The 245,969-nt window shown below is 50.4% G+C and overlaps 1 long non-coding RNA gene across 2 annotated transcripts; it reads left to right on the top strand.

Annotated features, from left to right (window-relative positions):
* The first annotated feature begins 2,722 nt into the window (after positions 1-2,722).
* Positions 2,723-163,240, top strand: LOC307195922. Of its 2 annotated transcripts, XR_013830990.1 has the most exons (5): positions 2,723-3,179; positions 5,513-5,574; positions 82,628-82,808; positions 161,976-162,088; positions 162,482-163,240. It is a non-coding gene; the product is annotated as an uncharacterized lncRNA (long non-coding RNA). The 2 variants fall into 2 exon arrangements; XR_013830991.1 differs by lacking the exons at positions 161,976-162,088; positions 162,482-163,240 and adding an exon at positions 154,331-154,953.
* The last annotated feature ends 82,729 nt before the right edge of the window (positions 163,241-245,969 follow it).

Raw genomic sequence — 245,969 nt, 5'->3', positions numbered from 1 at the left:
GGTTCAAGATGATATTCATTTACTAAACGTGCAAATTGCATTCTGCTAATCAAAATATCTTGTATGTCAGAAACAAAAGCCCAAAAGAGAAAATATAGTGATCATTATATCCAATTTGGTCTTTCGTTATTAGGGATGAAGACCAACCATACCCTCTTCATGTTATTTGCAGAATGGTGCTTACATATAGCAGCCAGAACCCTTCTGTTTTAGCTCATCATTTAGACACAAAACCATGAAAGGAATAAAAATAAACCAGTTTTTTAAAGTGCAAAAAGCACAAATTCTAAACATTCGTTTAGGAAAGCAGTTTGTGTCTATTTTTGATGCTACAATGAGTCATTAAATTTCATACATTTTAATATACATTTGTCCTAAGACCAATATGATATATGTTCTTTTAAAAGTTATTGTTAACAAAGCATGCTTTTCCCTTACATAATTAAAGTAAATTAAACATTTTGCATTACATGGTAAATGGAAGAAGGTTGAGACTAGTCTTATTACAGTATGGGTATTACTCAAGATTATTTTAACATTATACATATATCTAAAATAGGTTTTATTTTAAAAATCACTTCTTTATTACACATCACACAAATTATTAAATGCTTAAATAATTGCAAGTTGTTATCAAGAGTATACATGGTAAAAGGCATTCTCCAGTTAAGCTAGAAAGCTCTTATCTGGTCTAGATCCCTCAGTTTATAAATGAGGAAACTGAGGCCCAGAAAGGGTAAGAGATTTACTTAAGGTCACAGAGCCAGGGAGGGCCTCAGACTCACTCTTAGTTCTTTGCTCTTCAGGGTGAGTGTGTATGAGGTTAAGTGATTTGAAGTTCTCAGTATACTTGTTCTTGCTGAAAAATCTCTCTGGTGGCAGAGATTCTGACACTGCCCCCTCTAGGTTCAACATTGCCCTCACTCCTCCCTTAGAGCCCCAATTTCCTTGGGGACTAAGCTATTTTAGTTCCCAAAGGCTGTATCAGATGCTGCCTTCCCTTCCCATGCAACCAGGGTCAGTCAGTATCTGCTGAACCAATACTGTTAAGGAGTAAGTCCATGAAAGCGGAGAGTGGGAAGGGAAGCTGGACCACCAGGGGCCATTTTTTTTTTTTTTTTCAGGGGCCATTTTTGCTGCTTATAGTTCACCAGGCAGATTCTACCTGAGGGATTCAGGAGGGAGAAAGAGCAGACTCGGCAGATGCTACTGGATTTGAGAAGACGCTGTGTATGAGTCTACAACTTACTTTCTTGTCTTTCAGGAAATTAACCCCTTTCAATTTAGGGGGAAAAATTATTCCCACCTGGGGGCAAATCATGCATTTACTTTTGGAACTTGTTCCATCTTTTGGGAGGGACTTATTTCAAAGGCTCACTCTCTGCTGCCCTTGATTTACCAAGGACTTGCCAAAGCACGCTCCAAGGAGCCCTAATCCTGGTGTGTTGTAAACAGCTCTGCATCCCACCATCTGCCTAGTACCTGATGGGATCTTGCAAGGGTGTTGACCATCCCCCTTCTGAGCTCTTGCTCTGGATGTGTGTCTCTTACAGTTTACAAACCACCAGGAGAGGCTCGCCTATCTCCTTTCTCTGGGTGCACAACCCAGTCTGTACAAAGCAATGAACTTCCTGAAAACACCTTCAGGAGGCCTCTGCCTTAAACAGAACCTGTGCTTGTCTCATCATCTGCCTGATCTCTCTAATCTCTTCTGCTCCAATTTCAAGGCTCTTCTACAATCGTACTCTCGACCTCATCACCTGAACACAACCTGTTAATGTGGGTTAGTCACCATCAAGGTGATTATGCATGATCTTTATTCTGCCCCCATCACTTGCTCATACTGGTTCTGAAATCTATTGACACGGTGCTCTGTTGTTTACTCTTCTGGCTCTCCCAGGAAAGCAGAGGTCACCGGAACAGGGTGACCAACATGCCAACAGAGGCCCAGGAGACAATCGACTGATGCAACGCCAGAGGAAGAGAGGGAGGGGGGAGGGGGGCATTTTGTGGAGGAGGCTACAGCTACCCTCCCAGAGGGATGCAGGTTCCTAGCAGAGTTATCAGTCAAGGGCAGTAGGCACAGTGCCTAGAGCCCCCCAAATGTTTACATTTTAATTTTTTTTTGAAATAATAAATATAATAATGAATGTAACAATAAATCCAGCCTGGATTATATTTGTGGTTTGTAGTAGCAAAATATAATTTTAAAAAATTTTTGTTGTTTTGATGGACAAAGTGGCCCACGAAGACAAAAGTGTGTAAGGCACAGGACAGTCATAATTCGGCCCTGGGTACGGTTTACACTTTCTGGTTTTAAAAAAAGAAATGGATATCCAGATATTTGTAGGGGACCTCTTGTTTTTAAATATTAGGAACTCGCTTTAAAATTAAACAAAACATACACGTCGTGGCCCAACAAAACACGTGGAGCTTAGCTTGCACCGTCTTGAAGGCCTGGGCTATCACCGTGTCCCCAGAATGCCCGTGGTTGGACACGATCCGAGCACCCCGCTCAGGATGTAAGAAGGGGCAGGAGAAAGCCTTCGGGTCAGGACAAGGGTCTGACGGTTAAATCTCTGCCCGGTCCGGTCTTGGAAGCTCGGTCGCCACTCCGGCCCAGGCGCTCCCTGGCTGCCCCACCGGCAGGCGCGGGCTTTGCTCATTCACGGGTTTTCCCGCTCCTGCCGACTTCCAGGGCGGCGCGGGGGGTAGGGGGGTGGGCTCCTCCAGCTCACCGGTCACGCGGGGGCGCGGGTCAGAGGCGACAGTCCAGGGCATCTCCCCGCTCGGCCCCACCCCTCGGAACAAGGCCCGCCCGCCGGCCGCAGCCCGGTTCCCGGACTAGGCCTGCTTCTCGCGGGGCCTGCTCCTGGGAGGCGAAACTCCACACTGAGGGCGCGGAGGTGGTTTCAGACCGCAGCGCCCGGGCTCCTCCTCCCGCGCTACCCAGGGAGGCGGGCTGTGCTCTTTTCAAGGTCCCGCCAAAGGGCCCCGCCCTCCCGGAGGGAGACCTAGCAGCCTTCCCTCCTACACTAGGCCGGGGACCGCCGGACCGGAAGCTGCGGGGTCTCGGGGCCCCGGTTCGTTCTCGCCTAGCCGCAAGCCGCGGGTGCGCATGCTCTGCGAAGGCCCGCACAGGGCCCGGGTGAACCCTGATAGAGCCATCGCGAGGCGGGGTAAGCGGAGCTCCAGTGGCGCAATCGGTTAGCGCGCGGTACTTATACAGCAGTACATGCAGAGCAATGCCGAGGTTGTGAGTTCGAGCCTCACCTGGAGCATGACCCTTTTGGATACCCGCACCCCCCTTTTACCCCCTTGCTCAAGGGAACGAGTCAGTCTCTCTTTAGTCTCCTCAGTTCCTGTCTCTCACTGCTCTACTTGCACGTCCTGCTTCGCTGCAGGCAGGAAGCCGCTCTCCTTGGCGCCTCACTCGCTTTCGAAGCTACTTGTTGCCCCCGCGCAGTGCACCGTCCAGCCGCCCGAACCCGTACGTTTACCTGCTGCTCCCTCTTCCTAGGCATTTCCTTTAACGGCAGTCCCGGGTCCCGGTACCGGGGATGAGGACGGGAAGTCCCGGGGCGCTGCACCGGTGATGGGACCCTACCTGGGCCTCGTCATCGAAAATTCCAGGCGCCCTCTCTACGGGGCGTGCCCGAGTTCCCGGCGCCGGTTCCCTGCTGCTGCCCCTCACCCAGGGCCGGGAGCGGCGTGGTGAGCGCTGGCTGTCGGGTCCCGAGCGGGGCGACCGCTCCCGCGAGCTGGGGCCCGAGGCCCAGCGCAGGGCCTCAAGTGAAGCAGTCGCTCTCCTCCTTTTTAACTATGGGTTGGCCAAAAAGTTCGTTCGGGTTCTCCGTAACATCGTTACCAAAACCGCGAACGAAAACCCGAACGAACTTTTTGGTCAACTCAATGCTGATAACTGGTCGTTGCCGCCTTCCCCCGATCTGCAGAACCCCTAGACCGCGGGCCCCTCTCCCTTACCCAGGCCTCCAGGCCTCCCTGGGCGGATTTGCAGTTTGGGAAAAGTGCCTGGGCGTTTCCCTCCCCCTATCTGTGCCCCTGCTCCCCGGTGTCAGTCAGGAGTGGTGGAATTCGCTGGCAGACGGGAGAACAGACGTTTTCTAGGGATATCCTTTCCGGCCTGCTGCACACCCCAGGTTCAGAAGTACCCCCGGGGAGCAGGAAATATGCCAGCTGGGTTTTGAAATCTTCCAGCACGCGAACATTCTGAGGCAGGGGGGCCGCTTTGTCAGGGGGTGGACGGATGCCCCACATCCTCAGGAGGTGGGGTGAAGTAGGGAGCAAGCTTAGTTGGGATGAGAGGCCTCCCGGACGTGTACTCCCGAAAGAGTGGTTTCAGCTGTTTTTATGGGCGTGCTAGGAGTTAACTCCTGGGATGGAAATACTACCAGGAGCGGTGAGAAGCAAGACCTAGAAAGCTCGGAGGTAGTGGGTGGAAGGTGGAGCTCTTGTCTGTCTCCTCGGCTGCTAATCCCAGTCCCAGATTCCGAAAGGGGAGCCCCATGCCTCCTGAAATGTGAGAAAATCCTTCCACCTCACCCAACCTGGCTGCCAGTTCCTCGCTGAACCGGATCTTTTCGCTCACAGGCTCATCCTCAGCAGATGGTTGAGTGCTCCCCTTTAGAATTCTAGCCAGCCTGGAAGCAAACATCTATCCCCAACCCCCACCAAAAAAAGTTTGCTTAATTTTTTTTAAAAAACAGGTTTATCGAGATATAATTTATATACCCTACAATTCACCCATTTAAAATGTACAATTCAACGAATTTTAGTACATTTACAGATATGTGCAACCATCACCACAGTCAATTTTAGAACATTTTCATCAACTCAATAGAAAATCCTGTATCCTTTAGCTATCACCTCACCCTACCCCTAAATAACCACTAATCTACTTTCTGTATCTACATTTACCTATTCTGGACTTTCATATGAATGGAATCATGTAATATGCGGTCTTTTGTGACTGGCTTCTTTCAGTTATCCTAATGTTTTCAAGATTCATCCACATCCTACCTTGTATTGGTGCTTCATTTCTTTTTTACGGCTGAATAATATTCCGTTATATGGATTCTTCCCAATTTTGAACAATGGAGAAAAGGTTGGCATTTTAAACACATTTGCTGAAAACTGCTTTTTATAAGGGAATTAATTTTAAAATGTACAAAGCATAAAAACAGTCACCCTTGCCAAGTGTATGTTTTTAACCTTACGAGGTTATCACTGCAAGAACTGGTAAGATATTTCCAAGAGCTCAGCCAAGAGCTGAGCACGGAGCAGTTTCCTCACGTGGACAGAAATGCATGAATGAAAGGTCATTCTGCCCAACTCCCTATCCATGTTGGAGTCCCTTCTGCAAAACCCTAGCTCCTATTTGAAAAGTTCTAGCATCAAAATGTCATTTCTTCACAAGATGATGCATTCCACTTTCTGTCAACTCTCATGGTTAGAACATTCTTCCTCTTAAATATTGTTTCTGTCCCTATAGGTTATTGCTGGAATGGTGGTGGTTTGGGGAACTCTTTTTTGGTGAGACGGTCAAGTGGGAAGGTAAGAAGCTAAATTATCAATAGTTGCCCTTGCTCTATTTAATCTGGAAATCACCAGATAGATTATTAGTGGATTATAAACAAACAAATAGACCACTGGCAGATTTGTAGATCAATGTCTTAATGTGAGGTTGATAGGATTTTTAAAGGGTGTGATGGGTGATAAAGATCAAATCAGAAAATTATGGGAACATGCTATAAAAACCATAAAGTACTCCATATACAGGTGTAAGGAGGTGACATTCCTATCACCACAAAACTAGTGGATTAGGCCTATATGCAATGTATGGTGGCTTTAAGGAGGAAGACGGGTAAATATGAGGTGGATGAACCCAGAAGGTAGGTTGAAGTTATAGCTGAACAGCTGTAGACGTCTAGCTGGAGACAAGCCTGACCTACCTACCCGTTGAAATCCGTTGAACTCTATTGAACTATGCACACAGGTTGACATTAGCTTTGTAGATGGCTTTGGATGGGCTTATTAAAACTGTGTGTGATACAAAGCTGGAAGGGAGTGCAAATTCAGTAGAATTTCGAGGAAGAGTGGAGCCAATCCAGGGACAAATATTTCTGACAAATGACAAGATGCAATTTGATGGAGATAACTGTAAGCCTGTGTTCAGTTCTGAGTTCAGTGTGGGGCGTGCCTGGCTTGACAGCTGTTTGCATATAAAGGATCTGGGCATTTCGGATATGCACAACCTCAGTTGTCCTGGCCGTGTGATTCAACTGTTAAGAATGTCAGCCAATTATTAATGCATTACTATATAATGCATTACATGGTGTGGCGTCAGAGATCACAAAACAACAGTCTGTGGAACAAATCCAGCCTCCAGACAGGTTTTGTTTGGCTTTCTAGCACTGACTTGCAAGTGTTTAAATTTTTAAAAATCGTTTGCCTGCATATTGGGAGGTTTTACTGAAATGCCTAGATTTCAAATTTCTAATGAAAAATTAGAAGACTTGGCCATCTCGGGCCCTTATTCCCACATGGCAACATTAGCTGCCCCCTTTGGATGGGCAGGTGATCTTTCGTTTGCCATGGTCCTACCACTCTCCATTAATCCTCGCAGAGGTGGGTACCAGCTGCTTGCTTTGCTGTTTTCTTAACCCCTGACTCATTTCTCTCATTTGTGACCTACATTGACTGTGTGGATCAAGGTAGGGAATACTCATGTTGAAGTCAGCCTGAGGGCTGTGATCTGGGTGAACACAGCCCATTTAAAATTCAACAAAACAAAACTCCAGTTCTTTGTTATGGAAAATTTCAAACATACCCAAAATAGAGAAAATAGTATATTTAACCACCCTGTATCCATCCATCACTACTTTCAAGAATTGTCAACGTTATTTCATCTATCTCGTTCCCACAACATTCTCCCCTACCCTAGCACTGTCACCAGAATATTTTAAAGGAAACCCCAGCTATGGTTTAATTTAACTTGTAAATACCTCAGTATGTATACCCAACAGGTAACCGCTTTTAAAAAGAGCATAACCATAGTACCATTAGTACACCTAACAAGAGTAATAATAGAAACTCTGCATCATCTAACACCTCGTCTGTGTTCAAATGTCCACACTTATCTCTGAAAGATATTTTTATGGTTGGTTGGTTTGAATCGAGATCCAAACAAGGTCCATACATTACATTCGATCAATGTATCTTTTAAATTTCTTACCAATTACCCACTCCCTTTTTTGATATTTATTGATCTATAGAATCTCCCACAGGATTTGGCTAATTCCATCCTCAAGGAATCCTTTCACAAGTTCTTCAGTCCCCCCTGACAATTAGATCTAGAAGCTTGGTAATATTAAGATGCAATTTTTTCTTTTTGCAAAAATAGATTGTAGGTGGTACTATATACTATTGTATCACAAGAGAGAAAGTACATAATGTCTGGTTGTTTCACTTTTACTGATGTTAATTTTACTGGTGATTTCAGATGTGGTCAGCCTGGTCCATCCATTACAAAATGCCACATCAGCCTCTAACCTAATGGTTTTAGCATCTGTTGATGCTCCTTGTCTAGATTTATTATTGTATTAAGGATTACTCAACAAGGGTTTTCTAATCCAATTATTCCTTCTGTATTTATAACTGTCATTCTTAAAAACCCCCTTTTTCCATCGACTTTTTGGTTTTCCTAAAGCACAATTCACATAGAAAAGACCAGGTAATATTCCTGGACTCTTTTCCTTTTTCTGCTAGTCTTTAGAATAATGAATTGATGCTCTAACAACTCCCAAAGGTGACCAATTAGTTTTTTTAAATTTTACAGCTTTTTTTTTTAAAGTATTTGACATACAATGAACTGCCTGAATGATGCCGAGTAGCTTTTCTAGTGCTTATTAGATATTCAGATATCTTCTTCGGTGAATTGTCCATTCAAATCTTTTGTCTGTCTTTTATTGGGTTGTTTGTCTTTTCATTATTGAGTTATAAGAGTTTTTGTCTATTCTAGATATAATTCCTATGTTGGAGATATGTTTTGTAAATAATTTCTCCCGGTTTGTGGTTTGAATTTTCATTTTCTTAACGGTGTCTGTTGAAAAGCAAACTTTTAAATTTTGATAAAGTTCAATTTATACAATTTTTTTCCATTATGGATGATACTTTTGGTGTTATATCTAAGAAATTTTTGCCTAACCCAATGTCACCAAGATTTTATTCTATGTTTTAGCTCTTACATTTAGGAGTTAACTTTTGTATATGATGTGAGTTAGAGGTCTAAATTTTTCTTTTTTTGTATGTGGATATCCAATTCTGGCACCATTTGTTGAAAAGCCTATCCTTTCCTGATTGAATTGCCTTGACACATTGTCAAAAATGAATTGACCTTAGCTGTGTTGGTCTTTTGTTGGACTCTCATTCTATTCTGTTGAGCTATATGTCAGTGTGGTGTTATGTGTGGATTACTATAATCATATAATTTGTATGAATCATGATTCAATTATATGATTATAGTAATCCACACATAATGCTATATATATATGTATATATATATAAATAAACTTTAGGGTCAGTTTGCCAATTTCTATGAAAATATCCTGGGATTTTTACAAGAATTCTGTTGAAGGTATTGATCCACTTGAGGAGAATTGCCTCTTTAACAATATTGACTCTTCTGATGCTATAAGCAAGTTATACATGTCTCCACTTATTTAGGGCTTTAATTTCTTTAAGCAATGTTTTGTTGTTTTCAGTATTGAAATGTTGTATTATTTCTTCCTTAAATATTTGGCAGGATTCACTGGTGAAGCACTGTGGGCCTGCAGTTTTCTTTGTAGGAAGTTTTCTCTTTAAAACCCTCCAAACTGAATTTCTTTAATAGATTTGGGGGCTATGCAAGTTACCTATTTATTCTTGAGTGAGCTTTGGTACTTTGTGTCTTTCAAGAAATTTGTGTATTTCGTTAAAGTTATTGAATTTATTAGCATAAAGTTATTCATAATATTCCCTTCTTGTCTGTAGGATCTGTAGTGCTTTCCCCTCTAATTTCTGATATTGGTAATTTATGGTTCCCTCCCCACCCCGATCAGTCTCAGAAAATGTTTTCCACTTTTATTTATCTTTTCAAATATCTAGTTTTGGGTTTCATTGGTTTTTCTTTATTGTCTTCCTGCTTTTCATCTGATTCTGATGCACTGGAGAATGTATACTGTGCTGCTGCTGGACAGTGTGCTCTGTCAATGTCAATTATATCAAGTTGGTTTATAGGGCTCTTCAAGCCTTCTATACCGTTGATTTTTCTGCCTGCTTGTTCTGTCTGTCACTAAGAGAAGGGCATGAAAATAACCGACTGCAATGACAGGTTTTTCTATCTTTTAGTTCTATCTTTTCCTCCCTCATGTTGCTGGAAGCTCTGTTATTGGCTGTATACATGTTTAGGACTGTTATGTTCTCTTTTTTTTAAAAAAATTATTTTTATTGGGCTTCCCTGGTGGCGAAGTGGTTGAGAGTCCGCCTGCCGATGCAGGGGGCACAGGTTCGTGCCCCGGTCCGGGAAGATCCCACATGCCACAGAGCGGCTGGGCCTGTGAGCCATGGCCACTGAGCCTGCGCGTCCGTAGCCTGTGCTCCACAACGGGAGAGGCCACAACAGTGAGAGGCCCGCATACTGAAAAAATAAAATTTTTATTTATTTATTTTTGGCTGTGTTGGGTCTTCGTTGCTGCGGGTGGGCTTTCTCTAGTTGCAGCGAGCAGGGGCCACTCTTTGTCGCGGTGCATGGCCTTCTCACTGCAGTAGCTTCTCTTGTTGCAGAGCACGGGCTCTAGGCATGCGGGCTTCAGTAGTTGTGGCACGTGGGCTCATTAGTTGTGGCTGGTGGCTTCTAGAGAGCAGGCTCAGTAGTTGTGGCACATGGGCTTAGTTGCTCCACGGCATGTGGGATCTTTCCAGACCAGGGCTTGAACCCGTGTCCCCTGCATTGGCAGGCAGATTCTTAACCACTGCGCCGCCAGGGAAGCCCCTTAACTGTTACATTCCTTTAAATACTCTGGTTAATGAGTTGATTCCTTCTATTTAAAACTTTCATTGCACCCTTCCCTCCATACCTAGTCTTTTCATTCATTTGCTCTTAGCCTTCTTTCCCTTTTTTCTTCTAAATTTATTTTTATCTTCTCCTGTCTATTTTTTTCTTCTTTTTAACATAAACTGTAAAACTGAATTCTCTTTAAGTGTTTCTATGCTCCTTGCTGTCTGGTGGGCCCCTTGGGAGCAGAGGCAGGCAGCTGGGGTGGAGTTCATGCTGGGGGCGAGCCTGGTGGGGTGAGGATCGTTCCCCTCTTCTGTTGGTTTCCTGCCTTTCCCCACAGAGTCCTTGACAACCCCTGACCTTAATGATCCAGATGCCCCTCTTACTTCCCATAACACTAAGCCATCCATGATGACTACAGTTGAAACTCCAAGGAATATGGATCCCAGAGAAGAGCGGGCTGAAGACGGTTATATGACTTGCTTTCAGATATTCATGAAAGGAGTCGATATATTCAGTCTTGACCTAGAGGGAAGAACATGAACTTAGAACTACAGCCCACGGCGACTTCCCTGGTGGTCCAGTGGTTAAGACTCCATGCTCCCTATGCAGGGGGCCTGGGTTCCATTCCTGGTCAGGGAACTAGATCCTGCATGCCGCAACGAAGACCTGGGGCAGCCAAATTAATAAATAAGTAAATATTAAAAAACAAACCAAAAAACCCCCAAAAAAACTATAGCCCATGGGCGATGATGACAAGGAAGCAAATTTACTTTTAAAATGATTAGCAGTGTTGAGAAATGGGATGGGTTGACTGGTGAAGGGGCGTGTTTCCCAACTTTAAAAGTGATTAAACTGAAGCTGTAATGTAGTAGAAGAGAATCTTGCATTGGTTGAGGGGTTGGTGAGGCTTCTTAGATCTCTTTTAATGCTACGATTCTTAGTTCTGTTTTCAGAAAAGAGACATTGTACCTTAGATTTTGTTATTATCTTCCCAGCTCCTATTTCCCCTTTCAGAGACGGGCATGTGACTCAAAACCTACCAGAGTCCTTCCATGGGATGTTTCTATCTTGAGCTATCTGGGAGGAGACTTTTTTTCTTTCTGTTTAGAAACATAAAGAATATAAATCCAGAGCTTCCTGCAGCTTCCAGATATCTTTCTAGTTGAGCTATTTGGCCTGGGAGAACAAAGGCTACATTTAATGCGAAGCAGGGAGATAAAGAGATCGGCAAGTGTTTGAGTCTCTGATTCTAAACGACTAGCTTCATCAGTTCTCTTTCTGTGGTTTGAATGTTCAAGCTAAAAAAATGCCCCTTTGGGGCTTCCCTGGTGGCGCAGTGGTTAAAAATCCGCCTGCCAATGCAGGGGACACGGGTTCAAGCCGGGTTCAAGCCCTGGTACAGGAAGATCCCACACACTGTGCAGCAACTAAGCTCGTTCGCCACAACTACTGAGCCTGCGCTCTAGAGCCCACGAGCCACAACTACTGAGCCCATGAGCCACAACTACTGAGCCCGCAAGCCACAACTACTGAAGCCTGTGCGCCTAGAGACTGTGCTCTGCAACAAGAGAAACCACCGCAATGAGAAGTTGCAGGTGCACTGCAACAAAGAGTAGCCCCTGCTTGCTGCAATCCCGCGCACAACAACGAAGACCCAATGCAGCCAAAAATAAATAAATAAAATAAATAAATTTATATATTAAAAAAAGTGCCCCTTTGCATTTGGCCAGTTAAGGGTTTCTCACTTGTGACCAAAAGGGGTCTCGACTTGTGCAACTGTTATTGTACAAAATATCATTTTACATCGATGACTGATTTTTCAAATTTCTTAATGAGTATTCCTTTAAGAAGGAAAAGGCAGTATCCAATCACTTAAACAGGCCTGGGGATAAAGTTAATAGATACTTCTCCATGCCTTTGTACAAAGCCCAGCCCTCCCCATCAGCACACTTGCCATCTCCACTTGAGTGACTCATCCAAAGCACAACACTTGATTTTTTTCCCCCTCCCAAACCTGCTTCTCCCCTCGTCTTTCCCATCCCACAAATGGTCCTTTCGTCCATTCACCTGGATTCTAAGTGAAAAGCTTAGGTGGCAGCTTTTATGGTCCCCTTTTGCTCCCCCCTAGATCTAATCCATCAAGTCCCGAGTCTCCCTCCAGTATGTATCCTGGACCCTGCCCTTCTCTCCATCCACAGTTTCTGTCATCTCCTGCTTGGACTCTGCAGGAGCCTCTGAACTGACTCCCTGTCTCCACTTCTCATCGCTCTCTTGTCTCTTCTTCACACAGAAGCCCAAATGGGCCTTTAATAACACAAATCAGATCCTGTCATTTCCTTGCTTAAAACCACTGACAGCTTTCCATTGCATACAGAATAAAATGCACAGGCCTGCAGTGGTGTCTGCACCAGCCCCTGCCCGCCTCTCCAACCTCAGCTCCTGTCACTCCACCCCTGCTTACTATGCTCCAGCCACCCTAGTCTTTCTATTCCTTGTTTCTGCCTCAGGCCCTTTGTAACAGCCATTCCTTCTCCTGGAACATCTTTGCCCAAATCTTAGGGGGCTGGCTCCTTAATTTTCAGGGCTCAGTCCGATATCACCTCCTCAGGGGTGCCTTTGGATATACTATAGTAGTATTTAGTACTATCAAAAATTACTGGTTAGATAGCCTCATCCACCAGAGGGCAGACAGCAGAAGCAAGAAGAACTACAATCCTGCAGCCTGTGGAACAAAAACCACATTCACAGAAAGATAGACAAGATGAAAAGGCGGAAGGCTATGTACCAGATGAAGGAAAAAGATAAAACCCCAGAAGAACAACTAAATGAAGTGGAGATAGGCAACCTTCCAGAAAAAGAATTCAGAATAATGATAGTCAAGATGATCCAGGACCTCGGAAAAAGAATGGAGGCAAAGATTGAGAAGATGCAAGAAATGTTTAACAAAGACCTAGAAGAATTAAAGAACAAACAAACAGAGATGAACAATATAATAACTGAAATGAAAACTACACTAGAAGGAATCAATAGCACAATAACTGAGGCAGAAGAATGGATAAGTGACCTGGAAGACAGAATGGTAGAATTCACTGCTGCAGAGCAGAATAAAGAAGAAAATATGAAAAGAAATGAAGACAGCCTAAGAGACCTCTGGGACAACATTAAACGCAACAACATTCGCATTATAGGGGTCCCAGAAGGAGAAGAGAGAGAGAAAGGACCCGAGAAAATATTTCAAGAGATTATAGTCGAAAACTTCCCTAACATGGGAAAGAAAATAGCCACTCAAGTCCAGGAAGCACAGAGAGTCCCATACAGGATAAACCCAAGGAGAAACGTGACGAGACACATAGTAATCAAACTTGCAAAAATAAAGACAAGAAAAATTATTGAAAGCAGCAAGAGAAAAATGACAAAGAACATACAAGGGAACTCCCATAAGGTTAACAGCTGATTTCTCAGCAGAAACTCTACAAGCCAGAAGGGAGTGGCATGATATACTTAAAGTGATGAAAGGGAAGAACCTACAACCAAGGTTTACTCTACCCAGCAAGGATCTCGTTTAGGTTCGATGGAGAAATCAAAAGCTTTACAGACAAGCAAAAGCTAAGAGAATTCAGCACCACCAAACCGGCTCTACAACAAATGCAAAAGGAACTTCTCTAAGTGGGAAACACAAGAGAAAAAAAGGACTAACAAAAACAAACCCAAAACAATTAAAAAATGGTCATAGGAATATACATATTGATAATTACCTTAAAGGTGAATGGATTAAATGCTCCAACCAAAAGACACAGGCTTGCTGAATGGATACAAAAACAAGACCCGTCTATGTGCTGTCTACAAGAGACCCACTTCAGACCTAGGGACACATACAGATTGAAAGTGAGGGGATGGAAAAAGATATTCCATGCAAATGGAAATCAAAAGAAAGTGGGAGTAGCAATACTCATATCAGTTAAAATAGACTTTAAAATAAAGAATGTTAGGGCTTCCCTGGTGGTGCAGGGGTTGAGAGTCCACCTGCCGATGCAGGGGACACGGGTTCGTGCCCCGGTCTGGGAAGATCCCACATGCCGCGGAGTGGCTGGGCTCGTGAGCCATGGCCGCTGAGCCTGCGCATCCAGAGCCTGTGCTCCGCAATGGGAGAGGCCACAACAGTGAGAGGCCCACGTACTGCAAAAAAAAATAAAAATAAAGAATGTTACAAGAGACAAGGAAGGACACTACATAATGATCAAGGGATCAATCCAAGAAGAATATACAACAATTATAAATATATATGCACCCAACATAGGAGCACCTCAATACATAAGGCAACTGCTAACAGCTATAAAAGAGGAAATTGACAGTAACACAATAATGCTGGGGGACTTTAACACCTCACTTACACCAATGGACAGATAATCCAAAATGAAAATAAATAAGGAAACAGAAGCTTTAAATGACACAATAGACCAGATAGATTTAATTGATATTTATAGGACATTACATCCAAAAACAGCAGATTACACTTTCTTCTCAAGTGCACACGGAACATCCTCCAGGATAGATCACATCTTGGGTCACAAATCAAGCCACAGTAAATTTAAGAAAATTGAAATCATATCAAACATCTTTTCTGACCACAACACTATGAGATTAGAAATCAATTACAGGGAAAAAAACGTAAAAAACACAAACACATGGAGGCTAAACAATACGTTACTAAATAACCAGAGATCACTGAAGAAATCAAAGAGGAAATCAAAAAATACCTAGAGAAAAATGACAGTGAAAACACAACGATCCAAAACCTATGGGATACAGCAAAAGCAGTTCTAAGAGGGAAGTTTATAGCTATACAAGCCTACCTGAAGAAACAAGGAAAATCTCAAATAAACAATCTAACCTTACACCTAAGGGACTAAAGAAAGAAGGAAAAACAAAACCCGAAGTTCACAGAAGGAAAGAAATCATAAAGATCAGAGCAGAAATAAATGAAATAGAAACAAAGAACACAATAGCAAAGATCAATAAAACTAAAAGCTGGTTCTTTGAGAAGATAAACAAAATTGATAAACCATTAGCCAGACTCATCAAGCAAAAGAGGGAGAGGACTCAAATCAATAAAATTAGAAATGATAAAGGAGAAGTTACAACAGACACCGCAGAAATACAAAGCATCCTAAGAGACTACTGCAAGCAACTCTATGCCAATAAAATGGACAACCTGGAAGAAATGGACTAATTCCTAGAAAGGTATAACCTTCTAAGACTGAACCAGGAAGAAATAGAAAATATGAACAGACCAATCACAAGTAATGAAATTGAAATTGTGATTAAAAATCTTCCAACAAACAAAAGTCCAGGACCAGATGGCTTCACAGGTGAATTCTATCAAAGATTTAGAGAAGAGATAACACTCATCCTTCTCAAACTCTTCCAAAAAATTGTGGAGGAAGGAACACTCCCAAACTCATTCTATGAGGCCACCATCACCCTGATACCAAAACCACACAAAGATACTACAAAAAAAGAAAATTACAGACCAATATCACTGATGAATATAGATGCAAAAATCCTCAACAAAATACTAGCAAACAGAATCCAACAGCACATTAAAAGGGTCATACACCATGATCAAGTGGGATTTATTGCAGGGATGCAAGAATTCTTCAATATATGTAAATCAATCAATGTGATAAACCATATTAACAAATTGAAGAATAAAAACCATATGATCATCTCAATAGATGCAGAAAAAGCTTATGACAAAATTTAACACCCATTTATGATAAAAACTCTCCAGAAGGTGGGCATAGAGAGAACCCACCTCAACATAATAAAGGCCATATACGACAAGCCCACAGCAAGCATCATTCTCAATGGTGAAAAACTGAAACCATTTCCTCTAAGGTCAGGAACAAGACAAAGATGTCCACTCTCACCACTATCATTCAACATAGTTTTGGGAGTCCTAGCCACGGCAATCAGAGAAGAAAAAGAAATAAAAGGAATACAAATTGGAAAAGAAGAAGTAAAACTGTCACTGTTTGCAGATGACGTGATACTATACATAGAGAATCCTAAAGATGCCACCAGAAAACTACTAGAGCTAATCAATGAGTTTGGTAAAGTTGCAGGATACAACATTAATGCACAGAAATCTCTTGCATTCCTATACACTAATGATGAAAAATCTGAAAGAGAAATTAAGGAAACACTCTCATTTACCATTGCAACAAGAAGAATAAAATACCTAGGAATAAACCTACCTAGGGAGACAAAAGACCTGTATGCAGAAAACTATAAGACACTGATGAAAGAAATTAAAGATGATACCAAAAGATGGAGAGATATACCATGTTCTTGGATTGGAAGAATCAATATTGTGAAAATGACTCTACTACCCAAAGCAATCTACTGGTTCAATGCAATCTCTATCAGATTACCAGTGGCATTTTTTATGGAACTAGAGCAAAAAATCTTAAAATTTGTATGGAGACACAAAAGACCCCGAATAGCCAAAGCAGTCTTGAGGGAAAAAAACGGAGCTGGAGGAATCAGACTCCCTGACTTCAGACACTTACTACAAAGCTACAATAATCAAGACAATATGGTAGTGTCACAAAAACAGAAACATAGATCAATGGAACAAGATAGAAAGCCCAGAGATAAACCCACGCACCTATGGTCAACTAATCTATGACAAAGGAGGCAAGGATATACAATGGAGAAAAGACAGTCTCTTCAATAAGTGGTGCTGGGAAAACTGAACAGCTACATGTAGAAGATTGAAATTAGAACACTCCCTAAAACCATACACAAAAATAAACTCAAAATGGATTAGAGACCTAAATGTAAGACCAGACACTATAAAACTCTTAGAGGAAAACATAGGAACAACACTCTTTGACATGAATCACAGCAAGATGGTTTTTTTTTTTTTAGCAAGATCTTTTTTGATCCACCTCCTAGAGTAATGGAAATAAAAACAAAAATAAAACAAATGGGACCTAATGAAACTTCAGAGCTTTTGCACAGCAAAGGAAACCATCAACAAGATGAAAAGACAACCCTCAGAATGGGAGAAAATATTTGCAAACGAATCAACGGACAAAGGATTAATCTCCAAAATATATAAACAGCTCATGCAGCTCAATATTAAAAAACAAATAACCCAATCCAAAGATGGGCAGAAGACCTAAATAGACATTTCTCCAAAGAAGACATACAGATGGACAAGAAGCACATGAAAAGCTGCTGAACATCACTAATCATTAGAGAAATGCAAATCAAAACTACAATGAGGTATCACCTCACACCAGTTAGAATGGGCATCATCAGAAAATCTACAAATAACAAACGCTGGAGAGGGTGTGGAGAAAGGGGAACCCTCTTGCACTGTTGGTGGGCATGGAAATTGATACAGCCACTATGGAGAGCAGTATGGAGATTCCTTAAAAAACTAAAAATAGAATTACCATATGATCCAGCAATCCCACTACTGGGCATATACGCAGAGAAAACTATAATTCAAAAAGACACATGCACCCCAATGTTCATTGCACTATTTACAATAGCCAGGACGTGGAAACAACCTAAATGTCCATCGGACAGATGAGCGGATAAAGAAGATGTGGTACATATATACAATGGAATATTACTCAGCCATAAAAAGGAACGAAACTGGGTCATTTGTAGAGACCTGGATGGATCTAGAGACTGTCATACAGAGTGAAGTAAGTCAGAAAGAGAAAAACAAATATCGTATATTAACGCATATACGTGGAACATAGAAAAATGGTACAGATGAACTGGTTTGCAGGGCAGAAATTGAGACACAGATGTAGAGAACAAACATATGGACACCAAGCGGGGAAAGCGGCGGGGGGTGGGGATGGTGGTGTGATGAACTGGGCGATTGGGATTGACATGTATACACTGATGTGTATAAAACTGATGACTAACAAGGACCTGCTGTATAAAAAATAATTAAATTAAATTAAAAAATTAAAAAAAATTACTGTGTTTTGTAAGTGGCAGTTGCTTATCTCCCACCATTAGAATATTAGTTCCTCCTGTGCTGAGCTAATAGGCACTCAACAAATAATGAATGAATGAGTGCAAGATAATAGAGGAGCAACACATGGGTGCAAACGCTGAAGCTGAATGGAGAACGTGGGCCTCGTTGCTGCTGGTTTACTTTGCAGATTCAGGTCTGGAGCCTGGTTTTTACAAAGTTCTCTGGAGTCTTTCCAAGGTGGGTGCCGTGCCTCAGGTGGCTTCCCATCTAGTTGAAGAGTAGTGTTCCCCCCAGAAGCTGAAGAGAAAGCACAGAGAGTAGGGACAGTGACTTGGTGTTTATAATAACCTGGGGAATGTTACAACGCAGATTCCTGGGCTACAGCCTGCAATTCTGTGAAGCCCTAGAACCAGACTGTGTGGAAAGATAAGGACTAGGTGACCAATGCATCCAAGCTGGCCTGGGACACCCCAGTTTTAGCACCAAAGATCTCTTACTTCCTGAAAATCCCTCATTCCCTGGCAAATGAGGTGGGTTGGTCACCCTCAACTGAAGGTGTTCAGAGAGGCAAATAGCAGTTGGTGGAGTAGCTTGGAATGGCTTTTTGGAGGAGCTGAGATAGAAACATTTCCCATCCTAGACTTTGGGTGTTGGCTATCTCTTCGGCCCTGCCTTTGGGTAAGTCTAGGTTTCCCAAGCACCGAGCCCAGACAGAAGGGAAAGGAAACCCTTATTTCTTGAACACTTGCAATGAGCCAGTGGCTGCTGTAGGACCTTTATTACCTGATCTATTCCTCAGCAGCCTTTTTATTGCTCCCATTTTAGAGGCAGGGCACTGAGGCTCATGAGGTTATGTAATTGCCTGAGCTCAGACATACACCAACCAGAGGAGATGGGAGTGATCCACTCCACCTGACACAGAAGCCCAGGCCCTTTCTGTGTGTTTTGCTATGTGTATGGGGCTGTGTGTGTGTCAGAGATGTGGCTGGGACCTCAGCTTGACGGTCATCCATCAGCCCTCAGGATGGGGCTCTCCTGGGATCTAGGGAAGACCCCCAGTGACTAGACAGTGAAATAGTTAAGGAAGAGGCATCCAGGAGGTGTCTCTGTCTTTGGGCAGGCTCCGGCCTAGCTGCACAGATGGCTCTGTACACCAGGTGGCGCTGTGGCTCTGCCGTAGGGGACTCCCCTAGGAGTGGAGCCCAAGCAGGGCAGCCACAAGACCAGCCACAGGACCAGCCGCAGGTCCAGCCACTGAGCCATGTTTTATCTGCAGCCTGCAGGGCAACCTAGGGCCTGTCCAGAGCTTTCTGCCCTTCCCAGACTCTAGCAGGCCAAGAAGAGAGAGGGGAGAGAGGGACAGGAGGTCTGGAGAGGAGGAGGCTTGGGCCAATGCAGAGTCTTGGCAGTGAGGGTGACGGTTGAGTGCCGCTGTCAGGAGGAGGGGCAGGGACTTCTGTCCCGGGACTAATGGGACTCTGGCACAAATCATCTCCCAGTGTGCAGGAAACACATAGGGAAAAGTGGACTTGCTCCCTCATGGTGGGTGCAGGTTTGGGGCTTGGACAGAGAAGAGGTGCTTTTCCTATCCTATAGGCTGTTTTGTCCAGTGAAGGTCTGGGCTTGTGGGGAGGGATGGCCCCCAGTCATCTGCCTGTCAACCCCGTGCTGTAGCCAGGGCACAGAAAAGGTCCCCATCCGCTCTCTGGCTGTGCCTGCCATTTGGGAAAATGACTCCTAGGATGCTGGCCCTTGGGAGCCGGATCTCTTATCACCTGTTTCCTATATAAGGACTCATCCAGGGCTCTACCCCAGGGCTCAGGCCTTTTCGAGATTGTCATCAAAAAACAACATCACCGCGACAAACTTTTAACTCTTTTATATATATATATATATATATATATATATATATATATATATATATATATATATAAATTTATTTATTTATTTATTGGCCGAGTTGGGTCTTTGTTGCTGCACGTGGGGTTTCTCCAGTTGTGGCGAGCGGGGGTTACTCTTTGTTGCGGTGTGTGGGCTTCTCATTGTAGTAGCTTCTCTTGTTGCGGAGCACGGCCTCTAGGCTTGTAGGCTTCAGTAGTTGTGGCTCGTGGGCTCTAGAGCGCAGGCTCAGTAGTCGTGGCGCATGGGCTTAGTTGCTCCGCGGCATGTGGGATCTTTCCGGACCAGGGCTTGAACCCGTGTCCCCTGCATTGGCAGGCGGATTCTCAACCACTGCACCACCAGGGAAGCACCCGATTTTTAAAAATAAATTTATTTATTTTAGGCTGCGTTGGGTCTTCATTGCTGCGTGCAGGCTCTCTAGTTGTGGCGAGTGGGAGCTACTCTTCGTTGCAGTGTGTGGGCTTCTCATTGGAGTGGCTTCTCTTGCTGCGGAGCTCAGGTTCTAGGCTTGTAGGCTTCAGTAGTTGTGGCACACAAGCTGAGTAGTCGTGGCTTGCAGGCTCAGTAGTTGTGGCGCACGGGCTTAGTTGCTCCGCGGCATGTGGGATCTTCCCGGACCAGGGATCGAACCCATGTTCCCTGCACTGGCAGGCGGATTCTTAACCACTGCGCCACCAGGGAAGCCCCTTAACTCTTCCTTAACGCCCACACCAGTGCCAGAAAGCCATGATTTGCTATGTATCAGCTGCTTAGCAGTGGGCTTGGCCTGCAGGGTTGATTTCAGAACCTAAAATAATGTCCGACCTCGATGGCTGCAGCTTTCCTCCTGCTCCTTAATGCTTCCCCGAGTGGGCGGTGGCCTGTCAGGCCCTCCTCAGCCACTCAGCACGCGTGAGTCAAGCAAAGCCCATCTGAGAGCAGGTTGTGAGGGTGGGGAAAGAGAGGGAGGGAGGGTGCAGGGGGGCTTTGGGAAAGAGGGGTGCCTGGAAGCGGGACAGGGGAGCAGAAAGCAGAGGGTGGGGCTGCTAGAGACAAACTTGGTCACTTTCACAGTTCTGCCTTGCCCTGCTGTCTGGGCTGAGGGCTGGGGCAGAAGTGCCCTTAGGAATTTTTTTTTTTGGCCATGCTGCACAGCTTGTGGGATTTTAGTTCCCTGACCAGGGATTGAACCCAGGCCCTGGCAGTGAAAGCAAAAAGTCCTAACCACTGGACCGCCAGGGAATTCCCAGGAATTTTTTTTAATATTAAATTTTCATTCATCAACTGTTCACATAGACTCAATTAAAGTATTTTGTCTGATTTATCTTTAAAATGCCATCTGTTTCTTTTTTAGTCAGTAGGTAATACACTCAAAGTTTCAAAATTCAAAGAGTTCAAAGTAAGTAAACTTTTCCTTTAATATATAAAAGCACAACCTAATGTTCCCAACAAAAACCAGCAAGGACACCAAAAGATGTAGGTGGAAGAAACATGTTAAGGGTATAGAAAACTTCCTCTGAGGCCTTTTATTTTGAGTTGTTTTTGATGTACAGAAGTTCCAACGTTTTAAGCCATGTCTTTCCCTGTACGAGCTCTTCTTTGCCTGGAAAGTCATTGCCTATCCTGAGATCAGTTCAATAGTCTTTTTCTTCAATTGTGTTTTCATGGCTTCACAATTTGCCCCCTAAGCCACCTCAGAGAAGTTTCTATTCGTGCTGTGGTTTTGAGATGGAAGGCTGGTGTGGCTACCTGAGGGTGGTGCCTTTGAAGGCCATTGGGGCTCAGACTCCAGCCCTGGCTCTGAACCGTACACCCTCTCCCCACTTGGCAGTTACTCACAGCAGGACAAGGCTGAGAGGGGCTAGCGTCCTTCTTGCTGGAAAAGAGGGCCTGGGGAAACCGACTCTGCCGTGGGGACCTGGGACGTGGTAGGGCCAACTCTGTTCAACGTCTGGGTGCCTTTGTCAGCTGGTCTGAGGTGCAAGTCAGCTGGTGCCTTTGTCAGCTGGTGCCTTTGTCAGCTGGTCTGAGGTGCCTAGGGAGGCCAAGTGTGGGCGATTCTGGTGGACAGCCTGTGACTTGGGGAGTCCTGCCCACCAGCCACAGGGCAGAGCTGGGATCCAGATCCTAGAGAATGGGGAACCAGGGAGGCCATAAGACTGAGAACTCTGAACAGGACCATGCAGGTGGGATGGGCCCTCTGAGATATGGAGGAACCCAATTAATCAGGACAGGCGTTGGTCCCGGCAGCCAGCCTGCTCTGTGGCATTTCAGAAGATGGTACCAGAGCAGCTGAAATGATCTGTGTGCTAATGTGTGTGTGCATCCTTAGAAAACGTATCAATGTGGACATATATCAGGCCCTGAGCTACTACAGGGTCGTTATTACTGCCTGGTGCCTTAGTCCCAGCAGGAGGATGTAGATGCCCCCCTTCCCTCACACTATCTCCCTGGATGTTGGGGGTGACCCTAAGGGGGCCCCTCTCGTTTCCCAGGACACCCTAGTCTGACCACTGAGTTGGGGACTCAGTTCTTGGCCAGGAGGCTTGAGATTAAATGTTGCCTTCAAGCCATCCTCAGTCATGTGATGTCAGAGAACATTCTGCTCTTTCTTGAGTATCAGTTTACTCATCCATAAAATGGGACGAATGATATTGCTCCAACCAGCAAACCCGATGACCAAATGGAGGAATAGATGAGACACTGTTCTGGAAAAAGGAAAACGAATCATTCGAGGTCAGGATTCTGAGGTGGTCCACCCTGGGCCAGTGGAACATGGTTCCCCAGCTGGGCTGTCTCTCCCCGGGACTCCAGTAGGTGGCAGCATCGCCATCTGCGTGGGCTGCTCTCCACCCCCGCCCCTCCTCCCAGACACCTTGGACCTCACTCAATTCACACCCCGCATTCCCACCTCCCAGGGGAAGGAGGAGGGATCGGAAAGGCCTCTGAGACAGCGGCCAGGGCTAGGAGCCCAAATGCCTGGACGGGAAGGGCCTGGAAAGAGAATTAAAACCTTGTTCTTTCCCTCAAAAAAGCACAGATAGGGCAGGGGGAAGGGACCCGTTGTGTGTGAGCCCAAGAAGGTTGATGTGAGCGCTTGGGCGGGAGGGATGCCTCTGCCAGGACCTGTCCCACACCACCTGGAGGAGGCCAGGACTTGTCCTCTGCCAGGATCGTTGTCTTTAGTTGGACAGGCCAGCTGGAACTTCAGTGGGGGCAGGGCAGAGTTGTCTATTTTGTGTGTGCAGTAGGGTTGAAAATTTCACTCACACTTCATCTGTGCAAAATAAAAAGTAATTTCTTTATTATGTAACTAATCTGGCCTTTTCCCCAAGCCCTATCTGATGAGTAGTGAGAAAAACAATGAAATGTTCAACTTGATTTAAACGTCAGGGCACCCAACAGTTTAGCCTGTCCTGTTAAGTGATGTTTGTTTCTCTTAGAGAAGAGTGTTCAGTTTTCAGATTGCCTTCCTAAGCTCCTCCCACGAAGATGAGGTCGAGGTGTGTGGATGGACAAGGGCAGCTTATGTGACATCTGGTAGGAGCGAGGTGTTGGGATCCTGTGGTGTGGCGTCCTCTGGTTTCCCGGCAAGGTCCCTTCTGCCTGCTGGCCAGGGATTGTACTTGAAGCTGAGTTTGTAACTCGTGGTCTGGTCCCTCCTGGTCTGGCCAGAGCCCCTGTGGTGCCCCCAGCTGCCCAGCCCACTGGATTCTCCTGGCTAAACTCCCACAGGGCCTCCCACTGACCCAGCAGTGCCCCCTCCCTTCCTGTGGCATCTCCTTGTTGTGCAGCCATGACCCTGGCCACACTGCGGGCTCACAGCTTGGTAGCCAGGCGTGTGGGAACTGCAGTTGGCCTGTGAAGCTGAACTCCGGAGGCTCCTCTGCCTTACCCAGAGCCCTGGCGTCAGAGGCAGAGAGGCCAGGTGGGTTCAGAGCAGCCTGGGAGACTGGGACAGGGCCCTCACCAGGGTTCCCTTTCTGGAGCAAAGCAGATGGGACTTCCTCTTCTTGTCTGGACATCCATTACATAAAATGTCATGATCACACCCAAAGAGAGACATGAAGGCATCCAGAAAATATGCTCTGAAGAGAATAGCCTGGTTTAGAAGACTTTTGACCTACCGCATAATCATATTTTGCGTGTCAGATGCCAAACATTACAGCATTTTTCTTTTGTGCTTTCTATGTCAAACCTCCATCCTAGTCTCTCCCCAGGCAGAGATGGATGCCTCGGGCCAAGGAAGATGAAGGTCATGTATTCATAAAGGCAAGAAAGGAAAGCACATTCATAAATTTTCAAATATCCTTTTATGCTTGAAATGTTACCAGCATTGGATAATGGAACCAAAGGAAACATAACAGCTAAAATGTGAAGGCTTTCTCCACAAGGATAATTCACTATCTTGGTCGTGTTAGACCCTGCCCTTTCAGGCAGGATACACAGTGAGTCAGAAGTAGATGCCACTCAGCATAAAAACGGTACACACTGTGAAAAGATGGCCCGGCCAAGCGGGAATCCTTCCTGAGCTCCCTGGGGCCAAGGCAAGACCAAGGCAGGCGTAGGATGAAAGGAAGGCTGTGATTGGTGGGCTTCTCTCCAGGCTCCTGTTTGCCCTTTCCTATTGGAAGAAAGAAGATGCAGGTGATTCAAGCTAACTCAGAGCCTGGGAAAGGGGGTGGGTGGTGGGTGTAATTTACTGCTCCCAACTCAGTGCTGTGGGCAGGCAGGCCACGGTGCAAGTCTTCATCTCTCACTCAGGAAGGGGGTCTCGTCGGGCAGGGCTGACAGGCCACACTCACAGGTACTCACTGGCATGTGTCTGGAAACGTGCTCAGCCGTTCACATTCACATGTGTTTCCACGTGACTACCTGTAGAACTCTTGGGGGTAGTGCCTGACATAGTGAGCACGAAATAAATGCCAGCCGTTATTATCACTGATGCACAGAAAGGTCTCAGACACCTAAGCAAATAGAGAGAGACACAGATGTGTACATATTCATACTGACATACAGACACCCTTAAACCTTTATGTAGAAACAGTTGAATCTGTATTTGTCGATGTGGATATACCATCACGCATGGTAATTATAACCTACTGGAGATTTCCTACACAGTAGGCATTGTTCTAACACTATACAAGAGGATTACAACAACTTCATGAAGTAGGTATTGTTATTTATCCCAATTAACAGATGGGTGAATTGAGTTACATAGAGGTGACAGCTCAAGGTCACAAAGCTAATAATGGGTAAACTTGGGATTCAAGCCCAGTCAGTCTGGCCTCAGAGGCTACATAGGGAACCACCAGCTATTCTGTTGTTTTTCTCACAGACACCCCAGGCCCATCACAGACTTTCCTACAGATGTGAAGAAACCTCCTACATACAGGTAGATGCACTTCCACAAGACACGTCACGAGGCATGGAATCCCCACCACACGCGTGCTGAACCTTGCAGAACTGTCTAGCTTTCTGACTAACTGGCCTAACGTGATAGTGTTTATTCTCCTGAGTGGACTTTCATATGGCTCCAATCTTGCCACCTGCTGTAGTGAATGTTGGGTTCACAACTCCCACTCTTTTGGGGGCTCAGCATGGTTTTGGGGAGGAGGCCAGACTTGCCTTCATCTCCAGGAACTAAACCAAGCTTTGGCCTTGCCTGAGATTTTAGGACCCCTGGCCTCTTCCCACCCCCTTGTCCTTTGTGAGTGCAGGATACTGCCCCTGGGTGATGGTCTCAATTTCTCTGTGTTTGCCCAAGACTGGCTTTTGTTCCTCATCTCCATCCCCAGGGCCAGGTGTCCCCCAGTTGGACCAGGCTTTGAGGAGGGCCCAACCGGGAAGTCCCTTGGGCATCCTGGGACCTGGGGGAGAGGTCTCTGCACGAAGGGGAGGGCAAGGTGGCTCAACCAAGCCCAAGGGGCCACCTCAATGGCCTTCCAGAGGCCCTGGCTGAGTGGACACTGCTCCCAACGTGGGCTTTGACCCAGGGCTAGGCTTGGGCGGGTAGTGAGGCTCCATGTCCCAGAATGTTAGAATGAACTGGGGGCTTTGAAGTTATCTAGTCCAGCCACTTCATTTTATAGGCTAGAAAGCTCGAGTCTCTGAGACGGGAAGGGATGTGCCTGAGGTCACCCCGTGAATCTCCAACCTCAAGTCTTAACTCCGACTCTAATTTCAGCGTATCACAGGCTGAGCCTCCGTGGGGGGAAGACTAAAGCTCCCTAAGTGCACAAGTTATGGAAACTCAGGACGAACCAGAGATGCAGGCATCCTTGCTCTGGGTGACCGACTACAATTTTAATCCAGACCCAAGGACCCCTTTTTGAAAAAACTCGGGCAGTTGCGTGGCTGTGACTTGGAAGACACCTCTGCTCCCGGTCAGGGCCCCAGCGCTGAGCCACATGATGACTTCTGGCCTGAAAGATCTGAACACCCCTCCTTAATGAATTTGCATTTAACTGAGAAACAACCCTAATGCAAATCTGCGTTTACCCCATTTTTCTCCTGGACTGTTCTCTCTATGGGCAAATGTTAACATAGGCACTTCCTGTGAGCCAGGCTCTGTTCTTAGCACTTTACCTGTTACTCATTTAATCCTCCCAGCAGCTATCATCATCTTCATCATCATCATCATCCCCATTTTATCCATTAGGAGACTGTGGTACAAAGGGATTTAGTAATTTGCCTGAGGCCCCCAGGTTAGAAAGGGGCAGAGTGAGGGCCCAATCCCAGGCAGTGCCCCTTCCACACCAGAGCCGTGAGCCTGGACCTCCAGTAGAATGGTCAGCCATCACCGCCAGCTGCTCCCCTAGACAGTTCTGAGAGTCTCACTCCCAGTGACCCCCTGGTGCAGTAAGAAGAAAGCTCAGGCAGCCAGAGAGCTGCACACGAGCCCCAGACACTGTGCCACCTTAAGATCCAGATCATCGACCTGCATAGCCTTGCAGAGCTGAGACCGACACGTGAGCCTGGCTACGCACACGTCCCAGCTTCCCTGGCCTTCGAGAAGCTGTGGCTGATGAGACTTCAAAGCTTTTGCACAGCAAAGGAAACAATAAACAAGATGAAAAGACAACCCTCAGAATGGGAGAAGATATTTGCAAATGAAGCAACTGACAAAGGATTAATCTCCAAAATATGCAAGCAGCTTGTGCAGCTCAATATCAAAAAAACAAACGACCCAATCCAAAAATGGGCAGAAGACCTATATAGACATTTCTCCAAAGAAGATATACAGGTTGCCAACAAACACATGAAAGGATGCTCAACATCACTAATCATTAGAGAAATGCAAATCAAAACCACCATGAGGTATCAGCTCACAGCAGTCAGAATGGCCATCATCAAAAAATCTAGAAACAATAAATGCTGGAGAGGGTGTGGAGAAAAGGGAACCCTCTTGCACTGTTGGTGGGAATGTAAATTAATACAGCCACTATGGAGAACAGTATGGAGGTTCCTTAAAAAACTAAAAATAGAACCACCATATGACCCAGCAATCCCACTACTGGGCATATACCCTGAGAAAACCATAATTCAAAAAGAGTCATGGGGCTTCCCTGGTGGCGCAGTGGTTGAGAGTCCACCTGCTGATGCAGGGGACGCAGGTTCGTGCCCCGGTCCGGGAGGATCCCACGTGCCGCGGAGTGGCTTGGCCTGTGAGCCATAGCTGCTGAGCCTGCACGTCCGGAGCCTGTACTCCGCAACGGGAGAGGCCACAACAGTGAGAGGCCCGCGGTACAGAGTCATGTACCACAGTGTTCATTGCAGCACTATTTACAATAGCCAGGACACAGAAACAACCTAAGTGTCCATCGACAGATAAATGGTTAAAGAAGATGTGGCACATATATACAATGGAATATTACTCAGCCATAAAAAGAAACGAAATTGAGCTATTTGTAATGAGGTGGATGGACCTAGAGTCTGTCATACAGAGTAAAGTAAGTCAGAAAGAGATAAATACCGTATGCTAACACATATATATGGAATCTAAAAAAAAAAAGAAAAAGTTCTGAAGAACCTAGGGGCAGGACAGGAATAAAGATGCAGACATAGAGAATGGACTTGAGGACATGGGAAGGGGGAAAGGTAAGTTGGGACGAAGTGAGAGAGTGGCATGGACATATATACACTACCAGATGTAAAATAGATAGCTAGTGGGAAGCAGCTGCATAGCACAGGGAGATCAGCTCGGTGCTTTGTGTCCACCTAGAGGGGTGGGATAGGGAGGGTGGGAGGGAGATGCAAGAAGGAGGAGATATGGGGATATATGTATATGTGTAGCTGATTCACTTTGTTATACAGCAGAAACTAACACACCATTGTAAAGCAATTATACTCCAATAAAGATGTTAAATTAAAAAAAAAAAGCCCTCATAAAGATTAAAAAAAAAAAAGGAAAAAAAGCTGCGGCTGTTACCATCTCAATCCAAGCTCCCCATCCCCCTTTCTCTTCTCCCCAACTCTACACTTTTGACTAAATAGGGACAAATCCTTTTCACCTAAATTTTGCAAAGAAAAGATTAGGGTTTTTCAGAACTTATACTTGGAAGAAAACTATTAGGGAAAAGAAGCACATTTGAAACTGTAGAAATAGGTCAATGTGGAAGACATAGATCTCAGTTACTCATCAGTAGGAGACTCTGACTCTGTTTGACTACAGACTCCTCTGAGTGGAACACTAGACCCTGGGCCCAGACCTGGGGGCCTCAGAAGGATGTGATGCTCTTCAGTGCAAGTCAGGTTTTAGGATGACTCTGGGGATGTTCCCATACCTGGTCCCAGGCCAGGCCATGCCATTTGGGTATGGCCAGTGGAGCAGTGGTGGGGCAAGCGGGCTTCTCAACATCCCAGCCCACCTCAGTGCTCCTCTCTGGTCTTTGCTGGTGTGTTGGCTCAGGTGTCCCTTCCAGCCCTGAAAATGCCCAGCATCTCTTCTGGCCCCCACCTTGGTTAGGCACCTATTTCGTTGGTTCTAGTGATATCCACTCCTGGGGAAAGGTAAAATGGAGGTCCACAGATCATATGTCTAAATATTTCAAAGTTCTAAGTTCAACTAACAAACTGTTAATTAAAATCTGTTCTATCCTTCAACCTTGGGAAGTTTATCTTCAAAATGATAAAACTGAAAAGACACGTAAAGTTATGATTTTTATACGACTGGAAGTTTGCAAAATATTGAAGACCACTGAATTGAATTATTTCTGAGCACATCAGGGGTTCTGTTGATGGACCAGTGATGTTTGAATGAATAATAAAGACATTTATAACAACATTTATGATTCGTAAATTAGTATATATTTATTCTTTAAAATTTATTTTCTGGCCTTAATTTCAGCAAAATTAGTAATCATGCTTCTTTTTTTTTTTTTTGCGGTACGTGGGCCTCTCACTGTTGTGGCCTGTCCCGTTGCGGAGCACAGGCTCCGGATGCGCAGGCTCAGCGGCCATGGCTCACGGACCCAGCCGCTCCACGGCATGTGGGATCTTCCGGACCGGGGCACGAACCCATGTCCCCTGCATCGGCAGGCGGACTCTCAACCACTGCGCCACCAGGGAAGCCCAGTAATCATGCTTTTATAATAGAGAACTCATAATTTGTGTTCTAGTGACAGTAATGACCTAAAGGATTAAATATAAAATGTGCTTGTATTCAGAGTGGTTTCAGTTACCTATTGCTGTGTAACAAAACATTCCAAAGCTTGGTGGTTTAAAACAATCACTATTTTATTATCTTTCATGGTTCTCTGGGTTGCTTGGGCTTAGCTGAACATCTCTTCTGCTGCTTTGCTTGGGAATTCTCATGTGCTTGTGCCTGGGTGGTGGGTGGGGCTAGCCTAGAGTCATCAAGAGGCTCAACTGGGATGCTGGGACAGCTGGTCCTTTCCTTCTTTCCGTATAATCTCTGTGCCTCTCTCTCTCCATGTGGTTTCTCCAGTAGGGTAGCTGGACTTCCCAGATGGCAACTCAGGACTCCCAGAAGGGAGTATTTCAAAAAAGAGGCAGAGGAAACTGTCAGTCCCCTTAAAGTCCACATCCAAAACTTGTGCCACGTATATCCAGTGCATTTCATGTGTTAGCATGAGTCACAGGTCAGGCCAGATTCAGTGCGGGGGGACCACACAGGGCATACATTTCAGGAGGTCTTGTTCATTGGGGCCTTCTTTGGAGACTTAGGTACCTGAGTGCTGTTAAGTGAGTGATGTAACAAAAAGCCTTAAGCCTGTGGTTTACTTTGGGACAGTTGGAGAGCAGAAGCTGAAGAGTGTTTCTAACGGCTCAAAACAGTGGGGAAACTTATTGGAGGCTGGAGAAGAGGGGACCTGAGATAGTCACTCAGGATTATGTGAGAATGGGCAAAATAGAAAGGGTGCCTAATGACCTTGTGATCTGGCTGAGGGGATTTCCAAGCAGAATGTTGAACGTGCTCATTGGCTTCTTCCAGCTGACTCTGATAAAACAGGAAAAGGTAGAGATGAACTAAAGAAGCTTTGGAGCAGAATATAGGAAATCTAAGGAGCCAGGTCTATTGTCCCAGCCAGCAAAAGGCTGGAAAAGTAAGAAATGGTCTCAGGGCAAAGAGAACATCCAGGGTGCTGCCAGAAAAGTGTGATTTCATGCAGAGTCATGCATGTGGCTGTTAAGACCCTTTAGAAATATTTAAGGGTGTGTCTTTAGATCCCTTGGATAGACAAAAGGGCTTCTAAGAAGGCCAAAGGTGTACCTCTCGGGTCTTCTCCGCTGGAGAGCAGGACTAAGAATCCCACAGTAACCTCACAGGTGGCTTAAGGTAGGAAGGGCCTTTTTGGAGATAATTGAGGGTGTGCCTTTTGTCTAAAGGAGTAGGTTATAATTTGATATGTAAGAAACCCACAGATCTTTAAAAGAATTTTTCCAGCTTGGATTGAAAGGGACAGAGACAGTCCCAAATGAAGAGACCTTTTTTATGGGCAGGAAGCAGGCCGAGAAGTGCATTTGGTAGCAGACACTGACCATTTCTTCTGGAAAAGGAAGGATAATTCAGAGTGTGGAGCCGAGAGCCACAGACAACCACCCCCAGAGAGCAGGACCAGACCCTAATAAAGGAACTGGCTTGATCGCAGAATTGCTCTGTGCAATGTTCTCATCCTTTCTGAATGAGTGTCCATTGCAGTTGACCTGTGCTGACCTCCTTGTTGTGGGTTGAGTTTGGGGAGGAAGACAACGTGTCTCTTCTGCTCACAGATCCTCAAATCAAGAGGAAGCATCCCTAAGCACCCACAACCGAGGGCCCTCCTCTGCAGCGGACCTGAAGTAGATGTTGAGGCCCTGGTCTGGAGTCTAAGCCTGATGAGTCTCGTTCATGGATGAGACTTTGGGGGTCTCGGACAGTGAGCGTCTTCTGTAAGTGTGAGGGGTGTGATTCATTAGAGCCCAGAGGGCAGACTGTGGTGGTCTCGAGAGCTAACTCCCAGCGAGCCATATCTCCGGTACGCATGACCTTGTGTAGTCCTCTGTCTTGAATCTGGGCTGTCCCTGTGACTCACTGTTAGCCAGTAGAAAGCACCGACGGTGGTGGTGCTGCGTGATTTCTGAGGACAGGTCACGGGAAGCCTTTTGGCTTCTCTGCCTGGGTCTCTTAGGATGCTCATTCTGGGATAAGCCAGTCATCTTGTAAGAAGGCTGATTCCTCTGAGACTACCACACTCTGAGGAGGCCAAGCTCGCCATGTGGACAGGTCACAGTAGAAAGCAGTAGAGTCAGCCAGACTCCACTGGTTCCAGCCACCCCAGCTGAGCACTGGATGTGAGAGTAAAGATACTGCCATCTTAGACGTACAGTCCAGCTGAACCTGCATTTGACTTTAGACCTTGTCACCAGCTACAACCACACAAGAGATGCCCACCCCACTCCAAGTGACCACTGAGCCAGCGAATCCACAGAACTGTGAGAGAGAAAAGTAATTTATTTTAAGCTACTAAGTTTTAGGACTTGCTATATAGCAATAGATAACTGAAACTGTAAAAAAAAATTCCTGATATTTTAATTAAAAAATGTAAATTAAATTGTGAGATCAACGGTTCAAATTCCTTTCTGCATAAGTTTTAAACTTTTTTTAATATTCAAATTTATCTATTAAAATTAAAAGGCAAATATAACTAATAGTATAGCTACTACATTTTATCTAATACATGCAAAAATTTTAATGAAATATTTAAAGCTGAATTTTAATTTAAGTTTTGAAAATTTAGTTAAATCTTAGTAAATAGTTTTATAAAAATAAAATCATTCACAGTTCTAGGGTTGTTCCCTGTCTGTCTAGTTGCCAACGTGAAGAGTATCGCACTGCATGTTACATCTTGACCTGCATATGTACAACTGTAGGAGAAATATGAATTATTTATACTGGAAAATGTTCCTCAGCTGCCCGTGCAATTGTAACAACTGCTGTGCTAATTTATGAGTACCTCTGGAACCACAAAGAGAAGCAAGAAAATGCACGTTTACCGCTATTGAGACACGCTACTTCTACTGCATTCTAGCTATCTGAGAGGAAGGATTCGATAAATCAGGCTGTCTTTTCTCTTACCTAAGTGCTTCTACCATTCAGTCCTCCCTACACTCCGGAGCAGGGTCCATCTCTGATGTCAGTAGCAGCACGACCCACACATTGTTATAGCAATTAGACACAGTCTCCTTTTGATTCAAGGACTTAACACGAATGATGTGGAGAAGCATCTCCCTGGGTCCCGAACGGTGTTACCCAGGAGAGCGGATGTCCAGGGTTAGAGATCACCTGTGCTAGTGCTGAGTGCTGGGTCCCAAGGGCAGAGGCGTCCGTGTGTTCTTTAATTGTGTGTGTGCGTACGTGTGTGATTGCTGCTTCCGACCATCCGGTACAGGTCTGGCAGAGGTGTGCATCTCTCCTGAACTTCTGCGGAACCCTGACCCTTGGAAGACTCATTCTCACTCTTAGTTCCTCCATTTGAAACATATTTCATAGTCATTAGCCCGGTGTATCCATTGAGACATTGTTAGCTGTAGGTGACAACAGACCAATTCAAACAGGCTTAAGCAGAAAGAGAACACATTAGCTCTCACAACTGGGGAGTCCGAGGGCAGAGATACAGTGCTCACACTTTGTTTTTAGGGGTGGGGTTTGGGAAGCCACGTGACAGACGGCTCACCTCCCAGAGTTAGGGGGCGGGCAAGTGCGCTTAGTTGCCCCCAGGAAGGGAGGCAGCCAGAACCCAGCATGCCCTCCACGCCTGCTTGTAACTGTTTGCCAGATTCAGTTTCTTGGTCTGTTGTGCTGGGCACCTGGGCCAGGTTTCTCAAGCAGCCCAGGTAGTAGGCACTGTCTTCCTAAAGCTGGTGCCTGCCTGAAGCAGATTCTTCACCCACTCCTGTTTCAAAGCTCTCAATCCCTGGCCAAGCCCCTGGGGCAGGTGTGACAGTCACCAGCAGGGCAGAAATGACTGAGCCCAGTGAAGGCAGAAGGCTTTCTAGGTGTGGGTTACCATTTCCTCTGGCCTGTGTCAACACTCGGGGATCCTCCAAGGATGGCTCCCCCAGAATCATACCCCTGTACTTGTGCGCAGTAGAATTGTCTGTACGGTAAACAGCGAAGACACCATTTCTGCCAGGCAACTAGGGGGTCGTTCCCCTCCCCCAGAGCTCCAACGACAGGCCATTTGTGGACGGAGACCCTTGTGGACGGCCTCTCGTAACATTTCCCTTCACACGGCTGCTCCTCCACATGGACTCCCCCAGAAGCCTGGCAGGTAGGACAGATTACCCTTCCCAAGGCCCCGCAGGTCCCTCCCCAGTTCTCCCCTCCCTCGATTCACTTTCCACTGACCCTCCCAGCTGAATGTAGCCATTGCTCCTTCCTCCCCTCTCCCCCATCAGCCCCAAGTCCCCAGTGTTTCCTGACACACACTCCCAAGGTTCCTCAGAGCCAGCTGAAAACCCTGGGAGGAAAGAAAGGAGGGGCAGGAATGACACGTCTTCCAGGCTGCCTGCCCAAGCTCCGTTAGGCCCACTGCCCACGGGCAGTGCATCTGTGGATGTGTGGAGGTCACACCTTGGGCCAAGACGTGCCTGACCGCCTGCTCGGGTCTGCGCAATGCTTCCTCCCACCCTTCTTCTCTGACTCCCTCTCCCTTTCTCCTTTTTCCTCCTTAGATCTCGCCATAGCCCCCCCCCCCCCACCTCCTCTCCTGCTCTCTCTCCCTCTACCCCACCCAAATGAGGTTGGGTAAACAAAACTTAGTACGTCCAGACTATGAACATCGTAAGTCAAATCGTGTTTTTAAGAATGTTCGTTGAGATGAACCTACCCGTGAATATCCTGCAGAGGGAAGAGGGGCTCACAAGGCATTACGGGCAGTATGAGCTCAGTTTTCTAAATGCCCCTCCCCACACCCAAAGACAATGCAAATCACACAACACAGTCATATATATAGCACCATAGTGTTCGCTTCCTTTCTACTCTACCCATTGGGGTCTAGGCCCTGTCCCTGGGTCAAGGCCCTTTGAAGACCGCAGGAATGGCAGATCCAGCCAGAGACAGGCATGCATTTCAAAGGCTGGTCCATACCTCCTCCCCCTTGCCCCACTGTGGTGTTTGTCACTTCCTCCCCTTGGGAGCATCTGGAGGCCCTGGCCAAGGGGAGAGATGAAGGCAGAATTGTTGGCTCAAAGTCCAAGCACATAATAAAGGCATCTTCCTGCCCCACCTAAGGACATGATAATGTGCATTTACCCACACAAAAACACAGAGCAGTGGGCTGGTGCGCCATAAACCTTCTCTTATTACAAAGCCGGAATCTTTTCCATCTGTGTTTAAGCTGCAGCCTAAGAAATAATGTTTATAAAAATAAGATTGGAAGCAAAAATATTGAATGCAATAAATTATGACTACACTGTGTTCTCTCCTGAGGGATGTCCTGGCCAAAGAGCCTTCAATATTTCTATCTGGGTCTGTGCTTTGTCTCTTCTTATAAAGCATTCCATTTGTTGATGGCAAGAAAAGGCCTAGAAGGCCGAGGTTGACTCAATAGAGCTATGGTGCTTGGCTGTCTGTACCTGCCTGGTATCTTAATTTCTCTTCCGAAGGAACAACAGCTCTGCTTGTTCTGGAACTGCAAAATGAAAGCCCAAAGGGAGGCTGCCCAGGGGAAGATTTGTTGGCTAGTTTCCGTCACCCCTACCATCTCCCTCCTTCCAACCCCACCATCACATCCCCACCACCGTCATGACCATGAATCCAGACACCATCATGATCACCCTTCATGGATGCAACACACCTACCATTTCCCAGGCATTGGCTAGGGTTTGGGAGGGAGGGAAACCTGGGAAATTAATATGACACAGATCTGAGATTTAAAAATCTCCAGGGAGATGGGCCAGATGTACAAATAACTCAGAACAAGAAGGAAAGTCAACAGCAAGGTACCGAAAAGTTCTCCCAGAGTTCAGAGGAGGGAGAAGCAGCTTTTGAGTTGAGTCTGGAAGGATGGGTTGGATCTAGACCCCCAGAACTGGAAGGAAAAGGCCTTCTTGGAAGAGGGATTGATGTGAGGGAAAGTACAAAATTGTAATGCGTGGATGAAGAGGAGAGGAATGGATTCAGTTGGGCTGGACCCCAAGGTGTCTGAGGGGCAGTGAGGGAAATCAGGTTGAAGGGTGGAGTGGGAGTAGATCAAGAAATGTGATGGATAAAGGAAAAGGCCACTCAGTCCAAGGATTTGGGCCTTTTATATGGTGGGAAGTGGACGATCAATGGAAAGTTATTGAGCTGTGGGAGGGTGGAGCTGATTTTGAAGCTAATCATTGTGATGTGATCTTGGGGCCAGTGAGCATTCTCTGCTTTCTCTTTCCTGAAAAGATCCCAACTCTTCTCCCCTCTTGGCCGATTCAAAAATTTAACAGAAATGTTAAGTGTTAGCCATTTGCTTTAAATCCTACCACTTCATACTTTGTCCCTTAAGCATTTGTGACAGAGAGGAGGGAGAGGGGTAAGAATGAAACACACAGCCATTGACTATTACTTATACCTCTGGGCAAATAAGTATATCAGATGCTTTCTAGAGAGTGGATTTTGCTTGCGGCAGGTATGGCATATGAGGGTACCACAGGAGAAGCAGAGGGGACAGCCTCCTGTCAGCTCACACGGCCTGCTTTGCCTTCCTTATGGGATCAGCTCCATGTGGCTCTGAGGTGTTCGACTCAAGAGTAGAGAACCCCAGGGCCCAAGGCAAGGGCATCCCCAAGAGCCAATGGGAGGAAGCCCTGATGGTTGGACAAGGCTGGTGCCAACTTGTGCGGACTTTGCCCTTGGAGCAAGGGTGGTGCTGCCCTCATTCCACTTTCTCCATGATTCCAACGGGAACCACTGGAGTTGCATCCGGGAGTCATTTCCAAGGCATTTTCTTTTTCAATTCCTTACTTGGCTTTATTTAATAACGCAGTCCCCAGTGCAATAACATCCTCTATTCTGTCCTGTTCTGTGTGGATAGAAGAAAGCAGACTTCTTGTCTTATTGTGGCTGGGCCTCGACGCTCATTTTCTGGCAGACGTTTAGGACGGAGCTGGGATCCCTCCCTCTGATTTGGGACTATTTGAGAAAAGGCGCCTGTGACCCTTCCCCCACCTTCCGGCCTGGTTTTCCTCTGAGGACAGGGGGAGAGGGCTCTTCCAGGCCGAGCTGGCAGCCAGGCCAGCGTTTGTGGTAGGCGGTGTTTATGTGAATGCACAAATGTTTATGCAAGATTGCCAACCGGTTATTTATGAGTCTCTCAGCTCTTCCCCAATAAAAGCTGTTCTCTCAATGCTCTGACAGGCCCCACATCTGTAACTAATGTGTCACTCACTCAGCTAATGCAGTTCACTTGTGTTTATTTTTGCACAAAAGCAATTTATCCAGCCGCTCTGGGGGAAAAAAAAAAAAAAAAAAGGCCGTGTCAGGAGCCTTCTTTGGAACAGAGTGTTTTTCCTCAAAAGATATTCCAAATGGCTCACAGGGCAGGGCAGGCTTCTGGTGTGTGTGCCTGCCCGTGTCTGTGGGTCTGTCCTGAGTGTGAGGGAGTGTGTGGGCCCGTGCTTTGTCTCCGAGTATATGGATGTGTGTCTTTGCGCCTCTGTCTGTCTGGGACTGAGTGGCTTTGAGTGTTTACCCCTGAATCTAAGAGTTCTGCCGGGGTGTGTTTGGGTTTAAAAGGTATTGGGTGGGGGCGGGGTTGGATGTAACTTCGCATTCCCTCCGGTAGAGATAAATCAAAGTTGGGAAAGTAAGTTGTTGGCAGTTAAAATGCCTGGAGGAGGAGTTTGGAGGAAGGAGGGGAGGGGGAACCAAGGTTAAAAGGGAGGATGATTGGCTTCAGGGCAAAAGGAACATTAACACTGTCCAGCCAAGGACTGTAACTATAAAACTGCAGAGGAAGGCCTAGGCATCCCTTCCCTGTGGTTGTTAACTTTATCATTCCCACTCTGTTTTTCTTCAGTATTGACAGTAAACCTTCAGAGTGAAAAGGATGCTCTGTGGGCTTGTTTGGGGGGCGCTGTAAGAAAGGAGGGAGCCTGCTGCACAAGCAGACTCCTGGGAAAAGGAACCAAACCGTGGCGGGAGGCTGTGAGGGGCATGTCCCCGCCAGGGTGGGGGTCAGGAGTCAGGCTGAGTGCGTGGGGTCTGCCAGAAGGGAAAAGAGGTGCTGACTTGGGCTGGGGAAGGGCCTGGTGGACTCTGTGGTCCTCAATCTCATCCCGTAGTTGGTCACTCTGACCCTGGCCAGTCAATGCACCAGTCTGCGTTGGGCAGGAGAGTCCAGAAGTCTCCATGTAGACCCCTCCCACTGCTGGGAAACCATCCATGGATGTCCATGGCCAACTGGCATGGAGGAGGTGGCCCTGATGGCAGATGTCTTTTATGTCACCCCTAAATGACCCAGCAGGAGTAATGGCGTATTAATTAGGACAGTGGTTCCCAAACCACGTGCTCGAGGAACCCTCATACTCATTACTCAAAACAGATGTCTTCTTACAGCTCAGACCAAATCTTGGCTGCTTTGTCCCAATCTGCAGGAAAATATTGGAGTTCTTCCCTCTTGAGTTTTCCGCCAGTAAGATTTCATTAAATCTCTGGTGCCTGTCGAATGATACGTCAGTTGATATTTATATAAACATAGAGAAATGTACAATTGTGCTTTGCCTGAAAGCTTGTTTTTATGGACTTGGGCTTTCCAATGGTGATTTTTTCTGGCATCCATAACCTGACTGTGAATTGGGGTGGTCAGGGGAAGCCGTCCATTTGTCTCATGGTTTCTCTGGCCAGGTGACATTCATGGGCATCCCTTTGTCTCCCTGTGACCTGAGCAAATTCGACTTCGGGGCCTGCTCTTCCCCTCGGCCGGGGTGTATTCAAGGCGAGGAGCAGAAGGATGTCCATCAACTCAGTACTCTGGTTTCCAGTAACAATTCAACTTGGACAGACTTGAGGGTAGGACAGTGGGGAGGCATTTGAAACGTTGGGATTTGCCCTTTTGATCTGAAGGTCTCCGTGGAATGCCCTGTCCTCAGAGTAGGCCTCCCTGCCCCTTCCTCGTGCCCTGGGAGCCCCTCCCTTCTTCCTCCTTCTGCTTTCGTCCCTCTTTCCAGTCACCCTGGGATTTTTTTTTTTTTTGCGGTGCACGGGCCTCAGTGTTGTGGCCTCTCCTGTTGCAGAGCACAGGCTCCGGACGTGCAGGCTCAGCGGCCATGGCTCGCGGGCCCAGCCGCTCCGCAGCATGTGGGATCTTCCCGGACCGGGGCACGAACCCGCGTCCCCTGCATCGGCAGGTGGACTCTCAACCACTGCGCCACCAGGGAAGCCCCACCCTGGGATTTTAAACTCCTTCTTGCAGTTGAATTTGTTCCTAGGCCGGTGGCCGTACCTCGGTGGTAAGTGAGCCTCCCAGCCACCGCTGTCTTGGAAATCTCTGGAGCAGGCTCAGGCCTTGCATGGGTCTTAAGTCCCAGCCCTTCCTTCCCTCTCCTGTGGGCCTGTGACTAGGGAGAAGTGGGGAGCTTTGAGTCTCGGGGTGGGGGGCAGAAGGAGCGAGGGGTGTACTCTGGAAAGAGGCTTACTTTAGAATCTAAGAAGAAAGGCACCAGCTCACAGCCCTCACCAGGTTCAACCATCCATCGCCTTTCTGGCTCTAACCAGCACAGCTGTCTGACGGTCGGGCTCACCAGCCTCTCCTCCCTGCTTGACTGTAGGCTGTGTGGCAAAGCTGTCCTTTCTCGCTGTGGCCTTTGGGGTTGCCCCCGACCCAGGCTCTCTTCCCTAACTGGGGTGCTCACCTCCCACCTTGGCCGCTGCAGGCCAGGGAAAGGGCCATCCCGCTGGACATATGCATCACAAAGCCATATTTTCCCATCAGCAAAATTGTTCTCAGGTCCTAAACTGAGGATCCACAAGCCCCACTGCCCGCAGGGACCCAGGAGGTAATATAAGGAGAGGAGGGGAGGGCCCCAGGGTTGGGGGCAGTGGGGAGGGGTGGCCCTGAGGCTCCCTGGAGCACATGCTCTGTCCACAGGGGTGACCCCTTCACAGCAGGAAAGAGTTACGATTTTTGGAATGCCAGCCCAGTGAAGCCAGTTCTTCTATTTTCACATCTGGACTTTTATGTGGATTCTCCTAATGTTACATGTTGGCAACCAAGTCCAGCTTAAAACATGGTGTGGGCCAAGCAAAACACGCCTGCTGGCCAGTCATGGCTCGGTTGCCCCTCTGCTGGTGTGAGATGCCGGGGAGCTTGTGTTGTGGTTGTTTGGGGATGTACATGGCGACGTGCAGGCCTTCGGCCCTCAGCTAACTGGGGAATCCCTCCATCAGGTGCCGTGAGGGCTCACGCTCTTTGCTAAAAGCTGGACACAGCCGGTTACCTGAGAGCTGGATGTTTAGCCTAAACTGTCCTGGGGTAGCATAGGTTTGCTTGGTCTCCAGGGAGGGATGCAGACCCCTGCTTTTTTTGCTGAGTGTTGTCCTGTGGAAGGCCCCTCTGGGGAGCCTGGGCAGGGAGGGCGGGCAGTGGCCATCCTGGGTCAGGTTGCCTTATCCATGCAGGCGACAGATGGATGTCAAGGACGGCTTCCAGGGTTCTGGTTTGTGCAATGGGGGGATGTGGTACCTCCTCCGGAAAGGGGGAATACTGGAGAATCAATGGGTTTGGGGGCAACAGCTGGACATCTGTAGGTTTTGCCTCATTTTCCTAGGTTGTAAGGAAGGCGGAGGGCAGCTTTTGGCCTGAGATGGGGCGTTGCGATTGTGGCCTCTGCTTCACCCCCTGTGTAGCCTCCGGGAGGCTGAAAGCAGGACCCAGAGCCCCAGTCTTGTCCCAAGAAGCTGTTCTTGAGCTCAGCCTGAGTCCCCAGGGACAGCCCGGCAGTCACACCAAACTTGGGAGGGATACTCATGTTGGTTTCACGGTCACTGAGGCTTCTGGGATCACCTAGTGGCAGGGAAAGAGCTTGGGTCCCAGCTCTGCACTTTATTAGCTTGTGACCTTGGCCAGGGATGTCACCTCCTGGGAGTTAGTCCCTTGTCTGTCGATGGGTCTGTCTCGTTGGTCTGTAGCCTCCATCCAGCCTCCAAGTCCTCTGACAATGACTGCTGTCAGCTGCTGCCGTAGCGCCATTTGACGCGTCTTTCAAAGATCGGATGGGACTGTTGCTTCACCCCTGACTCCCGGGTGTCCAGCAAGGCACAAGGCACATCGTAGGTGCTTAGCATGTCTTTGTTGAATAAATTAGCAAAACCAGCTCCCTGGCAGCAGGGAGCAGGCCACAAGCAGAGAACGAGGCAGGCAGGAGAGCCCTGGGGCAAGGGAACACTTTTGCTGCGGCTTCATCCTGGGAGCGAGGGCGCCTGCAGGCTGAGGGCTGCTGGGGCCTGGAGGCTGGAGCCCGTCTCCCAGCCCGGCATCTTCTACAGCCCGGCCCTGCCCCGCCCCACCCTCCCCCAGAACTGCCCCACAGTGACCACTTTTCCAAGTCCTTTCACTGTCTCTGAATGTTTAAGGTTTTAAGATGCAGCCCTTTGGCGACATCACAGGGAGCAGCTGGGCCCCGGGCTGGGCCAGGCTGGCACGTTGGAGGGAGAGCCTTTAGCTAGGACACACTCAGTCACCAGTTCTCTGCTGCAGGCAGGAAGGAGCAGGCCCACGCCTGGTCTCCGAGCTCTTGGAGGAGCACGAGGGGGAGACGGCAGTACCCCGGGCCCTCTGGGTAGCTTTGGGCTTTGCGGCTGCAGCTGTGGCCCCGGCCTGGGTTCTGGGCCTGAACAGCTACAGGGGCCCCCGCTTTTCCTACGAGGCCTGTGTGGACAGACGGGAAGGCCTAGGGCTGTGAGGGTTGGGCCGTCTGGGAGAATCAGCTTACAGGGCGACAGTGGGGCTCTGGGACCTCAGGCAGGGGTCCTGGGGTGCACTTCCTCACGCCGGCCTCGAACACACTGGGGGCCTCAAGGAGCTCGCTGTCACCCCCACTGAGTGCCCGCACCCCGCTTCGGGGCAGCCAGGGGTCTCTTCTGAGTACCTCACCAGCCCCTCCCGCCCTCATCCCTGGGCAGCAGAGGAGTGACGCGAGGGACCCAGGTTGAGCTGTGAGGGTGAGTCATCGGGAAAGCTCCTTGGGTCTTTGGATCTGGGGGATAGTGGATGCGAAACTGGACATTTTTCTTTCATCCTCCACCCTCTTCAGGCCTCATTCTCCTGAAAATACCAGAACGAATAGGGATATCATGCACACTCATGTAGCCACAAACCGGTTTCCGAAATACAATTACAAATCCAGTCGAAGGCCTCCATGAGCACCACCCGAACATGGCTCCCTTCCACTGCATCCCCTCCTCCCCAAGAAGTAATTACCATCCAGTATTTGGCATCACAAATTTCTTTAACTTTTTACTACATATGCATGTTTTCTTGACGTATTTACAGAATTGTTTTGCATGCTTTGAAACTCTGTATAAATAATATCATTCTAATATGTATTCTTGTGCAGTCAGTTTTTGCCTCTCAATATGTTTAGGGATTCCAGCACGTGGACATGTGTGACTCTGGCTCGCTTATTTTCTGCGCTATGTAGAATTCCACTGCGTGACTACATCATTTCTCCAAGGAAACCTCCTCCCAGCCCGCTGAGGGGTGGCTCTGCTCCCTGGGGATGCTGCCTTGTGCAGGGAGCTCCAGCTGTGTGGATGCCCCCCACCTCCATCTCCCCCACCCCATGTTAGGGTGCCAGAGCCCTTCTTCCCCTCCCAGAACTGTTGCTTCACGGAGGAGGAATTTGAGTGGATTTCAGGCAACCTTGTGTTTGCCATAAATCAATGTTTAAAGTGAAACCCTAGCCCAATGGGGCTGCAGTTGCAACCAGCTGAGCGCAGCCAGGCAGGCTGTTTCGAACCTGGATGGAAGGAGCTGTGTGCTCCACATGGACAGGGTCTTTGACCGGGACGTGCTGGCAAGCCCTTCTCCAGTGCATGGGGAGACCCCGGAGCAGCCACAGCCCCCGGCAGAGCCCCTGTGGTGACCCTGGCTCGAGGCCCACACTCCTCTCTGCGCTGACCACTCTTGCTTTGTCCAGTGGCATCCAGGATGGGTTTGGCCATGTGGATGTGAGGATGGAGGTTGTTGTAGCAGCTTTGAGGGAGGGGGAGTGAGGTTCTGGGACCTGCTCGGGGGCAGCCTGTCCTGATGGGCTTACATTTTAGACCCTTGAGAAGGACAGAGGCAGCAAGTTCCCACACTAGTTCAGACCCCGACCCCCAAAACCCGCTGCACCCAGAGCTCCCAAAGCCACATGAATACTTCCGTGTGTCTACATAATTCTGCCTTCGTGGACCCTTTCCTCCATAAAAGAGTATTATAATTTATATTTTATGATTGTCTTGCTGTAAAGACTATGGTAGGCACAATCATGGCTCTCAAAGATGTCTGTGTCCTACTCCCTGGAACCTGTGAATATGTCACCTTACATTGCAGAGGTGCTTAAGTTAAGGATCTTGAGATGGGGGATCATTCCGGACTATCTGGGGGGGCCTAATGTGATTATAGGGTCTTCATGAGTGGAAGAGGGTGCAGGAAATTCAGAGTCAGAGTGGGTACATGTGAGGACTCAGCCCACCTTTGCTGGCTTGGAAGATGGAGGAAGAAGCCTTGGAATCAAGCGATGGTGGCAGCCTCTAGAAGCTGGAGGAGGCAATGAAACAGGCTCTCCCGAGACTCTCCAGAAGGAGCACATTCTTGCCAACACCTTGATTTTAGCGCCGTGAAATGCATTTTGGACTTCTGACCTCCAGACCTGTAAAATAATAAATCTGTGTGGCTTTAAGTCACTAAGTGTATAGTGACTTGTTACAGGAGAAATAGAAAAAGAGGAGGAGAGAGGCAGCAAGGCTCCACGCTTGTCCAGACCCCAGCACTCAACACCCGCCGCACAGAGAGCTCCTTTGCTTTTGTGGGGTTCTTCCTCCATAAAAAAATATTTAAAATTATACTTTATTCTAAATAAATAATATTCAGACTGTGCTGGTATAAAGGTGAATACAATCGAGGCTGGATTCATTATTATATATTCATTATTATTATATATTTTTTAAATTCCTGATTTTAAAAGAAATGAAAACATTTTGGGGGGCCCCTAAAAGAATCATGGGCCCTGGGCCTGCCAAGGGAGAAGTCTACCCTGATGGCCGCTGTGGAGCCTCCAACACCCTCCCTCTATGGAGACTGCCACCCTTCTCTTCTCCAGGACACTTTCCCTGCATGGCTGGAGGGGAGGTGGGCGTGGCTTCCCTAAGCCCCAGCCTCCCCAGGCCTCTTCTCCCATCATGGGGGCTTGGGTGCCACGTGAACAGGGGGCTTTGTGCGTGGCCCGCCTCATGGGGGCAGGGGGCAGCCTGAGTTCTCTACACAGGGCCACGGGGCAGATCCTCCTCAGTGCCTTTGTTTGGTGTTGGGTGGGTGGCATTTCCAGATCACCCTGTACTGGAATTGTTAAAGGACTGTAGCCTATGGTGGGGAATCCACCCTAGGGCTTGTCCAAGGTGAAGGTGGGATCTTCTGTGTACAGGTCAAGGGTGTGTTAGTCTGCATTATCAGGGCCATTGGATGGTTCCCCAGCCCAAGGGGTTTATTTTGAGGGAAGACCTGATTCTGTCTTGGGGATGAGGCAATGGGATGGTTACAGTAACTAAGGAAGGGGATGTATTAGCTCAGGCTGCCGTAACAAAATACCACTGACCGGGTGGCTTAAGCAACAGAAATGTATTTTTTCATGGCTCTGGAGGCTAGAAGTCCAAGAGCAAGGTGTCAACAGGTTATGTTTCCTTTGAGGCCTCTCTGCTTGTCTCGCAGGTGGCCACCCCTCTTGTGGCCTCTTCCCACGGCCTTTACTCTGTGCAGGCACCCCTGGTGTCCCTCTGTGTGTCCAGATGTCCTCTTATATGACACCAGTCAGATTGGATTAGGGCTCACCCTAAGAACCTCATTTTCACTTAATCACCTCTTTGTTTTTTAATTTAAAAAGTTTTGGCTGGGTTGGGTCTTCGTTGCTGCGCGCGGGCTTTCTCTAGTTGCGGCGAGCGGGGGCTACTCTTCGTTGGGGTGCGCGGGCTTCTCATTGCGGTGGCTTCTCTTGTTGCAGAGCACAGGCTCTAGGCGTGTGGGCTTCAGTAGTTGTGGCACTTGGGCTCAGTAGTTGTGGCTCGCAGGCCCTAGAGCGTAGGCTCAGTAGTTGTGGCACATGGGCTTGGTTGCTCTGCGGCATGTGGGATCTTCCCAGACCAGGGCTCGAACCTGTGTCCCCTGCATTGGCAGGCGGATTCTTAACCACTGTGCCACCGGGGAAGCCCAGTTAGCCATATTGACTGAGTCTGAGCCAGGTCATGTGATTGTCACACTTTCATGGATTAAGTCGAAGGATGGGGGGAGCAGGTCATATGACGCCAGCGACCTTTTAGACTGGGCTGGTCATGTGGCTATGGCTTCTCTTGGTCTTGTAATGACCATATTCCTTCTAACATTGATAGAATCTACTTTCAAAGCCTCTCCAATCTATAGAGGGAAATATGAGGTGTGGTCTTGAATTATCCCTGTTCTGACCATCCAGGAACTGTCTGGGAGCCTGGTGGCCAAAGCTGGCATGACCACACGATCCTCCTCACTGCCCCAGGGGCTTCTGGAGCCCACCCACCTCTGCTAGAAAGCTCTATCTCGTTGCACATCTCATTGCCTTGAGCACATGGCATCTGGTCCCTGATATCCCCATTGAGGGGCTGGCCTTTGCAGGGGAGGTTGGGAGAAGAGAAGGAAGAGGGAAAGGAGTCAGGGAAGCCTAGAGTCATAGAGGCGCCAGTGGGGGCCAGTGGGGGCCAGGGCGGCTGGCTGGGGGCTGAGGGAAGGGGACCTGCAGCCCTCGGGTGAGCTCTGTGAGCTAGGAGCACGGCGGCGTCCTCACGGCTTGCCTGTCCTCCTCTCTGCCCGGTTCCCCTGTGAGAGACCCTTGGGGACTTCTGAGAACTAGGCTTGTGGTGGGGAGAGTAGAGGGGGTGAAGCTTCTCAGACACCTCAGATTCTACCAGAGAAGTGCACGAATCGTTTAGGGTCCATATCTCAGAGACAGAGAGACCACCACTCCCCTGCATTCTCTCCAGGTTGTTTTCAACTCCTAAGTCTTGGCTCCCCAAATGCCAAAGGTCTGACTCAATCAAACTGCGGTTCAAACCAGTGCTTGCGCTGCACTCTCTCCCCTAGCCCACCACGCTCCATCCTACAGCCACCCTGGAAGGTGGATACTATCATCCTCATTTCACAAATGTGCAAACACAGACTGAGGTCAGGTGGGTGCCCCAAGTCCCACGTCCAGTTATCGGCAGAGCGACATTGGGACCCAGGCCCGTGTGACTCCCCAGCTGCGAGTGCAGCCGTTTGCTTGGCTCTGCACCATCAGAGCCTGTACTACACGTGTCACTGCTGCCCTGCAGCTACTTGCCTGGTGCCCTGGCCCCTGGCTGGCCCTGCTGGGCCGTGGGATTGAGGATGAGCACTTCCCCCAACTTCTCCTGTGCTTCTTCCCCCTCCTGCGTTCTCAGTTCCAAGACTGGCAGGCAGACAGCACCCAAGTGCTGAGCAGACCTTTCCGAGGGGACAGTGAGGCCCTTCCCATGTTGCTGTCCAATGGGCAGACGTGGGCCGCTGCAGCCACCGTGTTCCAGAAGCCCAGAGATGTGTGGCATCTGGCCTGTCCACTCCTTCTCTCTCTCCCCGTAGTGTCCCTACACTGGGCCACAGGTGGGGGCAGGATGATTGGAACGCTTTTATTTTGTCTCTGCTAAAAAGTGTGCTATCTCTTGGGGCTGAGGCCGTTTGAAGATGAGCTGTGAAAAATGATCTGGCCATGCTTCAAATCAGGTCTTGGCCCTTCCTGACCTGCCCTGGGGAGAGGAGGGATGGGCTTTTTGCCAGAGATTCGGCCCCATCAGAGGTAGCTGGACCACCCAGCCCACCAGCAGCAGGGTGTGTGGTGTGCGTGTGCTTGTGTATGCGTGTGTCTGTGCAGGTCTGCATTTACTTGTGTGTTTGTGTGTGCACGTCTCTTGTGCTTACACAGGTACTCCTGTCTGTGCATATGTGTACATACGTGCATGTTTGTTTGTGGGGGTATATGGTGATATGTATGCCTGTGTCTGAGACCATGTGCTTGCTCACCTGTGTGTTTGTATCTGTGTGTGCCTGCACATGTGTGTGCTCTGGCCACGTGTGACCTGGCCGATGGTCAGGTCACGTGGTAGGTGGGGATGGAGGCTGTGAGAGCAGAGCAGAGTGGAGGCAGTGGGTGTTCGGGGTGACGAAGCCTGGGGATGAGTGGGGTCAAAGGTGGCAGAACTAACTCTGCTTCACGTTTTGTGACTCTTGGACGCTCTTCAGGTCTTGGTGCTGTGTGTGGATTCCCCTGACCGGAGAACACTGTCAGCCTGTCCTCCCCAGCTGTCCTTGGGAAGGTCCAGGGGTGATGGGGGCAGGAGTCCACTCTCTTCTGTGGTCTGACTGAGCAGACACAGGCTTCCCTTCTGGAGACGAAGATGAGTTCAGTCTTCAAGAGGCAGAGTCATGAGCTGGTGTGAATTTTTTTCCAAGCTGGGAAAAGTGAACCTCTCTGGCAGGCATGGTGATGGGATCCCTGTGCACGCAGGACCCTGAGACTCCTATACTCCTGGGCCCTGGCCTACCACATGGGCTCCTAGGTCAGGGTCCCCTGGACTCATGGCCTGCCCAGCCTCTGGTGCCCACCCCTTCTGTAAAGGGGTCTCTGGAGCCAGGTGTTCTTTCCTGGAGGCGTCCTGGTGGCCCTGGGGGAGATGGAGGTGGCCTGGTGTTTGACAGGAGCACTTAGTGCCTTATCAGGCCCAGCCCAGCCCGAGTTATGCAGGCAGGCCTGAGCAGGCTCAGGTCCTGCCCTGCTTTCTGCTTCTCTCCCTCCCTGTCCCCTTGCTCAGCTTCATGTCTGTCCCTTTACCCCTCTGCCTCTCCCTTCCCAGGAAGCTGGAGTGTGTAGCCCTCGTCCGGCCAGCTGGCTTTTTCAGGTTCTAGCTGCTTTGGGGGCTCTTTTCCTTCATGGGTGTTGCTGCACAGACTGCTCAAGCCTGTGCAAAACTCATCATCTGGCTGGTTGCAGAGTCTCCTTAAATCTACTCTGAGCTGCGTGTTCTGTCATCCTCTTGGCACCTTTGGGGAGTACCTTTCTGTTTGCGATGGTCTCATCTCGACATACAGTCCACGCAGTGCTGGGCTCCACTGTGTTGGAGCCTGAGGCAAAAGGAAAAATCAGTAATATGGATCCTGTCTTTATTGAAAAATCTGGTATTTCATTCATCCATCGTGGATTTTTGCATTAGTTTTGGTCTTTAAAAGTATTGCATTAAAATATGTTTTGTCTTGCCTACTGACTTTTTTGGTGTCCCTAAGAGTTTGCACCTGAGGGGAGTGCAAAGAGAAAGGATTCCTTGGTCAGGGCCCTGGAACGTCCAGGACTGGAAGTTGACTGGAACTCTTCCTTTCTAGGAGTGGCTTGTAGAGGCTGGAGCATGCGGGTGTGTGTGAGGGGGTGGGGGAAGGAGGGAGAGAAAACGACTGACAGATTTCAGAGCTTCTGCTAATGTTTCCATGGAGCTGAGGGGCAGGGCCTCGGGGAAGGGGCCCAGCCCAGGGTTCCACCAAGTGGGAGGGTGGGTCTTTGCAGTGGAAAGAGAAGCAGGGAGCAGGGTTGGAATGGAGGGGAAAAAAAAAAAGTCTGTGAAATGAAGTGAAAAGAATTCATTTCTATGGAGGTGGGCTTGAGGGGATGAGACTAGAAAATGTGAAGGCTGGGAGGCCTTAAAGAGCTACAGGGGGTCGTGAAGCCCTCCACCACCCCGACCTTCAGTGGGGTTCGCTCCATATGCACTGGCCTTGTGCGAGTGAGTTTTTGCTGGGGCAGTAAAGGGAAGGGGTGGATCCCGGGCTTCAGCCTGTCCGTGTGGAAGTGGGGCTGAGAATGTGGGCAGGGATGCTATCTGCCTGCTGAACTTTCCAGCGGAAGCCAGGGCCGAGAGGCAGACCTGTATTGGGCAGGTGTGAGTGACAGGATTCGGGCCGGTTCTCCTGGAATCTCCAAGGGCAGGCATCTTGGCATGTGTGTCTATGTCTTGTCAGTTTGAGGACTGCCAGGCCCCTGGCTTGCTGCCCACTTTGAGACCTTTGAACGTTTTTTTCCTCATTAGCTTCTCCAGAGGGTCGACGGGGGTGAGCAGGGGAGCCCCAGGCTGTGGTGAGGGGCCAGGGAAGCTGGCCTGAGGCCTCAGATGGGCCTCTGTGCTCTGGAGCAGCCTTTCCTGCCTCCTCGGGATCAGGGTGTACTGGACCCAGCCTGCATCCTCAGCTCATAACCCTACCCGGGCTGCGCGCGCGCACACACACACACACACACACACACACACACACACACAGATTCCTAGGGTGCTAGGGCCAGGGTATGTGTGTGTGTGAAGAGCATCAAGGCCGCCTGACCCCTGTAGTCAACTCACCTTGTCTTGCGCTGTCACGCCCTCCTCCATCTTGGAAGGGGGTGGAGTCTCTCCTCAGAGAGGGTCTGGGGAATTGGGAGCCACATGGCTCCCAGCATACCAGCTAAATCGAGGGCACCTGTACTGATCCTGCAAAGGCTGAAGGTGGGTTAACAATGGAGAATTGTGGGGCCTGACTCCTGTTACCTCCGGCTGGGGTCTGTGGCTACATTTACCTAAGAAAGCAACCCTGCCCCTTACCCTGAAGTCTCTACCCTCTCCCTCCACGTGGGAGCTCCTACCTGGCTCAACAGAGGTGGAGAGAGGACCCCCTTTCTCCCTCCACCCTGTAACCACCCTGCTTGTTGGGATTCAGCCCCAAGGGCTTGCCTCCTACAGGATGCAAGTTTAGGCACGTGCTCCCTCTCTGGTCCACAATCTTCCCATCTTTTGTTTATTCTGGTGTTTCCCTGGTCATAAAACTCATTTATACTAATTGTTGGAAACATGGAAAATTGGGAAAGCATAAAGTAGAACATGGTAGTGGCTTAAACCCGGCTCTTGGAGAGCCACACCGTTGTCCATTCGGAATGCCCGCCACGTTTGAGTTCCCGTCGGCTGTGGGTGCCCTATACTTGTCACAGCACCTTCCTATTCTTGTCACATTCGATCTTGTGGCACAGCCTTATGAAGGGCCATCAGCAGTCCCCGTTTTCTCCTTTTCGTAGCTGCGAAATTGAAGCAGAAAAGTAAGACTTGTCCCGATGTGTACCCTGCCTCGTCCCACCCAGGCCTCCTGAGCATGCTGTCCCACCAGCTTCTCAAACCTGTTCATAAGCCTGAGCTGGGGGCTGTGAGCCCCTCTGCACAGTGGACACCCTTTCCAGCCCCCCGCCTGCACGCAGTCTTCCCTGTGGGGCTGGCTTTGAGCCTCACCCACCTGCCTGGGGGATGATGCGTCACAAGCTTAGTGAGGTTCGGGGGGAGGGGGTGGGGAGGCAGAGGGAGGGGGCAGATTTCAACGGCATGCCTCTTGGAAACCACATCAAATGGTGCAGCTAGGAATTAATAAATAAATTTGGGAGACAAGTCAATTACCCTCCCTCTGTGCCCCTGTCCCTGGGGGCAAACAGCGGTCTGTGGTTCCCAGCCTGAGAACGCCTTTGCAGGGGCAGGCCCAGCCAGCGCTGCAGCTGGCTTCTGTCAGATTAACTGGGCGAGATGTGACAGGCCTCTGTCCTCTGGGGAAATGGCTCCCTTCCTGGGAGGTGGTGAGGACATTCCCAGGTTACTCTGTTCTTGCCCTCTCCCTGCGCCCCTCCCTGTCTCACTGCCTCATGGGTGTCCACCTCCAGCCCCCCAAACAGAGTCTCCTGCTCAGTTAGTTACAGGCTCCAAGGTCCACTGTGGTCACTGATCGCCAGGATGCCTTCAGAAGATGCCTGTGAAATGCATTTACTGAGGGAGGGCCACCTTGTGAGTCTCTTCCAGACACATTAGCATCATGGTTATTATTTTAAAAATCAGACTAACTACTTGTTGCCATAGAAAACATTTATTTACTTGGCAAATATTTTTAAATGCTGCTTTGTGGCAGAGTTTTTGCTAGTTTTTGCTAGTTGTAGAGATACAGAGAAAAGAGACACGCCGTCACCCTCTAGGAGCTGACAGTTCTGTGGGGAAGTCAAACACAACCAATGACTGTGCAGGAAACTTTGGGAGGAAAAGTGTGGGGCACCTAGCCCAAGGCTTGGGGGGATTCTCAGTAGGTGATGCCCACCCAGGCTGCATCCTGAGGGGTGAGTTGTCATTGAGACTGGGGGATGGGGAAATGCCGTTCCAGATAGAGGGAACAGCATTTGCAAAGTCTCAGGCAGGGGAGGGCCTTGAGCTGGATCACAGGATGTGAGTGGAGCAGGGGCAGGAGGAGAGGCAGAGGCTGGCTTGTGTGCAGCCTTGATATATATATATATATATATATATATAATATATATATATATCTCAACAGGGTTGCGTGAGAGGGGGGTGGTATATAAACCTCTTTCCTTAAGTCGTTTTAACGTGATTAAGTTATGGATTCTTATCAACTTTCTGTGTGTGTTGGGTGAGTAGGGTGTTTTTTCTGTTTAGAAACAACAACACAACTCCTTAGAACCCAGCAGACTACAAAGGGAAAGCAGTGGTCTTCAAAATATAAGAGCAGCATCATGGAAAAATGAGCTCCCCCTCTGACATTTGTTGCCACTGAATTTTCTATGGTTGCGTTACGTAGGCATGTTCTTTAGATCAACGACTCTCAAATTTCAGTATGCATATGGTGTTTGGGATCTGTCCTGGAGAGTCTGAGTTAGTGGGGTCCAGAAATGTGCATTTTTAAGAAACTTCCATGGTAAATCATATTTGGTCAGTAGAACATGCTTTGAAAAGCACATTCCTAGGACCTGAATTAACTATTTCGTCGTCTTGGGGAATTTGCTTGCAATTCAGGAGGCTGCCACCAGATGGCAGTGGTGCTTTGTGATGGATCTAAGCAGAGAGGTTCTCCCCCCCCTCCACGTTTGCTGGAGACAGTTCTTTATTGCAAGAATGTATAGAAAATAATTATAAAATTGTTGGTAATGAAATTTCAGAGCTTAATTTTAAATTTACCCTTCAAACATTAAAGCTGAACTTTCCAACACGGTGGCCACTGGACATGTGTGGCTTTTGAGCACCTGAAATGTGCTTAGTCTAAACTGAGATGTGCTGAAAGTATAATAAACACACTGAATTTCAAAGACTAAAAAAACAGAATGTAAAATATCTAGTTAATAATTTTATCATGATTTCATATTGAAATTATAATATTTGGGATTAAAGTTTTATTATTAAAATTAATTTCATCATTTCTTTTTCCTTTTTTTTTGGCCCTGCCTTGCAGCATGCAGGATCTTAGTTCCCCAACCAGGGATTGAACCCGTGCTCCCTGCAGTGGAAGCATAGAGTCTTAACCACTGGACAACCAGGGAAGTCCCTATTGCTTTTTACTTTAAAAAAAATACTAGAAATTGTAAAATTACATATGTGGCACACATTCTATTTCTATTGGACAACAGTGTATGAGAAATCACCTAAATTAATTTCTTCATTTTGAAAGTGAGGGAATTACGGCCAAAAGTTTGATGAAAGAGCGCCAGACTTGAAGTCAAAAGACCTCCACTTAAGTTCTAGACTAGATACTCACTGCATGCTCTTGGGCAAGTTGTGTACCTTCACTTAGCCTCTGTTTCATCATCTGTAAAGAAGGCATAATTACAGCAACCCTCCTCACTTAAAAGAATTATGTAAAAGACCTATGAGATAATGAGGCCGAAGTAGCTTGTGTAAACTCTGAAGCATCACAAGGAGATCAAATTACTATTGTTGTGGTTACTGATAACCACTAAAACCCTGGTCCTATAGTCTCACAGTCCTTGAAAGCACTCCCGGCACGAAGGTCAATGGATTGGGGCACTTCCCGACTCTTAGGAGTTTACAACTGAGTTAAGGAGTTACTACATACACTTAGGAAATGTAAAATGACGAAAGAAGAGTGAGTGATTCAAGTAAGTAATGGGAAATGCCACAAGGTGTGTATAGTTAATAGTGAGTCATTTCTTTTTCTTTTTAAAAATTTGCATTTATTGAGCTGGGACAATAGGATTGAAAGGTTGGAGTGGGGGAAGAGACAGTACCAAAAAAGAATAACTTTTTTTTTTTTTTTGCGGTACGTGGGCCTCTCACCATTGTGGCTTCTCCTGTTGCGAAGCACAGGCTCCGGACGTGCAGGCTCAGCGGCCATGGCTCACGGGCCCAGGCGCTCCGCGGCCTGTGGGATCCTCCTGGACCGGGGCATGAACCCGTGTCCCTTGCATTGGCAGGCGGACTCTCAACCACTGCGCCACCAGGGAAGCCCAAGAATAACATTTAGTCTCTGTTTGCAAAGAGGTTTATCATCTAAGGGGGCAGAAAGGAGACACAAATGATACGCCAGCCTCAGGAGCTCTCAACGGAACATTGGTATTAGGAATGAGTGACAGGGGCTGCCAGTTCCTGACCAACTCTCCCCTTTGCTCTTCTTCCTTACTATACAGCATCTGGACTCTTTGGGGAGTTGGCAATTAGCCCAGCTAAAATACTACATTTTTCAGCGTCATTTGAAGCTAGGGGTAGCCATGTATGCTGTGCTGAACAATGAGATAGAAGCAGAAATTGGATTGGGCTTCCATGAAAACTCCTTTAAAGGTGGGGGACATTCAGCCAGTGTGCACACAAGAGCCCTTGACCCTCCCTCTTGCCTGGAGGGTGGGTGTGATGGTAGTGACTCCAGCAACTACTTTGTAATCATTAATGTAGAAGTCATACCCTACGGTAGCAGAGGAGAAAGCTGGAATGAGCCTGGGACCTGGACAACATCGTGGGGATGCTAGACTGTCCTGAATTTCCAACCTTTGATCTTCTCATTATGTGAGAGAAAAATGAGCCCTATTTTGTTTAAGCCACTGTTATTTGGGTTTTCTGTTCTATGCAGCCAACCCAATTCCTGAATGACACCGAGCATATTTAGTGTATATGTCAAGTCTCTTGAGTTCCTTGTGTCTGTGGCAAGGAGACTCTAGGGGATTTTATTGGGGTCTGGGGCCAGAGAGTCACATGAGATGGATAGGGCCACTCTTAAGTGCTAACCCAGCAGGCTGACTGGTGGTGAAGTGTCTATTCAGTGGACACTTCCTCAGAAGAATGTAGATAGTGATAGCTCTAAGAATCCCAAAGAAGGAGAAAACAGGAATACCACAAGAAGTAACATTTAAGAGAAGTGGATATTTAGGTACTGACCTTACTTCCTATCTCCTCTGCAAATGGGTCTAGGTGATGTAAGGGGGAAACGTAATTGGCAAAATATATTGAGTTTGTACTGATTTCTTTAAAAAAATTTATTTTTTGGTTAAAACACATAGTACAAAAACTGATCTCTTTTAAATATCACCCTTTCAGTCATATTTTCTTGCATCTTTCACTTCAGAAGATGAGCCATCAGACATTGCCACAGGGAATGAGGTGGGAGAAACGGTCATCTTGGGGGCTCAAACTGACTTTCTTGACCTCATTATTGAAACAATGGGGTGGAAATCCGGGCTTTGTGGAAATAGAGGGATGGCTAACAGATCCTTCTTTAGCATATTCAGGTCAGGCTTGGTGGATTAGATAACAGAGTTTACCTCTCCCCAGGTGGGGAAGGCTCAGGTGAGGACAAAGAGGACATGGAGGGCCCCTCCTTCCAAGCCCAGGGATTATGGAGGAATCTTTGTAAGAGTGTGGCAGGGGGTGAGAAGTGTGTGCTCTGCTTTCTTCTACCCTGGCCCTATTCAGGTCTGGTTTAGGGGATGCTGAGGGTAGAAGGGCATTACTCTGCCTCATGGGGTGTTAAAGGAGGTCTTCCCCCTGCACCAAGCTGTGGGTGGCCACATCAGAGTAAATGTGGAGGCACAGTGTGGTCAGGCAGAGGTAGGGCTTTCTCCAGCTGCCTTTGTGTCTGTGCTGTGTGCATAGGCTCTGGAAGTGTCCACGCGAGCCCAAAGGAGCCTGGAAATTAGCTGAGAGTGTGACTGGGAAGCTTACCAGAGGGTTTGTGGCAACAAGAGTAAAGTGCCCTATAGCTGAGGGTCGCAGGGCAGACCACCTGCGCTGGGCATCAGATGAGAGTCACAGTTGGACGTTAGGGGATCATGGGTGAGGTGAGGACCCTACCCGAGACAAAGAAAGCAGAGTGGGATTCTCTGGCCATGGAATTTAGGCAAGTGGACCAGAGATACTACTTTGGAGGATTTGGAGGAAGACAAGGCTTGTATCAGTCAGCTATGGCTAGGTAAGTCCTCAGTAACAAACAGCCTGCATCTCCACGTCTTAAAACATAGCATTTTATTTTGCATTCATATTACTTGTTAATGGCTGCAGTTGGCTGGGCTCTGCCCCACATGTCTTCTTAGTCTGGGACCCCAATGTGGGACATGCCCTTCTCAGGGCAGGGGAAAAGAGTAAGAGGCTGGTGGAAACCAACACTGGTTTCTTAACGCATCTGCTTGGACATGGCACATGTCATCTGCCCTCATGTGCCACTGGCCAAGGCAAGTCACACGGTGGCCATATCAGTGGAGTGGGAAAGGATGGTCCTCCCACAGAAGTCACTGCAAGTCCCATGGCCACGAGCAGGGATGTATCACCCTCTTTCAGGAAGGGAGAGAGAGGAGTTGAAGATAAGAATAGAATCCACCACAGGACCAGGCTGCTTTTCCATCAACACAAATTCACATCAGTAGTCCCCTCCCCTCGCCTTGAATCCCCAGACATCTTGAAGAGAGCGGTGTGAGCTGAAAGACTGAGGGTTTCCTGCAGAGGCTGAAAGGACAGCTTGGGTCACTGACCCAGGCTCCGTTTGCAGGGCTGGATGAGCTGTGGGGTGAAGTGCTTGTGAAGACCAGATCCCCAGGGGGAAAAGCTGTGTGTTGTAGGTTGACCTTGGTGTGAGCCACTCTGTCTTCCTGCTCCAGCACTGAAGCAGACCCGGGGCTCTGGGTCCCCTTGGCCTCACCATCACCGGCCCTCTCCCAGTGAGCGCACACTCATGGATGTCTCTGCAGGAGGTGTTTTCCCCAAGCTGATAGCATCAACCTGTTCTTTACCTCAAACCTGTTTTTAAAAGGACTTTCCTGTTTTTTTTTCTTCCCTTAATTACAGAATATTTTTTATAACATACTTTGAACAGAATAAACAGAACCTAGCAAAACAGTTATTAAAGAGCTGTAAAGTGGTTTCCTTGCCCTTGCCTTCTTTTATTTCTTCCTCTTTCAGATGGGTGGGGCTCGGTGGGGTCTCAGTGGTTGATCCTGGGCGAAGGAGCTGTGAATTAGTGAGGGGCCATCTGACAAGGTGCCCGCATCCACCCTACATGTAAAGGAGCTGGGGCACCCCCTCCCCCAACCCTCCGGGCACATTTCTGCTCGGCCACGTTTTGTTCATTTATAGGCTGCAGAACACTCCGTTCTGGGGTGCTGGGGCCACCAGGCTGGGCTGATTTTACAACAGGTGCAGGTTGTCCCACCCAGTGGACGTGCAGGGAGTGGGAAGGCCTCTTTCCCATCACTTCATCGCACCCCGCTTTCAAGACGCCTGATATCCCACCGTTAGAACCCCACGCCAAAAGGCTGAACATTGATGTCGGGAAGGTCCCACATTAAGCTGAGAAGACCTCGGTATAATGAGTCCCTTGTGATCACTAGAGCCAGGGCTGCAGGAAGGCACTGGGGACTTTGGGAAGCGAGGAGAGGTTCCTGGAGGTGGGACGGGGGCACAGAAAGGGGTGGGGGGAGTGACCCAGGTGGGAGTCCAACCCTGCCCTCTGCTGCTTCTGTCTCTAGCAGGCCTGGGCCACCCCCTACAGTTGCAGCAGAAAAGGGTGCAGCCCAGAATGGGCACAGGGATGAGTCCATCTGGCTTGTGTCCCCGGGCAGGTGGAGGACAGGAATGGGAGCACCTGGGGGGATAAGCTGAGTCTCCTTGCTCCCAGCTGGGCTCCTGTGGAAGGGTGGGTCTGAGGGGTCACACACTGCCCTGCCCCCATACGGTGTCTCTGTTGGAGGCTGGGTGGTCAGGGAGGAGGGCCCTGGTCCCAGGAACACTTCCTGCCCCGGCTGAGGCCTGGGCATCTCTGCGCGGGGTATGTGAGTGGGGTGGGGATTTGAGGAGGAGGTGAGATCTTTCCTATTCTCAGCCCACCCCTTTCTCAGAACCCACAGTGTGCAGAACTGAAAAAAAGCCCCCCAGGCCTGGAGACACCATTGTGACCATCTCCCATGTGGTTTTTACCAAGGTAGGCACTGGACACCATCTGCTGTAGCTTTCCCCCGAGCCCTGGATGGCTGATAAACTCAGTTACTCTGCGAAACTCATGACTGATAATGGTTAGCAGTGTGTGCCTTCCCAGGTGGATCTGCCCTTTAATAAGGGAAGAGACTCACTGGAAGCTGGATTGCCCATTAAGGGAGGAGAGGGAGACAATTTGAGGCTGGGAGACTTTCTGCTCTTTCCTATCACGAAGGTTATACTCATCAGCCCCATATTGGTAGAATATGCTAGAATTTGCAAAGCCATTTCACATAGGTACGTTATTTAATCCTCCCATCACTTGATAGAGGTGGGCAAGGAGAGGACTGTTATCACCACTTGCAGATGAAGAAACTGGGACCCAGAGGGCTCAGGGTTGTGTCCAAGGCTGCACAGCCAGATGGTGGCAGGGCTGGAGCAGGGAATTGATTCTTTTCTCTCTAAGTGAGGAATTTTCTGGGATGCTGGCCTTCAGGGCCTGGGCACAGGGGTGTGGAAGGGGCAAAGACCAGAGGGGCACACTCAGGTGGTGGATGAGGCAGGAGCTTTGCAAGCAGAGGACCTGCCTTTGGATTCGAACTTCATCTATTTCTCAGAAGTTAGTTACCACCCCAGAGCCTTGATTTCCTCACTAGTCAAGTGGGGATAACAACTCCTTTCCACTCTCACCTACCAGGGTTACTGCGAGTGCCCCAAAGGAGATAAAGTGATTGAAGCATAGTTGCAAACTGCAACAGGCTGCCCACATGCTTGATTCCAGGAAGCCAGGGCTGGACTCTTTGCACTGTTCCCACCCTTCCTTTGGGGGAGGTAGAAGGCTCAGAAATAGCCTTCACTTCTGTCCTCCCTGCTTCCCCTGGGATCGGGGCTGAGTGTTTTCTTCTTGGAAAAACAAAAAATCAAAGCAGTTGCAGAAAAACCCACGGTTCGTTTCTGCTTCCCCTCGGCTGCCCTTCTGCTCTTTGGGGCCAGGAGGAGAGGATGTCGCCAGAGGCCAGGGTTTGGCTGGAGGCCTTTCAGAGTCCTCACTGCCCTGCAAGGGCCACCAGGAGAGGTCTGGATGGCATCTGTCATGCGTTTAGAAGCCAACACTGGTAGTACTCTGAGGTGTGGGACCCTGACCTTCCTCGGGACACAGGGCAGGGAGAAGAGTCCAGCTTTTCCAGGCCAGGCTATCATGGCCTGAGAGCACCGGAACTGCCTGGACAAGCCAGAGAAACGTAGCCTCTCGTCTAAACCAGAAATAATTATTCATTTCAAATGACACCTTTCTGGCCATTTGCAAGATGGAGATCAGGATCCTTTGAGTCTCTTTTTTCCCCTTTAATGATCAGCAGAAGAGTTTTCAGGGTGTGTTTATCTTTTTCTGGAAACAAGGAAAGACCAGTTTAAGAGAAGAAACAAAACCTATGGCCCACATGTTGTGTGGCATAGCCCGGGGACCCCAGATGGGAGCGGGCCGGGTCCTGGCCCTCTGCCCTGAGCTGGTGGCTGCTGGCACGGCTTCCCACTCCAGACCTAGGGTCTTCGTCTGAGAGGGTTAGGCAGGCCCACCTGTGTCTCCTAAAGCATGTCTGGGGGAAAGGGGGTCTTTACACACAACTTAGTAATGGTAGCAGAAGGGACTTGTTGAGAAAACCTAACCTATAGTACAGATAAACTATATATGTTTCCCTAAACAGTTAAGCACTGCAGTCTCAGACAATACAAGGGTATGTGTCTGATGTTCATTTCCAATCCCTCCCCAATGAGGGATTGAGGAAGGAATGTTCCAGTCCCTGTTCTAGCCCAGGTTTCAGGCAGTATCTTTCTTCTGGTCCTCCTCTTGTTCCAAACCATCTTCAGTCTCATGTGGTTCCATGCCAGCTGCTCCCTTTCTTCTTAGGGTCTGCAGCCTAGGAGCTCTTAGTTTCTCTGATCTCCCAAGGTTAGACTTAGAATACATTGTTTAGTAGGCATGGCTTCATAGCTCTATTTCTTTGCTGTTTGCTAGAGCACAGACTTGTCTGGAGACTGGAAATAGTGGGTGGGACTCTCAGCCAGTGTACATTCTGCTGAAGAAGCTGGCTGTGCTAAGAGCCTTTTATCTGCCACTGCTGTGGTTGGTGTCGTTCTACTGGCAGCCTTGGGATTTGACACGGCAGGAAAGGCACAGCTTCTGAATATTGTGTCAAAGAGTTTTCCTCTCCTTTACAATAAAAACATTCTCTAAACTAATTACTGTATGGCTAGTCACTATTAGCTATCTATATACATACCCACACGTGTTACTGCAACATACTCACCCAAAGGCCAGGCATGAGGTGAAATTAGAGGCTACAGGCTTCTCTCCTAATGTGTGTTATAAGGGCTGGGTAGGGGGTTACCAGGGAGGATCCACGAAGTCTGATCGTGTAGTTAGGGTTTTTTTTTTTTACGTTATTTTTGATACATCTTTTTATTTTATTTTAGTTAAAAAAATTTTAAGATATTTATTTTTATTTTTGGATGCGTTGGATCTTTGTTGCTGCGCACAGACTTTCTGTAGTTGTGGTGAGCAGGGGCTACTCTTCGTTGTGGTGCGTGGGCTTCTCATTGCGGTGGCTTCTCTTGTTGCAGAGCACGGGCTCTAGGCTCGCGGGCTTAAGTAATTGTGGCGCGCGGGCTCAGTAGTTGTGGCGCACGGGCTTAGTTGCTCCGGGGCATGTGGGATCTTCCCAGACCAGGAATCAAACCCATGTCCCCTGCATTGGCAGATGGATTCTTAGCCACTGCACCACGAGGGAAGTCCTGGGGGTTTTGTTTGAGGGTTAAAAATCACTGCCCTCATGGGACTGAATTTCTAGTGTTGTGATGTGACTTCATTCATTGTCTGTGGGGTTTAGGTGTCAAGGTCCTCACTCAACACTGTGGTTGGTTTAAAATGGCTCAGGTAGCATCTTCCCTCCCCTACTCTCTCCTTTTTTTCCATCCTCTCTACACAACCCTGGAGTTATTATCCTGCTCTTCAGTGATCAGACCCAAGACCCTCCTTGGGGAAGACCCAAGTTCTGGGGGCCACCATCCTAGGGCCTCCAGGTATGTGGTGACTATCTCTTAGGGCTTCCCTTGGCCTGTATGAAGGATCTGAGGTCACAGAAGCACCCCTTCCTACCCACCCCCTAGATTTCTTCTCACCCCTTCCAGGGACATTGACTGTATGCTGAAGAGCAAACAACAAAGATACAATCTTAAAAGCAGGCAGAGAGAAAAGACACAGAAGACTGACAATTGACTTCTCAAGTGAAACAATGGAAGCCTAAAGATAATACTGTAATACCTTCAAAGCCCTGAAAGAGAAAAACTACCAAGTGGAAGTCTATGGAAGCACAGAGATCCTTCCAAAATATAGAGGAAGTAAATATACTTTTAGAAGAACAACACTTGGTAAATCTCATCACCAGCTGACCCACACCAAAGGAAATACTAGAGGGTGTTCTTTAGGCAGATGGAAAATAAACTCAAATGTAATCTGGGAGATGCAGGAAGGAAGGAAGAACAATAGAAAAGGTGAATACATGTGTGAATGTAAATGAATATTGACTATAGTTACAACAACGATGATATCTTGTGGGGTTTTAAATGTATGGTGAATTAAAATATCTGAAATAACATATGATGATAGCATCTGTTGGAGGATGGTGGTAGAGTTAAAACACTCTGAGGTCTTTGCATGGTCCAAGAAGTGGTAGGCATACTTAATTTGTAGCAGACTTTGATTAGTCAAAGACAGATGTTGCAACCATATCACATTAAAAAAAAATAGCAAAAACAGCAAAGTGTATTACTCTCAAAAGAGTGAGTCAAATGGCACTATAAAAACATTGAATCAATTCAAAAGGAGGCAAGAAAGGGTCACAACAGGCAGGATGAGTATAAAGCAGATAAGATGGTAGATTAAAGCCCAATATAACAGTAATTAAAATAAACATAGAAGGATTAAATACTCCACTTAAAATGTGTAATTGTCAGAGCAAATGACAAAACAAAACAAAATATATCCTGCTTACAAGAGATAGGTTTTAAATATAAGTATACGGAAAGACTGGAAGAAAAAAATGATAAAATATACTGTACAAAGAGAGTTGGGGTAGCTATAGTTATATCAAATGAAATCGATTTTAAGACAAAAAAACCACTGCTAGAGTTAGTGATACTTCACAACAATACAAGGTTCAATTAACCAGAAAGCTAAAACAATTGTAAAGTTGTATGAATCTAATAATATTACCTCAAAGTAAGCAAAGCAAAAGTGACAGAACTAAAAGGAGAAATAGAAAATCCACAGTCATATATGTGGGAGACTTTGTATACCTCCTTCAGTGAGAGGTGTATGAATTAAGCAGAAAAAGTACCCAGTAAGGATACACATATGAACAAGATGATTAACAAACTTGAATTAATTGATATATGTAGAACATAGTTTCCAACAACTTCAAATATACATTTCTTGCAAGTGCAGATGGAATATTTACAAAAATTGACCCTATGTGAGGCCATAAAGCACATCTCAACAAGTTTCAAACGACTGAAATGAATATACTCACTGACTACACTGGAATTAAGCTTAAAAACCAGCAACAGAAAAGACAATTAGAAAATCCTCAAATGTTTGGAAATTAAACAATATATTTTTTTATATAACTGATGGTTAAAGAAGAAAACACAATAGAAATTAGAAAGAACTTTGAACTGAATGCTGATAAAAAGACTACATTGCAAAACATGAAGGATGTAGTTAAAGCCAGACTTCGAAGATGTATAGCCTCAAATGCTTATAGTAGAAAAGTAAGGCTGAAAATCAATTATTTATTTATTTATTTATTATAAATTTATTTATTATAAATTTATTTTTGGCTGCGTTGGGTCTTTGTTGCTGTGCGCGGCTTTCTTTAGTTGCCGTGAGCGAGGACTACTCTTCGTTGGGGTGCGTGGGCTTCTCATTGCGGTGGCTTCTCTTGTTGTGGAGCACAGCCTCTAGGTGCGCGGGCTTCAGTGGTTGTGGCGCACGGGCTCTAGAGCGCAGGCTCAGTAGTTGTGGCTCATGGGCTCTAGAGCGCAGGCTCAGCAGTTGTGGCGCACAGACTTAGTTGCTCTACGGCATGTGGGATCTTCCCGGACCAAGGCTTGAACCCGTGTCTCCTGCATTGGCAGGCGGATTCTTAATCACTGCACCACCAGGGAAGCCCCTGAAAATCAATGATTTAAATATCCAGCTCAAGAAGTTAGAAAAATAAACTACACCCAAAGCAAACTAAATCCAAAGAAAGTAGCATGATAGAAATAATGAAGATGTGAGCATAAATTAATGAAATTTAAAACAAGCAAACAATAGAAAGAATCCACAAAGTTGATCTTATGAAAAGACCAGTAAAATTAATAAGGCTCTGCTCAAATTAATCAGGGAGAGAGAGAGAGAAACTAATGTCAACAATGAGAAAGAAGACTTTAATACAGATCCTACAGATTCTACAATAAGAGACTTTGATGGACTTTGAGCATCAGGGGCTCCTGTCCTGATTGGCTGGCTCTGGGTAAATCAGGGGATGGCCACCCAACACTGGCTCCCAGTGCCTCTGCCCTCTGCCCCTTCCCTGACCTGCTTTTAGGGGCAGTGACTGCTCGGCCGTTCACTGCTCTCATAGGACCCCTGGGCTCTCCCCCTGTGAGAGGGAGGGAACCTCAACTTCAGGAAAGGCAGGAAGCAAGCTTAAAAAAGCACATTCCTTGGCAGGTTAAAAAACATTTTTTTTTTAAGTGTAAAGACTTAACCTTTGCTAGGAAATGGTTGCGGTATTTTCTTTAAATGAAAAGAGACCATTGTGAATCGAACTTTGGAAAATACACAACATCCTGGTGCTGTTCTCCAGGGCGGTCTTAGGCAGCCCTTGTCAGGCCGGCTCTGCCTTTCCTCCAGATGGTCTCTCTATGCACAGTTGAAGGGGCTGGACCAGGGGACTGGTCCCTGGAAAGGTCACAAGAATGCTGAGCCCCTCCCCAGCCGGGGACCCCGGGCAGAAGGGACTTCTTGTTTCCTGCAGCGGACTCCATTCAGGATAAGCTCCATAATTTGTGGGCCCAGTGCAAAATGAAAATACCCTGGTTCCAAAACTAATAAGAATTTCGAGATGGCGACAGCAGAGCATTAAACCAAACATGGGGCCCTACTGGGCACGGGCCCTTGTAAGTGAGGGAACCTGTATGAGCACACAAGTCCCAGGCCAGGCCACCACTGATTCTGACAGATAATTTCACACTCATTCTGCAGGCTAACTTGAGTTTTTGAAACTTCTCTCTTGGGTGATACCTCCGGGGTTAGACACAGACCCCAGATGATACAGGGTGGGGGGGAACTCAGGGCTTCCTTTTGGGGTCCCATCCCCATCCCTGGCTCCCACATACCACAGCTGGCAACAATTTCCCAACCTGGCTTTTCGCTCAGATTTCTTTCCCTTCACATTTCATAGACCATACTCCTTGGTCGTGAAAACATTCTGGGTTTAATCTGCACTTGCTTGTAAGGCGGGGATCTGGGGTAGTCAGGGAACGCAGAGCGGCTGTATGGAGTGCTGGACTCCTTGACGCTCCTTGAGTTGTCTACAAGCCTCTTAGGGGGCCTACTGTAAATAGGACAGTACAAACACATGCCGATTTTGCAGCAAATTAAAACCATCTGAGGGCTTTCCTGGTGGCGCAGTGGTTGAGAGTCCACCTGCCGATGCAGGGGACACGGGTTCGTGCCCCGGTCCAGGAAGATCCCACATGCCGCGGAGCGACTGGGCCCGTGAGCCATGGCCGCTGAGCCTGCGCGTCTGGAGCCTGTGCTCCGCAACGGGAGAGGCCACAACAGTGAGAGGCCCGCGTACCGCAAAAAAAAAAAAAAAAAAAAAATCCGCTGTTTTCCCTGAATCCTAACACTTAGAGGTTTGTGTTTTTGCAGGAGTTACTGCCTTGCGTGCTACTTCCAGACTCGTGTAGCTCTCTGCTAAGCTGGGCCAAAGCATGTGTGCCCTTCAGGGCCTGGGAAGCCCACCATGTCCTAGAGCCTTTTTCCTAGGGTCAGTTTGACCTCCAAGCCCAGACCCTCTCCAGAGCTGTGCTGTCCGAGACAGCGGCCACCAGCCGCTTGTGGCTCTTGACCACTTGAGATGCAGCTGCACTGAGCTGAGATGTGTTCTTCATGGTGAATACAAACTGGACTTTGAACAAAGGCTTAGCACAGAAGAGTGCAAGAGATCTCATTCATAATTTTCCACGTTGATTACATATTGAAATGACAATATTCTATAGTGGATAAAATAATTTATTAAAGTTAATTTCATGTTTATAATGTAGCAATTAGAAAGTTTTAAATGATACACATGGCTTGCACCTGTGGCTTGTGTCCTATTTCTATTGGCTAGCACTGCTCTAAAGCCCTTCTTGTTGTATTTCCATGTCCAAGCCTATGTAGATTTTACACACACACACACACACACACACACACACACACACACCCCTACCTTAGCAACTGGCAGAACCTTGGAAGGACAACCAGGCGCAGTGAGCTTGTGTGACTTGACCCCAAACGCCATCTTCTCTAGGAAGACTCCGTAGAATGTCCCAGGGCCACCTCACATTACCAACCCAGGGGGCTTAGTTTGGCCTTTGGTGATGTCAGAGTGTGGGCTCCAGAGTCTAGATGACTTGGATTCTAGGCCTGGCTCTACCATGTATGAGCTACATACCCTAGAATGAGTGACTTACCACTTCATGCCTTGGTTTTCTCATCTGTAAAATGGGAATTGTAACACCCTAGTGCAGAATCAGGATGGTGATCTAGGTGTCTACCTCCCTCACAGGGCTGTTGTGAGTGTTGATTAGGTCAAGGCACAGAAAGCCCTTAGCACAGAGGCATTCGCCGTACCGCGAGCCTGCTGTAGACATCATGGGCCTGATCTGGCCTCTGGACTTTCGTAGCAGCCTCTCAGGAAGGAAGGGGCCAGAGTGAGGGCACCAAGTAAGTGTAGGAACTGTGACCCTGGGGAGGGTCCAAGGTGAGTGGAGAGACCTTGTACTAGCCAGGACACAATGCCAGAGGTTGGAATCCAGAGAGGGTCCAGTCAGGATGCCAAATTGGAGGGCCTGGGATAGGTGGGGCTGGAGAGAAGCCGGATTGATGATGCGGAGTCAGATGAGTGAGAAATGGACAGTACTGCTCTCAGTTTTTGAACTCAAAGCATTCCCCCCAACTGGAGCCGGACCAATGGGTAAGACTGAGGGGGTGGACTCAGATCATGTTGCAAGTTCTAAATGGGGTCTAGGGAGGCAGATCTGGGGTGTCGAGCTCATCTTTTTCTTTGCAATCTTGCTCCTCTAAGGCAACTGAATTAAGATAATGTTTATTGATGAATAAATCCCAAAATGTCAATAGCTGAGCACAACAGACTTTAATTCTCAATCATAACCATTCAAGGTGGATGTTCCTGGCCAGCAGGGGGCCTTCTGTGTGGTAATCCAGGGATCCAGGCTCCTTGCATCAATGCTCCGCCCTCCCTCATGGTCTCGGGGTTCTCTGCATCCTGCAGGCAGACAGGGAAGAAATAGAGAAGGCAACTCTCTTAACCACCTTGGCCAGGATGCGATAGCTCACATTCCCGCCATGAGAACCAGTCTTACGGTCTTCCCAGATGCAAGAGTGGCCGGGAGATGACGACTCTGCACGGCGCAAGGGAGAGCACTGGTTTACGGTGGCCGTCTCTCCCTGCTCCCACTCTCTAGGGAGAGCTGACCCAGCAACCTGGCCTCCTTTCTCCCTACCAGGCCCCACCCTTCCCCAAGCCACCTGCTGGTCACCATGGCCAGGCCAGGTTCTGAGGGGGCTGCTGAAGAGGAACAGAGGAAACACAAGTGGACACTCACTAGGGAACAACACAGGCAGATGCACTCCATGCTCACACCGTGGCCTCACACTTCAGGCAGCCTCCTTCTCAGAGCCCCTCAAACCACACCAGGCTCTGGCCTTCAGAGACACAGAGCGCCGTGAGCCGGGCCTGCAGTGTGGGTCTGAGGAGGGTGTGGGCAGATAGTTTCCTGGGGCTCCTCCTGTCCAGGCCAAAGGCAGCCAGGAGGGATCTCAGAGGGATCCCCTGGGATTTTCTGGGCTGCTCTCCCTGGGTACCCTGGTGACTGTGCTGGTAATATCCCAAGTCCCTGATGGTCAAGACTGGATCAAGGGGGAGCGGTGTGGGTGGGATGGAGGGCAGGGATGACTTATCATCTGACCCAGGCCTTGTGCCTCCAACCAGGGCTTCTTACACACCTGCTGGCTCCCGAGGACGACATGAAGGATAACAGGGCTGGCTGGGCTTCAAGCTGCTCATGATCTATGCGTAGGATGACCAGATGTCACTACTTTTGTCTGATGCAGAGTATGTGTCAGGCCCCTAAAAGAGGGGTAAACAGTGAAGGCCAGAGGGGATCACGTGAGCGAGTCAGTCCTTCCCTTTGGGGCAACCAGGGAAGGCTTCCTGGAGCCTGAGGCCTGGAGGCTGAGACTTGAAGGATAGGTAGGGAGGAAGCCCTCTGGGATTCCCGACAGTATTCCCATGTGTGTGGTGTGATGCTTTGTCATTTCCAAAGCCAGCTAGGCAGGCAAGGCAGACAGGGAGGCAGGGTCAATCGCTTCCATTTGATAGGGGAAGAAGGTGAGGACCAGAGTGGCCGAGCTCCTGGCCCAAGGCTGCACAGAGGTTTGTGAGTGAGAACGCAGATGGCCTAGCCGCTCTGGGCTCTTTGTGTCGATATAAGCTTGATGAGCATGTTTCTTCCTCAAGGCTGGTCAGGGCTGGGTCCCCAGGTGGGGCTGGGAAACTCTCATCTGGGGGCAGGTCCTCCCTGCAGGCTTCTTGGGGCTGGGTGCTCAGCCTCCCCTACAGAACATGTGTTTCCTGTTTTCCTTCCCCCTCTGGCTCAGGACGAAGAACAGGGTTTTCCTGAGCGGAAGAGCCTCAAAGACCTGGCCCACTCCCAGCTAGTTCTGGCCAATCCGCCTGCTCATGGCTCTTGTTACTCGGGATGATGAACCCCCTCACCTAACCATCCAAGGATCTTTGTGGCCATTATTTCCCCTCACTTTCCCCAAACTCCTGAAACCTGGAATTCGAACCCATGGCCTTGACTTCCAACTTGGTGTTCTTTGAAGACCCTTTGCTGACCAGCCAAGCTCCTTGGCAAAACCTGGGGCTTTGTGCTGCCCTGAAGCCTAGGAGCCAGAGCTATGGGGCAGGTCTCTGGGCCCCAGGGCCTGCGTGAGGCAAGTCAGGACTTTGGCCAGCCCTTCAGCCCTGGAAGGTTCTGAGCCTGTCACCCCCATGGTTTCCCACTTGTCCTGGGTGGAGGCTGGGGCCAGTGGGTGACATTACCCCCTTCTCCAGCCTGTATCTTGTGAGATTGGCATGATCTTGGGCTCAGTACATAACTCTTCTCTGAACCACGGAGTCAGCATCTTGTCCACTGTCTGGTCCCTGCTCCTTGGATGGAAGAGATACATGGGCTAAAAGAACAGGAAGGGCAGGAGAGCATACCAGGTCTGCAGAGCCTCGGACCCCAGTGCTGGCATGGGCATTAAAGAAGAAAGGCTGGATTTCACAGGAGCAAGAATAGAATGGTGGTTGCCATTCTGTTGGGGGAGGGGAAAATGGGGTGATGAAGGTCAAAGAGTACAAACTTTCAGTTGTAAGAAGAGTAAGTTCTGAGGCTCTAACGTACAGCCTGGTGACTCTAGTTAATAGTACGGTATTAGAGACTTGAACGTTGCAGAGAGTAGATCTTAAGCACTCTCACCACACACACAAAAAGTTAACTATGTTAACTGTGAAATGATGCATGTGTTAATTATCTTGATCTTAATAATCATTCCACAATGTATACGTATATCAAATCATCACATCGTGTACTTTAAATATATACAATCATGTGTCCATTATTCCTCAGTGAAGTTAAAAGAAAAAAAAGGAAGGTGGCAGCCAGTGCCCCCTACACACTGTGACTCCCACCCTGTGAGTGGAGAGTAGGAAGGAAGGCCCTTCTGCATTTCCCCGCCTGCCCCATCCCACCCCCCACAAGGAGGCCCTGAGGCGACCCCAGTCCTGGGCTTCCTGACAGTCCAGGAAGCCTGTCTGATGAGGTGCTGGGTACGAAAACGTTGTGGGGAGGGGCGGCAAAGGTGTATCTGGGTACAGACGTCTGTGGGGTGCTCCTGTGTGAGCTGGGTGCTGGGCATGTGAGGGCGGGGTTCAGGCCCTGCCTTGGCCTACAGCCCATGGACAGGCCTGGGGCCTGGGGCCTGGGGGGAGACAACTGCCTCTGATGACCCGGCCTTGGGCTTTGAAGTCCTCCTTCCTTCTGGAGGCTCCAGGCAGGAGCAGCCCAGGTTTATTAGGTACAGGTTTATCTGGGGCTAATTTAACTTGTTGAGATAATTGTGCCAGCGGCTGCAGCCCGAGGCCCCCGCCTCAGTAATTACCCTTCTCCTCACCTCTTTCATCTCCAAGGGCTGCTCCCCCTTTGCAGAGCCGTACTGGGCCCCTCATTTGTTGGGTCCTTCCAAGGCCTCGGGAGGGGCCCTGGCGATGCTTTCACACGGTCTCATATTTTTGTAAAAACTTGAAAAAGTGTGTTATTTCGACCACAGTCATTGAAGGCTGCTGTTTCTTTTCCCCCTGACTTTCCCCCTGTCACATTTTCCCTCCTGTTAGGTGGTGTTGGAATAGCTGTGGGCATTTTTGGGATCCAGCTTAGGGAAACTTGAGTTGGGGATGCGTTTAGTGTGGGCGAATGGGCGGGTGTTTATGTGGGATGCGATATATGTATATAGTGTTTCATGAATGTGGCTCTTGGTCACTTCTGTGTCTCGTTACAGTTATTGGGGGAGGCATGGTTTCCAGGAATTCAACTACTTCCTGTGGTGCTGACTCACCTGGTGTGATGCAGTGAGAACGTGTCCTATGGCTCTCAGGACAGGAAGCTGTGGGAAGTGGTAGGGAAATAAGATTTGAAATGTACGGAGCCGGAGGCTAGTCTGTGGAAAGTTCTTTTAATCTTACAGCTCATATATGAAACTTGTTAAGGGTTTACCCGACTGACAACAGTCCTAAAAATTCACATGACATTGGTTGAGAAGCTGAAATAAACGTTCCTAAATTCTGAATAACAAAGTGCATAGTTCGCTCAACTATATTAGGAGGAAAGACCATTCTATACTCTGTATAGAAAGTGCGCCGTATGAAGAGGCAAAGAGAACATACAGCCCAAAATGTAGAGGATGTGTCGCTGAGGGAATTTATTAAAATATCATTTTTCTGTTTTTTGTGTATTTCGCAGCTTTTTACAAAATGAGTGAGTGATGGGACTTCTAGAAAAGAATGAGAAGCATTTTAAAGAAATAAATTTTCACTTTTACCCTACTTTTGTATTTTGTTTTTGGTTTCTTAAAGACGGCTCTCTAAGTTGTATAAGTTTCAGGCCCCACAAAACTTGGATCCATTTCGGTGCTGCTGACATTTGTCTGTGGGTATGGGGTGAGGGAGCGCCCCTCTCTCCCCCTGCCCTGAGGATGCCCTGAGTCAGGAAGCAGGGCTGGGGAGGGGCCTAGTGGACTCGGCCACTGTCCACGTCTTTCCTGTGGCCCAGGAGGACCTGCTGGAACAGCTGGACTCTTTTGCAAGGCTTCTCAGGCTGTCAGAACTTCCTGAAGGTAGGAGGTGAGTGAGTTGGTACCCTAAAGGCCCTTAGATCTCTCTCCATGTGTGTCTGCAGGCAGTGCGGAGGACCACAGGGAGTGGAAGACATTCTTACACCATTGTTATCAAGTATGTCTGTTGAATGATTATTTCTTTAATGTTCATCTCCCTGAGTAGACTGTAAGCTCCGTGAGGACAGGAACCTTGTTTGTCTCTCTCACCACTGTAATCCCAGAACCTAGCACAGCAGCTGGTATAGAGTGGGGCTTAATAAACTTTTATCAGAAGAATGAGTTGAGGGCTTCCCTGGTGGCACAGTGGTTGGGAGTCCGCTGGCCGATGCAGGGGACACGGGTTCGTGCCCCGGTCCGGGAGGATCCCACATGCCGTGGAGCGGCTGGGCCCCTGAGCCATGGCCGCTGAGCCTGCGCGTCCAGAGCCTGTGCTCCGCAACGGGAGAGGCCACAACAGTGAGAGGCCCGCGTACCGCAAAAAAAAAAAAAAAAAAAAGAATGAGTTGAATAAATAAATAAATGCACAAGGGCAGATGGAGGGAGCCAGGCAGGGCTGCCAAGCCCTTCTCTCATCTCTAAGTCAGGAGCTCCAGGAGGTCCTGTGCAGACTTGTGGATGGTGTGTGTACGTGTGTGTGTGTGTGTCCATGGATGCGCCGTCTTAGGGCCATCTGTGCCATCGAGGAGCTGGAAGGCTGCAGGGGGCGGGGCAAGGAGCAAGGAGTGATTGAGGTGATGACAATGATAGAGGAAGGAGGAGAGGATCAGGTGATGAGGATGATGAAGAACTAGCAATTCTCATGAAATCTGAACCCAAACCCTGGAAGTCAGGAAGGGCTGTGAGGCCTGGAAGAAGATGGCATCAGCCATCTGGCTGGAGTGAATGAGACAGGACATGCCTGCTCATCAAGGTTCAGGGATGGAAAGGTTCTAGATAGAGGTCTAAAGACCCCCGAAAATGTTGGGCTACCGTCCACTGGGGCATTTTGGCCATTATCCCCTTCGTCATGCTGATGTGTGTGAGTGTGTGTAGGGGGTGTGAGGGAGGGGGAGTGGCTCTGAGCCCTTGCATCCACTTGGTTCCAGGACACCTGCTTTTGCTGGTTTTCTACATTCAGGTCCCTCAATAAAGGATCCTGACAGTAGAAAAGGTTTGGAAACGATCTATTTGGAACAAGCCATTGCAAAGCCAGGTTTTTGTGTTTTTTAAAAATTTATTTATTTAATTTATTTATTTTTGGCTGCATTGGGTCTTTGTTGCTGTGCACGGGACAAAGCCAGTTTTTATTGGTCTCTCTGTGTGAGTTTTTAATGTATCACACACCAGTTGTTTTTTAGTGTAATACTATTAGTTCATATTTTTTTTAAAAATCTAAAATCAGAGTAATTTGTCTTGAAACCACCCAGAGAGTTCTATGCTACATTAAAATTCCAAATAGAACAAAGGGAGACTCATTTAGAAAGCATTTTTGTTTTTACATTTCCATAATTCTCAAGAGGAGAAAGAAAACGCTAATCAACACAGCAAAGCTTCTTCTGAAGCTCTAGTTCTACTTCAAAGAGCACAAGAGCATTGAAAGGAATACAGCCGATGGTGTGGGAGTCTCCTTCTATACCTGATGAGAGTAAAGGAGGCTTTCGTTTAAAAAAATGAAAGTGAATGCTTACTATCAAAAAAAAGGCCTCAGTCTCTGCCCATTTCTGCCAGAAAGAAACAAAGAGCTATAAACAAATTAAAAATTTATTAAACAAGAGATAGATTTTTTTTTTCCCCTTATGATGATATCAAAAGAAGAATTTGGTGTTAGTTATAACTCTCTCCTCACTGTTGCCCTGAATGGTGTAGAATCAGAAAGAGCACTCACAACAATGGGGAAAATTTGCACACAGACGTGCTTGCCTTAACAATGACACAATTTTTTTTTCAGGATTGTATTAAAAAGATCAAATAATATTTAATTTTCATAGGTAATTACATTTCTTGTTTATCCTTTGAATAATAATAATTATTTGAATAATTATTTATTTTAAAATGTTTGTCTCCTAATGATTTATTCTGAATTAATATTAAGTTTAATGTTTATATGTCTATAAATGAATGTTTTACTTCACGTTTTATCTGTTTATTAATTTTGAAATTAAAATAAATTTAATGTTTAGTTTGACTGATTTAGAAATTTATTAATAATTCTGAACACTTAAAATACATGTATTAAGTAATTCTGTATTTTGGTTTTATTAAAAAACTAAGTATAGCCCATACTGCAACCACCATGTGGAAAAATAACCTTGTCCTGACACAAAGGACAAAGCGCAGAGAAGTTAAGGGGACTTACCCGAAGGTCACGTGGCTGTTTAGTGAATGGCAGAGGATGGCATATAAATCCAGCTCTTCCTATGCTAAGCCTAGAGCATGCACCCCCGCCCTGTGCCGCCAGGCCCTCTGACCCAGGAACACCAGTGTGGTTCCTCCTCATCTGTGTTCCCAGTCACGTCCCTGTTGAAACCTCAATCCTAAGGCAGGACTGAGTCCCGCTACTCTTAGAGACGATGAAACCACAAGACCCAGAACCAACTCTCTTGCCTGTCAGCTCCCATCCACATGCGTGGATGCTGGGGACCCAAGAAGAGAGAGAAGTGGGAGTCAAGAGTCAATAAGTCAGAGAGGCAGGGTCTGACCTCTAGGAGAGGGCCAGATGCAGAACCAGGTGGTTTCTGCTGTCTGCCTGCACGTCCTGGTGCTGTGCTGTGGTGTCACACACGTCTGTTTTGTGCTGAGTCGGTGCTGTATTCTTACTGTCGGGTGATGCACTGCAGGGAGTGGGGGCCGTTGCTCGCTGCCCAGTCCCTGGTGTATCACATGTGTCATGTGAAGGCCCAGCTTAGAGCACTTTCCCAGAGAGACCCCGGGGCTGGTCCTGGTGACCCAGATCTATCCCGTAGCTTCACTCCAGGTCTGACTTGCTCACAAACATCACCCTCAACTCCCAATTCGCAAGCCTAGGGCCCCATTCCCGGGCAGGCCCAGCTGCAGGCCACTCTGCTAATTAATGACTGCTGATTGGCCCAAGAGGTGCACTCATTATGCCCAGTAGAGATCAAAGCCAGGCCCAATAATCTGCTAAACGAGATGTCAGATTAGGGCATTCTTCTGGGCTATTAGAAAGATTTTTCTCCCTGGGTAAAGGCCTGTCAGGGCATATGACCCTGTCACCCACCATGAGCTGAGCCAGAGGGGGGATCTGCAGCCTTTCTGCTCCTCTCACTTTGAATGTGGCCATTTAATGGGACAGCCCCACCCCAGGGGCCTGCATGATCCCCAGGGAGGTCACAAAATGGGAGGAGAGTCATGTTTGGGCAGAGTCACCTCTGCCTCTTCATTCTTGGGGTTGCTGAGGGTCAGGGGGAACTGTGGACCTCCCTGGATCCCTGTGCTTTCAGCTGTACTATGGGCATACTGCCTCAGTTTACCTCCTAGGGCTGGGGGTCAAGTTTAGTGTTGATACCAGTCCCTCTTCTCAGGAACAAGCCCCAGACTGACACTTATTTCAAACTGAAACCCCTAGCCCAACTTTCTCACTCCGGGTTTGAGAATGGAGCCCCAGTTTTTAGTATTAGTGCTAATAGCTATTTTTAAAATATATATATTTATTTATTTGGCTGTGCTGGGTCTTAGTTGAGGCACATGGGATCTTCATTGCCGAGTTGGGATCTTTAGTTGTGGCATGGGGGATCTAGTTCCCTGACCAGGAATCGAACCCGGGCCCCCTGCAATGGGAGCACAGAGTCTTGACCTCTGGACCACCAGGGAAGTTCCAGTGCTAATATCTATTAATGGCTACCATTGATCAAATGCAGAGAGTATCGTGCACTGTGCTGGCTAAATTCTGATTTTATTTATAATGTCTGAAAACACTAGGAGTTAGGTATTATTAACATCCTCTATGAAACATGAGGAGAGCAAGGCTCAGTAAATTGTCCAGGTTACTCAGCTGAGCAGCAGCTCCAGTGGTGGGTCCTGATTGGCTGAAGTCAATCAGCAAGTTGATTGGCTTAGAGAAAGGCACGTGACCTAATTTTGGCCAATGAGAGAGCACTAATCACTAGACTAAGGGAGGTCCTAGGAAAGGAAATCTTTCTCCCTGGATGGTGTGGGGTATGGATGGGAGGTCTGGGACTACTGAAGCTATTTTTCTCTCACCAGAGAAGAATCTGGAGCTGTTGGAGGGTGGGTAGCATGGGACCATGTGGGGCCAGCGTGGTGGGTCTTTGGAATCGTAGTTTGAGCCATTGAATTGAACTAAGCCAAATGAGTGAATGAATACATTGTCTTTATTGTTTAAACCAGTTTGAGTCGGGCTTCCTGAGACTTGCAAGTAAAAGTCTGGTATATGGCCCCTGTCCCAGAGGAACCAGACCTGCCCTGTGGGTCTGGGCCCCAAGAGTCAGCTCAGGGGTGAGCTCACCTGGGAAGCCAGGAGGCTCTTGGAAGCTGGCTTGGCAGTCTGCCACATAGTGTGGTTACCGCTTGTCCTGCCGGCCACTGTCCCAGCTGCCACCTCAACCCAACTTGGCTACCGCCTGACCTGCCACCCCTCCTTTGCCTGATCACTGTCTCCCACCATCCTCCATCCTGCCCAGCCTAGTTGGGATGCCCAGATTCAGCCCAGGCCTGGATGAGCCCTCTGTGTTGGTTAGGATTAGGTTTGATTGCAAGAAACAGACATTCAAAGTGACAATGGCTTAAACAAGATAGAAAGCTATTTTAACAGAAAGTACGTAACATCCTCAAGATGGGTGTTCATGGTTGGTGTGGCAGCTTGGCTCCACCAGTGTTCATTTGTACCTTCACTCTTTTTACATTGATCGACTTTGCCAGAGATTTGTCTCCTTTAGCAGTCTTTTCAGAGAACCAGGTTTTTGGTTTTATTGTTACTTGCTATGTCCATTTTCTATTTCATTAATCTCTGTTCTCATCCTTATTATTTCTTTCCTTCTTCATTATTTGGGTTTACTTTGTTGTTTCCCTCCTCCCTAACTTGAGCTGGACAATTAACTCTTAAGTCGTAGCCTTGACTTTTCTTACATAAGCCGTAAGTGAAAATGCGGATTTTCTCTCTAACATCCCTGTAGATGCATCAAGAAATTTAGAAATGTCGTTACGTTAATTATTGTTAGGTTCTAAAGATTTTCTCATTTCCATTATAATTTCTTCTTTAACACTTGAGTTATTTAGGAATGTGTTTATCAATTTACAAAATAATGTCTTAAAAGTAATTTCTTGCTGTCAATTTCTAATTTCTAGTTTGTGCATAATACACGGTCAGTCTTTATAAGTATTCCAAGAAAAAAAAGAAGAATATAATGACCGAGTGAAGTGTTCTATATTTGTCCATTACGTTAAGATTGTTAATTTAAATCATTACTAGTAGTATCTCTTTGCTCTCTCAGTTATAGAGAGATCTGCTGCGATTGTAGAAACGTTGGTTCCTTTTTTGTAATTCTGTCAAACTTTATATATTTTGCAGTCATGTTGTTAGGTGTCTACACATTAAAAAATCTTCTATCTTTCCTAGTGAATTCCCTTTCATTATTACGTATCGATCCTCTTTATTCCTAATTATGCCTTTTGCCTTAAAATCTCTTTTATCTGATATTGATATTACTATACCAGCTTTCTTCCCGTGATTATTTTTTGTTATATTTTAACTTCATCCCTTTACTTCACACTTTCTGGGTCCATATATTTTAGTGTGTCTCTTGTAAATAGCGTATAGCTAGATTAAAAACATCCAATTTAACAATCTGGCTAGGTTGGCTCATGTACATTTATTGTGACTTCTGTTGTATTTGTTTATCTGGGAATGTCTTAATTTCTCCTTCATTTCTGAAGGATAGTCCTGCTGGATAGAAAATTCTTGATTGACAGTTTCTTGTATATGATGAGTTTTGTTTGTTTGTTTTTTCTCTTGCTGTGTTCAAGATTCTCTTCTTATCTTTCGACAGTTTGGCTATGATGTGTCTAGGCGTAGATGATGTAACATGGCAAGTCTGGAAATCAGATTCTCCTTTCCTTGAAGGGTTTGTTGTTTGCTGTTGCTATCGGCTTGCTTAGTGACTTTGCTGGACTAATTCCATAAAAGCCGTATTTCCTGTATGTGCAGCCATTGAAGTCTCTGCTGGGTCAGCCTAGCGACCGACTCATGATTGATCAGAGATATCCTTAAATGCTTTGAACAAAATTTTCTAATTTTTCCATATGGATACATGAAGCTCTAGAACATTCACTTCAACCTCTGTATAGTTTTCCATTGTATGCATATACCTCCATTTATTCATCCTTGTATCTATTAGTGGACATTTAGGTCATTTCTAGTTTTTTGACATCACATAGAAAGTGGTGTTGAATATCTTTGTGGGTGTCTCCTCTAGCCCACGTGGGAGAGTCTTCTACCGTATATACCTGGATGTGTAATTACTGGGTGATGGAATGCATATCCTCAACTGTGGGAGATATTGCCAAACTGTTCTTCAAATAATTGTGCTCTAATGATACTCATTTATGTGTCCGTTATCAGTTTAGTTTTTTTTTAAATAAAAACTTAGCTTTAAAGCTGACCTCAGAAGTTTTCTCCTTCATAGGGCCTCTTGTGGTTCTTCTGCCCCACTGTGGAATGCTGTTTATTTCTGTCCTGTTGCATCTCCTTCACTTTGCCTTGTGCCGCTGTTATGACGGATGTCCCTTCTCAACTACAAGATTCAATTTTCCTGGAGGACATGGACCATGGCTTGTTCATCAGAGCATCCCCCCAAAAAGAATCAGATACAGAGTAGTCACTGAATTGAAATGATTCACGATTTCAGTACCTTTTTCTGGATCTGGTCCAGGTCTGGTCCCATAGGGGAACCTTCAGCTTTCCCTCTTTCTCCTCTTGATATTTCAACTCAGCTAAGTTCATCTCGTATTACTAAGCACCCAAGTCTGGAGATACTCGTTTTGAGATGGGTTAGGGCTGGGATCAAGGTTGTCTCAATGTGGAAATTTTGGCTAAACTCCTCTTCCTGCTGTGAAACGCAAGCTTCCTCATGAGCTGCCAGCTCAGGCAAACATCTTTGATTTTCGGGAGGTGGTCATCTGAGGTTTGGAATAATTTGGATGTTGCTGGGAAGAGGTTAACCTTTGCTTAGCCAGCCTTTCTTCATGGAAGTACAAAAAGATAGACAACGATGTTAGGAGAGACAGTCACACAAGACATTTAAAGTCACATCATTCACATATAGACAACTGCTTTGCTGGCTACAACTCATTCTTAGCTGGTCCTTGAAGCAGTCACACCTGGTTCCCATTACTGTATCTACATAAAAGCAGTAAAGCTGCCTTTCTTCAAAAGTACTGTGAAGCACGATAATTCACTCTGACCTGCCCCTAGGTTGTCCAGATGAGCTTGTCTGACAGTTTCATGTGATCACAGTTATCCACAGCCCCTCATGAAGGCACATTCAGTCCAGACAGAAACAAATAATTGGCCTGCCAGTTTAAAATGCCAACGGGATTCAGCACATACCTCTTTGGGCAAAGCTATCCGCTCTGCAACTTGGTTGGCAGTCTTGTCTCGCGCACCATTTCCTTGTATGCAGACACATTCACCTTATACAGATGGAACTCCTGCAGTTGCCTGGGCCCCTGGGTGGAAGTCCCAACCCCTCGATTGGTAGAAGAGGGCTGGGAGAAAGCTGGGAATTGGTGGCTTTGGGGGAAGTATGCAGCTCTCATAACGGGAGAGGCCATTCTTCCCCTTCTAATGGAGAGGGAAAGGGAGTCCTTTCTCTTCCTTAAAGCCAAAAAAGGGGGACACCAAGAGGCCCATTACTGTTTTTTTTAATTGAAGTACAGTTGATTTACAATGTTGTGTTAATTTCTGCTGTACAGCAAAGTGATTCAGTTATACATATATATGTACATTCTTTTTCATATTCTTTTCCATTATGGTTTATCACAGGATATCGAATATAGTTCCCTGTGCTACACAGTAGGACCTTGTTGTTTATTCATTCTATATATAATAGTTTGCATCTTCTAATCCCAAACTCCCAGTCCATCCCTCACCCACCCGCCTTGGCAACCACAAGTCTGTTCTCTATGCAAGAGATCCTTTCTTAAAGGACCCATTATTTATGTCTCCTGGATGGTTCAAAATGGTTCAAAAATCATTTGCCCACATTTAAATCTCTTTGCAGAAAGTTAAAAAAAAAATCTTCTGGAGGTGCTTGCAAAAGTCTTTTTATATTTTGAAGGGGCCCACAAAATGGGAGAAGGGAGTTTCTGGTCCGCCCCTGTGTGACGCGAGCGGGAGAGAGGGCTGGCTGGCAGAGTGGAGATGGAGCAGCGGCTCTCCCGCTATTTGGCAAAGCCAGGGTTCCCGAGTTTCCTGTGGGTTTAGTGGATGCCGGATAAGGATAAGGCAGCTGGTCTTGAGTTCTTTACTGTTACCCCCTCCTGTCTTCCCCTTTCTCCCTTCCTCCTATCTCCCCCCCACCAACGCCCCCCCTCACTGCCTGCCCCCTCCTTCCCCCGCAGCAGGCTGCCTGCTGAGTGAGAAGTACCAGCAGCAAATGGCCCTTTGCTTCTTGCATCCCATGGGAGAGCCAGCCCGTGGATGCCTGCTGCACTGGAGGCGCCAGAGGTCATTTGGCTTAACTAAATAATTAGCAGAGGCAACCAACCTGGAGAGGACTTCAGCCTGAACGAGTTAGAAGATGTGTGCCCTTTTCCACCTCCTTCTCTTTGTCCCAAACGCTGGATGACCTGGACCTAGGAGGAGGTGGGGGAAAGTGTGTGAAGATCAGATCAGATCCCTTCTCCATTGCAACTAACTGGGGCTACAGCTCTGGCCTCTCCTGGGAAAGGGAGGAGGAGAAGAAACAAACCAATAAGCAGAAATGCGTCTTGATGAACAGAACCAGATTGTCCTGGAAACTCAAGAAGACTAAAATGTATGGGTTGGACCAAGTTATAGTTGGGTTGGACCGAGTTATAGTTAAGGGAGCCTTTAACCAATGAGAAAAGGAATTTGTCATAGTATAGATAGGGGAGGATAGAAGACATAAAGCCATTTTTGTGTTCATTTCCCACTAAGTTGAGACTCTTCAATAAACCAGTTATGTCTGTGAATTTTTGAAGGATCAACATACAGTTCTATAGATTCACAAGCCCTAGACTTGATAATGGAGCTACAAAACGAGACCACAATGATGCATCAAGAACCACTGAAGGGGGCTTCCCTGGTGGCGTAGTGGTTAAGAATCCTTCTGCCAATGCAGGGGACACGGGTTCGAGCCCTGGTCCGGGAAGGTCCCACATGCCGTGGAGCAACTGAGCCCATGCGCCACAACTACTGAGCCTGCGCTCTAGAGCCCGCAAGCCACAACTACTGAAGCCTGTGCACCTAGAGCCCGTGCTTCGCAACAAGAGAAGCCACCGCAATGAGAAGCCCGCGCACCGCAGCAAGGAGTGGCACCTCGTTCGCCGCAACTGGAGAAAGCCAGCGCACAGCAATGAAGACCCAACACAGCCAAAAATAAATAAATCAAATAAATAAAATTTTAAAAAAAAGAACAGCTGAAGGTTAAGCTTTAAAGATAAATAAAACCGTCAAAAAGAGACCTAATTGTGGGAAAATGATTTTTGAACCAGGAAACATGAGTACAATGAAATAGTTCACAGTGGGAACGCAAACAGAATTGTCATCATTCTAGAAAAGCACTGAAGAGATGCTGCAGGTGGCCATGGTGGGCTGTGTGCTAACCGAAGTCATACCGGAGCAGAAACTAAAAGTGAACAAAGCAAGTGGTGAGTGCCCAGAGGAGAACACCACACAAAAGAAAGCAAAGATGCTGTGAGAGGAGGCTGGTCTCTGCCTTGCCTCAGTCCCAATTCCCTTTCCTTTCCTCCTCTCTTCTTACAAATGAGATCCTTCCACATCTGTGATTCATGGGGGCCAGCCTCAGTAGTGTTGGTTCAAGAGAACAGAGTTCAGAAGCCAAACATGATGTCACTAGAACTTCAGTTCTGTCCTTGGATTTCTCAGTCACGGAAGCGGGTACTTCTGAGCCCACACATCTCTCCACCTCTGTGCCTCCTCAGGACACAGCTTTCTCCTCTCCCCATAATTCCACCTCAAAGCCACCCAGTGCCTCTCGGACCTTTCTCTCCTTTCCCCTTTTCTTCCAATTTCTGCTTTTCAAAGGCCCAGGGAACCACCTTCCCCGGCAGGGATGACTTCAAGGGTGGGAAGGAGAGGCAAGGAGGTGGGTCGGCCGGAGTCCCTTTAGCAGGAGAGGGGAAGAGGGAGGCTGGGAACAGTCACTGGTTAATGATTTTAACCCGTCAAACAGTAAGTATGTAGAGTCTTTGCGGCCAGGTGAACCTGACAAGGACGCTGTGTGACTCAGTGAGTTAGTTAACCTCTCTGAGCTGCAGACTCTTTGGATTTAACTGGGCATGATGATTCCTGCCTCATGGGGTTGGCTGTGAGAGTTGAATGGATGACCCATGAGAAACACAGGGTCCCCTTGAGCCCAGTGGCTGAGCATATCTCTCTGTGGCCCCCGGGGACATGGGAGTGCAGCCACCTAGAGCCTAGGGGACATGTGTTCCTCGGAGGCCCCCAGGATGAGGGGCTTCCCCTCAGCCCCAGAATCCAGCTTCTCGGGGCCAGAGCCTCCCTCTCAGCTGCTCTGGGCTTTCTCTGACTCCCTGCTTCTTCCTCAAGACCTGGCCCAGCTGTCTGGGTGCTTCCCCTGATTTCCTCTGATGCTGGCGGAGGCTGCCTTTTCATCTAACTGCCTGGTTGGTTTGGTTTGATAACTCCTTGACTGTGCGCCTCTGGTGCCCCAGGCCTTGCTGCGGGAGCCTCTGGCATTAGCTTTCGAGGTGTGGATCTGTGGGGCTGGCTGGGAAACGTTCCTTCATGGACATCCAGGCAGAAGGGCTTCCCTACTTGGCCTGGTGCCCCAAATCTCCAAGCAAACGCCTTCTCTGAGCCCCAGATCTCTGCCCCTGCTCTGTTCCCTTTGCTGCTCTGACTGGGTCAGTTCCCCTGGGTCCTCTCAGATGGCTGGGCCCTTCCTGCCTGCCCAGGATGGGGGCCCTGAGGCCAGCAGTCCCTCCTCCCCTGGCACAGCCCTGGGACTGCCTGGAAATGTGGCTTTAGGGATCAAAGGTGGAAATCTGAGGGAAGGAAGGAAGTGGGGGAGGGAGGGAGGGAGGGAGGAAATAAGTCAGTCACTGCTCCATCACAGGGCTGTGATGTGGTGCTCCTAGGATTCTGTCTGTAAAGGGCGAGCCCCGTGCCCCTCGCAAATGTGTCAGGTGGCTACTGACCTGACGCGTCATCTTATTAATTTATGAGAGTCAGATGGAGGAACCACACGTGGCTTCTCTCAGCTCAGTTCGTCTCAGGGTCAGCACAGCCAGCCCTTGAGATAAGCAGTCGACTCTGCTCCACCGGGATGTTCTGACTCGGGCACGGGTTCATCTTCTCACTGTTGGTGCACAAAGAGGACTAGTGTCAACAGGATGGGGATGCCCAAGGAGTGGGGAGTGAGAAGCTGTTTAACCCACTTAGTGAATCTGCTGCTTAGAAACACAAACAAATAATGAGTGTGCTAATTACGAAATACAACAAGGTTTGTCTGTTTTCAACACCTGTCAGTCATCTCATTCCAATCTTCCCACAGCCTGTGAGATGGGGCACGTTTTTCCTGGATTTACAGATGTACTGCTGAGGTGACTGAGAGCCAGAGAGGTTCAGGGTTGTGCAAGTTTGCACAGCTGAGTGCAGATTCAAACCCGGGGCTGAGGGTCACCACCTCCCGGGCAGGCTGTCCTTCCCATCACGTTGTGGGCTACTTCCGGGCAGCCCTCGGCCAGCGAGGAAGCTGGTGGTAACTCAGCACGTCACTGTCTCCCGTTGGCGGAAGGGTGACCACTCTCGGCACCCAGAGGCAGAGGGACCCACCCCAGGTCTCAGGAGGCTCCTGTGCTGGCCCTGGACAGACCCCTCAGGCCTGGGAGTCATTCAGCCAGTGAACTGGGGGTGTGGATGGGGCAGGAGCAATGGCCTCGGAGTGGGACAGCCCTGGGGTTCCAAACCCAGACACTTACAAGCCATGACTTCAGGAGGATCACCTTCTGTGTGCGGGCCCCATCTCCTTCCACAATAAGTGGGAAGCCAGGGAGCGGGGGTGCATCATAATCCCGATTTCTTATACTTGCTGGGAGTTTCTTATATTTGCCCCATAAATGTTCTTTTAACTCTGTGGCCCCAGAGACTCCTCAAGGCCACCCAGGAAGGGGCTGTGCAGGGTAAGGAAGGCCTTACGGCTGATGGCAGGTGAGAGAAATGCTGAGGGTAGCGTGGGCTGGTAAGGGAGGGATTCAGCATCTTCCCCAGCCAGAGGCCCCTTGCACGAATCCATAGGCCTTTGCAGTTTTCCGAGCGCTTTGCACACTTAACCTAGGAGAGTTGGTACCCCATTTTACAGGTGGTGAAGCTGAGGCTTAGGGGAGGAAGGAATGCTAGTGAGTTCCTACTCCACCCCCAGCTTACACTGGGCACTCTGGCACCTTTTGTCACCCTTATAGAGACCCTCCCTATGGGGTCAGTATTATTATGCCCATTTACTGTTGAGGAGACCCAAGGCTCAGAAGGAGTCATCTGCCCATGATCACACAGCTACCAGATGATGGAACTAAGGTTGATGCCTGGGGGGCTCTGATTACAAAGTCTATGCTTCATTCACCACGAGGACAGGACAGGTACTCTACTCAAAGCCAGCTTTCTGGACATTGAGTCCAGTGCTCTTTCCTTGGCCCACGTTCCCCTTGTCCTGCTCGAGACTTCAGAGGACACTAAGTTGGGATCTGATGGCTGTGCTTTTGCCTTCTCAGGTGCACCCCGTTTCCAGTGGACTCCCACTTGGTGCTGGCTTGGCTTCCTGGAAAGAGAGTGAAAAATCAGAGCCTAAGAGCTGCCACTGAACTCCACAGCCTTCACCTCGCCTCTTCCTGTTTGGAAGACCCAGGTCCAGGTAGCGCCGTCCTGCTTCCCAACTGGGAGCCCGTCCACTGAGTAAGTGCTGTTGGGCAGGGCACTGCCCGTTATCACGCCGTTGCTTACGCTGGTGCAGAACAGGCTCCCGAGCGGTCCGGCCTCCTGGGGAGGCCAGGTGTCCCTCTGGGCCTGGGAACCCGTTCCTCTGGGGCTGAGGTGTTGCTTCCCTTGATGGTAATATGGTTCAGGGCTCTTATTTCTGTGGCTCAGGAAGCGAGGGAGTGTGAAAGGGTTAACTTAATCTTGGCCGTTATTCCTTTTTGGCAACTGCAAGTGAGCTTAATAGGATCTCAGCTTTCCTGTTGCCTCACCAATGAAACAGAAACCAGACCACAAGGGGGTCTGGAGATGGTTAAACGGTGATGCCTCGGGTGATGCCTCCTGGTGGGCTGAGGGGCCTCCTCGGAGATATCATTAGGAAGTGACGCTAGAAATGCCATGCAGGGTCCCCTGTCACCCGGGTAGGAGAAGGGGCAGGGAACTGGGGGCTCCCCGGAAGGCCCGGCTCCAGGCAGAGGGGAAAGGGGGCAGGTGTAGTGTCCGCAGATGTGGGCTGGGATCCTGGCTCCACCACCTTCACAAAATCTGGGAGTCACAGCCTGCTGTGGTTCTCACCACTCAGGATTCAGTGCATAAAAAGCACTCAGCTTGCCACAGAGCATGCCCAGCTCAATAACTGTCAGCCCTACCCAACTTCTGGTGTTTCTCTCTCTTCTGCTCCTCCACTCCCGGGCCTTTTCTATTCCTCTTCTCTCTTCCTGAGGCGCTCTTCCTTCTGTTCATTTCTTGGCCAGCTCTTACTTCAGATCTCAGTCTGAATGTCACTTCCTCCAGGAAGCCCTCTGAAACCAGGCTGGCAGACCTGAACTTCCCCTTCCGGTCTTGTCCCTAGCCCTCCCCGTCTCCATCACAGTTTCCCTGTGGGGCAGGTGTTGACTGTGGCTCCCTCACCCTGGGGCCTTGGCAGCAGGGCCTGCAAGGGTCTGCCCCATTCACAGCCTTGAGAGGGAACGAGGAACGGGTGGGCGGGGGGGTGGTGGTGGCGAGGGACAGGTCACCGGTGCTCTGACCCACGAGGCGCCCTCTGGGAGCCAGGAGCAAGGGGATTTAGCCAATCCCGAGGTCGGGACTCTTCTGCCAGGATCGCTTTTCTCTCCGCTGTGGTTTTCATTATTTTTCATTCCCAGACTATTTTGGAAGCTGGCTGCCATGGGAACTGAGTCTTTGGAAAGCCCCGGCCTCTTTTCCCCTCCTGCTTCCACCCCTCCTTCCATCTCCATTCCCTCTTAATTGGTTTTTAGTTCCCTGGCTTTCAGGCTGGTCTGTTTATTTTGATTGCTGCTTGACAGAGCAAATCTTTAATGAGCCGGCTTGTGGGGAGCGCCTTCAGCAGCCGTCTGCCTCCAGGGAGTGGGGGAAGTGCCCAGGAGGAGGTGGCAGGCACAGGGTGGCAGTCTGTGGTTGGGGCCCAGTCTTCCTTCAGGTATAGTCTGAAGTAAGGAAACAGAGCTTGCCCTCCCCAAGCTGTCTGCAGCCTCAGCCTGGAAGATCCCACAGCTCTTTTAAACAACCCTTCACAGGGCTCCGCCCCATCCTCCCAGTGACCCTGAGGGGAGTGGGGCTCAGAGAGACTGAGAGACCCAATCACCCAGCCAGCAAGCCCGTGCCTCCGTGATCTGGGGCCTTGCCGTCATGCCTATGTCTTTTTTCCTTGTATCCTCAATTTCCCAGGAGCGTCACTCACCCTTAGGCCAAATTGGCAGCCTGTGGTTCCAGCTAGGCTCTTCCAGACCCTGGCTTTGCGAGCCAAGGCCCTCCTTGTTTTATGCCTCGGTTTCCCCACCTCTGTGGCTCTCGTTTAGAGCCATCTGCGCCATACGCTACTCATAAGGCAGCTTCTTAGACTGGATGAGATTCTGTGTGCCTGCAAACTGGAAACGGTTGTATGAGTGTGCGTCACTATGATGAGTGTACAACACAGTCTATAGAGTTTTCCTAGCTGCAGCCAGGCTAGAAGCCCCCAGGCCCTTTGACTGGACCCGTCTTCAGGGTGACCTCAGGGGATGTGGGTAGTTTCCCCTTTCTTATTGACCCCGTTCTGCTAGAGACATGAATCATAGAAGCAGAGACCCATGGGGTGTTGGAGTGAGAAGCTGCCTTAGAGATCAAGCCCAGTGGCTTTCAAACCGGTGTTAAGGGCTCCAGGGTTCTGTGACTGGGACTTTGAGGACAGTAGGAGTGGGGCTAGCCTTCTTCCCATTCCTAACTTCATTCCAAGGGCCTCTGCTTTTATCTGCTCTGCCTCATGGGGTCATGTGGTATTTCTTTAGAGAAGAGGGCTCCCTTTCTGCACTGGTCATGGTTGGCTCTCCGGAATACGTTCAGACCAGATGGCAATCCCATCTTTCCTTTTCTGTGATGGGTTGGAAAGGGGCACTTCTGGCCAGTGAGTGGTAAAAGGAAGTCTGATAGGGCCTTGTGGGAAAAACTTCTTGCTCCTAAAAATCAAACACAAGAAAGATGTATCCACTTCATTCTTGGCTAGGGGTGTGCCTTGGTTGTGCTGCCTGGTACTGTGGTAGCCAACCTGTGCCCCTGAAGAAAGCCAGATCAGGGGCAAAGCTAATCCATGGAGAACTGCAGAGCGCCTGACGACATTGGTGGGCAGCTGACCATACCAGCCCTGGAGTGGTCCTGTCTCTGGACTTTATCAGATGATAACTTTCTTCATTGTTTAAGCCTGTTTGAATACACTATCTTTTTGGTTTTGATTTTTTGCTGTTCATTTTTTGCTTGCTTTTATTATTTACAGTTAAATGCAAACTAATTGATGCATACTTTGAAAACTTTGACCTAGCTCAGTCCCCACATTCCCAAGATAGGGTGACTGAGGCCCAAGGGCATTGGGAGTGACTGGGTCAAGGTCATGTCCTGATTAGTAGCAGAGGTGGCCCGGCATCCCAGGACTTCTGACTGCTGGTCTAGGACTCTTGCCTTAGATTCACAGCTGGAGATCTCCTGGGGCTGTCCCAGCTGGCATTGCCTTCTGGTCTCTGGAAGATCCAGGCAAGCTAGGGAGGCCCTGCAAGGCTGAGAGAGTTGGGACCGAGGGGGCAGTATAGACTGAGGGCCTCTTCAGCTGTTCTTGTGGGCAGCTTCTGAAAAGCACGTGGTCGATGGATAATCCATTCCTGTGCCAGGCTGTGAGATCATGAAAAGAGGGAGAAAGTGAGGCATTCAGGGTAGCCATGTATATCAGTTAGGAATTACATTTGGCTGCTTAAGAGAAACCTTAAACAAGTTAAACAGTTATTTTTCTTACATAATAGGAAGGCTAGAGATAGGCAGTCCAGGTTTGTACAGCTGTTCACGAAAGTCATTAAGAATCAAGACTCCTGCTCTCTTCCTGCTCTGCCATCCTTGACTGGTAGCTTTTATCCTCATGGTCACAAGTGGCTGCACCACTTCCAGGCTTCACAACTGAGTTCCAGGCTGGAAGAAGTGGGTAAGGAAAAAATGTGTGCTGGCTGGATCAATGTCTTTTTATCAAGAAAACAGAACCTTTCCAGAAGCCCCACTATAAAATTCTTTGTATGCCTCATTGGCCAGAAATATGGACATCTTCAGCTAGATTTGGAGGAGGTGAATATTTTTAACAGGGAATTTTGCTGCCCCAGACAAACTCAAGATTTTGTTAGAAAGGAGAGAGAGGGAAGTGGATATTGAGAGGCAACCAGCAGTCTTCCACAGCAGGATGTGCTCAGTCTTAGCAGAGCAACTGAGCCAGGAATCAAACCCGGAGGGTGTGAGCCCCTCTCTGAAAGCTCTGAAGCTGCTCAGGCCTCAGTTTGCTGCTTCCAGGGTCTCCTCCTCCTTAATCATCTCCATCACAGATGTCAAAGTAATCTTCCCACAGCACTGGGTCTGTCACATTACTTCCTGGCCTGAAATGCCCCTTTGCCCATAGGATGCAGTCCAAATTCTTTGGCTTAGTATTTAAGGTCTTCCGATCAGGTTGCAAACCACATCTCTAGGCCAGTTTGATTCCTATCCCCATCCTCAGCTTGTTTTTTTTCCCCATTTGGGCATTGCCCCTTAACTTGTTCTTGTGGGTCATCTCCTATCCTTTTCTGCCTGATGGAATCCTACCACCTTTAGGGTCACCTCATCCCCAAAGCAGACGCAGCTGCTCTGGACCTTCCCTATGGTTCCTTCAGGCATGATAACTTGTGTTACTCAGATCAAACATTTGTCCTCTTCCAACCACCCCAGAATGTAAGCTCCCTGAGGGGTGAAAATGGACCTCATGTTTATAGAACCAAGTCTTACAAGTCTTACAAGTCTTACACGTAGAAGATGCTCAATAAATATTCACTTTCCTGCAAAACAATTCATCTTGAGCAACATCAAGCCAGGGACTGTGGGAGTGTCCTTGGATTATTGATGGATTTCAAAACACAGAGGTGGGAATATGGTGACAGTTATGCTCACAGTGATTTAGAAAGTTGGGAAGTCTGTGTTCATTGGAACTGCTGTGGCCATTGGATAGGCAGGGAACCTATCTGTCTTGTCTACCACTGTGTCCCCAGCACACAGTAGGGTACCTGGCACTCGTAGGCATTGTACAAATACTTATTGAAAATGACATAAGAAGGCACTTCTGAACAACTCACAGTTGGATGCAATAGGCCTGGTTCCTCATCCTCCTCTGGGACTTGGCCTGCAGTCTGGAAAAAGCTCTCTCACCTCTCAGTTCTAGTGGAGGGAGCTGAGCCTCTCAAGCCCCTCAGGAGAGCCTGCGCCCTGAGCCTCACAGGCCACCCAGGGCCTCTGTCTCCCTCCAGTTGTCCAGAGCCAGAGTTCCAGGTTGGCACAACAGTGTGCCAACCAAGAACACAAGTGCCCTCCCATGCTGCATTTCGAAGGCTCACACGCTCTTGATCTAGCAACCTGAGAGGCTAGGAAGTCACGCAACGGGGGTGCTCAGCTGTAGTGGGAAGCAGAGAAGTGGGAAGGAATGATTTTGGGGTAGACAACGAACAGCATGTGCTACTGTTCTGTTTGAAGATAAGGGAATAGGGGCTTGGAGAGAGGGAGGGACTTGCCCAATGCCCCATATAGGTGAGTAGCAGAGCTGGGGTCTATCTGGCTCTAAAAGCCCCATTACTTCCAGTCTGTCATCTTCATGGTGCAAGACCAAAGTGTGCACTGCAGAGTGTGCACACTTTGCACACTGGGGTGGGCAGGGTATTCAGAACCTGGGAACCTCCATCCCAGGGACCAATGAACATGGCATTTCAGACACAGGCCCTCTGGATTTGTAACTCCTTCCCCTTGAAAATGGACTTTACTGGGTGAAGATGGATGGAGTGGGATGGAAAGAAGAGGCTATATACCTTTATTTTTTTGTTTGTTTGTCTTTTGTTTGGCTGTGCCGCGCGGCCTGTGGATCTTAGTTCCGCGACCAGGGATTGAACCCGCGCCCCCTGCCGTGGAAGCGCACAGTCTTAACCACTGGGCCGCCGGGGAAGTCGCCTTCATCTGTTTTAAGCTCTCAGTTTTACGTATAATATGCATTCAGAATAGGGTACAAATTATGAGTAGAGCTCAATGAATTTTCATAAAGGGAACACACTTGTGTTCACCCAAATCAAAAAACAGAACATTACTGAAGCCCTTTTCTTTGTCCCCTTCCAGTCTTTATATCCCCCTGCCAAGGGTAACCATTATGCTGATCAAAACGGTTTGGGTATTTCCTATAAATGAAATCATATGGTATATATTCTCGTGTGTACAACTTTGTTCAATATTATGTTTGATATTCATCCATGTTGTTATGTGAGTTGTGGTTCATTCATTCTCACTGCTGTATAGTATTCCATTTTGTGAATATAGTATATTTATCCATTTTACTACTGATGGATATTTTGAGTAATCCCTAGTTTTTAGCTATTAGAAATAGCACTCTTTTGAGCATGTACCCAATTCTGTTGGATCTATATCTGGGAAGGTATATGTTTAGTTTTAGCAGACACTGCTAAACAGTTTCTAAAGAAGTTATACCCGTTTACATTCCCGCCATTATACAAGATCCAGTTGCTCCGTATTCTTGTCAATACTTGCTATTATCAGTGCTTTTCATTTGAACTTTCTGTCTGGTGGGAGTTTGATTGTATCTCATTTTGGTTGGGTTTTCATTTGCATTTCCTGCTTGACTAATGAAGTTGAGCACCCTTTAAGTGATTATTGTTTGACATGGCTTTATCTTTGAACTTTGAGTGAGGAGGGAGAGAAATGGGAAGAGGCCTTCTGAGTGTGAAGGTGTGTGACTGCTGGGTATGGGGACTTTGAGAGGTGCATCTCCACTACTTGAAGACCAAGTAGAAGGGGAATCTGGGAATGAGGGCTTCAGTGTTCACGGGGTCACACCCACGGGAGAGGCAGTGAGACACCGATGCAGAGAAAGAGCTAGCCTTGGCTTGGGCACCTACTAACTGCTACGTTTTGGGCAAGTGCTACAGTTTCCACCTCTGTCAAATGGAAAGAAGAATCATGCCAACCTGACAGTGTTGTTGTGAGCTTTAAATGAGATGGAATGTGGACAGTGTCTGGCACAGGGTACACAGAGGTAAACCATCTACATTGTCTGGCTCAAGAAGTGACAGCCATTATCACTATAGAATGACTGGCAGTAAGAACCAGAAGTTCACATCAGTTGTGTGGTAGCAACATCAGAAGACCTGGTGACTAGTACAAGACTTCCTTTTTTTTGCTTAGAACCTTGCCTTTTATACACGGACCCTCACCTTAAGAAATTAACCAGTCTAAGCGTGTGTCCTGTTCTGATATCCTGCTCTAGGAGCTTCTGAGCCCCACAAGGAGGAGTAAAATAAAATGCATTCATTTCTCCAAACAAGAGGTCATTTAAGAATTGTCAGTGTAGTGTTCTCCTGTGCTGCACTAGATCAGTAGAAGTCAGTTTTCCTTCTATCAGAACAACTTTCTCTAACTGAACAAGGGCTTTCTCCAATTTAGACATTATTCATCTGATCTCACCTTTGTCTTGTTCTGTTTAGTCATAAACTTTCTTGGTCTCTAAGGGGAAAAAATGGCCATAGCATAGTCAGCAGATGAGTACCAATAAGTCGATGGCCAAAACCAGCCCCAAGGACCAAGGTGACCTTCAGAGGATGAACTTCAGCTTGGCTCTCCATCTGAAAATGTTTGCCTCCATCCTGAGTTCGTGTCCCAGAGGGTAGATGTGGGAGACAAAATTTCCAAACACCTCTTTTGCTGAGGGACTGCAGCTGGAGATAGCTACCGTCTGGTTGGGAGCCCGAGACAGGAGGTGCAGAAGCAGCTCATTTGGCCAACTGTCATTAACTTACGTGGGGTCATCTCAATCTAAGTCTGCTTCTCCAATAGGCTAGAGGCCCACTCTTTGTAGGGGTCTCATTGTAACCCAAATTCTTGTGCATATTTTATAATATGGTAGAACCCCTCCAAGAATAGTGTGGAATTACAGTGGCCAGGTTGGGGAACTTACAATATGACCCAAATGGCCCATCATAATAGTGCCTTAGACCAGGAATCAAGAAACTTTTTCTGTAAAGGGCCAGGGAATTATCTGTGCATTGTCAACATTTTGTGTTACACCTGGATAAATATTACTGACTAGGTATAACAATCTATTTTGAAACTGAAGGAGATGGCCACCTTTCTCTCTAAGGTAAACCCAAATGGACTCTAGGACATGATTTTTAACCTGGGATTCCACAAAGCCTAAACATCACGCTTTTCATTTCCATGTCCATGGTGGTGGCCGAGTGTAGACTCTCCGGAGTCTTGACTGTGGGTGAACAAGTATAATCACATCATACGATCCAACAACTCATCACCTGATGAACGGAGCAGGGAGGCCAGATTTGTCCAACTCCAAACTGTTGTTTCTGAGATGATAATGTCGCCCAGCATCCTGACAGTGGTGTAGAGGCTGCTTTTGTGGCTGACCCTTTGGTTTGGCCAGAGAATGGCCATAAAGGGGAGGGTCTGGAGGATAAGAACCAGTACCCCTCTCCCATCAATTACGCAGTTATCACCACAGCATGTCTGGATTTCTGTAACACTTTGTTCTTCACTCATCACCTCACCTCACTTGAACCGACCTTTGCCTTAAGAAAATAATCAGTCCAAATACTGGTTCCACTTCTGATATCCACCTTCTACTAGAAAAATGAAAACCATGGCCTCACTTCTCCTAATGAGACATCATTTCAGGATTCTCTCTGCAACATTCTACCTGGGTGCAGTGGGTCAATAAATCTGTTTGCTTGTATCATCACAGGTTACGTTTGGGGGAGGAGGCTTTTCATAGGAATTACTTTGGATCTGTTTTAATATGTTATACATTTACCAATATCTGGTCTAGAATCCTCTGAAAAAAATTCATCTTAGGTGTTCTAGTGACAAAAACTTTTGCATTTGGGGGGAAAAGAGTTATTTGAATCCTGGAAGAGACACAGCATGCATGCCTTAATGAATTAGTTAGTTAATTCCCTTGTTTATTCAACGACTGTTTTGGGTAGCTGTTATGTACAGGAGCCTGTGCTAGGTGACAGCAGTTCAGCAGTGAGCAAGGTAGATGTGGTGTTGCCTTCGGGTAGCTCACAGAGGTGTTTCTTGAAAGCATGAGCAGTATTTTGTCTCCCTCACTAGTTCAGTCAGCTCTGCCCCATCCATAGCCCGTGGCTGGAGGGATGCCCTGAGGATTATCCAGGGCAAAATAGTTTGCTTGTTATACAGCTGCTGCAGTAAGTTTGCATGCTCAGAATTCCCTTGATATCATAGAATTCAAGAGTTGGAAGGGAACTTGGACATAGTTATCCAATCTTTTATTAGGTAAATTATGTTTATTTTATAAATTAGTAAACTGAGACCCAGAGATATTGAGAAACTTGCCCAGGATCACAGAGCAAGTGTGTTGCGTGTGTGTGTGTGTGTGTGTGTGTGTGTACAAAAGAGGGGCATAAAAGTCATATATTCTAAGTAAGGTGAGTCAGAATCAAGGTCATTAAAATGGGCTTTCTGGGAATTTCCTGGTGGTCCAGTGGTTAGGACTTGGCGCTTCCACTGCCGTGGGCCTGGGTTCAGTCCCTGATCGGGGAACTAAGATCCCGCTTGCTGCGCAGCCAAAAAATGTTTTTTAAAAGGGGCTTTCTGAGAGCCCGCCAATGGGTTATGAACTCCAAGACTTTATTTTTTTTAAGTAAAAGATTGTTCAGTTTGAATATTGAAGCATCAGTGTTTCCTCTGTTTTTGGAACATTAGGATTTTTAAAACTTGGATTAAAAATATCACATCAATTATTCAAAAGCACCCTCCACTCTTTACATAAAGCTCACATTCCTGTTGTTGTTTCGTCAACAGAAGTAGCACCTTATAGCCCAAAAGTGATATCTGGGAGGTAAGGGTGAGGTGGGGGAAGTGAGACCCTTGAGAGCCATCAGGCCTCTTTCCCTGAGCAGAGACAGTTCTGAGACAGAAGGGGTCACTCAGAGATAGAGACCCCTCTGCCTACCTCTTCTGTGTGGAGTTAGGCTCGAGCCTCCCAGACCTACTGACCCCGGAGAGACCCTCCAAATCCAGATAATCCTGTAAGAATCAAGCCACCAGCCCATCACCAGCAGCTCTGTCAGAGCCTGAAATGTCCTGGGCTGGGATGAAGGGAAGCTGGGCCCCTGAGACTGTCCCGTTCCTCGCCAGTAGAGATGGCCTTTTATGTCTGGTGAGAGGTCTGGCAGAGTTACCCCAGGCCAGGGAGTCAGGAGGGTCTCATTTCTTTCCCAAATTGCAATTATGGAAGGAAGGGGGACTTTATTTCGAACCAGCCTGGACCAAAATTTGCTTTGTTCTTTGGGGATCTATTCTTCACAGAGGCGCTCCAAAGGGATGGCTGAAAATGGCACAAGGGTAACACAAAGGGAGTGGAACCATATGAGGGAGGATAAACCCCAGAGAATACGAAGCTGGTTCCCAGACAGGGGAGGCGACTAGAGGGGAGATCGGCAGAGACAAACTTAATCCCTGTCCTCAGAGAGACCCGCTCATTGGGTTTTAGCAAAAGCCTCTGTGCTTTTTCTCTGTTCCTGGAGAATTTAGACAAAATATCCTTGAGCCTCATGAGGCAGGGGAGCATGAGGCCCTCCCCAAGCTGGACTGGGGCCTTCATGGGTCTGATGAAGTCTGTGTCTGGAGGGACTGAGTGGGGCTGACAATTGGGAACAGAGCCTGCTGGGGAATGGAGGCTTCAGAGCGTCCTCCGAACTGGGAAGAACTATCTAATCCAATCCCTGCAATTGTCAGGGATGAACACGGAGGAATAGGAGAGGCAAGTCCTGCCCATGTCACACAGGACCTGTCGCGTTTCAAATGCAGAACTCCTGACTCCCAGTGGAACCCTCTTCCCACATCCTCAGCCTGAGCGCCAGTTTAGGGTTTATGGTTCGTTCCTTCGTTAGTTCGTTCGTTCAGTTGTTCATTCATTCATTCATTCGTGTGTTTCTTGAATAGCAGCTTTGTGCCTTGCCTTGGGTAAGATCTGTGGAAAAGTCAGAGGAAACTCACCATGTTATCTTCGCACCTCAGGAACTTAAACTCTAAGCACACACAAGCATGCACACCCACACACGTGCCCACAGAAACACACACATGCAAACACATGTGTACAAGAACATGCATGCACATGCAAACACACACACAGTTAAGCTGTGATGGAGAGCGGTACATAGTCTCTTCCATAATGACCTCATGGACACAAAGTGTTATAGGAGATCAAAGCACGAGGAATGGAGTGTGCTGGGGTGGGGGCCACTGTAAATCTCAAAGAGCACATCTTCGCCTGTACCTCAGAGATGGTCTATTTTATGTGTCTGCCCAGCTCCCCAGGCCCTGGCTTGCACAATGCCAGAATTCTTGAGATGGAATTGAATTGATTTGAATTGAAATGGAACTTAGCTAACTGTAGAGACAAGTAATGACCCGGGTAGTGAGTGAATCAAAAAAGGTGAGTGGGGGAAAAAAGGGCATCAAAAAGGTGAGAAAGACACACCAGTTAGAATGGGCATCATCAGAAAATCTACAAACAACAAATGCTGGAGAGGGTGTGGAGAAAGGGGAACCCTCTTGCACTGTTGTTGGTAATGTAAATTGATACAGCCACTATGGAGAACAGTATGGAGGTTCCTTAAAAAGCTAAAAATAGAACTACCATATGACCCAGCAATCCCACTACTGGGCATATACCCAGAGAAAACCGTAATTCAAAAAGACACATGCACCCCAATGTTCATTGCAGCACTATTTACAATAGCCAGGTCATGGAAGCAACCCAAATGCCCACCGACAGACAAATGGATAAGGAAGATGTGGTACATATATACAATGGAATATTACTCAGCCATAAAAAGGAACGATATTGGGTCATTTGTAGAGACGTGGATGGATCTACAGACTGTCATACAGAGTGAAGTACGTCAGAAAGAGAAAAACAAATACCGTATATTAACGCATATATGTGGAACCTAGAAAAATGGTACAGACGAACCGGTTTGCAGGGCAGAAATAGAGACACAGATGTAGAGAACAGACGTATGGATACCCAGGGGGGAAAGTGGTGGGGTGGGGTGATGAATTGGGAGATTGGGATTGACATATGTACACTAATATGTATAAAATAGATAACTAATAAGAACCTGCTGTATAAAAAAATAAATAAAATTCAAAAAAAAACAGGTGAGAAAGAGAAGGGCATTCTGGGTTGAAGGAATAGCTAAGGTATAGTAATAATATTAGCCATCATTTATTCACCCCAACTATGCATCAGACACCAAGTTATTTAAGTTTATATACATGATCTCATTTAATCCCCATGATAAACATATGTGGTGGTGCCATTATTAGCCCCAAATTATAGTTGGGAAAACAGGCACAGAAAGAATAAGTAACTTTTCCAATTAGTAAATAGCAGAACTGGAATTCAAACGCAGGCCTTCTGGTTTTAGAGCCTTCTTGGATCTGTGCTGTGTGAGAGAGCTTCTCTGTGTTCAAATGGGACAGCATTGTTTGAATAAAAATGAGCGTTCCTCTCAAGAGTACAGGAGGGGAGACCTGTGGAAGTATAAATTGGTGTAATCTTTCGGAAAAATGATGTGGCAACATGTGTGGAAAGAGCATTAAGGGCGTGCATACTCTTTGACCCAGTATTTTCACTTCTAGAAACGTATCCAAAGGAAATAATCAGAAATGTGCAGCGAGGTGTACAACTGGAAATGACCTAAATGTTCTTCAATAGGGATTGGTTAAATAAATCGTAGCATAGTTCTACAGCAAAATATTATGCAGGCTTTAAAAATCCTATTTGCTCCTCTTGGTTTGTGTCTTAATGGTGCTTTGAGGAAATATGAGTGAGGTCTGTGAAAAGAAAGGGGGGTGAGCCCCTCTGTCAGGATAGCAAGAAGCTGTAGCTGGAACCCCTGGCTAGTTCTGGGGGAGGCAGGGAGTCCAGGCAGAGGTGAGGCCTGCAGCGGGGGCGTGAGACTCAGCTCCAAGTAATCACAACCCAGGGAGGGGCTGCGACCAGCCAGCAGCCAGCCCGGGCCCTGGCACCGGCTCCAGTCTCTGGGTTTAAAGAGTTTTAAAAGCTTATTAAAAAGGTCCTTAGACATCAAATGGCTCTTAAAAATCAATATTTTGATGATTTAAGTGCAAGAGAATCAGAAACATATGGATCAAATTGCCCTCAAATTATACACACTTTAAACAAAAAAATGCGTTGGTCTTTAGCGAGCCCCAGATATTTGAAAACAGATAGAGGCATTTTCCTCATCACCAGACAGAGCTCAGCCAGGTCAGCTTGAAGAGTCCAAAGAGGAGGTAAGTGGGAGTGGGGCGGGGCTCAGAGGGAGACACAAGGAAATTCCTCCAGCTGGAGCCTTGCCGTGGAGGCAGGGCTGCAGGGGTCAACCGTGTTATGCCTATGTGTATGCGTGTGTGTATGCGTGTGTGTGCACATAAGCATGTATGAGTGAACATGGGTACACATTCTCCTCTGGGTCTGCCCTGACCCTCCTGAGCCAGCCTCGTCCCTCTGTGTCCTGGACATATATATGTATTTATGTGTCCAGTACTGTACCCAACCTCAGGTTTGAGGAGTAAGTCCCTTTGGTTCATCCTTCTAGGGTCCTTCCTCTCTCCCCAGGCAGCCCGAGCCCTCCTGCAGTGGATGTGGTGCTGCCGGTCTCTGGAAACTTCAAGCTGGGACAGAAACAGGTATCACCTGCCCCAGAGGTGATCAAATGTTTCTCAGCTGTGAACTCATTCCGCACATGAAATCTTAGGGGTGAAGCCCAGTCCGCAACTGATAAGACCAGAGTTGCTCTAGCCCTGATTCTTTCCTATAGAATGCTTGGGCTCTGAGAGCAGAGTTTGAAAACCACAGATCTCATCCCAAATCCTCATTTTACAGAGAAGGAAGCTGAGGCCCAAAGCAGGAAGACCCACAGCACACCAGCAGAGCCAGAGGAAAAGCTGTCACACACATCACTTTAGCTTATCTCAATCGAAAGCAATAAATATTTACTGCCCCCTCCCCTTTCTCCTGGCCCAGCCCAAAGTCCTGCTTGGGGTGGTGGGTGGCAGAGCCCACGCGACCTTGGTGCCAGCCTCATGGTGATGAAGAGGTTTTTTTTTTGTTTTTGTTTTGCGGTACGCGGGCCTCTCACTGTTGTGGCCTCTCCCGTTGTGGAGCACAGGCTCCGGACGTGCAGGCTCAGCAGCTATGGCTCACGGGCCAAGCCACTCCGCGGCATGTGGGATCTTCCCGGACCGGGGCACGAACCTGTGTCTCCTGCATCGGCAGGCGGACTCTCAACCACTGCGCCACCAGGGAAGCCCAACGAAGAGGTTTTGAAGATGACTCTCCTGTGCTTAATTCCACCGCTGGGAGGGGGCAGTTGAGTTGGGAGTGGGGAGCTCCCACTTTTGAAATCTGTTGCTAGAGCCATAAGAAGGGGGAGACAGGGCTTCCCTGGTGGCGCAGTGGTTGAGAATCTGCCTGCTAATGCAGGGGACACAGGTTCGAGCCCTGGTCTGGGAGGATCCCACATGCCGCGGAGCAACTAGGCCCGTGAGCCACAACTACTGAGCCTGCGCGTCTGGAGCCTGTGCTCCGCAACAAGAGAGGCCGCGATGGTGAGAGGCCCGCGCACCGCGATGAAGAGTGGCCCCCGCTTGCCACAACTAGAGAAAGCCCTCGCACAGAAACGAAGACCCAACACAGCAAAAATAAATAAATAAATTACTAAACTCCTACCTCCAACATCTAAAAAAAAAAAGAAGGGGGAGACAGGCCACACCTAGAGGCCTGGGCTGAGGACAGAGTGGCTCCAGAGGAAGCAGGCTGGGGGCCAGCTGGTTTCCCATCTCCAGCTCCTCCAGACTGTGTGGTTTAGGCCCTTTCAGGCCCCCCCCACCTAGCTGTCCAAGGCAGGATCATGGGTGGGAGACCAGTGCCTTGAAAGGGATGGTGGTGACTCAGCAGGCCCCTAGGGGCATCTCTGGAGCACCCACCTCCCTGGCTAAACCCATTTCTGGCCTGGGAGTTGGCCCTCCCCACCGGACACCCTGAGCCTCCATTTCTCTTGCCCCAAGGAATGCGCTGGATCCCAGGCCTTGTGACACCTCCGAAGGACAAGGGGCTCATTCTCTGTTCTGGCCCCAAGCATGGCTTGGGAAGCATTGGCCTTTGTCAGGGGCGGGAGGCAGGGGGCTCACCAGACGATTCAGCCGCCCTAGTTGTCTCCTCGCCTCTCCACCCTGACCAGCGCCGCCCGGGAGGCTTGTTAATTACTGCAATGATTTCCACCTCGATGGGCAGGTCTCATCGGCCAGAATCGAGGCTTGGGGCACCTCCCCCCACCATATACACACATAGGCTGAGGAGCAGGGAGGGGAAGGAATATCAGAAAGAGAAACGAGGGAGAGATGGATGGGGATGGGCAAGGGTACCAAAGAGGATGGGCCATCCGCTGGCATCTGAGGTTGGCTGGGCACAGGCTTGTGGGACAGGGTGGACCACTAGCAGCCAGCCACTGGCAACAGCGGCATCATTAGGAGAGCCAAGGGAGGTAGGCTGGCCATGTCAGCTGCCATGTGGGTCCTTCACAGCCCTGTCCTCAGGGCCTTCTTCCGGGAGTGCCTGGCTGAAGAGGGGGAGAGCAGGTAAAAGGTGGGATTGCAGTGGGGTCTGGGAGGAGAGAGGGAGTGGGGAGCCAGCTGGGGTCCTAGGCCTCGCCTGGCCTCTCTGGAGTGACTCAGGGAGAGAAGCTGAGGGCTGGTGGCAGATCCCTGAGGACCACGGCCCCCTTGGCTGGGACAAGCTAGGGTGCAGCCTGGAGAATGCGAAGAAGTAAAATCCTCTCTTCGACATCACAGAAAGGACAAGGAGTGGAAAACGATGCTCAGCTCAAGGTTCCTGTTTCCGGACACGTACTTCTCCCTGTCACCTCTGTGCCCGGCCCATGGAGACTCCACGTGGAGAGAAACAAGAGACCCTGGCTTGGACCCAGCAGGCCTTGGGCTAACAGCCCCCCGAGGAAGGGCTGCCCCCCATAGCATCTGGCCACTGCATCTGAGTGGGCTGGGGTCTGTCCCCCCCAACAAAGGCAGGTCATTCTAAGCATCTGCCTCCCAGGAGCCTTGGCCAGGCCCGGGCTGGGGAGACCCCTACAGTTCTGGAACATGGCCCCTTATCCTACCTCTGCACCTTTGCTCCCCCATCCAAGGCCCTCCACCCATCCTAATCCCGCCCCTCGGGCTTGGTGCAAGTTCCTTTCCTCCCTCCTGTCTTTGCCACATGCTGTCTCTCACACATAGGATGGGGTAGGAGGACATGAAGTGGATCTCAGCGGATGCTAGGATTTGATCTGGCCGAGAGGGAGGGGCAGCTCTACCTTTAGCCCTCCTCTGTCACTCAGCTCAATCTTCCTGCCTGGTCCTCTCCTTGGGCAACACCCAGGTCTGGGTTTAGACAATTCCAGAGCTCCAGGCCAGCACCTTCCCCTCCAGACCCACATCCCTAACAGCCCCCAGATACATGGCTAAGGCTGATACATCATCCTCTCCCCCTGGATTCCTGCCTGCCCATCTGCACTCAGCTGAGCAGACCATGTCAGTTCATCGCAAGGCTCTCCCACTCCCTCCTAAATGCCTCTCACATCTGCCCTTTCACCTCTAACCCCGCAGCCCCAAGTCCCAGCCATCAGTGCTTGCCTAGGTGCCAGCCACAGACTCCCAACTTGTCCACTCTTACTTTCCACCAGGGTTTTTGCAAATTTCTGGTAGTTTGAGCTTTCTAAAATGCAAAGCTGCCTATGTCTTTTCCCTTTCCCTTTTAAAAGCCCTGGTGGGCTCTCCACTGCCTACCCAATAAAGCCCTGGCTCCTTGGGTCCGCCTGAGGCGCCAGGGCTTGCCCCCCAGTGACCTTGCCGCCCGTGACCTGGTCCATCCCTCCTCCAGCCCCTTCTCCGGCATCTCCGCTCCCTGAACTTTCTGATGCAGGCCCAGTGAACTCCTGGCGTGACCTAGGCCCACGCAGGCGCTCTCTTCCCTCTGTGCCTTGGCACATGCTGTCCCCTGTCCCTGGCACGCCCATGCTGGTCAGCCCCTCTCTCAGCCCACGCCCAACCTCCTTGTCCCTGACGTCGCCAGCAGAGCTGTGGCCCCCAGATCATCTCACTCTCCACAGGGTCTGAGCATAGTTCACCAGTATGGTTCTTTGAGTGTCTTTTTGGAAAAGCCTGGGTGCAGCTTGAGGGCAGGCACCACCTGTGAGACCCCAGCTCAGCACCTGGTCAGTGCCTGTGGAGCAGAGACATGAATGAGCTTGTCCAGGTGGAACCCATGGGCCAGTGCCCCCCGCCCTCCCTCTGGGCGAGGTCCCATCAGGACCCCTACGTACCAGGTATCTGGGCCTAACAGAAGCAACATGCAGCCCAGCTGTGGCATCTGATTTTATTTTTTTAAGTTTGGGCTGTTTTAGATCCAGCCCAGGGCTGGAATGGAGAGGCCCCAAGCTTCCTGCTCACTTTGTCATTCTGGAGGGAGTTCGATGGAGGAGAGCGGCAGAAATCTACAGGGAGGCCTGGAAGTTGACCTGGTTCCACCTACCCAAGCTATGTAGCCGCTCATTTCTTTATTCCTTCCACAAACATTTATTGAGCACCTACTGTGTGCTCGGCACTATCCCAGGAGCTTGGATATAGGTGGTGAACAAAATGGACGCAAGCCCTTCCCTCCAGGTGAGAGTCTGGCCAGGAAGACAGACCTCAGATAAACACATACAAAATCAGCACGTTCCCAAGGGGAAGGGGACAAGAGGCAATACGGAGCAGACTTCTTCGGACGGGTGGTCAGACAGGCCTTCTCAGAGGGACAGTGTTTAAACTAAGACCTCAAAGATGCCACTCAGAGAGCCGAGGAGGGAGAGAGCTCCCAGGGAGCGGGGTGGGGGGGGGGGGTGGAGGCAGCCTGTGCTGTGGCTTGAGCGAGTTGCTTGATCCCTCTTCATGACTCCGTTTCCCCGTTTATGGTGGGGAAGCTGTGTCCTCACAGGGCTCTGGTGAAGGACGGGGAGAAAGGACATGTCCAGTCAGGCTCAGCGGCCATTTGAATCTGTTCCCATGTTTATGGCAAGACAGCTGCTCCCCTCCAGTTCTTGCACAGGGAAGTGCTACCATCTTCATGCTCCTTAAAAAGTAAACCACCCTGGGAGGACCTCCTCTCAGCCTTATCAGCGGCGTAGTTCTCAGTCTGAATTCGATCATCAGAATCTCTCAGGAGACCAGATTTCATAGATGAGAGAGCTGGGATCTGAGATAGAAACGGGTAGAAGAGACCACTGTGGGGAAAATGGGAGAGCAGGTCTTCCTGACAGGAAGCCCTCGAGGATAAGCCCAGTACCTGGCACGGTGTCTGGAACAGAACAGGGGCTCCAGATAGGTTTGCTGAGTGAAGCAACAGACATTCCCCACAACAGTACCCACAGAATGGAGACTTGCGGGCGATGAGAGTTCTCTGGGGTCCCCACTCCCTACCCTTTCCCCTTTCTCGCTTCAGTTCTTCTTTCCCCACTTTTCTTGCAAGCTTTCAGTGGTACTAATGTTCCCCCTTTCTCAGTGGACATTTGGCTGGGCCAGTGGGATCGTGTGTGTGTGTGTGTGTGTGTGTGTGTGTGTGTGTGAGCACGCGGTCACGCGGGCTATGAGGGGGCTGGAGACAAAGGCCCCAGAGTGAGATTCAGGGCACAGCTGAACTGCCCTGAACTTTCCTTTTTGTTTTCAAGGAAATGCATAATCCAAGAACCACCCACGGCCCTGGCGGCCCTGCTAAGCGGGGCTGGAATGTGCTGCCTTTCCCGTTAGTAATTGTTTTTTCTGGTTAGCCTGTAACCCTTCCCCTGCCATTCCCTGTCGCTGGGGACAGGCCCTCCCTTTGGGGCATCAGCAGATCTGGGGCGGACACCTAGGCTGCCCTCTTCAAGATTTCCCCAAACTCTCCCGCCCCCGCCCCCCCCCCGGGGGTGCGGCCAGTGGGGTTGAGGATCTGCCTGCCCAATGATTCCTCTGCTCTCGCAAGAGGTGCTGGGGGCTGCCAAGGACTCAGGGACCTCGGAAGGCAGCCTGGTCCTGCCCGGGGCCTGCCAGCCTTTGTTGCAGTGTCTGTGTGTCCGACTGTTGCCGTGTCTGTGATTGTGAGTGGGTGTCAGTATGAGCCTGAGCAGAAATGTGAGTTTGTGTGGGTGGCTGTGATCTGGGACACCAAGGGCCCACTTGTGGCCTCAGAGTGTGTGTGTGTGTGTGTGTGAGTGTGTCCTGGGAGGGAGAAGAGGCTTGCTCTGGAGCTGACTCAGCACTTCTCTTTCCCGCCCACCCAGCTGAGGGGGCTGAGCCTTTCCCCAGAGAGGAGGCAACACCCCGGGTCCCCGTGTTTCTGTCTTTGGAGGCCCCACCTCCACCAAAAGGAGGGGGCAGGCATGGCACCCTGGGCCCCATCCCAGTTAGATCCTTGTCTTTAATCCTTAGGGACTCAAGAGGTCAGAGGCTTGTGCTATTTCCTGACCCTCTCTGCCAAGCCCTGTATTTTCTGGTCCTGGAAGAACCATCTGGAGCCCTCTGGCTAAATTTCCTGAGGTGGCTGTCACTCAAGGCTGGCTTGTGCTCAGATGCAGGCAGCCTCTGGGGAGTAAGAAGGGGCACTGGGGTGTCCCTTGCTGTGTCTTAACACCACCTCTCTCCACGTTGACACAGCCGCCTCATCCTCAGATAGGCCTGACGTTCAGCTTTCAGTTCTTAGGGTGAGCACTGCCGCCCTGGATAGGGAGTCGGCGCCGGTGTGGGCCGGGCTGCTCCATCTCCAGGGGTGTCTGCACCTCCAGACCTCAGGAGCTCAGGATGACGGAGGGGCTAGAAGTCGGGGGCGGGGGGAGGGCTGGGATCTCAGGTAGCAGCCTCGGGGCAGAGGCCTGCCTGTGCCCTGAGCAGCTGGCAGGGGCTGCGGTGCCAAGGCCCGGTCCAGTGTGACCGCTGAACATTTGGTGCAAATCAAAGGCTTTTTCCAGCCAGGAGAGGAATGCTGCCGAGCGGGGTTTGGGAACGGGCCCGGCAGGGCAAACACTGCCCTAATTGAGGCCCTTCTAGACTTTTAATTATAAGCAGTGTTTTCCCAAGCTTCCTAAATTGACCGTGGAGACCCGCTGGTGTTATTGCCCCTGCCAGGGACAGGAAAAAAAAATCGTTGTTAAAGTTTTTTCAGCAAGGTTTATTTTAGCCACGTTTTGAGGCGGAAGAGCTCACACAAGTGGAAGCCAGAGCCATTTTTCTCAGAAGGCCTCCTACAGACACAGAGGGACCAACGCCCACAGGTGTGATCAGAGACTCAGCTAGAGCACGCAAACACACAGACAGACACCTGGAGAGAAAGACACAGGTACAGACAGACGCGGTCACGGACGCGGCTGCAGATGCTGTAAACACAAGGCTGGAAATCCGCTCCAAGCACCCGGAGCGTTTTAGAAAGGAAAACACTGTTCCTGGCTCCGCCTGACCCACACCTCCACCTCCATCTCCTCCCACCCTGCAGGCTGGCCCGGTCTGGGCCTGCTTTGGAGCCCCTGTCCCCTTTGCAAGGCCTGTTTACAAAGGCAGACTGCAAACCCCCAGCTGGGTGTTCCTTATGCCAGAGAAGCCCTTTGTCCTGCTCTTGTCCCAGTCCCCAGGGGATGTGACTGTCTGGGAAGGAAGGCCATGCCCTTGTCTGTGGAAAAGAGGTTAGGATACAACGGCAGCACCACGGCTGAATCCTTGGGGCACCTTCCAAGAGAAACATCCAGGTTCTGGAGGCAGCCTGTCCCGGTGATAGAAAATGGAGGTGCCGCTGGACACCCGAGTGCCTAGCTCTGCTTGTGTGCAAGCATCGCCTGGATCCCAGGACTCCCTTCAGGCAACAAAAGCTGGATCCCCGTGGCTAGGGCCTGGGAACCTGCATTTTACACCACTGCTCACCCCTTGTGTCCTGAACACCGGAAGTGCTCAGTACATGTTGGCTGATGCTGGGCTCTGGGGGCCTCTGACAGCTCTGAAGGACAGAGTAGTTTCCCCACACACACAGGTGGTCTGAGAGGGAAGCCCTCAAGGAAACCCCCATCCACTTCTCCTCTTTCCCTTCCCATCATGCTCCACGCCTGTGGGTCTGGACTCCCAGCCAGACTCTAGAATCCCTTCCCAGTGTTCAGCTATGAGCCCAGGAACGGTGCACGATAGATATGGGCAGGAGGAGGGCTCCTGAGCGGGAGGGACAGAGGCCACAGACAACTGTCCCCAATCTGCCATTTTGCCAAGGGTCCCCTTGGGCCTGGGCAGTGCCCAGTCACAGGGCAGGAGGCCAGAGGCCAGGAGCAGAGAGAGGCCCTTTAGTCAGGGCTTGGGCAGGGTGAGCCTCGGTGGCCGTTATAGGCCGTTGCTATCGTCCCTTATCTGGGCTCCTGGCTCTTACATCACGTCCCCAGCCACCCCTGGGGTCAGGGGGCCCCTGCCGCTCCCTCCCCAAACAGACCGTTACTGGGTTTCCGTTGTTTGGGGAGGGGGTGAGGAGCTGTCTGCTTAATTAATCATTTTAGGCCACCCTGGGAAACTCATTAAGCCACATCTCAGGGCTCTGAGAGGAACGCTGCTCCCAAAGTTGGAACTTTCTGGTCTGCCCCGTTGCGGTCCATTTTCCCTTCCACTCATGTACACACACGTGCGTGAGAGTGTGCCTGTGTGTGAGGGGAGGGGAGAGAGCGAGCCAGCGTGCCCTCGTATCCGCGACTGTGTGTGTGTTTGCGTTTCCTAGATTCTGCAAGGAACTTCCCCTGATTCTTCGTAATTACCAGCCTAGAAGAAATTCAAGATGCTTAGAGCAAAGGTCAAACTCCACCTGTTTTCCCTGCACTTCATTTTCCGGCAGTTCCCACAATAGTACAGATAAGTAAAAGATTAAGGCAATCTTTTCTAATTAAAGTAATTAAAAAACGGTGATGATTGCACCTTTCATCCAAAAGGGAAAATATTTACTCATCCAAACTGCAGGACCTTAAAAGCATTCAGGAGGTCTACTTTGACAAACAGATCCTCTTCCCCTCCCCCAGTCCATTCTCTCTCCTCCAGGACACACACACAAAGGCAGGTTTATTTAGCAAGAGGCGGCTTGACAGGGGCACCCTGAAAGCTGGGCAGGAGGATGGGAGCCTGAGGCAGGTTTGGAGCAAGTGGACACTGCAGCCCAGTCCCTGCCAGGCCCTGCAGGGATTTCTGGGGCTGTAGGGATTTTGATTTGACCAGTCGATGTTTCCTTCTCCTTCCCCCAGGGGCACCCACCTGAGGGTCCCTTGCCTCCCTCTGACAGCTTCACTCTCTTTTGGCCTCTTCTCTCTGAACTGGCTGTCATGGAGGGCCCAAAATGGAAGACTGGATATAGCCTGTCCACCTGCCCATCGTCCCATCCTTTTAGCCAACACACGTATTAAGTTGCCTGTGTGCTCGACATCAGCGCCAATGGGGCTCTGTGTGTGTGGGGGGGGGTGGCACGGCCCCTGCCCTCAAGAAGCGCAGTCTAGTAACCTTTTACGCAAACTGCCCTTGGCTTCCCCAGGAGAAATCAAACACTTTGAGTTTGGTTTTTTTTTTTTGCGGTACGTGGGCCTCTCACTGTTGTGGCCTCTCCCGCTGCGGAGCACAGGCTCCGGACGCGCAGGCTCAGCGGCCATGGCTCACGGGCCCAGCCGCTCCGCGGCATGTGGCATCTTCCCAGACCGGGGCACAAACCTGTGTCCCCTGCATCAGCAGGCGGACTCTCAACCACTGCGCCACCAGGGAAGCCCCACTTTGAGTTTTTGAGGCAGTGTAATCACCCAGTTTCCTGGTGAGTGAGGTTTGAGGTCCCAAACTGCAACTTTTCCCTACTTAAGGAGTTATGCCTCTGACAGGTGGCAGTGGGGACAGAGGTGCCCTGACACCCCAGGGCCAGGACTCTAGGTGCTAGAGTCTGTGGGGGACTGGGGGGTGTGAAGGGGCAGAGGTGTTGGCCGCCCAGTCCCATGACCTGAGCGTGACCCAGTCTCTGCCCTATACGCCCCTCCTCATCTCCACTGCCAGGAGACGGGACATGCTTTGGAGCCGGTGCAGCTAGAGTTCAAAGCAGCCTTGATGGTATAATCCCACTTAGAGGCTGTCCCCCAATCCTCAGAATATGACATGAAGACAAATTCTGGGAGTTCTCCTGGAACATCAGGGCCCAGCTGTCCCCTGAGAAGGGCCTGGTGGCCTCTGCCCCTTCAAGCGGGGCTGGATAGTGTCCTCAGCATGACCCATAGCCCTCAGCTGTCTTCCCTGCAGAGGCACGGCCTCAAAGAGCCAGCATGGGCAGATCCGTTTCTGCAGGGAGCCTGCTGTCCAGGAGGGCTGGGCGAGGAAGGGGACGGCATCTGTGCGTGCGTGCACACGTGCGTGCTGTGTGTCCAACCTGCTTGTGGATGGTCTTATTTTGTACCCAGAATGTCTCACCAGAGACTGGGTCCAAGCCTACAGGGTTCCCCCTGTCCCACAAGCTCACTCAGTGTCAACCATCTTTGGACTCTGGCCTCTGGCAAAGCCACCTGAAAATCCCCCTCTTTTCCGCCTGGAATGACAGCTTTCATTTTACCACTTCTGTGCCTGGTCAGCCTCAGCGGCTCCCCAGCTCCTGGGGAAACAGATTTACCAGCACACCTAAAGCAGAGGGTCCCAGTGGCCTACCTCACATCACAAGGGGCTTGAGTCAGGCCTGACCCCAACTGGACTCTTCTTGCTGGTCTCAAAGATCAGGGGAGCCTGTGAAAGCTGTGGGCTCTCAAGAGCACATGTGTGTCCACCACACAAAGATACAAATAGTTGCAGGGATCCTGGGTGCCCCAGAGCCCAGGTTGGGAACTTTTGTCCCTCCCACAGGCCCAGCTGCTGGGTTTGTCTCCAGGCTACCCGCACCCTGTCCTCCTTTCAACCTGCAGTGCCAGCCCCTGGGCCCAGAGCCTGAGCTGGGCAGGTGGCTCCCAGTAGCCAGGCTCAGGCTGCCTCAGTCAGGCTCACCCGGCGACTTGTGTTTGACCAACCTACACATTTGGTGATTAAGTTGCTGGGTGGAAACAGCCCCTGGGGAACTAGAATCCTTGTTGCAAAAATAAATTTTCCCTCTAGACCTAGTTTTTCTAATCTTGCTTTCTCTGCATTCTTTTTTTTTTTTTTTTTTTTTTTTTGTCTTCTGTCTTTCTAGTATCCCAACCCATTTTATCTTCCTTTCCTCCCACTGAGACCCAACCAAGCCTCCTGGTAAATAAACTCTCAGGCCACACTCTTAAAGGGACAGTGCATGCTTATTGCCAGCTGCTTGCTCATTCCTGCTCAGTCTGTGAGAGACCCAGGTGTGATGGTCTAAGGGTGTCGAGGGATCACTACGGGACACTCACAGGAAGAAGCTGACTTTAAGCGGTTTACCAAAGAAGTGTCCTAGGAGATGCCTCTCCTTTCCCACACCTCGCTGGAGGACACAGACCAGGAGGAAATAGTTCAGGGTTTCGCAGTAGCAGAGGTCTCCCTGATCCCTGCCTTGAGGTACTGGTGAGGTATGACCATGAGACTACTATTTTCTTTTGTCTGTATGATCTGAAAAGGATTCCTTCCTTTTCAAGTGTGATTTTTAAAAAATGTATATTTTCGTCTCAAACCTCCCTCCCAACCACCACCAAGCAAACACATCTCTGAAGTGATCACATCAGTTGAAGGGAAAATACGATCAGTGGGACAAATCTCGTTTGCACACAACCTGCCTGGAACTTGGCTACTTTGTGACTTGAGGAGGCTGTGGTCTTAAATTGTATCGTTTGTGTATTGTTGGTTTGGTGGGACGGACTCACTGTGGGGCAGGGGTGAGGGTATGTGCGTGTACGTGTACTTGTGTGTGCACGAGTCCACACGGGTGCCGGATGGCTGCCTTAAGGGTCTCTGCCCTGAACAGGGGTCACCTCAGCACGGGGGATGTGGACAAGCTGAGGACACTTGTCATTTCCCACCTGAGTTGTCTGGACTGGAAAGAGGGCAGTTCTTTTTTTTTTTTTTTTTTTTTTTTTTGCGGTACGCGGGCCTCTCACTGTTGTGGCCTCTCCCGTTGCGGAGCACAGGCTCCGGACGCACAGGCTCAGTGGCCATGGCTCACGGGCCCAGCCGCTCCGCGGCATGTGGGATCTTCCCGGACCGGGCCACGAACCCGTGTCCCCTGCATCGGCAGGCGGACTCTCAACCACTGCGCCACCAGGGAAGCCCATGAGGGCAGTTCTTGGAGGAAGGTGCTGTGCTGTTTCCATCCCCCAAGTGGCCCCGGGCCAGGGAGCAAGGTTTCTGCTCCAGGACCAGTGCAGCAGGCTTGGAGGGGCTGAGAGTCTGCGTTTGTAACAGCTTCCTGGCCAGGCTGAGCTGTTAGTCCCAGCCCACGTCTAAGTAGCAGGCCCAGAGAGGCGGCAGTGGTCCTGCGGGGCTCCCCACGCCTTTCCGCTGCATTGAGGGCTGGCCTCCACCCGGCACTGGCGCTGCCATCAAGGCCCAGCTGCTGACACTCCTAAACCATAGGCCTCTGTGGAACAAACAAAGCTTAACTAAGGTGGCTTTTCCCCTTTAAGAGAATACATTCCTCAGCAGGACAGTTACCCCCAGGGCTCTCACCCACTCCCACTTGGAAGCCAGGCAGAAAAATTGTCTGATGGGCAGGATTACGTGATTAGTCAACTTTCCCAAAACAGGCCCAGAGCCTCTGGGTCCAAAATGAGTTTTGGTCTGAGCCTTGGCCTGTGATTAGTGACAGATGTGTCAGTCGGGCCCACCCTCCTCCCTCTCTCAGCCTTGCCTCTTCCTTGAGTGCTAGTAACTCACTGTGTTACCTTAATCACAGGCCCCAGAAATCTGGGGGAAATGTGTTTCAGTGGGAATGGGCCCTATGGTTCAGTGGCCCAGGGCCCAAGGAGGAAGATATTACTGACTGGACCAAGGGTCTGGCTTTGCCAACCTCTCTGCATCCTCACCAGAGAGCAGCCCCATCACCTGCCCCACGCCACCAATCCCCCCCCACCGGAATTCCTCCTGTACTAGAGAGGCCGAGGGGGCCTATTAGGCCATGAGAGTCTGTAGCCTGTCCAGCTGCTGTCTCAGATTCCTGTCCCTGCGCACTGTACCCTCTGTTTCTGGGCCCAGCTCCCAGGGTTCCCCTATAGTCCAGGCTGGGCCCCGGCCCTCCTGGGTCCGCCCTTCGATCTCAATCAGTCTGTGAGCTGGCCTGCACCAGTCCCAGAGCTGGTGTTTTCCAGGAATCCAGCTCCTGAAGACCACTCAGCTAAGGCCACCATGCTGGGGACAGTCAGATGTCTGAGGATGTCCCTGTGGACAGATCTAGGGCTTGGATCTAAGCCAGGAAGGGATGCCTCTTAATACCCTTCATGGGCCTAGAGGCCTTGTTTGCATTTAGAAGTTCCTTGCAGAGAAAGCATACACACACAGCTGGTGTCTCTATAGCGGGGTGTTCTCCTTGGAGTTTTTTTCTGAGTGAAGGCTGGTGGCAAGGAAATAAAATTTGTTTCTCACCCTAATGCCTGTGATCCCCAGAGCTAGCACAGCCTCCTTTTAGCTCTTGGCCTCCTCCAACTCTCCTGATGGAGCTGACTTGGTCGTCTGTCTGGAAATAAGATTCTGCTGCCCTGTGACAGCCACAGAGGCTGAACTTGGTTCCTCTGGGCTATTATATCTCAGGCCACACCCAGAATCCAGAGTCCTGAGCCCAGGCCAGTTCCCAGAGCACAGCAGGACCAAGGTCTGAGTTCAGGCAGATCCCAGAGCTCTGGTGATGCCAGCTTCAGACGAGGCTGGAGCTGGGGACAAGGCTGAGTTCTCAGTCTCTCTCAAGAGAAGGGCTGGTCCTTCTTTCAAGGGTATAACATAACCTGGGAGGTAAATCGTTCTTCTGGGTAAAAGAAAACAGCTCATTAGATATTAGAGCTGGACAGAAATGTATAGATCTCCCAACTTTAGCTGGCATCAGAGTCACCTAGAAGGCTTGTTAAAACACAGATTTCTGGAGACTTCCCCGGTGGCGCAGTGGTTGGGAGTCCGCCTGCCGATGCAGGGAACACGGGTTTGAGCCCTGGTGTCCGGGAGGATCCCACGTGCCGCGGGGCAGCTGGGCCTGTGCACCAGGGCTGCTGAGCCTGTGCTCTGGAGCCCTCGAGCCACAACTACTGAGCCCGCACGCCTCAACTGCTGGGGCCCGCGCACCTGGAGCCCATGCTCCGCAACAAGAGAAGCCGCCGCAGTGAGAGGCCTGCGCACCGCAACAGAGAGTAGCCCCGGCTCACCGCAGCTAGAGAAAGCCACGTGCAGCAACGAAGACCCAACACAGCCAAAAATAAATAAATGAATAAATTTTAAAAAACAAAACAAAAAAAACCTCACACAGGTTTCTGGGCCCTGCCTGAGAGGTTCTGATTCAGTAGGGGTGAGGTCTGAGGATCTGTATTTCTAACAAGTTCTCAAGTGATGATTGTGCTGAAGGGACACACTTTGAGAACCATGGTACTAGCCCTCCTCTCCCATTTTATGGATGTAGAAACCAAGACCTGGTGGGACAAAGCATCTTGAGCAAGGTCAGCAGGGGGTGATGGTGCAGCTGGGAGGGCAGGATTCTCACCTCCCTGTCAGAGGACGTTCTACTGCCCAGCCCTGCCTCATGTCCTTACGCGCAGGGTCACACAGCTGGTAGCCAGCCCTCCCTGCTGGCGACCACGGCCCACTGGGCACTGTTTAGTGCTGGTGGTGACTTAGCAAATGGGTTTGTGCCCGTAGCACCCAGTTGGTGCTGGAAATGGAAGTGGCATGTTTTGGCACGTCCTGGCCTCCAGGCTGAAAACTGTTTATTTGGACAGTTAGGAACACGACTTCAGCAGAACCGCAAAATCAGACGGAAACCTTTATCTTGGGTGACACGCTCTTGGTTTCCGCTCCTGCCCTTGCAGGCTTGCAGAGGGGGGCCACGTTGGACAGGGTGCATCTGGGTGATTCCAGGGGCTCTGGCCTCCGCTCTGGAGAGATCAGTCAAGGGTGTCAGGAGCAAGCCTTCCTGGTCGCCCTTAGTGCTGATTTTGGGATGGCAATGGGGGTGTTAGGAGGCGACCCGAGCTCTTTAATCAGGGATGCTAGGGCCTCTGGGGTCGCTTGAAGTGAGGTTGGGGTTTTTTCTGCAACTGGCTGTGGGACTCAGTATCTGCTGGGCCATCTTCCGCCACCCCAGAGATCATTGTCTCCACTTATCTTCTCGTCCTCCTCCAGCCAAGAAAGCTCACGTCACCCATCCCCACTCGGGGACGCCAGGGGGCCCTTGGTGCTGGCAGCATTCGGTCCCCCTTTAGTCCCCGCCCCTCTGGGCGTTCCTGGGCCTCTACCATGGTGAGGGGCTCATGGGTGGGTAAGTCAGGTGTCTGCTTATAACCCTTCTTGAAGTTTAAGCTTCTCCCCAAACAAAACCCAAACCTCAGCCTCCCCCAGTGGCTCTGAGAGGAGCCGGCCCACCTCAGCCATAGCGGGTCACGGCTGGCCACCGTGTTGAGACACAGTCTCATAACTGGGTGCTTGGGGGCTCTGTGCGGGGTGGTCATGACAGCCTCCCTCCCCAAGCCGCCCTCCCTCATTCACTGCCCGCTACGGCAGCAGTGCAGGCCTGCCCTGCTCTCAAACCCTCCAGGGCCCTGCCTGGAGCCCACCGTGTCCCTGCAAACACTGATAGGACTTGCCTCTAGAACCTCAGCTTTTAAAATCCTACATCTTATTCTGTTTCTAAGTGATTCACGTTTGTCAATCTCATCTCTAGCTGCACATTGTAAAACCTTCTTGGGGCAGGAACTGGGTTTCCTGCCCATCACAAGCCCTGGTCACCACCCCCTTTTGCTGCCACGACCCACCTGGGGTCTGGGTTGGGGCTGATTAGTTTTTGGCCTTCACCACGGTGGCTAAGGACCCTTGTCCCAGGGTGTCTGTGTGAGGGCTGGCAGGTGAGGGCACTGGAACACATCTAACCTTTCTTTATCTGCCTCATCAGCTATCTTGGGATGCAGCCCCCCACACACACTGGGGATGGGTGCAAGGGCGGAGGGCTAGGAGGCAAGAGGGTGATGTCTCCCTTCGGGAAGCGCCTTTCCGCACTCCACCCGGTGTGGATTCCAGCGAAGCGGGTGGAGGGCGGGCATCTCGCTGGAAACAGTCGAATCCCCAATCTGTTTCTTCATCCTGGCTCCAATCCCAATTTTCAAAAAAAGAGAACAGCAGAGAAAAGAAGCCCGCCTGGGGCTGAGCCAAGGGTGGGGGAAGTCAGCAGTCCAGGGAGGTGAACGTCAGGCAAGAGCACGAAGAATTCTGCGTTGTTTTGAAACTGGTCACTTGCTTCCATATTCGTATAGACTGGTAAAGACAGCATGGCCGGGGAAATGGAATTTTAATGAGAGAGGAGAGAAGAAACAGCAAAACACAATGTAAACCTGGGGAGGATACTTTGGGCTGCCGGTTAGCCTGCAAGGCCAGCGGCTTAAGGAGTTGAGGGTGCCCCTCCCGTCCTGCCCCGGTCCCTCCAAAGCCTGCTGGCCCCGCCCGCCTGCCTCCGCCTCCACCTGGGCAGCCTGGAGGTTTGGACTGTGAACAGGTGCTTTCCCCTGGGCTGGGCCCTCACTACACCCCATTTCCTGGAAGGGAGGCCTGCCTGAGAATGGAGGCTGTGGCTCAGAGGTAAGCGGGGGAGGGACGGGGGAATGAGGGCTCTTCCTCTGGGAAGGAGACGGATGTAAGCAGTGGGGAGCTGGCTCAGTGGTCCCTGTGCTGGGATCCCACCCTCAGGAGCCCCCGTCCCCTCGTCATGCTCTGGGGAGACAGGCCTGGCTCTGACGGCTGTCCGGCCTCCTTTAGACGCAGAGCTGCCCCCCGCAGAGCCCGGCCCACACGCTAATATTCCGGGCAGGCTTGCCTCCTTACCAGAGGTGTAAACAGGCCTGGGTGTGGGGACCAGAATGAGGCACTTTCATGGGCAAGTTGGAATTCGTTTGTGACCAGTAAATTGCCCCAGTCCCTGAGGCCATTTTCCATCATAAATCTGAACAACTGGACTCTGCAGAGCCCCAGTGCTGGAGCCATTTCCAGGGCAACAGGAAGGCTTGCTGGAGCTCTAACAGGGCTGGGCCTGCAGGAAGCTGAAGCCTGGCCCCCAGGGGAGGCCAGAGCTCTGGGCCACCTCCCGCCCTCCTACCCCCACCCTGCTTGGCGCCGAGGGTCCTGCCTTCCTCCTTGAGAGCCTGTTCTGGGCGTCGAGGGCACACGCTTTCCTGACTATCCTCAGACCACTGAGCCGGCTGCTTCTTAGCTCCTCTGCCTCATTCTGCTGCCTCTCACCAGGTTCTAGTCAAGCGTCTCCGTCCTGGGGTATCGTCTGTGCCTACAGCTTCAGGAATCACGCTCTGTGGATGACCTCAGAGCTGTGTCTCCAGTCCTGACTTCCTTTTTTTTAAATTAATTAATAAATAAACTAATTAATTAATTAATTTATTGGCTGCATCGGGTCTTCGTTGCTGCACACGGGCTTTCTCTAGTTGCGGCGAGCAGGGGCTACTCTTTGTTGTGGTGCACGGGCTTCTCATTGCAGTGGCTTCTCTTGTTGCGGAGCATGGGCTCTAGGCGTGCAGGCTTCTGTAGTTGTGGCATGCGGGCTCAGTAGTTGTGGCTCACAGGCTTAGTTGCTCCGCGGCATGTGGGATCTTCCCAGACCAGGGCTCGAACGCGTGTTCCCTGCATTGGCAGGCGGATCCTTAACCACTGCTCCCTTAGGGAAGCCCTCCAGTCCTGACTTCTCTTCCATGTCTGCCTGTAAGATTCTCCACAAGGGTGCCCCACAGGCACCTCAAACTCGTGCTGTCTAACCCAAATTCATCCTCCCCTTGTCCCCCACCCCACCGCACCAGTGGGCCCAGAACCTCTCTGGAATTGCCTTTGGCACCTCCCTCTCCCTAGTCTCCCAGGTGGCCCCAAGTCCTGCTTCTAGACCCCAGAGGTCACATCTCCATCGTCCCTTCTCCATCCCTCTCAAAATCCCATGGACTGGATCATTTTTTGCAAGAGCCTCCTGAAAGTCTTCCAGTCATGTAGCTCCTGGGCAGTCATCCCCAAGCCGGGCCCAGAGTGTGTTACTTCCCAATGTCAACACTCTTGATGGCTCCCCAGTACCTCTAGAATACCCTCAAAAATCTTTAGCATAGATTCACAGTCCCCACCTTGAATCAACTCCCAACCCCACTTCCTCCCCTGGTTGCCCACTCTTGCTTATTAGAACCCATGTGTTACAACTCTTCCAGATTTCCTGAGTCAGCCTTGCTCTTACTGACTCCGTGATGTGGCTCCCACGTGCCTTCTGCTTGGCATGGACAACGCTGCCTCTGCCGATCACAGTCCTACCCTTTGTTTAAGACCCAGCCTAGGCACCAAACACCCAAACCCAAAAGGTAGAACAAGGAAGCTACAGCCAGGCTGACCGGGTACAAGACCCAGTTCTACTACTTTTATTGTTTGTGCTTTTGGTTACTTAACACTTCTGTGCCTTGGTTTACTCATCTGTAAAATGAGGATAATAATAATAGTAACACCTGCCTTACCAGGTAACTCTGTAACGTGGAACAGTGTCTGGCACGTGGTCAGCACTTAATGAGTCAGCGATAATAACCCAGATTATGAAGCCTCCTCTGATCCCCCAGGGCCAATACTTCCTTAGCATTTTTGTTGACACTGCTGGTAGCACTCACCACACTTGCCTGGTTATGGAGTTAGAATTCTTTGATGACAATTGGGAAATGGTCAGAAAGCCACTGGAACAAACAAGGAGATTTTTATCACAGGCATATGGTGGGTCTTCTAGCACCCAACAGCAGGAACGCTGTGGCACCTCAGAGGGCCCTGGCATTGGCAGCTGGAAATATTGCTTGGGCAACATCCACTTAAGTGTTTTCTTTATAGACTGTAGCCTTGAAGAGCTGGCTGAAATCTTCTGCCCACTGCCCTGGTAGGGCACATGCCACTGTCCAATACAGCAAGATAGAATCTCTCTCGGTCCCAGTTCAGGAGCTCTGACCAGCCTCTCTTGGATAAGGGTAGGGAAGGGGTCATGTGATACAGGATTCTTGCTGGGGGTGCCCCACTGTGGGAGAGGGGATGAATTTATGGGGATCCGTACCACAGATGCAGTTGGTCCCTGTCTTTCTTAGTAAAAGAACTCCCAGTTTTTGCTGGCCTGAATGACGACGACATTTCCCTGCCTCCCTTGTGGTTGGATACAGCCATGTGACTAAGGTCTGGCCAAAATGTCATTAAAGGGCAGGGAATGCCCTTCTTAGCTTCTTCTTAGTAGCTGGACTCTGGAGCCAGACTGAGTTGAAATCCTAGCCCTGCCATCTAGGGGCCTGACCTTGGGCAAGTTACTTAAACCCTTTTGTGCCACAGTTTTCTTAGCAGCAAAACAGGAGTAAAAATAATATTGCTATAATAGGGCTGGGGTGAGGATTCCACGAATTGAAATTTGAAGCGTGATTAGAATGGTTCCTAGTGCATGGTATGTGCTCTGCAAGTGTGGCTCTGGTGAGGAAGACGGTGATGAGGATAAAGAAGGGGATGAGCAGGCTGGAGCTTGAATGACATGTCGGATGGTGGGGTAGAGCCGTATGTTGAGGGTGGCCTGGACCCTAACATTTGTTGAGCCACAAACACCAGCCCAGACTGCTTGCCTCCTGACTTTAATTATAGCAAAGAAAAATAAATTTTCACCTCGGTTAAGCCACCATCATTTGGGGTTTTCAGTTACTTGCAGCCTAACCCAATCCTAAATGATATGGGACCTTGTAAGTTCAGCATACAGCCCTGTTCACTGTGTCATGTTGTGTTGCCTTGAGACCATGTCATATTGTGCCTACTTAGGTTGTACATTCCTTCAAGACAGGGTAGCTCTCCACACTACCTTTGTGTCTTTATACTCTTTATAAAATCCTGCTCGTCGCAGGTATTCAGTAAGTAAGAAGTGAATAAATGGAAGAACGATGCTAAAAATTGTTGTCCTGGTTGGGTAGACTCTGTCTTTGAAAGACCCAAAGGATTCTTTGTATTGGTTGGTTGCAGAAAATCTGTGAGAATGTTAAGAGCAACATTTATCCAGCATAATGCCTGCTGTTCCACATACTTTGAGTGCATTATATATTTTAACCTTCGTGGCAACCCTGTGAAATAAGTACTTTTATCAGCCCCATGCTGCAAATGAGGAAACTTGGCTTCAGAGAGATGGAGGTCAAGGTCTTAGATCCAGCCAGGAGAGCCAGGACTCAGACTCAGGCAGCCTGACTCCAGAGCCCAGGAACTTAACAATTTTGCTGCGAAACTTTCTCAGGGCTTTTGTCCTATGAGCCCTTTGGAAAGGAGATTGAGATCACACAGAAGCTGTTCAGGCCAACAAGAACACATTGCTTCGGAGAGACCTTGCTTCTCTTTACACTTTGAGATTCGGTTGGAGGGCTGAACTTCATAGAGACTGAAGGGAGAAAGTTGGGGTTTTCTTGAGTCAATGAGGTGGAGATCCACACCGACCCTGCCCCCTGGACCAACCCAATCTCTCTCCCCTCCGTACTGCCATAGCGTTTTTGTGGACATGACTAGCCGCTGGTCCAACTGGCTAATTGGTGGCAAAACAGTGGCAGCGTTCGTCTTTATTCCGTTCCTATCAGCCTGTTATTTGATTGTCACCATCTTATGTCCTGTTAGGGATTTCACATGTTATCTCAGCAAGGAAAGCTTCATTTTGAAAGATGAAAATAAAGAATGAAAAACTTAGTCATCCCTCCCCACTTCTGCCACCAAATGAAAATTTCATGGTGAGAGTTTAGTCAACAGAGATTTTGGGGCTGGAAAACGTCCTGCTGCCTCTCAAATCACTATTGTCAACTTCTTCTCCTGTCCCTTCCCTTCCTCTTCCTCCTTCTCTTCCTCTTTTTTAATTTTTATTTTTTAAACCATTTTGCATCCCCTTTTCTTCTTCCCACCCCCGGAGCCTGCATGTCCTTCAAGGCCCACTTCCAGTCCCCTTGTCCAGGAGGCCTCCTCTACCTATTCCCATGCACAGTTGGCCATCCCCGTCACCCTGGCCGTCCCTGTCACCGGCCATCCTGGCTCAGGGCTCTGTGGCACCTGCAGTCTGGGCTGCATGCTTTAGTGCCCCTTCCTATCCTGGGCCAGTCCTCCAAAGGTTGCTTACAAAGTCTTCGATTTTGTTAAACTGTTTGCTCTCAGAGCACCAAGGCCACATGGAACTGCCCTGGATGCTGTTGCAAGAATTTCTACTTTAGGAAGTCACATTTTTTTTTTTTTTTGCCATGTTGCATGGCATGCGGGATCTTAGGCCCCACCGCCCACCCTGACCACGGATTGAACCTGTGCCCCCTGCAGTGAAAGCCTGGATTCTTGACCACTTGGCCATCAGGGAAGTCCTTGGAAAGTCGCTTTAAAATGACCTCTTAAGGCTCTTTCTGCGCTGAGATTTAAAGTTTTTCTCCTTTTCCTCTCATTTCTCCCATGGTGCCTGCTTCAGTGTTGGGGAACAGATAGGTGCTTAGGAAGGGTTTATTGAGCTGCTAAGGCTTCCTCTTTCTGGAACCAAGAGTGAAGGTCCCTTGAGGCAATGGTGGGTAAGTTCTCCTGTTTTCAAAGATCTCCCAACAAGGAGGCCTGTCCAAGGGTTTGGGGATCAGCGCTTTTTTGAGGCCACCGTGCTACCTGATCTTGGTTGTGCTGCAGTGGACGCTCTGGTGCCCCCTCTTGTCTGGCTGGCCTTGCCGCTCCTCTGGGTCCAGTCTCTGGGCCTATCTTCTGGCCTGGGCTGGAAACCACAGCGGCCCTTCCTGAAATGACTCAACATCCAACTTGGACTCAGCTCCAGCTCCTCCCCCGGCTCCCGGCGGCCAGTCCCTCAGGACCAGGCCAGGACCACAGAGGTCCCAGCTTTTCTCAGAAAGATCTTGCTTCTGATCAGGGACAGCCATGCCAGAAATTCTGCAAAATGCAAATGCAGGCACTTTCAAGCCGTGGGCTTCGTGTTTCTGTCCCCACGGCCTCATTCCACCAAACTCCATGTTGCCTAGATGGAGTGAGTTCATCTCAGACTGGAGCATGTGTTTCCCCTCTGACTCGCCCCAGGAACCAGCTTGGCATGGGGCTGCTTGGGTTGGGACCTGGGTAGAGCATCCTGCCCTGCTGGAGCTTGGACCCTGACCCCAGCACCCCTGAAAAACCTGGTCCCTCAGGGAACCCACTCTAGACAAAGCCGAGGAGGTGTTTGGATCTGCGTTTGAGTTTGCACTGTGACCTGGTGTTCAAAGACCCTTTTGGTGCCCTAGGTGATGGGACCCATGTTCGTAGCACACAGCTCAGGACCTTCCTACCTGCCTCTCTCCCTCCCCAGCACTCTAGCCACAGGGTGGAATGAATGGAGGGGTGACTGAAGACACAGGTGGAAACAGCGACCCTTCCTTCACATTTGCTTGAGACCCCAAGGCCTTTGCATCTTGCCATACCTGAGTTATTCCTCCCTTAGCATGTTGAATCCACTGCCTGGAATGGCCTCAATGCCCTTGCCTGGTCCGCATCCTCCCGGTGGTCCTGCCGTCACCACCTCCCTTCCCTGCCCAGCAGTCCTCGGGGACCTCTTTTTCTCCTTTGAGCTCTTAACTCTTGACATCTGCGTCTCTCTCGTGTGACATTAATCCACATTCAACATTGTGACATTGTTCATTGTCTCGTGCATCTATGCAGTGTTTTGTGTGTTTATTTTCCATCCATTTTCCACACATTTTAAACCAGCTCTTCCCAATAGAAATATAATGTGAGCTACATACGTAATTTAAGAATTTCAGTGCTTTTTTGTACATTAACAAAGTACAAAGAAACAGGCAAAATTAGTATTTTATTTAACTCAGTATATCAAAAATACATGGAACCAATATACAAATTATTAATGATGTATTTTACATTTTGGGGTACAAAGTCTTCAAAATCTGGAATGTATTTTACACTTATAGCATATGTCAGTTTGGCTGCTAAATTTTCATAGAAAACTCTTGATTTAGATTTAATCACGACCTCTCCTTTTCTTACAAATATGACAGATATTGGACCAGAGCTTCTCCTTAGTGTTTCCGAGATGGAACCATACAATCAAGGGGATTCTGGGAATTGTAGTTCCCAGCCTTTCTCAGTGCCACAGAGGAGACCTAAGGTGGGGTGGTAGTGATACTGAGCTGACTACAGATGATCTGCCTATTATTCCATTAGCTCCTACGAGTAAGTAGGAAGACTTGCCAGATGGGAGGGGCAGCAGAAGCAGAGCACAGACAGGGAGAGAAGGCAGTAGGTAGAGCAAGGACCCTGAATAAACCAAGAGGAGAGGAGTCTCTGGTGGTGGTAGGGGAAGCAGAGGAGGAGGAGGATGGAGGGAGGAGAATGGTGGGGCCCCTAAGTTGTTCTGGGCATCCAGATGCCCCAGTGTCATGAGGTGGCCAGGACTATATCTCAATAACACCCATGGTGGGGAAGGAGGAGGTGCTCACAGTTGTCCCTCCCCCTGACTCTAGATGCTAAGGTTTGCTGGGACAAGGTGGTTGCTCCCAAGGTCTCAGATACTCTCTGAACTTAAAGGCCATAGGAGGGACTTCCCTAGTGGTACAGTGGTTAAGAATCCGCCTGCCAATGAAGGGGACACAGGTTTGAGCCCTGGTCTGGGAAGATCCCACATGCCGTGGAGCAACAAAGCCCGTGCGCCACAACTACTGAGCCTGTGCTCTTGAGCTCGCGAGCCACAACTACTGAGCATGCGTGCCACAACTACTGAAGCCCACGCGCCTAGAGCCCATGCTCTGCAACAAGAGAAGCCACCACAATGAGAAGCCTGCACACTGTGACGAGGAGTAGCCCCCGCTCGCCACAACTAGAGAAAGCCCGCGTGCAGCAACAAAGACCCAGCGCAGCCAAATAAATAAATAGGTGAATAAATAAATAAATAAAATTAAAAAAAACTATTACAAAAAAGGCCATAGGAGTCCTACCTCCTCCAGGAAGACCTCCCAGTCCACTCTCCCTTCAGCCTGAGCCCCCTGCTTTGACACTTGCTCACACACGCACTGTCATGGCTTGCTTGCTGTTCTGCGTGTGCTGTGTCCCCCATGCAGCCCTTTGACATCAGAGGCCCAAGCTATCTCAAAATCCCACACACTCCTGGAAGGTGCTCCATATATCTGGGCTGGACCGAGCTGTGGCAGAAGCCAGAAGGAAAGGTCCGTGGATATCAGCAGCGTCACCTAGGCTGCTCCGTGCCGATGGGCAAGGCTATGGAAGGAGGGGCAGAAGTCCATCTAGAGCCACTTCCCTTCATCCCCCAAGGCAGCCAACCCAAATGAGGGAACTGGAGGAGCAAACCTTGCTGAAGGAAATCAGAGATCAGCTGGACTGAATCCTCAGGCTGTTGAAAGGAGTAATGCAAACAAAACATGGTGTGTGTGTGTGTGTGTGTGTGTGTGTGTGTGTGTGTCGGGGTCAGGGGGGAGCAGGAAGTGGGCTCCTGGTTGCCATGGCACTAAGGGCGCTGGGCCACACCCACCAAGGCTGGGCCAAAGTCTGGGTGAGGTTCTGAGAGGGAAACTGAGTTAAACAGCCAAGTCCTCCCCTGGAGAGGAGAGGCCCTCCACAGCACTGAGACAATTGCCTGGTAATGAGGAGACCCCCAGTTGGTGTCCAACTGAGGACACCAGCTTCTGACAGGAGGACGAGTCACTTACCTCTCTTTCTAGATGTTAACTCTAGAGATTGGAGCCACCCATGACCCTCTCTGCGCCTTCTCAAGGACTTTAGGGCTGGGCTACCTACCTGTATGCGCTAGGGCTCATCTAGTCCATCACCATCATCTTACAAATGAGGAAACCAAAGTGAATTCAAGGTCAGTTTTGAGGTAGGACCTAGTGTCCTGGCTTCTCCCAGTGGCTTTTTCTTCTTGCTTTGGTCCTTCTTACTGGTCTCACCTCATGTATTCCCTCATCCTCTCTCAGGACTGGAGTCTTGTTTTCTGAGCTTTCGTCTTCTGAAGAGATAGCGCTGCCCATATTTTAGCCGTGTCAGAGCAAGCATTGAGTGCCTAGTGCATCTGAGGACCTTATGAATGGTTAGTGAGGTCACATCTAGTGATCGGGAGGGAAGCACTCATGGGACAGAAAATCAGACCCTATGGGCCTGTTGAGCCATCCAAACACCCGAAGTCAGACCGTGGTGTTTGAAGCAATGAAGTAGGGTTGATTTGACAAGTCTTGTCCCTGGATTCTGTCCCCCACCCCCCAACCACCCAGACTATGTGCTTGCAATTCAAGTGTCTGGCACCAGATGGCAGTGTTGCTCTGTTATGAATTTTAGACAACCCTCTCTTCTGAGAAAAGTTTTAAATTTCATTCATTCAGCACATATTTACTAAGTACGTACAATATGCCAAGCACTTTCTAGGTACTTGGGATACAGCAGTGAACTAAACACAGAAATCTGTGCCCTCTTGGAGCTTATATTCTCGTGCAGGGGGATGGTGAACGAATGAGAAAAACACTTGGTATATCAGGTGATAATAGGTGCTATGGAGAAAAATAAAGCAGAGAAGGGGGAAAAGAAGGACTTGGATGGGGGGATGTAGTGAAATTAAAGGGGAGGTCAGAGTTATAAGATCTTAGAAACTCTGCTGGGAAAGGCTATGGAGGCTTTAGGCAGGGGGTAAATCATAGAAGCAAAAAATGCTTGCATAGCGTTTTAAAGGGGGTTATATTTGACAGATGGGGAGACTGAGGCTCAGAGAGGGAGAGTGACCTGCCCAGGGTGAAAAATCTGGAGGGCACAGGCTGGCAGCCTTCAGTTCCAGGCCCAGCTCACCCTTCCCTCCTGCCCCCCCTCCTCCCAAACCCCACCTTGGTCCTGTGAGGGGCCCTCTCTCAATTGGGCAGAGCCTATGAACTCACCAAATGCTGTGTACTCTTCTTCCTGAGCACATCTTCCAGCCTCTTTTGCAATTAGTATGTGCAGTTACCAAGTTCTGGCCAATGGATATCCGGCCAGAGTGATGTATACTAATTCCAGGCCTAACCCCTAAAAACTTCCTGTATGTACTTCTGGGCACTCCCCTTTTCCCCATCTGTGCAACTAGAACTCTAGAGGACTCTAGAGCCCTAGAGGATGAGGAAGGCAATAAAACAAGGGTCCCGAGATGACCGCATGAAGAGCACCTCAACACCCTGCTTTGGACTGTGATGTGAGTGAGTCTGGTGTGTTAAATCATTGGGATTTGGAGGTTGTTACAGCAGCTAATTCACCCTAATTGATACACTCACCATGACTGAAACTAACTGAATACATGTCCCACCAGCTTCAGCTCCCAACACTATGTGTCGGGGATGCCTGCTGTTTCTGTCTGCCTGTGCAGCACCATTCTCTCTTTTCTTGGTCATAGCTCCCATTTTTATCAAAGGAGCCACCCCTCTTCTCGGTGAAGTTATTTCTTATGGGGTCTCTTCACCACCACCCAGAGGCGGGCATGTGATCCAGTGGCCATTGGCGTACACCATCCTCTTGGCCAAGTGATTGGTTCAGGGGTAGATACATAATGCAATCGGTCTCACTTAAGATTCAGACTTTGGATGCTGGAAAGAGAGTCTCTCCTCCACTGAGATCCTGAGTGTTGAGGAGGTACTGACTGATGAGAGCCTGAGGCTGCTGGAGCCATTGCCCAAGGACACAAGAAGAAGCTGTTGGCAGAATGAAGCCAACACATCGAGGAAAGTAGGCCAAAGGGCCAGAGAGAAGATCCAACTCTGCATCATTGCAATCTTCGCAGAAGCCAGGCCTGCCTTCAGTTTTCCCAGTTGCAAGAGCCAATGACCTTTTTTATAAAATTGATTCAGTTTGAATTTCTGTCACCTAGCACTGAGAGAGTTCTGATTAATAAGTAATTATTGAGCCAATATGTATTGAGACCTACAGCTCATGTTGTGAGCCAGAGGCTGGGGTAAGTGGTGAGCACATTAGACACGAGATGCTAGGACCTCCTGTCCCCATACGCAGATGCCAGTGTAAAGTCGGAGAACAACCTGTCGAGAAATGGGGTCTCATTTTTCTACTTTTTAGGTTGCTGGCTTATCAGGATAGAAGAGGGAGTGTGTGCCTTTTCCTTTACACGTCTGGAAAGCCCAGCTTTTGAGTTCTTGAGGTTTGAGCTTTCCTTATCAGCATGAGGGAAATAACAGTCTTTGGTCTGTGTTTCCGGCCAAATGGAGAAGTTGCCAGGCTAGGGTGGGCTGCCCTGTGATTTGGAGGGCCGGTGCCCGTCAGGTGGTTAAACGGGGAATCTGTCGGTAGGGCCAGGAGAGGGGCATGGCCTTTGGGGAGTGTGGGCCTTCTTGGACTGAAGAAGAGAAGGGTTGGAGGTTCTGTGGGGTGTGAACACCAGAGATCGGCCCCCAAGAATTGCTGGATGGGAGAGGGGCTGTTCTGTGCCTACGAGAACTGGACCCCAGGTGCTGAGGCTCAGGGACCTTGAGAAAGGTCTCCAGGCCAAGTCTGCCTCAGAATCAAGGTACCTCCTCTGCAGGGACCATGTGGGCGACAGCAGGGACAACCATGGATTGACGATTAAGCCCCCGCCATCAATCTTCATGGGCCAGGCATAGCCTGGGGTCCTTCGATAACTTATCTATCATCATGACAAATGCAGGTTTTAGCAAGATGTAACCTATTTGGGGAAATTTTAAAATGCAACGTTTCTTGCACCGTAAATTTTGTGGCGTGATTAACCTCTATATTTAATTACAAATTGTTACACATTATGAAGGGAAATTACTGGGCTCCATGAATCCGTTTAACTGAATTTCATCAATTCCATGGGAGTAAATGATACTTTTTACTGAATGAGGGAGTTGCTTTAGGAAACCTCCTTAGGTGCAGTTTAGTCTTACGGTTAAATGGAGTTCGGGGACTCTCACAGTCCTTGGAATTTATTTTCTATCAAGACAAATTATAAGAATGGCTTATTATGTGCAAGAGCTTCAGGCCCTCTTGATCCTCACCGCTCAGTATCTCGGAGGTAGAGAAACTCTCTCTGACATCCATAAAGAAATCTTAAGCAAAACCCTGTTTGGTATCACTGGGATGTGTCCGTCCCCGAACCAATCAATTTGTCAAGAGGACGGTGCACTTGGAATAGCCAGCCTAGATGATCTTATTCAATCCTCACAACAACCTTCTAAGGTAAATATCATTACCTCCATTTTACAGATGAGCAAACTGATGTGGAAACAGGTTCATTTACTTGTCCAAAGTCATGGAGGACATTATTATTGCTCACCAGCACCTAGTTCCCCTCTCCTTCCCGGAACATGGGAGGATGGTGCTTCCCAGTCCTCTTGAAGTTAAATGAGGTCGTGTGACTTTCATGTGAATGGACCTGATATGGGTCACTTCCCAGTGGCAGCACTGAATCGCTTGTGCCCGACCCCCAGTTTTCTCCCCTCTCCACAGTGGTCGAAGAAGGCCATGTCAATCTGGAGGGGCACCACAGGGTCTTCACATGGAGGGCAGCTGCACAGAGCCACCTAGACATGTAGCAAGGCTTTGTGTCCGTGAGCAGACCTTTCTTGTTTTAAGCCACTGAGATTTGGGGGTTATTTGTTCCTGCAGCATAACTTAGCCTATCCTGATTGATGTAAACATCACTCAGCTAATAGCAGCAGAACTAGAATTTGAACCAAAACGTGTCAGGCCCCAAAGCCTGTGTTCATAGCTATTCCTCTAAATTTCCACCATTCTTTGGGAGGTATTTTTGCAAAATTTGCAGTTCTCCTAACTCTAGTGTTCTGTGTAATCTCTGTGAGTTTTGATCTCCAAGGGACGCAGCTTTCTCCCTCAGCTTTCATACACTTCCTGCGTAACCATGTTTCTCCTCGTTCTCATCAATTGAAATTTGGCAAAAAACAAGGGACTTGCCTTCAGGAGCAGCCAGCACACCTAACATGGGTATGAGTGGCTCTTCTCTCCCGCTCTCCTCCAACCAGTCTCTGCCCCTCACTGTGATCCCCATCTGGGAGCCCGATTCCTGCTGGAGACTCTTTGGGGGAAGATCCAGTTGGGACCCCAGGGTTATTGCCAGTGTCGTGCCAGGGAAGGAAAAACCTAGAGACCAGGCAGGTTGTTGCTGCGCCATCCGCTGGGGAGGAATGGAAGGTAAGGCAGCCTCGGGAGTGACAGGGAATCCAAGAGTCTCTGAGATGCTAAGAAGTTGGGGAACTGAAACCTGAACGGGGAAGCCCAGAGGCGCCCCCAGCAGTGGTCTGATGTCATTGGTCTGCAGCGCAGGCTTGAATGTATACATTACACATTACCCAGATGATTACCACACAATGGACAGGTTCTTGCCACCCTGGGCTGGGCACACAGAGAGGCCAATACAGACTTGTTGATTGTCTGTGACAAGACTCAGACCTCCCTTCTTCTCCTGGAATCATCGATACAATTGGCCCTGTGACTGCTTAGTTGGAGTTGAGCCTGTTCACTCACTGTTGTTTCAGAGGAAGATGAATAGCCCCCCTAGGGGAGACGATGCCCCTACAGCCCCAGGGGTGACAAGTTGGGGGGCAGAGCAGGGGTCTGGGAGGTTGTGAGCCCTCCTAACAACAGGGAGGACATTCATGGCCATCGTGTCTGATCTTCAGTTACCCTCTAAACACCACGCTAATTGACCACCCAAAGGCCATTCTCAACTTCTTCCCGCCCCCCCTCCCCTGCCCGCTTCCAACCTTAGAGGCTGAAAAAGTGACACTTTCCCAGTCTCTTTCGGGGTATGAAATGGTCACAATACCCAGTTCTGGCTAACAAGACGTAAGAAAATTTTGCCTGGAGTTGTGGGGAATGGCAATGGAAAAGCTTCTGAGAAAGATTTTTCATCCTTGATCAAATAAGAAAAGCACGTGAAGAGAGCTCTTTCCACTTTGACCATCACCCTACATCCTGACTTTGGAGGAAGTCTTAAGATGTGATATCTGGAGCTGTGGCAGCCGTCTTGCAACTGTAAGGGAGAATATAGAGAGAACTTGGACCCTGACCCAGAGCCCTGGCATCTTGAAGTTGCGAAGCCAGCTTGATAACTGCCTACCTCTAGACTTCTTAGTAAGCAACTCTCTTATGGTTGAAGTCCCTGTTAGTCAGTTTCTATTACTTGCAGAAAAACACACAGGCTCTCTTATAGACATTACCCTTAGAGTACAGATGAGACCTGAAGAGGTTAAGGACTTGCCTGAGGTGTCCTGATGTGAAAGGACATGTCCTCTCAGGGGGTAGACCTGGGGCAGGGGTGGGGCCTCTGGAACACCAGGAGAGGAGTAGGGAGCCACTGAAACTTTCTGAGCATGAGGGAAGGGGTAGTTGGGGGAGGGACAGGGAAGGTTTGGGGGGACTTTGACCAGAAAGCACACATGCAAACTCGCAGGTGGAACAACAAAGGGCAGCCGCCTTCCAGCAGGGACTTCCTTATGGCTGTCTCCAGAGAGCCTGCAGGAAGGAAGGAAAGGCAGTGGCTGGGATTCAACATAGACTAAAAGGACCTAAATTTAGATCAGATATCCAGGGAGAGGCTAGGAAATCCACTTGCAATTTTCTCTCTCTCTCTCTCTCTCTGCAACGCTTTGGCCTACAGAGCACATCCAGCTACACTTTCTTATATGACCCTCCAGCAGTCCTTCATGGTCGGCAGGGCTGAGAACTGTCATTTACAGATGAGGCCACAGCAGCACAAAACCACACGGTGGGGGAAGGCCAGAACCCTGGTCTCAGCCATCTTTCTGGGAGTGGAAAACAAGTAGCCCAGATTTGTAGCATTTGCTGATTTCCATGGTGTAAATGCGCCGTGGCTGATTTTGCCAACACTTAAACAGCTTGCTTGCAGAATTACTGGCATTTAACAATCGGCTCTTGGAGCCCATAGGAGCCTGCTCCAGCACACCCCTGCTTTAGACAGCGCCCACCACAGCCCCCCGCCCCCGGCCCCCCCATCCTGACTTAGTTCAGGCCCACAGGCCCCCTCCTGCCTTCTGCTGGCAGGTCTGTCCCTCTTCCACCCCGACCCTGGTTGTGGGCTTTCAGCTCGTGGCCCCCCACCTTGACGCTGCCATGTGTGTTCCTACCCTCATCTCTGGTTTGCCACCTCTGCTTTCCCTTAATCCTGACCCCAGATTCCTGCCCCTGGCCTCTCCTGGTAACGGGCTGGATGGCGTGTTGTAGGACCCATTCCCTCCTACCTTGGCCACAGCTTCTCCGTGTCCCTGGCAGCCTGCCTGGATGGGCCCCGGGGCCTCGAATGGGACATAACATTCCACCCCATGATGTGGGACTGGGGTGTCTGGATAGTTGCAGATGAAGAGGCCCAGGGATCTCACTCTGAATTTCTTTCATTTTCCAAATGTCACACTCTTCCCTCGCAGTGCTCTGAGACCCCCTCAAAGCCTGGATTCCCTCCTGTCTTCCTGAGGGCAACCCTCTCCCATGCCCTCATTCGCTGACTTTCTCTCCCTCACTGAGTGAAGGAACACGTCTCAACTTGACCCACAGCCCCTCTGGCTCTCCAGGACCTCTGTCCTTTCCAACCCTCCCCTTCGGATCCACCCATCTGGTGTCTGCGTCTGCTGTCCTGTGTCCAAAACCTACTCTTCCATGCTCCCTCCCTGCCTTTATTAAGGTCTTATCACTGTTTCATGAACCAGATCCTAACCATCATTACTGAGGTTTCCATCAAACCTGCCACCTCCCAACCCACCCCTGAAGTCCCACTGCACTTCCAGCCGAGCTCTGCAGCACGTTTGAGCATCACTTCCTCCAGGAAGCCTTCCCTGATCTCCCCCCTCTCTCTGCATCCTGAGTGAACCTTGATTGTAACTCTTCTCTCATTGTGATATAGCCATTTATTTGGGGGTCTCTCCCATTAGGCCATAGTTTTTTGGAGGACAAACTATGTCACTCTGCCTTGAAGCCTAACACAGTGCCTGGCACGAGGTAGGTACTTCATAAACATGGCTTACTTTGATGACGCCTGGGGTTAATGGTCATTTCTCTTGCAGCACGCTAAAAGCACTTCCTGTTGGAGTGCCTCTCAGCTCCTCCACTAGAGTGGAAGTCTCTTGAGGTCAAGAACCTGTCCTGTTCCTCAGGGTCCTTCCCAGTATGTAGCTTCAGGCAGCTTCCTAATGCCGGGGCACCATAGCTACTTGGAGGAGGGTGGGCAGAATCAGGTGTGTGTCCCATATGTCTTCAGGTGCAACTGACTGTTGACTGAGGCATCTCAAGAAGCAGTTAAGTTTAAGATAGTTTTAGTTACATGCTTGCAAGTCCTCACCCTGATTACGAAGACCCTTGGAGGGGCAGGGGGCTGTGAGTTCTGCGTGGAAGCTGGTGGCAGGAGCAAAGGCAGGAGGGCTGGGAGCCGAGCAAGCCGGTTCCTGAATGGCCCATCCAATCCCGGAGAGGCCAGAGGAATCTTTGAATGTGTCTGAGGGGCTGGGGACCGCTGATGAGGGCGGGGCAAGCCCTCCCCTCCACCCCTTGGCCAGCCTCCTTATCAGGGAGCATGGACTCTGGCTCCCAGCTGGAACCCCACGAGGAGAAATGTTCTTTTGGTTTTCCTGTTGGAATCCCACGAGCAGGAATGTTCTCGTGGTTTTCCTGTTGGAATCCCATGAAAAGTGCTTTCATTCTCTCATCCTTGTGCTCCTGAAGTTTCAGGGGCATGGGGTCCGGAGGGACTCCCAAGCCCGGTCCCTCCCAGGCTTTGCCTGCGGGCTCTGGGTATCTAACTAGTGTGGAAACCTCCTGGAGGAGGGACTCTGGCCACAGATGCTGCTGCTGCTGCAGTTTCTGAGCTCAGCGCTGGTAATTTCTGTTCTGCTGTAAACGGGGTCCCCTGGAAGGCGGGCAGCCCTCGTCTGGGGTGATGAGGTGGGATGTGGTGGTGCTGGGATGGAGCCACGCTGCCTGGGCCTGGATCCGAGCTACCTAGTGGCTGGCTGTAAACATACCTGCAAGTCTCTGAGCCTCAGTTTCCTCATCTGAAGGGTAATCCAGTCTACGGCATAGAATGGTTGTGAGGGTGTGATAAATGAGACGACTCCCCCCTTCTCCTTTCACCGAGCCCAGGACCAGGCAACACAAGCCACACCCTTGGCGAGGTCCAGCCGCTCTGTGTTGTTGCTGGGCAGAGTCTCTCTTTTTCCTTGGCAGTGTCTCCTCCATCTCACGACTCCACTCCCAGGACCCCTTCCTACTCCCAACAGCTCTGGCCAGCTGTCAAGGGTCACGTGCAGGTGCCCATGAGCCCTACCCCTGGCCCCACCCACCTGCAGCCACCTCCCCTGGAATTTTTGGCAGGACGAGGGGCCTCCTTTGGACCACGGATGTTTGAGGAAAGAGGCCAAGGGCTGAGGCCAGAGCAAAACGTGTCCAGCTGGCGTGTCAACTTTACTGAGGCTCAGCTCCTGGGACAATGGCTCGGTGATTCTCCCACTGGGGGCCTCCCATCCCTGCACTCCTCCTCAGCGTCACCATCCCAGCCTCTTTCTCAGGGCACTTGTGTATTCACTTTCTGTCTGAATTGCTACAGAACCCTAGGTAGGCGGGTGAGGCATAAATCACCATCCTCGCTTAGGGAAGAAACTGAAGCTCAGACAGAGTAATACCAGTAGGTCACGCTTTTGTTAGCTCAAAACATTGTGCAATAGGTAATTCACTCACATGGTTGATGGATCAGAACCGTATGAAGACGTGTACAGTCAAAAGCCTTGCTCCCACCCCATCCCCTTTCACCTTCCCAACACGAGGTAACCCCATTTGCTAGTTCCTTAGGTATCCTTCCAGAATATCCTTCTGTAAATCCAAGCAAATAGGGCATGTGGTCTGATTTCCCCACTCCCTGCCCAGATGGTAGCATCCCACACACCATGCTTTCCACTCAACATCCATCGTGGCAATCTCTCCCTGTCAGTTCCTAGAAGGTGTCTCTGTGCCTTTACCATCACTGACCACCTGCATTGAGTATTTGCTGCTGCTGGATGCTGTGCTGAAGGATCCATGTGGATATCATCACCTCAACCTAAATGCCTGGGGCGCTCTTATCGTCCCCACTTACAGATGAGAAAATCGAGGTGTGGAGAGCTAACCTAGTCCAGGGGACATGCCATCTGGTTCCAGACACAGCACTCTCATCCGCCGTGCAGCCTCCAGGTTCCGGAAGGACCCACCTCTTGATTTTACCCACCTCCCAGTGGGTGGTTTGAATGCAAACACCCAGCTGTGCTGAAAGCCACGGTCTTTAGGCTGCCAACTAACACACACCCAATTGCTCTATTTCCCCACCCACGAAAGGAATGGGTCAGAATGTTATGTAAGTGGTTAGACATATGCCATTGTCTCACCGAACCCCCAACATGTAAAAATTATTATTCCCATTTTCTGGAGGAGGAAAATAAAGCTCTGAGAGGGTGAGCGGCTTTTTTTAAAGGGATTATGACTCAGGACTCAGGTCTCCACACTTCCTCCTGGCAGCCCGCACCGTCTGACTCCCCTTCGTCTACTTGCCTCCTGGGACAGGGCAGTGTTGCTGCTGGGGTCCCTCTCTGGAACGGAGGTGGGGGTGCACCTGCGTCCCCAAGGGGCAGCTGTGGAGGCAGAGCAGGCTCTGGGTCAGCTTAGGTGGGTGGTGGGGAGGTGCTTCTTGAAGGTTATAAAGAGGGATGAAGATCTGTCCCCTCCCCAGAACTGGGCTTCCTGGGACAGAAGGACCAGACTCCTTATAGTGAGGCCAGGGCAGCTCAAGTGGCTGCTGGGAGCCCTTTTTCACAAAGAATTGGCTTCTCTGATCAGCCAGGATGATGGACTCTGCTTGGTTTCTTGACCTTCCCAAATGCACTGGGGGCTGGGGGTAGGCCCTGAGTCACCTGCTGGCCTATCTGGCTCTTGTTCTGCTCCTCTGGGCACTCAACTATCCAAACTGTCCCACCAAAGGGAAGACCTCCCCAGGATGGAGAGGCTCAGGGCTTGGTGGGAGGCTGACCTGCGCTCCCAGCCTGGAGAGCCGCGGAACCAGGGACGTGTAGCCATCAGCAGGGGGGCCCTGCTCCCCACACCCTCAGGCCCTTTGTAGTGTCCGTGTTAGGGTCAGCACCTGGGGTGCCACAGGTGGGTCAGGGTGGACTCAGGGCCCATCCAGCTTTGGGACATACGGTTCTGCTAACTCTGCAGTGCCTTCCTCTGACCCCTTCTCGCCGGACTCCTCTGCCTCTCCCTCCCGCCTGCCCTCCTCTCTCCCCCCCAGCATTCCCAGCCCTGCCTGTCTCCCGGGAATCCCAGCAATAACAGCCACCATTTATTGACCGCATGCCACATGCATTAAAGCTGCCATTTATCAAGCCCTCACTGTGTGCCAGGCACGTATGAAGCATTTACACACATGCGCACGCACATGTGTGCTAAGTCAATTAATACTCAAAATGCCCAAGGGAGGAAGGTAGTGTTATCATTTTTTTGCATATGAGAGAACTGAGAAGTGAAGAGACCCATTCAAGGTCATGCAGCCAGTGCGCAGAGGGAAGGTCTGAGTGAATGTGGGCTGAGTGGGCATCCCAGGTGCGGGGAAGGAGCCGGGAAAGAAGCTTCTTGAGGGTCAGTAGGGCTGGTGCCCAGGCAGCGGCTGGAGACTCCTCGCCCTCACTACGCCTCTAGGCCATGGGCCATGGGCCCAGTGGAGAAAGGAAATGGTCCACTGTGCGTGTCCCTCTATTCTAGTGCTCGTGAGTGGCCACCCTTCCATCTATCCTGAGTTGTCAGCTGGGGGTGGGTATCAACAAAGAAAACCCTCCTCTCTCTTCCTCACTTTGTCCTTCCATCTCTCTGCATCTTGACGCTTCTGTTTCCTCTGTTTCTGTGTCTCACTCAAATCTCTTTCTTTCTCTCCATCCATCCATCTTTCTCTATCTCTTTGTCCTGGCAGCGGGTAGGGGGAGGCCTCTGGAGCCCAGGTGGGGTTGTGCCCTCGCAGCCAAAACCCTTAGAAGACTCAAGAACAGAGAGGCTCTTGTTATTGCAGTTGGATCCTTTCGGCCCAGAGTCCAAGGTCTGCCTCAGCTTAGTAGACACACCTGGGGGCACCCTCGGACCCCGGACACATCCACCACACAAAGCTTCCATCCATGGTTATGAGGAACTGGATGGCTATTGGGAAGCCATTTCCCGGGTGTGACCTCTCACCCTTTTCTCTCTGGGGCTCCCCAGGGCAGGTGGTTGCTTATCCTCTCTATCAAATGGGCCCTCCCAGGGCAGAGCTGTGCCTCCCTCACAGGTGGAGGACCCTACCCCTCTCTGATCCTACATCTGTCTCACTGCGTTGCTCCTTCCTCATTCACTGGCTCTCCTGCAGGAGGTCTGGGCCTTTAATTCCATTTCCTCGGCCCTGGATCTATGCCTGCTGCTGACCAGCGCATAGCAGCAGGGGGCTGCTTTCCCAGGTACACCTGAGAGAGCCCTTCCCCTAGGGCAGGAGGGCAAGCCAGGGAAGAGGTCACTCTTGGAAAGTTGCATTTTTGGCTTTTCTGAAAGTTGCGAAAATGTGGCTTTGAGCAAGTTAAAAAAGAAATCAATGCCATCTCCCACAAATGATACCATTTCTCAGGCTCATGGAGCCGCAGTTGGTAGACAAACAGGACATTAAAAATAGCTTTGTGTTTCCCAATCTTACAGCCTCTGGGGGCTGCAGGGAGAGGCCTTGGCCCAGCCGGGTTTTCTGGCCCATTGTCTGCCTGCCCCCGGGTTAGGAGTGGGCGTGGGCGCTGTTTCTAGGCACAGTAATTCCCGGTCAGAGAAGGGAGGAGAGGGAATTCTTGGCGAGGATGAGCCAGATAACACACGCTTGAATGGAGTAGCTGTTTGGTGTTTACTTTTCCTTTCCCAGGCCAAGAAATAGAGCATACTCCATTTTGAACTTTGGTTTCCACCAACTTTTTTTCATCTTCTCCTCTGCTTTTTCTTTTTTTCAGAAGTGTGCAGGGGGAGACTGAGATACAAGGTCTTATTTCCATCTGGGCTGTGGCCCAACAGCCTTGACCAAAAAGTTACTTAAGTCATATTTCCATCATCTTCAGATGGCTGTGTATTTATTTCTCACCAAAGTCAAATCCCAAATGGACTGCAGATATTTGCACGAGTCAAAACTGCTTCCTCCTGGCAGGGTTGGGATGGGGCTTTGATCCTTCTGAGAAAACAGAAATGTTGCCCTCAGCCCGGCAACAGTGATGCCTTTGGGATTTCGCAGAACTACCGGAGAGCTAGGCCTTGAGGGGGTGGGATGGGGACCTTGGGATCCAGAGGGACCATATCCTGGGGATGGGTGTGGGAGCTTTGAGAAGCAAAGCCGCATGAGTGATGGGGGCAGAAATCAAAGCAGGTGGGGTCACTGAGCAGGTGATTGGCCCAGAATAACCCTCTGGAGGATGGCAGCCACCACAGAAGCGCTGTGAGCATGACTCTGTACGGAGAGAAGGGCGAACTGTGGAAAATTAGTCAGGGAGAAACCGCCACTCCTGGACACAGAGCCCTGCTGTTAGGCCAGTGTCCAGTGGCCCCCATCTCTTTCTTTGCTCCCTCACCCCGCCAGGGCGCTGAGCCTGGCACTGGGAAACAGCCCCTGGCCCGAGCCGGGCAGGTTCAGCCCTGGGTCAGGAAGGGCAGCCGGGTTACCGCTGAGACAGGGCTCTTCTCTGCCACCAGGGGGCGCCCTCATCTCCAGGGTGGAAAGCCTCTGGGTGTCCCCCTGTCCGCCTCCCCAGATGGCTCCCAGGAGGACAGGGTTTGAGTGAGGATGGTGGGGGGCTCTCCAAGCTGAGGGGGATCCACTTAAGGGCTGAGCGGACGAACATAAGGAACCAGAGAAACAAAGAAAATGGGAAAAGACAGAATGTTGCAAGCTTGTGTTCTGACCTCTTCTTCCCTCTGCCTTTTCCTGTTTCTCATTTTCATTGATGTCCAGTGTGTATTTACATTGTTCCCTCTGTTTCTTGGCTTTCGTCTTCCTCTTTTTTGGCTTCAGGTCCCTTGCAACAGTGCTGATTTCTGTAAAGTGAGTCCTAGGTTGCTGCTGATAAAATCAGTGTGATGCTTGATAAAATTGCAGATGTGTCCCCGTGGTCATGGGAGTTGAGAACTGAAGGCTCTGCGGAGGAACAGAACCTTCGCTTACCGACAGAGGAGGCAGAAAACTGCCAGTTTGTACCACTTCCAGAACTTTCCCAGCTTCCTCAGGGCTGTACTTTCTGCTGCCCTTTTCCCAGCCCCATGCAATTCCTCTTAGCCTGCGCCCTCTTGGCATCCCAGGCTGCAGGGCCTGCGCGGGCCTCTGTGCCCCGGGGTCTGACTTTCTGGGTGGAGCCCCCCTTGGTAAATCCAGCATCAAGTGCAGGGAGCTGGGTCTCTGGTGCGGTTTCTCCCCTGGCTCCTCTCCATCCGGGTCAGTCAGCAGGCCCGTTCCCCAGCCCAGGCCCGCCCTCTCTCTCCCACATCTTGGCTCCGCGCTCTGTTTTGCTTTAAGACTTTCTTTCAAACAGAGCCCAGAGTTGGCCACCAGTGTCTCTGGCCTGGCCCACCTCGAAGCCTGACCCTGACTCACGGTCCTGGGTCCCGACAGGACGTGGTTCACACCGGTTTAAAAAACTCTGGACAGCAAAGTCACAGACCATCTGCGCCCTCTTCTTCCGCTCCAGCCGTTATTTATGTGTGCGGCTTTGTACTCGTTGCTAAATGCGGCCTGTGTGAAGGCTGTTAATTAACCCTTTGAGAAATGAGCTTCCCATCAGGGAAGGGACAGGAATCAGGAACATGTTTGTAATCAGGTTGTTACATGCCGATGATTTATCCTGCTTCAGATTAGTGGCTTAATGAAGCAGAGGAAGGGGTAGAGGAGATGCCCTCTCAAAGTGGTTTAAATAAAGCCCATCTTGTGCACACAGATTGTCAGAAGGGCCGGAAATTCTAAATCAGCAGTGCTCCTGGGCCTTGGTGAGGAGACAGGAGGTGTGTTGGGAGGCAGCGGGGGGTGGCAGTCTGCCAAAGCTCGCCTGTGTGATCAGGAGGTGGGTGCAGACAGCCCTCCCAGTGATGAGTTGTGCGGTCACTTCATCTCCTTGGCCATCTGTAAAATGGGACCATGCCTCGCCCTGCCTTCCTCACGGGTCAGCTGTGGCAAGAGGATGGAGGAGAGACAAAGTAGGAGGTGGGACTTTCATTCCCACTTGGGAGGGAGGGTCTGGGGAGAGGAGGTTTAAAAATTTTCTGGAGGGACCTCTATTCCCTCACCTGCAAATGAGGGTCATGCTAGAATCTTCACGGCTGGCTATATGATTGTAGTTCCCCCGAGGCTGAAGACAGTCCTCCTGAAATGAGAGGCCAGCTTTCGGGTGTCCCTGAGCCGTGGTTTCCCGACTCAGGATCCATGGTTCCCCACCCTCCCCAGATGCTTGGAAGGTGGCGCTGGGAAGGGCAGGCGGGAAGTCCCACCTTGTCCCGGCTGCGCGTGGGCCTCAGGGACTGAGTGGGCCACCAAGGCCTGCCGATGCTTTTAACGGCGACTCTTTACATTCTGTGTGAGGCATGCCTAAAAAGCACCATTGAGAGCAAGGGCCCAGACGCCTGCACTCGGCCAAGCTTCCTGTCAAAGCCAAATGCGCCCAGAAAACAACAAAACGTATTCACAGCTCTCAGCCTTCCCCGCTTCCCAGGCTTATTTCATTTGAAAATATTCAGAGCCGGAGAGAGAGGAGGAAGAAGAAACAGAGTCCAGCCTGATTCCTCAGTGACCCTGCGTCTGCTCGGGGGTTGTGGAACCTCTCGGAGCTGCACATCTGCCAACTTATAAGGACGTTGTGAGGAGTAGATGAGATAAGGCATAGGAAGGGCAACTTCAGCAGGGGAGGCGCAAAGCCCTCCCCCTCCCTCCCCTTTCGAGGACCCCCTCCATTCTCTGCTGAGGTCTCCACATCACCCCTCCGTTGCATCCATTGATAGCTATAAAAGGGACCCAGGTGAAACCAATCCAATATCTTTCAGTGATTTACCCAGACATCCAAACGAGAACGAACTCTCAGGTGAACCGAACCCAAATATCTGTATTTCAGTGTGACTCATAAACAAAGTAAAAGTGTATGTGTTTCGAGTTTTCATTTAGTTAGCTGTGCTTTAGCAAGCTTCCAGGTGATTCCGAGGCAGGCTAAAGTTTGAGACCACTGTTCTAGAGTGTGTAAGTGCTCCCAAGCCTAGAGGTGAGGCAGGAGGGAGCGATGACATTTCTTACTTGCAAATGGCTCCGGGAGTCCTTTGCTAGGAAGGACACCTGCTTTGGCCACCTCCTTCTTCTCTGGGGCCTCTAGTCACTCAGGAAGGGCCCAGAAACCCACTCTCCACTCTAGGAGAGTTTGGAGAGTTTCTGTGCCCCTTGGAGGTTGACTTCTGACTCTCCGTTATGGCATGTCCATCTCCTCACTCTTGAGGTCCAGAGACGACTGAGAGCATTTCTCAAGTGTATCCCACCCATAGCCCTCTGCCCACCCACCCCCAGGGTCAGTAAAGCTACCAGGATTCCCTGCATCTTGGTTTTCCCAACTGGCAGACACAGCTCAATAGAACTTCCTGTGTTGATGAAAATGTTCCATGTCTGTGCTGTCCAACATGGCAGCCACAAGCCACATGTCCCTGTCGAGCACTTGCAGTGTGGCTAGAGTGGCTGAGGAACCGAAATTTAAGTTTGCTCTCATTTAAGTTAAGTTCAGATAGCCACTTGTGGCTCATGGCGACTACTGCCCTGCATAGTGATGTTCTAGAATCTCCCTCAATGCCTTTGTCTCTGAGGTCTACCTTCCCTGCCCCCTTGACATCTGCTCCAGTCCTATGGAATCCTGTCCGATTGCATGGAGGGGAAACTGAGGCCTGAGAGAGAGGGCGCTCTGGGATGCATAGGAAGCTGAGGGGACTGGGACCCACCAACTACCCCTACTCTGCCTTCAAGCCCAGGCCTCGGGCCAGCGGCCCCATCAGACCCTGGCCTCTGGCCGAGGTGTGGGAAGTCGAGTGTGATGAAACCCAAGCCCCCTTGGCTGGTGCCCAGCTGTGGTTTCACACTTGAGCCGCGGAGTCGGGCGGAGGTGGGTGGAGAGGACTGTCAGAGGATGGGAATTCGGGTGGCCTGGCCAACAGGCCCTGTGAACAGGAGCTGTCCCCAAGGGGGTTTCCAGGCCGAGCAGGCTGCCAGATTCTGTGGGTGCCTCCTGGCGGCTGAGGGCTCTGTGTGACCCAGGCCCTCCAGTTGCCCCGCCGTGGGGAGCAGCAGAGAAAGGACAGTGAAAGTGGTGACTGTGTGTGGTGAGTGTGTGTGTGCGCGTGCGCACGCGCGTGCATGCCTGTGTAGGGGGTGTGCGCCAGCTTCTCTAGGGAGGAAACCAGCCAGCTCGCCCCGCCTTCACTGCCATCATCCCGTGCTCCATAATTTGCAGGGCCCGATATAAAATAGAGACGCAAGGCCCCTTGTTCAAAAATGATTAAAGATTGCAAGAAGATGACATCAGAGCATTAAACCAAGTGCAGGGCCTTCTGAGCACGTAGTCCTGAGTGACCGACAGGTTGCAAACTCATGAAGCTGGCCCTGCCCCCAGTGCCTGAGACAGACATGGGAAGGTCTCACAAGAACAGAGTACCTATCTTCCGGGCCAGCCTGAGGGCAAAAGCTGGCCCGTTCCTCTGTCTTCAGCCCCGCGGGGCTCCTGGGGGCAGACGGGAGTTTTGAGTTTCTTCCAGGACATCCCCCCCAAGTCTTCTCTTAGGTGGTCTGATGCCTTCACACTGGGAAGGGGGAGGCTTGAGACAGCATCTCAGCACCTGCCCTGATCCCTGCCAGAGCCGCCAGCAGGCGACCAGGGAGGCAAGATGCAGCACGAGGTCATAAAAGCAATGCAGTGAGTGCTTACTTCACGCCAGGTGCCTTGCTAAGTATCTTGCCAGTATTACCTCATTTGATCTTCCTAACACGCCAAGAGAGAGGTACTCTTGTCTGCCCCTTTTATGGATGGGAAAACTGAGCCCAGAAGGAGAGACTTTCTGCGGTGAGGGAAATGTTCTTTATCTTGATTGTGTGGTTTGTGACGTGCATGTAGACGTTCGTCAAAACTCATCAAGCTGTACACTTAATCTGCACGTTTACTGTGTGCAAATTATCCCTCAATAAAGTTGATTTATTAAAAAACATATTTTGAAAACTGAGACTTTGAGAACTTGCCCAAGGTCGCATTCCTAGTAAGTGACAGAACTAGGATTTTTAACGTAGGCTAAAGAGGCGTACCAAGCTGGTGCAGAGATCCCCGGTCCTGGGGTCAGAAAGATGAGGTTCCAGACCTACCGACTTCTTGTTCTTGAGCGAATTACAGAGCCTCTCGGAGCCTCACCTACAAAATGGGCCTCCCAAGGGGGTGGTTTAGGGTGCTGTCAGGGACCTGTTCACAGGGTGAGAACACCACAATGTCCCCAGAAGCTGTACTCAGTGCTCTTGTCCTGCTGTTCGTGCCTGTGCACTGGGGGCAAAGCTGAGGCTCTCATGCGGCACCCTCCTCTGCCTCTACCAGACCCTCTGTGGCTTTCGGCTCAGGTGCTGCCCGGTGACTGGGAAGCAGGGGCACGGTGGGGCATGGCCCATGCAGGGCAAAGGTGGCAGGGTGACACCAGGGCTCTCCAGGGCGGCATGGGAGGAGGGGACCTCCCTTTGTGGAGTCACTGACAAGCTCCCACAGAGGGAGTTGATTTGGGATTTAGAATGTGGAGGACGGGAGGTGTCTGGAGGGTGCTTGTTAAGGTCCTCCTGGTCTTTGTTGGAAGGAGGATGGAGTTTGCTGTAGATTTTATTAGAAAAAAATATCAACTTAAGAACATCTTAAAAGTTAAGAGTCTCCACTGAAAGTCTCGAAATAGAATGTGTTACTTCCAGCTCTGGCCTCACTCCATCTCTTCCGTTCTGCTGGGTTGGACTCTATTTATTTATTTACTGGTAGGCACCCCCCCCACAAGGAGCTGAAGTTGTATTTATCACTTTGGTCTCCCAACCCCTGCCCAGGGCCTGACGCCTCCTAGGTGCTTAATAAATGCTGTTAGACCAAGAACTGAGAACTGGGGTTAGCCTGCCAGCACGAGGACTTAGGCCCAAACTACCAAACTACCAAGGGGGTTGGTCCCCCAATCCATTGCTCAGGTAGTGAAGTGACTCTGGACCCCACCAGCTTCCTGACATGGGCCAACTCCGGTGGTTCTGTTTCCAGGCCAATTCCTTCTCTGTTCTGTTTTTGGGGAAATTCTGTTGTTTTTATCCCTGAAGAGCCACCTTGGTCCCCAAGTCCTAATAATACGTCCATCAGTAGAGTAACACATGTGTTACTCATGAGAAAGCTGAGGCTCAGAGAGGTTAGGGACTCTCCCAGGGACACACAGTGAGGTCTTGACAGAGCCACCCCAAGCACTCTGGCCTCCTGGCCCCCTGTCCAGCGCCATGATCCACCCATTGCCTCTAATGCTGTCGGCCTCCACCCCCCACCCCAGTAATGGAACCCAGCTGAGTGGGGTTGGCTGCTGAGAGGCTCCAGGCTTGGCTTGGGCCAGAGACTCGTGGAAATTGGGCCATTTTCTTTGGGCGGAAATGAGAAGCAGATGTGGCTCGGGAGCTGGGGTGCAGGCTTATGCCGTGTCAGGGGGCTCAGGTTACACGAAGGAACACGTGACTGTGGTTACAAAAACAGCCTGAAACCCCCAAGCCCCACATCGTTGGGGGTCCGCCCCAGGCCTGGGGAGCCAAGCCTCATCCCCACACTTTACCTCCTGGGTAGCCCCTGAGATCCTGGAGGGAGCGTGAGACAGGAGGCGCTGAGGGAGACTGGGGCCTTGGCTGCCAGGCCTTCTCACTCTCACTCTGTAAGGGGGCGGCGGAGTGTAGTTTCTGCCCCTCAGCTCAGGGCTGAGCCCCAGCAGCAAGTCCCTGTCCTCTGGAGGACACCCAGGAAGGCCAAGGCACCCTGTACAGAGGCCACAGCAGGCTCCCCCCAGGGCTGGCTTGAGGCTCGGCCCAGGCCCCAGATGTCTTTTACAGCCTGAAACACCTGGTGTTTCACCGCTTTGCTCCAGTCCTTTGTGTTAAGGGATTGTCCCTGGTTGCAATGCATAACCTTTCTGGGAAAGCATCCGGTCTTAGGCAGTATTCAGGCAACCTTACCTGAGTGGAGATTAACTTATCACCTTCTTCTAAACAAACGGCCAGTGGGACCTGGCCCCAAGGGGAAAGGGCAGAGGCAAGGCTCTGGAGGAAGAGGCTGGAGATCCTGGCAGAGGAGGGGCCCAGGAACGACTTGGCAATGGCATGGTTTGTGTGGAGGGGTCTCTGCTCAGGCCTCTGCTCTTCTCCCTCAGCCAAAGGGGCAGGACCCCATTCATTCAATCATTCATTCATTCAATAAGTAAATGGTTCTTGTATACCCGCGGTGGCCAGGGCAGTGGGCTAAGCCCTGAGGATCCAAAGGTGACTGAGCATGGATTTCATCTCTAGGGCTTCACTGACTGCTGAGGGAGCCCACCAATAAACAGCTTTGACTGACTGATTGATTACTGAGTGTATACCATGTGTCAGCAGTATTCTAGGCTCATAGCATCTATGCAAGGGGAGACAGACTATAAAAATAAAAAATAGGGCTTCCCTGGTGACGCAGTGGTTGAGAGTCCGCCTGCCGATGCAGGGGACGCGGGTTCGTGCCCCGGTCCGGGAAGATCCCACATGCCGCGGAGCGGCTGGGCCCGTGAGCCATGGCTGCTGAGCCTGCGCGTCCGGAGCCTGTGCTCCGCAGTGGGAGAGGCCACAGCGGTGAGAGGCCCGCGTACCGCAAAAATAAATAAATAAATAATAAGTTAAATAATATGTTTAGAAGGTGAAAAGTGCTATAAGAAAAGAGAACGGAGCAGGTGAGGGGGGTCAGGAGGCACAGGCTGGTTGCGGTATTCACAGGGCTGGGAGGGTGCACTTTCCTGAGAAGGTGAGACTGGAACAAAGACTTGAAGCTGATAGGGGAGATGAGAATGGGCTTCTGGCGGGTGTGCAAAGGGCCCGGGGGCAGGAGGCGGCCTCGGGAGTTCAGGAGCAGCAAGGAAGCCAGTGCGTCTGGGGTGGAGAGGGAACGGTGAGTAGGGTTGGAGGTCCAGAGGTAAGGAGGACCTGGCCAGGAGGATCTCAGAGGCCACTGTAGGGTTCTAGCGTTTATGGTGAGTGAGATGGGAGGTGCTGGAGAGTTTTAAGCCGGGAGATGTGTGTTGACTGGCTTTTTCAGAGGACCGCTTGGGCTGCTGTGTCTGCAGTAGCCTGGAAGGGGCTAGGGCAAGGGCAGGGGGACCAGTCAGGAGACACTTACAACAGTCCAGGTGGGAGGCGACGGTGCTGTGGCCAGGCTGCACGGTGGAGGATGGGAGAGGCACCCCGGGAGAAACCTGAATATGGTTCCATGGTAACGGGAGAAGGGAGTGATTAAGTCTGACGAAGGATGCTTTCCCAGGGGATGTGACTCAAGCAGGATCTTGAAAAATGAGCGGTTCAGCAGTCACTCAAGAGAGTGAGCATTCCAACACCAGGTGTGACAGGGGCCAAATCAAGAGAGCCAGGTCTGTTTGGGGACCCGTGAAGTAGCTCGTCAACATCAGAGCAGAAGGGCCAGGGGAGGCCGCTTTGGGAAGGAGCTTGCCACTCTGCCAAGGTTGTTATCCTGTAGACAGTGGGGAGTTTGGGAAGAATTTTAAGCTTGAGGGCTTAAGACCTAATTTCCCATTAAGAAAAGTCCTGTGGTCACCATGAAGGGCTGGGAGGGAGGTGGCGAGAGGAGACCCAGATGGGAAGCAGAAAATGAGGGCTGATCCAGTGCAGTGGGGGAGGGAGGGAGGGATGAGAACTGTTTACGGAGAAGAGAGGACCAGATGCGTGTGGGTCTGGGGAGAGAGGAGCAGGTACTTCTGAGGAAGAGGATGAATCAGTTTGGGACAGGCTGAATTTCAGAAGCCGCTGGGAGACCAGCTAGCAAAGTCTCAGCGCAGCCAATGGAAGGATTTGGAGCTCAGCGGAGGGGATGCATCCAGAAGCCTCAAGGGACAGGAGGCATTTAAGCTGTGGAAGTCCACCAGCTAGAGGACCCCTCCAGATTTTTATCTTTAGGAAGATCTGAACAGAGGTATCGTTGCCTCCCTCCCAAGGCCTTTGAGAGATGGGGAGAGAAAAACATTGAGCATGAAAAGGAAGGATCCAGGAGTGGGTTTCCTCGGGTACCACTGAGAAATCCCTGAACTGGTCCCACTTCACCCCAGGGTGTCTGTGGTGGGCGTCTAGATAGGCAAGGGTCTTGGTATTCGTGTCTATGGATCTCTGCATGCAGATATGTAAAATGATGTGTTTTTATCTCCCCGTGATTACAGTTTTCCTGTAGCCCTTCTCAGTGAGGCTTATTGCCCACTGAACTGGAGGGAGGATTCAAAATAAGGCTTCAAGCAGGGGTGAAGCAGACATGATGTAGAGAAGCTGCTTCTGATGGCAATGGGACCAGAAAGGGGGATCCAAGGAAGAGGGAACATGAGAAACAAAAAGGCGGCACCATCCTTCAACCTCAGGAGAAACCCCAGTCAGCTCTGAGGGAAAATCTCGCTGCAAGGAATGGGTGGGGATTGACTCAGACTGCAGTGGGGAGGAAATTTTAATGACACTCCCCTTTGCAAAGCAGAGATTCAAATGGTGCCAAAGCAATATGGTGCCAACCAGGAGGTGGTTTGAAATGGCTGAGGAAAGGGGTCTGGGAAGTGGCTTCTTGGAACGCTGCTTGTTCCGGTGTGGTTGGGAAGAATGCGGCCAGGTGGTCCTAGGTCCCGGCGGCCATAGAGGCAAGATCTGTACCACCAGCCACATGTGGGGACCACACACTTCAGCACCACCCCTCCTCACCCCAACCAGCGAGCCCCAGGGACCAGGCGGGACCAGCCCTGTCCCACCTGTGTGTGTTTGTAAGAATGCAGAGGACTCCACTCAGAACTTCCACCTCCTCTTCCCACTACCATGAGGTCCGTAAACGTCTCTTTGCACCAGGAAATTATCTTGGCTAGGAGATGAGGGAGGGGTGAAAACTGAGCAATTTTACTCAAAGGAGACTGAGTTAAACATACAGAAATGGAGGTACGTCTAAGGCGCAGTCTAAAGGTTTCTTTTTGTTTGTTTTCTTTTCTTTTTTTCCCCTCTTGTCAATAGTAGGAATCATCAGATCAAGATGAGAAGAGTATAAGAAAAATTAAGAATGATTCTGGTTTGACCCATCTGGGTAGGAGTGTGTGATTTTCAGCCCTGCCACAATCATGTCTGTACGAGTTTGCTGGGGCAACAGTGTACTTTTTTTTTTTAAGATTATTTCTTGATTGATTGATTGATTTTTGGCCGCCTTGGGTCTTAGTTGCGGCACGCGGGCTCCTCGCTGAGGCATGCGGGCTTCCCTCTAGTTGTGGCATGCGTGTTTTCTGTCTCTAGTTGTGGCGCGAGGGTTCCAGAGCGCATGGGCTCTGCAGTTTGCGGCACGCGGGCTCTAGCTGAGGTGCGCGAGCTCAGTAGTTGTGGCATGTGAGCTTATTTGCCCCACAGCATGTGGGATCTTAGTTCCCCAACCAGGGATTGAACCTCCAGGGAAGTCCCCTGTACTTTTAATTCTATCCGTCAGACCTTTCCTTGAGGAGCTGAGAATCATCAAATCATCAAATCTGTATTAATTATCTATTTCTGCATAATAAATTATTCCAAAATTTAGCTGAAATAAACATGTATTATCACACATGCTTCCAGGTCTCTGATGAGGTTACAATCAAGATGTGGTCTAAAGGCTCAACTGGGGCTGGAGGATCTGATCCTAGGACCCACCTGCCAAGCTGGTGCCGTCTGTTGACAGGGAGTCTCAGTTCCTCAACTCATGGATCCCTTTCTAGCGCTGCTTGGGTGTCCTCATGACATGATGACTTACTTCCTCCAGAATAAGTCATGGGAACGAGCAATGTCTTTCATGACAACTTGGCCCCAGAAGTCGCACTTTCCCAAATGGTCCCTGCTCTCAAAAATGTTATGGTATTGCAGGCTAGATGAAATGTCCCTACCGCAAAATGCGACGTCTGAGGTCCAAGAGAAGTGATATGAGCTCTCTGAGGACAACATGAGCTGACCAGTCAGGCAGCAGGAGGCTTCCCGGGAATGGGCAGAAAAACCCTGCCCCCTTGTCCTGCCCCAAGTGGCTCTTCCTCGTGGAAGGAGGCCTGGTACCTGCAGACCAGTCAGATGGGGAAACCTGCAGCGGCCTGGCTGAGTGAGAGGACTGATTCGTGCTCACTGGACAACCAAGGGTGTGTAGAAGGGGGCACTCTGAGACTGGAGAGAGGCTGCCAGGGGGCTTCTGGGCGCGAGGCAGGGTAGGGCCCCAGAGGGACTTAAAAGTGAGACAAGGAATGGGGTGGTCAGGTGAGAGACAGGGCTTAGCGGGTGGGGGAGGGCAGAAAACCCAGAGGGCCACATGGTCCTCTGTTGGTCAGCATGCCATCTTCCTGGCTGTCACCCCCGGCCACAGATGCATTCGTTCATTCATTCATTCCTGCATGCCTGTTTGCTACAAAGTCCAGGTCCCTGTTCTTGTGAGGTCGGAGCTGGAGGGTTGTTTATGTACGAGGAGCATACCTTCTTAAGGAGGGTCGGGGGGCTGTCAGGAAAGGCTTCTCACCGGAGGTGAGGTCTGAGCTGCTTCTTGAAGGGGAGGAGGATTAAGCCAAGCAAGGCAGGGTGTTCTAGGCTGGGAAACCGGCACATTCACAGGCCCAGGTGTGGCAGAGCACGAGGCATCCCTGGCACTGCCTCAGCGGGACGGCTGGGAGAGTGTCGAGAGATGAACCCGGAGGGACCAGAAGAGATGTGGCCCTGCCCGCCAGACGGGGTGGTTTGGAGTTCTTCCAGAAGGCAACAGGGAGATTATGCAGGAATTTAAGCAGAGGCATGAAGGGATCTGCTCGGAAACTTGGAAAGAGTGTCCGGGCAGTGGGAACGGGGATCTGCAGAGGGAGAGTCCAGGAGGAGAGGGCACTAACCCGGGCTATGCCTGCGGGGGAAGAAGCAGGGGTGGAAAGGAGAGAAGGAGCCCAAGAGGCCTTTAGAAGGCTGGGCAGCATCCACTCCTGCCTAGAGGCTGAGTGGCAGCCCGGACCACAGACTGAGCCGTCTCAGCTCATCTCAGAGAAACTGTCTAATCCAGGTCGAGCACAAACCCAGCCCTCTGCTTTTCAGAAGATCTCGTGGCCCCAACAGCCTGGCCTCACATGGACCCAGGCAAACCCCTACCCCAGCCTGCTGCCCTCCTGCCGGGGGATGCTCAGTCTCGTAGAAGCCGGCCTTTAGCTGGAAGGTGGTGAGGACCTGTGAGTTGGGAAGTGCTGGGGTGGAGAGGCAGCTCGGGGGCTGCGGCCACAGGTCAGCCCGAAGAAAGGAGGCACTGGGCTGGGGTCAGTGAGTCAGGAGAGGTCCAGCCAAAGACCAGAGACACGGGCAGGGTTCCAGCCCTATCCAAGTGGGCCTGAGTAGCGGTGTGGGCACCTGGAAAGTGAGGAGAAAGAAAGACTCTGGGCGCCCAGAGCACTGGCCACCTGAGAGGTGCCTGGGAGTGATGGGAGATGGCGCCATACTGAAGGCTATTTCCTATGGCCCAGAACCAAGGCTGTGATCCCCGAGATGGGAGTTACTGCCACCCCAAATTCTCAAACCCTTTAAAGGAGTAAGCCGTGCTGTTCCCTCCTCACAGCAGATGGCGCCATCGTGCTGGGATTGGTGACCGAGGGGCCTGAGGGATCCCGCCCGGAAACCCTGCCTGGGACTGGGAGGGGCCGGGAGCCCGCGCTGGGAGCTGCTGGAGGGGGTGGAAGGGGGCACCCCAGTCCTGCCTCTCTCCCGGAGGGTCTGCTGCTCCCTGGGCCCCTCACCTCGTGCCTGGCCGCTCCATTCACTCCTCCCCACTGGCTGAGCCTCATGGCCAGCCTCTTGCTGTCTCTCCCCTAGTCCCTGCTTCCCTCGCTGTCCCCCACCCTCCGTTTCTGCCTTCAGCTGGGGTCAGCGTCCGGGAGCTGGTTCACTTGGAGGCATCATCACAGAATAAGGGAACTCCAGGCCCAGCCAGCGGGGATGCGTTTGCCAGTGGGAATGTCCCTGTGGGGTCTTCCCTGAGCAGCACCCAAGGGCTTGCGCACATCTTATGTCCTCAGGAGGTGCTCAGTGCTCCTCACTAGGGGAGGGGGTAACCAGGATGGTGGCAGGAGCGGCAGGGTAGAGAGGGCTTTCGCTCTGAGTGAACGAATGACAAAATAAATTACAGCAGCTTTCAGTATGGTGGGGAAACTTCCGCTGATGGCAGTGCCTGGTATCTCCCAGTCTCTAGGTCTTTAGTCAAGAAGGAAAACCTGAAGAGCCCTTTCTCTCTCCACTTCTTCCTTTCCTGTGCTTGGGGTGGGGCAGCCCACTCGAGGCAAAGAGCGGGTGTCAGCTGGTGCTGGCGGTACACGGAGTTGGGGGTGGGCCCAGGAGGGCAATGGGTTGGGGAAGCAAGGATGCCCGGGGCAGAAGGACCAAGGGGAGACCTCCAGGGAAGATTCCAAAGGAACCTCAGAGTCCCTAGCACGGGGTCTTAGGGGCATGAGGGCTCCTGGGGAAAAGAGCAGGGGCAAGAGGTGTGTGTGTTGGCTCATCTCCGCCTGGGATACACAGTGCCCCGCCTGCCACTCCCCTGATCGGGATTCCTCAAGGATAGCTGCCGTGTTTTTTAGACTTTAAATTGGTGCTGTTGGTTTGATAAGAACGAGGCCGTCTATGAGACAATAGGGCAGAATATGTTACAGAAGGGCTGCCTGGTAGCAAGAAGTTCCCCTCCCTGGCGCCCACACCACCTGTCCCCAAGCTGCCATCCATTCCCTTACCTCAGCTGGAGGTGGGTGGGCTGCTGCGTTGTATTTCAGCCTTAAATAAGCAGCCAGTTGTCACACTCAGCCTTCCTAGGGATGGGCTGCCCTCTCTCTAATAGCTCTGGCTCACCTTGAACTTTTAGGTGGTCAGTGTTTCGTAGGCAATGGTGAGTCTGTGGGTTAGATGTGAACTCTTGTTTCAACGTGCACCTGGGCAGGGGCAGGTGGGTCGGTGCTGAGTGGCTGGGAGGGAGGAAGTGTGAACAGAGGGGGAGAGATGAGAGGATATCAGAGAAAGTGGGGCAAAGACAACCAGGCAAGAAAAGGGTGTCACTGTCAACTGCTCTGTCGCTGCTCAGGAAAGGATGCCAGTGGCGCCCCAGCAGTGGGCGTGGGGCTGCCGCAGGGAGGAAGGGGCCAGGAGCGGTGGGCCTGCACTCAGGACGGGATCGATGGGCAGTCATAAAGGTCAGCCAGGAGTGTCCTCGTCTGTTCCCAATCCAGGGAGCACGCAGGCTGGGCTGGAAGTGAGGGAGGAAGGGGATGATGATAAAGAGTCCTCAGATGTCTTGGGCAGCCAGCTGGAGGGAGGTCTGGGCTGGCAAGGCTGACTCTGGGACTCTGCTGTATATCTGGAATTTTCTGACTGAGGTGAAAGTTGTCCTCCGAGTTGCTGTTCTGCAAGAAAGTAGCTTCTTGCTTGATTTATGGCTGAGGGTGACATTTCTGATAAACCTACTAATGGTGCTCGTTGCCCATGGTGGGGAGAGGGGGCAGTCACGGCTCCCAGCCCCGAAGGAGCTTACGGTGCACCCGGGGAAACAGCCCGGGCACGATGATGTAAGAGCTTCAGTGTAGGAGGAACCAGGGGGATGGGATCAGGGTGGGCAAGGAGGACTTCTTGAGAGAGGAAGGAGGTTCAGATGGAGAAAGAGGAAGGGTTTCCAAGATTATGGAACAGTGCAAGCAAAGGCATCAGGAAGGAGTGGAAGTTTGGGGGGATGGGGAGAGGTGGTGGGGGACACTAAGGAACGACTTGGCACACAGAAGACACTCAACAGATTTCCTAAGGAAGGAAGCGGGGGCGAGGGGAAGGCGGGAGAGAGGGGAGGGCAGAGAGCTGCTCTCAGAGGCAGGTCACCCCCCCATTAGCCCTGGGGCTGACAGCTGCAGAAGCACGCCCCTTGGGGAGCCGCATGGCAGGCCCTCGTTTCCCCAGCTCCCATCCCGGGCTTGCTCGGAAATATGAAGCTGAGGCTTAAAAACAGGCTTGTGGCCAAACCCCACCCCATCGTCTTCTTCTTCCAGGGCCCGTCTCTAGCCAATTCCTTGCAGAGTGGCAGCCACTCCAGCGCCCTGCTGGAGAGGCAGGGGTGTTGCCACCATGGGGTGACTGACCAGCCAGTAACCCCCCACCAAGATGGCAGCTTAGGGAGACAGCAGGGCCTTTGTCTGGTCCTGACCCTGCTGGGAGGCCTGCCGGCCTGAGTTTGCTCAGTGTTAATAATTGACCAGGTGCCCAGGGACAGGGCCCCCTCCGGCCAGCTGGATGGAGGGCACTCAGGGCTGGGGCCTTGGCCTCCCACAGCATCAGGTGAGACTCACCTGGGGCCGGGGGAGGAGAGAATCCTGGCCTTAGGTGAGGCTCAAAGAAGCCCGATGCCTCCCCCACTGCTCCCCAAGCCCAGAATCATGTGAGGTGCAGAGAGGGCCCAGCCCACGGTGGCGGGAAGCCTCGTAGTTGTGACCCTCCAGAAGGACAGGGCGGGGCAGGGGCAGCACCTTTACCCCAAGAAGAAAGGAGATGGAGGATGGAGAGAATACCCTGGAAGGCAGGTGTGAGGTCCCCTGAGGAGGACAGAGCTGGACTCTTAGACCCAGTGGCCCCATCCCAAACAGCACGTGGCCACAGACCCCTTCCTCAGGCCCCCGATGGAAAATGCCAGCCAGAGAGAATGTTTGGGTTGACTCCTTCTGGGCCAGAGGGAAGAGGGTTAAGGACCACCAGCCCTGGTCAGACCACCTGTGGTCTCTGGCCCTGGGTGAGTCAGGCACTGTTCACCCCAAAGCCACGTCGGGGAGGCCTCAGCCGGGAGCATGGACGAAGGTACCTTGTGATGGGCATCTCAAGCCACAGGAGGGAGAGGAGGAGAGCAGAGAGAGAACGAGAAGGGGAGGGCGATGCTATTGATAGCAGCTCCAGCTCCTAGGGCTTCTTTATAAGAGTTAAGTGATCTCGGTCAATCATCCTAAAGAGCTTTGAACCGGTTGCTGTGTCTACCCCCATCTGACAGCTGAGGAAACTGGGGCACAAGCCGGTCATCTGTCCAAGCCCCAGAGTTGGGAAACAGCAGAGCAGAGGCAGTCTGACTCCAGCCCTGTGACCTGTACCACTCCCTTATCTCCTGGGGTCAGGGCAGGGGGGAGGGCTGCGGGAAGGGGAACGGCCCCCCCTGAGTAGCAGAGAGTGGAGAATAATTGAGGAGGGTGCTGCCTGGGGATGCCTTTGAGGTGGAAGGGGGTGGGATCCAGCTTGTTCAGCCCGATCACCCAGTATTCTCCTTAGGGAAGGAGACCAGGTGGGCCGGCCCCTGGGTGTCAGGCAAGTGTGTCTCAGGCCTTGAGAGGGAGGGGTGGCGAGCCTCACCCCCCCTCCTCAACCCCACCTCTCCCTTTCCCCTTTGGCTTCACCTGTGAGAAGTCAATATTGATGTTTTATGACCCAAGATAAACACACATTTTTTTTCTCCCATACAGGGGTTATCTGGTCTGGAGGGTTAATCAATGACCACTGTGGGTGGGGGGAGCCTCTGAGAAGAAAGCAGCTATTCAGTCCGGTCCCCTGCCCCAGCCTCTCCCCTTCCCTCCTCCTCCCACCTGCGGCCTCCACCTCCCCCAGCCATGGGGACTGACCTGGCCCTGCCAGTGAGCGGGGACGGGGCATTAGGGAGTGCGAGGCTGGAGTCCGAACGGGTGTGTTTGGGGGACTTAGTGGGATGCGGCAAGGAGAGCATCCTTGAGGCAGGTTGCCCTGTGGTTTTCACCACAATGACCGTTTCATTCAGTTGGCGGGACAGGTGGGCCCACACGAGGCTGCTGTGGGCCCAGCCTGGCTAGGTGTCTGGGAGAAAGAGGGAGCACCGTCCCCTGGGAGCCGCGCACAGAGGAGATGAGACTCATGTCACAGAGCACTCGAGTTGACCCAAGATGATGCTGGACGCTTCCCAGGCAGGGGCGTTGGCGCCCAGTGTGTGGGCCAGCCCTGCCTCTCAGCTGCTCTGTGGCCTTGGACGGTGGCTTAACACCTCTGGGCCTCAGGGGCCTCACCTCTCCTCGCAGGGGGGTTTCAAGGGTCGAATGAGATCTTGTACTTAGAGTGGGGAGGAAATAAAGTGACTAAAGTTCACACGGATTGTAGCCTCCTCTGCCTTCTATGGGAAGGGCATGATTAATCTCTGGGTTAATGGTCCTTTTACTTAAACAGTGATCGGCCTTTAGAGTTTAGAAAACAGAGTGCCTGTGAGCGCAGCCTGGAGGGGTGAGGCTGAGCTGAAGCAAGTGGGCAGAACTGTGATGCTGTGAGGACCGTTCCTGGGAGCGCTCAAGGGACCCAGGAATAGGGGAGAACAGAGTGATGTTGGGAGTCTGGAGAGGAGGCTTGAAAAATACCTTGTGGGGCAGAGGAGAGGCCAACAGAGGAATACTGCCAAGGGGAAGCTCCTCGGGTAGGGAATGACCAACACATTTTGAGAATGTAGAATGTGACCTTGAATTTGAAGTCGTTTCCACCTGATGCTAAAATCACTGTCCATTATTCCTAAATGTGATTAAATATCTGCTACACCCATGAGCCTTGGGTTCTGTTACATTGTGCAGGGATGAAGGAAGAGACTGGCATCAGCTTAGCAAGAGGCAGTTCTCAAACGGGACGCCAGGCGCAGGGTTGAGGGCCACAATGAAGAGTAGCATCCCGGGGCTTCCCTGGTGGCGCAGTGGCTGAGAGTCCGCCTGCCGATGCAGGGGACACGGGTTCGTGCCCCGGTCCGGGAAGATCCCACATGCCACGGAGCGGCTGGGCCCGTGAGCCATGGCCGCTGAGCCTGCGCGTCCGGAGCCTGTGCTCCGCAACGGGAGAGGCCACAACAGTAAGAGGCCCGCGTACCGCAAAAAAAAAAAAAAAAAAAAAGAGTAGCATCCCGGCTGCATCAGGAGAAACCAGCCGCCCACCTCAGAAAGCCCTCAGGAATACAGAGCGTGAGAGGTGACTCCAGAAGGCTGGAGAACTTGAAGACACACAGACCAGGGGCACCTGGTTACATCAGTGAAGATGCCGTTTAAACACGATCATGCCACAGACGGCTGCCGTCATGGGATGGGGTTATGGTCTGGGAAACTTGAGGTTGAACACATGTAGTCACTGACCCCCCGCTGGGCACTTGGCTGTGCCCACAGGTGATGATGGTGAGACAGGTCTCTGCCCCTCCGAGAGTCCTCTTAAGAGACGACAGGCTGTGACCGACATGACTAATTGTCCCCTACGTCACTGCCTCCCCTTCTTTCTCGTTGTGATAGAACCCCCATGTTTTCAGCTGGGCACATCAGCCCAGAGTAAAGACTGCCTTTCACGGTCTCCCTTGCAACTCAGCGTAGCCACATGGCCAAAGGGAGGTGAACAGGAATGGTGTGTACAACTTCTGAATTGCATACTCCCCAGCCCCTTTCCCCCTTCCTGTTCCCTGGAATTGAAAATTGGGGGTGACCATGTTGGATCCTGTAGGCGGGGACACCCTCCCGGGATGGGAAAGCAAAAGGGCAAAAGAAGCGCAGAGTGTCACAGAGTAAAACCATCAGACCAGCTTTGATTTTCTCACGAGAGAGAAATAAACTTCCATCTTGTCGAAGCTGCTGTCATGTTTGGTCTCCCAGTTATAGCTGCCAAAATCTTTTCCGTATTTGATTTCGACTACTTGGAAGTAGAGGACTGTCATAAAAAATACTCACTTATGTGGTACTGGCTTCACAGTCAGGTAGGGCAGACACAGATAGGCAGACGGGGAAGTTGGGGACCCTTGTTATGCTCTGGCAGAAGATTTAGTAAACTGTCATCTTGATCAGTACCTTGACGGGAAGACCACATGCTCTCTGAGCCTGTAGAGAACTTGAGAACTGGGGAGGTCCTGACTACTTGCTGCGTTGGGCAGATTCCTAGAAAAGAGAGATGAACTCGGGTTAGACCTAGTCAGTTTTCAAGCAGAGACGGAAGGGAATACAGTTCTGCTGAGGGCACCTATGCCTGCTGCCTGCAACCTAAATTGACTCAGAGTCTGGAATTTGGGAGCCTCGAAGAGTTGGCAATGCCAACTGCTTCTGCACCCCAGATGGAAGGAGTGACCAAAGTTGGCTCTGAACAGACAGCCTTAGTAGGAGTTAAGACTATGGCCCTGAGCCTTCCTCAAGCTTTCCCAGGTGAGAATTCTCTGCCAGACTGTGGGAGCCAGCCCGGCAGCCAAGATCAGATTAAGGGTGTTCCCTTTCCACCCTGGCCTATTGTCTCAGATGGCCTGAAGATAGCAGCCATGAAGCTGAGAGAGGGGTCTGGGCAGAGCACGGAAGACAGTAAAAATACAGCCTGACAAGCTCTGTCAGGACAAGACCTTTGGCTGAGTTACCTGCACATGGAACTGACTCAGCAAATAGGCCAGGAGCCCGAGGGAGGCATATTCTTTGATGCCCACTTCAGATATGGTTATGGAGGTCAGTGACCTAGTAAGAGTCTCCCAGAGGACAAAGCCAAGAGCCAAGGAGGACAGTGGACAAGGGAGTTACTTCTAGAAAACAGAAGGACAGGAGTCTTTATAACGTCTAACTAGCATGATTTGGTAATTGCTGTGGACTGGGGCCATCTGTGTAGTTCCCATTGTTTTATTTTCCGAGTAAGAATTGTTTTTAAAATGTGATATGTGGTTCTTGTTCCATCATTGTCTGCTGGAGGAGGGTGGGATGCAGATGTGTCTTTTTTTATATATATGAATTTATTTATTTATTCATTTATTTAATTTTTGGCCGCATTGGGTCTTTGCTGCTGCACGCGGGCTTTCTCTAGTTGCTGAGAGCGGGGGTTGCTCTTCGTTGCGGTGCGCGGGCTTCTCATCGTGGTGGCTTTCCTGGTTGCGGAGCAGGGGCTCTAGCCCCACAGGCTTCAGTAGTTGTGGCACGTGGGCTCAGTAGTTGTGGCTCACGGGCTTAGTTGCTCCGTGGCATGTGGGATCTTCCCGGACCAGGGCTCGAACCCATGTCTCCTGCATTGGCAGGCGGATTCTTAACCACTACACTACCAGGGAAGTTCCAGTTGTGTCTTTCAAGCATGTTGCTCTCCAGGCCACAGGTAACCACATCCAGATCTGATTGAGGTGTTGGGTGCAAGATGACCTGGTGTTTGAGGTTGTTTGTCTTGGAAGACAATGTTCGTGTTTTATGTGTGAAAAGAAGAGTGATCACAGATAGTAAGGTGGCCAAAGGGGTGAACTGTGGCAGAGACTGCTAATTTGCCCCAAGATCCATTTTTCCCTTGTCTCTCTAATAATATAACACCTGAAGTAGAGTGAAGCAAGTGGCCGCCCAGGATAAAACTGCATTTCCCTGATGCTTTGAAGTTTTATGTGGCCATAAATCTAAGTTCTGGCCAGTGGGATGTGAATAAAGTGATGGTACAAGTTCTGGATGATATCATAGAAAGGCAGGAGACACTCTCTCCATCCCCTTTCCCTGTCTTGATGGCTAGAAGGCAGACATGTTGGAGAGTCATGTTGGTCCACGCATATGACTGCAAACCCTAAGGATGGTGGAGCAACAAGATAGAAGGAGCCTGGATCCCAGCATTGCAGAGCTGAGGCAGCATGCCAGTTGGGACTTTTTTTTTTTTGCGGTATGCGGGCCTCCCACTGCTGTGGCCTCTCCCGCCGCGGAGCACAGGCTCCGACGCACAGGCCCAGCGGCCATGGCCCATGGGCCCAGACGCTCCGCGGCACATGGGATCCTCCCGGACCAGGGCACGAACCCGCGCCCCCCACATCGGCAGGCGGACTCCCAACCACTGCGCCACCAGGGAAGCCCCAGTTGAGACTTTTAAGTGAGACAGAAATAAACTTGCTCAAATCACTGGTATTTGGAGGTTTTATTTGTTTTTGTTGTAGCGTCTGAGCCTCTAACCTAAGTAATACAGCACCTCAATTACTGCAATACCGTGGAGTAAGAGCTCTAGTACACATATATGTAAGGTGCTATGGGAGTGAAGTGAAAAGAGTGATTAATTCTGTTTTGGGGAAATCTGGGAAGACTCCCAGGAGGGGATGATATTTAAAATGCATCTTGAAGGGTGAGAGATTTTTCCAGATGCACAAGTGAGGCGAAAGGGAAGGACATACCTGGACGTTGGACAGTATGAGCAAAGGCTCAAAGTGGTGAAAGCACCTGTCAAACGGCTCAAGATGCATAAAGGGAGAGGCCGTTCTGGGAGATGGGACTGGTGACTTAGATGGAGTCAGTTGGGAAGGACCTTGAATGTCATGCTATGAAGTTTAGACTTTATTATTTGGAAACACGGAGGGGTTTAACAGGGAAGTAACATGATCTAATTTTTTTTTTTTTAATAGGTCTGCAACTGTGTTTAAGATGGATTTGAGAAAAGAGAGCCTGGGGGCAGAGGAAAGGCACTATGTAAATGTAATGCAAGTCAATTTTGACTTTCCCACAGAAACAATGTTATAAAAGAGGATTATGCTCCTGGCCGTGGGTCTGACATACAGATTTTTATAGAACTGACCACAAAACCAAACTCAAGGAACTATAATGGTATACCCATAATCTCTACATTACAAAGTTTCTAAACAGTATATGAATAATTAAATAGGGCCACACAGTAACTAACCACAAAAAGATATGTATAATATAATATAATGACTTTAGTCTCTTATTTCTACCCTTTAAGGAATTTATTGTTACAAAAGTAATCTGTTTATTTTTAATAGTTTTATTGAACTATAATTGACCTATAGTGAACTGCACATATTTAAAGTATACAATGCGATAAGTTTTGACATATTTATACACCCTTGCAACCATCACCACAGCAAGAAAATGAACATTTCCATCACCCTAAAAGTTTCCTCTCATGTAATTCTTCTCCCACCCCTTCCCCATCTACCAATTCCCAGGCAATCACTGATCTGCTTTTTTTTTTAATATTCTAGAATTTTATATAAATGGAATCATATCATATGTACTCTTTTTAGTCTGACTTCTTTCTTTCAGCATAATTATTTTTGAGATGCATCCATGTTGCAGCACATATAAATAGTTAATCCTTTGTTAATATTGAGTAATATTCCATTGTACAGATATACCACAGTTTATGTATCCCGTCACCTGTTGATGGACCTTTGGTTGTTTCCAGTATTTGGTTATTACAAATAAAGCTACTATGTGCATTCATGAATAAGTCTTTGAGAAACATATGCTTTCATTTCTCTGGGTGAATACCTAGGAGTGGAATGGCTGGATCACGATAGGTATATATTTAACTTTTTAAGAGACTGTCAACAAGTTTTCCAAAGTGGTTGGTGGTTGTACCATTTTACATTTTCACCAGCGATGTATGCAAGTTCCAGTTCCTCCATGCACTTGCCAAAACTTGATAGGGTCAGTCCCTTTATTTTAGCCATTCCAATAGGTTTTTGGTGGTATCTCAAATCTTTTATCTGTTATTGATTAGATTATTTTCTTACTATTACGTTTTGAGAGTTCTTTATATATTCTGGATACAAGTCCTTTATCAGATATATGATTTGCAAATACTTTCTCCAAGTCTGTGGTTCCTCTTTGTGTTCTCTTAATAGTGTCTGTTAAGAGCAGACATTTTTAATTCGGATGAAGTCCAATTGATCAATTTACTCTTTTATGGATCATACTTTTGGTGCTATATCTAAGAAATTTTTGCCTACTCCATGGTTGCAAAGGTTTTCTTCTAGATGTTTTACTTACAGTTAAGTCTATAGTCCATTTTGAGTTATATTTTGTATATGGTGCAAAGTATAGATAGAGACCTTTTTGCGTATGGGTGTGTCATTGTTCCAGCAGTATTTGTTGAAAACACCATCTTTTTTGGACTGCATTGCCTTTGTGCCTTTGTTGAAAATCACTTGTCCTGTAAGTATAGGATAATACTTATAGGTCAATTTCACCTCAATAAAGCTGTTTTTTAAAAAAGTGTAGGGTCTATTTCTGGTCTCTTGATTCTGTTCCAGTGATGTATATTTTTATGCCAATATCAAACTGTCTTGATTTATTGTAACCTTTTAATAACTTTTGAAACCAGGTAGTGTTTTCCAACTTTGCTCTTCAAAAGTTGTTTTGATGATTCTCGGTCCCTAGCACTTCCGTATGAATGTTAGAGTCAGTTTTCAAACCTCTGTTTACTTTTATATACAAAAAACACAGAGAAAAAAGTAAAAATCACAATAATCTTACCACTTAGAGACTATCCCTGATAATATTTTGGTTGTATACTTCTTTTTTTTTAAGTCCTTGTTTGATTTAATTTTGGCCGCACGGCTTGCGGGATCTCCGTTCCCCGACCAGGAGCTGAACCCGGGTCAGGGCAGTGAAAGCACCAAGTCCTAATCACTGGACCACCAGGAAATTCCCTTTGGTTATAGATTTTTTTCTATGCTTTAAAATATTTGCTTTATTAAATGTTTTTGTAGCATTATATGCTAAGCACTGTTTTTTTTAACATTAGGTTTATCGAAATATATGTATGGTGAAATTCACTTTACAAGTGTTTGGTTTGATGAGTGTTGACAAATATATAGAGGCATGTAACCACCATCACAGTCAAGACGTAGAATATTTTCATCACCCAAAAGTTTCCCTCAAGCGCTTTTATAGTCACTCCCCTCTTCCAACCCCAAGGAATCACTGGCCTGATTTCTGTCCCTATACTTTTGCCTTTTTTCTAGAATATCACGTATTTGGAATCACAGTATGTAATCTTCTGTGTCTGTCTTCTTTCACTTCGCGTATTGCTTTTGAGTTTCATGCGTGTTGTATATATGAGTAATTTGTTCCTTTTATTGCTAAGTAGTATTCCATTGTATGGACATACCAGTTTGTTTATCCATTCACCAGTTGATGGACATTTGGGTTGTATCCAGTTTAGGGCAATTGTGAATAAAGCTGCTATAAACATTTGCATACAGGTATTTGTGTGCACATGTGTTTACATTTCTCTTGAGTAAATACCTAGAAGTAGGATTGCTGAATCATTTGCTAAGTGAATGTTTAACTTTATACATTTTGAATCTTGATATTCATAATGGCCACAGCTGTAAGAGATACGTCACCAAATGATAGACATGCATCATTCGCTGGGCCCATTAAATCACGGCATTTGTATTTCACTCCCATCCATCCGTTGTGCAATTTAATTTGACATTTAGCTAGTAAATTTCCACCTTTCCTGGTTATTCTTGCAAAATAATTGGAAGGTTTTGTGTTTTTATATTTTTAGCCAACCAATTCAACATTCTCTTAAACTCTCTGGAAAATTGTCCAAGCTTATTTCTTTAATTGTGTAGTGTAGATAGAATTTTTAATAGGTGACATATTTACTTAGTTTTCAGGAATAACATCACCTTATGATGGAAACAGTTCCAAATAACCAGTTTCAAAATACTCTCTCCTTAGCCTATATTTTAGTTGAAAAGATGTGCCTCTCTCACTCACTGCTGAAATGTTCCCTACAGGTTGATAAGAAGGACATTTTTTGTCTGAAATATTGGCTGGGGTCACACACTGCCAATAAACACTTGTCATAGAAAAGGTCAGAGAGTCTAGAATATACTTGTCTTTCTGTAAAAGAAAAATGCACAAATTGTCCTTAGATTTGATTCCCAGAAGACCTGCAGGTTCAGAAAGAGTTTCCTGTTATACCCTTCTCTTTTACAAAGTATGAAAATATACTTCTGTTTAAGGCATCGCTTTTATTTTATTTTATTTTTATTGAAGTATAGCTGATTTACAAGTGCCTATCTCTGCTGTACAGCAAAGTGACTCAGTTATACACACACACATATATATATATATTCTTTTCCATTATGGTTTATCATAGGATAAGGCATCGCTTTTATAAAACCAACCGCACTGGTGGCACACTGGAGCACTTAGGAACAAATGAAGCCTTGTGCTGACAGGGAGCCAAAGTAGGAAGGCGCTCCCTAAATGCCCCACACAGAGGAGCTGGCCCTCACCTCTAGGATTCCCAGAGAACCTTCTGGGACTCAGGATAATCTGAAACTGGGACTGAGGGAGGGCACAGTGTCAACCCATTTATTAAATATTTGGTAAGTCTTAAATTTCTAGAGTAAAAAAAAAAAACCCGACTCAATATTTTTATGCCTCACTCCAAGGATCATATTGCAGTTTTCACTTTGGAGACCAAGATATAGGGAGGGACTTCTGGGGCATCAGCTGAGAGACGCCTGCCTGCAGGTTGGACCCTGAAGGCTGGAGGGCCCCCTTTGGGGGAGTAATAGCTTTTCCTTTTAACCAGAAGGAAAACCCAGACTCCCAAGTCCCTCAGTCCCCGGTACTATCTCCTGAAGTGGGCAGGGGACCGCCACTCCTCTGCCACCTACTCCTCTGGCTGCCTCTCGGAGGGGTCCTTTGATCCTGGAGGGTGGGGAGAGGGCCCCCGGGGGCAGGGAAGGGGCTGCCAGTGCTGCGGGCATTTTCTCTGGGAGGTTCCCAGGTGCACCCGCACCAGGCAGGGCCTCCATCAATTGCTGGTTGAGGGGACGGTTGAGGCAGCAGCTGTGGGTGTTGGTAGGGAGCAAAGCCCTAAAGTGGGACCTTATCACCCTAAATCTGGAGTCATCTGGGAGGCAGGCCCTGGTAAAAGGGCTTCACCCCACTGCTTCCAGCTTTACAGAGCCTTGTGCCTAGAACCTCCTCTGTAAATATTTGTTGGATTTAGTTGAATGGAGTTGAAATCTCATTTCCTGATTCCAGCCAGGTTGGAAGGGAAGGCTGGGTGGGCCGGGCTCTGATTTGTGGGGGGTGGAGTGGGAGGGAAGCAAAGCCAGATTGGGCAGCTCAGCCCTTAGGGGAACATCCTGAACCCCGAAGAGCTTCAGCCATTCTCATCCTTCCAGCCGCTACGTGGCTGAGGGTCCGCATCCCAGATGAGGGTCCCTGATGGTCCAGCATGCAGGGAAGCAGGTGCAGGGAGAGGCTGGGAGGGGCCAAGTGAAGGGAACAGCCAAACCCAGAGCCCCAGGGGGTGTGTGTGCAGAACACAAGTTTCAATGGAACAGAGTCTTGGTCCCCATCTTCTAGGACTTCTCTCCAAGGAAGCTTCTCAGCCAGTTCTGCCCTCCTTGGCCTGGTGCTTGGGAAAGGCTCCCTATTCTGGCAACGGGAGAAGACCTCGGCACGTGTCCCCCCACGTGCTCAGAAGCATTACCTGTCCTCAGCGCACGCGCACAGACCTGCGTCTGTGCCTACTTGCAGACTCACGCGGCCAGCCCAAGGCACACATGTGTCCCACAGGCAGACACACAAGCACATGCACTTGCCTGCCCTCCGTCAGACCTTCCGGTGTGAACACACGTATACGCACTCCTAGAGACAGCCAGCACCCCCCAGACACGGGTCGTCCCTCAGGCACAGACAGCCAGCCCACAGGTCCCACTCGGAGGGACGTGAAGCAGATGGGGTCCCCCAGGCTACGTGCTCCTCCAAGGCTGGTGTCCACCAGAGTCAGAGCCGCATTAGAGCAGCTGGCGTGACACAGGCTCCCACTGTGCTGCCAGGCCCAGGGGACAAAGGGGGCCTATTTCCTCCCTCTCCCTGCAATCCTCCACCCTGGGGCCTGGGAGCCCAGCCGCCTGTTGCAGAGGGTTAGAGAGACTCCCCAAGAGGCCAGGTTCTGCATGAGGGGCTCGTGGAAAACTCCAGCCTGGGCAGGGATGGGGGGATGTAACTCCTGCCTCAGGAACACCAGAGGGACGGGGGACCCCCTCCACTCTTTGGGTGGGGAGAGGAGAATCAGGGTTTGCACTTTTCCTGCTCGAGATGGGCACAGACCCCTACAATGTCTGGGAGGAGAGTTTCAGCTGCTCGTGGAATCAGGACATGGCCACTCTGTAAGGGTGTGGAGGCTGCAGCCTGCTGGTCACTTGACCCCCTCAAAAGCCTCCGTGACCACAGCCACTGCCATCATCACGCCCTCCATTTCTGCTTTGACATCTTCACTACTTTTTTCTGGCACTTAACCCCCCCCCTCGCCCCCCTGCAATGTGTTCGTTCTGTTGCATCCCTCCATCAATGATGATGGATTTCTTACTAGGTACGGGTGCTGCTCTGAGCACAGGCGTGCTGGGCTCCTTTCATTTCACTCTGTGACAGATTTGCACCAGGGCTATGTTCCAGGCAAACTGATGCTTCTTGCTTTCTTCCAAAGACAAGACCTTTTCCTTTCTCTGTGCTTTTTGCTCATTCACATAGTAAGGAGTACAATAAACACTTATTGAGCTTAGGGTTACCAGACACAATAATGCAGTATTTTTATTCATTCTTAGTAGTATTTGTTATTAGTAGTATTCATTGTTTATCCAAAATTCAAATCTAACTGGACATTCTGCATTTTTATTTGCTAAACGTGGGGACCTAACTGAGCACCTACTGTGAGCTGTGCTTGGGAGATACAGTGACGACAGAGCCAGTGTCTGCCCTCAGGAAGCTTCCAGTGTAGTGGGCGAGACTGACAAGTAAATACAGCCCTACCACAAGGAGGGCTGGGGCTCTTATAGGGGAATTTCAGGGTGCCATGGGTGCCCAGGGAAGGGAAAGCCACCCTGGTCTTGGGAGGTCAGAGAAGGCTTCCGGGAGGAAGGGTGCTTGAGTTAAGCCTTGTCTTAGTCCGTTCAGGCTGCTGTAACAGAATACCATAGACTGGGTGACTTATAAACAACAGAAATTTATTTCTCACAGTTTTGGAGGTGGTAAGTCCAAGGTCAGTGCACCATCAGATTCAGTATCTGGTGAGAGCCTGCTTCCTAGTTCACAGATGACCATCTTTTTGCTGTGTCTTCACATGGTGGGAAGGGTGAGGGAGCCCTCTGGGGTCTCTTTTATAAGGGCATTAATCCCATTCGTGAGCGTTCCACCCTTATGACTTAATCACCTCCAAAGTCCCCACCTCCTAATAATATCCTGTCAGGGTTAGGATTTTGACATGTGAACTTTGGGGGCACACAAAAATTCAGTCCACAATGAGTCATAAAAACTCAGCGGGGGTGGGGAGCCACAGTGAGCACTGGGACGGGAGAGACGGGCTGCAATTCTGTGCATTGGCACAGGGACCCCCACATTTAAATGGCTCTCTACCGGCTGCGGGGGGGGGGGCGGTCAACTGGGACAGGACTGAAGGCATTTGAAGGAGCCAGAGCCAAGGCTAGCATGCAAGACAGGGCAGGTAGAGACAAAGGAAACTCCAACTGTATGGGTAGCCTATGCTTTCTATAAAAGGCTGAGGCAAAGAAGGACCCAGAATCAATTACAGATTGAATGCTTGGCATTCAGAAGGGGAAATGGCAGGTGTCACCTTGACCTTGTGTCAGGAACCACCATGATATCCTCCCTTCCACTGTATGACACCCCAGCTGGGACTTAGTTAGCCAACCCATGGCTGGATGTGAGGGAGGGGACTATGGCCAGACACAGACCTGAATGTACATGCATGTCAGCATGTACGGCTGGGTGAAGTGGCCGGGTGCCTGAGTGCATGACATCTCTTATTGTCTCATTGGTTTGGGCTTGCAAGACTAGGGCAGCAAAGGATGTAAAGAGCATGAACATCACCTTTAGAAACACCCGAGTTCGAATCCTGACTCTACCACTTACTAGCTGGTTAATCTCCACTGAGTTAACATAACCTCTCTGAGCCTGAGTTCCCCTCTTTGCAAAATGGGGAAAATTCCACCTAGCCTTACCTTAAAACAAACAAACCAACAAATTAATGGGACTAATGCTAATTTTGCAGGATTGTTGGGAGGATTAAATGAGATGATGTAAATAAAATAACAGGCACATAATTGGCTGTGTAAAGGTTTATTTTTCTTTGCCTGCAAGCACCACACCTGCTATTCACACAGCAGTCATCACATGAAAAATAAGAGCAACAACATTTATATAATGTGGACCAACCAGTTAAGTCTTTTTTTTTTTTTGGCCACACAGCGCGGCATGCCGGATCTTAGTTCCCTGACCAGGGATTGAACCCATTGCCCCCTGCAGTGGAAAAGCGGAATCTTAACCACTGGACCGCCAAGGAAGTCCCAAGATTTTCTAAGGTATTCATAATTAAGAGATGGAACATCATACTCTTTTAATATCTCAGTGAGATTTCCTGTATTTATAACCTTTCTTAAACTAAGAATCATAAAGACTTGTTACTCACCGATGGTTAAGATCTAAAGAAAAACTAATATCTGGGTACAGTCAGGTATTTCCATCATTAAGTTTCTACTGTTCGCAAATGAATGCAAAAACTGTTTTCCTTATTCCAATGTAAGAATTTCTCTGGAAAGTGTTCTCAGTACTCCCAGGGAGTAATGGGCCATCTGTAGCTCTTCCTGTGCTGTCAGCGTTAATTGCCCCAAGAGGAGGACTAAATGTGTGATCTGTTCTGCTAATCCCAGGGAAAACTTTATTTTCTACACACTACTTTCTCTTGCCTCTTGCAGACTAAAGGAGATCTCTGTGATGGATTAAATGTTTGTGAGCCCCCCTCCCTGCAAATTCATATACTGAAGCCCTCACCACCCATTGTGACTCTGTATTTGTAAATGGGGCCCCTAAGGAAGTAATTAGGGTTAAACGAGGTCATGAGGGTGGTGCCCGAATCCAATAGGACTGATGTCCTTATAAGAAGAGGAAGAGACACGAGAGATTTCTTTCACTCTGCACCTGCGCAGAGGAAAAGCCGTGTGAAGACACAGAGAGAAGGCAGCCGTCTACAAGCCATGAGAGTCCTCACCAGGAAGCAAATCAGCTGGCACCTTAACCTTGAACTTCCAGCCTCCAGAGCTGTGAGAAATAAATGTCTGCTGTTGAAGACACCCAGTCTGCAGTACTTTGTTACGGCAGCCCGAGTGGACAAATAAGGCTCTCTGTTCCTCCCATGCCGCGTCTGCCCGTGGCAGCTTGGTCTCAGACTGCTGCTAGTGCATGACACACATGCACAGGACATGCTTTCCCCCATCCCAACCCTGGCCCCTTTCTAATAGCAGGTTTCCCCAGCAACCAACTTTCCAGGCAGTCCATTCCCTTTCCTCTTAATCAAGTCCATTCTCCATTGAATGGGCTTCTTTACTCACTGCCTTGAGGGAAGCAGATTCTTTTTTGTTTTTTATTCTTTTAAATTTAATTTTATTTATTTTTTTGTACAGCTGGTTCTTATTAGTTATCTATTTTATACTTATTAGTGTGTATATGTCAATCCCAATCTCCCAATTCATCCCACCACCACCCACCCCCCCGGCCACTTTCCCCCCTTGGTGTCCATAATTTTGTCCTCTACATCTGTGTCTCTATTTCAAGGGCAGCAGATTCTACAGACTGACATTTTCTAGGGACTTTTCATCTTTTTTTTTTTTTTTTTTTGCGGTACGTGGGCCTCTCCCTGTTGTGGCCTCTCCCGTTGCGGAGCACAGGCTCCGCATGCGCAGGCGTGGCTCACGGGCCCAGCCACTCCGCGGCATGTGGGATCTTCCCGGACCAGGGCACGAACCCGTGTCCCCTGCGTCGGCAGGTGGACTCCCAACCACTGCGCCACTAGGGAAGCCCTTTTTCATCTTTAAAGTGCTTTTTTTCCAAATCTATATTTCAAAGCATACCCAAAGGGCACAGCAGAATTTTTAAATGGTGATCCCCATGAGTGACCATCTTTGGTGTGCTCACGCTGGGGCCTCTGGGGATGGGATGGGGGAGGGGACAATGGTATGTGAATGGTCCCGCCCTTACCACCTCCCACCCCCAGATGGGCTGGGCTCCTTTGGGCCGCCATTCCTTTGCTCCCGCTCTTCCTGTCCTCAGAGCTGCCTTCCCCACTCCTCGCCAGCTAACCCAGTCCTAGCCCACCACCCTGACTTGGGTCCACCCCACCTTTCCCATGTCTTACCTCCCTTTTTTGACTGTCGGCCCCCTGCACGTGGTGGCTGCGTCTCTCTCACCCTTGTGAATCTGACTGACCAAAGGCTTATCGTGATTTACCACCATGCTCCGTGCTTACCTGGGTTCTCTTTCCATTCTCAATGTTAATTCCCTTGGGTAGTTTCTCTTGTCCCCATTTTACAGAAGAAGAAACTGGCTCATTGAGACAAGGTTCCTTGCCTAGAAGCAGGCAGCCGGGGTAGGAGCTCTGCTCCTTCATCCCCCAGCCCAGGCCCAGCCCTCAGTGCCTTTGCTGACCTGCCATCTCCGAGACCCCCTTCTCTCTGTCTGAGTCCCGACCTGCTCTCCTAGGTGCTGGTCTTCAGGACTCTTTATTTTCCAGTACAATCCACTAGAACGCCAGCCCCGGGAACCCCCAGCATTTATAAACAGAGCCTGCAAGTGGTGGACCCTTGATTATATTGGGTGAAGAAAAGAGCCCTGTTTTCCTAGCTAGACTTCAAGTTCTAAGCGGCAGAATGCACCTGCTTGGCTTCTGTCCCCGGCACAGGGCCGGGCACACTGGGGGGGCTCCTCCCCCACCCACCGGACACTCCTCACCGTCCCACCCCTGCCTCCAGCTGCTCGTTATAAAAACCCCAGACTAGCACCCGTGGTCTTCACCCCTGCTGCCGGAACTCACTTTTGCCATGATTGTTAATATGCCTTTTTCCTTTTTCTCTCTGAATCAACATTAGCTTTGCTAGCTCCCTTCCCTCCGCCTGATAAGGATGGGGTAACGGCATCTGTATGAACTTGGGGTGTGCTTTTGTTGCCTTGTCAGAACAGCAGCTCCTATCTGGCCGGTGATGGGCTGGGAGCCAGCCCCCAACAATGGAGGCCTTGTGAGCTGGCCTTGGGGGGTGGTGCTGGAAGCCTGCAGTTCAGCACACACACAACCCTTCCGGGTGCCACCTTCCTATCTCCGGCCACTGAGCCCTTGCCAATGTTGGAACTGTAACCCAAGCCCTGTAATTGCATGTCCCGATAGAGCATTGCTGGGCTTGGGCCACCGCTCAACAGTGAGTTAGGGTGCTGGGATAGTCACCATAGACTGTGGGTGCTCCTGATTGGGGGAGCCTCTGGCTGGGTGTCCCCCACTCTCCTCCCAGGGGTCTTGGGCTGACTGAGAAAACCACACAAGCACAAGGCAGGCGATCTCAGCTTCCCACACCTTGGAATCAGTGTGTTGGGAGACCCACCACACACACCCTGACCCATTCAAAAAGAATGGTTTCTCTTTCCTCTTCAAACCTCCCACCCCCAGCCTACCTCCTTCTGATCCTAGCTGCCCCTTTCTCTGGAATTCTCCATCCCTCTCATTCTGCTTGCCCTTCTTTTTTTTTTTTTTTTTTTTAACATCTTTATTGGAGGATAATTGCTTTACAATTGTGTGTTAGTGTCTGCTGTATAACAAAGTGAATCAGCTATGCGTATACATATATCCCCATATCTCCTCCCTCTTGCATCTCCCTCCCACCCTCCCTATCCCAAAATAGATAGCTAGTGGGAAGCAGCTGCATAGCACAGGGAGATCAGCTCCATGCTTTGTGCCCTTCATATCTTTGGCTTTCTCCTGCCTTTTTTCTTAGGCTCTCCTCCTCCTTAGGCCCAGCCTCTCTTCCCATCTTCCTCCTTCTCCCTGGGTCTTCTCCCATAGAGGGAGCTCAGATGGCAGCTCTGTGGTCCCCAACCCACCCCAGGATTCTGGCCTCTTTGGAAAATCTAAGGTGCCTTGGGGGAAGCAGTTGGCTCCAAGATCCCCTCCCACTCGTACCAAGAACATCATCCTGCCTTCACTGAGCCCCCAGGGCTGTGTGCTCCAAACAGTGCCTGGGATGAGGTGGACTATGGGATTGGCAAGATCCCTGCCCTCCCAGAACTTCCAGTTTGGGGGAGGAAATGGGTACTGAACAAGTCTTCAGGTGCCAAGCGCTATGATGAGTGACAGTGAATTCTAATCTGGGACTTCTCCAGTGGAAAATAAGAATTGGATACTTTGCACTGGTGCCCGTTTGTTCCAGGTACACCCCTAGTCATCATGTTATATTCAGTCTCGTGTGCAGGTTTCAGGAGGATGCCTCTGGTTGCCATGTAACAACCAGCAACAAGACAGAGTGAGCATACAGAGACAGGGGAACCCATCAGAATAGCACAGGAAGAGGTGATGGAGGCTGTGCAACCTATTGGCGATGGAGAAAATGGACGATGGGACTGATCGAAGAGCATCTGAGTGGTAGAATCTGTAAGTGAACGTTGGGATGTGGGGTGAAGAGGGAAGGACGTATAAAGATGGCTCGCAGTTATCTTGCTTAAGCAGCTAGGTGGATGCAGGTGCCACTTACCATATGGGAGGAGTGGAGACAGCACATATTTGGGGCTGGGAGGGGAGCCAAGAGTTCAGCTGTAGATATGTTAAGTTTGAGATGCCCAGGCTATAACAGCATCAGCATCCCTTCCCTCCTGTTTAGCAATAGAAGCCCACTGCCTATGCCCCCGCCCCAGCCAGTGTTTCTGGTTGGGCTATCACATATACGGCCTCACTTCCCCAAGCACGCCAGAGGGCATGACTCAGGCTGGCCAGTCAGAGCACTCACCCCCTGGACACAAAGGTTGGTCCTTGGGTGAGCACACATGGGGGACACTGAAGGAGAGAGGATTGCACTCTTCTCTGAGTTTGTGAGCTGTAAGAAAATGTAGGGCTGGCACTGTCAGTGGCATCATTCAGTCAGAAAATGAAACCAACACAGGAAAGACAGATCAGGAAATGGAGAGAGACAACTCTGGTAACATCATTTGAACCTCTGGGTCCATCCATGCCTGAAGGTAGATCCTCTCTTTGATCCAATACATGACCTCATAAAATCTTTTTTCCCCCTAGGAGCTAGTTTGAATACTTTTGCAGGTGACTGAAAGAGACAATCCAATAAGTCTAACACAGCATCCAGGAGATGTCAGGTGGGGCTTCTGGAGCAAAGACAGATGCAGAAATGGAGGAAGCCAGGTTCTGAGGAGGGACAGACAAATGAGACAGTGGCTAGAGAAGGACACCGAATCAAGGGACACATGGCAGAGACTCCCAAATGACTTCACTTTTGCTTTCTTTCTCGAGTTTTTACCTTCCAGGTAGGTGCAACCATGTGGCTAAGTCTGGTTAAAGGGATGTGAGTGGAAGTACTGTGTGGGCTTTTCCATTTCCCACCAGGCAAACCTGGTGATGAGAACCTTGGGAGCTCCCATGGACTCTGTAGCCTTGGACACCAGTGGACACTGCCTGATACCCCATCTAAAACCGAGGCCCTCCTTCCCCCAACTGCCAGGAGCACTGTCCACTCACAGCTCAGCTGAATCTTGCCCCAGAAACTGCTTTGCCCAAAGTTATGCTTCCTCCCTGGGAGTATCAAAAGGGGGCCCATATCCAATGACTTGTGGGGTAACAAACCTAGTTCCTTGCTTTAATTGAGACAACTATGAAGGCCACCCCAGCACCAGAGCTCCTCTGGGACTGGCTGAGTCCTCTGTTGTGACTGCATCACAGCTCAGCTCTGCCCTTTGCCCAGTGTTACCTCCATCACTCCCCCTGCCATCAGGGTTCACTCCCCAGTAGAACACCTGGCTGCAAATCTGTCTCAGAGTCTGTTTCCTGAGTAATCCAACCTCTGACAGAAGCTGTCTTAGACTGAGTGCTGGAAGCAACATGTTGAAAGTAGTGAAGTAAAAAGATACAAGAAACCTGAGTCCTCCAAAACCACTAAACCCCCGTATCAGCCCTGAACCATCAAGGTACATGAGAGAAAAAAAAACAAAAAAAAAAAAACCCTTCTATTTTGTGTAAGCCAGTGTAGTTTGAGGCCTTTGTTACAGTAGTCTAAACTATATTCTGATTAACATAGAATTTGACATCCAGAAGTGGAATGTTGGATGTGGCAAAATTTTAAACATGAGGCGTTGTGCGGTGAGCAGATATGTCAGGTTGGAAAGCTGGTGACCCGTGCTATGCAAAACAGTTGGTAACACTATCTCCTCTGATGTCTTGGAAGACAGTTCACGTGCCTACTGAGCCTCTAGTTCTAGAGGAAGTGGTTAGAAAAGGTGCAAGTGTTGGTGGGTAGCCTTCTCCCCACATTTATAGCAAGGTCCTGGAAGAGAGAAAAACTCAGAAGAGAGACAGCAGTTTGCAAGCATAGATGAAAATAAACAGAGCTCTGTTCATGGAGATTCTTCCTGCCTGTGGCCAGTAAGGTAAGTTGACTAAGAATCCAGTATTTGGAAAGATGCTGAGGAAGTCAACTGCTTTTGCACCCCAAACTGAGGAAGTGACGTGAAGGAGCCCTGAAGACGCAGCTTTCCCAGGAGACAAGACTGTGGCCCAAGCCTTTCCCAGTTAGCTCCAGTTAGGAACACCCTGCCCGACAATGGGAGTCAGTTCAACAGCCCAGAGCAGATTCAGGGTGCTGCCTTTCCACCCAGGCCTACTAGGTTAGGTAACCTCATAAACTATTATAAAGTCAAGACAGGGTAGGATGGGCAGAGTATAGAGGCTGGGAAATAAATGTGCGTAAAAATGTCTTCAGGTTTAAGAACTATGTCTGCTCCAGCTTTTTTGGCTGGGTTACTTGCTTATGGAACAGATTAGAAACAAATAGACTGTAGTCATACTAATTTTTTAAAAATAGTTTTAGGGACTTCCCTGGTGGCGCAGTGGTTAAGAATCTGCCTGCCAACACAGGGGACACGGGTTTGAGCCCTGGTCCAGGAAGATCCCACATGCCATGGAGCAACTCAGCCCATGCGCCTCAACTACTGAGCCTGCGCTCTAGAGCCTGCGAGCCACAACTACTGAGCCCGTGTGCCACAACTACTGAAACCTGTGTGCCTAGAGCCCGTGCTCCACAACAAGAGAAGCCACCACAATAAGAAGCCCGCGCACCACAACCAAGAGTAGCCCCTGCTCACAGTAACTAGAGAAAGCCCGCACGCAGCAACGAAGACCCAATGCAGCCAAAAATAAAATAAATAAATAAAAAAAAATAGTTTGGGCCTTCCCTGGTGGCGCAGTGGTTGAGAGTCCACCTGCCGATGCAAGGGATATGGGTTCGTGCCCCGGTCCAGAAGATTCCACATGCCGCGGAGCGGCTGGGCCCGTGAGCTATGGCCGCTGAGCCTGCGCGTCCGGAGCCTGTGCTCCGCAACAGGAGAGGCAACAACAGTGCGAGGCCCGGGTACCGCAAAAAAAAAAAAGTCAATGTTTAATCCAAGATCATGAAGTTTTATATTTTTCTTTCTTACATTTAGGTCTATAATCAACTTTGAGTTAATTTTTATATGTGGTATGAAGTAGGGATCTGATTACATTCTTTTGAATAGGGAGATCTAGTTGTCCCAGGACCATTCTTGAAAAAGACTATTTTTTCACCATGTGTCAAAGTCTCCATGTCCAGAGTCTCAATTCTGTTCCATTGACTTATGTGTCTATTCTTATGCCAGTACCATGCTGTGTTGATTAATATAGTTTTGCAGTAAGTTTTGAAATAGGGTAGTGTGAGTCTTCCAACTTTGTTCTTCTTTTTCAAGACTGTCTTGGCTATGCTGGGCCCCTTGCAATTTTATATGAATCTTAGATACATTTTCAATTTCTGCAAAAAAGGCAGCTGGAATTTTAATAGGGATTTCATTGAGTCTGTAGGTCATTTGGGGGAATATTACCATCTTAACAATATTGTGTTCTAATCCATGGACACAGGATGACTTTCCATTTATTTAGTTTCTCTTCAATTTATTTTAATGATGTCTTATAGTTTTCAATGTACAAGCCTTGTTCGATTTATTCCTATTTAATTCTTTTCTATATGATTGTACATTGAATTATGTTTTGTATTTCACTTATTAATGTTATGCTAAGTTTTTGAGGGAAAGTCATTGGCAAAAGTCTACAAGGCTGGCCAGTACAACTCTAGAATTGCTCAACTCCTAAAGCAAGCTGTGAGCTCCCAAACCTGCACCGGCAGGAAACAGGCTGTGAACACTGCACCCTCACCACCCAGAAGGGTATATTCTCCAATGCCCTTTTCAGATGTGGCCCTGGAGGACAACAAGTAGACAAAGAAGTACTGCCCCGAAGGCAGAGCCAAGAGCCACAGAGAATGTTTTCAGGTATTCAATACCAAAGAACATTCTCCTCTCTGAGATAGGGAACCCTTGGAATTCCTGCCCAGTGGGATCTGTTAATTGCTATGTTCCTGCTATGTGTTTTCTATTTTTCCCTCTCCAAATGGCAGATTAATTGGGGTTATCCTGTTCTGCCTTGTAGAGTATATGTGTATGTGTTGCTGGTTGGTAAAGGGGAACAAATAGATAACTTGGTTTTTAGTTTGTATGTCACCAGACCAACATCTGAACTTCATATAAAGATCTGACAAGTGTCAGGAAGGCCTGGGCTCTGAGCTGGTTGCAGTCATGGATGAAACCTTGTGGGTTTGGGCTTGGGAAGGGGATTAGCATGTTGCACGTGTGAGAAGAGAGCGTGCATTTATTTGGGCGGTCAAAGGTGCAGAGGGTGATAGAGATCGCCAGCTTTCCCTCAATAGCCATTCTCCTCTTCTTCAATAGTGATGGAATCTTTAAGTGGACACATTGCTGCCCAACGAAGACCATATTTCTTAAGTTCCTTTGCCACTAGGTGTGTTTTTTGACCAAGTCTGAGGGCAATACCTTGTGATTGGACATGTATGCAACTTCCAGGTCGTGTCCCTCAAAGGAAGTAGCCTTATTTCCTCCTTCCTCTTTTCCCCTTTCCTTCTGGCTGGGAGGTTGACGTGCTGGCAAGGGCTGGGGCATCCATCTTGGAGAGAAGCTGCAAGTTAAGGATGGCAGAGCAACAGATAGAAGAAGTTACCATATCACCCCTACACTGCCTTCCCAGGCTTTTCATGTGAGAGTCAACTTCTACCTTTGAGACAGTCTTCGGTGATTTCTCTGTTACAGCAGCCTAACGTTATCCTAACTAATACAGAAAGTTTATCTGTTTTTTCCTTTTTATTTCCGGCCGTGCCGCATGACTTGCGGGATCTCAGTTCCCCGACCAGGGTTTGAACCCGGGCCACGGCAGTGAAAGAGCCGGATCCTAACCACTGGACCATCAGGGAATTCCCAGTTTATTTGTTTTTAAGATGGGAGAGACTAGAGCATGTTGTGTGCTCGTGGAAATAACCCATTAAGGAGGAAGAGATTGATGAGGAAAGAGAGTGGGGAGATAGCCGAAGGAAAAAAGCCCTTGAGAAGATGAGAAGCAATGGGATTCAGGGAACAAGAGATGGAATTTTTCTTTCACTGAAAAACTGGGACGCTTCTTCCATTGTAATGAGGCAGACACGGGGATATCTGTGAATTTAGTGGTGGGAAGGTGAGGGAGGTTCAATATAATTGCAAGAGAGTAAAGCCATGATAACCCATGGAATCTTGATTTCATTGGACTCCTCCACACATCCTTTGTTCCCTGACGCACTCATCGTTGATCCACTTGTGCTATATATATATTTTTTTTAATAAATAAATAAATTTATTTATTTTTGTCTGTGTTGGATCTTCGTTTCTGTGCTAGGGCTTTCTCTAGTTACGGCGAGCGGGGGCCAGTCTTCATCGCGGTGCGCGGGCCTCTCACTATTGCGGCCTCTCTTGTTGCGGAGCACAGGCTCCAGACGCGCAGGCTCAGTAGTTGTGGCTCACGGGCCTAGTTGCTGTGGGATCTTCCCAAACTAGGGCTCGAACCCGTGTCCCCTGCATTGGCAGGCGAATTCTCAACCACTGCGCCACCAGGGAAGCCCTCGTGCTATATTTTCAATTCGTTATTTGTAATGATTAAATAGGCTCCTGCAGAACCACCACCCAAACCAAAGCCTTGACAATGACCCACATTTTTCCATACGATTCCTCATCGCCATCCCAGCCCCCTACCTCCCCCGACCCACAGTAACTATCATCCTGAAGTCTGTGTACCACATTCCCTTGATATCCTTTTTATATAGTTTTATTGCATCTACATATATTTCCAAAAATTATACATTTTATATTAATTGTTTTTAACCTCATTAAAAGGGTATTGCTCTCCATGCAATCTTTGGGGACTGACCTTTTTTACTTAATTGTATATGGCTAAGATTTATTCACATTGTTTTACTTTGCTGTGGCTCATTTATTTAACCTGCTTTGTGATAGTCCATTGTGTGAACATCCCACAGTTTATTCATCCACAAACCATGGACTCTAAGCTGGGAGAGGAGAGGAGTGAAGGCAGGAGGGGGCTGATGGATAGAGACAAAGTGAAGGAATCAGTGGACTGGAGAGTTCTATGAGGCCAGAGACCTGTGGCAGGGCCACCTGGGCCAGGAAGCAGAAAGGCTTGGAGGCAGTGGATGGATGGATGGATAGTGGAAGGTGAGACGTTCTGATTTCAGAAGTAAGGCTTTGGGTGGCCATAAGGTCTTCAGGGCTAAATGTGGCGATGGATAGCTAAGGCGGGAATTATTGGAGATGTAGGTGATGGAAGCAAGAGGTCAGAGTGTGGATATAGGTCATTCTATTTGTCTAGGATAGTGGCAGGAGGGGGTACAGGAGAAGATGAGGAGGCTGGAACGTGGGTCTTCAGTGGGGGAGGGAGCAAGCCTGGGAGGCTGGGAGATGACAGGGCCGAGGAGGGAGGATGGCATAGCTGGAAGCAGCAGTGTCAATGGTTCAGGGCTTTACAAGAGGATGGGAGTAATGGGCTGGAAATGACCATGAGGAATAATACGGACAACTCCATCTTTTCACCCTGAGGTGCAGAGAATGTGAGACTAAACATTCTCCACCTGAGAGGGCTGCTGGGAGGTGGTAGCTCGGGGCCAGGAGGAGAAGGACGCATTCCACGAAGGGGCTGAAGATGTAGGAGAGAGTGCTGCCTGTGGTGCAGGAGCTCCAGGGCGCGTCGCGTGAGAGCAGAGGGAGGGCAGATGGCAGGGGAGGGCAGGCAGGCGTATCAGGGCTCAGCTGAGGCAGGCGAGGAAGCCGTGCTGTGGTGGTGGGGGGCGTGGGGGGGGAGGACAGATCGGCTCTCTCTCACCAGCTAGGAGCGCTGCGTGCTGTGGCACGTGCGTGGACGTGTCATCACTCAGCATCCTGCTTCCACGCCATTGTGTCATCAGCCCTGTTTGTCTCTCAGGGTTGATGTACCTTATGGGAAGGGGAGCCGAGAAGTTAGTACTCTTCCCTTAGATCCAGTGCTGGGGTCAGGGGAAACCAGTGCAGAGAACTGCCTTGGTTAGAGAGGTCTTGCCTCCGTCTCTAAGGAAATCCAGGGATGCAGCCTGGACACCTGACGTCACCTTCCTGTTGGTTCAGGTTGGCCCCGGGCTAGTCCAGCTTGACCTATGAGAAGTCCTCAGACCCCAGTCTGAGGGTAGAGACACCATCTTGCCTCTTAGGGAGGCCCCTCTGAGGGAGGATATTCAGAGGGAAAGAAGAAGAGGTGAAGCCAGCCACTTGGGAGCCAAGGACGGCTCTAAGAAAGACGCGGGCCTGCCCACCATTGTTCTTCAACACAATCAGTACAGAAAGAAAGGAAGAGCCCAGCCCAGCCCAGCCTGTGTTTCTGAGGCAAGCTTTCCTTCTGGATTTCCCACCTAGGATTAACTCAATTATCCTTCTTAAACCATGAAAGCTTGGAATGAGGGTCTGGGATCGTTAGACTCAAAGTCCCTGGATTATTTTCTGTGCCTCGTCTCCTACACTGACCTCAGCTATGACCTAGCCACTGCCTCTCCCCCATCCCAGAAACCCAGCCCGTACCCCGCTGGTGCTTTCTCTTCCCTCCCTTAGGACCATGGGCCTCAAAGATCTGAGTAGAAGCCGGAGGTCGGAACACTCCCAGGTGGCAGCAGAAGAGGGAGGAATCAGCAGTTTCTCCCGAGTCCCCCACTGCTCGGCTCTCAGTAACTCTGTGCCCCAAGTTTCCTGCCTCAGAGGCAGATGGGCCATCTGTGTGCTGCCGTTACCCTAAAGAGAGCGGCACAGCGAGCATCCCGGGGGCAGGGCCTGGGCTTTATACTTCTCCACGGCTCCAGCGCTCAGAAGTCCCTGTCTGATGAGGGAGCATGGCCTCCACTCTGTAGGAGCCCCGGGCTGACGCAGAGTCTGGTCTAACCCACATACAAAACACTTTGGAACATACCCAGTGAGATGGAGTCAGGGTGTAGGGAGAAATGAAAATAACTTCTCAGGTTAGAGAGAACAGATCTGCCTCTGTGGTGTGTGTGGTCACACTCCCAGCAAACGGTAGGTTGGTTACTAGGAGGACTTTTCTGGATTTGGATGGAGGTATACATACATGGTCAGAGAACAAACTCTGTCCTGGATACAAGAGATGGCATTTTCAGCCCACAGCAGTGGGTACCAAGAGAAGGTCCAAGATGTATTACTTAGGATATACCCTTGGCTGATGTAACAGAGACCCAAAATAAGAGTGGCTTAAACAAGAGACATGTCTGTGTAACAGTCCAGGCATAAACAGTTTGGGACCACAGTGGTATCAGGGACTCAGACTTCTTCTCACTGACTTGTTACTCTGCCGTCTCTGTGGTCTTGTTCTCAACCATAGGATCCAAAGGGGCTCACCCTCACATAGGCTTCCAGACCGCACAAAGTGGGGGAAAGAGGGCCAAGAGCATGCTTCCCATCTGGAAGTTTCACACCTGGCTTTGCTCACATCCCATTGTCCAGAACTCTTAGCAGCCTGACCATCCTTAGCTGTGAGGGAACCTGGGAAATGTAGTTTTTATTCCAGGCAGCCATGTGTCCCAGTAAGCACCTTTCGTTCTGTTAGAGAAAAGGAGAAATTGTTATTAGGGGAACAACTAGCAGTTCTGCCTCAAGAGACCCCAAGTACACAGCAAGGAGGTTATTGTATTGTATGTGTCTGTTCAGTACCTCATTCCCACAGGGTTGGGCAAGTGACTCAGTCTGGGAGAACCACAGCAATGCCTCCCTCTGGCCACAGCAATTGGTCCAGAACTGAGCACGTGACTCAAGGCGAGCCAATCAGAGTTCTTCCTCAGGACTTTTCCCTAACCAAGTAGCAGATGGTATAATTTCCTTTCTGGTCATAAACCCTGAACTGACCATGGTCGTTTTCCCTGCCAAGGCAGGTAAAGCCTGTCTGCAGAAGATAGGATGACACCAGCCTCTGAGAGATGCAGAGAGAAGGGAGTTCCAGCAGGGTGAACTCCATTCATGCCCTGAATGAACTAGTTAGTCAATGCCCTCTTTTCACCAAGTTGACTCAAGCTGAGTTTTGGCCATTTGCAACCCAGAGTTCTGACTTACACAGTACCGAAAGTGATGTTTTCTCTGGGGTACTTGGGGGTGGGAGGGAGGGGACACAGATGAGATTGAAAACCTGGATGAAAATAAAGTGGGCTCCAGCCAAGGTGCATCTTTCTCCTGCACATTTGCCCTGAGGCATCTTAAAGTTCTCACACAGCATCTTACTGTAGAGGACGTTCAGTTTCTTTGCATTTTTCCAGGCAGTCCTGTTTCCTGCAAGGCAGCTCTCCTCACAGGCCTGTTGTAGCCGGCCCAGCTGTGAGGAGGGGGCCTGCGGAGGAGCCACCCTCACAAAGGGCTCATTCTCAGCTTTTCTGGGGCTGTTATCAGCCAAACCTAAACTCTGAATCACCTGCATCCGTGGGCAGCCCTGTAGGTGGCTTGATTCCCCCCTGGGCTTCCCTGTGTCAGGACCTGTGAGTGGAGGCGGACTTTCAATAAAGGTTCATGGTCTTCTGCCCGCTCACGCTATCAAGGTCCTGTCCAAGACCTTCCTGAGCCCCATCTTCCTCGTCTCTTCACTCACCACCCGTCCTGGGCCCCCATCCCTCTGGGCACCATCCATCCCCATGCCACCTAGTATAGCAGCATAAAACCCTCAGGGGAGATGGGATGAGAGCTGGAGAAGGAAGGGAATGTGCATGAGCGTTCTCTCTCCAACTCAGTCAGAAGGAGGATGGAATCTGAGAATGTCCTGTGCTTCCAAACCTGTGACTCCCCCGGTCCCCTGGGACCTCCCGAGTCCCCTCTACCTGCCATGACTGCAACCAAGCTGTCCTGGGCCTGTGGTGTCACCTGGTGGTCAGCCTTGGAACAGTCCAGCTTCCACCTCCTTTTGTTTCTTTTGAGATTGGAAAGATGGGGTCACATATGTACCATAATTTCCCTTTTCTTTCTGTTTTTGTTCTTTGTTTTGTACCACAATCAGTTCAGTTCAGCTCATTCTTCCTCAGGCCTTTATTTTTTTTTTAGCTTGTGGGATCTTAGTTCCAAGACCAGGGATTGAACCCATGTCCTCAGCAGTGAGAGCGTGGAATCCTAACCACTGGACTGCCAGGGAATTCCCCTCAGGGCATCTTTAAAACCCAAATTACACACCCTTGAATCCACTTCCTTCATCTCCTTTCTAACAACCTGACCCCAGTTACCTCATGAGTTCCTTTCCCCAGTTTATTCTTTCCACCCAAACAATCCTGGCTGACTACATGTCAGGATAGAGCCAGGACTGCCCCGTGTCAAAAGAAGGCAGACTGAACGCCAGAAAGATTCATCAGAATGTTGAAGAACAAAAGCTTTCAGCCTCTAAAGCCTTTGGAAACACCTCAAAGTTTCCTTCAGAATGTCCCCCCCATCGCTGCATACTCCTGTTAAGAAACCTGCTTTCCCTCAAGCACCAGCTTTTAAGAAAAAATAAATAATTTTCTACACCCACATTGTTATTTTCCATTTCTACCTATAGGTCTTGAAACAGTAGGGTTTTTCTTTTTTCCCCTGTGTGGGTGTGTGGCAGCCTAGCCTTGTGATGCGTTAAATGAGCATTTATGGCTCAACCTGGAAAACTGAGCCCCGTTCATAACGCTGAGTCCTCGATTTTCTCTTGCTCGTTGCTGGAACCCCAGTCCACTTCCCAGAAACCAACTTTTGAAACATTACTCACTGGCCAGCGGGGACTGCCTGATGGTAGACATTTAAGATAAGGAGATACTTTCCTCCGGGACAAGATAGCAGCTGCCTTTTGTTGTTTTCAACAGGATAATGTATAAGAGCTATCTGACTTCCCAAGAAATGGAAATCTTGACGCCTGCTAGAAGCCTTGAGGCTTGCAGGATGGGCTGGGCCAGTAGGCTAAGGTTGGGGGGAAAGGGTGTGGTGAAGAACTAAGTGATGCTGTAGCCCCGAGGACCAGGCAGAGAGGATTCGAGAAGGGCTAGGCTGAGTGGAGGGGGCTGCAGAGAAGTCTGCGGGCCAAGCACTGGAGAGACAGACCTGACTAACATTTATTACGCACCTTCCACGTGTCAGGAAGGGCCCGATGGGGAAGCATGTGGGTCCCCCAACAGGCTAATCATTTTATGTCCCATCAAACTGGTATTCCTTTACTATCAGTTCAACTTTAGTATAGTGGAACTGATCTCTGCTTGGAAAAAGAGGGGAGTGGGCAGAGCAGGGGACCCCTGGATCTCCTCTGAGCAGTTCAGCTCTGACGCTGAACTTGCATGCTGCAATTAGATACACAAAAACTCTCTAGAGACGTTGCCCCGCCCTCCTTACAGAACAACTTAGAGAACAACGATCGTTATTCTGGCCTCTTCTTTTGGGGTCCCCCCACCACCCCACTGCAAGTAGCTTATTAAAGCAGAATGTCCAACTGACCCTTAAAAGAGTTCCAGACGTGGTTTTCTCATCTCCTCATATGTCCAGTGATGACTGAGTACCTCATAAAGACGGCACCCTAGCCAGCTACCCGGCTGGCTCACCCCTTATACCATCTCTGGTCCTGGGCACTGAAAATGTTCTCACTCTGCCACCTAAGTAACACAATCTCCATTCTACCTGGTGAAGCTGAGGCTGAGAGCAGTTAGGTTAGCTGCCCAAGAGGCCCATAGCTGGTGAGTAAATCCCACCTCTGGGCTGAGATCTGAATTCAGGTTCATCCATCTTATTCCAAAGCCCAGATCTTCTTCACTTCCTCCCTCTCCCCCAGGAGAAAATGGAAAGAAAAAGCTGTTGAGAGCGGGAGGGTGGTTTCTGTGAAGAAGTACAGGAGGTGGAGGTTTGAACAGGCAGCTGTAACAAGCAGAGTCAGAGACCCTGTGGGTGGCAAGGGGGCTGGGTGTCCAGCAGTGCCACTGCAAGATGGCCTGGGTGGTGTGAGGGGAGTAGGGTGGAGTCAGCTTGGGCTCCTGGAGTGTGGGAGGGTAAAGCCGCCTCGTCCTGGAGAGAGGGGTGTGTGATGCCGCCAGGCCAGGGCCCCTTCCTCTGCACGCAGCCATACCAGCAGCGCCCACTGAAAGGGCACGGTAGGTCTGGAGTCTGGCAAAAAGAGGCTGGGGTCCAAGAGGAATCTTTGCGAGGGAAATCTCTCCTTCAGTGCTAGATTGGAGGCTGCAGAAAGTCATTTGCACCACGTGGGGGCAGGATGCCAAGGGCCCAGGGGCTGGCTCTGGTTGGTTCCCTTTCTCTCCTCTTGCCCCTTCCCTCCAAACCCCCAGTCCAGGCCAGCTCAGCTCCAGGGCCAAGGAGCGCCTGACAGCCTGTTCCTGGCCTCCCCAGCAGAGGGCTCCAGAGCAGAGCTCAGGAGGGTGGGTCGGGGAGGGACTCTCCACCTCCCTCCCTGCAGGGAGGTGTGGGAAGCACTGGACAGTCCTCTCTGCTCACAGGTGTCCAGGTGTCCATCTGCACAGGTGCTCTTCACTTGTGCATGGGTGTGTCTGTATGTGTGTGCACCCCTGTGGGTGTGTGCAAGTATGTACGGTATCTGTGTATGTGGGCGTGTCGATGTCTGCCCTGCTGAGGCACAACTGCCTGTTTTTAAGTGTCTTGGGTGGTGTCTGTGCACACGCCCATTTTCTCTTTGCACACGCCAGCGCCGCTTGTGTCCCTGTGTATGTTTGTGTGCATGTGGGTGCCTGTGTGACTCGTGCATAGGTGTCTATGCTTGGCATTGTAAGGAGAGGGGAGAGAAATAAGTGACAGGGGGTGCTGTGGAATCTCAACATTCTCGGGGGCAGGGATGCGGGGTCCTCTGACCCTCTGTACTGTCCCACGTCCACACACACTGACCCTGCCGGACCACCTCCTGCCCTGGCTCAACACAGCCCCTGGGTTTGTTAGAACCCTGTTTACAGCAGGTGCAGCTGACGTCTAGTTCCCAGGAAGCAAGTACTTCCAGAGGTGTGTGTGTGTGTGTGTGTGTGTGTGTGTGTGTGTGTGTGTGTGTGTGTGTGTTCTGGTTCCTTCTTTTGCACCTTGAAAATGTTGTTCTCCTTGTTGGCAGTGGGGAGCAGAGCCCCAGAGAATGGGGGGAAGGTAGAGGGCTGGAGAAAACGGCAGGCGCGTGGCTGTCTCATCCACGGGGTGAAGGAAGGCAGTGGCTGAGGGGGAAGGTCTTGGCCCAGGAGTCTGGGGTCCTGGATAGGGCCCAGCTCTGCTACCAGCTGGAGGCCCTGGCTGGCGAGAAGCAGCCTCTCCCGGCCTCCTCGTGGTGGTCTGTGCTTGTGTTCAGCCAGGGCCGTTGGGGGAGGACAGGTGGGATACTCCCCTCACCCTGTGTCATGTTGAAGAGACACTTGTCGAAGGGAATGGGGCAGAGAGCATGACAGCCACCACACGATGGGAGGGTGTATTCGTTTCCTATCGCTGCTGTAACAGATCACCACAAACTTAGTGTTTAAAATACACAAATTTGTTTTACATTACTGGAGGTCAGAAGTCCAAAATAGACCTCACCAGGCTAAAGTCAAAGTACCGGCAAGGCTGTGTTCTTTCTGGAGGCTGTAGGGGAAACTCCATCTCCTTGCCTTTTCCAGATTCTAGAAGCCGCCTGCATTCCTTGCCCTGTGGCCCCTTCCTCCATCATGCTGTCACATCGCCTTTCCATTACTTTGACCTTCTTGCCTCCCTCTTAGGAGGAAGCCTTGTAATTACATTGGACCCTCCCAGACACTCCAGGACAATCTCCTCATCTCAAGACCCTTAACATGATCACATCAGCCAAGTCCTTTGCCTGTGAGGTAACATATTCCTAGGTTCTGGGAATTAGGATGTGGTGCATTATTCTATCTGCTAAGTAGGGCAATCACAGATAGGCTGCCAAAAGGGGGTGACATTTTGTTTCCAATTCATTTTTATTGGAGTATAGCTGTTTTACAATGTTGTGTTAGTTTCCGCTGCTCAGCAAAGTGATTCAGCTATATGTATACATATTTCCCCTCTTTTTTGGATCTCCTTCCCATTTAGGTGAAAAGGGGGGTGACATTTTTTGGGGGGGAGTGACATTCTTAATCCTCTTGCGGTTTCACTGAAGCATCGAGGGGGACCCTCACTCCTGCCGAGGAGCCATCTGGTCCTGACGTCTTGTCTGGGGGACTGAGCCCCAGGAACCAGGGTACGCTGGCTGGGTTAAGGGCCTTTCCATTCTGCCTGCCCTCTCAGCAGCCCCTGGCCAGGCACCAGCTATGACCTCAGTGCAGACTGGCCCCTTGGTTCCCTGAGCGCCGCCCCCCGCCCCCTCCACAGCCTGCTCCAGATCCAGTATCTGGCCTCGTCCACGTCCCCAGAGCACTCCTCACAACTTGGTTCCTTCTCTGTCACGGCCCCCACTACCTGCCCCAGAGGCACTCTGGGCTCCAGCCTGCCGGCTCAGGCCCAGCCAACACCCAGCCCTCTCCACACGTGTGAAAGCCACATGCATGGGCTCTCTCCAGCTCTCCAGAGAAAAGTCCAACTGCAAGACCCGGAGTTGAAGAAGGGGGACGCGCACAATTGTACAGGCCGGTGCTGGGGGTGTCCGATGGGATGGTGGGCCTCCGGATGCTTTATAAGGCCAAACTCCCCAGCACAGTCAGCACCACATCTGGAATTAAGCTGGAAATTCCAATGGCTCTCTGCTGCTAAAAAAAAATGTGTCAAATTTTCCCAGAGATTTTGTGGAAATGGGAAGCCCTGCGGGGATGGGGGTGGGGGTGGAACGCTCACTCCACGGGACCCCAGAGCCTTGGGGAAATCCAGATGTCACAGTGTGTCCACAGTCCTTGGCTGATAGCTCCCCCAGCCTCCCTCAGCTGTGCTCCCTGCCCCGTGAAAATTAAAGCCACCTGGAGCGGGAGAGATGTTTTGCTTCTCCCTAGGACCCACAAGTCCGTCCAGGTATGTGTGTGTGAAACTGTGACTTTTTTGATAGGGATTGAGTAATTTTTTCCTGGAGAAAAAAGTATTGATGTGGCTTTGGTAGATCGTCTACCCAGAAATTCCCGATGCATGAAGGTGTGCTCTTCCCTTCGCTCTGACACACAGGCACGTGCACACACCTCCCACAGGCCCGTATCTCACCAACCGTGTTGCCTGGGCCCCTTCAGGGCCTCACCTGCACGTCGAGCCCAACCCCAAGCGGTGTGGAACAGGGATTCCATAGAGCTGGGCCTGAGGGTCCAGAGGAAGCTCGACGACTTGCTAGTTCTCTGTCTCTAGGCTAGTGGATGAGTTTCTTGTTGCCGCGGGAACGAATCACCACAGGCCGAGTGACTGAAAACAATGCAGATGTATTCTCTTACAGTCTAAGTCAGAAGTCCAAAATCAGCCTCACTGGTGCTGACGCCACGGTTTGGTCATGTGCTGCCCTACCTCCCAGGGTGGTGCCCAGGGTTCACACTATCCTTTCCATGGCAGAGATGCTGAGAGAAAGATCTGGGTCTGAGTTCCAGCTCTGCCTCTTCTGAGCCATGTGACCTTTTTGAGCTCCCATGTCCTCATCAGCAAAATGGAGGTAATCATGGGCCATACCTTTGTTTTGATGACTAAATAAGATAATGTCCTATTTAACTGAAGGTTGCAATTCTCCGGCACATAGATATGCCTCTGAACGGTGACTCTAAATGTTTTCTCTCAACCGGGACCCCACCATTCCCTCTTCACGCTCTCATTCTAGGTGCTCAAACTTCCGGAACCAGGAAAGCAGTCTGATGAAACCGAATCACACCGATTCCAGCCTCAGCCCCCCTCAAAGAGATTCTCATTCATTAGGTCTGGGATGGGTTCCCAAACTCACTATTTTTATTAATCTTTATTTTTTAATAAACATCCTGGGTGATCCTGACGTTTATCTAGATTGGGGAGCTACTGGAATAAGTGACGATGGGGTTTTATTTTAATAAAGGCCAACTTGTGCCCTCAAAAATGGGGGTTTAGCTGCGAGGTACCTTCCCACGGCCCCTGGAACCACAGCAAGGAGGACCCTCTCACGCCCCATGGGGAGGGTGGCATTCCTCCAGGGCAGCTCTGTAGGAAGGGGTGGGGACCGCACCAGCTGTGTCCCCTCCTGCAGCTGTTTCAGTGCCATGGCCCCATGGAAACCACTGTGAAATTCATTCTCCGCATCTTCCAAAGCTGGGCCAGGTGGCGACTGGCTGGAGTGGCTGATCCCACCTGACGAGAGGCTCTGCGGCCCAAGGAAATATACCCACCCACCTCCACTCAGCACAGGGCTCCCCCAAGTCCTATGCTCCTGGGCCATCAAGTGCTTTTTGTCCCAAATCAATTCATGCCCTCTCACGGGAAAACTTTACTCAGGGAGCACCCAGCTCTTGCATTTCTGCAGGTTCACTCAGGACTGCATGGCTCTGGAAATCGGTTGTGGCTAGATTCTGCCTCAACCCGGGGACGCCTGAGGCCTGGGACAGAGCTAGCTGCTCTGGGACAATGCAAAGAAACTGCACATTCCCCTCATCCCTGAGAATGGCAGCGGTGGGAGCTTTCCCTGCAGCAGGGAACTCAGCCTCTTTATTAGCTGCACAGAGGTGCAGAAGCAGCGGTTTGGCTGCGGAAGAGGGAAAGGCCCAGAATGAGAGCCAAGGACACAGGACTGTTGACGTGGGAGAGATGGGCGCAGCCTCTGGATCAAGTCCACGGCGAGGAGGAAATGGTTTTCACTGAAAAACAAAGTTGAAAAACAGTTTACTGAAGGGAAGAGAAAGAGGAAAGGGGTGGGGGTGGGGGGAAACCACCTCAAACTGTCTGATCATCAAAATCACCTAGTTGGTTTAAAAATACAGCTTCCAAGACCCGTTCCAAGTCAATAAAATATTGGTAGCTCTGGGTTTCTTTTCCTTGTGGTTTAAAAATGTAGATCCCTTGTCACTTATATCTCACTAGAGCTGGGGAAGAAATTAAGCTACATATAAAATCAGTTGGAGAATGAAAACCAGTTGCACAATGAGAACATTTTTTCAGAAGGTATTGGGTGGACGTGGAAGTTGAGGAACGTGAATTAAATCATCACCTTTCTAAGCTGGATGTCAGTATCTGAACTTGAAAAATTAATAGCGTAATCAGCTTTTTTTTTTTTATTAAGGAGAACCTGCCGTTGGAAATAAAATGAGAACCAATCTTTTCAAGATGCAGGTTTCAGCTCATGGAGCTTTGAAGACCCCTGGGTGGGTGGGTATCCTGAGTGAGGGGAAGCAGTTGATTCCTCATGGGTTATGTTTCTAATTTTCCCATTAGGCTTCGGGAAGGAGGGAGAGAAGGAGACACAACAGGATGGGGAAAAAAAAAATCCTACAAGCCACTTCCCTCCAACCAGGCTGGGTCTTCATCTGGATGACTCTGTCCCATCCCTCCTTCCTTTCTCACGCGTTTTCCAGTGAATTGTCTCCACTCACCTTCTCCATTCCCTCCTCTTCCCTTCCACCATCAGCCCCTGCCACCTGAATAGTGGAAGGCTGAATAATGCCTCCTGCTGCAAAAATGTCCATGTCCCGAACCCTGGAATCTGCCCATGTCACCTTATGTGGGACTTTGCCTGTGTGATTAAATGAAGGATCTTGAGATGGGGAGATTATCTTGGGTTATTTGGCTTGGTCTAATGTAATCGCAAGGATCCTTTAAGAGGGAGGCAGGAGATCAAAGAGTAAAAGATGATGGGGATGACAGAAGCGGAGATTAGAGTGATGCCCTTTGAAGATGGAGGAAGGGGCCACAAGCCAAGGAACAGAGGCGGCCACGAGAGGCTGAAGAGGCGAGGAGATGGGTTCTCCCCTGGAGCCTACGTGAGGAACCAGCCCTCTGGCACCTTGACTTTAGCCCAGTGAGACTGATTTTGGATCTTGGACCACTAGAACTGGAAGAGAATGAAGTTGTACTATTTAAGTCACTCAGTTTGTGATGATTTGTTACACAGCAGTAAGAAAGTCGTACACCTCCTGAACTCTGCTCTGTCCACCCCACCACTGAGCCCTCACCGAGGTCTCCAGGGACCAAACTCTTGCCAACCCTTGAGCCCTTCTCAGCACTTCTCTCTCTTGCTCTTGGCAATGTCTGACATTTTCCACATTGCTCTTTTTTTTTTTTTTTTTTGCAGTACACGGGCCTCTCACTGTTGTGGCCTCTCCCGTTGCGGAGCTCAGGCTCAGCGGCCATGGCTCACGGGCCCAGCCGCTCCGCGGCATGTGGGATCCTCCTGGACCGGGGCACGAACCCGTGTCCCCTGCACTGGCAGGCGGACTCTCAACCACTGTGCCACCAGGGAAGCCCTAAAATTACATTTTTAAAGACTATTTTAATGACCCATGAAAATTCTTATGATGTAATTTATATGGGAAAAAATCAGAATTTTATATATGTGTGTGTGAAGAATTTTATATCCATTTATAAAATCATGATTTTGTGTGTGTGTGTTTGTACATAAACACACACCTACACACATTATCTCGATTTTATTTAAAAGTGTATGTGTGTGTAAATATACCAATAATGCTTATCTCCATTTAGTGTAATGATTATAGGGTATTTTTATTTTACTCTTTACACTTTTCTAAATTTTAAAGTATTTTTTATGATGAACCTATATTCATATCACAATTTTTAAATGCTATTGGTTTTTTTGTTTGTTTGTTTGTTTTTGGCTGTGTTGGGTCTTCGTTGCTGCGCATGGGCTTTTCTCTAATTGTGGTGAGCAGGGGCTGCCCTTCATTGCGGTGCGCTGGCTTCTCATTGCAGTGGCTGCTCCTGTTGCAGAGTGCGGGCTTTAGGCGTGCAGGCTTCAGTAGTTGTGGTGCATGGGCTCAGTAGTTGTGGCTCGTGGGCTCAGTAGTTGTGGCTCGCAAGCTCAGTAGTTGAAGCACACGGGCTTAGTTGCTCTGCAGCATGTGGGATCTTCCCAGACCAGGGATCAAACCCATGTCCCCTGCATTGGCAGGCGGATTCTTAATCACTGTGCCACCAGGGAAGTCCCTATTAGTTTTTTTGGCCACATTTTTTTTTTATTGAAGTATAGTTGATTTACAATACTTTGCCAATCTCTGCTGTACAACAAAGTAACTCAATTATACACATATACATATTCTTTTTTTAATATTCTTTGCCTTTATGGTTTATCACAGGATATTGAACATAGTCCCCTGTGCTATACAGTAGGACCTTGTTGTTTATCCATTCTAAATGTAATAGTTTGCATCTACCAACCCCAAACTCCCAGTCCATCTCGCTCCCTCCCTCCTCCCCCTTGGCAACCACAAGTCTGATCTCTATGTCTGTGAGTTTATTTCTGTTTTGTAGATATGTTCATTTGTGCCATATTTTAGATTCCACATATAAGTGATATCATATGGTATCTGTCTTTCTCTTTCTGACTTACTTCACTTAGTTTGATAATCTCTAGTTGCATCCATGTTGCTGCAAATGGCATTATTTCGTTCTTTTTTATGGCTGAGTAATATTCCATTGTATATATGTACCACATCTTCTTTATTCATTCCTCTGTTGATGGACATTTTGGTTGTTTCCATGTCTTTGCTACTGTGAATAGTGCTGCTATGAACATAGGGGTGCATGTATATTTTTAATTATAATTTCGTCCGAGTACATGCCCAGGAGTTGTATTGCTGGTTCATATGGTAATTTTATTTTTAGTTTTCTGAGGAACCTCCATACTGTTTTCCGCAGTGGCTGAACCAACTTACATTCCCACTAACAGTGTAGGTGGGTTCCCTTTTCTCCACACCCTCTCCAGCTAAATGCTATTAGCTTTTTTGATGGAGAAAAATAATTCACTGATTACCTATCACAGCTTCACTGGGGCAGAATGTGGATGGAGTGGTGTTAACAAAGGCTTGGGGATATCAAGCATGCATTTACCCTTCGGGTCTGGAAGTTTCTTGAGTCCCAAGAGTCTTTTGATGCTTGTAAGGTGTATGTCCTCTGCAATGAGTGCCATGGTTTAGTGGTGCCCTGCGATATTTTTATCAGGAGGCTGGACTGAAGTCTAGTGCCCTCTCCCAATATATCATGCTGGGTCCCTCCTGAGAAGGGAGGTCATTCTCAAGAGCCAGTACCTGAGGAAGAATGGGTTTTTCAAAGTGGAAAGTGAACCTGGGAAGAAGATGCTAAAGATTATGATGAGACAGAGGACTGGGTGTGCAGCCTGTCCCCTCATGGATCTTCACAGAGGGTGGGCAGGACCTGGGTGCCTCTGGAGGGAGCCTGAACCCTCACTGAAGGAAACCTGGGCAGAGCACATGTCTTTATTTAATGTATTTCTGGGTGGGCAAGCCCCCACCCTTGGAGATCGCCTTTCTCCAGATCGGGGTTAAGAGTTTACGGGGAGGGCTTCCCTGGTGGCGCAGTGGTTGAGAGTCCGCCTGCCGATGCAGGCGACGCGTGTTCGTGCCCCGGTCCGGGAAGATCCCACATGCCGCGGAGCGGCTGGGCCCGTGAGCCATGGCCGCTGAGCCTGCGCGTCCGGAGCCTGTGCTCCGCAGCGAGAGGGGGCACAGCAGTGAGAGGCCCGCGTACAGCAAAAAAAAAAAAAAAAAAAAAAGAGTTTACGGAGAGGAGCAGCAGGTCGTGGCAGCCAGCTCATCCCATGAAGGCCAGAGGGGGTCCCACTTCCCCCTGTCCCAGGCCGACCCTAGCCCCAGTTCCAGCCTCCCAAATCCTCGCTCCCAACCTGGGGCACAGGAAACATCAAGAGCCATTCATATAGCTGAGCTGGCAACAAGGGTTCCGCTCTTCAGAGAAGGAGCTGGGTTCCGAGCGATGTGCCTCAGTCTCTCGTGCCGTGAGAAGCAGAGTCTCCCTGACCCCTATTCCAGGCACTGGATGCCACTGCGAGGCCTCGCTGGCATTGGCTTCTGGAGAACTGCTCAGGTCTCTGGTTTGTCTGAGCCCATACGGCGATCCCCTCTCTGGGGCTTTATTCTTGTTTTAGACTCAAACTCTGCCAGTTCCCCCTTGAGACTCCTCAAAGATCCAGGGCTCTTTTGTGCTCAGACAACCAGGACACCCCTCCTCATGCCACCTGCCACCTGTCCTGAAGGTCACAGCTCTGACTCTCTGAGTTTGGTGTGTCTCCATGTAGCATGGGGAGCATGCGGCTCCCGACCCCCGTCAGATCACCAGGGGAACTCTGTAAGTACGCAGGGTTCAAGGCCTCTCCCCCAGAGACACAGACCTTGCAGGTCTGGAGAGGTGCCCTGGAACCCGTATCTTCACAAAGTGTGGTCCTCCCGGCTCTTTGCACAGAACTGGCTTCCTGTCCCTCATCTCGGCAGATACGGGGGGACAGGGAATTTGGCCCCCAGGTCAAGCAGGCCCAAGGCAGGGGAAGCAATGACAAACAGATGGGCTACAAGTCTGCTTCCTCGGGTAACCTAAGTTCAGGAGCTTTGGCAGCCAAAAGGGCTTCTGCTGGCTGGGGGACTTGGCCACGGGCAACCTGAGAGCCAGACAAAGCCATCCTCACAGCCTCTCTGGCCCTGAGTCCCCAGGCGCTTGCTTGCCCCGGATGCACAGGCACGCCTCTGTCAGCCGGCCCTGCAGGGGTTTGTGGCCGGGAGAATTATAGCAGCCATCCTCAGCTCCTGTGGACACCTCCTCCAGAAGGCTCTGGAAACAGCACACCGGGTTTGAGGAGAAAGGGCCTCTGTGAGCCAGAGGTGGGTCTCTGCAGACAGAGGCCCACACACCTCCCTTCCTGTTCTAATACCACCCCCTGCCTGGGCACCGGGTCTCCTGTGTCAGCCCAGGGGACACAGGGAGGCCAAGCCCCTTCAGGCTGCTGCCCCTCCCCCGCCCCGAGGCAGGAAGGTGAGCCTCCTTCTTTCTCTACCAGAGTCCCTTGGGAGCCCCTAGGGCTGCGGTGGGTGGTGTGATGAGCCAGAGGTCCCTGCGGGCAGTGGGGACCCCACAGATGGCCTGCTTGGTTCCAGCCATTCCTGATTTCTGGATTTTTGACAATTAAAGAAATTTATTAAATGTTCAACAAAACTCATTCTCTATTTGAGTTCATGGCAACTCCATGCCTTTCAGTTGCTCGGGCCAAAACCTTGGAATTGCCCTTGAATCTTTTCTCTTAGACTCCATGTTCAGTCCATCAAGAATCCTGTCAGCTGGATTCCAACATATTCCAGACCCCAGCCACCTCTCACCATTTCTGTTCTGGCATTTCTTGCCCAGATAATTTCAACACCCTTCTACGTGGTACGCCTGCTCCACAGAGCAACCAGGGAACAAAGCCGGGTGGTGATGGGGGCTCTGCCACTGACCCCCATGTGTGTTCAGGACCCTCCTGTCCAGAGTTGACTGCATCTCGGCTGGTCTTACCAAGAAAAACAGCTCATTAGTCATGGACAAATGAGATTCCTTTTATATCTTTACAAAATATCGCAATGCCCCAAATTCTTCTTCAGATCTGACATCCTGATTCAGGGTTTATGAAATCTACCATCCTCACAGGGACTGCTCTCCGGCTTGAGGACTTTGAGCCATGAGCCAAAGCAGGAAACTCAGCAATCCAGGGGCCTCTCCGAGATGCTGAGGCCGGGGCCGTGGAGCCCCAAGACTGCAGTGCCCTGCTTGGAATCTGCTGTGGGATGATTCTGCAACCGATGTGACGATGCAACAGCTGTGCATGAATGACATGGGAAAGCTGGGCCCCTTGGCCCTAAGGGATGCTTCCACCACACTGTCAGCAGGAGGGAGCTCCTCCTAGGAGCTTAAATCAGGACTCATCTTTCTGTGGGACCCAAGCCTCCATGTTGGGTGATGAGAGCAGAAACGGGTTTTTCCTGGGACGCTGGGGGGCGTGGGTGTGTACCTGTGTGTGATGACACACCCTGCCCTGCATCCCCTGCAGCTCCTCCAATCTGGAGGTGACAGTGACCAGGCTCAGCCTCTCCCCACTGGCCCTCCTACCCCCACCCCCACCGCTCTTCAAGGCCGAGCCCGGCAGCGGGCCTCAGAGGGCAGCTCTCCCAGGCTTGCTTTTGCTTAGCCTTGTTTTCCAAGCCACCGCCATTGGACTGGACTCTCCCTGGCTGTAGCTGAGTAGCCCCATATCAGGGCTTGGAGGAGCCCGGCCATCTTGCCCAAGTGAGGACTTGAGGCTCAGAGAGAAGGAGGCCCCCGAGCCCGCGTGGCCCAGCAGGTCCACGGTAGAAGGCGGATCAGAAGCCAGAACCGCTTTTCAGCACAAGCCAGGCCTGCTGGGAAAGGGGTCGGGCAAGGAAGGAAGGAAGAATGGGCAGCTCTCAGGCTGGGGTGCCCAAACCTCACGGTGCTGGAGCTCTCCTCACTTCCAACTTAGCCCTGAGGCCTGCTCAGGCCCGCTCCCTGCCAGCCGTGCCCCCTCTGTCTTCATGAACCCCCAGGGCCTGCCAGAGGCTTCCTGTTTCTGCTGTCTTGCGTCCATCCCCCTGCAGTTCCCTCCCTCTCTTGGCCGTGGCCTCTCTAGTCTCCAGGCAGGAGAGCAAGTGCTGGAGGGGAGAGGAGGGTCTGGGCTGGACTCAGCCAGCCTCACTTCCAGCCGGTCTGGCTGCTCTCCCCTTGACAGACTTCCTAGAAGGCACCCCCCACCCCGACCCTCCCCACCTCCACCCCGGCCCTGACTCAGCCCATAAATTACCTGGGGATGGTCGCTGACTCAGCCAGGAAGCCCAGAGCGCCCTCCTCTCCATCCCCAGGCCTCAACCCCACAGCTGGCTCTCATTCCAGAATGCTTGGTCTCCTCCCCTCAGGAAATTCCTGGAAAATATCAGGCTTCTTCGAGGGGAGATCTGACCACAGCCGCAGCAGGGAAGGGAGCCGCTGCAGCCCCATCCATCATCCCGTGGCCCCAGCCCTCCTCCCCCCCCCCCCCAGCTTGTGTGTTTGTGTGGGGCTGGTCTCCATAAAGTGACAGGCACCTGGCTGTGGAGGGAGCGCAGAGGCGGGGAGGAGAGGCCAGCGTGGGGTGGGGCACTCTGGGCAGGCTGCTGGGAGGTGGGACCAGTCCCAGGCCAGGAAGGATGGTGAAACGGAGAAGTGAAGAGATGGGAAGGGAGCTCCAGGCCCAGGGAATGGCCTGAGCAAAGGCACGGAGGTGGGAAGCAGCCCAGTCTGTACATGGGATGGGGAGGGGGCTGGAGAGCAAGCAGGCTGAAGGGGTCGCTGAGCAGGGGAGCCTGTGCTACAAGCTACTGAAGCCCGCGTGCCTAGGAACCACCGCAATGAGAAGCCCGTGCACCGCAACAAAGAGTAGCCTCCACGGGCTGCAACTAGAGAAAGCCCGCGCGCAGCAATGAAGACCCAACACAGCCAAAAATAAATAAATAAATAAATAAGTTTATAAAAAACAAACAAAAAAAAACCTTTTTTTTTTGTTACTTCCCCTCAGACAATAACAACTTTTTTTTTTTTTTTTTTTTTTTGTCTGCGTTGGGTCTTCATTGCTGCGTGCGGGCTTTCTCTAGTTGGGGAGACCAGGGGCTACTCCTCGTTGTGGCGCGTGGGCTTCTCATTGCAGTGGCCTCTCTTGTTGCAAAGCACGGGCTCTAGGCGCACGGGCTTCAGTAGTTGTGACTCACGGGCTCTAGAGCGCAGGCTCAGTAGCTGTGGCGCATGGGCTTAGTTGCTCCGCGGCATGTGGGATCTTCCTGGACCAGGGCTCGAAAACGTGTCCACTGTATTGGCAGGCAGATTCTTAACCCCTGCTCCACCAGGGAAGCCCCAATAACAACTTTTTAAAACACAAAAGTTCCTGCCCAGCTTCTCCCCACAGGAAGGATGGCTGGCTGATGTGGCTGTAGCCATAGTAACAGAGTCACCGAGGAGAGAAACAAAGTAAGCTAGGGGACCCAAGGGGTGTATCAATGGGGAAGATTTTCCAGACCCCGGGGGTGGGACACCAAGCCAGGGAGCTGTGGGAAGGGGGGCTGCTGATTTTCTAGTATTTATTTACCTTTTCTGGGAATACAAGTCCTAGGGCATGGCAGGGAGTCAGGAAGATGTGGGGTTAAAGACAGAGAGAAAGACGGGACAGAGCCAGCCAGGGGAACCAGAAAAATGAGGGAAAGACAGGGAGAGGCAGAGTGACCCAGAGAGGAAATTCCTTGAAAGCAAGGACTGGGTCTCACTCAGTTCGTGTATCCTTAGCCATGAAGCCAGGGAAGCTGCTTAATAAACTGTGCCCCCCCGAAAGCCCCACCAGCCCCGGAAGACATTCTTCATCCAGCCTGGACTAAATGCTTCTGCCGTGCGCATGTCTGTCAAAGCCCTAAAACATTCTATTAACATTCTCGAGTTGCCTGTTGGACCACCCCTCTCTACTCTGGACCCCCAGCCTTGTTCACGGTTGCATCTCAGCACCTGGGGTAGGGGCAGCCACTCCCCGCCAGTGTCTGTTCAAGGTATGAAGGAAAGAGGGAAAGACTGTGGGTAGGAGACCCTGCAGACCCACTACGGGGTGTGGCCTCTTGGGAGAAGCTCCAGAGCACCTGCCTCTCTTTTCCGGCCTTGCTGCAAGGGCCTGTCCTGTTCTCGGAGCCTGAGTTGGGGAAGGGCAGCCAGGGAGGGGTTGGGCTCAGCTGGCCCTCCCCTGCCTCTGCAGAGGGTTACCTCTGTGGGCCCCAGCCCCCGAGAGGCGCTGGGTTCTGCTGGCGGGGTTGGCCTGGTCAGGGCAGGAAGCGGGGGCATCCTGCCTCATTGTCACTGGCCCAGCCGCATTTCCAGAAATTCTTTCCTCCAGTTAAAAGAGGAAAGAGAAGCCGGGATAGCCTCTCGGGCTGCCGGGAAACAGATGAGCAAGTGGGAACCAGGGTTCCCAGAGCTCTCACGGGCCAGGCTGGAGCACTGAGGCCTCTTGCCTGGGCCAAAGGGCCGTTTCAGCCCTGAGACAGAGACTGGGCCCCAGCCAGAGGTGTCAGAAGAACCGACCAATGGAACCCCAGCTCTCCATGTGCATGCCTGCTGGGCTGTGTTTGTGCCTGCAGAACAGAGGCAGGAAAAAAGAAAGCCTGGAAATCACTGGGCTTCCCACAGGCCTTTTTAGATTCTGGGATTGGGGGAGATCAAAGCTTATATTCGATCCAGAGTACTTATTGCCTCCCCTCCCATTTCAGTGTCTAGCCCTATACTAGATCTTGATGGGGAGACAAAGGAAAAATTATTATTGTTGTTGTTCTTATTCTCCAGCATAGCATTTCCCTAGTGTGTTCTGCTTATAGGAGTAATCCTTGATAAAGCAGGTAGGTTTATAGAACTCGGCACATCAGCTACCCTCTCAAAGACTCCTACTGCACAATGTGGATGCTGAAGTCTCAAAAAAATCCTGAAGAGATCCAATTAACTTTGGTTAATTCAGTGTTTCTCCAGCTTATTTGACCATGGAACACTTTTTTTCATGAAACACCATGAAGTAGAGTTCCCAGAAGCACATTCTGGGGAAAACTCCATTAAAGCTTCTGATGGGGATGGTTTTCTAACTTTGTTCCAGCCAAGGTGCCCCAAGGGTGATCTAAGGCAAAAGGGGGAAATGCGCCAGCTGGACTCTGGGTCTCCATCCCAACCCAATTCAACCGGCAGGTCCTGTATTCTGCTTGAATTGATTTTCCGACAATACACTTTTATCTGATGAATGGGCTCTGCTGCTAAAAATAAGTTCGAAATCTGTTTTACGGTTCTTCATGAATATATGAAGAAAGAGAAGGAAATAGGCCAAATTGGTCTGGGGAAGAGGGGAGGGAATCTAGAAATAAAAATAGTCAGTGAAATTTAAAAAGCAGTGAATTAAACAGAACTGGAACAGGGTGTCTAGTGTATAACCTCAGAGTACCCTGACCAGGTATTTCTAATTCCATTTTAGAAGTGGAGAAAATGGGACATGAGGCATTGAGCTACCTGCCCAGCACTCTAACCAGATCTCTGACCAGGTATCTTGTCATCGTTCCCCAGTACCAGGGGCTGGGAGACGGGCTCCTACCCTCAGGAAGCTCCCAGTTTCACGAAGGAGGCAAAATTTGCTCACCAAAGAATGGCGAATGGAAGCAGTCTAAAGTCCAGGGCACAAGCCAGGGTCCTGTGGTTAGGGCTGAGGTGGTCAGAAGAGAGAGATTTTAGGAGCAAGGGGATCCAGAAACTTTCTCTTTGAGGTCTGGAATTGCACCATGATGGCCCAGAACCTGGCATGATTCTGCTACGTGAAAACTTCCGTGTCTTCAATTCTAGAGATTTCTTAGCCATTGTCTCTCTGAAGATTGCCTCTCGTTCTTTCCAACCTCTCTTTCTGAAATTCTGCGTGACGTAGGTTGGACCGTCTCATTCTGTTCTTCACACCTCTCACTCTTCCCTATTTTCCACTTATTTATTTCTTTGTGCTGTATTTTGGGTGAATTCTCAGATCTCCTTTTCTAGCTCTGTTTCTCCCACCGAGTTTGAAATTTCAATGATTATTCTTTTTATTTTGGAAGTTCTACAGTCTGGCTTTTGAAACTCAAAATCCAAGAATTCTAGCCTATTCTCTGAGCCAGCAAATGCTGGAGTGGTCAAGCTCCCGCTTCCCACCTAGCATCCTGGGACTGATGCTTCCAGCCCCCAGCAGCCTCCCTAGGTCCCCTCCAGTTATCCCAGGGGCTATGCGAGCACTCACTTTCTCTATGCGTACCTCAAACTAGCTACAGGAAGTGGGCGAAGCTAGGCAGTGCAAGAAAATATTGGGGGAAAAGACTGGCTAATATTTTTAAAAATATTATCTCGCCATATATCCCATCCTATGTGGTAGATACTACTATTGCCGTAATTACAATGATCATTATTAGTCTACCACCTTTCCACCTAACCTTGGGAATGTTTCCCTATTCCTCGCTAAACCTTGGTTTCCTCACCTGAGGCTGAGCTAATCAGCTGCATTGGACACTTGATTCCTTTCTTCATCAGTCCCTGATAATTCCCCATAATCTTTCTCCCTCTCCTTTTCCTGGTCCAGTGAAGGGTCTAGGCTGGCAGAGACCTGGGTCCTGATAAGAGTGGAACAATGACAGCAGAAGTCCCTGAGCGAGGGCGTGGGAACCAGCCGAGGTTATGGGGAGAGGGACAGGAAAAGGGGAGGGGAAAGCCAACAGCTGGACAGGCAGACACGTCCGCCCCAGGCTTGCCCTGGAAGCTCTGCTTGGCGGTGGGTGGAAACCAGGCTGTTTCTCTTGGATGGTCCTTCCTGGGCTATTCATTCATTCAACGGCTATTTACTGGACACCTACTAAGTGGCAGGCCCCGTGCCAGGAACAACTTTGCCCCTCGGGACTGTCCCTTCAACTTGGCAAAAATATTCACAACTGTGGCTTCTGGGCTCACATCACAGTCCTGAGTAGCAGGAAGGGCTCCGATGGACAAGGCTTTTTGACAAATCAGAGGCCCAAGAAGGTGCCATGAGTTCTGCAAGTGTGCACAGCAGAGCAGCCTTCACTCCACCTTCTGCCCCCTGGCCTGGGAGAATGAAATCCTCTGGACAGCTAACAGAGATTGATTTACCACGTTTTGTGGCCTCCTCTATGCTGGGGGGAACAATTCTTACTGTGAACACTTGTGCTGGGAGCTCCAGCTGTCTGGCAACCTTCTTCCCTACCACGTGGTCACTTTTTAAAAACATGTGCCCCAAATCCATCATGGAAATTGCTCGACCTTCCAGTAGAAAGCCATCGGGAACCTTTTCCACCTTTGCCAAAGTGGGGAAAAGTTCTGAAAAGTTTGATGAGCAATTTTTCTTGGAAACGCCAAGCTGCAAGCTTTTTAATCAGCCTTCACGAGCTAGCAGCTGGGTTTCCACTGGATCCAGTCTCTTTCTGCTTGCCTGAACTTCACAGGGTATGGAAAGCAGACCCCAGAAATTCCTGATTTCTTCTTGGAAGAGCAAGCCCCGTAAAAGACTCAGGGCTTTTTGTTCTCAAGCTCTGATGATACTTCACGTCATCACCAGGCCCTGCTCAAGGCCAGTGAGTCACAGGGCAAGGACGCCATGGATCTACCCACAATGAACACGTCGTGGGTCACGCAAATATGTGACGCACACATGTCCTGCACCCTCACCACACCTACTTATTCTGATGTCCACTATATACAACAGGCACGCTTCACACACCCCGCACACCACTGACACAGAACACAAACCATGCTCTACAGACACAACTGCTGCACAGAACACACTGAATACACACACACACGTTCATGCCACACCCACACTACACGAATATGCCTCGTGCATTAACGTGTATTATATACATACAACATATTCACAAACATATACAACATTCCCAAACACACACAGATACACATGCATTTCCCAAACACATCCTATTTTCTGATTAAAGTTCTCAAGATTTTAGTTTCCATTTAAACCCAATTATATGACTCATCAACTTCCTTTGGCCTGTCCTTTTCTTTCTTGACAATTTTTATGGATTTTTTTTCTGTTTCAGCAAAAAACAAACAAAGCAACAACAACAACAACATTTTCCTTCTTATTAGCTATAAATAAATGCAGCTGGGCATACATTTTTCAAAATGCCAGGAAAACAAATAGACCAAGAACTCAGATGTGGGAGTGTTCACCCTCCCTTTTCTTCTGCGTGAAACTGTGCCTATGCCTTTGTTTAGACAAGGCTAAGTGGTGGGTGCTTGGAGACACCTGCTTTCCATCTAGATGTTTGGCCCTGGGGAATACACAGAAGATTTGTCACAAGGATTGGGAGAACCTCTCTTCATAGAAGGTTGGTCCACCCCCTGCCCCTCTGCCCACTGTTAGAACGTAGGACGTTATGAAGACGGGAGGAAGAAGGCATGGGTACCACCCCCCTCTCAGGAGGCCACAGCAGACATCACTAATGGATCACAGCATCTGTCCCTCCCAGCCTGGACCTGGCATCACAATCCTCCACCTAGCCTTATCAGTTAGTCAGGGCTGGCAGGTGACATGGGAACTATTTGAGATCCCACAGAGCCCAGCGCCCTGTGTTTAGGGGTGAGGAAACTGAGGCCCAAAGAGGCAGAGTGTCTTGTGTGAGGTCACACAGCACCATTCAATCTGCTCAGCTCTGCGCTCCACAGATGTGGCTGGTGCGGGGCAGGGACCTTGCTGGGGGCTGAAGGAGAGGGGCCAGAGGGAGGTGAGGCCAGGCTGGGTCTCCTTAGACACACTGAGCCCCTGTTTCCCTGCTCTAAGCCCTGCCCACCCCTCACTGGGACAAGCTGAGGGTCCCTGCTCTTGGACACAGTGCCCCTGGCCCTCCATCCCTGGGCCTCTGACCTTTAAGATCAAGGCAGGGAGTAGGGAGCCTTTCAGGGTTTGTGGAGGTCACCCCCCTGCAGTGCTCTTCCCTCTTCCCCGAAGCCTTTCCGACCCCACCAGTTCTCACCAAGTGTCTCTCCCCAGAATTGCTGCCCCTCACAAAGAGAAGTTTGTCCATACACTGGCAACTATTGGCCTCTTAGCCAAGTTTGGTCCCTCTGCTAAGCCAGAAGTGCCCCTTCTGAGTGCCACAGCTTTGCCACTGCGGTGCCTCTGCCCTTTCCACCTCCCCCTGCTTCCCACCCACCCTTTAACACCCATCACAGATGTCACCCTGCCTTCCCCAAAGCGCATACGGGCCTCGCTCAAAATCACCAAAACTGTGTTTCTGGGCTTTTCTCACAACCCTGATCAGGTTGCCTGCTGTTGTCACGAGAGTGAATGAGTGGTGTCTGGGTTGCATCCCGTCGATGCAGTGATTTTGGACTTGCAGTAACTACAGTACTCCTCTCCGAGGGGCAATCCCCTCCCTCCAGAGACAGCGGCCAGGCACCTCAGGACTAGTGTGGGAACTTCTACTTGTCCTCACTGAAAGCTCCCTGGCCAGGCCCCCGCTCCTGGCACATTGCAGGTGCTGGGACGTATCTGCTGATGCGGCACCATGGGATGCATACGTTACAGGGCCCTGCCCTCCAGGGGTTCCTGGCCAACCGCACTCCCCTGGACTCCTCCAGGCTGGACACAGGAGGGCTCCTGTGGACTGGTTGCCTGGCCTCCAGGCACTTCCTTTCGGGGCAGCCGGTCCCTCTGGGCAACAGCTGCATCAGGAAGCACTAATGCGGGACACTGGAGGGGCAGCTTCTCCTCCTGGGCGGCCCTGTCACAGGGCCAGCTGGACATGGTGCCCCACCTGTGCTGCCATTCCAGCCTGGGGTGGGCCTTGCGGCTGCCAGGGACATTCTTTCCCTGGGGGCAGGATACAGCTGCTTCGAGCGTGGCAGGGTGAGAGCGTGAGCCTCAGCATTTGAGTCACATCACAGCCAGACGGTCAGATGCTGACGAAGGCAGATGTGGCATCACACGTGCTCATCACACACCCACGCAGATACCCTCACCCAGTTACAAACCGCACAGGGCACAGCACCTCCCCCAGGAGTCTGGGCAAAACCAACACTGAGAGAGGCTAAAATGGTTTCAGACGATGAAGGAAGAAAACAGAGCAACCAAAGACAGAAGAGGAAAAACTCTGCCTCTACCAGTGGGAAAATCCTCAGATCCTATTGCTTCCAGCCCAGCTCAGACCCGGGACTTTAAGGACAGTCTTTATCATCTCTGTACCCCAGAGCCCAAAGCCTGGAGCTCAGACCAGTTAGCCTCACCAGCAGCCCCATGAAGTACATGGTGGAAAAATGTTGGATTGGGACCCAGGAGGTCTGGGTCTCCAGGCTCAGCCAGGACCAGCTGGGCGACCTCAGATCAGTCCCTTGACTTCTCAGCTTCCTGGTCTCTGTGCAAAGGGCAGCTCCGACATCCTTTCAGCTTGGAAATTTTGTAAAAGGGGGAGGGGGAGGGGGAGACGAGGGGGCAGTGCGGGGTGAGAACTTAGAAAGGGAAACCCTCTGTCAAGTCTGGGAATATGGAGCACATCCTAGGTTGCCTCTAGAAATCTTCTTAGAGAAAGGAGAGACCAGGCCCTCCCTCCACTGGGTTAAGAGGCCACATCCTATGGCAAGCCTTCTCCACCACCACGCTCACAAGCCCATCCTGGGTGAGCCGACCCATCAGTGCCCTAAGCAGGCATGCGCCCATCTGAGAACCAGACTCTGTGACAATGATTCGGTGAGATAATACGGGAAAGGGCTTAGGTGTGCACCCGGCAGAGTAACGTTGGCATCCTCATGGGTGATTCCTTATACCTATTAGTGAACGGCTCTCTTGTATTTCCAGGGACTTGTCTGTCCCATCCAGGGCTATTTCCTGAGGTGAGGACAGCAGCTGTTTTGTCCACTGCTCTACCCTAAATGCCGCAGTGCTGGGCACACAGTAGGTAGTAGACTGAACTTCCTGTTGGGGGCTGGCCTGGAGACGTGCTTTGGGGGAGGGCCTGAGGGAGGCTTCCAGGCTGCTGGGCCTCTTCCTTTGCAAGCCCCTTCTGTGCATGGCTTCTTATCTGGGGTGCCCCCTTCTCACCACTCACCACTCCCTGTTGCATTCCTTGTGGACAAGTCAGGGATGGTGGGACCACTGCAGATCCCCCCTCTCCTAGACCAGTCTTCCCATGAGCAGGTCAGAGATGGTGGGACCACTCCAGGCCCCCTCTCCTGGACCAGTCTCCCTGGGGCCCTGACTGTGGTTCAGGCTCGTGCTTAGGTTCCAGAGACCCTTCTGGTGTGCTTGGCCCTACAGGGGCCTCGACCTCAGTGAATTACTTGATGGGCACTGTCCTCTCTGTCAGGACCCAGCCACATCTGGATGAAGCTCGGCTACACAGGTGGAATCATTGCAGAGCCAGGACCAGTGTGGAGGCAGCAGAGTGGCAAGGGTGGCCACCATTCCCACACCAGAGGAGAGAGATGCGCTCCCACCCTCAGGGAGGGTCCCGTTGGCTCCATGTTTCTACCCTGAGGGACTCGATGCTGTAGTGCGGGAAATGATAACAGGATAACGATGATCCAGGAGCAGCTTGTGAACATCTGTTTGCTGTTGCTTCGTTTTCTGAGTATTTCCTCTATCCATGCTCTCCCTATACTACTTATTTTACAAACATGATCTCCTGTATCATCAGAACAACTCTGTGTTAGAGACACTGTCTTCCTCAGTGTTTTAAAGACCAACTCACCAAGGCTCATAAAGTTTAAACCCCATGCCTGAGGCCACACAGTAAGTGATGTACTTGGGACATGAAGCCAGGACCACCTGACATGAGAGTCTGTTCTATGCCCGCTCCACCCCGGCAACGACAATCCTACTTCAGAGGTGTCGGGATTCTTCGGCAATTTATTAACATGTCTTCAATCGTTTGCTCCCTTGATCCTGCCAGCCACCCAGCATGGTGTGCATTATTATCCCCATTTTACAGGTGATGAAACTGAGACTCAGAGAGGACAAGTGATCATCCCAAGGTCACCCTTCCAGGAAGTGGCAGCATCAGGACCAGGACCCCAGCCTGAGTTTAAGTCACACACTTCTTCATGCTGCCAAGATTCTCATCCACAGAAGAGAGAACAAGATGTTTCCCTGCTGGGGACTTCCCTGGTGGCGCCGTGATTAAGAATCTCCCTGCCAATGCAGGGGACACGGGTTCGAGTCCTGGTCTGGGAAGATCCCACATGCCGCAGAGCAACTAAGCCTGTGTGCCACAACTACTGAGCCTGCGCTCTAGAGCTCGTGAGCCACAACTGAAGCCCACACGCCGTAGAACCTGTGAGCTGCAACTACTGAGCCCACGTGCTGCAATTACTGAAGCCCACGTGCTCTAGGGCCCACGTACCGAAACAACTGAGCCTGCATGCTGCAACTACTGAAGCCCATGTGCCTAGAGCCTGTGCTCTGCAACAAGAGAAGCCACTGCAATGAGAAGCCTGAGCACTGCAACGAAGAGTAGCCCCCGCTCGCCGCAACTAGAGAAAGCCCGCGCACAGCCAGGTTTCCCTGCTAGAACTGGCAGGAGGAGGATGAGGAAGAGAAGGAGGAGGAAGAAAGAGAAAGAGGAAGAAAGAGAAGGAAAAAAATACTCCAAATTTCTTTATCTGTTTCCATTTTATATAATTTACAGATATTCCTGCTTTATCATGGCCCACTAGACACAGGATATATTTTCAGTCCTTCAAAATGTGGTACTGAGAGCTATAAAATTTGGTTTCCTCATCAATGTAAAATTGAGTTGGGCTTCCCTGATGGTCCAGTGGTTAAGACTCTGCGCTTCCACTGCAGGGGCCGCGGGTTCAATCCCTGATCTGGTTGGGGAAGTTCCACATGCCACAAGGTGCGGCCAAAAAACAAAATAATTGAGTTATTTCTTATGCCTATACAATGCTTCCTATGCACTTTGCATCCTTTTCAAAAACTATTATTCAGTATAACCCCCACGTTTTATGTTCGCTTAAAATGAGATCCACTAGACTTTCACCAAGGAAGAGTTTATGAGTGAAGCCCCAAAGGTCCACAGAATTTTGCAACCTGCTTCTTATATTTAATATATTTTAAACATAATTCCAGATTAATCAACACAGATTTGCATTATTTTCTTTCTTTTTTGGTAAAATATTTTTTAAAATTTCAATATAAGTATACGTTCGTTACAGTGAAATGCAAAGTTACTCGGTTTGACAAGATTTTACATATGTATCACTCATTTAACCATGACACAGATCAAGGTATAGAGCATTCCTAACACTCCAGAAGGTTCCCTCAACTCTTTCCTAGTCGATACCTCCCCAGCCCCATAGGCAACTATTCTGACCTCTAACATTTTAGATAGTTTTGCCTGTTTGGGGATCTAAATAGATTCACACAATATATATATACTCTGCTGTGTTTGGCTTCTTTCACTCAATGCTCTGTTTTTTGAGGTTCATCCGTGTAGTTACATGAATAAGTAGTTCATTCTTTTTCATCGCTGTGTAAATTCTCAGCTTATAAATATGCCACAATATGTTTATCCATTTTTCTGTTGACATATGTTTAGAAACGCAGATGGAAACCGCAAGGCAACACCTTTACACATTTCCTAGAAAAGCCACCATGAAACAGGCTGATGATACTGAGTGTTGGTAAAGATGGGGGCCAAGTGGAGTGCCACGAAGTGGTGGGGGAGGGTTGGTTGGAACAGTCACTGTTTAGCAGCATCAAGTTTCACATACATCTATCCTCTGACCCAGAAATTCCATCTTGGGTACATACCCAAGAGAAGGGCGTGCTTATGCCTGCCAAAAGACATGTACCAGAATGTTCATGGCAGCTTTATTGATAATTCCATCACTGTAAATGGCAGCCGAGTTCTCCATAGTGTGCATGTACCAGTCTCCCATTGCCCAATATCAGTTCTAAACCAGGCTGAGACAAGCGTCCTTATACACACACCTTGTATGAACTTACAACTGTTTCCTTAGGATGGACTCCCAGAAATGGATTGCTGAGTCAGAAGGTACGTACATCTTTAGGGCTGGAGACTCACACGGCTAAGCGGTCCCCAGAGAGGCGGCGTCACCTCCCCCCTCGCATTGATCACGCGTGCCCGTGGCTGTGGGGCTTTCACAAGCCCCACAGTCACTCCTTGTTTAAACGTGCCCAGCCCCCTCCCTGGAGCTCACAGAGCTGAGGCTTTCTTGGCTCCTGGCGGTGAAAGGAAGGAAGGTTTAGGGTAAACATGCTAGAAGCACAATGGCCACAGCCCTCAGGGCCAGGCGCTGGGGCCACAGGGCCACCACCTTCCTTCCACCTGCTGCGGCCAGAGTGTCGCTGGTGCTGGTGGCCTCCCACAGGCTGAGCACGGGAAGTGACGGCTGCAGCACATAAGGGACCAGCTGCACTGGCCCAGGAGTGCTGACGCAGGCCTCTCCAACATGGGAGCATCAGTGGGTGAGCAACACACCCAGCACTTCCTCCTCAGCCCTTCATCTGGGCACTAGTCTCTCTCTGAACCTCTTCCAGATTTCCCCTCTCCAAGTGCCCGGAGGGTGTCCTGATGTTCAGGCGGGCAGCCGTGTGTACAGGGGCGTGGAGGAGGAGGTCAGAACGGCCCGAGTGTTAGAGGCCTTTCCTCTTCTTTGAGATCAGGGCCAGGTCTACTGGTGTGATGTGAAGAGCCCCGAGAAGTCCCCAACTTGGCCAATGACAAGACAGTGCCTGGAACGCCCGCACTGTCCTCCTGCCTTTGTGTTCGGAGCTGCCCCACCTGCCCATCCACCCAGGTAGCAGCAGAGTCAGCAGGATGGAGGGAAATTATGAGACAGACCCCTTCCTCCTAGGGGGAAAGGGGAAGGAAGGTTGCAGGAAGGCTGCTTCCCCAAATTCACAATTCAGCCACCAGCTGTGTGGGTCAGGCCACCTGTTCCAACCATTCCAACCCAGTCAAAGCCCTTTCTCCACGCCACGGGAAGACCCCGTGCTCAATCTCCCCCAGGTTCTTTCCTACCGAGGTTCTGGCTTCCACCAATGCCCACCCCCGCCGGGCGGGGACTGGGTGTCTGCAGGAGACCGGGAGCTAGAGTCTGGCGGGGGCTCTCGGTTCCCTGGGACACAGAGGCCTAGAAAAGAACTATGTGTTCTCAGTTGCCACATGGAGAAGACAGGACTCTGTGTCTCTCAGAGGCCAGGCTCAGGGTGGGGACTGAGGGAGGGCAGGAGACTGGCTGAGCAGCCCCTACCCTGGCCTTCCTCCTCTGCCCAGACCGGAGTCCCCAACTCAGGCTCCCAGGCGCCCCCGCCCCTTCTGTCCGCTCTGATCCCTGCACCCCAGGGCAGCTCGGGCCCTGATCAGCTTCATCCTTGCCCCATAGCCACACGCGTCTGGAGACAGGGGCCCTCAGAGTTCTCGTAGGGCAGGCCTGAGCCTCAGGTTAGGGTCCTAGAAGCAGAGCCTGACACGGCCATCCCTGAGAGATGGTTAATTGGGGGAGTGCTCCCGGGGGTGGGGCAGTGAGGGAAGCGGCAGGGTGAGGGTGGCAGGGGAGAACCGAAGCAAGGATGTGGCTTCCGGCTCCGGCTCGATCCCGTGGAACTCGTGGAGACACGGCCTTGGCCCGCCTGTGATGCCCTGGGTCAGTCACTGGCTGCAGGCGGGGCGTCGGTGCCTAGGAGGTGCCAACCAGGATAATTCTCCGGAGAAGTGGGTGCAGTGAGCCTTAGCAGCCAAGTCTCACAGCAGTCGCCCCACGGACCCCACTCCAGGTGGGGAGCCCCCAGTTAGCCAGCAAGGTGCCAGCCCACAGGCTCGCCTCGGCCAATTCTCCGCAGTCTGCCTGGGAAGCGCAAGGGCCCTGTTTCCAGAGGAGCACGAGGGAGCCTGAGGAACAGGTGACGGAAGATTAGCAGAGCCAGGGCCAGACCCTTGGCCAAGTGCCCGTACTTCTGGAGCGGGGCTTCTAGCTGGGGCGGGTCACAGACTTGCGCCTGCCCCTGGAATCTCATGCTGGCTCCCATACGTGTGTGAGTGGGTGTTTGGGGAGAGGAAATCCACAAGCGCCATGGAGTCTCAAAAGCAAGGAAACTAAATGGGATGGTTGGTCCTCACCTGCTTGTTCCCACAGACACGTCACTGACCAGGTGGGTATTACAGGGGCTCTGGGCGCACACAGCCGTGCACTCTGCCCTCTCCTCCTGGTATGGGTAGGGCGGCCCGACTGGCCTGGAGTCTGGAGGAGAAGGTGCGTCCCCTCTTCATCGTGGGTGGGGCTGGGCCGGAGTTCTAGAGCTGAGCCCTACAAGCTGCCAGAAAGCAGTACCCAAACCAGGCCACCATCTACCCTTACAACACCTCCATGCAGATTAGAAAAGGCACCTTCATGGGGAGAGACAAACTACAGAGAGCACCCCCTCGAGGTCAGTGAACTTCAGAAAGGGCCCCTTCTTCAGGGCGGGCCGGCCTGGGCCCTCCCCATGGCTGCACGGCTCTGCACCATCTCTCCTACCTCAACCAGTCAGCTCTAGGGGAAAAGCTCACCACCCTCACTGGGCCCCCAGAAACTGAGACCTGTGTCCAGGGTGAGAGAGGGAGCAGGGAAAGCCCGGGGTAGGTGCCTAGGGCTCTGCAATCTGAACTAGGGCAGAGCTGGGCCAGCATCTCAATGAACCTGCCGACAGATTCTTGGCCTCGAGCCAGCTGCACACCGGACCCGTGAAGGGACCCCGGCCGTGCCAGCTGGCGGGGCTGCTGGTCAGGGCCGGGGAGCGCACGGTGGCCGCCCAGTCACCATGGCCATGGAGGCGCCCCAAAGGCAGCAGAGGCTGTGGGACACGAGGGTCCTGGGAGGCAGCGGGCCTGAGGCTCCCTTCAATGTGGTGACCTCCACTGAGCCCTGCCAGGAGCTGGTGGCATCTAGATGCGTCTGAGGGAGCAGGCATCTTGTGCCGTCTCTCTAACAGCAGCCTGCTTGTGGGGACCGGGAGAGGTGTCCAGGGAGGGGTCCTCCATCGAGTTCCATTCCCTGGACCTCAACCCCTTGATCCCGCCTGCTCGTGAGAATCACCTTAAAGCAGTACAGCCCCTGGGCCCCACCAGGATTCCATAATTCTGGAGTAAGGTCATGCTTCATTTGTTCATTTATTTTTAGACTCTGGGGTTATTCTACTGTGCAGCCAGCCAGAGCAGAGAACTAGTGAATTGATCATTCACTCCAAGAAAGGCTCCTATTTCCAGAAAGGACTCAGACCAATTAGGTTTGGGAAATGCCTACAGGACACATTGACATTTCAAAAAACTTCCCAAGCAAAAAAGTCTTTGCTCTGGAAACTTGTTGTTGTTCTTCTTGGTGGTGGTAGTGGGGTGTGTGTGTGTGTGTGCATGTGCAAAACTGTCCCTGTTTTATAAACGGGACTCCAAGAGGTTAAGGAATATGTCCGAGGTGGTCCTCACGGCCAGTGGCAGAGTGCTGGTTCAAACACAGGGCTCCCTCCACTTTGTATATTGTCCCCTCTCAACACCCCCTAAACACCTCCAGAAATGGGACTCTCAACGACTCCTCCTGGGAGTCAGGGGGCCCCAGGGGGGCTGTGACAAAATGCTCTCCCAGCCCCTCTCCCCACTGGACTTCTGTCTCTCCCGGCAGTCAGGCCCCAGTCTGCTTCCTGTCCAGCTCCTCACAAGGCAGATGTGGCAGAGCCCGTGCCCATCCTCCCTGCGGGGGGTGCTAGTGCCTTCCACGTGCCCAGATCCTCTGGGTCCGGTTTGTTGCAGGCTCTCAATCCTCCCAGCTCTCCGTCCCCCCGAGGGTGGGGAGGAAGTCAGATGGTTTCCAAATTCTGTTCCTGCAGGTCCACATCATCAACATGGCTTTCCCAGCACCAAGAAGTGGGTCATCCTTCCAGGCACGACGGTGGAGTGTAAGGCACTGGGGAAGGCTCCGGAGAGAGTTGCTGGAGGTTAGGTGATCATCTTTAAGTAGGGCTTTAGGCCCCCGCAAGCTCCAAAACGCAGGGCTGGTCTCCTGACACCCGCCAGGTCCCCGCTCCCTGCTCCTCAGGCTGGAGCAGGGGTTCCCCCTTCCAAAGGAATTTTAAAGAAATTCCCCTGGGCTCCAGGTCACCGTGTTCCTTCAGCAAAAGGGAGCTCCTCGAGCTGGTGAAACCTGAGTCCTGGGGTGCAGCCTGGACCAGAAGCACGTCTGAGTTCTCAACCGGCACGAAGACGTAGGTGGGAAACTCTCTTGGAGCGTGTTCATTTTTCTCTGGCTAAATCTAATTAAGACGAAACCTTAGCTTCCTTGGGAGTCTGCTGCATCCGTCAGGCAGGTCCTGAGAAGGACTGTGAAAATTCTCTGGCTTTCCTGTGGCAAGACTCACTCAAAACGTACTCCGTTCTCTCTGGACTCTTATTTCAACAACAAATCAATGTCTTCCCGCGAGATGTGTGGATGGTAAGCTTCTGTTTCCCAGTGAATTTTATGAACTACAGATCCATCCCATCCGCGCACCACTCTCCACAGTGGGGGACTCTACATCCACCTAACAACTCTTTCTTATTCCCTAAACAACCCGGCCAAAAGCAAGTAAGACAGGCAGTCAGAATCAGAGCAGTGTAGGAGAGACCAGACGGCCAAGTGCCGTGACAGTGAGCAAAGCACAGGCAGAGCGATAGCTCGTCGTCCAGAGAGGCAGGCTGGTGGCCCCTGGGAACCCAAGTGGCTAAGCGAGGGTAGTCTTAGGTGACAGGTCCTCCGAGGTGGGCTCAGCTGGCTAGCACCCCAGCACCCAGGGGGGCTGGCAGCATGACCTGACTTAGCGGAGTAATCATGCACACCCAAGTGTTTCTCTATGTGCTTTATTTAATCTTCCCAACGATTCTGCAACATCCCATTTTACAGATGAAGTACCTGAGGCACAGGGAGAGTAGTTAGCTTGCCTAGAGTCGTACAATCAGTACGTTGTAGGGTCAGGATTTGAACCCCGGCAGTCTGGCTTCAGAGTCTATGCACTAAACCACTACACCACAGCTCACACACAGGGGAGAGGATCCCGTTACCAGGTGTTCAGGTTCCTATGGCTCTGCAACCCCAAAACTTAGTAGCTTAAAATATCATCACTCATCTATTTAGCTCATGAATCTACAGTCTGGGTGCAACATGGTGGGAAAGGTTAGGTTCTGCTCTACAAGATGGTAGCTGGGGCAGCTCATCTGAGGACAGGAGGACCCATGGGCCAGATGACTCACTCTCATGGTTAGCAAGTAAGAACCGGCTGCTGGCTGGGAGCTCAGCCCAGATAGAGAGCCAGGGACCGTGTTCCTCTCCACATGGCCTCTCCACACTCTGCTCAGTCTTCCTCACAGCATGGTGGCTGGGTTCCAAGAGTGAGAATCCCAAGAGAAAGGAAATGGAAACTGGCAGTACCTTAAAGCTCAGACCCAGAAACTGGCACGGCATCACTTTTACCATATTCTATTGGTAGAAGCAGTCAAGTATTCCAGGTTCAAGGAAGAGGGATCTAAATCTCACCTCCAGATGGAAGGAGTATTAGAATTTGGGGACCATGCTTTAAAACTGCCACATTGGGGCTGGGATGCAGGAAAAGAACTGGATCTCCTGAATGAGGGAAAAGCATCTGACTGTTGGCTCTTGCTTAGAGCTGAGCAGAGGGAAGTAAGTCTCCAGTGTGTGCCAGGTCCTGGCCTCACAGGCATTATCTCCTCAATTGGATGCAAGTTTTCTCACCACTTTTTATAGATGAGCACTCTGAGGCTCAGAGAGGGCGTTAGCCTTATGCGAGGTTGCACAGCTGGTAAGTGGCAGAGCTCCCCTGATTCCAGAGCTGAACCCTGAACTCCTCTGGTGAGCTGCCCACAGATTAGGATCAGGGCTGGCCCCAGATGAGGTTGTTTGGGAAGAGGTAGGAGGGCATGGAGTCAGGCTATCACTCCCTAACCACTCCAGGAGCCCTCCCATATCAGGGAAGGACTCCCAACACGCTGTCCCAAGGCATCCTTTCCCTATTGCGCCTCCTTTCAGGCTGGGACATGTACAGACCTTCCTCCTTAGCCCTGCCTCCCAAGTTGTGTTTCTCAGCCCTGAGCAGTTCCCGAAATTCTCTCCATACTTCCTTGAAACCTTCCCAGAGGCATTCCCCCAACTCCACTTGTCTCAACCATAAGCTGTGAATAATTACCAGCATAAGACTTTCCATTCCTTAAATAAAGTTTTGTTTTAATTTATTTATTTTGGCTGTGCCACGTGGCTTGTGGGATCTTAGTTCCCCGACCAGGGATTGAACCCCAGCCCACGGTAGTGAAAGCGCTGAGTCCTAACCACTGGACTGCCGAGGAACTCCCTAAAGTTTTTATTTTTAGAATAGTTTTAGATTCACGGAAAAATTGTGAAGATGTTGCAGAGAGCTCCCGTATTCTCCATACCCAATTTTCCCTATTATTATCATCTTATATTAGTGTGGTTCATTTGTCACAATGAATAAACCAATGTCAATATATTATTATTAGCTTTATGATATGATTAGCATTATTATTAAAGTGTAAGCCCATATTTTCTTCAGGTTTCCTTAGTTCTTACTTAATGTCCTTTTTCTTTTCCAGTTTCCTCTTGGCTGTGACAGTTTTTCAGACTTTCCTTGTTTTTGATCGTCTTGACAGTTTTGAGGAGTACTGGTGAGGAATTGTGTAGACTATTCTGATGCTTTTTCTTGTGGTTAGACTGGAATTATGGGTTGGGGGAGGAAGACCACAGAGGAAAAGTGCCATTCTCATCACATCACAGCCGGGGTACATGCTACCAACGTGACTTATCACTGTTGATGCTGACTTTGACCACCTGGCTGAAGTTTCTCCACTATCGAGTTACTCTTTTGTCCTCTTTCCACCTGCACTGTTTGGAAGGAAGTCACTATGTGAAGCCCACATTTAAGGAGTGGGGAGCTAGGCTTCTCCTTGAGGGCAAAGTGTCTGCATAAATCACTGGGTATTCTTCTGTCCTAGAGTTCTGTCTCTCCTCCCCCATTTATTTGTTTTATTTAATAACTTAATTATTTAATTGTTAAATCATTTGTTTGTGTAAGTATAGCCTCATGAATATTTATTTTATAATTTGGGTAATAATTCAATACAACTGTATTTATTTTCTTGCTCACATTTTTCCAGCTTTGGTCACTGGAGCTCTTTCAGTTGGCTCCTGTGTCCCTTTGACATACTCCCATCTATTTTTTTTTTAGCACTTCTTCGCTTTCTGGCACTACAAGACGCTCTAGCTTCATCTTATGTATTTCCTGCCTCCTGTCCTAGAAGCAGCCATTTCTCCAAGGAGCTCTGGTTCTTTTTACTGGAGAATGGTATTAGAAACCAAGATCTGGGCACTAAGTGTGCTCCTTGCTACTAGGGCATCACTGCTTCTAGACCCTCTCAACTGATAGAACAAAGATATATATGTGTGTATACTAACCTGTCTATCAAACTAACCAAAGAGACACAAATCTATAAATATATGTATATTTTCTATATACATACATAGAAAATATACATATATTCTATAAATATATGTATATATGTAGCCGTCTGTATCTATATTAAAGTAAACCTGAGTTCATACTGACATCTACAACTTTAATCCATTATCACTAAGGGTCATACTAGCCTTCTCCCTTTGCTTGTCTGTAACCTTCCACCTCCCACTCCCACAGTGAGAAACCCAGATCCCACCATCCACCATCCACTTACTTAGTGGTTCAGTTCCAATATACATGTATAGGGGTTTCAGAATCGTTAACCCATTCCCTACAGGAAAGTGCTTCATCAACTAGTGTACAGTGGTTATGCAGTTCCTTTTGCCTTTCGTCTTATGGACTCTACTCATTTCCAAAGTTATTTAAATTGAAACCTTTCCCCCCACCCACTTCAGTGAGGTTGTTTCATACATTTCTAATACAGATAGGTTTGTCATAGTCTGCATTCCATCCTGGGATCTCCTGCCCTCCTAAATGATTTTGTTTAATGTGCATATATTAAAGATTCACTTTTTTAAAATTTTATTTTATAAATTTATTTATTTATTTTTATTTTGGGCTGTGTTGGGTCCTCGTTGCTGCACGCGGGGTTTCTCTAGTTGCAGCGAGCGGGGGCTACTCTTTCTTGAGGTGCGCGGGCTTCTCACTGCAGTGGCTTCTCTTGTTGCGGAGCACGGGCTCTAGGCGCGCAGGCTTCAGTAGTGGTGGCTCGCGGGCTCTAGGCACGCAGGCTCAGTAGTTGTGGTGCACGGGCTTAGTTGCTCCGCGGCATGTGGGATCTTCCCGGACCAGGGCTCGAACCCACTGGCAGGCGGGTTCTTAACCGCCGTGCCACCAGGTAAGTCCCAAGATTCACTTTGTGCTGTAAACTTTTATAGGTTTCAACCAACACAGTGTCATGTATCTATCACTAAAAGATCATACAGAACAATTTCACTCTCTAAAAAAACAAACCCTGGGCTTCACCTATTCAACCTTTCCCCCCACCCTCAAGAAGCCTTCAATTTTAAAGCATATTTAAATGTTTTTTCAAAGTTCCCTTTATGCACGTTACTTATTTAACCTGCAGAACGGATTGAAAAGAGCAGAAACATCATTCCCACTTTACGGAGAGGAGACCAAGGATCAGAAGCATTAATAGGCTTGCCTTTGGCCACATGGCTAGTGTGTGGCCCGAGACTGATCCTGCTGCTTTATTCCTACTCTACTCAGGTCAGGGGTGGTTACCAGACCCCAGAGGTGGAGACAGGAGGGGCTAGATGTCAGACAGGCAGGAGATTGGGCCATAAGTGAAAACCAGCTGTGGGTTGACAGGGACACCTGAGCTCTAGTCCTGGTTCTGCCAATTTACTGGGTGGTCTTGACTAAATTACTTTCAACTTGGCTTGGAAGTTTACAGAAATTCCTCTTCTGTAAAGTAGTGAGGGATGTGGTGACCCCTGGGTCCCATTCGAATCTAGCAAGCTATGTCTGGCCTCAGCATGGGGCCAAGTGCAGTCAGCAGGGAGGTTTGGGGGCAGTCAAAAGAGATGGCTGAGAAGTAGAGCTCCAGTCAACCATGGAGAAGCAGTGGTGGGCCACGCTGGGGTCAGGGGAGTGTGCCCAGGGTGGCAGCTCCCACCCTGCTCTCCCCACAGCACGCTCTCCAGGCAGTGAAACCACATATGCTTTTGTATCCCATTCCATGGTTTATGGCCCAATGGGTCATGACTTGCGATTTTTAAAAAATAGAATGAAACAGAGTAAGATCGATCAATGCATTCAACATAACAAGGAAAAGTGTAAACTTTTGTTCTGATTATATGTGCAGGTAATGGGGCGAAAGGTAAAATGTCTTGGTCAGAAAAGCCTGAAGTTGCTGGCTGACAGAACACATTCTGCGTCCTTATCTCATTTTATCCTTCCTATAACCCCGCGAGGAGGGATTCTTTTTATCATCCTTATTTACCAGTGAGGAAACAAGCTCAGAGTGGTCCAATGGGGCACCCAAGGTCTCCTAGTTAGGGAGGGGCGGGTTATGAAGAACTCTTACGGCTCCCAGACCCAGCTGGGCTTTCCTGCATTTGACCCCAAACAGAATTGTGGTACTTGTCTGCTTCACAAAGTCCCAGGCAGCACAGCCCATGGGAAGCAGGTCCAAGTTGGAGGCTGTCTGGACCCCTGAACCTGGCCAGTCCCCACTTCAGCTTGGCAGGAGGAAGGCTCGTTTGCCATCCATCCACCATTGCCCTCCCCAGAAGCAGACTCAGTGGGAGTTCAGCCAGGACCAGGCTCCGCCAGGGTGGGCAGTTAGGGTGGGGGGAGTGAGCTGGTGCGAGAGGCTGGGAAAGGCCACGTGGGCCTCCTCCCTCCACCCAGATGCCACACACACCACACTTAGCAAACACACTCGTAAAAGCATGCTCTGACTGGGGCTCCAGACTCCCTCAGGGCCCCAAATCCCAGCCGGGAGTAACTGTGGGTGTTACAGGCATCCGTCTGTCCAGCCTCTGTTCCCCAGGCTCTCCTGCTTTGCCTGAGACCAACATGAGGCAACTGGGAGTATGTTTTGCCCCTTTTCTTCTTTCTTGTCTCTCCTGATCTGAATACCCACAGCAACACTGTGTTGTCTTCTGATTTATGAGTTCACAGAACTCACGAATACTTTTTCCTCAATTCCCTCGATGTAAAGAAGCCCTTGGTTTCTCTGCAGACATGAGGGCCCTACTTCTCCCCCAGACGCAGACCACAAGGCCCTAGCCAGGACCCCTCCCCCAGGGCTGTGTGGCTTATTTGTGATCTGTTCATTCAAAGGTCACCATTGTTGGGAAATCTCTGACAGTGGTGAGGAAAAAGCAAGAAAATTGAGGGCCAGGAAGAATTTTCTCGCAGCACAGGTCTCCTGGCCAGCCCCTTCCTGGCCTCTGTTCCTTGGCGAGCCTAGTGCCTCCACCAGGCCACCGTGGGTCTCAGCACCTCCCAGTGACTGGGGTTTGAGGGCACTAGGAAAAGCCTCCTGGTGGGAACTTTCCAGCAAGTCCAGGACCCACACCCCTGGAGAGAAAGCACTTGACCTCACTTCAGGTGTCTGCTCAGGTGTCACCAACTCAGAGAGGTCTCCTGTGACCGCCACTCCCCTCACCCCCCCAGCTCCCAGACCCCCTTCCTGGTTTTGTGTTTTTCCATAGCCCTTCCTACCATCTGACAGCTGCTTTCCTTATTTTCCCAAAGCCTCTCCCACTAGAATGTAACACAGGATCTTTGCTTTGTTCATAGCTTTCTCCCCTGTGGCCTAGGACAGTTACCAGCACACAGTAAACACTTCATAAATATTTGTTGAATGAATAACGAATGAATGAATGAATTTCTTGGGCCTGTAAGTGGCCAAAAGGACCCGTTCCATGGCCTGCCCAGAATCCTTCAGATATGTACTCCCGATGAATTCTAGAAGAGCAGTCATCCAGACTTGCTGGGGGCTGGTCCAGACCCACACCAAGGATAACCCAGACCCAGGTCCTCTCCTTGGCCAACCTGTTGGGGCTGGTGTTTGCCCCCAAGGCTGGGACTGCCTCAGAGTTGCTCTCCTTTCTGGCCCGGCCAAGGAGGCCATTAGGCAAGTGTCCTGGGTCCACTCAGGCCCTGTGCTCACACACTGCTGTAGGAGGCCCACCACACGTTCCCTGGGCCAGCACTATCTCAGAGCTGACCCTCACCAGAGAGAACCCAGAGCTTCCCCCCAAACGGGCAAAAGACACGGCTGGTCCCCAGGAAAGAGAGAAGGAAGGGCCTGAGGCTCGCTGAGCCCCCAGATGGACCCATAGGTGAGCAGGCAAGTTGAACCCTGACCATGGGAGAGATGCAGGGAACAGAGAGACAGAGAAAGCAAGCCTCGGAGTGGACAGACAGAGGGAAGGAGACAGAAGACAGGGAGAGACACACAAGGCAGAGAGAAAAGGAATCAGAGGGAGAGAGAAACAGTCGGGGAGGCAGCCTCGGAGACCGGCAGGCAGAGAGAGACAGAGGACAAGAGAGCAGAAGACGACGCGGAAAGGGGCGGCCGAGGGGCTTGCGGGGCGGGCGGGCAGGCGCTGCTGAATCGCCGCTCTGTTCTCCACGCCGCACTGAGGGGCTTTCTTCGCGGCCGTGGGAAAGTGGTGGGCGAGTGCGCGCCCAGCCGCCATGTGGACGGTAATTAGCCGGATTAGGGCGGGAGCCGCGCGGGCCGGCTGGGAACAAAAGGCCCCTCTTCGCCCGCGCAAACGGCGGGGTCGCGAGGTCACCAGGCAGGGTCCCCCAGGAGCGGGAGAGGGGAAGCTCGGCCGGAGAATGGGGCCTCTGTGCACCTGGGGGGGGGCTGGCTTTGGGGTCCAGACTTGGGGGTGCGGGAGGAGAGAAGCCCGAGGCGGCAGACACCTCCCAGCCCCGGGATCTGAACTGGAATCTGAGCTGATATTAGTAATAGTATTGGCAACATGGATACCATTTATTGAGCGCTTACGGTGTACCAGCTCCACGCCAAGACATGCATCGTCTCGTTTAAGCCACATGACAAACTTCCCAGGTGGATCGTGTAATGCCCTGATTTTACAGATAAGGGAGGTGGGTGCAGAGATCGTGACTTGCCCAAGGCCTTGCAGTAAGAGATGCTGTCTCACACATTTGCTGGCCCTGAGTAGACACTCACCAATTCCATGCAGAATGAATGAATGACAGGGTTGGCCCTGACCTGGCTCTGTGATCTGTGCGTGACCTGGGAGGTTTAGGAAGTGGAGGCTCTCAGCCTGACACGCTGGTCCACAGGAAGCTGTTCTGGGAGATCCACGCAGGAGTGTGTCGGTACTAACACCTCCTCCCACCCAGGGCAGTGCAGGGGAACTCGGGTCACTAGGGTCAGGGGTTCTAGGGGTAGGAAATGCGACCATTTGGTTTTCTTTCCAGCAGCCGCGGCAGAACTGTACCTCCCTTGAGGATCTATGCCTGCAGCCCCTGGGGCCTCTCCAAAGCACAGGGCAGCATGGGGAACTGATGGTGACCCACGGGGGTGGGAAGAGGAGGACCTGGGACTCTCTCCTGCCACCCGGCTCTCACTAGCCACTCCAGAGGGTCCAGAACACTCCAGTTTTAAGTGAAGAGCATTCTCTGGGCTGTGGGTGTCACCCTCCTCACAGGTGGTCTAGTCGGAGAGCACACTCTCCTGCCAACAGTAGCAGCCGGTGATGGGAGTGGGAGAGGTGGGCAGGGGAGCCTGCTGTGAGGCTTTGAGGGAGGGGCTGCCGTGGCAAAGTCTGCAGTGGACGTGGCAGTGACTGCTCTCCCTGGCCCATTAGCGCCTTATGGGCCAAAGTAGCCAGGCCTGAGCTTTTCAAGAGAGAGAGAGAAATTCAGCCTTTCAGGTGGGATTTCCCAATTTTAAAAGATGCTGCGGGCTACACTAACACAGGTAGGGTCCAGATGCAGCCCACAGATCTGCAGTTCACAACCCCCTTTCCTAGGTGTAGTGTTGGAAGTATTCCTGGTACTCAGCTTCAGGAAGAAGAAACACGCCATCCCTTCCCCCAAGCCCCTCTCCCTCCACCTTCTCTAGGGTCAGTGAGTGAGGAAGGGGTTAGGGATGGGGGTTGGGATGCCCAGCCCCTGCCCAGGTCCCTGTGCCCTGCATCAGGCTGTCCCCAGGATGCAGAGGGCTCAGGCAGGGAACCTCCAGGCCACTGAAATCTCAGTGACCAGGTGCCTGACCAGAAGCCAGAGGTTGTCACATCCAGTTCGGCCAGGGGAAGCCCAGGGAACCAGTAAATGAGAGTTTTCTCCAGCACTAGAGTGTGAAAGCCGCTGGCACATGAGAAGGAAATGGCGGCTTCTGGCCAGTTCTTCCTCACGCCCCACCTCCATCACCCTCACAAACTTCTCGTCAAGTGGAAGATTGCTGTAATCCCACTTCTCAGATGAAGAAACTGAGGCCCAGAGGGCTGGAGTATTTGTCTGAAGGGAGTAGAAAGTGAGCATCTAGGGGCATAGCTTGAAGTGGCCCCAAGGATGAAATTTGTTTGAAATGTTTTCTTAACAACTGATGTGAATTTTACTTCCTACTTCATAACATAGACATGGATATTTTGCTATAAAGATAATCATCTGGTAAACCTGACCTTGGGAGGATGAGCCACGTTTATCCTGTGGCGTCTCAAACCCCTGGCACTTCACTGTGAAGCCACAACAGTCCACAGACACAAGAGAGAGAAGCCTGGATTGAGGGCTCAGACCCCCAAAGTCAGCTCGTGACAAAGTAGACCTGAACCCAGGGTCCCGACTGTCTCAGGGGGCGTGATAGGCAGAAAGGAGGTTTGTTGCTGTTCAGGTCTCTCCTTGGTTCCCCATTTCAGCCTCATGGAAAGCTGGGGGGAGGGGCCTGGCGCCTCGCTGGGGCGGTCAGAGCTGAGTCCCGACCTCCACAAAGGCAGGACGCAATCTCCTCTTTCCTCCTCTCTCGGCCACCTCCATGTCCTGTCTCTTTTACAGATAAAGCTCTGCTACAGCAGCCGCCGCCTCTAGCTCCTGAGAGGGGCAGGGCTGTGTGGCAATGTGCACCCAACCCCCGACATGGACTGAGGTGCAAGGAAGGCCTTATGCCCCTTGCTTGGCGTTGGGGGTGGCTAAGCGGCAGTGGTGGGAGCAAGGGGTCAGGCCACTCTCCTCCGCTCCCAGCCCCTGAAAGAGCACAAATCAGGGCGCCTGACGCCCACAGGGGTGGATATCCATGGAACCCTCAGGGCGCATGGGACAGTTCCATGGGGCGAAGGACAGCTGGAACCCAGTGTAGGAGCTTCAGAACCTGAAAAGCAGGAAGAACTTTGTCCTTTCCCAGGAATACCCATCACTGGACCTCGCTGGCTCAGTGGAGTGCTCTGGGGGTCCTGGAGGGCGCTCCCCACTCTCCTCCAACACTTGCCCACTTTTCCCTTCTGGCAGCTGGTGGTGATTTCAGAAACAACCAGGCAGAATCTCTAAAGCACAGTAAATGCTTGCTTCCTGTCCCCACCCAACCCTGTTAGAGGGGGAGACATGCTTAAGGGGAAGGATTACTCCAAAGAAACCCAAGTTCTGGCGAGAAAGCCCTCCTAGAAATGTGGGAAACGTCTGGAGCTGTTACAGTCCCCGATCAAATTTCCGAGTCTTGTGTTCCCAGCCGGGCCAGAACATTTAAGTCTCAGAGTCCCTCTCTTCGCCTCTTTCCCCAGTTTGCACGTAACAAGCACAAGGTCTCAAGTTCCAGCTCAGGAAGAACAAGGTGCAGCCCAGCCCCTTTCACCAGGGGGAAAGGAGAAATTTCATTCCAAGGCTTCATGCTAATTACATTGCCCACTTCCTCAAACCTCCATCCTGGAGGAAAACCAAATTCCCACAAGTGTCTCCCTTCTGTCCAGCTCTGCACCCCTGCCCAGCTCCTCTTCTGGGTCATAAACACGGACATAGGTCTCCAGCCTGGAGCACTTGAGATGGCCAACTGCAGTGTGGATGCCAAGGCAGGCCTGGGGCTCAGGAGCGGGTGCAGAGAGAAACCTGCTCTACCCATCGATGAACTTGACATCACGGTTCTGGACATGCGTCGTGGAGAGATGGGTTTGTGCATCTAAAATGCAGTACGCAGTGAGCTCAGGGCCTGATCCAGGCAGCCTTTGTGTCCTGCTGATGGGATGAGGGAAGAAACCCAGATGCACGGCCTTTGTAGCTGGATTCCAGCCAGCCTTTCATAGCATCCTTCATGATGGAGACCTGGAGGGTGGAGCCGGTTATGTCCAAAGCTTGTGCGTCCTCAGAGGCTGAGCCTCGAGGCCTGTGGCTGCAGGGAGAGAGCTTCCTATACAGCCTTGGACCCTTCAACATGTTTGTCAGGGACTGGCATGAAGCTGTGGGTGGTAGAATCCTCAAATTTGCAGACCATCACATCTGAGAAGAGCAGGAAATACATTGAGTAATAAAATCCAACAGGTTTGGTCATGCTGGGTGAATAGGTCCCATTTCAGAGATGAGTCTGAAGAGAGTTCAATGTCAGGCTCTGCTTATGAGGTCCAAGAAATCAACTGCCTTGGCGCATGTAAAACACTGAAGGATTGGGGTATTCGTCACAGTGCCAATTAGCTGTGTGACGCAGCTGAACGAAACAATGACGTGAACTTCAAGTGCATTGAGGAAATTCTCGTTTTGCGGGATTTCTTTGTCCCGTAAATCCCATTAAGGGATCTCTTGTGGGGTCACTGTCCACTCATATCAAACCCTTTGGGGCTTGTTAAAAATTCAGATTTCTGGGCCCACCCAGATGGCTCACTCAGGCACTATAAGGATGCGGCCCCAGAATATGATTTTCAACCACCTCACGAATGATTGTTTTTTTTGGCTGTGTTGGGTCTTCGTTTCTGTGCGAGGGCTTTCTCCAGTTGCGGCGAGCGGGGGCCACTCTTCATCGTGGTACGCGGGCCTCTCACTGTCACGGGCTCTTCTGTTGCAGAGCACAGGCTCCAGACGCGCAGGCTCAGTAGTTGTGGCTCACGGGCTTAGTTGCTCCACGGCATGTGGGATCCTCCCAGACCAGGGCTCGTCGAACCCGTGTCCCCTGCATCGGCAGGCAGATTCTTAACCACTGCGCCACCAGGGAAGCCCCCGAGTGATTTTTGAGAACATTTTCAGCTCTGCCTACCCCTTTAGCCCATGCTGGGCCCTCTTGCCAGGACTGTTCTACCTCTAAGCAAAAGAAGAGGACCCCCTGCCCGGCAAAGCTTCCCTCTGTGCTAGAAATTCCACTAGTGGAGCTTTGCTCCTTTGGGTTAGGACACTGCCCCTACAAATGGCCTTGTCAGCGAAGATTTTTAAAGATAAAGACAGCTGGCTTATAGCAAAATTGTGGTGGAGGCACTGGGTAGGGACACAGGCTGAACTTCCCAGACAAAGAGTAAGTAAGGCTTAATCATACTGCCAGAGGGCCTCGATCCAGCTCAGCCTGAAGCCGTGGAGAGACTGAGAAATAAGCCATTTGTTCCTCGCTGGCGTGGGAAGCGCTCAGGCTTTGGAGAAGCAGCCTGACCTGAGTGTAAATCCCGATCAGGCCCTCAGCAGCTGTGGGATCCTGAACATTGACCTCAGCTTCTCTGAGGCTCAGATTTCCTCTCTGAGATCTTGACACATTCTTTACCCAGCTGTTCTGAGGAGTCGATGAATAACGTATGTGAGGAGTTATGTGAGGAGTCTCAGGTAAAGCCCCCTGAGGCTTTGGCACACAGTAGGTGCTCAGCGTTGCTTGTCGAATGCGTGAATGGGTAAATAGTGGATGGATGGAGGGATGGAGGGATGAACAGATGGACAGATGACCTCTGTGAATTCTTCTTTTTTCCTTGCAGACAATCAGCCTCTGCCTCTGAATTGATTAGCCATAGTTTCCCCACCCCAGTGTCATTCCCTGACATCTCACAGATGTCTTGATTTGGGGTCCAAGTTGTGCCTCCTGGGAAAAGTCCCTCTCCCTTCCCCACCCTTCTCCCCCCAGATGCCCTTCTCCCAGCTTCTGTCCAACTGCCAAGGCATTCCTGTCTGGCATTGGGTCTCAAATTCAGCACAGGGGCAAATCTTAGGGCACAGCCTTTCAGAGACTCCCCTGATATAGGCCAGGAGCATGTTTCTGACTCTAACTCAGGTCACCTTTCTGGCCAGCTCCTAGAAACAGCCCATCTTCAGGCTGGCTGGGGCTTGCAGAGGAGAATCAGCACAAATCCTGCCCTCTTGGAACTTGGACTCAAGGAGGAAAAACTAGGAGACAGTTGGAAGGTGGTATCTGCTGAGCGTGAGAAAGCGCTCCCAGCCGGCAGAATCAGAGAAGACGTCCTGAAGCGGGTGACATCTGGATCTTAAAGGATGGATAAGTTGGAACATTCAGAGCTGGGGGAAGAGCATTCCGGAGAGAGGGAACAGAGAGGGTGGAGTAGGGGATTGTTCAGTCTGGCAGGAGCACAGGTTGGGGGAGGCGGACAAAGAGAACAGGTTGTAGGATCGGCTGGGGCAGGCACCGTGCAAGGCTGAGGCAAACGCTTGGCTCCCCCGCTGTGAAGCCAGGCAGAAACAGGGGCTGTGGTTCCAGTGTGGCCACCCTCCCCTCAAGTCTCTTTCTGTACCCCGCTACCGGCTCCCCCAGCACACATCTGGCCTGCGTGCCTCTGTGGACCCATGCAAGCCTGGTGGACCACCGCTTCTGGGGCCATCTGCATGAACAAAGCTGCACCGCCTCTGCCCATTCCTGCTCCCGAAGGAATGAGTGGAGGACGTTCAGGCCTTGTGCGGGCTGTTGGGGGGTCTGCTGATGCCCGTGTAAGGGTGAGAGGTTTCTCAGCCCCAGGCATGTGCAACTGCTCCCTTGGTTGTAGGTCACCCTTTCTTCCCCCACCACCCCCCTGCAGCCTGCAAGTGGCAGGTCTCACCCCTGCACTTTCCCCAGCTAATCCAAGCCACACAGAGAGCAGCCAGCCCGCCAGCGGGTCTTGTTTCACTGGAATGTTGGCATCAAACTTGAGATCGGAAATGAACTCATTATCTGATTATTTTTATTTATGAAAATGTAGCTGCTCTGGGAGAGGTCTTTCTTGAATAGCCTTCTGAGTGGATGAGTAATCCTCTCCCCTTTACACACACACACACACGCTCAGACACATATGTTCAGGCACACACACACACACACACACACACACACACATACTCAGATATTCCGAACCCCCCCCCCCCCGCTTCAGACACGCACACATACACACGTACATCACACATATACACACAGAGGCGGCCATATGTTCCAGCAGATACATACCTTCAGGCACACACACAATCACATGGAGACACATGTTCTGTGTCTAATAAGCTCCTTTGAGGGCAGGGACTTTGTCTCTTTTATTCACTGCAGAATCCCTAGTGGTACGTAACGGGCAATCAGTAAATATTCGCAGAATGAATGGCTGAGGAGTAGACGTGCGCACACACACTCTCACACACACACACACACACACTCTCACACACACACACACACACACACTCACACACACACACACACTCACACACACACACACACACACACACACACACACACACACACACACACCTTCATGCATGCACACCTGCCCATCCTCTCTCCCTTCCTGGAGAACAGCAAAGTCAGAGAGTCCCTACTTCCGCAGCCTAAAGTCTTCACACCGTGAAGCACACCTTGTATTAGCTGAGAACACATTATCCAGAACCTTCCAGTGGAGATGTCCATCACCAATTTCCAGGAGGCCAAGGCAGCTCCTCCCCTGAACTGCTACGGCCTCACCAGATGCTTAAAGCCATCCCATCAGCCTTGCCGGTCAGGAACCTATTGTGATGGTCTGGCCAGGAGAGCCTGAGGTGGTTATGCAGGGCAAGCTGTTTTCCAGGAATGTTCTCTGGGGGTTGTCCCCACTCACCCACACTGGCTCAGTGGCAGGCCCCCGCACAGGGTCTTGGGCAATGCCAGCCCCCAGGCTCCGGCTCTGTCTCTCTCTCTCCTCCAGCCCATGGCTATGACTCAGGCTTTCCAAGGCCTGTGAATGTCTCCTGGAGAGGAGACCTGGCCAGAGGCAAGGCTGGTGGGCCGGCAGAGGTGGAGAAGCCAAGAAAGGGCGGCCTGGAGTCTGATCTCAGGGTGGAGCGACGAGCAGGACCGTGACCCTGACCCCTAACTGTCCTTAAAGGCCTCCCCCATGGAGAGAGCAGTCTGCTATAATCAAAAGAGCTCTGGGCTGGAGTGAGGCTCATCTGAGCTGACAACCCAGCTGGCCCCATACTGCCCGTTTGACTTTGGGCCCGTCATCAGCCCTGGAGCTCAATGTCCACCAGCATCTTGGGCAATCACATCCTTCATGCCTCGCTGCCCTGGGCTTCACCCTCTCCTGCCCTCCCTTCCAGCCCCTGAAGGAGAGCCCACTACTCCCTCTGTAGCCGCTCGGGCCTCTTCAAGTGACTCTTTCAAAGTGCAGAGCCCTCCAGGGTGGGCCGTGCAGTTCCTCACACCAAGCAGTGGGTAAGAGCTGCCTGACCTTCCCAAGGAGTTGCACGCAGGAGGCGGGAGGACATGGAGAGGAAGGGACAACTTGCTTTGCTAACATTGCCTTGTCCCAAAGCCTGGCTGAGAAGGAAGGACTGTGATCTCTTAAAACTGCAAGTCCGCCAGCAATTCCACTCCTAGTTATATACCCAGCTGAATCAAATGCACATGTCTATGAACAGGTATGCTCACGAATGCTTTATTCACAGTACGTCAAACTGAAACAACCCAAAGACCCATTCATAGGAGAATGGTTAAACACATTGGGGTGTACCCATAGAATGGGTTCATATATACACAGCAATAAAACACAAGCGTTTCTGCTACACACAGAACAGCGTGGATGAATCTCCCAGGCATGACATTGAGTAAAATAAGACAGATACTATGTGTAGAAGGTCAAAAACATTCAAAATGAATGGAGGGTGATAGAAGATAGACCACTGGTCACCTCTAGGGGTGGTGTTGACTGGAAAGGGGCACAGGAGACCTTCTGGGGCGCTGAAATATTCCATCTCTTCATCTGGTGGTCACGTGGGCACAGACACATGTGTGAATCCATCCGGCTGTGCACTTCAGCTGTGTTAATGCTATTGTATGTGAGTTTTACTGGGGGAGGGACCCAAGTCACAGAGGGTCCAAGCCATGCAGAAGAGAGGAGTTCTAAAGGGTACTCACAGGATTTTAGGGTGGAAGAAAAAGAGTGCAGCCAATAGTGGAAGACAGAAGGCCCAGAGCTTTCTTCCCGGAGAGGCTGAGTGGCATGGCCCAGGAGGGGTTGCCGTGAGGAGGGGTTAGGGACCTGACCCTCCCGGTGACCCCAAATGTGCCAGATCAGGCTACCCTTCAGTGGGTGTCCTGCACAGCACTGGGCATTGGGGTTGGGACCCAGCATGGAAGCCAGTCTCCGACCATCTGTCTCTTTCCTTCCTTCCCTGCCCATGGTTTTGGGGCAAAGAAGGGGCTGAGCCCCAAACCTCTCTTTTAACCCCAGTTAATAGATAAACTCAATCTGCTCCAACGTGCTTAAATAAAAGGTATAAAGTAGAGAGCTAATTCATCTGCCTTGTTTTATCCTAAACCCCTGGATGGACTCTCTCATAAGAAAGAGCATTCCAGAAACCTGCATGCTGGCCTGCCACCCTCTGGGCCTCTTGATGATGGTCTGTGGGCCTGTGAGTGGGCAGGAATGTATGTCTTAGTGTGTTTCTGCCCCTGTGTATTGTGTTTCCTTATAATGGGGTCCTCTGGTTTTATCTTCATATACCCTAGCCTCCCGCCATTCTGCTCTCTCGCCCCTGTTTAGCAGCCCTGCCCCTCCTCTGCAGATACCCAGTTTTCCTGTCCTGACAATGGGATTAGCTTTTCTCAATGACATGGAGAGACTAAGTCCTCATCCTTCTTGGACATTGTTTAAGGAACCCAGAGAAGGAACCCAAAACTTAACCTTAAGGCATTGCTTTCGAGTGCCATGACAGGCAACTCAAAATCCCACCCCACTACAGAACTTGAAGGCTACTCATGGGGAGATGGTGGCATTTTGAAGATCTGGGACCCAAAGGCAGAGCACCCCCGTGTTCCTGGAGCCCCAGCATCATATGAGTGACCAAGTGGGTTCAGTGAAGAGAGGTTGCCAAGCCTAGGGCAGCTCTGGACACATCTGTCACATCTGCCTCTGGAATGATGGATCCCTTCCCCCACCCAGCCTTGTCCCCTTCTCCTTCCCTGGGCAGTTCCTGCCCAAGTCAGCTTGGTCCCCTCACACAGCCCACAGCCCACAGTGGGCCGTCCCTATCCTCCTCCCTCAGTCCCCACCCACCGGCAGACATGCGGCGCACATTTCCTACAGAGCCCGGCGAGCACTGTGCAGAGTGAGTCAGGTACCCACAAGGCAGGTACTGTTATTACGCTCACTCCACAGGTGGGGAAACCTAGCTGAGAAATGGAGTGTTGTCCCTGAAGCCACACAGCTGATAGTCATTGGAAGCAGGATCTGAACCCCGGTAGTCAGACTCCAGAGCCCAGCCCAGCTCATCCCTTCACAGGAGGCTGTAAGGGTGGTGGTCGAGGGTGCAGGCCCAGGAGCTAGGCTGCCTGGTTCACGTCCCGGCTCCTCCTCTTCCTGGGTGGCCCCTGGAACACGTGACTTACCCCTCTGGACCTCCCCCGCCCCACCCCTGTCATCAGATGAGGATCGGATTGAGTGGGACAGTTGCTCCTGCCCTCTCAGAGCACTCACGTCCAGCCACCTCTCTGGATGCTGTCTCTGGCTCTGGCCACACACTTGGGCCATTCTGTCCAGGCCGGGAGAAGATCAGCGGTACAACACAAGGCAATTGTTTGTAGGGCCTGCTCCAAAGAGGGCCATGGGCCCCAGGGCTGAGCAAGAAAACCCAGCCGTCTGGATGTCACAGGCCCCTCTCCAACACGGTGGCCTGCGTGTACAGAGCCCTTTGCCAGGGACCCGGGAGCTCGCCGCCCGTGCTCCTCCAGCCCTCTCTGAGCTCCCACCGCACCCCAGCATTGCACACTTGAGTGTACCCCATCTAACACTTTCCCCAGGATCCCACCCATGAATTTGGTTCCCCTCTAGGCTGTGAAGCCCCAAGAGCAAGGGCTTGATTTTCCCCTTCCTGCATCTCCCTGACAGCCCAGATACAGGCCCATGCAGACACCAGGTCGTCAAAACCCACTTGAAATGTACGGGATTGGGTTGGAGGCTTAGACACCACAACTTTGCAGTTGCTGGTTAAATATTTAGTCTTACTAGAGGTGGAAAAGGGAACAGTGTAGTGTGGGGTGGATGTGGACTTGGATGCAAATGGATGCAAATGAATGCAAATCACCGTGCAGTGGTATGCAGATGTGCAGCCGGGATTGATGGGAAGGAGGGCCCTGACTCCAGAATCCTGGTCCCATGGGTTCTGCCCTCCAGGGGGTTCCATGTCTGCCTGAGGTCTTGTGCAGCAACGCTCTGCACGGCTCTCCAGCACCGCTGGGGCTACACCCACCCACAGGCAGCCTGGCCTACAAGAGGTGTATAAATCAGAGGTCTGCCCTGGAGAAGGGCTGGAGGTGGAGCCAGAGCTGTGGATGGCTGGGTTCTGGGCACACGGCTCTGGGCGAGCACAGAACACTGGACCAGGAAGGAACAGTTCACCCCTGGTGTCACTGTCAGGTTTTCAGACTCTGTCCCAGCTCTCTGCTGTGACCACCACCCACCACGACCAATCCCAGCCCTACCTGGTGCTGCCCACCAGCCTGGACCCCCAGTGGGTGGGCAGGCCATGGTAACTGGAGGAGCTAGGGGCTTCCCCACACTGACCAGCACCCTCTTAGGCTAATGACTGGGACTGGTACTGTCACAGTCAAGGAAACTGAGGCTCAGAGAGGTGAGTGGCCCCAGCCCACACAGTGGGTCAGGGAGGAACCAGAGCAGAACCCAGGTCTCCAGAGTTGGGGGGAGCTCGATGACAGCCTGCACACGTGGGCCCCCATTGGCAGCCCAGTCCCAGAGGCTCCATCTCCTTCGGGTAGTCACGGCAGGGGGGTCGAAGGAGAAGGGAGTGAGGATAGGGCCAGAGATGTGGTGTGAAGAGAGCCTGGCATCTGGGAATTTTCAGGGGGCTTGCAAGGCAGCCCAAAGCTGGGGTTCCCGCAGCAGCAGGTGGGCCTCCAGCAGGCCAGGCCGAACAGGGCTAGCACCAACTCTAGTGGGGTTGGAGGTACCAGCTCTCACCCGCCAGCCGGGCTGCCAGCTGGGGAAGCTTCGTTAGAATTCCTCAGCCCTCCAGCCCATTGCCTTCCTGGTGAACAGGACAGCTAATGGCCCCTGCCGTCCGCTGCTGGGGTGAGGTGGCCGGGCCAGGGGTGCGGGTGACCTAACACGCTCAGGAAGCACGCCTCTCCCCTGCCTCGGAGCAGGGAGCAGCCCCCGGCGTGACCCTAAATTTCCCCACGTCGGAGACCGTCCGCCTGTCTGTCTATCCATCCCCCCAGGGCCCAGGGGGCTGGTGAGTGTGGACAGACAGACACAGGCCGTAGGAAGCTTCGGTGATTAATGGGTGATGAAAACCAGACCCCGTCAGGATGGGGGTGGGAACAGAGAGGCGGAGAGAGGCCGTCTGTCTCATGCTCAGCTCAGCTTTGAGCCCACAGCCTGGGGAGGAGGGGGGCGGCGGCTGAGGGCAGTGCCTGGCCCCAGCCTCGACATCCCAGGCGGGGCAGCGGATCCCGTTCCCCCGATGCCCAGCTGGCACCGCCTTCAGCCTCTGCCCCAGGAGGCAACCCTGCGAGGAACCAGCTTAGCTCCCAACACCCAGGGACTTGCAGGGGCCCTGAAATGTCCTCCCTCCCGCAACGCCCCGAGGCCTCCACCTCCTCGGCAGGGAAGATCAAACAGTCACCCCACCTCCTCCTTCCTTCACCTTCCTCCTTGCTGTGGGGCCCATGTCCCAGGACCCAGACCCTGAAGCTCCTTTCGCCTCCCACCGCCGCCCCCCCCCCCGAAAAACACGGGACAGCCCCATCCTCTGTCCTCAGGACCCCCTCAGCTCAGTCCTCACCGTGGAAATTTTGAAAAGGTGAAAGTGAGCTGATTTTCCACCAGAGCTTCCTTGACAGCAAACCCTCCATCTAGGAGGCTTTAGATCAAACCTCCAAACCTGCAGTTGAGAGAAACCAAGCAGGAGGGAGACTCGCACAGCCACGTCTCACGGTGCCCACCAGACAGACCCTGGAGGGACCTCGCACCCCCCCCCCCCGCCCCAAAATACCCTCGCCACCGGCCTGCCTGCCCTGAGCCTGGGATTCCGCCAGTCAGTCCCCAGAGCGAGGCTCTGCCGCCCTCACCAACACCCGACTGTGAGAGGCTTTCAAAGGCTTCCCAGCGTGTCCACCCCCAGGGCCCTGGGATCTGGCCAGGCAGGGCCTGAAACGAGGAAACGGGATAGAGAGAGAGGAAGTGGCTTTGAGAAGGTGGGGCACAAAGGCAAACTCTGCTGACTGAGGACTTTTGCTGCTAGCCGACCAGGCCCGCCTATCACCCACCAGAATTAAGCTTCTGGTTGTCAAAAAAAATGTTTGTTTCTAAGATAGCTGTTGTGTTGGGGGAAAGGAGGCAATAAGGAAGCCAATATTTATTCCTTCCTTCTTGCCCACCAGGCACCTTGTGTGTATCTCTTGTCTCACGTCCTATGGGAAGAAGCTGAGGCTCAGGACCGTGCCCACCCTGCACCCTCCCCTCAGAGGGTTAAGTGATGGAGCTGAGATCCCAGGTCTGTCACACACAAAACCCTCCTACTTTCTGAAGCCCCACCCTGCCAGGGGCTGTGGGGAGAGAGCTGGACACCATCTGGGAAGAATCAGAGAAGGTTTTGAGAAAAGGCCTCATGTGGGAACGAGAAATCCTTCAATAGGGCTTTTTCATCAATAAAGCAGAAATATAACCTTCCTCCTTGCAAACATTTCTGGACTCCCAGGGGTACCTGCCTCTGTGTCCAACAAATTATTAAGGAAGCAAGTATAAAATTAAAAAATCCCAATCCCAAGCAGTCAGAGAAGGCTTTTTATGGGGGTGGGGAAGGGTGCAGCTGAACTTTATTGCTCCTTGCATCCCAGCTCCTGTCTCTTGCCTTGACAGAGCCCAGACTTGTCATCTGAGAAGAAGGGGGAGGGCGAGGTCACTGCCCTTCTCTGGTTTCCGCCCAGAGCTCTGCTTTTCTGCAGGGAATGCAGGGCTGGGGCAGCTTTGCAGCCTGCAGTCTGTGGCACGGAAGGAGCCGCTGGGTGGTTCTTATAAAGGGGAGTGTAAGATGCAGCCCTCCCCCTCGCTCCTCAGTGGGAAGACAAGACCTCCTTGGCCAAGGCCGTGTGCCTGCTGTTCACGTGTGGCCGTTCAGCTGGGCCCAGGCCTACACCGCAGCCTGGACACATGCGTCCAGCCTGCCCTGTCTGCAAAGGAGGAGCTGTCAGACCCTCCTCAGGACCTTCTCGGGATGAAACAAAAAAGTGGAAGTGTATTCGTTCTCTGTTGCTGCAGAACAAATTACCACAGCGTTAGCAGCTTAATACAGTACCCGTTAATTATCTCAGTTCTGTAGGTCAGAAGTTCTCAGCTCAGGTCATGCAAGGCCAAAATCAAGGTGTGAGCTGGCTGGGCTGGTGCCTAGAATTGCTGGGAAAGAATCTGCTCCCAAGTTCATTTTAATTGTAACAGAACTCAGCTCCTGTGGTTGTACGACTGAGGCGCTCTTTTCTTGCTGGTTGTCAACCAGGGGTCCCTCTCAGCTCCTAGAAGATGCTCTCTCTTAGGCCTCTTCCATGTGGTCCCCTCCATCTTCAAGTCATCAAAGGTACATGGAACCACCCTCCCCATGCTTCAAATCTGTGACTTCCTTTCCTGCTACCAGCCAGAGAAAGCTCTCTGCTTTTAAAGGGCCCAAGTGATCAGATTAGGCACATCTACCAGATAATCTCCCTTTTGATTAACTCAAAGCTGACTGATTCAAAATCTTAATTGGGTTTTTTTGTTTGTTTGTTTGTTTTTGGGTTTTTTTGCGGTATGCGGGCCTCTCACTGTTGTGGCCACAGGCTCCCGATGTGCAGGCTCAGCGGCCATGGCTCACGGACCCAGCCGCTCCGCGGCATGTGGGATCTTCCCAGACCGGGGCACCAACCCGTGTCCCCTGCATCGGCAGGCGGACTCTCAACCACTGCGCCACCAGGGAAGCCCCTTAATTGGGTTTTTAAAATCATTTTCCATACAATGTTACAGAATTGGGGGCTTGATATCTCCTCATATGCATGGATTAGGATGAGAAATCTCAGACGGGAATATTTTGAATCTGCTTACAGCCAGGGAGCAAAAGCACTTTGGCATTTTCGTCTAATTGCTGGACTAAGCTCTTATCACAGGACTTCCTTCCCTCTGCCCCAGAGGAAATGGTGGCACCTGGCAGGGTGGCTGCCTGGGAACCCCTGGCCCTTCTTTCCTCCTCCTCTTGGGACAGGCTCTGGGGCTTTTCAAGACTGAGTGGGGAGTCCTGCTTCAGGACCGCTGGGGCTCCTTCCGGCTTCCAGAGCTCGACCACCCCATTCCACCCAGGTCTCTGCTGGGCTCTTCCCTGCTCTTCAGACTCTCTGCACCGTACCATCTCCATGATCTCTGGTGGCCATCTACACTCGCCTCCTCTCTGCCCGCCAGAATCTGGGCTCTACCAGTCCCCACTCCTTTAATCTGCTGTCTCCCCCTTATCCCAGTGGACGCCTTCCAGGCCATATTTCCCAGGCCTTACTGCGAGGGCAGGGTTGGATTCCATCTTGTACCCTGTTGTATTGCCAACACCCGGCCCAGTGCCAGGAACATAGCAGCCACTTAGCAAGCATTTGTTGTGGTTTCTCTGGGTTCGTGTATCTGTGGGGTCCATTTGCTAAAGTGCTTCTCTCTCTGCCCCCAATCCAAACATATGTCACCACCCACCCCTGAAGCAAGTGAAGCCCCATGTCACGTTCTCCTTGGCCTGAGGGCAGAAACCAAAGCAAGGGGCTGAGTGTGTGCGTCCCTCAGGATGAAATGCTCCACCAACTCAGTTCTGTCTCACACTACATGCCACACACACACACACACACACACATGTGGGCCAGAGACTCCAAGTTCCTTGTGGCCCGTGGCTGGGGAGGCAAGAGTCGCCACCCTCAGGCTTCTACCCCTTATCCTACGTGGGCCCCAGGTCAGCCATCTCTCTAGGAGTTTACTTGTGCTGGCCTTAATCTTTTTTTCATTCCATCCCTGAAGTGGGACCCACGTTCTCATTCCCCAGGGACCCACCCACTTCCTCTTGGGAGTCCAGCCGAGGACAGTGTGGTTTGAAGAACGTTCTAATCCCAGCCCCAAAGCTCTGAGAGAAAAAATGACTAAAAGCCCTGGAATGTGGAGCCTGCTGCTTCCTGCAAAGCATTTTGAATGAAACACGTAACCAACAGCTGCAGCACAGAGAATGGAAACTCTGAGGGACGTCATGGCTCCAGTCCTCAAATAGCAGGCTTGTGAGCAGAACAAGCTCTTTATTTCTGCCCAGTCTGGACGCCCTCGGCGCCCACCCCTCCAGGCTTTCCTTCCAGGAGCCGGGCCCACCATGCCAAGGATGTGCTCCCGTTGCTCACTTATTCCAAACACTCTGCAGCCCCCTCAAAGCCCCCAGCTCTTCGTTGGGGGGTGGTAAGTCCCCCTTCCCACTCAGGAGCACCCAAGGGCATCTAGGACCCCACAGCCGCTTCCCCAGCGATCTTGAAGCAGGACTCCCCCATCAGGTCTCGTGGAGCCCCAGAGCCTGTCCCAAGAGCACATCTCCCAGCTCGGTCCCCAACCTGGAATCAGCCCCAAGCCAAGCCTGGCAGTGGCAGCCGGCTCATGCCAAGCTCTAGGATAACGTTACTCAAGGCTGTCCTCAGCGTGGACTTGGGGCCAAGCAGGGAAGGATAGACAGTCCCATGGGGTGGGGGGGCGGGCAAAAGGCCTGGGAGTTAGGAAATTCCTAAAGATCACTCCTGAGTGAAGGGATGATACACTAACACTTTTTCAACTCCTTTATTAAGATACAGGCAGTGACGTGTATTAATTTTAAATGGTATGGCTCGATGAACTTTATATACGTGTATATCACCTGGATCAAAATATGGAACATTTCAAATGCTCCAGAATTTTCCCTGGAGCCCCTCCACGGTCAATACCCATCCCCTCAGCGGTAACCACTCTCAGAAATTTTTTTCTCTTACCGTCAATTAATTTTGCCCGTTTGGGGACTTCATTTAAGTGGAATAGCAGATAGCATGTGCTCTGGCCATGGGCGTATTTTGTTCCACATCATGTCTGAGATTTACCCGTGTTTAGACACACTCACAGCTCTAAGGTGCCTACTGTGCTCCAGGCACTGTACAGAGAATGGCACGTTGACTCTTTGCACTGAAGCCTTGATCTTGAGCCCATTTTGCAGATAAGGAAGTCGGTTAAATCAGCAGTTCACTGCCACATAGTCAGGCTATGGAGAAGCAGGAAATCAAACCCAGGGTAGATGGACTCCAGAGCTGTTTCTCTCTTCTTTCCTCTTTGCAAATATAGAAGTCCTGCTCCCGTTATACCAAGAAGTGGGGAAACATTGCCTTCGAGATCTACAGGCTGGGATTTTCTCACAAAGGAAACTTTCATTTCAGGCTTTTGTGCACCCAAGAGCCCAACAGGAGTCCCCGTTTTACTTCAGCCCCACTAGTCCCTAGGCGATAAGATAAGGCAGAGGCAGAGGGCCGAGCAGTGGGCTGGGAGGCATCTCAGAGCACCAGGCCCGAGGAAAAGAATGAAGAGGTTCATTCATTTAGGCAGCAATATTTATTGAGTACCTACTCTATGCCAGGCACCGTCCTGGGCACTTCCTTTTAGGTTATCTACTGCAGTGTAGCAAACCACTCTAAAATGTAGTGGTTTGGGGCTTCCCTGGTGGCGCAGTGGTTGAGAATCTGCCTGCCAATGCAGGGGACACGGGTTTGAGCCCTGGTCTGGGAAGATCCCGCATGCCGCGGAGCAACTAGCCCCGTGAGCCACAATTACTGAGCCTGCGCGTCTGGAGCCTGTGCTCCGCAACAAGAGAGGCTGCGATAGTGAGAGGCCCACGCAGCGCGATGAGGAGTGGCCCCCACTTGCCGCAACTAGAGAAAGCCCTCACACAGAAACAAGACCCAACACAGCCATAAATAAATAAATTAATTAATTAAAATGTAGTGGCTTTAACTGAACAACAAACACTTATCATCTCTCAAGATTTTATAAGTTGCCTGGTTAGTTCTTCTATTGATCTCACTGGGGGTCTCTCGTGCTGCTACAGCCAGATGGTACCTGGGACGGCAGTCATCTGGGCACTTGACTGGACTGACTGAGTCAAGATGGCCGACTCTCGTGTCTGACACCCTGGCCAGGACCCTGGAAGGCTGGGCTCAGCTGGGACTCTAGGATTGCTGGGATTCCCTCTGTCTCCATCTCCTCTCAGTGCCTCTCCCTCTCCATGTGGTGTTTCCAGGTTTCCTCTCCACATGGAATTCTCCAGCAGGGTGCTAGACTTCTTACATGACAGCACAGCGCTCCCCAAAGTGCAAAAGTGGGAGCCCCTACACCTCACTAAAGCTTAGGGCCACACTGATACAGCGCCACTTTGGCCGTATTCTATGGTTAAGGTGAGTCGCAGTCCCAGACCAGATTCAGCGTGGGCGGGAACTCTACAAGGCAATGAACATAAGGAAGCGTCATCTTGGGTAACCAGTTACCACCCAGAAAAGTTCCTTTTTTTTTTTTCTTCTTTTTCACTTATTTAACAAATGTACATTGTCAGGCAAACAGTCAGGCAAACATTTCCTTATTGAATGGAGGAAACTTAAACTAAATATCACTTTTGTTTGGTTCGCTTTTGTTTGATCATTCAGGATAACAGCCCTGAGAAGCTCTGTAAAGGACAAGTAACATTCATGGAGTGTTAGGTTCACACCATACCCCAGCTTAGTGCTTCACAAATGTTAACTATTTACTTCTTACTCATTTACCCTCCTTTGAAGTAGGCATTATCGTTAGCCCTATTTATAGATAGCGAAAGGTTACTTAAAAAGGTTATCTATTGTTGAGTTACAAACCACCCTAAAACTTAGTGGCTCTAAAAAAAAAAAAAGGTTTATTACCATTCCCAGATTCTGTGGCTCAGGAAACAAGTAACTCAGCTGGGAAGTTCTGGCTTGGGGTCTCATGAGATTGTAATCAGCCTGTGACTGAGGCTAGGGTAGGCTTACGGGCTTCTTCACCAATATATCTGGCACCTGGGCTGCGAGGATGCAAACGAGTGGGGGCTGGAACAGTGGGGATCCTGGGGCATCTCTAACTCTCTATGACCTTTCCACATGAGCTCTCCAACATGGCAGCTTCAGAATAGCTGGACTTCTTCCATGGCAACTCAGAAATCCAAACACATGTGTCCTGAGAGAGCAAGACGGAGGCTGTGACACCTTTCCTAACCTAGCCTTGGAAGCCATGCAATGTCATTTCTGCCATATTCTACTTGTTAAGACAAAGACTTACCCCAACATAGGGGAGGGGACGTCAATTCCATTTCTTGGTAGGAAATGTGTCAACAAATTTGAGCCATGTTTAAAACCACCATAATCTATCCTCTGCACATCAATTAATTTCATTCCTCCCACATGCAAAATACGCTCACTTGCTTCGAGTGATCCCCCCGAAGTCTCAACTACTATGGCCTCAGGTTTAGGCTACAGGTCTAGATTCTTGTCATCTAAATCACCCAGCTATGGAGGAGGGTCCTCAGAGGCAATTCTTCAGGCACAGCTCCTTGACTACTATTCCTCTTTACCTAAAGACTTGTGAGCTAAAGAGACAAGTTATCTCACCCAACACACAATAATGGAAAAGGCATAGGAGAACCACTATAAATGCTCCCATTCAAAATGGGCAGGCACTTCCCTGGCGGTCTGGTGGTTAAGACCCCACGCTCCCAACACAGGGGGCCCGGGTTCAATCCCTGGTCGGGGAACTAGATCCCCCATGCTGCAACTAATAAAAAAAAAAAAAAGGTCCCACATTCCTCGTACAGCCAAATAAACAAACAAACAAATAAATAAATAAATCTTGGTAAAAAAAATGTGCAGAGAAGGAGGCACATAGGGGTCACTAGTCCATAGCAATTTTGAAATTCAGCCAGGAACATATGGCCAATTTCTTGATTAGAGCTCAGTTCTACTGCCTGGGGATATTTCTCTGTGGCTCTTGGATCTATCCTCTGGGTTCTTGGTCCCACTTTCTTAATCTTCCTTTCTTTCCTATTAAAACAATGGCTTTTTTTTTTTTTTTTTTTGACAGCTGAGCAGTTTTCTCAACTTTCTTCCTTTCCTCAGAATTTGGGAGCCCAAAGTCCAAAAAAATTGGATGGGGGTCATTTTGTTCTACTCTGTCCCTTTTAGTCCAAGCTGATTGTTCTTCTGCCAATATAATTCTGTTTAAAACTTTGTGGGTTTCCTATGGCTCCTGTTGAGGTTCACTCCATTAGTCAAAAGCTACACACAAATATCATCGAGATCAGCTCTTCTCTACCTAGAAATTTTGTGAAGCTGTCAAGAAGGATAATCCCCTTAAGGTTCTTAGAAACCTTATTGTTTAATGAATAGAATCTGTGAGGCACACCCTTGAAATATTTAGAGGGCCTTTGTCTATTGGAAATATTTTATGAAGGATTGGATCTTTCTGAGGTTTCTTAGAGTCCCACTCTGGATTTTATCTTTGTCTTAAAGCCCTTTCATCCTTGGAGAATTTTTTGCTATCTGGAAGTCTGAGAATGAGAAACAAGATTTACTTGCAAACCCAACAAATTCCTGGCTTTTTTATATTTCCTATAAATTTTGTTTAAAAATTAGAGTTTCCTTTTTAACTCATCTTTTTCCATCTTTATCATATGCAGCTAAGATAACCCAATTGGCACTTTCAACATTCTGCTTAAAAATCTTCTTAGCCCAAATCGTTGGCTCGTTAGGTACATTTTCTACCGCCCACATCACTTCAAGTGACAAGGTTGCTAAATTTGCCTCTACTACATAATAAAGATCCCCTTTCCTGTCACTCTAACAACGTTTTCCTCACTTTCCTTTAACCTTCACCAGCAGCCTCCTTGAGGGCCATCAGGCTTCCACTAACAATATCTTCAAAACCCTTACCATTTCTGCCCACACCCCCAGTCCTAAGCCACAGATGAGGCAGATTAGGCGGCTCTCCAGGTCTAGGTAACAAAAAGTCTACCTGTAGCATTATAACAAAACATCCCAGAACAATGGTCTTAAAACAATAACAATTATTTATTTAGCTCACAAATTTGGGGGTTGTCTGGGAATAAGCCAGACAGTTCTTCAGAATCTCTCTCATGAGTTTCTAGTCAATTGGATGGCTGGGGCTGGGGTCACCTCCAATGCTTCTTCATTTGCATGCTTGGGACATAGGCTAGGAAGACTCAAATGGCTTGGGGCTAGATGTCTGGGGTTCCTCAGGCATCTCTTTCTTTGAACGTGATCTCTCTACAAGGTAGCCTAGGGTGGCTAGATTTCTTTCACAGTGACTGAAGGATCCCAGCATGAGTGTCCCAAAAGGAACCACCAGAAACTTGCATGGTCTTTTCTAACCTAGCCTTGGAAATTACACAGTGTTACTTCTGCTGCATTCTATGTGTCTGGGGACTCTTAAATTCACATCCATGTTTGAGGGGAAGGGACAAAAGCCTCCAATTCGTATGGGAGGAGAGTAAAAGGATGGTGGGCATGTTTTCAAACCATCACAAGAAGTTAAGTAACACGTCCAAGCTCACACATCTGGAAAGTGACAGAGTTGAGATTTGAACCCAGGCATCCTGGTTCTAGACTCACAACCTTAACTGCTTGCTAGTCCTCACTGCCTCCTCTATTTATGGACACAGGGGTAGATGGTACATGATGTAAGGGTAGGTGGGTCCCCTGTCTTGGGAAAGCTCCTGACTTGATTTTCTACACTCAGCTTTCTCTCAGAAAGGTGGTGGGACTCACATTACCTGCAGGAAACTGAATTAGAGAATCAGAATTGGAGCAGCCGCCTCTCAAGGCATTTTCTCCTCCCTGAGATCATTTTCTTCCCCTTGGCCATCAGTGCCTTGGTTGTGGTTTCCATGTCACTTTCACCATGGCCTGAGACACCTTGTCAACTCCCTCCTATGCACTTGCTTTCACCTTCTCACTAGTGTGTTGACGTGGGGGAAAGAGTCGTGTCCTTTGACATTTCAAGAATGTCTGCCAGACCGTTTGATGGAAAGCTTCCTCTAAAGCCTGCAGATTATGCATCAGAAGATGAGGCTTTTTTTTACCAGGCTGTGTTTTCCTAAATTTCCTTTAAGGCTTGACTTTGAACAGATTTCAAAGACTACAAATGACATTTTTGCCATGAGCATTACAGTCCTGAATAGGGTTTGCACAATAGACCAACATTTCTAGTAAATCTTGTCTGGAATAATGTTTCATATTCTGAATGACACCTTGACGCAGAGGACAAATCAGCCAGGAAACAATGTTGGTCAGGCAGGGCTGCCATGAATGGTTATGTGGTCTGTGCACTGCACAAAGGGGTCTGGCCAACGAAATGAGTGGAATGGGGCCTGAAACCCAACCCCACATTCCACTGGCCAAACCGTCCACCCGGGTGAGGGACTGTGTCTGCCTGGAGGGAAAAAGAGCTTTTTCTAATTTGTCCACCCAAAGAGGCACCTTTTTCTAACTCAACAAAAATATCACATATACCAGCGGCAGCTCTAGGGGAAGGCTGGAAGATATAATAAAACATTACATTCATCTACTCCTTAGGACAAGTAACAGAAATCAGTGCTGGCAAATAACAATAATAAACTTATTAAATTTCAAGAAAGGGACGAACAAATGAGCCCTGAGAAAGGCCAGAGCCAGGGCAATTCCAAGGACTTAAGCAGCTGGAGTCAATGAACCTCCTCCCTGGAACACTTCCATTAAAGCAACCCCATTCCAACAGCTTCCCCAAAATCTAGAATCTTGAGAAAAAGAATCTTTCAATCTTGAGATTGAAAGAATCTGACTGGCCCAGCTTGATTCAGCTAATCCCTCCATACCCATCAGCTATTGTGGGGGAACAGGGTGGAGAAGAGTCACCTAGTATAGAACTTATACCATAGATTCAACTGCTGAGCCCCTCACCATGAGTATCAGAGTGGTGCCCAGAGCCCAGGCCCTAAGTGTGAGCTATGCAGCCCTCCAAGAGTTGCCTACAGCAGTTCCGTACAATTGTCTAGTATTGGTCATCCCCAGGAAGGCCGATAGCTAATCAATGATCTTCCCATGAAGTCCTGAGAGGCTGACCTGATCCACCAGTCAAAAAAAAAAAAAAAGATTCTTGGGCTTCCCTGGTGGCGCAGTGGTTGAGAGTCCGCCTGCCGATGCAGGGGACACAGGTTCATGCCCTGGTCCAGGAAGATCCCACGTGCCGTGGAGCGGCTGGGCCCGTGAGCCATGGCCGCTGAGCCTGTGCTCCGCAACGGGAGAGGCCACAGCAGTGAGAGGCCCGCACCGCAAAAAAAAAAAAAAAAAGATTCTTGTGGCTGTTCAGCCATTTGATTTCACTCTATATGCAGCAGGCAACGACATTCTCCATTTACCAAAGGTCTTATTTATGAGTGCTTTTAGCGTCAATGGAAAGTTGGCTCTTTATATTCTGCTCCTTGTTGGGACTTGTGTCCCTGACAGACTTGAGTCATGTAGCTCCAGAAACTACTCAGAGGCCAATCTACAACCAGAAATGAGTTCTGGCAAAAGTCACAAAACTAGTTTGCAGTGTCCTGATGAGCAACCTCTCAAAATATTTTTTTTAATTATTATACATTAAAAAATAATCTAACAGAACCCCATGTAGCCGCTCCCCAGTTTCAACAGATGTCAACGGTTTGCCATATTGCTTCAGATTTCCTTATCTTTTTAAAGAAATAAAACATTTAACAGCTACATCCCTGCCTCCTATCCTTTCTCCCCTCTGCCTACAGATATGGGTGTCATCCTAAAGTCTGCAGTATCTTTAATTTTGTATCTATATGAGATGACGTACATTCACTAAACTTATCGCGCTAATCATTTCATGAGGTATGGAAGTCAAATCATTGTGCTGTACTTACATGTAAGCTTTATGCAAACTTATACAGTAGCATACATCAATTATAGCTCTATAAAACTGGAAGAAAATAAAAAGAAAGAGATGGAGGAATATATCTAAACTCAGGACATCTGTCCTCAGAGATGGTCTGTCACAGACATGGGTTCCCTTCCATCAAACGTTTCTGTTGAACTCTTCATATCAGTTGAATATGAATATGAATATGCTGTTTTGCAAGTAGACAAAAACAAATGTCATATAATTCTGGAAAAAATAAATATAAAAAATTAAAATAAATATTGATAGGGAAAAAAAGTCGGTAGCATCATTGCCAAGAGTGATTTTTTTTTTTTCCAAGAGTGATTTTGATTTTGCTTTTGATTTTTGTTTGGCCCTCAGGTGCAGTTGAGTCAATTATTCTCCATGGCATTCCCATCACTGTTCCTTCCATGCAAGGCCCTCTCTTGTTTTATTCGTTTATTCCTCTGATCCTTGTGCACCACCCCAGTCCCTCCCTAGGCTGGGTTACTAGGGGAAGAATCCCAAAAAAAGAGAGAGAGCAGGGTGGAAGTTATGTCCTTTATATGACTTAGTACCCAAAATCATCACTTCTGCTAAACTCTATGGGCCAGAGCAGTCACAAGCCCCTGCCCAGATTCAGTGGGAGGAAATGTAGACCCCACCTCTCAGTGGGAAGAGTGTCAGTTACATTGCAAGAACAGGATGGTGGGGGGGATATTTATTTTAGCGAGGCTATCCTTGGACAATACCGTCCCCAATCCTACCTACATTGTTAGGTAAGGTAGAGAGACAACAGTGGATGGACAGGCGTCCATTACTGCTGGAGTACAATACGCAGACAGAGGCAGACAGATACAAGACTATAAGGATAGGTCACGGCAGGTTCTGGAGAGCCTTAAAAGCCTATTTAGGAGAATGCTTATAGGCAAAGGAGGACCTTGGAAGCCCCGGGACTCCCGCTCCCTCATTCCCATCACCCAGCACCTCCTCTGTGCTTGATGAGAAAATATCTAAGACCCTCCCTCTATGGCTAGCTGAGCAGAGGGACTCTCAGAATTGGTCTGTGCCCTCTGAGTAAGAGTCAAGGTAGCCAGCCACCAGCCCCTACCCTTGTCCCTGTGTGTGCGTGTGTCCACATCTACCTGGTCAAGCCCAATCTCTTGACCCCAGAGAGATACAGATGCTGCTGCTTGGGTAGCAGGCAGGGACTCTTCAGAAGTGTCCTTCCAGGTCCACTCTGAATGGTCCTGGGCAGAGCAAAACCCACACTTCACACACACACACACACACAGAGAGACACAAACACACACACACACACACACACACACACACACACACACGAGTTGTAGCAGTATCACCTCAAAGATAACAAGGAGACAGCACTTGTCTGATAGTCAGGAGTCCTGTGTTCTCATCCCATCTCTGCCCACCCATCTGTCACCCTTGGGGAGACCATTTACCCTGCTGGACTTTGCAGGCAAATGCAAGCATTACACTAGACAGGTGTTTTCTTCAAGTATAGTCATTGGAGCTCAGCTATTAAAATCACCTGACACCCACAAGCATGTCTAAAATCAAAAAGATTGACAATATTAAGTGCTGACAAAGAAGAGCAACCAGAACTCTCATGCATCGCTGGTGGGGATGCAAGATCGTATACGCACTTTAGAAAAGTTTGGCAGTGTCTGCTAAACTTAATACCTTCCTTATGAGCCAGCAATTCCACTCTTAAAAGATATTGAAACATATGTCTGCAAAAAAGACTTGTGCAAAATGATCATAGCAGCTTTATGTATAACAATCAAAAATTGGAAACAGTCCAGGCGTCCATCAACAGGTGAACAGATAAACAGTGTTTAATAAAAAGAAACAAACTACTGTTACATGGGTGGATCTCAAACACATTATGTTGAATGAGAGAAATCAGAAACAAAAAAGTGGATACTGTATGACTCCATTTATAAGGAAGTCCAAAAACAGACGAAATGGAACAGATGATGAACAGGGCTGCCTGGGGGCTGGAGGGTGGGGTGGGGAGACTGGAAAGAAGATCCACGGGAGTTTTTGGAGCGACAGAATTGTTCTAAATCTTGATGGAATGTAGGTAACACAGATGTATATATTTGTCAAAGTCCATGGAACTGTATACTTAATATCTATGCATGTGCAACACTATCATACTACAATTTTATAGAATAAATTATATTGTATGTCCCTGGTAGCGCAGTGGTTAAGAATCCGCCTGCCAATGCAGGGGACACGGGTTCGAACCCTCGTCAAGGAAGATCTCACATGCCGCGGAGCAACTGAGCCCGTGCGCCACAACTACTGAAGCCTGCACGCCTAGAGCCCATGCTCCGCAACAAGAGAAACCACAGCAATGAGAAGCCTATGCACTGCAACGGAGTATCTCCCGCTCACTGCAACGAGAGAAAGCCCGTGCGCAGCAATGAAGACCCAACGCAGCCAAAAATAAATTAATTAATTAAAAAAAAAGACTTTAGGTTTAAAAAAAAAGCAATTATATTGTAAAAAAATAATCTGCATGTCACTGTTATACTTTAATTTTTAAAAAATATAATCATCCTGACTGCCTGTTAAAATACAGCTTCCTGAGCAATCCCGTCCTCCTGAGTCAACGGGGCCCGGGGATCTGCATTATGAACAGGCTCAGGCTTTGGCAAGAGCGTGAGATTTGAGACCCACGTCCCCGGGGGCGATACCCACATGCTTGTCTCCCGCCCGAAGTCCCCACCGCACACGATCCCACCCGGCGCTTGGCGCCTCCCGCTCTCCCCAAGCCCCCCCAGCCCTGTGCCCAGTCGCCCCTGGTAACCGAGAAAGGGCTGGAAAACCCTCAAAGTGCAGCCGCCCGGGGAGGGGCCGTCCACAGTGTCAGCGAAACAAGGGCAAATACAAAATGCGGGGTAATTGGCGGTTTTCTAATTCGCGGCCCTTTGTGCGGCGGCGCAGAGCCGGCGGCCGCGCTCCCAAGCCGGGGCTTTTCAGCCGCCGGGGGGCCGGGCCGCCGAGCTCCCCGCGCTCCGCAGCGCATAATTAATCGGGCTTCACAGGGCCCCGGACAAAGGCGCCCATTCACCCCGCCGCTCCTCCCCCCCCCGGGGATATTGTTATTTCTAAAAACTGCAGCCAGCTGGGCCGCAGAGAAACGTCAGCTCTGTGGGAGAATGAGCGGCCAGGCCGCCGAGGAGAGAGGGAGCTCTGTGTCCGCGCTCCGAGCGGGATTTAGAGGGCCAGGGAGCCCGGGGTGGGCAGGGGGCCCGGGGTCTTTTCTGAAGTCTGCAAGACTCCTCAGAAAGCCTCGTGATTTCCATGGGGCCCTGGAGGCCAGTGCCATGGAGATGGTAATGGGAGGCATTGAGGTCGTTCTTAGGGAAGGAGAGAGGGGATGCATTCAGGCCGCCAGGACCTCGGCTCAGCTCCCAGATGGGAGGGTCCGACGGACTGCCAGGTGGGAAGGCCAGGGTGCCCCCACCTGTACCCCGCTCTGCCCGACACCAGGGAAAATACATCAAGGAATAAAGGCCTGAGTGTGGATCCGGTTGGCCTGCGGTTTAATCCGGGGCTGAGGATGCAAAGGCCCCATAGTCACCGGGCTTCTGATCCAAAGACCACCTGGGGAGCTTGTTCAAAAGGAAACCTATCTAGACCTGGGCCTCACCCCCCAGAGAATCGGCTCCAAAAGTCTGGGCTGGGGCCCAGGCATCTGTATTTTCATAAGCTCTCCAGCCTCCCCTGCAACCCACCGACTCCGCTGGATTACCTCTCAGTACTCACTGCCCCAGGGAGATGACTCAGGTGGCCCACTTCCTATTTCACAGAGGAGGAAACAGGCCCAAGAATGTAAATCGACCTGCCCAAGGTGACCGAACGGAGCTGGGACAGGACCCTGCGTGGTTGTGTGCAAGAGCAAAACAGAGGGAGAGGCTGCCGAAAGGAGGCTTCCCTTCCTCCCCAGAGCGTTTCTTGACGGCTCAGGCCTGCTCTGTGCTCTCCCTTCCCTTGGCCTTTCTTTGCACGAGATTGATCTGCCTAGTTAAATTCCTCCAGTATGTTCTGTCTCATGGGTTCCCTGGGGTTTCTCGTACCTACTCCATCAGAGGCACCCCTGAGTACAGCCCGGAGATCACTTTGGGTTTGTGTCCTGGCCAGTGCTGAAAAACCTCCAGGCAAGGCTCACTGTATGTGGACAGCAACTCATGACTCCAAGGTCCAGTCCTCTAGGCTGTGTTCCCCTTCAAAGCCCAGCACCCTCCCCAGGCCCAGCCGAGGGATCAGCAGTCAGTCCTGGGCTTCACCTTGGCCACTGAACCCAAGGAAACGGGCACCCATTCGTTCCTCCTCCCAAAGCTGGGAGCAGTCGTGAACAGCCACCGTGGATTTCCAAAACCTCAGCATCCTGAACACCTCCCAGAACAAGCAGGGGCCTTTCCACAACCCTGCCCATCCCAGCCCATCTCGTGGAGACATTCTGTCCCTCAGCCATACTCTGGAAGATGTTCCCTCGGCCTAAGACTGCCGGTCCTGAGCGGGACCACAGGCCTTGGAGCCAGACTGTGCCGCAGCACCTCACTCCTCTTGCGAGTCAGGGAAAGGAAGCCTCCTGGGTTTGCAGAGGAGCCCGGGCTGGCCTCCAAGGCCCAGAGAAAGTGTCCAAACAAGCTCACTCCGCTTCCACCAGGCCGTGCTGGACACTGGAAAGTCAACATCATGCGACGTTCGTATCTGTGGGTGGGAGAATGTGCAGCAAAGTCAAGAACGAAGTGGAGGGAAAGAGAGCAGAGAGTTCGGCCAAGGCCTGGCCAGGCCTCTAAGGGGGCAGCTTGGCTGCCTGGTAGCAAACCGACTCAGGCACAGCCGCTGAGGCCAGCAGAGATTCCCCGGGAAACCCTAGGACCCAACAGCCCCCAATGGCCCAGCCACCAGCATGGTGTCAAGCGGAAGATCAAGCTAGTTGTCTCCCATTAAATAAGCTTTATGTAGGGGACAGAGTGATCCAGTACTGTCTGAAAATGAGAGGAAGAAGGCTCAGCTATGAGGAAACCAGACGACGTAAAAAACAATGTCCTTGAAATACACACTGAAGTGTTTAGTGGTAAAAGAGCAAAATGTCTCTAACTTGTTCTCAAATGATTCCATCAAATGTAAACAACTGGTGAATCTTGGGAAAGGGCTTACAGAAATTACCCATTAATGTTCTTATAATTTTTCTGAAGTTTGAGATAAAAACAAACAACAAATAGTAGACAGCATACCCCCCCCCACACACACACAAATAACACAGAATCGATATTCCAAATCCTATGCCAGGGATGAGACTCAATTTTCCTGTTGTTTGCAGTCCCCACATACATCTTTCACTATCTCCTATTATAGCAACTTGTGACCCCAAGCTGGTTTGAAGGTCCTTAAGGATAAGGTCCATGTTGTTTATCTCTATAAACCTACTGCAGCTAACACTGCTTTGTAAACAGAAGGCGTTCGACCAAACCTGCCATCCAGTCATTGGCCATGGAAGTTTTCTGGCTCTGAGTGAGATGGAGGAAGGAGAAGGCGGGGGGGGGGGGGGGGGGGAACGGGAAGAAGGACCCAAGAAAGATGGTAGGATCTATATAGATTTTTCCAGTCCAAAACACTCATGGCAGAACCGATGACTTTTTTCAAGGTTGATAGTCAGGCCCACCTAATCGGATCCTTCCAAGAAGCTTGGAGAGTAACCCAGACCCAGTGGGGCTGCCCCATCAGGTCCACCCACAGCACTTATAGACCAGCATAGCCTGAACCTGGTCATGTTCACTTCAACGTGTGGTTACCAGAGGGGATAATGTATTTATTTAAACTTCATCTCGTCCTCCGAGTGTTTCATGTACGTGCATCTTGTCTCCCCAGTGAGACCACAGGAGTAAGGGCTTTGCCTCCCCCCGCCCCGGCACCATGGCCACCCTCACGGATACAGTGGAGACACAGACGCACAGAGCCCTCAAGCGCCTCCACCAGGGACTAAGTGTGGTGTGTTGCCTTCTACATGCCCAGCACTTAACACAGCACTTGGTACATAGTAGGAACTCGGTAAAGACTCACTGAATAACAGAATGAATGGAAGTCTTGTTGAGTTGAGTTGAGTCAAGTTGCTTTCTTTGCCAGGACACACTAAGCAGTCTCTTCTGAGAGGTGTTCTTCTGGCCTCAGGTGCTCAGCCACTGAGGCAGAACCAGTGCAGGCCTTCCCTCTCTGCCCATCCTCAGAGTGGATCCCTCTGGATGCCCATTCTACCACGTCCCTGAGAAAGACAGCAGCACCGCCTCTGCGGCCAGGGTGGCGTGGTCAGTGTCAGGAGAGAGGGGCTCTGCCTCTCAGAGTCTCTTGTCGTGGTCCTCTGGAGCGGGGCGGCCTTGGGAGGAGAAGCTCTGCGAGGCATATGTCTGGTGAGGGCAGGATCTTCTGCGAGAGAGCTCCGGGTCAAGGTTACGGTCCCCCCACCTCCAGCCCCTCACTCTGCTCCCACATACACAGACATGGACAAGGCTGGGCTTGGGGGCAGCAGACTGCAGCACCCTACCAGTGCCAGAGACTCTGGGAGGGGCAGGGGGAGTGTGACCACATAGCCATCAGGAGTGCCATTGTCTTTCCTGGTGCTTGGGGCTGGGGCACTAGTTACAGGGCAGTGGGACGGCTCCTCCCGGGTGCCAGCGGGGACAGGAAAGTGAGGCGTGGGGATCTTCAATCAGGCCCTCGGAAACCATCCAGGCCTCCGGAGCCTAGGGCAGTATCCTTCCTGCTGCCACCTTGGAGCCTGGGCCCCAGGTCGGTCCAGGCAGAAGTTGGATGCCTTTCTGGCCTTGAAGGATGGGACATTTCAGGCTGCCCAGAGAAACCTCTGAGCACCTTGAGGGAAGGGGAAGTTCCTCCTTTAACATGCCCCTCCTGTGGGCTGCGCCGTCCTGACAAAGCTTCTTCCTCTCTCAGCACCTCCCACCATGTCCCTGGGCCCCTCTAGAGGAAACCACTGGCTGGGCCTTTGGGGCAGAACTGGCCATGCTCCCAGCACCCTCCATGTTTGCTTCCAATCCAAGAAAAAGCTAGGCTCCCAGGCTGGGAACTCCTGCCCTCCCCCTTCTCCCTTTCTTTTCCTTTCCTCTCCGCTGCACTTTCCCCCAGCCCCACCTCCCAACCCCAAGAGCTTCCAAAGTGACAACGTGTGGGCCCAAATCAAACCCTTGTCCTCAGGCCCCTGCTGGCATCTCTCCCAGATCGCCCAGCTTCTTCCTCCAGCTCCGCGCAACCCGCCACCCTCCCCACGCCTGCCCCCGCCATTCCTCTTTGTGGACAACTTTCTAAATGCAGCCAAACTTCCCTTTTCAGTCCACAGACCTCATAAAACAGCTGCAAAAAGTCAGCGTCTCTGCAAGTTCTCTTGCAAAGTTTGGCTGAGAGCAACACCCGCTGGTTCTAGCCAGTGCTTTCCCCTCCCCCTCCCCCAGGCTCGGAAGGCCCGTCTCCTCCTCCAGGAAACAGTGGGGAGACCAGACCCCCTCCAGAACTGCTCCCAGAGACACAATCTCCCCAGCAATCTCATCTAGAGAGAACTCCCCAAGAGGGGCCCAGCTGAGAGTAGCCAGGGGGAGGAGACTGCCCCAAGCTGGGCTGGTTTCCTGACCCTGCTCAAGCCCCCTGGGACCCTGGGCACTCCACTTACTCCCTCCGGGCACAGTCCTCTCGTTTGGAGAACAAGGGATGCATGGATTGGTTGACCTTCAGGGCCCCTTCCAAGTCTGAAATTCCACAAATTGGTCAATTTCTCCTTAGGGTGCCAGTGACGGCAGACAGACAGCTGTGCCCGGGGACACATGTCTCGCTGAGGGTGGTCTGACTAAAGCACAGGCTTCCTAAACTGCATTCCGTGTTCTCTCTGTGACACTCGGCCCTCAGTCAAAGAGAGGCTCTCACTCCTGATGCCTGATGGGAATCACCTGGGGAGACTCCCCCCTCTCCACCCCAGCCTATGCTTCAGACCAAAGAAACCAGAGCCTCAGCTTGGGGCCTGCTCACCATTCTGTTTGGGAAGTTACCCAGGTGATTCTGAATGAGCAGACAGGGTTCAGAAGCATTGTGGGAAAAGCTTCTAGAAACTAAAGATGAAGCTCTAAGCCAGAGTGCCACATCTGGGTGCCGCCTTCTTCGCTGAGGAGGACTTGAGGCCAGTGGGATGGGCTGTGCGATGAGTAAGGCCTGTCTGTAGAGCAAGGCCTGTCTGTCATGGATGGGTGGGGAGGGGCGGTGGCCTGCACCAGGAGCGCCATCAGATACTGAGGCTCGCCACCCCCCGCCCCCACCGCGGGATGCCGGGTGCAGGGCCAGCCTTGGGGTGCTGGCTCATTGGCCTGCCTGCTCCCAACCAGGCCCCCCAAGGCCTTCCCGGGCCCCTCCAGGGCTGACAGCCCCAGGTCTGCAGTCCAGGGACTGGAAACCAACCTCACAAGAGGCAGGAGGCCCCAGGGCAACTCCAGGCCTCTGAGGGTTTTGTGTAGATTGAGAAAAGGAAAATAGAGAAGGGAAACTGAAGCAGGGCCAAAGGCAGTGGAGGAGAAAAAGACAAGAGAAAGGGGAAGGACTCCGAGGTCAGAGAGTCATGTGAGTGGCATTTAGGGAACAAAGCCCCCACCGCTGTGCCCCCTGCTCCCCCTTCACCAATCATCCCTGAGCCTGGTAAGAAGCACTCTTCTGCCAGGGCCCAGGGCACGGAGAGCATTGCCAGCCATACAGAAAGTCCGAATCCAGAAACCTGCAGATTCTGAGTCTGTGAGCCTGGTCCCTCCACCCTCTGAGCCAAGCTAGCAAAGAGCCCTCCCTGCCCGGCACTCTCAGATCCCCACCTCCTCTGCTCCCCAGAGCCCGTGTCTCTCATCAGACACTGGCCATCAA

This window comes from Stenella coeruleoalba (assembly GCF_951394435.1).
Source record: "Stenella coeruleoalba genome assembly, chromosome: 13".
NCBI classification, from domain to species: domain Eukaryota; kingdom Metazoa; phylum Chordata; class Mammalia; order Artiodactyla; family Delphinidae; genus Stenella; species Stenella coeruleoalba.
The sequence above is the reverse complement of the archived record's forward strand: the minus strand, read 5'-3'. Positions and strand labels throughout refer to the sequence as shown.